The sequence below is a fragment of the Rhinoraja longicauda genome, chromosome 28 (genome assembly GCF_053455715.1).
Source record: "Rhinoraja longicauda isolate Sanriku21f chromosome 28, sRhiLon1.1, whole genome shotgun sequence".
In the NCBI taxonomy this organism is placed as follows: domain Eukaryota; kingdom Metazoa; phylum Chordata; class Chondrichthyes; order Rajiformes; family Arhynchobatidae; genus Rhinoraja; species Rhinoraja longicauda.
In genome coordinates, this window is record NC_135980.1 from 22,254,853 (window position 1) to 22,543,210 (window position 288,358).

General features: G+C 42.9%; 6 protein-coding genes across 23 annotated transcripts; 2 read left to right on the forward strand and 4 right to left on the reverse strand.

Moving 5' to 3' along the window:
- Positions 1-4,543: 4,543 nt before the first annotated feature.
- On the reverse strand, positions 4,544-11,447 carry oaz1a (ornithine decarboxylase antizyme 1a). The gene is given in 6 exon segments (XM_078423545.1): positions 4,544-5,535; positions 7,469-7,554; positions 7,826-7,998; positions 8,945-9,031; positions 9,033-9,090; positions 11,207-11,447. Coding segments are annotated over 6 exon segments (645 nt in total). The 5' UTR covers positions 11,317-11,447; the 3' UTR covers positions 4,544-5,404.
- A 185-nt stretch (positions 11,448-11,632) lies between these two features.
- Positions 11,633-46,244, forward strand: LOC144607103 (uncharacterized). Of its 8 annotated transcripts, none has more exons than XM_078423708.1 (9): positions 11,633-11,708; positions 11,801-12,010; positions 19,891-20,067; positions 35,524-35,621; positions 37,277-37,323; positions 38,040-38,187; positions 41,018-41,158; positions 43,139-43,212; positions 45,218-46,244. In XM_078423708.1, the coding sequence occupies exons 4-9, from the start codon at positions 35,531-35,533 to the stop codon at positions 45,905-45,907; spliced, it is 1,191 nt and encodes a 396-aa protein (XP_078279834.1). In that variant the 5' UTR covers positions 11,633-11,708; positions 11,801-12,010; positions 19,891-20,067; positions 35,524-35,530; the 3' UTR covers positions 45,908-46,244. The 8 variants fall into 8 exon arrangements, with proteins under 8 accessions (XP_078279834.1, XP_078279835.1, XP_078279833.1 ...); XM_078423710.1 differs by lacking the exons at positions 11,633-11,708; positions 11,801-12,010 and adding exons at positions 30,774-30,904; positions 34,936-35,076 and having other exon boundaries at positions 19,682-20,067; XM_078423709.1 differs by lacking the exon at positions 11,801-12,010 and having other exon boundaries at positions 11,652-11,708.
- Positions 46,245-52,443: 6,199 nt separating this feature from the next.
- On the reverse strand, positions 52,444-78,053 carry amh (anti-Mullerian hormone). Its single transcript, XM_078423665.1, has 5 exons — positions 77,444-78,053; positions 69,099-69,280; positions 65,070-65,190; positions 54,656-54,827; positions 52,444-54,064 (listed from the first exon to the last, which is right to left on the reverse strand). The coding sequence occupies exons 1-5, from the start codon at positions 78,051-78,053 to the stop codon at positions 53,107-53,109; spliced, it is 2,043 nt and encodes a 680-aa protein (XP_078279791.1). The 3' UTR covers positions 52,444-53,106.
- A 2,522-nt stretch (positions 78,054-80,575) lies between these two features.
- On the reverse strand, positions 80,576-92,158 carry sf3a2 (splicing factor 3a, subunit 2). Of its 2 annotated transcripts, none has more exons than XM_078423608.1 (9): positions 92,083-92,158; positions 89,269-89,427; positions 89,103-89,174; positions 87,766-87,812; positions 86,146-86,255; positions 85,734-85,783; positions 84,811-84,951; positions 83,973-84,041; positions 80,576-81,361 (listed from the first exon to the last, which is right to left on the reverse strand). In XM_078423608.1, the coding sequence occupies exons 2-9, from the start codon at positions 89,392-89,394 to the stop codon at positions 80,690-80,692; spliced, it is 1,287 nt and encodes a 428-aa protein (XP_078279734.1). In that variant the 5' UTR covers positions 89,395-89,427; positions 92,083-92,158; the 3' UTR covers positions 80,576-80,689. The 2 variants fall into 2 exon arrangements, with proteins under 2 accessions (XP_078279734.1, XP_078279735.1); XM_078423609.1 differs by lacking the exon at positions 92,083-92,158 and adding an exon at positions 91,860-92,014.
- Positions 92,159-92,262: 104 nt separating this feature from the next.
- plekhj1 (pleckstrin homology domain containing, family J member 1) lies at positions 92,263-132,605 on the forward strand. Of its 2 annotated transcripts, none has more exons than XM_078424110.1 (7): positions 92,263-92,621; positions 94,558-94,625; positions 99,913-99,979; positions 108,026-108,116; positions 111,788-111,851; positions 113,882-113,965; positions 131,971-132,605. In XM_078424110.1, exons 1-6 carry the CDS (start codon positions 92,528-92,530, stop codon positions 113,936-113,938), a joined length of 441 nt encoding a protein of 146 aa, XP_078280236.1. In that variant the 5' UTR covers positions 92,263-92,527; the 3' UTR covers positions 113,939-113,965; positions 131,971-132,605. The 2 variants fall into 2 exon arrangements, with proteins under 2 accessions (XP_078280236.1, XP_078280235.1); XM_078424109.1 differs by lacking the exon at positions 131,971-132,605 and adding an exon at positions 114,529-118,430.
- dot1l (DOT1-like histone H3K79 methyltransferase) lies at positions 116,529-188,759 on the reverse strand. Of its 9 annotated transcripts, none has more exons than XM_078424098.1 (29): positions 188,364-188,759; positions 168,061-168,104; positions 167,518-167,592; positions 162,981-163,044; positions 161,060-161,288; positions 160,746-160,840; positions 160,180-160,242; positions 158,425-158,480; positions 156,031-156,110; positions 154,958-155,026; positions 153,806-153,912; positions 153,464-153,505; positions 150,770-150,847; positions 149,600-149,828; positions 148,266-148,379; positions 144,500-144,591; positions 143,282-143,383; positions 141,499-141,636; positions 140,861-140,986; positions 137,837-138,321; positions 136,931-137,069; positions 132,513-132,665; positions 130,232-130,349; positions 129,459-129,571; positions 127,411-127,613; positions 126,690-126,769; positions 125,459-125,638; positions 121,190-121,802; positions 116,529-120,653 (listed from the first exon to the last, which is right to left on the reverse strand). In XM_078424098.1, exons 1-28 carry the CDS (start codon positions 188,442-188,444, stop codon positions 121,219-121,221), a joined length of 3,939 nt encoding a protein of 1,312 aa, XP_078280224.1. In that variant the 5' UTR covers positions 188,445-188,759; the 3' UTR covers positions 116,529-120,653; positions 121,190-121,218. The 9 variants fall into 9 exon arrangements, with proteins under 9 accessions (XP_078280224.1, XP_078280222.1, XP_078280227.1 ...); XM_078424096.1 differs by having other exon boundaries at positions 128,937-129,571; XM_078424101.1 differs by lacking the exon at positions 129,459-129,571 and having other exon boundaries at positions 127,411-127,564.
- Positions 188,760-288,358: the final 99,599 nt, after the last annotated feature.

The window sequence follows — 288,358 nt, forward strand, 5'->3', positions numbered from 1 at the left end:
AATCGAAACTGCCTCTACGTTCGATCGGCCCAGGCATTTCCCGGAAACGTACACGGAGCTCTGCAACTTTGGGCATCACTGCCCCACCGCCGATGGAAGAAACACCAGCCGCTTTTATTCTGCCGTGCTGGTTGTGCCCGCGACCAATAAACATGTTCTGCAGCCCCCTCTTGCCTGGCAGACTGCGAAATAGCGGTCGAGCCGTCGCTCTCCCGGCCGCTCCCCCGACTGCCGCTGGGCCTCGAGACACGATTGACCGAGTCGTCCCGGTTGTGCCGCTCCCTGACGAGCACGTCGGCTTTCTCGGAGAACGTCTCCGGGTCGTCGAACGAGACGTCGGCCAACACCAGCCTGACGTCCTGGGGTAGCTTCTCTCGAAATGCCGCCTCGAACATCATGCACGGCTGATGGTCGCCCACCAAGGTCAGCATTTCCGTCATCAACTCGGACGGCAGCCGCTGCCCCAGCGCTGGTAGATGGAGCAGCCTCAGAGCCCGCTGGTTCTGGCTCCAGCCGAATTTCTTCAGTAGGAGCCTCTTGAGCCCCACGTACTGCTCCGTTTGGGGTGGATTGGTCAGATACTGACTGACCCTCGCCGCCACCGCCGCCTGCAGACAGCTCACGAGGTGGTGGAACTTCTCCAGTTCGCTATCCACCTTTTTAATGTGGAACTGTGATTCCGCCTGTACGAACCACAGGTGCGGCTGATGGGCCCAGAACGGCGGTAGGTGCACCTCGCCCGCGCTCGCTCCCACCTGCGACATGCTGCGTGTTTTCTTCGCGTTCGGGTCACCAATGTAGTGAGTCCACAACGAGCGTCTTTGTTCAAGTCTTTATTCGAAGGTATTTGCAAACAGACTGCAGCTTTTGGCCACACACTACTTAACTAGGTATAATAATCTAATCTCATCTTTCCAGCTGGTCGCCAGACACAACTATATCCCGTGCTCCCGCATCTCGTGCCTCGTTAGCCCAACCGAGGGTTTGAGACCCCCCCGCTAATCCGTATGTCCCTACACTAAAACTAAATCATTTCTGCATCACAGTGGTACAGCTGCTGCCTCACAGCGCCAGAGATCCAGGTTCGATCCTGACCTCAGATGGTCTTGTGTTGAGCTCGTATATTTTCCTCGTAACCATATGGGATTCCACCAGGTGATCTGATTTCCTCCCACATCCCATAGTAGATTAATTAGCCGCTGTAAATTGCCCCATGCATGTTTGGAGTGGATGCAAAAGTGGGTTAACTTTGAACTAGTGTGACAGGTGATTGGTTGTTGGCATGGACCTGGTGTGCCACCAACCAATTTGCATTCTGTCTTTAGACTTCAGACTTTAGAGATACAGCATGAAATCAGGCCCTTCGGCCCACCGAGTCCACACCAACCAGCGATCACCCCTTACACTAGCACGACCCCACACAGTACGGATGATTTACAATTTTACCAACACCAATGAACCTAGGTTCATTGCTGGGTGAACTCAGTCGGTCAGGCAGCAGCTGTGGAAGGAATGGACAGATGACTTTTCAGGTCGAGACCCTTCCTCAGGCTGAAGAAGTGTCCCGACCTGAAAAGTCATCTGTCCCTTGCTGAATTCCTCCAGAACTTCAGATTTTTGCTGAAGATTCCAGCATCTGCAGTTCCTTACGCCTCCATGATGCTGATGAGGTCTGAACAGAAGCTAGAGTGGGCTCGAAAGTTGCCGGAGCCTCCAGCTTCCATTACTCATCTGATCTTGGCCTCAGCTCTACTTAAGGAAGCTTAGAATGGAACAACTTTCTATTAGGGTTGGCTTTCCCGCTGCACTTGTGTGCCAGTAGCATGGCTGTGATGTCACACGTATATCGCATGCAAAGTAACAAATGCTGCATTGTCACAATTCGGGGAAATACACAATTCAAAGCTGTGCTGGCTCAGAAGTGCTAATCACATTTAGTAACGGATTTATCCACCTCAATTCAATCAGTCATAACGAACCATACATTTGCATTTCTGGAGCCTGGTATTTTACTGGCAAATTTCCAGTATGCAACCCAGAAAATAAGGAAAGCTTTTACTTGAAATATTTACATTCCAATTTATACAGGGTTAATCTGGGTAAACCCAGAGTAGGGAGAAACATGTTATTGGCATAAAATCTCAAAACCCTTTTAATAAATCAAGTCTTTACAAAGACTTGGTATGACTTTGCGATTTCCCATCTGTTAAATGTTATTAGTAGGTGGCACCAAACAATGTCTGTCTCGTCTATTTGTCTGTTGTTTTTAGTCTGTTGTTAAATGCGTTTTAGTGTACCTTTAGTTTCGTATTATGTGGGGGATGGGGGAAACTTTTAAAATCTCTTTCCTCGACGGAAATGCGACTTTTGTTCGTATCGTATCTCCGTTCGCACTGCGGCCTAACATCGTGGAGCTGGCGGCCTCTTGCTGGGGCTCAACCTCGGGAGCTCCAACCACGGGAGCCTGCAGACTAACATCATGGAGCTGGCGGTCCCTTTGCCAGGGATCGACCTTGGGCGCCCCAACCGCAGGAGCTTCGATCATCCCGACTGCGGATGGTTCGACTACCCCGACCGCGGGAGGAACGGAGGAAAGATGATGACTTTATTGCCTTCCATCACAGAGGGGAATATGGTGGAGCAGCTGTGGTGGATGTTTATGTTCATTTTTATGTAGTTGTATGTCATGTAGCTTTTTTTGGTATGATTGTATGGCAAAATCAAATTCTTTGTATATTGCAAAACCTATTTGCTAATAAATTAATTACAATTACAATTTCATTGGCACAGTTGCGTAACAAAACAGGATGAGCATCACAGATCGCACAATCACTTGCAAGGTAACGGCTCCATTTTATGAGGTGATTTAATTAAGATCAGCAGAGATTCAGTCAGCAGCAATTTCAATACTTTGGGCAATTGATGTTCTGCTATTTATCTCATGGAGCCACTGAGCTGTACAGCATGGAAAAAAAAGCCATTCAGTCCACTTTTTCAATGCTGACCAAGTTAGCATTCTAAGCTAGACCCATTTGCCTGCATTTGGCCCATTTCCCTCTGAACTCCCCTTTCCGTATATCTGCCCAAAAATCTCATTACAATAAATTTAGAAAGAGCAAATAGAGAAATGCGAGTCGTTGCATTTTGGGAAGTCTAACATGGGCGGGACCTACATAGTGAATGGTAGGACTCAGGGGAGTGCTGTAGAGCAGAGGTATACAAGAGTGCAGGTGGTTCCTTGCAGGTGGTGTCACAGGTAGATAAGGTGGTCAAAAAGCATTGCCCTTCATAGATCTGAGTATTGAGTATAGAAGTTGGGAGGTCAAGTTGCAGTTATATGAGATGTTGGCGAGGCTGCATTTAGAGAATTGTGTTCAGCTCTGGGAACCATATTACAGAAATGATATTGTCAAGCTGGAAAGGGTACAGAGATTTACAAAGATGTTGTCAGGGCTAGAGGGTCAGTGAGCTAAAGGGAGAGGTTGAGTAGACTGGGACTCCATTCCTTGGAGTGCAGGATGACAGATGACCGTATTGAGGTGCATAAAATCATGAGAGGAATAGATCGGGTAGATGCAGAGTCTCTTGCCCAGAGTAGGTGAACCGAGGACCAGAAGACATAAGTTTAAGTTGAAAGGAATGATTTAATAGGAATCTGAGGGGTAACTTTTTCACACAAAAGATGGTGAGTGTATGGAACAATCTGCCAGAGGTAGTTGAGGCAGGTATTATCCCAACATTTAGGAAACAGTTACAGATAGGTACTAGGATAGGACATGTTTAAAGGGATATGGACTTGCAGTGTGGGCAAGTTGAGCCGAAGGGCCAGTTTCTACACTGCATTACTCTAAACCACAAGTCTCTTCCTGGTTTACGACCAACCTGGAATTTTTTTTCTCTTTTTATTGATAATACTAGTCATAGAGTGATAGTGTGGAAACAGGCCCTTCGGCCCAACTTGCCCACATTGGCTAACATGTTCCAGCTACACTAGTCCCACCTGCCTACATTTGGTTCATATCCCTGTACCTGTCTGTTTCTTAAATGTCGGGATAATTTCTGCCTCAACTACTTCCTCTGGCAGATTGTTCCATACGCCCACAACCTTTGTGCGAAAATGTCACCCCTCAGATTCCTATTAAATCTTTTCCCCTGCGTCTTAAACCTATGTCTTCTGGTCCTCGATTCACCCACTCTGGACAGGAGACTGTGCATCTACCGAATCTATTCCTTTCATGATTTTATACACCTCAATATGATCAACTAACTACAAACTGACTGGAATTTGCATCTTTGTGTATGTCTATACGTGTGTCGATGCATTTCACAGACAAGTCCATTTAGGGCAAACAAATTTCAACCCATGTGCACAACAGAAAGCAAGAACCCAAGTAGTGAGTGCAACTTGTCTATATTCCTATTTATTATTCTGTGACAATACCAATGACACTGGCATGTTGATTAAGCACATCAACAGATACAACCCATCTAAAAGTAATTCAGGAACATTTAAGTGATTAGATAGCAAGAGCCACAGACCAAATTGAATTGTAACCAGATACTAAGGATTTATTTTAATTTTAGTTTAAAGATACAGCATGGAAACGGCCCTTTGGCCCACCGAGTCACCCCGACCAACAATCACCTGTACACTAGTTCTATCCTACACACCAAGGGCAATTTACAGAAGCCAACTACCCTACAAACCTGCACATTTTTGGAATATGGGACGAAACCAGAACACCCGGAGAAAACCATGAGGTCACAGGGAGAACATACACACTCTGCACCGACAGCAAGGTCAGGATTGAACCCGGGTCTCTGGTGGTGAAAGGCAGCAACTCTACTGCTCCACCACCATGCTGCCCAGTTATGGAAACCTCTTTACCCCCCCACCCCACCTCTCGATACAGGACAACCCAAAATGTTAAAACATAACAGGGCGGGGTTGCATATTCGAGACTGGCTAAACAAAAAAATTGCAAAACCAGTTAGTGCGATTTAAAAATGCAGACTGCTGAGAAAAATAACCATCTGAAATTGTTTTTAATAATCAAGTGAAATCCCATTAAATGTCAACTAATTTCAACAACGCAAAAACAGGTGAGCAAATTTGCATTCAGTCCAATATAAACAATTCAACAGTAAAATAAATTTTATTATTGCAACATTAGCTTCAAAACTAAAAAAGTATGCAGTTAAATTCATGGCGAGCAATTTATTTGCTATAATCATAACATGCAAATAGAGATACAGTACAAGTGAAATTATCTAACCAACCACTGAACCTTACGATTCTCCAGAGGCTGCGATGCCCAATAAGACAGAATTTCACTAATACACCTTCATGGATGAAACAAAATAAAACCCCAGAACATCAAAGCGCCAAGATAAAAGCACACGTTTATTCTTCATCAGATGAGTCTCTTTCAAATGTATACATCATGAAGAAAGCGTCTGGTCTTTTTGGGACAAGGGGATGCCCAGGTCTCACAATCTCAAAGCCAAGAAAGCTAAATGTGCGAAGTAGTGGAGCTGAAATTTAAATTCAAAACATTAAGTCAACATGAAAAATATGCTTGGTGGACTGCTTAAAATACAATGAATAATTGCACTGCACAATGAATTATAACTAGAAAATTCTTCATTCAACAGCTCGATTGCTAAACGCACAAAATGTGTTTATGTCCATGACAGCAATATATTCCTCAGGTTTACTTATGCAGTCACAGTTGCTCTGTGGTGCCTATTTCCATGAGACTGCCTGGCTAGTGAACTTTCAACACCATTTGAAATATTCACTTCAATGCAAATCAACATATCTGGTTATAGAAGATTAGTTGGGAAACTTGTACAAAGTACATGAAGCAAATGTCATACCATATACAGCTCCAAGCTCCCATAATGTTTCTTTCTTGTAAAACATATCCAAAGCTCAGCTCATTCACCAAGTTAATGGAGGGAAAGTGTTGACCTTCTAAGTCTTAATGATCAATCTTGTAATAATGTTTATTAGTGTGCTGGTCTGATTGAAGATGGCCATAATAGAGGCTGAAAATGCTATAACTACTGAGGTTAGGCAGCATTTGGGGAAGGTTAATATTTCAGGCTGAGGACCCTTTGTTAAATCTGGGTCAAATAAATTACTGACAAAAGGCCTTTGACCAAAAACATTAACTATTGTTTCTATCCACAGATGCTGCTTGATCAGCTGCGTTCACAATACTTTGTTTTTATTGCACATTTCCAGAATTTCCAAGTTGTTTTACTTCCAATAGGTCTGCAAGTTATAGGTCAAACCTGCAGTTTCAACGGATAGATTAACACGATTTCAACACAAATTATTGATTATCTGTTATGTCCAATGTCTGCCTCTTCAGTTAGATATTTTTCTTATACAATTTTAAGAGTCAGAAGAGTAAATGTGGTTCCTCACCAAAGACAGTTTAATTCTCAATGAAATTTGGATTGAAATATACATAACAGAATCAGTAAATTGTTTCAACATTAGAGTAACAGAATGAGGGCCAAAATTACTCCGAGCTCTGTCTTCTAGAAATAATTTTCTTTTTTTTTTTTAAATCTAAAAAACTGCCGTAAACATTCAGGTTAAAGGTAACTGGGTTGGATTATAGAGAAAAATAAAACCACGTCAAATGCTTGGTTTATCACCAAGTTGATAGGTCCAAAGTCTTTCCCCTCAAGATTTTTATTATCATTGCTCAGCTACTGCTAAGACTGGTGCAGACTTTACCCAAACACTCCATATACTTGTATCGAGAGATATGGTAGAATCAAACTTCTGAAATTTAGCAGTTTGATTATACTTTGCCTAGTCCAATATAGCAGATTTGATCATCAGGCAGACTTAATCCTGAATAGTTTGAAACCTCCAATACCTATCAAATCTAGAACAGTCACAGAGACCAAGAGAATGTACTTAACTTCACAGCATGATCAAGTTCAGTTACACAAGAATTTGATTTGTATCCTATTGAACTGTTTGGTAAAGGCAATATTTTGTTCCTAGTAAGGGACAAATAACATTCTCCAATTCCTCGCCTATTCCACTGTAAAAGCAGCAACTAAATTTGCAGGTAATTCACAATTCCTCTCCTGCCCTTGTGAAGATTAACTGCAGCCACACAAGTTGACAGTGGATACTTCAGTGGTCTATGCAGTTCCTCCAAAATAGTTATCTCAGTGGCATAAAAAGATTTTGAAAGTGCAACCCGAAAAGCTAATTGTTACCATTTCCACGACTGAATGCTTCAGCTGAATACGTGCAGCACTATTCTATACAATGACATTCATAAGCTGGGAATTTCAATTTGACTGCGAATCCATGAAAATCTCAAAATCAGATTAACTGACTATTTAAAATGAAAATTAAAGTCATTGCCAAATAGAATAGGTGACATTATAAGTATCCACACTAAACTGAAAACAGAGCAGATTATGACTTTACCTCGATCATCCCTGTTCTTGTTGAAGCAAATGAAGACATGTTCAACGTGAAGATGTTCTTCAGCAAATTCAAGCAGGATGGTAAAGCTGAAAGTAATGGATGAGTTAGGATTTGATACTAGATTGATTGTACAAAATGGCTATTAACAAAAAAGGCATTAATAAGTCTGTTGTTCTTGCAGTGCAAATTGAACGCGTTAACTGATCAATTCAACTAAAGAATGACAACTGCCCTATTACATTGTAGAATTAGTCTCCACGAGTCTCATTGCCTCCCATTGTAGACTGCAAAAAACCCATTCCACATAAGAGGCAGAACTTTGGAACAACGATTTACTAAATTCGCTCCTCAACATACCTTTCTTTGCTTCCTTCAGGCAATGCCCCACCTGGGAGTTCAATATACAGATTGTTGTTGTTCAGTACAGTTCTCCAGTGAACAATTCTTGTATCAGTAAGCTTGGACTGGAAGTGAAGTATTTTAGTCCTGCTGCTTGCACTCAAATCTTCTGTTACACTCAACCGATTATCCTGGAATAACAAAATATTTATGATGCAATTTCCAAGCATACATTTAATTAACTAAACACTCCAAAATGTAGTAAAAACTACATTTAAAATATGTTTTATAAGTAATTAAATTAGCAATTGATTTGTATTTTGCCCAAAATCCATAGCCCATTGACATAGGCAAGTATCATCTTTCAAGAACCTTGATTACCTTTATTTTGTGCACTAAACTGCTTTTGCCAACATTCTGCCCTCTGATGTTTTTTTCTTAACTATACAGTACATTTGTACAACTGAGGGTTATTAGTGAATATGCACCATTAAAAAAATAACAGATTGATTGCAAGACACAGCATGAATACAAGCCCTTTGACCCAGAGTCCACGCTGGCCAACAATTACCTGTTTACACTTGTTCTATGTTATCCCACTTTCTCATCCACTCCCTACATCCTAGGGGCAATTTCCTTTTTTTCCTGCAGGATAATTAACCACATGATTTGGGATAAAGGTGAAACATAAGAACGTGAATCCGAAGGAAACCTACGCAGCTACAGGGAGAACGTTCAAACTCCATGTAGACAACGTCAATGGGCAGCATCAAACCTAGGTGTCTGATGCTGAGAGATAACAGCTCTACTAGCCTGGAGAATATTACATGGATTACTGATGCTTCAGGCTGCAACCCTTCAGCGCTGAAGAGCCCCAACCCAAAACATAACCTACCCATTTTCTCCAGAGATGCGATTTGGCCAGCTGAATTACTCCAGCACTTTGTGTCCTTTTTGTAAGCCAACATCTGCAGTTCCTTATATCCACATCTCTTTAAGGAATATTACATACAATTTTCACCATTTCACAAACAAATTGCTAATTTTATCCTCTGATACAAGCATTTTACTGTTCTGAGGAATTTCTCAGCAAGTTCAGGTTCATATTTTGATTCAACATGGAAGTTTAATACTTACTGAATACAGCACATTAGCTGCAAGATTGTGATCCCTTTGAGCATTCCCTCGCCCACCTGGGATCTTCAAGGGTGGGTGAGGGACATCAGGAACACCACAGAGGCCCCGGACCAGGGTGACGACAGGAAGTGGAGGACATCCTGGAGCTGGAAAGATGGCAAGTTTTAACACCTAGCATTAAATGGCCAGAAATTTGGCCAACTTCAAATCGCCAAAATTAATTGTCAATTAAAATTTAGTTCAAACCAGTGATCACTAGGATTCTGCCATTTCATTATTTGGTTCAAATAACATTAGTATGTAAAGATCAGTAGTTCAGCTAGTCATGGGCTGCAGCTAAGTCAAACATTGCTATCATTTGGCATTGATATAACACCTAGTAAGATGAAGTTATGTCACGGGGGAAGGGGGAAGAAATCAAGCAGGAAGCCAATTGATTATTCACCATTTACAAATTTAAAACAGCCTCTTAAATCACAACTGTGTGGGCATTTTATTTTAAATCCCTTTATTTATCCTTACTCCAAAATTTATTTATCAACACTGTTTGGACATTGTTTACCTTGCACTTCCTTATTATGTTAAACATTTAAATGCTAGTATTTAATCAGCAAAAATAACACGTCAATTGGAAAATTCAGCAGGGCCAGGCCACCGCGTTTCCATCAGCCACTTGTTATTTAATGCTCCAGTTTTTTCAGCGTCTGCAATTTCTCGTATCACCACAATTTTTTTTGCACGTTTGGGGGGGGGGGGTGACCACATGCAGAATGGTTCACGCAGCCTGGATGCAATTTAAAACGGGGGGGGGGGGGAGTAAATGGCAAGAGGAAGTGTAGTACAGGAGGGAGGGAGGGCAGTATTTAAAGAGGGGCAGTAGGAGCAGAGGGGTGCAAGGGAGGGGCAGTAGGAGCAGAGGGGTGCAAGGGAGGGGCAGTAGGAGCAGAGGGGTGCAAGGGAGGGGCAGTAGGAGCAGAGGGGTGCAAGGGAGGGGCAGTAGGAGCAGAGGGGTGCAAGGAAGGGGCAGTGAAGGTGGAGGAAGGGATGGGAGTAGAAAGGGACAAGGGAGAGGCAGTAGAAGAGGGACAGGGAGTGGGGGTGGGAGAACAGTAGAATGGGTAAAGGAATGAAAAGGCCACCTTGCCCCCCCCCCCCCCAGGGCAGACCAACTGGCAACTGTGGACTTCCAACTGGATCCCCAGTCTAACACACCCACACACCACGTCACCTCGGCAGATGCAGCCTGAGGGAATTTTCAAACCATATTTTTTTCCTCTCTGTCCCCATCTGCTCACCACACATTAGCGGGAGGAGGGGAAGCATGTTGTTTTTTTTGTTTGTTTCCTTCCCACCCCAGCAGCCGCCATTTTATGAACTTTTTACGCCCTCCATTACCCGCACAGGTTGCAGCCACAACAGCCAGACCTTTGTTCCTCAATGTTAATTCCACCTTGTCTCTCACTGCAAGTATTTTTTCCCCTCTCTCCCGGGGGACGGGGCAAAGAGAAGGGATTAGATGATTCAACCGCAGGATGATTATATTAACCGGGATGCTGCACGTTTGTGCAAGGAAGCGTGGGGCCTGTAACCGTGGGGAGAGAGCCGAGTGACCACATACAGAATGGTTCACGCAGCCTGGATGCGATTTAAAACAACATGGCATAATTATTAAAGGGCCGGGGTAGGAAGGGCAGCAGTAGAGGGGTAGGGAGGGCAGCAGTAGAGGGGGATGGAGGGCAGAAGAGGGAAAAAGAAGAGGGTGAGGGAAGGCAGAAGAGGGAGAGGGTGAGGGAAGGCAGAAGAGGGGGAGGGAGGGAAAAAGAAGGAGGGTGGGAGGGTAGAAGAGGGGGAGGGAGGGCAAAAGAAGGGGGGAGGGAGGGCAAAAGAAGGGGGAGGGGGGGCAAAAGAAGGGGGGGAGGGAGGGCAAAAGAAGGGGGGAGGGAGGGCAAAAGAAGGGGGGGAGGGAGGGCAAAAGAAGGGGGGGAGGGAGGGCAAAAGAAGGGGGGGAGGGAGGGCAAAAGAAGGGGGGAGGGAGGGCAAAAGAAGAGGATGAGGGAGGGCAGAAGAAGAGGAGTAGGAGAGGAGGGCGGTGGAGGGAGGGCAAAAGAAGAGGATGAGGGAGGGCAGAAGAGGGGGAGGGAGGGCAGAAGAGGGGTAGGAGAGGAGGGGAGGGAGGGCAGAAGAGGGGTAGGAGAGGAGGAGGAGGACAGGAAGGGGGAAAGGAAGGGCATCCAAACCAACCCCGTTTCATTCGATGCCTACCTTTCGATACTAGTATTACTACTAAACGTCATGGAGGGCATTTTGTTTCCTTCTTTTTCTCTAGCAAAACAGTGACTATTCAAAATGCGCTGGAGGGAGATCTTGACCATCCGGCCTTAGGTTGCTCCACGGGACACCAGCTGAAAGGCTGTGTGGTGGCAGCGCGCTGGTGTGAACGGAGGAGGAGAGTATGGGGTTTGTGTAAGAGTCACCGCCTCACACACAGCGCTGGGCCAGCAAGGCTCACTGTGACGCAGTGGCCGCGGGGCGGGGGTATTTATAGCGTGTTGCCGCGCTGCCTCATGGGCAGTGGGGCTCGCAGTGCTTAATGGGAAGTGGGGCACGCGCGTGCGCGGTCTTTATAATATTTTTAAAAATCCGTTTGACCGGCGGTTAACACCGGCGTGATTAAAAAATGTTGGACGTTTTATCTTATTTAAAAGAACAATAATATATATATATTTAAAAACGACAGAGGAAACAAAACAAAAGGCTGGCACAGGTGCTGCTACCGGAATATTTTGTGGGAAGTACCCCGTTACTATGTCTTATCTTCTTAAAAAAATATTGTTCTAAAATTAAACTTTCTTGCAGACTGAACCAGTTACTTCACGGTGTTTGGTAGTGCGAGGCTTTTGTTTGATGTGTATGATGACGCTCAGATCACTGGAAGTGATGATTTTGCGCTTTAAATGCTTCCAGTTGGTGGGCTAGGAGTTGGAGGGAGGGCCGAGCGGCGGCAGCTCCACCCCGGCCACTCGGCCACCCGTGACTTCACACGATACGATGGGATGGGATGGGGAGGTGAGGCTAGCTGGCTGCTGTTACAACACAAATTAAGAAACAAGTTTTGGGTTTAATATTGTTATGTGTACCGAGGTATAATCAAATACTTTGTTTTGCATGCTATCCCAACTCAGATGTGCCATATATAAATGCAATAAAGTTAAATTCAAGTACAATAGGTAGAGTGAAGGGAAAGGTATAGAATATAGTCAACAGCATTGTAGCACAACAGTTCTAGAGACAAAGTCCAATGTCCACATTGAGGTAGGGATGAATCAGACTGTACCATAGTTTACGGAAGGACTGTTCAGAAGCCTGATAACATATGGAAAGAAGCTGTTCCTGAGTGTGGCGTTGTGGTTATTTTATTGGGAACTGGAGAATCGCTTATTTGAACAGGTATGTCGATTGAAAAGGTTTAAAGGAATGCGAGCCAAATGGGGATAGATGAGACCAGCTCAGATGGGGCATCTTGGTGGGCGTGGACAAGTTAGACAGAAAGGCCTGTTGTCATGCTGATGATAACACACAAAATGCCAGAGCGGCACGGTAGCGCAGCGGTAGAGTTGCTGCTTTACAGCGAATGCAGCGCCGGAGACTCAGGTTCGATCCTGACTACGGGTGCTGCACTGTAAGGAGTTTGTACGTTCTCCCCGTGACCTGCGTGGGTTTTCTCCGAGATCTTCGGTTTCCTCCCACACTCCAAAGACGTACAGGTATGTAGGTTAATTGGCTGGGTAAATGTAAAAATTGTCCCTAGTGGGTGTAGGATAGTGTTAATGTACGGGGATCGCTGGGCGGCACGGACTTGGAGGGCCGAAAAGGCCTGTTTCCGGCTGTATATATATGATATGATATGATATGATATGAGTAACTCTGCCGGTCAGAAGGATCCAGACCCAAAATGTCACCTATCCATTTTCTATGTATTTTTCTCAATGATTTTGTTTTAATATAAATTCCCTCTCATTGACTTCTGAAACACTGACATTGGGGTGCTTTAAATTAAAAATCAAAATTTTCCATTGTTGCATTTTCTTAAACATCTGTGTCTAATTTACATGAACAGGGCCTCAAAATTTAATTTTCATGCCTTGAGATAGATTCAGAAAAGAAATTGGCATGTTTTTATGTTTGCCTGTGGCTCTTAATTATTTACACTACTTACTGTTTGTTTCATGCAGTTTAAGTGTGTTAATGGTATATCTTGCCACTGGCAAGATCAGGAGAAATTGTGCAGATCTTGGTGGTTCTAAAGCACTAAACTGTATATTTAGTTCAGACGCGATTGTTCAAGCACGCTCAAAATGGGTTTAAAATTGTATTAATCCAGTGGCCATATACTTTTATTTATTGCCTGAGATCCAGTGAAATGCTTGTTCCTCATGCTCTGCAGTCAAACCATACTATAGTGAGAATAATAGATCCTCTTATGGAACAACAATCAAAGAGTCACCATGTTCTGGCGCCATCTTGCAACTTCCAAGTCTCTAAAAAGTCCAATCTTGGCCCAAGGGAATATGTAATTTCTTATTTTAAAGTCCAGTGTCCTGTTTGCATTGGACCACTGAAGTGGGGATCGGCCTGGCCCAGCTCTATGCCGTTGGCTCCTTCCACCACTGCGCCGTGCAGCTGCCTCATGCAGCGCATGATCCACTCACCCGGCTGCTGTAGGTCTCAGCCACCTCCGCTGACACCACGACCCATGACCGGCGCAAACATCGCATCTGTCATCTCCAGCAGCTGCACTTCTGCTTCCATGTGCCAAGCTTGCCATGTCTCATTTCCAGAGCCAATCACAGAACTTCTGGGCACTCTCTGAGGGCACAGGACACAAGTGTATTACATTTATTGACATTAAATGTGTCTGGTGTAGGAAGAAAACTGTAATACCCAAACTTTTTTAACTTTTAGTTTGTTATGATGAAAATAGTCAAAATAACAGGCCCTGTAGCCTAACTGGTCCATGCCAACCAATTTGTCTAACTGAGTTAGACATAAACTAGAGCTAGATGGCAGTCTGAAGAAAAGTCCTGACCTGAAACGTCGCAGTCTGCAGAATGGTCCAGACCCTAAACGTTACCTATCCTTTTTCTCCAGAGATGCTGCCTAACCCGTTGAGTTACTCCAGCACTTTGTGTCTTTTTTTGTAAACCAGTAACTACAGTTCCTTTTATCCACATTGGAAGGAATATTACATAAAATGTTCACCATTTTACAAACAAATTGGCATAAGCAAGCATCTGCTTGTTTCTTTGTTTCTACTATCTAACTGAAATCGTCCTATTTGCCTATGGCCACATCCCTCTAAACCTTTTCTATCCATGTGCCTGTCCAAATACCTTTGTGAAAACATCTGAGTATGCTGGTATTGAATGTATAGGCACTGAGAATGTATGGAGTTTTTCCAGAGTTTCTATTATTTTATTATGAATAAAGTTTTTTGTTTTGTTTTAATCTTTGAAACATTGTAATTGTACCCAACTTTACAGCTTCCTCTGGCAGCTCATCTCATATAGCCACTACCCTCTTTGTGGGAAAAAGTTGCCCCTAAGGTCCTTTAAAAAAAAAAATCCTTTATCACCTTAAAACTGTCCCCTCTAGTTTATAAATAATTCTAATGGATTCTACCACTCATACAAAACTTTACGTTGAAAAGCAGCATAATACTACTATCTTTACTTCAAATGTCAATTAGCAATGTAAGAAAATGTTCTGCAATTCGAGTCGGGCTTCAGAACCAAAAAGATAAGTGGGTTAGGTTTCTTCAGTCTAAAGAAGGGTCTCAACCCAAAACATCCCCTATTCTTTCTCTGCTGTTTGATCTGCTGAGTTACTCCAGTTTTTTGTGTCTATCTTTGGTTTAAACCAGCATCTGCAGTGGGTTAGGTTACTTGGATATTGATGCCATTACTAGGAACCCAGACCAAAACTGCCCCAGGAGATTCCTGGACTGACTTGTGTTTGGGCCTAGGCGCCAGACAAGCCATATAAACTTTTAAAGGCAATCTAAAAACGTGTAAGGATTTTGTGGCATGATTCTAAAGATAAAGTAATACAGCATGGAAACAGGCCTTGCAGCTCACCAAGTTTACAACGACTATCGAGCATCCAAGTGCATTAATCTTGTGCTGTTTCCATTTCATTTACCATCAATTCTGCCCCAGACTCTACCGTTCACCTGCACAAACGGAGCAATTTACAGTGGCCAATTCACCTGTGAACTTTCATGTCATTGTGATGTGGGAGGACGCAGAAGCAACACTGGAAGTCAGGACTCAACTTCACGCTGCCTCGGCAAGGCCGCCAGCGTAATCAACGACCAGTCTCGCCCCGGTCACTCCCTCTTCTGGCCTCTTCCATCATCCATATTGAAAACACATACCTCCAGATTTCCAGCTGTCATCAGACAACTGAATAGTCCTCTCATCAGCTAGATTGTGGTCCTGACCTCCCATCTATCTCATTGGAGACCTTTGAACTTTCTTTAATCAGACTTCAATGTTATATCTTTGCACTAAATGTTGTGTCCGTTATCTTTGCACTGTGGGTGGCTTGATTGTATTCATGTATAGTCTGTTTCGTAACTGGATAGCAATTTCTTTTACTGTATCTCAGTAGACATGACAATGCTATACTAAACTAGACTGTACCGGAGTCACTGGAGCTGGGAGCCAGCGGCTCCACTAACTGTGCCAAAGTTTTGTCATGTAGTGTCATGTGTTGCTCCATAAGCATTAGTCATTTGTCACTTCTATATGAGCAGTATTAAGTCAGTTTGATGGAATACCCCTGCAGGAACTAACTCTGGACCTTGGTGAGTGTGGAAATTCACTGCAGGAGGGAAAAACCCCCATGATTTTCATACTTTAAAGAAAAAAGGATTAGAGAGAAAGAGGGCGAGAAAGAAAGAAAGAGAAAGAGAGAAAGAACAGAAGTTGACAGAGAGAGGATAAAGAAATAAGACAGAAAACACAAAGAGGTTCAAAAAACATCACAGGAAGTATGGAAACAAAGAACTGCAGATGCTGGTTTACCAAGGAAAGACACAAAATTCTGGAGTAACTCAGCAGGTCAGGCAGCATCCCTGAAGTCTAACGAAGCCTGGCCAGTTTGACGAAGGGTCCCAACCCAAAACGTCATCCATCCATGTTCTCCAATGATGTTGCCTAGCCTGCTGCGTTACTCTGGCATTTTGTCTCTTATCACAGGAAGTGATTGGCTAATTGAGTTTAATATAAGGGGAGGAGCTAGTTAATAAATTGCTAGTGAATGCTTTTTTAAATTTCCATTAATTTCTGCTAAGGACGTTGATCCAATAAATAGTGACATGGCAAGGTGTGTCGGATCTGTGGAATTTGGCAGGGCCGGATATTTCCCATGTCTTAGACGGATACACTTGCCGGAGGTGTTATCAGTTGGAGCAGATGGTACAAATACAATTTAGGAGAGTAAGGTAATGCATAGGAGAGTAAGGTAATGCATTTGGAGAGGTGCAATAAGGCAAGGGAATGCACAATAACTTGAAGGATATTGAGAGCTGAAATGGGAGCATAACAGAGGGAGATTTGCTGGTCTGCACACAACAGTAGTTAGACCACAGCTTGAGCACTACACATAGTTGTGGTCACATTACAGGAAAATACATACATTACAGGAAAGATGTTCTCACCATGTGATCTCTTCTGCAAGATTGTTGACCGCTTTGCAGAATGGCCCCAATCACTTTGCAAGAGTGGCCATGAATTTCCAGTTACCCATCACTTTAAATCTCCTATTTATTCACAAAGTGCTGGAGTAACTCAGCAGGTCAGGCAGCATCTGAGGAGAGAAGGAATGGGTGACGTTTCGGGTCGAGGCCCTTAATCAGACTTATGTCAGGGGGCGGGACAAAGGAAGGATATAGGTGGAGACAGGAAGACAGTGGGAGATAGGGGGAGGGGAAGAGAGGGACGGAGGAACTATCTAATGTTGGAGAAGTCAATGTTCATACCACTGGGCTGCAAGCTGCCCAGGCGAAATATGAAGTGCTGTTCCTCCAATTTCCGGTGGGCCTCACTATGGCACTGGAGGAGGCCCATGACAGAAAGGTCAGACTGGGAATGGAGGGGGAGTTGAAGTGCTCAGCCACCGGGAGATCAAGTTGGTTAAGGCGGACTGAGCGAAGGTATTGGGCGAAGCGATCACCGAGCCTGCGTTTGGTTTCGCCGATGTAAAGAAGTTGACATCTAGAGCAGCGGATGCAATAGGTGAGGTTGGAGGAGGTGCAGGTGAACCTCTGTCTTACCTGGAAAGACTGTTTGGGTCCTTCGATGGAGTTGAGGGGGGGAGGTAAAGGGACAAGTGTTGCATCTCCTGCGGTTGCAGGGGAAAGTGCCCGGGGATGGGGTGGTTTGGGTAGGAAGGGGCGAGTGGTCCAGGGAGTTACGGAGGGAACGGTCTCTGCGGAACACAGAAAGGGGAGGGGATGGGAAGATATGGCCAGTGATGGGGTCCCGTTGTAGGTGACGGAAATGTTGGCGGATGATTTGTTGGATACGCTGGCTGTTGGGGTGGAAGGTGAGAACGAGGGGGATTCTGTCCTTGTTACGAGTGGGGGGAGGGGGAGCAAGAGCGGAGCTGCAGGATGTAGAAGAGACCCTAGGGAGAGCCTCATCTATAATGGAAGAGGGGAAGCCCTGTTTCCTGAAGAATGAGGACATCTCTGATGCCCTAGTGTGAAACACCTCATCCCGGGCGCAGATGCAGCGTAGACGGAGGAATTGGGAGTAGGGGATAGACAGGGTGGGAAGAAATGTAGTCCAGATAGCTGTGCGAGTCAGTGGGTTTATAGTAGATGTCAGTCAATAGTCTGTCTCCTGTGATGGAGATTGTGAGGTCCAGAAACGGGAGGGTGATGTCGGATATAGTCCAGGTATATTTAAGGGCAGGATGGAAATTGGAAGTGGACCAAGGACCATCCAAGCACCCAAACAGTCTTTCCAGGTGAGACAGAGGTTCACCTACACCTCCTCCAAACTCATCTATTGCATCCGCTGCTCTAGATGTCAACTTATTTACATCGGCGAAACCAAAAAGCAGGCTCGATGATCGCTTCGCCCAACACCTTCGCTCAGTCCGCCTTAACCAACTTGATCTCCCGGTGGCTGAGCACTTCAACTCCCCCTCCCATTCCCATCCTGACCTTTCTGTTATGGGCCTCCTCCAGTGCCATAGTGAGGCCCACCGGAAATTGGAGGAACAGCACCTCATATTTCGCCTGGGCAGCTTGCAGCCCAGCAGTATGAACATTGACTTCTCCAGCTTTAGATAGTTCCTCTGTCCCTCTCTTCCCCTCCCCCTTCCCAGATCTCCCACTGTCTTCCTGTCTCCACCTATATCCTTCCTTTGTCCCGCCCCCCTGACATCAGTCTGAAGGGTCTCGACCCGAAACGTCACCCATTCCTTCTCCCCTGAGATGCTGCCTGACCTGCTGAGTTACTCCAGCACTTTGTGAATAAATACCTTCGATTTGTACCAGCATCTGCAGTTATTTTCTTACTTTGTTTTATTCTGTTTTATTCTGTTTTAAAATTGTTCCAAATTTGTTTCATTGGGTTGTTTAAATTAATACTGACTAGCTAATTAATTTATTGCATCGTATGGGAGGCGCATTCCCAATCTCGTTGTACCCCTGTACAATGACAATAAAGATATATTGTCTGGTATTGTATTGTATTTAAATCTCCTTCTCACTCTAACTTTGACCTCTATATTTGACTTCCTACATTGTTCCAATGAAGCACAATGTAAGCTTGGTATTGGTTCATTATTGTCACGTGTAGCACGATACAGTGAAAAACTGTTTTGCATGCTATCCAGGCAGATGAACCGGTTCATCGATGCAATCATACCATACGTGAGAATAGCAGATAATGCAAAAAGAGTAAGGAAACATTCTGTAAATCCAGCCATAATTCCGGTAAACCTCTGCACCCTTTCCATAGCCTCCACACCCTTCCTATAATGGGGCGACCAGACTGCACGCAATGCTCCAAATAACCCAAGATTATTCCAAGTAACCTGGATAGGAGACGGCAGGGGAAGAGAAAAGACATTCTGGCCTTCCATCACAGTGAGGAGGTGACTGGAGGAGACTCACTATGATGGATGTTTCTTTTTGTTTGGTGTTGGTTTATGATTTTGTGTGTTATTGCTTATTTTTATTGCTTATTTTTATTGGTCTTATTGTTGGACTGTGGGTAATCTTTCATTTCACTGCACATTTATGTGTATGTGACAAATAAATTCACTATTGAGTATTCAATGAAATGGCCAATTCCTGCTTTGTTAAGGGGCAAAGTCTCCCATCTTCTTACATTTCAGGGAAAACTCAAGGGAAAACAAAAAGTAATAATTTTATCTAGTTTTCTTTCTTAAAAAATGAAATCAGACGGGTGTTTAGCTTTCAGTGAAAATCTTTAACGTTAAATTGAAAATAATTAGTTCCTTTAGAGACATACCCCAAAGACATGATCCAAAGTTTGCAGCCTGCTTTCCATTTTGGGGGAATCTTAAATGGAAACTTATGATGCAGCCATCTTAAAATACAACCATCTTAAAATACAACCATGCCTTACAATTCCTTCCATATCGTAATATCTGGAATCACTACAGGAGCTGCTGAAATCCCTGAAAGAATTCTATAATAATTTGCTTCGGTCTAGGGATAAATTTATCTCAGTAGAGAGGGGGGAATAATCTGGAACTGAAGTGACTAATATCTATTTATAACAGTCATCGTTATTGTGAACAGTTTCTAGAGAGGATGGAATTGGAGATCTTGCTGCCAATAATACATACTTTAATTCCAGGCCAGTTTGAGTCCCAACGTTCAATCCCAGTGTTGCTTTCATTAGTGACTGTGCTGTCGATCGTTATCACGCATGATTGGTTGATATTTTGACTCTACCGGAGTGGGCACCTGTTGTATCCCATCAATCCCGGACTGAGGCAGAGAAGACGCGAGGGGCAGCCGGAGACCTCAGCACTGCATAAAGTCAGGACTTTCCTATACTGCAGCCTTACTTCAGACAGTAAGTGAGCCTTTTTTGATAATGTATCTGGTTTTAATTTAACAATTTAACTGCTATTGGGCTTATTAGTCATTAATTTTTATTGCCCCTGGAGTCTATTCCTATTTCTGGAAGTGTTACGATGTGAATCTGAAGATCCGTCAAATTATTGCTGACTTAAAACAATTTTAACAAAAGGAACAAAGCAATTGGAGTCAAGTAAATGGCTGATTTATGTTTCGTGTAGGTTTTTCTTCCAATTCATACTGGAGTAACTTTCTGTATGTGAGTTTGTGGAGTGTGTGGGGACTGTAGGTAACTTGCTCTTTGGCAAGAGCTGTATGATTATCTTACTAAATTTAAATTGTGACTGTTTTGGTGTCTCTATAACCCAATGACTTTGGCTGTAAATATTTTTTTCCTGAATACTTGAATGTCATCTCCAACTGTACAATAAACCAGATGGGCAGCCGGTTTTGTGAGCGAGATCAAAATCAGTTAGCTCAAAGTGTCAACTCACTAGAAGGTGCATTAATGAGTTGATCTTAATACAGAGAATGTATACACTACACATATATAGGTCAAAGTTAGCAATGGTCTGCTTTTAGCCAAACTGATCAGGTTACAGCCGTTTTTGTGGAGCCTTAGCCATCTCCTTATTCTCTAAAATAAAATAAAACAGAAAATGATTGGAATATTCAATAGGTCAGGCAGCATCTGTGGATAGAGAAACAGGGTTCATTTCAGGTCAAAGACCTTTCATCAGAACTGTTATTTTTCTCTTTATTTTATGCTTACCTCCAGAATATATCTACCCACATTGTTGTGATGCCAGTGTAACCAAATGTTCCCTGCAATTCCTCACTGATGCAAACGTATTGGCTGCTGACTGGATCTGCCACTAATATTTCTAACTCCCTTTGTCCCCATTTCTTCCCTTCCTAAGGGTTCTGCAATCCCTTGTCCTATCCTTCCAAATACCTGTTCATGTCTGTATTTTCTTAAACACAAATTCACACCTATTCACTATTCCTCAACCTCTCTATTCTGCTGCTGCTTCTGGCTTCACTCACTTCCTTCTGTACCTCACAGAAGGAGGTGAGTGAAGCTATATTTCCCTTCAGAACTCATCAGCGGCTTTGCTTCTGCCAGCTTCCAAACCCACCTTTCTGCTGGGGCTGATTTTGTCAATCTTCATTCATCCCACCTACTACTGACTCTGCATGCAGATGAATCATTGTTCCTTCACATAACCCAAACTAGAATGTGATTACTTTAAACCCATCTTGGTAGCAAGGGTCTGACTGAAGCCTCCTCAGCTGGTCTTCTTTTATCTGCTCACCCTCTCCAACCAACACGGTGATGGTGGCGAAAGTTAATGACTTTTGTTTTAGTTTAGTTTAGAGATACAGTGTGGAAACAGGCCCTTTGGCCCTTCGAGTCCACGTCGACCAGCGATCACCCATACACTACATCTATTCTACACACAAGGAACAATTTTTACAGTAGCTAATTAACCTACAAACCTGTACATCTTTGGGATGTGGGAGGAAACCTGAACACCTGGAGAAAACCCACACGATCACAGGATGAATGTATAAACTCCGTACGGATAGCACCCGTAGTCAGGATCAATCCCAGGTCACTGGAACGGTAAGGCAGCAACTCTACTGCTGCGCCACTGTGCCGCCACTATCCCTCCTTGATTTATTCTTGAAGCAGCTAGCCTTCTTCCATCTCTATTCCAACTCCTTTAAAATATTCATCTCTACCATATCCCATGCTGTTTCTTACTGAATGTCCAAATGTTTCCTTCCTCTGACTTCCTGCCAAGCAACATCTTATTCCTTTTGATTTCATCCTCTGCTGCAAATAACCTTTCCCACTCTTCACCAACTTTCTACTTGTTCTTTCATTATTTTCCCTCTAATATTCATGGCCACCTCTTCACCATCTGTCTAAATCCATTGTCTCAAGCACAGAGAACCAACCCTCTATTATAATTCTATCTCCTTTCCACCACCACTTCCTTCATACTCTGGCCCATGGTAGACCTCTTTCCAAGTTATTTACTGACATTTATGACTTTCTCAACTTTGACATTAGACACAATGCTTTCTTAGACTTTCAGACATATTATAGAGATATGTAAAGTGGACAGTGGAATGGAGTTTCAGCAAAGCATTTAGGGTTCCTTTCTTTATCACTACACAAAAACCTAACAAGACAGAACTAACAGATAAACAATGTATAGATAGTCAAGAATCAAGTATGTGAAGAGTCACAGAGTCACACAGGCCCTTCGACCCAACTCGTCCATGCCAACCAAGATGCCCCATCGAAGCTAGTCCCATTTGCCCGCGATTAGCCCACATCGCTCTAAATGCTTCCTTTCCATGTACCTGTTCAATGTCTTCTAGGTGTTGTCATGCTACCTGCCTCAAGGGTGTTTAATTGTATTATGCACCTAACATGAACCAGAACAATGAAATTCTGCAGCTCTATACAAAATATTAGATACAAGAACAACAATGCGTGTACAAAAGATTATAAGTTATTCTAAATGAACTAGACCATGGCAGTGCAAAAATCAAAGTACGTAGAGCAACTATAGTAGTGCAATGTCTATAGTGATTGAGGTAGGGATGTGGTTAGGGTTGTGCAGGGTGATTCAGCATGATGGGAAGAAGCTGTTCTTTAATCTGGAGGTAACAGTTCTCAGGCTTACTGACAGTGGCAGCAAGATGAACACATGGCCAGAGTGATGTGGGTCTTTGATGATATTAGCAACCTTCATGAGGCAGCGCATCTTGTAGATCCCTTCGATGGTGGAGAGGTCAGAAAGAGGAACATTTAGGCAATAGCAACCATTATATAAAACATTCATTTTAGGATATGAATGGAGAAGAATAGGTATAGTGAAGATCCGGGTATTGAAATAAAGAAAAAAATGATTTTGATATTCTGAGGAATGAGCTTGGGAATAGACAAAGTTTGTGCTGTAAAATTGTAGCCACATCTGACTATAAATGTAAGGCAAACATTGGGGATGAGGTAAGAGGAATTCACTAAACAGAGAGATACACAGTAGGGAAGGATTTGAAATGTGACATAACGAAGAATTAAAAGAAACAAGAAAGTAATGTAATCAAAACCTAAGAAACCCAAGGAAAGATTGTAAAAAATATCCTTACGGCAGACTAAAGGGTGAGTAATTGTTGGAGAGACTACTGTGACATTTGCATGTCCCCTTCTGGAAATCCAAGGCATTTGCCCTCCAATGAACTGCTTTTTAAGTGCTTGGTGTTGTAATGTATTAAAGTGATACTAAAATGGTCACGCCATTAGATAATCATTTTGTTTCGGTTTTTATCATGGAGGCCAATTAGATGGATGTGTCATCAGAAGATTAAATTGCAAATTGTATAATCACATTCAAATGTAAAAGAATAATAAATGTTAAAGATTACATATCTACATTTTAAAAGAAGAGATACTAGAGGCAGTATTAAACATGTACTGTATAATAATTTATTAGCAGGAAGAAGACTGGCAGGCAACTAACATAATAATAATACAAAGGGGAGTTAGAACATTGCAGGGAACTATTGAACTATCAGCTTAATATTAGTAGGAGGTAAACTATTGAATTAATACTCTAGCAAAATGCTTTTCAAAAAACTAGAAATCAAAACTATCATGGATTTCAGTAGGGTAAGTCTTTCTTAACCAATCTCATTGAATTCTTTGTGAAGAGGCAACATAGAGAGTAGACGCAGGTAATGCAGTGGATGTAATATCTAGATTTTTAGACCTTTTCTTTGAGGTATCACATAATAGATTAATAAATTTGATCACTGAATATGGACCCAGTAGAAAAACTAACTGGCTGGTTTCAAGAGAGAAAGCAGGGAGTAGTGGTGAAGAGTTGAAACTTAAGGGTGGCAGAAAGTGGAAAGTGTCTTTCTGCATAGATTGATGATAGAACCAATCGACATAGACTTTGTAATCAAAAGAGTCTGGATTTCACAGATAGAAACAAAGCATAGGGGTGATCACAACTGACCCCACAGAAAGCTACCGACAAATTACAGACATCTTGTTAATGTGGTGTCCCTTTTTTCAACATCATTGGCTGTCAGGCTTATGTTCTGGGACATACAGCACCATTAACATCCATCAATATAATTGAGCAAATGATTACACAGCAGAATTCGCATTGTCAACATACCTGGAAGTAAAGTGCAAGATTATTATTTTAAGCATCTTACGGAGACCAAATTAAAGATTAAAATGTACAAATGTGATCAAGATGGAAGCTATAATTTCAGAAATGTGTATATTTTTCAATGCAGGTTTTACATCCAGTAAAGTTTAGCACGAAAATAGTTAGCACCTGAAGTTTTCATAAATTGATTGATTTCTGAAGCTTGTATTAGAGAGGCTAGGAAACAGTATATGTTGTAATGAAGTGAGAAATGTCAACTACAACATCTAGATCTCCATGTTTCACTAAACATCTGTCCACGATGTTTCTGTGACAATTGCAGCAATTTATGGTGAACTCTGAGACTACTGACTGCCAAATCTGTGCCAATTTCACAAACTGGAATTGGACTTTGGTTTGATGGAACACCGTGTACAATTTTGCCACATTATTGAAAGGACAGTAAAGAGGATAATAGCAGAAACCTTACAACGTGCCAAACAAAAACGTATGAATAGGATAATCTAATAGAGGTGTTTAAAAATGATGAGAGGAGTTGACATAGTAGTCGCATGTATTTTTACACCAGGAAAGAGAAAAATTAAAGGCCATCAAAAGAAGACGGACACCAAGAATTCAAATAAGGAACTGAGCAGAAATGGCTTTATTGAGACATGGTGAGGTGGAACTTTGCGAGCACAGGAAGTGATTCAAATTTAAGTTTAGATAGCTTATTGTTATCTAATCGTACCAATCGTATTGTTATCCATCGTACTGATAGATATAATAATGAATACACTGATGAATACAAAACAGCAGAATAGTACAAGAATGTAGTGCAATCTGAGGTAGAACAAAAAAAAACATAGTCCATAACAGAATAATTGAATGACGTTGAGTTATAAGAGTAAGAGTACATGCAGCACCTCCTGCAAGGGGGTTTGAAAGAGGTGATTGATTCAAGATTCTGGGTAAGAAGCTGTTCTTAAGTCTGGACTCTGGGCTTTCAATCTCCTTTCTCCTTTCAGAGAAGAGAGAAAAGTGATTGTCCAAGGTGTTGGACATCTTAGTGATACTTCCTTGCTGATGCTACACTCCATGAAGATGGGCTGGATGGAAAGAAGTGACCACAGTGACGACAGTGATGATCAGTGCTGTGTTCACCACTCTTTGCAGGTTTAGGCATCAAGAGCCGTGCAGTTGATATATCAGGTTGAGATGCATCCTGTCTATCTATTTATAACATATCTGTAAAAATCCAAGAGCATCCTGGTGGATGTGCTGAATCTTCTCAGACACCTAAGATGTTGATGTTCGGGTGAACAGGGTGGATGTCATTCAGTGGGAGCAAAGCTCATCAAATTATCCCAGGAAAGAAGATAGACACAAAATGCCGGAGTAAGTCAGCGGGTCAGGCAGCATCTCAGGAGAGAAGGAATGGGTGACGTTTCGGGTCGAGACCCTTCTTCAGACTGATACCCGTAACTTGACCCGAGTTTTGGGTTCAGTCTCGACCCGAAACGTCACCCATTCCTTCTCTCCTGAGATGCTGCCTGACCTGCTGAGTTACTCCAGATTTTTGTGTCTACCTTCGATTTGAACCAGCATCTGCAGTTATTTTCCTACACCAGGAAAGAAGATGCTCAAATGGAATATTAACACTGACATGTGTGGGTTGGGAGAAATGGTTTGTACATTCCATATAGTTCTATGTAAAATAATATTTTTTTTATTGCAAAGTTTGTGAAAAGTGTTGCTATGTGCAGATATACAAGCTCTCTGAAGACTGGTATCTGATAAGTTTTGGCACAATGTAAAACAAGGAAGTTTAGATTTGCTGAGAAAGAGCATTAAGATCTTGAGCATTTGAGCATCTTATTAAGCAGATTCTGCTACAAAAAAACCCTTTGTGATCTCAAAAATTCCACAGATAGGTTTACTATGAATTGTAGTTTATTCAGTCAAATGATGGATGAGGATCGAGGATATAGAAAATAGCAGTGGTGGAACTACATGATAATCTTATTTCAAAGTTGTTAGAATTTAAAAGCAACCCCACTTTACTGTAACAAACAATCTGTTGGAGGAAATTGGTGGTCGAGCAGAGAAAAATGGGGAGACGAATGTCCATTTCCCTCCACAGATGCCGCTCAACCTACTGATATTCTACAGCAAATTATTTGTTATTCTAGATCCCAGTATCACTTGACCCTCCAGTTTATTGTATGATGTTGGTTTGAAGATTGTTTGATTTAATAAATGTGCCTCAATATTTAGATACACCAGTGCAACATGCCATACTATAACGGTTATTTGTTGGTCACTGTGGGCCAAAGGCCCTGGTCCTGTACTGTACTGTTTTATGTTCTCAACCCATAGTTTTCAAATATCTCTGCTATGGGGAAAAGTTTCCTTGTATCTACCTTATCTTTGCCCCTCATTCTTTTGTGTAGCTTAAATCCCCCCTCAGCCTTTTGTGCTCCAAGATTGTTGAGCCAACTCTTGCTCAACATCCTGGTGGAGCTACTCTGCATCCTTTCCAGTGTGATCACATCTTTCTTATGGCACAGTGACCAGAACTGCACTTAATACTCCAGCCACCACCTATGCAAAGTTGTACACCATTTTCCTACTCTTATACTCTGACCCAACTAATGAATAGAAAAGATCAAAGAACTCTAATTCTGTATAGCAATGTGATCAGATGTTGGTTTGCTCCAGCAGTCATCCAGAGGATAAGAGAAGGGTCTTGACCCGAAACGTCACCCATTCTTTCTCTCCAGAGATGCTGCCTGTCCCGCTGAGTTACTCCAGCATTTTGTGTCTATCTTCGGATAAAATGAATAAATTGATATAACTGATATGGGAGATGTGAACTGAGCCCAATTGGTTTGATACTGGGAAGTGGAAATTGGGTAAGGGCAAGTCATTCTGAATGCCTTTGAAACAATTGAGGAATGTCAGTAATGAAAGAGAAACAATTTTCCAAAGACTTTCCATCAACTACAATGTAAAGTCAGAAGTGATGTAGTTCTCTTCACTGCCTGGCAGTAGTTTCACCCCATTAGTCGGCTCGATGCTGAACACGCTCAGGATGTAGAAGCCTTCTTGTTTGACAAATCATCCAACACGCAAAATATTTTAAAGCCTGCTAAAAATACAAAGCTCTAACTCCTGAAGCCTTTAAAAGCACTGCCCTTATCCAGAGTCTCGAAGAAGAACGACAAGAACCACCTGCAGATTCCTCTCTGTATCTCTCGCCGTCCTGACCTTGGAATTTCCTTCATCATTAGATCAAAATCTTAAAACTTCTTACCTAGCAGTTCTGTGGGAGTACCTTCATCACAATCTCTACAGCAATTCAAGAAGTTAGCTCACCACTTTCTTCGCAAAAGCAATTAGAGTTTGGCACCGGATGTTGGCCTTTACAATGGGACCAATGCACTCTGCAAATAAATGAATTGGGGGTTGTAAAGGATAACCTAACATTCAGTATCACTGCACCTTGGTTGCAGTTTACATAGCAAGTCTATAGCCTATATACAACAGTATAGCACAGGAACTGGCACTTCAGCCCACAATGTCTATACCAAATATGATGCCAAGTTAAATTAACTTCCTCCAACTCCACGTGATCCATATCCCTCCGTTCCCTGCATATCCTTGTGCCTATTAAATGCTTCTTAAATGCAGCTTTGTATATGCCTTCACTGGTACTCCTGGAAGCGTATTCCAAGCACCCATCACTCTGTGGGGAAAAAAACAAATTGCCCTGCATATCTCCTTTAAATGTTGCCCCTCTCACCTTAAAGTTATGCTCTCTAGTTCTTGACCCGAGGAGACATGTTCTGACTGTCTACCCTATCCATGCCTCTCACAACTTAATGTTTGAATGTTCCCTTTTAAACGCCAGGAACAATTGGCAGCAGTAAAAGAGGGAAAAAAATCCCTAAGTGAGGCACTAACAATGTTGGTAAGTGTTGTGTTTAAAACAGAGAAGGTTATATTTCAAGATTCTCAATTACACCTCTCCAGTATTTGATTGCATAATTTATTGGGGTGATGCAGTATTGTGGACCTGCAGGTTAGTTCTAATTTGAATGAGATGTTAAATCATATCTGTACTACTGTTTAAGTAGATATTAAAATATGACATTTAAAAAAGTGTTATCCATTGCATTTTTAGCTCTTAACTAATTCACAACTAGATTAGCGTGTAATTTATCTCAGTGCTATGTAATTGGGGCTTCTTTGTAAAAAAGGTGATTGTATTTCAGGCAAGTAAGTCATGCTTTGAACTGTTTCCCAGAGATAAGATCAGATGCTACATAAACAAAAGTTATTTTCTTTACAATCTAACCTGACCGGAATGACTGGCAGTTGCTTTCTCTGACTTCAAGCAAGGGAGGAACAATTCCCTGCATTAATGGTGAAAGCCTTTTTATAACACAATCATTGGTGGGAAAATAACGAATTGAGAAACAGGACACGTTCGAGAAAAATAAACAGGATCAAAACCAATGAACAGTTTTGTCAGACACATAAAGCTGGAGTAGTTCAGATGGTTAGACAGAATCTGGAGGAAAGGAATAGGTAACGTTTTGGGTCGAGACCCTTCTTAAGGGTCTGAAGAAGGGTCTCGACCCAAAACGTCACCTATTCCTTTTCTCCTTGGATGTTGTCTGATCTGCTGAGTTACTCCAGCTTTTTGTGTCTATCTTCAGTTTAAACCAGCATCTGCAGTTCCTACACAAACAGTTTTGTCATACTACTTAAAATTCAGATAATTTGTTGAAGTAGGATTTTTGAAGCCCATGGATGCTTGAATAAAATTATGAATTTATAAAAAGCAAAATATTTCATAATATCTAGCATGAGAAAATACCAATCATTATCCACATTATAACACTTCAGTTCCTATCTGCCTTTCGCATTATGTCATTTCTAAGTTTGGAATTGCTTATCTGCCTTTTGTGAATGTTTGCATTCTCAAGGTAATTGAAACCAGAACATAATACTCATAAATTAGGGTTCTTCAGAGGAGATTCCCAACATTCTGTCAAGCCCCACAGATAACCTTCAGAATCCACTTTCAGGTCAGTCAATTTGAGTTGCACCTGCACACTCCTGAGAAGTGCAAGACTAGTGGGATTAAGCCTAGCAAGGATTTGACTGTGCACCTATCGCTGTTAAATGCCTCACAACAAATTCTTGTAAGGCCAAGAAAAGGATGAGCAACTGATTTGATGCAGTGTCGCCATTTTACAACTGCATCGCACAGCCAATGTCGTAAGCATGCTGAATTGAGCACATTGTTTAATTGCATGAAGAGATCCACACCAGTGCTACTTAAAAGAACATTAAGGAATAATTAAAAATGGCCTGTATTTGCTGGAGTTTAGAAGATGTAATTATATTGAGACATTGTAGAATATGAGAGGTATTGACTGGGATGGGGTGGAATTAGAGGGGAGATGTGGATGAGGTCTGGGTGGAATTAGGCAATGTATATAGGCTGTCTTAGAAAAAGGCTGCAAATATGTCTCTTAAACCATCTCTCTATCAAAGGTGGCATCATGTTTGTGAAGATTCTGGTAATTTTCAAAACAATTATCAAGATTTCAGGTGGGGATTGGAGTTTGTAATGGAGACCAAAGATAAATGCTTCTTCTCAGCAGTTAGTTGGAGAACATTTCTGCTGAACTAGTTCTTGGTGTCAGAGAAGATTTCCTTCTGGTCTCTGATTGGACCATTCTCTTTTCCCCATTCACATGTCCATTGAGTGTGAATTCATTTTTATGTTTGCTGATGATATTTTCTTCTGATCTTTCATTGCCTTTCTTGTTTCCTTTTCATCTTCCTTTCTGAAGTTTCTATAACCAACCTAATTTTCATTCTTATTAAGAGCCTGGCAACTGCTCCACTTGCTCTGGCAACTGCTCTTATTCCTCGGTTTGACTCTCTATGGTTTTAGTCACTTGACTTTAATTGCTCTTACCCTTCCTCTTATTAATGTACGTAGACCTCAGTTGAAACATTTCCATCTTAAAGGCTTTCCATTGTTTGATTACAGTTTTACCTACCAGGCTTTGATTCCAATTTTCCCACGCCAAGTCTCTTTTTTCCCCCATTGGAATTAGCCCTTCAAATCTAGAGCACACTAACAGGCCCTTTACCCCATGCTGTCTGTGTCAACCACAATGCCAATCATTGATTCCAATTTACCAAGAGAGATCTGATCTCTTCCTCATATTTCGCTTGGGCAGCTTACAACCCAGTTGTATGAATAATGACTTCTCTAACTTCAAGTAACCCTCACTTTCCCTCTCTCTCCATCCTTCCCCCATCCTAGTTCTCCAACCAGTTTGACTGTCCCCCTGATTAAATGTTATCTTTGTATGCATCTTTGTCATCTTCCGCTAGCTAACAATGATCATCTATTCCACATTTTCCTATTTGTCCTCTTTGATGTCTCGATTTCACACCTTACCCTTCCATATCTTTGTCTCCCTCTCCCCAGACTCTCAGACTGAAGAAGGATCTCGACCCGAAACGTCACCCATTCCTTCTATTCAGAGATGCTGCCTGTGCCACTGAGTTACTCCAGCATTTTGTGTCTGATCTCTTCCCATTGGAATTGGCAATTCTCCAGTGAGTTATTTTCCCCTTGGATTAGTAAACCAATTCATCCTGTCTGAATTCCAGCTAGCATAACTTTTCTGTTTGCTATTTTGACTGAATATGGTGTCAAATTAAGAAAGTATGTAAAGTCCAGGAGGTGTAATTTTTAAATGGGAATAAAAAGAGAATGTCATTGTTCTGTTTCAGGACATATGACAATAAGACATTCTTAACTCTTGAAATTCAGCAGGTCAAGCAGCATCTGTGAAAAGTGAAACAACTGTTTTTGGTGAAAGACATTACACCTCTGAGGAAGCGTCTTCAACCATCTGCAGTTTTTTTATTTTCACTTTAAAATGGTGATTAAATTACAGATAAAATCTAATTATTCCTCATCCACAAACTCTTTCACCTGGAAAACCCCATTGTGTAAATCTGTATTGAATGTGTGCATGGATTGACTGCTGAGCACAATGAAATGTTAGATGCTGTCCAAATATAAAGTTATTCTGATAATGTCACCATATTCATGCTTTCCTGAGAAGGATGACATTTTAATTACTCTTTGCCGCATCACCTATTTGCTAAGAATTCCATCCTAAGCCTCTTGTATCTCATCAGAATGGGTTTCTCTTGTCACCAAAGCAAATACGCAGAATAATTCATGTGTATACACATTTAGAAATAAGCTCCAGGATCGAGTGTCCAAGGCTTGCATGTGCTGTGGAAAACCTTTTAAAGGAAAACGAATGAAAGGTTTACTCTCGATTGAACTTCTTCTGAACAGTCCTTCCATCGACCAGGATACTGTCCTGATTTTCCAACCTACCTCATTGTGGACATTAGACATTTTCTCTGGAATTGTTATGCCGCAATGCTAAGAAACTATATTCTGTACTCTGGTATTTTTCTCTTCGCTCTACCAGTTGTACTTGTGTGCGATCTGATTGTATTCATGTATAATCACCTGATTTGATTGGATAGCACTCAAACATAAGCTTTTCGCTGTATCTTGGTACACATGACAATAATAAACCTAAACTTAAATCTAAGCTACCTGCAAAACAACATTTCAAGCGTAAATGGAAACCAGTCCTTAATTCTTGTAAAACTTCTTTAGATAAGAATAAACTAGTTAACTGGCTGCAACTGCATCAATAGACAATAGACAATAGGTGCAGGAGTAGGCCATTCAGCCCTTCGAGCCAGCACCGCCATTCAATGCGATCATGGCTGATCACTCTCAATCAGTACCCCGTTCCTGCCTTCTCCCCATACCCCCTCACTCCGCTATCCTTAAGAGCTCTATCCAGCTCTCTCTTGAAAGCATCCAACGAACTGGCCTCCACTGCCTTCTGAGGCAGAGAATTCCACACCTTCACCACCCTCTGACTGAAAAAGTTCTTCCTCATCTCCGTTCTAAATGGCCTACCCCTTATTCTTAAACTGTGGCCCCTTGTTCTGGACTCCCCCAACATTGGGAACATGTTATCTGCCTCTAATGTGTCCAATCCCCTAATTATCTTATATGTTTCAATAAGATCCCCCCTCATCCTTCTAAATTCCAGTGTATACAAGCCCAATCGCTCCAGCCTTTCAACATACGACAGTCCCGCCATTCCGGGAATTAACCTAGTGAACCTACGCTGCACGCCCTCCATAGCAAGAATATCCTTCCTCAAATTTGGAGACCAAAACTGCACACAGTACTCCAGGTGCGGTCTCACCAGGGCCCGGTACAACTGTAGAAGGACCTCTTTGCTCCTATACTCAACTCCTCTTGTTACGAAGGCCAACATTCCATTGGCTTTCTTCACTGCCTGCTGTACCTGCATGCTTCCTTTCATTGACTGATGCACTAGGACACCCAGATCTCGTTGAACTCCCCCTCCTCCTAACTTGACACCATTCAGATAATAATCTGACTTTCTATTCTTGCTTCCAAAGTGAATAACCTCACACTTATCTACATTAAACTGCATCTGCCATGTATCCGCCCACTCATACAACCTGTCCAAGTCACCCTGCAGCCTTATTGCATCTTCCTCACAATTCACACTACCCCCCAACTTAGTATCATCTGCAAATTTGCTAATGGTACTTTTAATCCCTTCGTCTAAGTCATTAATGTATATCGTAAATAGCTGGGGTCCCAGCACCGAACCTTGCGGTACCCCACTGGTCACTGCCTGCCATTCCGAAAGGGACCCATTTATCCCCACTCTTTGCTTTCTGTCTGTCAACCAATTTTCTATCCATGTCAGTACCCTACCCCCAATACCATGTGCCCTAATTTTGCCCACTAATCTCCTATGTGGGACCTTGTCGAAGGCTTTCTGAAAGTCGAGGTACACCACATCCACTGACTCTCCCTTGTCAATCATCAGTACAATACTTAGAACTTAGATTAATTTAACAATCATTTAGCTTACTGAGTCACCTTGGCAATTATGATGTAGGCCTCTTCCTTTGTGGTTTTATCCCTGATTCTCTGCAATTCCCATTAAGGAGAACCCATTATTTGAAATTTAGGACACACTTGCTTTGGGATATTGGGAATTAAAGAACTTTCATGTCTACACTCTGTATTAATTGTGTAAAAATATTTGTATTCCATTGTAAAACCTCCTGCTATTAAAAGTATATAAGACCTATCTTTCTCAACCTAAAGTATTTAAGCCACAATATAGTGAATATATTTTCTTGACATAGAGGCATAAGGTGGCACAGTGGCACAGTAGGTAGAGCCAGAGCTCCAGGATCAATCCTGACCTTGTGCCGCCTGTATAGAGTTAACCCTGTGACTTTGTGGGCTTCCTCCTCCATCCCAAAGACATGCGGGTTTGTAGTTTTATTTGCCTATGTCATTGTTTCCTAGTATGTAGGGAGTGGATGCGAAAGTGGAATAACATTGAACTAGTGTGAGTTGGTGATTGATGGTCAGTTTGGACTCGGCGGGCCGAAGAGCCTGTTCCAAGGTTTTCACTCACCTGTCTGCAGATTTTGAACTTCAAAAATTGTCTTAATGTGCTCTAAATTCCCAGAGCAAACAAAGCAAGCTGCTGAGGAAAACAGTGGGTCAGTCAGCATCTGTGGAGGCAAAGGCATAGTCCATGTTTTGGCACCCTGCATTAGGAGGAGTAATAGCCTGCATACTGAGGTGGGGGAGGGGGTGTGAGGCAGGAGCTGGCAAGCGATAGCTGGATCCAGATGAGGATCAGTTGATCGACATGAGCTAGGTGGGGGAGGGAGGATGGGGAGGGCAATGAAGACTGGGAGGTGATAAGTGGAAACCACATAGGGCTGTAGATTGTGGAATCAAATAAGAAGGTGATGGGTGGAACCAGATAAGGGAGGGATATTGGACAGTTATGAACAATTGGGGGTGGGAACAGCAGGGGGTTGGAACAGATGTCTCAATTGCAACTGAGACAGATGTGAATTAACAAGGAGTTATTTTAGTTAATGTTGCTGAAGAAAATACAACCAAAAAGAGCTCACAGGGAGGAAGAGATAAAAATAATTGATAACTAAATTCTCCAGATTGTTAGGGGACCAAGGTGTGTAAAGTTAATTATTTTGTAATGTAAGTGACATTGACCAAGATTTTAGAAATTATAAATATCATGTGGTGTCAATCACACAACTGCAGTACTTAAGGTTGTACGTTTTGATTGATTGAAAGATATGGCATGGAAACAGGTTCTACAGCCCACGCCGAGGATCTAGTTCAGTCTAGTTCTATGTTATTACACTTTTACCTCCAATCCCTCCACACTACTAGCAATTTACAGAGGCCAATTAGCCTACAAATCCACACATCTTTGGGATGGGGGAGGAAACCAGAGCACCAGGAGGAAACCCACGCGGCCACAGGAATAGCATGCAAACTCCACACAGACAGCACCCGAGGTCAGGATCGAACCCGAGACTCCGGCGCTGTGAGGCAGCAGCTCTAGCAGCTGTGCCGCTGTTTTGTTTAATGCCATATAATTTGATAGAATCGCATATACCACTTAATTGCTTCTTTCCTCACTATACTATGTTGTACTACCCAGCAGCCTCCACCAAAACGAAAAATAGAAAAGAGCACAGGAAGAACCAAAAGCATAAGATGAGGGGAGAGAATAAGGAAAAAAAGCAGTATAGTGAGGCAGAACAAGAGGAGAAGCAGCAGAATCAGGAACATAAAGACAGCAAAGGTACGGAAGATAGCAATGTTCAGCTCAATAGAAGATTCAGAAATCTTATATTCATTTTCTTTCAACCAACTTTTTTTCTATGAAAGATAATGCTTTCTTTTTAAGACAGTTTGTTGTTCCTTCAATCTTTTGGTCAGCATATCAATTCATTAGAAAGGCGCTCCAAATTCAAAATTGTACTCCATGGATTCAAGCAGCTAAAGGATGCAGATTTTAAACGTTAAATGAATCGGTTTAAAACAAATTAAATAAAGATTTTATGTTCCTCTGGTGATCATGCTGTTTCTTGATATGTATTTTACCATAAAACTCTAATAAATAATCCTCATCAGTGTGATATGCTCACCATTAAATGTGAAGCCTAATGTGACAAGACTTTGCAGTAAATTTGTTTGAATTCAAGTTAGGAATGGAGCTAAAAAAAAAATTTGCTTTATCTTTTCAAAGACCTGACATGGAACAAGACATCTCTACATCAGTTGAGGAAGACCTTGCCGAGGCAATACAAGAGATAACACCACAAGATGAAACTCTGCTACATTCAGGTGCATTAAAGTCAAAGTGTGTTACATATGGTAGCTACAGCTTACAAGGCTCTCTTCCTCTGGAAGTATTTTAGGAACATTAGACATTTATATTTGTTTGACTGCAACGATGATAGGAAGAGAAAATATTGACTTGGTTTCAGTTGTTTAAGTAATGGTGGTACAATCTCAGAGCACAAACATACATTTGTATTATACTTATACTATAGCCAACATAATCAAAGACTTGTTTCAACCCTGTCATTCCATTTTCTCCCGTCTAGCAGAAGGTACAGAAGCTTGAACACACGCATCATCAAATTCAGGAACGGATAATTCCCCTCTGTTATCAGTCTTCTGAATGGTCCTTCCATAAGCTAGGGTGCTGCCTAATTCACATACTCTATTGTGAACATCGGACTTTGCCTATTAAACTGATGAGCTACAATGCTTGGAACTATATTTTGCACCCTGTAGTTTTGCTTTGCTCTATCTATAATACTTGAGTTTCACTTGATTGTATAGCACATCTGATGTGTTTGGATCACATACAAAACAAAGCTTTTCACTGTACCTCAGTACACATGACAATAATAAACCTAAATCTATTGAAAAGTGTGAAGATTGTGCTACAAGTAATTGGACATGTGCTCTTACATTTATCAGTGCATTAGAAATACTTCACCATTGTTTTTTATCCCTCTTTTCTTTATAGTCTAGCTCAATACAATCTTCCACAACTTTCTTCCAATTTAACTTCTTGTACATTGATCTCGCATTTATCGAATACTAGACCAAGCACAGTCTTTGCACAAAGAGGGTATTGTGGAGCTGGGAACAATCAAATCAAATGCGCACATGTAACACAATAAGATTAATGTTAGAATATTTTAATTTTACATTATTTAATATAACTGCCAAACTAAGACAATTTGTGAGGCTGTTAAATAGATGTATTGAAGTTAAAATGTTCCTCAGCAGCTTAGGTTAGTAAAGGTGTCAATGATGACAGAGAGAACGCAAGAGAATGGGATTGAGGGAAAAATCGATCAGCCGTGATTGAATGGTGGAGTGGACTCGATGGGCCAAATGGCCTAATTCTGCTCCTATGTCTTTTGAACTTATGAAGGTTAAGGAAATTTGAAACCAAGCACTATAGCAGTGACACAAGAGTTTAGTATTTATTGTGATGTAAATTATTATTTACATAGGTGGTTTAAATTATAAGTAGTTGCATAAGAATTTATATTGTGCATTGATGATATAATTTTGATACATTTAAATCTTTTATCTGGTTCCGCCCACGAAATTGCCCAGTCTTTATATATTTTTTCACAATATATCATTTGTGTACCACAAATGTGGACCCACATTTTCTGTACCAAATATGATGTCAATTCAAACTAACCCCATTTTCCTGCATGTGGTTTATATCCCTCCATCTTTCCCGTGCATGTCAAACGCCTCTTAAATTTTGCTATCATATCTGCCATTTAACATTTCATTATATTTTTCTCACATTAGTTTTGTTCCCATTTTTCTCTCCAACACACAGTTGCAGTTTTGTCATTGTACAAATGGACACGGGTAATGATTATAATGAAGGGTAGGTTCACATTGGAACGGTTCAGCACACAGCTTCCTGAATTATTTAACAGCTCACTCTTTCATTGCAGATGTTCCTACTTTGAAGACGAGTAAAAAGATCAGTGAAAAATTAGATGTAAGTGATCGTTCTTTATATTCAAGAATGTAGTTTGGCGCACTAAATTATACCAAAGGGAAAAATGGATGTAGCAATGGGATGATACGTGAAACTGACCTGAAAGATCACTGCAACATATCTGGTTTTCTCCTGATGCCCCTCCATAATCATCCAAAACTTCCACCAATCCCCTATCAGTGACTCTGACAATTTAACCCTGGTCCCTAACACCAATCTCCTTCCAACTCCCCCCAAACCTGTTCCTTCCATCTTCTCTGTCTATTGTCTTCCCACTGTAACCAAAACCTACAATCTACCCAAATGTCCCTCTCAATCTTTCATCTCTCCTCTACTCATCCACTCTTTCTTTTCTATTCCTGTATCACTTTCCCTCTCCTCATCCCCTGTTATATCTACCCTCCAAAAAACTACAAAACCTACTAAGACACAAATTCCAGATGCTGGAATCATGAACAAAACAAAAAGTACCAGTGGAACTCAGCGGGTCCGTCGGTATCTGGGGAGAAAATGGACAGACATCGTTATGGGTCGGGACCCTTCTTCAAACTGACCAAAACTTTGCCTGTTCATTCCCTCCACGGATGCTGCCTGACCAGCTGAGCTCCCCGAGCACTCGGGTGTTTTGCTCAAGATTCCAGCATGTAGTTTCTTGTGTCTACATGTAATAAGAAGTTCTCTTGAGACAGTATGATTCATTTTAGTGCATTGTGCAGGACACAGAGAAGGAGAAAGATGAATTACAAATCGAGGAGATAACGGCAGATACACCTAAAGGCACAAGGGACAAACCAAAGACATGGCAGAAACCAAGTACTGAAGCGCCAAAGGAGAAAACACTCAGCAGCAAGAAGACTGAGGAAGGTAATGTAAAGGAGGATGTTCAAGTAATTGACAGTTAAGAACAGAAGTGTTAAATGGTTGCAAAAAAATTGGTGCAAAGTGCAAGTTGAACAGGTTTGAAAGGACCTGAATTATTCCACTTAATATCAATTTTTAAACCTAATAGGAGGAAAAAGCTCAAGCAAAACTTCTTGTCCTCATTGAGGCAGGATGCTAAACAGAAGGGTGCATACAGACTTTGCGACCTTGCTTGGCCAGAGGGTTTGAGTGAGCGATCTTTATCTATGGAGCTGACGCACCACAATGCCTAGAACTATATTCTGCACTCTGCATCTTGCATTTTGCTCGATCTATTATACTTGAGTTTGATTTGTTTGTATTTATGTATAGTATTATCTGATCCAATTGGATAGCATTACCACATTGGATAGCATGCAAAACAAAGCTTTTCACTGTACCTCGGTACATGCCACAATAATAAACCTAAACCCAAACACCACAATTTATGCCTGAGAACCCTGCCATCACAGAGCCAGTCTCCAGCCAATTCTTTTCACTCCATGTGATGTCAAAAAAAGGCTGTAGTACGGAAGAGTTGTGCTCCGGAATTGGCCATGCCTGGATGTTGTCTAGGACTTGCAGCATGCTGGCAAGGACTGCTTCATTTGATGATGAGTGGTGAATGTCCCATCCACAAACATTCAACTAGTTGCAGTCCAATACATTGACATCCTCCAAGCAATATGGAAGCTTGCCCAGGAATGTCCTGCTCATATAAAACAGGAGAAATAAAAAAGGGTCTCACTCACGTGCAAAGTAATGGAAGGTGTTGTTAACAGTGCCTTCAAGCAGTACTTCCTCACCAACAGCCCGCTCACCAATGTCCAGTTTGGATTTCATCAGAACCACTCAGATCCAGATCTTATCAGAACCATGCCGCTGATTTACAGATGTGCAATGATAGTGACTTCCCTTGACGTCAAGGCAACACTTGATTTAATGTTGGCATCAAGGAAACCTGGGAAAGCTAAATGCAATGATCCTCAGAGGAAGAATATACTCCAGTGGATAGAGTCATGCCATGACTGAGGAAGGTGATTGGAGTGGGTGGATATTAATCACCCCAGCCTCTGAACATCACTTTAGAAGGTCCTCGTGGGGCAAATTCCTGGGCACAACCATCTCGGCTGATTCGTCAATGATTTTTCACCTATCATAAGATCAGAAGTAGGGGTTTGCTGATGATTGCACAATTATCAATTCCACTCAAATCTCATCAGCAAATAAACCATTCCACATATACGTGCAAAAAGACCAGGTCAACATTCAGATATGGTTAATAAGCGCCAAATAAGATTAATGACACAGAAGTACCAGGGTGGTAAAGAAGGTCTATATCCTGGAACTCCCCCGTCACCATCACTGTGGGAACACCATCACCATAGAAGCTGCAGCTCACCATCACCTTCTCAATGGCAGTTATGGTTGGGCAAATAAATACTGGTCTTGCCAGTCACTCCAATATCCCAAATCAAACTCAACTCGGTAGGTTTGGTTCCTCTCTTAAACAAATTATTCTATTATGATCAGGGACAGCGAATCCCGAAGATCTGAAACCTTGATAAAACCTCGATTTTGGCCTTAATGTCCGAGTTGGTATTGGATGTTAATTTACGCATATCGTGTTCAGTTTCATTTCCTGAGTGAAAGGCATTGGAGCCAAGAGACTGAACATGTGGACAAACAAGAAACTGCAGATGCTGGATACTTCAGCAAAACAAAAAGTGCTGGAGGAACTCAGTGGGTCGGCCATCATCCGGGGAGGGAATAGACAGGCTATGTTTCGGGTCGGGACCCTTGTTTGGACTGAACATGTGATTCTGTCATCAATTACTTGAAAACGCACACTCTTCCTGCCCAAGGCATCCATTACATCTGAATAGATAGATGATTGAGTTTGTACCACATGGGAAATTCCATTCTCAACTAAATGTTCAGAAACTAATTTTAACATAATAATTAGCTACAGATTAATGAGTGCTTCCCATGGCAATACAAAACAGCCGGGAAAAACGAATGGGTCACAAAACGAGTGCTTATCAAATGTTACAAATTATACGCCCACATTTCCAACTGGATAATAATTGGATATAACGGAGGGAAGGATTTCATTATTGTAGTGTTAAGAGAGCACTGAACTCTTGTTATAATTTTCAGTTATGTATAAACAATTGAATCTGTGTATTTGAAACAACTATTTAACAGAGGAGTGACTGCAAATGTTACCTCTGTTTATCCTTTCACAGATGCTGCCTGCTCCATTGATGATCTCCAAAGTGTTCCTTATCTCATTTGTTCTATGTGTTGAGAACAGATTAATTTATTTCTCTCATTAAGCTGAGGAAATAATTTTATGTCTGCCAGTACTATCTGACGCATTGGCGCAGCTGGTAGAGTTGCTGCCTCACAGCTCCATCGATCAGAGTTCGATCCTGACCCGCCTGTGTGGAGTTTGCACGTTCTCCCTGTGACCATGTGGGTTTCCTCCAGGTACTCTGTTTTCCTACCCCTCCCAAAGAGGTTGATAGCTTTATTGGCCACTGTAAATTGCCCCTCTGGTGCAGGTGAGTGCTGAAATCTGGGGTCAAGTTGGGATGAATAAAATGGGATTAGTGTAGAGTCATTGCGAACAAGCACTTGACGATTAGCATGGACTCAATGGATTGCAGGGTCTGTTTTTATAGTGTATGACTCTGACTATCCCTATGAAAGATAGTAATAACAAAAATATATTGGTACAATAAGGAAATGAATGGGAGAAATAATGTTTATTTTTCGTTTCCTTTATTAGTGAAATTGCAAAAAGTGCCTGTTGAAAGAATTCAGGCGAAGCACAAGGATGAGGATCCTTGGGTGCACATCACCTTGAATAGGTGCATCATTGCTGCTGCTGTCATAGTGGTTCTCAGCATGGGTGTCCAGCTGATTGTGGGTAAGCACGATCACACTATGAAACTTTTCAGAATTTTGAAGCTCCTTTCCCATTGAACAAATTGTTACATGGAAGTATTAGCAGGAAAAGGACATCATAAATAATGCCTGCAAAATAATTCCCACTGTGCTAGAACGGTGAAGCAAGGAATTACTCTTGTAATCTTGTAAAAGTCATATCTAGATCAGTTGGCACCGTGTCATTGACAATTGGAGTGGATGGATTGGGTTCTCCAGACACAAGATGCGTTGTCTCTGGAAAGAAGGGCATTTGTTGTGTATTTTTCTTTGCCCCATGGCCTACGAATCACCTGCGTTGATGGGTCTGAGATCAAATATAGTCCAGACGGGTAATGATGGGAATTATTACCAAATGGGATTTTGCAACAATCCAATACAGCCAATGTCACTGACATCAAATTTTCAGTCGAGTTTTATGTCACTGAAGTTAAATTCACCGGCTGTTCTGGAAGAAGTTAATTCATTAGACCAGACCAGCAGTTTAATCCCCTTAAATTATTAGCCCAGAAATACCCACTTCAGGGAGGCACAGTGGCGCAGCTGGTACAGCTGTCATCTCACAGAGCCAGAGACCTGGGTTCAATCTTGACCTCGGGCGCTGTCTGTGTGGAGTTTGCACGTTCTCCCTGTGACTAGGTTTCCTCCAGTTGCTCCATTTTCTCCCACATCCCAAGGACGTAGATTCATTGGCCTTTGTAAATTACCCTTAGTGTGTAGGGAGTGGATGTGAAAGTGAGATAACTTTTGAACTAGTGCAAAAGGGTGACCGATGTTCAGTGTAGACTCAGTGGGCCAAACGCCCCGTATACATGCTGCATCTCTGAACTCAAATATTAATAGAAATTTATTATAAGAATCTCGGCCATGAGTTGAGTTGCCATGATAAAATATTTCAGATGCCTCTAAATTGCTGCTAGTGTTTAGGGAATGGATGAGAAAGTGGGATAACATAGAACTGATGTGAACAGGTGATCGATGGCCGGCGTGGGCTCGGTATGCTGAAGGGCCTCTTTCCATGCTGTAAAACTAAACTAAACTAGGTATAGTATCCCCAAAAGAGTTGGTTTAAGCCAGGCTGTTAATGTGATGGACATAGAAATTCTCAAATGGGAGCTAGGTGGATTGATATTAGAACATAAAACACAGAACGGTGCAGGCCTTTGGCCCACATTGGCTGTGCAGAACATGACAAGTTAAAGTAAATCTCCCCTGTCTGCACATAATCCATATCTCTCCATTACCTGCATATCCATGAGCCCATCTAAAAGTCTCCTAAATCTATATACTAAAACTCTCGTTTGTTTGTTCCTGAACTACAGCCAAAACTGTACATGATAGTGCGACAATTTTAGGCCCACCTTACTCACAGTCGTCCCTTTAGTGCTAATGGAAGCTTCATTGAAATCGGTGTTATATTTTTTTATTTATTCACATTTTAAAGTTTAAATCTATCTCCGAGGGAGGGAGGGAGGGGGGGAGGAGGGAGGGGGAGGGAGAATAAGGGGGAGAATGGAAAATAAGGGGGGGTTGAGGGGGATGGAGTGGGAGGGGAAGGGGGGGAGGGGGAGGGCGGGAGGAGAGGGTGCTGCACCAATACAGGAGAGGTTAGGGCCCAACGGGTCCACTTGGTCTCGTACCCTATATTATTTGCCTCCATCACAGTGTGCTCCAAGCATCCACCACATGGTGTAAAAAAAAAACTTGCCCTGCAGATCTACTTTCAACTTTACCCCTGTCACCTTAGAGCTCTACCCTCTCGTCATTTGAATGATCTAATCAACTTTGTCATAAAGTTTCCTGTAACAAAACTTAAATAATAATTTCAAGAGGAGAACTGCTAAAGATCAAATAATAGTGTAAATAACCATTCTGCGGGCTTAATCTTACACAGTTATTACACAGTCACTATTTATACCGTTTGACCCAGAAGTGTTGACTCACACAAATTATATGTTCACAGGTATTTTTGATGTGGATGATTCATCAGTGTTGGCGTATTCTGACATGCTCCTCGATGATGAAGATTTGAAATTGGTAGGAAGACTCCTGCAATATAATGCTGTGGTGTTTTTGGATAATCGTCAAAGATTCTGCAACATTCCACAGTTTTCGTAAATGAATGAAAGCTCATGTCTTGGGTTTTTAAGCATAACAAAATAAACTACTGGAGGAACTCAGTGGGTCAGGCACCATCAGTGGAGGGAAATGGATAGTCCAAGTTTCAGGTCAGGACCCTTCCTCTGGAATGGAAATCTATCTAAAACACTGACTGTTCTTTTCCCTCCGCAGATGCTACCTGACCGACTGACTTCCTCAGGCAGTTTGTGTTTTTGTTCCATATTCCAGCTAACGGTTTTAAACTCATTAACACAAATCAGCCATGAGATGTAAGATTTTAATTGATTGACATATTGGCTGTATTTTTAATAGAAAATCTTCAATGTGAGAAAAAAATATGCTGCTTTTTCAATGAGATTTCTCAATAAATATCTTTGAACTTTGAAATCAAATTGTAACAACCAATAATACTATGCTATTAATTAGAATTAAATTATATTTCAGCACCATCAATAGCTTGAAAAAATAATAATTTTAGCATCTGTTGAACCATCAACACATTAATTAAACAAAAAGAATATTTGCTTATTCAAATTTTTAATTTTTCAGAATTTAGCTATTTAAATTCCATTTTCTTGCTGATTAAGAACAAACAAAATCTTGGTTTGCATCCAGAACAAGTTTTCTCATACATGAGTACATCAGGTAGTACAAAAGGGAAAATGAACAGAGTATAGAATAGTAGTGTTACGGCTACAGAGATAGTGCAAGCAACAAAAAAGTGCACAGGCCACATCGAGGTAGTTTGGAAGATTAAGTATTCATCTTTAGCATATGAGAGGTACATTCAACAGTGGGGATAAATCTGTACCTAATCTGGTGGTATGTGCTTTCAAGCTTTTGTGTTTTCAGCCAGACGGGTGAAGGAAGAAAAGATAATAACTGGGGTATAAGTGGCCTTGATCATGTTGGTTGATTTCCTGAGGTAGCGTGAAGTACAGATGGAGTCGATAGGTTGACAATGATCTTTTGAGTGGTTGGCAAACTATAACATTAAAATGGACAGAGAACAAGGAGAATTGATTTGAGAGAGACCAGTAACCCATGGCAATAAGGCACAGACTGGCCATGGCAAAAGCAGAGATTGTTCGAGCGATAGGAAAGAACATTGGTAAAAACCATATGAAATAAGTTTAAAATGGTGGAGGATCATGTTTGCAGCTGGTCAAGGAGGAAACAGAGTGGTGCTTTGCTCAGTAAAACTGGTGGCTAATAGTTAAGTCAAGTTAAGGTTATTGTCATAAGGACAGGTGCAGTGAAAATCTTGCTTGCAGCAGCATCACGGGCACAGATGCAGAAAAACACAAAACAAATTACATGTAAAATGTCTAAAATGAAGTAGACTGTTAAAAAAGACAAGACATCAGTGCAAAGATTGAGATCACTAACTATGGAAAGGAAAGATTGAACAGATAGAGAAATTAATTTGAAGGGAACAATGAAGGGGGGTAAGATAAGGGTTTCAACCCCATCATGCCTCTGCAGTCAAATAGGAAGAGGCATGATTCCCATCCCTGCTGTCAGAGAAGGGAATCTCTGCTGTCAAATAGGAAGAAAGGAGATAGTGGTGAAGCTTGTTTTGTTTGTTGAACTCTTGCAGAACACAGCAGGATATAACTCCACGAGAAAACTTGCTGCCTTCCTGGCACTAAACGAGCTGCATGTTGTCACAGGTACATGGGGAGGAAAGGTTCAGAGGAATATGGGCCAGATGTGGGCAAATGGGACCCTCTCTACGGCATCTTGGTCGGCATTGATGAGTTGGGGTGAAGGGCCTGTTTCTCTGCTTTTTGACTACATGAAACGTGGCAATCAGCAAGCTTTCACAAACAGCAATAACCTGTTTAAGAGACTTTTAATAATAAATACAAACTCTCCAGATCATGGCATAATAACGTTGGCATATATTTCTTTTCATTAGGCAGAAAGAACAATGGTCGAGAATCGGGATCTGACTTCAGATGCCGAGGAAGCCATCAGTGAACTTGAGAAGTTTGTTATTGGGACTCCTGCCAGGACTGAATTGAAAAAGCCATGTATTGCTCTGAAAGGCAAGACAGGTGGCTGCAAATCTGAGGTGGCCAATAAAAAGCAGATCTCTCCTCACATTAAAGAGATCAAAAGCATTAAAAGTAGCTATAAGCCAAGAGATAAAGACTCAGAACCCAGGTCTGGTAAGGACAGGAAAGATCACAAGATCGAAGTTGAAAAGAAAGATGATAAGCACTTCAAAAAGGAGGATAAACACAGGGGCCACCTTGAGCAGCACTTCAAAGGAGGAGACAGCAAGAAGTTGTCCAAGGGCAAAGAAGAGGGATGCGATAAGGGGAGTAAATTTAATCAGCACCATTTTCCAAGACGACTGGATAAGAATGTTAAACAAGAAACACACAGCAAACACCAAGACCGGTACAAAGACTTTGAAAAGCACAAGTATTACTTCAAGCAAAACGACAACAAAAAACATGATTACAAAGTTCATAAAGAATATTCCAAGCACAGAGTGGGCAAGCATGGTAAACACTATGGAATTGAAAAAATCTTAAAAAAGAGTGGGATGGGAAAACACTTTGGTAAAAATAAATTCAAAGAGAGTCGAAAACACGAATAATTAGGTTCAAGGTCAAATTAAACGCAGTCATTACGACCCACGTATTTCCAGTAAAACTTCTAAGCAGGAATGCTTATCTACATCAGTGAAGTGTAACATTTCTAAATAAAAGTAGTTATCGTGGCACTAAATCAAAATGTCCTTGTAAGAAAAAAATTGATTTGCTGGAATGTGAAGTGAAACTGTTTTTAATAAAATGCTGCCACAAAGGTGTTTTTAAGTCATTTGGAAAATAAGTTATATGGGGATGGAAACCATTACCTAACTTGGGAATCTCTGACGTGGAACAAGGAATGAAGAAAGGTGGCAAGGAAATGATTGAATCCCTGTTTGAATCCATGTGTTTTTGTGTTCTCGTATTTTATTTGGTGGATTAAACAAAGTAAATATTCTGAGTAATGCCCCATTTCTTTTACACTCAGACTGGGTCTCATAGAATAAGTTCACAGGGTGGCATAGTATTTGTAGCATTGCAAAATCAGAATGGGTAGCAATAACTCTGTGCTGTGTGTAGAAACAAGGAAATGCAGATGCTGCTTTATACACAAACAGACACAAAGTGCTGGAGTAACTCAGCAGGTCAGGCAGCTTCTCTGGAGAACATGGATAAGTGATGTTTCGAGTCAGGTGTGAAGAAAGGCCTCGACCCAAAACTTCACCTATCCAAGTTCTCCAAAGAAGCTGCCGGACCTGCTGAGTTACCCCAGCACTTTGTGTCCATCAATGCTGTGTGTCTCTGGCAACTATTTTACACCACGGGGAAGGGTAGGAATAATAAAGATGGGAGTGGTATAGATAGGGTGGACAGTCTGAACCTTTTTCCCCAGGGTGGGAATATCAAAGACTAGAGGCCATAGCTTTAAGTTGAGAGGGAGGGAAGTTTAAAAGAAAAGTACAGGACAAGTTGTTTTACACAGAGGGTGGTGGGTGCCTGGAACGTGCTGCCAGGGGCGACAGTGGAGGCAGATATGGCGGCGTTTAAGAGGCTTTTAGATAGGCATATGGATATGGAGAGATATGGATCACATGTAGGTGGAGGAGATTAGTTTAACTGGACATTGTGGGCCGAAGGGTCCTTCCCTGTGCTGTACCGTTCTACATAAATATTCTGAGTAGGTGAATTGCCTCAAGTGTGTAGGTGAGTGATGAAATCTTGGGGAGGCGATGGGAATACGGGAGCAATAGGGGTTGGGGTAGGAATCAAAGGACCTCTTGCCCAACTGTATCTTCTCTATGACTATGAGATGAGGAGTAATAAAGGCACTTTGGGGTAACTTATGGGACCCCTAACAGAAACCACCACAGAGTTTTAAGAAAGAAATAATGTGATCTTATTAGAAAGGTATTTAATAATCATGAAGATTTTTGGTCTATGGACTAAAAATATCAGAGTTGGAGTCATAGACAAAGAAACCTAGATTAAGAGTCTATTGAGTGTTCCCAGAATAGTTTCTTAGAACAGCTGATCCTGAGACAACCGGTGGGCAGGCTATCTTAGACCTAGTTTTGCACAGAAATAGTGTTTTAATTAATGATCTCAAAATGAAGACACTCTTTCGTGGTAGCAGTATATGATTTGATTTTACATTCAATATAAAGGAGAGAAAGCTATACAAGGACACTTACAAGAGCCTGAAAACAGGTGGCTTAAGTGAACTGGAAAATTGGGTTAAGATCAAGAAAGTCAAGAGTGTTTGCCATGTGTACTGAAAACACAGTCTGTAAACACAGTACTCATAGATAACACCATAGACAAAAGAAAGTTCAATAAATTAACAAAAGCCTTAAGTCATACGTGCAACCAAGACCCCATGCATGGTTTGTAGTTTAGTTGGAGTTTGTAGTCTTCAAGTGCCTGATGGTTGTTGGGAAGAAGCTGATCCTGAACCTGGAGGGTCATGGTTAAGGGAACAGGTGATTGGATGCAGTAGCAGATATTCAGTATAGTCCAGTGAGAAATAACCAACAATCCATAGTTAACTAACAAAGTTATAAAACTTTGGTTCTCACCTGCATCCTCATTCAAAAGATCCTATTCCACAATTTCCGCCATCTTCAAAGAGATTCCATCACCAGATACATCTTCCCCTCTCAGCATTCCCATTCTCTTCACAACTCCACAGCTGTTCCCTCCAACCTCCCCACTTCCCCCCTGCAACTGTTCTTTTTTACCTCTTCTCTTCCCATAATCCAGAATCCCAAGGAGAAGTAATGATTCTTCCAATTACATTTCTTCCAATCTGGTGTCCTTCATCTGGTGTATGCCTACACTGGAGAAACGAAGCCCAGATTGGGTAAACACTTTGTGGATCCGTCCACAGGTGTCCTTTTAATGCCACTTTAATTCTCCATCCCACTCCCACTCTGATCTATCAGTCGGTGACCTTCAGTACTGTTACAATTCAAACTTAAGAAATGTTCTCACCTGCACTCTGAGAACATTGCAGTCTTTCCCAGTCTGAAGATGGGTCGTGACCTGAAACGTCACCTATCCATGTTCTTCAGAGATGGTGCCTGACCTCCTTCAGCACCTTGTGTCCTTTTGAGTATTAACCAGCATCTGTTGTTTCTCCTTGCAGCTTTCTGCACTGGACACTGATTTTCATAACTTTGGAAATAATACAGACCAAGAAACTAATTCACATGAAGTTGCATCATTCAAACTTGAGTCCAGAGGGATGCATTTGGAAGACAATGTTATGTTTTTCAAGCTCGCGTGGGGCATCTGGACTGATTTGTTATTGTCACTCTGGCCCTCCCTAATAAAGATGCCCACTGCTGGACTTTGGGGAGCTGCTTAGAAACAGTCAACATGGATTTGATTAGAAACAGTCAACATGGATTTGTGCCTGGAAGGTCATGTTTGACTAATCTTCTTGAATTTTTTGAAGAGGTTACCAGGGAAATTGATAAGGGCAAGGCTGTGGATGTTGTCTATATGGACTTCAGTAAGGCATTTGACAAGGTTCCACATGGAAGGTTGATTAAGAAGGTTAAATCGTTGGGTATTAATAGTGAGGTTGCAAGATGGATTCAACAATGGCTGAATGGGAGATACCAGAGGGTAACGGTTGACAATTGTATGTCAGGTTGGAGGCCAGTGTCTAGTGGAGTGCCCCAAGGATCTGTGTTGGGTCCACTGTTGTTTGTCATTTGCATTAATGATCTGGATGATGGTGTGGCAAATTGGATTAGTAAATATGCAGATGATAGTGAGGTAGATTTTCAAAGTCTACAGAGAGACTTGGGCCTTTTGGAAGGGTGGGCTGAAAGATGGCAGATGGAGTTTAATGCTGATAAGTGTGAGGTGCTGCATTTTGGTAGGACAAATCAAAATAGGACGTACAGGGTAAATGGTAGGGAATTGAGGAATGCAGTGGAACAGAGGGATCTGGGAATAACTGCATTGTTCCCTGAAGGTGGAATCTCATGTGGATAGGGTGGTGAAGAAGGCGTTTGGTATGCTTGCCTTTATAAATCAGAGCATCGAGTATAGAAGTTGGGATGTAATGTTGAAATTGTACAGGGCATTGGTGAGGCCGAATCTGGAGTATGGTGTGCAGTTCTGGTCGCCAAATTATAGGAAGGATGTCGACAAAATGGAGAGGGTACAGAGGAGATTTACTAGAATGTTGCCTGGGTTTCAGCACTTAGGCTACAGAGAGAGGTTGAACAGGTTGGGTCTTTATTCTTTGGAGCGTAGAAGGTTGAGGGGGGACTTGATAGAGGTTTTTAAAATTTTGAGAGGGACGGACAGAGTTGACGTGGGTAGGCTTTTCCCTTTGAGAGTGGGGAAGATTCCAACAAGGGGACATAGCTTCAGAATTGAGGGACAAAGGTTTAGGGGTAACATGAGGGGGAACTTCTTTACTCAGAGGGTTGTGGCTGTATGGAATGGGCTTCCGGTGGAAGTGGTGGAGGCTGGCTCGATTTTATTATTTAAGAGTAAATTGGATAGGTATATGGATGGGAGGGGATTAGAGGGTTATGGTCTGAGTGCAGGTAGATGAGACTAGGTCAGGGAGAATGGTCGGCGTGGACTGGTAGGGCCGGACAGGCCTGTTTCCATGCTGTAGTTGTTATATGTTATATGCTTCTCTCTCACCCAACAATCACCTGAACCTAATGATCTGAGTGGTAAATTTCTATCCAGATGTCCATTTGTATCAATTCCAAATTGATTCAAAACTAGTCACGACTTCAACTATGAGATCAGTGGGAGAATTGAAAGGGGCCATTTGTCAGTCTTATCATTAGATTTCCTGCCCATGTATTCGGGTTAAATATCCCCCTCTATAAAGATTATTACTACGCATTTTAATGTCAAGGCATCAAAAGCCTTTTTATCATGGCAACCAGACTCATGCGCTAAATTTCCTGTCATAAATTTCTATGAATACTCTAGAAATACAGCATAGAAACAAGCCCTTTGGCGAGTCAACGCTGGGCATCGATCACCCATTCACACTAGTTCTATGTTATCCCACTTTCACATCCACACCCCATACACTAGGGGCAATTTACATAGGCCAATTAACCTACAAACCCACAGTCATTGGGATGTGGGAGATAACCAGAGCACCCGGAGGAAGCCCACATGGTCACAGGGAGAATGTGCAAACTCCAAACAGACAGCACCCGAGGTCAGGATCAAGCACGGGTCTGTAAGGCAGCAGCTCTACCAGCTGCGCCACTGTGCTGTTACTGCAGCGTGTCACTGAGTCACGAGCAATATGCTCTGGTGACCTATGACAAGCGATGTATTAACTAAGGACAACGCTATAAATTTATCTGTTTAAAGGTTTAATGAAAATCAAAATGATGCAAAAGCTGGGAATCTGAAATAAAATCAGATAATGCTGGAAATATTCTGCAGATCCATAAGTGTCTTCAATCTGAAACATAAACACAGTTTCATATTCCACACATGCTGCCTGACCTGCTGAATGTTTCAAGCATTTTCAAATGAAAATCAGAAGAGCAAATAAGGGCGTGTTATTCATAGAATCATAGGTGTTTTCTGTTTTTAGCTTTGCTTACAAGATTAAATATATTATTATGCAACGTTTGTTCATTTTAAATGTTTGCGTGTTAATGACCTATTGCAGTATTCGTGTGACACTTCAAATACTCCAGAAGGCAGTGAGATTTATATAAGTAAAGTTTTATTATTAATTATTATTGGATGATAATGTAAAATACAAGGCAAATATAACAACAGAGAATAAGAGAGCATCTGGTATCATTAGCAGAAGGTCATTCCGTAGAAGGCCTTCCGTAGAATATTTAAGAAACTTTTCCCAGCTTAAACTATTGTTGTCTTCCTTTCTTGAGTAATGTCTATAATTACTCATCCCGAGATGATCACTGGAGAGAGCAAAGAGCAACACTATCTCTCCTGACAGAAGGCACCTCATTAAGTTGCCTTCTCATGAAGGGGCTGACAAGATCACAAACTCGATTTATAGTTTTCCACCTTAATTCTATTTCAAGGATACTATTGAATAGCATATGATAGATCCAAAGGCATTCTCTTAAATAACAGCTTACTGGAAGAGAATACATGGGCTAGTTCAGAAAAGAAAGCTGATTAATAGGAATACTTAATTTAAAATAAATTGTTCCGCAATTTATACGCCAATAAATACGCCATGAAATTGCAGAGCGATTACATGATATACAAGTACATAAAATACATTAGCCCGTAACTGATTGCTAATCTGTATTTTCAGTTAAAGCATCGTCATATGTTCAGATCCTTTGCTTTGAGCTACTTCTTAATGGATTGAATGCAAGGTGACACCAACTGCAATCACCTTTCCACTCAGGTAGTCAGGTTCAATCCAACATTAAGGATATTATTTTAATCAAGCAAAATACTCCTTTGACTTTTGTGGGTTTCAACATACCATTTATGAGAGTATTCAGTTGAACCTTATTGTGTGTGATTTAGACAAACACACTTGCACAAATGCATACACACATGCACACTTAAACACACAAACACACCTCCAGCAAATTTTCTTTGGAATTGAAATGTTCTTGCCTGCAACTAGTAATGCACCATTAAGTAAAACACAAAGTGCTAGAGTAACTCAGCGGGGCAAGCATCAATTCTGGAGGACATGAATACGTGGAGTTTCTGGACGGGACCTTTCTTCAGACTAGTAATGTACTTCACTGTCTTTCAGCAAATGGAAATAAATTGATTGATTCTCATTGGTTTTGAGAATTCTGATCATCATTGTATTAGTTTGATTATGGCTCCAGTAGTAATTTAAAACTTCTCACGGGCATGTTGTATGTAACACATTGTTGCAGCTTACTTTCCAAAGAGAATACATAAGTATTTTGTTTTTAAAAAACTAAACCAAATGAGAGACAGATTCCCTTACTTCAACAATTTTCGTCGAGGATTTATGACATATTTGAATTTTCCATTTCTGGGTCATTTGAAAACAGATGATGTAAATCAAATCGGTTATAGAATATGATCATGCTGACACATGACTTTGCTGCGAAATGCGTAACCACAAATGTTCATGGATTAGAGGGTTTAACTAGAAGGAGAGGTTCGACAAACTGGCCCTCCAGCGCACAATATCCATGCCCAACATGATTGTTTATTCTGGAGTGACGGATGCTGAGGGGAGACCTGATAGAAGCATATAAAATTATGAGGCATAGATAGGGTAGACATTCAGAACCTTTTCCCCCCAGGGTGGAAATATCATGACTAGCATAGCTTTTAGGTGGGAGAGGAAAATTTAAAGGAGACGTGCAGGGCCAAGAATTTTTGCACAGACTGTGGTAGGTGCCTGGAACGTGCTGCCAGGGGTGGTGGTGGAGGCATATACGATTGTGGCGTTTAAGAAACTTTTAGGTAGGCAGAAGGACACAAAGTGCTGGAGTAACTCAGCAGGTCAGGCAGCAAGCATCTCTGGATAACATAGACAGGTGACGTTTTGGGTCGAGACCCTTCGTGACAGTAATGTTTTTAGGTAGGCGCATGGATATGGCAGGCAATGTAAAGAAATGGATCATGTGCAGGCAGAGGAGATTAGTTTAACTTGGCATCTTGTTGGGCATGGATATTGTGCGCTGAAGGACCTATTCCTGCGCTGCACTGTTCTATGTTCTGAGTTATATGTTGGTCCTTTCTGACGAGATTTGACTCCTGAGACGGCAACTTGCCTGGGTCATCTGCACTTACATTCCTCTGCCACCATGTTCTTGTACACAGTGATCATGCTACTTTGATCATTGACCACGGCCAGCAGAAGTTCAGAATACTCCACTGGAACGCAGCATGGTTCCCGTTTTGTCGGAAGCCCTTGTTCCTGCATTTTAATAAGTAAGACAACATGATTAGATACATTCCCTGTTAAGGGAATCCTGCAGGAGCCAACACAATTATGTATATTGTACAACTTCGGGACCAAGATCCAGTCATATGACAAACGCTCAAAGTCAATGCTGAGTTCCTCCAATTTGCAAATGGATCGGTTGGTTGCACTCCGATTTTGCCGAAAAAGTTTCTGCCTCTTTTCCCAAAAGGTCTTCACTGTTTGCAAAGTCTTCAGCAACAAGAAGGTGTAGTAGGTCTTTTGCCTGTGATTCTCCTTCTTTTGGTCATCTCGTGGCGAGATGCTGACTTGGGGGAACTCGGGAAGTGGAAAGGGATAATTGCACGCGTTCAGAAGATGAATCAGCTTTTTCAGGACCTTCTCGTTCTGGAAAATGGGTATTTCCAACACTTTTCTGACGGTATTTTTCAATTTGGTGAGGAAAAGCTGCTGGATCTTTTCCTCGGTTTCCCCGACGTTTCCGTGTTCTATTAACTGCTGGAGAAAGTTCTCCGCATTCTCCGGCAACAGAAATACCAGAGGTTCCTCTGACTGAACCAACAGCTCCAGGACGTAGGCGTTTGAAATATTCAGTGAGTGATGGGGAAGGCTTTCGATGGTTTCTTTGTCGAGGTGAAACACAGATCTGGAATTTTGGTCGGTGGAGTAATCTAATACGACATTCAGAAATCTGTTGAGTTGTTGCAAGAACGCGCGTGGAGACCCATGGCTTGAGGACGTTGAATGAAATGGAATGTCCAATGTTTCCAAATAATCACTCTCCGATCTTTTAACCACCTTGGAGGTTTCACTAAAAGCACAATTGACTGCATTAGGCTTCATATCTTCAAAAAGTATCTCTATATATACCACTTGATATCAATTGCATTGTTCACGAACAAAGTAGACATCACTGCAACTATTTCTGTTTTGTCTCCCTTACTCAAATCTTGACTACCTCAGTCTTTTGTCTCTTATTGTCTGCATGTGAGCCTCAGTCTACAACTCCATGTTATATTTTCCATTCTGTCTCACGCCATGAAAGGTAGTCTGTTTTAACTCATGCCAACAGAGTTTGCAACAACACAATCCATCACACAGCCCAGACTACCCAGCAATGACTCCATCTACACTTCACGCTGCCTCAGAAAAGCAGTCAAATCATCAAAAACATGTCCCACCCCAGTCATTCCTCCTTCTCCCCACACCTGTCGGGCAGCAAAAATAGTAGCTTGAAAACTCAGTGGGTCAGGCAGCATCTGTGGAGAACATGGATAAGTGATATTTCAGGGCGAGACCCTTTTTCAGACTGAAGAAGGTTCCCGACCCGAAATGTCACCTATCCATGTTCTCCAGAGAAGCTGCCTGACCCGCTGAGTTACTCCAGCACTTTGATACTTACTCAGTGATGGCTGGAGGTGACTCTGCTTCCTGGACTGAGGTGCAGCTTGGCTCCATCAGTTTGTTCTTCAACTCTTTGATCAGAAAAAACAAGGCTGGAGTCATCCTTGTAAAACGTTTCTCATCAAAGCCAAACAGCAACGACTGGAGCTCATCTCTCCTCGTTAGAGCACCTGCGTAACTCATTACATGAGAGCAAATTTACTTGATTATCAGCATGAATAATTATATAATAACAAACAATAACACTGAATAAGCACATCTATAAATTTGTGGATCGGGGCCTTGGAGCCTACATCTACAACTGGCTTCTAAACTTCTTGGCTGGCTAGTTTAACTCAGTCTAGTTTAACTTAGTTTAGAGATACAGTGCGGAAACAGGCCCTTCGGCCCACCGAGTCCGCGCTGACCAGCGATCCCCGCACACCAACACTATCCTACACACATTAGGGACAATTTACATTTATACCTAACCAATTAACCTACAAACCTGTAGATCTTTGGAGTGTGGGAGGAAACCGGAAACCCACAGGAACTGATCCTGAGTCTATAGAAGATTGGAAAATGGTCACCAATGCAACCATGATTTCTTGAGCCACCTCTCTGAGTACTCTGGGATGCAGACCATCAGGACCTGGGGATTTATCTGCCTTCAGTCCCAACAGTTTACCCAACACCATTTCCTGACTAATGTGAATTTCCTTCAGTTCCTCCCTCACGCTAGATCCACAGTCCCCTAGTATTTCTGGGAGATTGGTTCTGTCTTCACTAAGGAAGACTCCAAAGACGTACAGGTATATAGGTTAATTGGCTGGGTAAATGTAAAAATTGTCCCTAGTGGGTGTAGGATAATGTTAATGTGCGGGGATCGCTGGGCGGCACGGACTTGGTGGGCCGAAAAGGCCTGTTTCCGGCTGTATATATATGATATGATATGATATGAAGACACAAAGTACTTGTTTAATTGGTCTGCCATTTCCTTGTTTCCCCATTATAAATTCATCTGTTTCTGACTGTAAGGGACCTACATTTGTCTTCACTAATTTCTTTCCTCTTCACATCTAAAGAAGCTTTTAGAGTAAGTTTTTATATTCCCCGCAAGCTTTCTTTCATGCTCCATTTCCCCCTTCTTAATTAACCCCTTTGTCCTCCTCTGTTGAATTCTAAATTTCTCCTGGTCCTCCAGTTTGCTGCTTCCTCTGGCCAATTTATATGCATCCTCCTTGGATTTAGCACTGTCCCTAATTTCCCTCGTTAGCCGCGGTTGAGCTGCCTTCCCCGTTTTATTTTTACGTCAGACATGGATGAACAATGGTTGTAATTCATCCATGCAGTCTTTAAATCGTTGCCATTGCTTATCCACAGTCAACCCTTTAGGTATAATGTGCCCGTATATCCTAGCCAATTCCCATCTCACACCATCAAAGTCATCTTTCTTTAAGTTCAGGCCCCTCGTCTTGATGGGATAGCATGCAAACAAAAGATTTTCACTGCTTCTCGGTCCAAGTGACAATAAAAAACCTAAACCTTAAGTTAAAGGCTGGCTACAACATCTCACATCTTCGCAAAGAACTCAGATCTCCACAAAAGAACATATTCTGCAAGGGTTTCCACTCTGCGGCTGCGTGCATTGGTGAGCAAATCACCTTGATGTGATCTTGCAAAGACTTCTGTTGGAACCGGATAACTGAGATAAACAAGTACGTTTTAAGTTGCAGCTGTGGTGGGGAGGGTTGGATGGGACAAAGGCAATTTTATTTATTCATGTCTTTGAGGTGCGGCCCCATGGTTGCCATGGTAACGGGCCATTGGTGAAGCCATCTGCTTAAAATAGATTAACAAGGGCTGTCTGGGAAAGCAAGAACACACAGACAGAGGAACATGTGGTCGGGGTGGAGATGTAGGAAATGGCCAGCATGTCAGACTGTGCTAAAGGAGAGAGAGAGGTATCGCAGATGGATTAGTTACAGCAGAAATAGCCAGTTCTGAGACAGAGAGAGGAAGCAAGTTGCCTGAACAAAAGTGCTGCAGCAATTCACAGAACTTAGAACAGTACAACACAGGAACTGGTCCCTTGGTCCACAAATGTCTGTGCAGAACCATGGTGTCAAGTTAATGTAAGAAAATAACTGCAGATGCTGGTACTGCAGATGCTGGCATTTATTTATTCACAAAATGCTGGAGTAACTCAGCGGGTCAGGCAGCATCTCAGGAGAGAAGGAATGGGTTTATTCGCAAAATGCTGGAGTAACTCAGCAGGTCAGGCAGCATCTCGGGAGAGAAGGAATGGGTGATGTTTCGGGTCGAGACCCTTCCTCAGACCCTTCAGAGTCAAGTTAAACTCATCTCTCTGCCTGCAAGTGATCCTTATCCCTCCATTCCCTGCATATCCATGTGCCAATCTAAAAAGTCTTAAACGCCACTATTGTATCTGCCTCCACTACCACCCTTGGCACCCACCACACTATGTAGAATTGCATATCTCTTTTAAACTTTCTTCCTCTCACCTTAAACCTATGCACTCTAGTCTTTGACATTCCCACTTTGGGAAAACTCGGCAGAGAAACTTCAATTGCCAACAGTTGTTTGGTTCAGTATTCAGTTCCAATGGCCACAATGTACTCAGAAGACAAGGTTCATAAGTTCAGATGTGATAGGAGCAGAATTAGGCCTTTCGGCCCATCAAGTCGACTGTGCCATTCAATCATGGCTGACCTATCTTTTCCTCTCAACTCCATTCTTCTGCCATCTCCCCATAACCCCTGACACCTGTACTAATCAGGAATCTATCAATCTCTGCCTTTATAATAACCATTGACGGCCTCCACAGCCTCCTGATTCAATGAATTCCACAGATTCACCACCCTCTGACTAAAGAAATTCCTCCTCAACTCCTTTATCCAGGTACGTCCGTTTATTCGCATGCAAAAAAACCTCTGGCTCTTGTGAGCTTGGACGCAGGACCCGAGATTGGAAGAATTGCAGAGGCTTTGGAGAGGGTTCAGAAGAGATTGACCAGAATGCTGCATGGGTTAGAAGGTAATAGCTATGAGGAGAGCTTGGATAAATGTTGTGGAGTGACCCGAGGGGAGAAGTATGTAAAATTATGAGAGGCATAGATAAATTATGAGAGGCATAGATAAACTGGCAGGACTTTCACACCTTTCACACCTTTCCTCTCCTCTCCTTATCTGACACTCTTTTGTCTACTTTCCACTTACTCCGCCCATCTGGCGATCACCACCTCCCCTCACGTCGCCTGTCCATTACCTCCACAGATGCTGCCTGTCCTGCTGAGTTCTTCCAGCACTTTGTGTTTTGCTCATGATTACAACATTTGCAGTTCGTTGCGTCTCCAGATTATAATTCATGCTATTTTCCACTTCTCACATCCTTCCCAACTCATTTTACATTCTTTAGCAAAGGAAGCATTACCCTTGGTGACCTCCCCATAAGCTATTGTAAACAGCTGAGGCCCCAAACACTGATCTTTGCTGCACTCCACTGGTTAGCATCTGCCAATAAAAATGTTTATGGTTACCATAAAAAATAAACGGCAGAAAATATTCAGCAATTTGGGCATCAAATGTGGAGGAGAGGAAAGAGTTGGTGATTTGCTGCTTTAGATTTTTTATTAGATTTAGAGATACAGCACGGAAACAGGGCCTTCGGCCCACCGAGTCCGCGCTGCCAAGCGATCCCCGCACACTAACACTATCCTACACACACTAGGGACAATTTTTACATTTTACCCAGCCAATTAACCTACAAACCTGTTCGCCTTTGGAGTGTGGGAGGAAACCGAAGATGTCGGAGAAAACCCACGCAGGTCACGGGGAGAACGTACAAACTCCGTACAGACGGCGCCCGTAGTCAGGATCGAACCTGAGTCTCAGGCGCTGCATTCGCTGTAAGGCAGCAACTCTACCGCTGTGCCACCGTGCCGCTCTAAAACTTAGCTTTACTTAGCACTAAAAACGTTACTCCCTTATCGTGTATCTACACACTGTAAATTATGGCTCGATTGTAATCACGTGTTGTCTGTCCGCTGACTGGATAGCACGCAACAAAAGCTTTTCACTGTACCTCGGTACACGTGACAATAAACTAAACTGAACTGAACTGAGAAGATGGAGATAAACAGGTTTTGAAATGCAGGGAAAGGTGAGGGGGCGGGGGGGGGGGTGGAAGAGAAGACTGAAGCAAAGTTTCGTGGAAAGGCAGAGGTCAAGGTGGATTGACTGATGAATGAGACAGTGGCCTGTGAGTGCAAGGGAGAACAGGTATAGGGACATTAGATGGGACAGCGGTATAAGTAATTAGGAGGAGTAACTCAGCAGGTCAGGGAGCAACTTAGGAGAGAAGGAATGGACAACGTTTCAGGTCGAGGGGCTCCTAAGATACTGCCTGACCTGCTGAGTTACTCCAGCATTTTGTGAATAAATACCTTCGATTTGTACCAGCATCTGCAGTTATTTTCTTATATTAGGAGGAGTAAAATCATTACGTAGAAGAGTACAGCCCATCAACAGGCCCTTCGGGTAAAATATATTTAATGCTCTCTACAGTTTGATTTATGATTTATGCGTTTTTGAAATAATGCACTTGTTCATTTAATACGAAAGACTTATTTACACGCTCTTATTTTTGAAATAACATGCTCAAATTTACACCTCGCAGCTTAGTCGAGTACATGTTTATAATCCTTGAATAGATCGGGACGTGCCTGTACTTGTTTCACTGTTAATATTACACAGGACATAGACCAGTACAGCACAGGGGCCGATCCTTCGGCCCACAATGTCCGTTAATTCAATCTCCTCTCCTCTGATACATATCACTCCATTCCCAGCAGAATCCACGTGCCCATCTAAAAGCATCTTAAATATCATTATCCATCACCCGTGGCAGCATGTTCCAGGCTCCCTCCACCCTCTGTGTCCAACACTTGCCTTGCACATTACCTTTAAACTTTAGATTTCTTACTTAAAAACATCCCACCTTCAAGCTAAGCCCTCTAGTTTTTGACATTTTCACCCTGGGAAACAAGGCTCTGATTGTCTCTCCTCTCTGAGAGTCTACTAATTGTATATACTTCTCTCAGGTCTCCCCTCAGCCTCCAATGCTCCAGAGAAAGCAATCCAACTTTGTCCAGCCTCTCCTTATAGCTAACAGCCGTAAATCCTGGTAGATCAAAATCAATGTGTCCACAATCTATCCAGGCTACAACATTTATAATGTGTAGGAAAGAACTGCAGATGCTGGTTTAAATCGAAGGTAATGGAATTGTGAAGCTGCTTGAATTCTCTGCCTCAGAAGGCAGTGGAGGCCAATTCTCTGGATGCTTTCAAGAGAGAGGTAGATAGAGCTCTTAATGATAGTGGAGTCAGGGGATACGGGGAGAAGGCACTGATTGTGCATGGTCAGCCATGATCACGGTGAATGGCGGTGCTGGCTCGAAGGGCCGAATGGCCTACTCCTGCACCTATTGTCTATTGTAGACACAAAATGCTGGAGTAACTCAGCAGGACAGGCAGCATCTCTGGAGAGAAAGAATGGGTGATGTTTTGGGTCGAGACCCTTCTTCAGTCTTCGACACCCATTCCTTCTCTCCAGAGATGCTGCCTGTCCCACTGAGTTACTCCAGCATTTTGTGTCTACCAACAATGTTTATAAGCTGTTTGGTAACTAATATATTACTCTCACATCTATCTTTCTCCATTTCCATCCATTTCTTGCAATCCTTTGCTATATTCTAAAATTATTCCAATCTTCAATTCTGACAACGTGTTCTCCAGAGATGCTGCCTGACCTTCTGATTTACTTCAGCTCCTTTTTTTGTAAACCAGCATCTGCAGTTCCTTGTTTCAACATCGCAAGCCTCTGCTTTCACCTGATAATATTCTGAACTTTTCTTCTTAGCCACAGCTTGACCCTTTTTTCTGTGCGAGATGTTAATATCGAGGGAACGAGCATATTTTGTTGCAAACGATAAATTATTAAATTTAATGGTATATCATCATATCGTGTGAATGCACTTCCAGCAAAGCACAAACGATAAGGTTCACTTAAAACAGACGCGTGGTGTTTGTCAGCTGGTGCCTGAGACTGCCACCTAGCGCTATAAATATTTAATATTTCAAGAGGCAACGAAGAATGAGCTCCAAATGGATAAATCCGCCTTCGGTATCCAAGGACTGGGATTATTTTTGGCTTTATTCTCTAATTTGTATAGAACAATTTGAATTGCCTGGGATGGGGTGGGGGGGAGGGACACAGAAAGGAGGGGAGTGTGTGGGGAGGGGAAACAGGGGGGCTGTTACCTAAATTGGAAAATTCATTAATATGGACCATGAGACTGTAGGATGCATCACATCACACCATTTTCTCCATGTCATAACCCATGCAATTTATTACAGGAATCGCTAAAGGTGGAACAACATTGATCGGATGCATTTGCAGATTTGTGCCCAGTCCAGGAAGAGACCTGGACACTTTCCTGCCAGTTTTCGTGACTCCTGTTCAACTCATATGCACAAGTACTGGGAATTTTGGGAAATCAAGAACTAGAGGACATAGGTTTAAAGTGAGGGGGGAATGATTTAAGTGCAAGTGCTCAAATGCAGTGAGGTACAGATAAGATGAAAATATTATTCACAGCAGCATCACAGGCACAGACTCCAGACAGCATACAAAAACATAGAGGCCCAGAGTTATACAGTGTGGAAACAAGCCGTACAGCCCAACTTATTCATGCCATAAGAGTCATTGGGTCATGCAGCGTGAAAAAAGGCCCCACAGCCCAACTTGTTCATGTCTACCAACATGCTTAATCTACACGAGTTCCACCTGCCTGCATTTGGCCTATATCCCTCCAAACCCATCTTATCCATGTACCTGCCTAAATGTTTTTTAAATGTTGCGCTAGTACCAGCCTCAACTACCTCCACCGGCTGCTCGTTCCATACACCCACCACCCTTTGTATAAAAACGTTGCCCCTCAGGTTCCTATTAAATCTCTCCCCTATTAAATCTTTCCCCCCTCACCTTAAACCTATGTCTTCTGGTTCTTGATTCCCCCAAATTATGTATATATTCTGCACACAGTTAAAAGAAATAAAATGTTCAAGGCATGAGTGCAAGACGCAATCAGAAACATCCTTGGTTGTGTAAGTGGTAATATACAATAAACAAAATTGTAATAAAATAATAACCATTAAACTTGTGCAAAAAAAATACCCAGAGTCCTTGGTGCAACCAAAGATAGTCCATGGAAGGTTAAGGTTGAGGTTAGTGTTGTGTAGTGTTCAAGAGCCTGATGGTCGTTGGGAAGAAGGTACCTAAGCCAGGCGACCCTCTGCATGTTAGTCCCAGAAGTGGATCTGCAATCATTCATTACACTCGCTCCTCTTAGACCTCTATTCCCTTTATCCTGTATCTGTACTCTGTGGATGGCTTGATCGTAATCATGTAGAGTCTTTCCGCCGACTGGATAGCACGCAACAAAAAATATTTTCACTGTACCTCGGCACATGTGATAATAAACAAAACTATTGAAGCTATTCTTGAACCTGGTGGTCAGAGTTTTCTGACTCCTGTCCCTTCTTCCCGGTGGTAGGGATGAAATAGGGAGCATAGCCAAGGTGGTCTGGGTCTTTGATGATGCTGGCTGCCTTTTTGAGGCAGCACCTCCTGTAGATCCCTTTGACTTGCAGTCCCATGTCATACATAGCCCTGGCAAACCTCTATAACAGATCTCGCTGCACATCTGTTGTTTTGTCTGGGAAAAGTCATTTCAAAGTATGGTTCATGGGACTTTCACATAACTGAACACAAACAGCGATAAGTGTCACATCATTTTTCAAAGATAACTGTATGCCAAATGGATTGCGTTCAAAATATATCAAAGAACACATTACTTTGGGTTTGTTTTCTATTAATACCCAGAATAAATGGTTCATGCACTCTTCACAGCTGCTGATAACACCAGACATCACTGTGGAATTAAATCTGAAAGGTCTGTAGGCGTTCTGGCCAGAACAAAGCTAGGGATCCCACACATTTGAGAGGGGTATGGTGCAATGGACGTTAACCACAAGACGAGTATTTTAATTAAGTGCAGAGGAGATGAGGAACCATTTTGGTTGAACAGGTAGATGCTAATGGCCGTTAGATTGGGAGTGATACAGTAGTTTAGTTTAGAGTTACCGTGAAAACAGGCCCTTCAGCCAGCCGAGTCTGCATCGATCATGATCACCTATACACTAGTCTATCCTACACACTTAGGGCAATTTACAGAGGGCAATTAACCTACAGATCTGTATGTCTTTGGAAAGTGGGAGGAAACCAGAGCACCGGGAGTGAACCCATGTGGTCATAGGGAGAACGAAATACTCCACAGAGACAGCACCCTTAGTCAGGATCGAACCCGGATATCAGGCGCTGTAAGGCAGCAACTCTACCTCTGCACCACTACTCCACCCTTAGAGGGTATAGACAAGAGATTATTGGATAAAATGGAGGGCAGAGGATGTTGAGGTCAGCTAGAGGGAACTGATGTACCGGTAGTTTATAATTAGATATGATGCGCTCGATGAGTTGGGGAACACTAGTTGCATTACTAATTGGATATAACGTATCTTCAATAGACAATAGGTGCAGGAGTAGGCCATTCGGCCCTTCGAGCCAGCAATCTGAAACTGGAGAACTTTGGAAATTGGCAGGCAGAATAAAAGCTGTCTTAGAAAAAAATGCTTCCATGCTGAATCCCTGCAGTAATCAGTCTCTGAAGAACGCAACTGCTACTTTCACCATGGGTGCCCCTTGAAATTGCTTCTATTGACACTTAATAGAACACAGAACAGTGGAGTGAAGGAACATTTGGCCCACAACATCCATATCAAATGCAATGCCAAGTTGAACTGATTTCCTCAGCCTGCACATAATCCATATCCCTCCATTCTCTGCATATCCATGCACCTATCTAAACCTCTCTTAAATGCCACTATCGTATTTGCCTCCACCACTACCCCTGGCACCCTATTCCAGGCACCCACCACCCTCTGTGCAAAGAACTTGCTTTTCTAAAATGATTTTCTATAACACAAAGTTTCTTCGGAAGTAATTATAACATTATACCAGAACTATCTGAAATTGAATCTGCAGTCAATAAAGAAACCAACGCAGATCTGATCAACATGTAGACAGAGGGTCTTGTAATAGAGTCATAGTCACACACTCAAAAAACAAGTCCTTCAGCCCAACTTGCCCACACCGACCATGATGCCCCATCTACGCTGGTCCCAGCTCGCTGCATTTGGCCCATAACCTTTCCCACCCATGTACCTATCCGAGTGTCCTTTATAGTACCTGCCTCAACTACCTCCTATGGCAGGTAGACACAAAATGCTGGAGTAACTCAGCGGGTCAGGCAGCATCTCTGGAGAGAAGGAATGGGCGAGACCCTTCTTCAGACTGAAGAAGGGTTTCGCCCATTCCTTCTCTCCAGAGATGTTGCCTGGCCCGCTGTGTTACTCCAGCATTTTGTGTCTACCTTCGATTTAAACCAGCATCTGTAGTTTTTTTCCTACCTCCTGTGGCAGTTTGCTCTATATACTCCGGCACCGTCTGAATGAGTTTTTTTATATCCTTTTAATTTTAATTTTTTATTTTATTGCTTTATTTTATTTTGTTTTTATTGCATTATGTCAGACAAGAATTTTTGGGCATTAGTTTTATTAAACTAATGTTAATTTAGTTTATTATCACGTGTACCGAGGTACAGTGAAAAGCTTTTTTGATGCGTGCTATCCAGTGAGCGGAAAGACTATACATCATTACAATCAAGCCATCCACAGATGTACAGATACAGGATAAAGGGAATAACGTTTAGTGCAAGGTAGAGTCCAGCAAAGTCTGATTTCGAAGGTCTCCAGTGAGTTAGCTGGTAGCTCAGGACCGCTATTCAGTTGGTGGGAGGATGGTTACGTTGCCTGAAAACAGCTGTGAAGAAACTTCAAATTAGTGGAGCATCTATATACTAAAACTCTCGTTTGTTTGTTTGTTTGTTTGTTTGTTCCTGAACTGCAGCCAAGGCGGTACACGATCGCGCGACAATTTTAAGCCCACCTTACTCACCGTCGTCCCTTTGGTGCTAATGGAAGAAGTTTCAATGAAATCGGTGTTATATTTTTTAAGTTATTCACATTTTAAAGTTTAAATCTATCTCCTAGGGAGGGAGGGGGGAGGATCAGGGGGTTGAGGGGGATGGAGTGTTAGGGAGGGGAAGGAGGGAGGGGATGGAGAGGGGAGGGGGGAGGAGAGGGTGCTGCACCAATGCAGGAGAGGTTTGGGCCCAATGGGTCCTCTTGGTCTAGTTAAAAATAACAATGGGTTAGCAGCAACAAATAACTCACCATTTGAGTGATGTCGGATGTTGAGGGACACATCAATACACAGCTCCCCTTCTTCACATTTGCCAGCCACTCCTCGAATGCTCAGAATGACGTACTTTGTCTCTTCATTAAAGCAAACAGACTGAACAGGAAAATTCAATGTTATGGCTCAGCTAAAGTACATTCTTCCCAATATTCCCCCCAAATTTCATAACATCAAGTAAGTCTGAAGAAGGGTCTCGACCCGAAACGTCACCCATTCCTTCTCTCCCGAGATGCTGCCTGACCTGCTGAGTTACTCCAGCATTTTGTGAATAAATTGAAGTTGTTCTGTATCGCCATTGTTAATACATAGGCAATATTGCCAGCAAAGAAATGAAATAAAGCAGAGAAAAAAAAATGTCATGAAAATCAGGAGAAAAGAATTAAGAGCGGCACAGTTGTGCAGATGCTGCCTTACAGTGCCAGAAACCCGGGTTCCATCCCGACCTCGGGTGTTGTCTACGTGGAATTTGCATGTTCTCCCTGAGACCGCTTGCGTTTGCTGTTTTCCTCCCACTTCCCAAAGAAGTGCGCGTTTGTAGATGATTTGGCCTCTGTAAAATGACCCGTGTGTAGGGAGTTCCTACAAAAGTGGGATAACACAGAATGGGGGAATCGATGGGCCAAGCATGGACTCAGTGGGCCGAAAGGCCTGCATCTTCACACTAAACTAAAAACTATCTTCAATCTTCATCGCTGCTCTGTAATTGTTCATGTGCTAAGCAAATTATGCCTATTTTGCATTCGGAATAAAGAGATAATTACAGGATTTATTACAGGGTTGTCAGGATTTGAGGGTCTGAGCTACAGGGAGAACTTGGGCAGGGTCAGATTTTATCCCTTGGAGCAGAGGAGGTTGAGGGGTAATCTTATCGAGGTGCATAAAATCATGAGGGGAATAGATAGGGTGAATGCACAGGGTCTTTTCCCCAGAGGACATAGATTCACCAGAGCCCAAGAGGCAATTTTGTTCACACTGGAGGGTGGTGAGTATATGGAACGAGCTGCCAGAGGGGATAGTTGAGGCAGGTACTACAACAGCATTTAAAAGACATTTGGACAAGTACATGGAGAGGAAAAGTTTAGATGGATATGGGCCAAAAGCAGGCAGGTGGGGCTAGCATTGACAAGTCTCTGGGGAGAGGGAGCAACTCTAACACTGCCCAACTGTGCCACCCATTCATGCCTTACATTTCCAGTTAACTGACCTGTGTCCCCTTCCACCTCCATTTTTGGTCACAAGGTCATGTGATAGGAGTAGAATTAGGCCATTCGGCCCATCAAGTCCACTCCGCCATTCAATCATGGTTGATCTATCTCTCCTTCCTAACCCCATCTCCCTCCTCATCCCTCTGGCTTTGCATCTCACACCTCTGCTCTCCTTATCCCTGATACCCTTTTGTCTTCTTTTCATCTCAAGCCTTTGTCACTTACTCCACCAAACTGCCAGTCAAACCCTCCTCACCTGTATCCACCCATCACTCGCCAGGCTCTGACACGCCCCCACCTCTCTTTTCCAGCTCTCTCCCCTCCACCACAGTTGGTGTCCCGACCAGAAACGTTGCCTGTCTATTCCTTCTGCAGATGCTGCCTGAGCTGCCGAATTCCTCCAGGACTTTGTGTTTTACTCAAGTTTCCAGCATCCGTAGTTTCTTGTCTCACCATCTGACTCTAACATTTGTACAGGGGATAAATTATAGTGTGGTCCACAAGGCGTTAATAAGAATAAAGACGCAAGTGAGATGACAGTAATATCAAAATGTGGGACGTTCTCTCCCTGTTGATAACCAAAAGACATTTGAGACGCATGGTTTATTTCTGTTTGAAGTTACAGCTTTGTGGCTTGGTATAACAAACCTGATGGGATTTGTGACCTTATTCCCCCTAGAGTGAAAGGCAATTCAAATCTGGATCAAGTGCAAATGAATTAAATGAGATTTAAAAATAATACCTCGAGCGTGGACCACATTCCTAATGCAGGCTGATAGGAGTTATAAATAAATCCACAGCAGCTGCCTCCTAACGTTGCTACAGCTTGGGAAAAGATACCGGGTGCAATAGATATAAATATCTCAAAAGAAGATTGGGAGCCTGAGAAAATAAAGATTCAAAAAACCACAAAGTGCAGGGGTCACTCATTGGGTCAGGCAGCATTTCTAGAGGACAGCCTATCTCCATTTCTGGAGGCAGTGTTTGGTTCGGGACCCTTTAGTTTTAGTTTAGAGATTGAATTGAATTGAATTGAATTGAATAAATTTTATTAGCCAAGTGAGTATAAATGCAAGGAATTTCCCTTGGTGCTTTGCTCACAAGTAACAACACGACCTACAGTAGACAATTAAAAATAAAACATTATAATTTAAACATGTGTAGAATTAAATAAAATACCAGAGCAAAAGGAGGCGACGGACTTTTGGTTGTTGAGTAGAGCTACTGCTCGTGGGGAAAAAAGCTGTTTTTATGTCTGGCTGTGGCGGCTTTGACAGCCCGGAGTCGCCTTCCAGAGGGAAGTGCTTCAAAGAGTTTGTGGCCAGGGTGAGAGGGGTCAGAGATGATTTTACCCGCTCACTTCCTGGCCCTTGCAGTGTACAGTTTGTCAATGGGGGGAAGGTTGCAGCCAACAACCTTCTCGGCTGGTCGAATGATGCGCTGCAGCCTCCGGATGTCATGTTTTGTGGCTGAGCCAAACCAGACCATGGTGGAGAAGGTGAGGACAGACTCTATGATGGCAGTATAAAACTGGATCATCATTGCCTGTGGCAGATTGCGTGTTGAAATCAGCGGCCGCAGGAAGTACATCCTCTGTTGGGGCTTTTTGACTGTGGAGTCGATGGTCTCCCATTTAAGGTCTCTGGAGATGATGGTTCCAAGGAACTTAAATGACTCCACAGATGTGACTGTGGTGTTGTTGATGGTGAGTGGGGGGGAGGGGAGGGGGAGCATGGGAATGGGCCCTTCAGCCCTCGCTGACCACCCGTTCACACTGGTTCTACGTTATCCTACTTTCACATCAATCCCAGCCCACTTGGGGCAATTTACAGAGGTCAATTAAACCTACAGACCCGCAAATCAGAGCACTTGTTGGAAACCCACACCATCACAGGGAGAACGTGCAAACTCCACGCAGACAGGTGGAGGATCGAACCTGGGTCTTTGGCTCTGTGAGGCAACAGCTCTATCAGCTCTTCCGCCTCTCTACAGGCTACAAAGATGCTGCCTGAACAATTTGTGTTGCACCAGCGATCTATTCTATGCAATATACCAGCATCTTGCGTCTTCAAAATTCAAAGAAGGTCAGTAATAATTTGTTCAAGCCTAACCATTTTTACCTTTATTTAGGGAAGGGGCCCCAGAATAAACTGCGCTAGAAATAATTTTGATGCAAAAACGAACATATTGCAATTCAGAAGCTACACCATGAGAACAATTAGCATCCTGGTTGCCAACCATTTTAACTCCATCTTCTCATTCAAATACCAACTGTGCCTCCTCCATTGTCAGAGTGAAGCAACATGCAAATTGGAGAGATAGCACTTCATATTCCACTTGGGTAGCTCACAACCCAATGGTATGAGCATTGAATTCTCCAATTTAGATAACTAACCAACAATGCTTGGCCCCTCCCCGTCCCCTTCCATCTATATCCTCTCCTCTTACCACACATTTCAAACCGCTTCTCTCCTTATTTCACATCCTTGTATCTTTTCATCTCTGGCCCTTATCCATCCATCTGCCCCCCCCCCCCCCACCTGTACCAACCTGTCACTTGTCAGATTTTGTCTCACCCCGAACATTCCTCCAGCTTTCTACCCCCCCTATACAATCAGTCTGAAGAAGGGTCCCGACCTGAAACGTCGCCTGTCCATGTTCTCCAGAGATGCTGTCTCATTCACTGGGTTACTCCAGTTGAGTTGGGGGGGTTTTTGGCATCATTTTTTTATTGCAAGCTTTTAGTGTTATTTTATGTGTTTTGTATTTTTCTAGGTACAATAATAAAAAGAAAATCACCTGATGTTTCCCCAAATAAACTTCAGTGAATCGGAATACATTTTCATTTTCAAAGATATCCCCTTGGCTTCGTCCAATATAAAACACCAGCAGAGACATCTCTGATTCCTCGATCAGCCGAAGAAGGGTCCTGTCAGATGCCATCTTAAATTGGAGCTGCAGGTTGCATCCTTTCCAGTTTACTGTTTGGAAAAGGAAAGAGGGGTGAAGAGTTTTAGTTTAGCCTAGAGATGCAGCGTGGAAACAGGCCCTTCAGCCCACAAGTTCAGTATTTACCAGAGATCCAGCAATGGTTCATGTTGGCACAGTGGCACAGCTGGTAAAGCTACTGCCCCGCAGCACCAGAGACCTGGGTTTGGTCCTGACCCCGGGTGATGTCTGTTTGCGAGGTTCGCATGTCCTCCCTGTGACCACGTGGGTTTCCTCCAAATGTTTCGTTTTTTTAGGTTAGAGATAGAGCCCGGAAACAGGACCTTTGGCCCACCAAGTCCGCACCAACCAGCGATCCCCGCACATTAACAATACTCTACACGCACTAGGGACAATTTACACATACACCAAGCCAGTTAACCTACATACCTGTACGTCTTTGAAGTGTGGGAGGAAACCGATCTCGCAGAAAACCCACATGGTCACGGGGAGAACGTCCAAACTCCGTACAGACAGCACCCGTAGTCGGGATGGAACCCGGGTCTCTGGCGCTGCAAGCGCTGTAAGGCAGCAACTCTACCGCTGCGCCACCGTGGCCGCCCTAGTGCTCCCTATTCCCCCCACTTCCCGAAGACGTGCAGGTTTAAAGGTTAATTGACCTCTGCAAAATTGACCCTCATGTGCAAGAAAGGTCGACAATATAGAGCTAGTGTGAACATAGAGTTAAAATGATGAGAATTATATTCCGCACTCTGTTTCTTCCCCTTTGCTCTATCCAATTTACTTAAATGTGACTCGGTTATTTCTATGTATAGTATTATCTGATCTGTTGGAAGGCGTGAAAAACGCTAAGTAAACGTGATGGTAATAAACAAAACCTTAACCTAAAATGGTGTTGTTAAGAAAATTAATCACCCTTTGCAACAGAGAACAGTGCAATACAGGAACAGGCCCGTCAACCCACTATGTCTGTGCCAAACATGATGCCAAGATAAACTAGTCTCCTCTGCCTGCACATGATTACCTGCATATTCATGTGCCTACCTAAAAGCCTGTGAAATATATCTATTGCCTCTGCCTCCACCATTAACCTTGGCAGTGCGTTCCAGGCACCCAAGACTCTCTCTATATAATAACTTGTCCCGCACATCTCCTTTAAACTTTGCCCCTCTCACCTTAAAGCTAGTATTCAACATTACACTAGACCTTTCAGTGTACAGCAGGTATATAGCCATGGATTTGGCGCCTTTTTTTGTAGTGTATGTAGCCATACTTTCAACAATTGAGTATACTATGCAATATACCTTTTGATACACAGGGTTATGTACTGTTATGGAATCTTTTCTGCCCTCTCTCTCTCTCTCTCCCTCCCTCTCCCTGCTTTTTATTTGCCTTTGGAAGTCACAGCACTTAATAAGCTTCAGATTCTATATTCTTTAAATGAGAAATTGAATAAATGTCTAACTTTTGGTATAATTAACAACCATTTAGCAACTTGCAAATATGGTTTCATACAAATAATTTCTCAGAATGAGACTTTATAGGTTTTTAAATAAACGAAACAAATAAATTAAATAATAGATAATAAATAAAATAAATAAACAAATAAAATAAACTGTCAACTAAATAATTTCCCATTTCTGGTCTGAGTAAATGCAAAATGTTTGAGCTGTAAATTAAGATGAAGAACATTTAGTTCTCATCCCAAAATATATTTATTTGTCAAAAATATTGCAGCAGAATCTAAGAGAACATTTGTGTGGGCCACAATTACACTTCAAAGACGTCAGGTCAGGTGTGAAATTATTCCTGCACAAGATTGCTCATAAGGTCGGCAGCAATCGCCATTTCCCAACTGCCCTGAAGAGGGCGCTGGTGAGCAGCTTCTTGGAATCACTGCATCCAAGTGATGTGAGAAGGTTCAGGATTACAGCCCAGTGAAGACGAAGGACATATTTCTAAGTGGGTACTTTTGAAAAAGAAAAACCTGGTGATGGGATTTCTATGCACCAGCTATACTTGTCCTTTTTCGAGGTTGATAGCTATGGAGGTGCTGCTTTACATCTTATAGACAGTAGATACTGCCATCACGGTGCTTGGGATAGAGGAGGCGAATGTCTAGGCTGGGTGGATGGAACAGCAGGCTAGCAGATTGCCTTATCCTGGGTTGTTGAGGCTCTTGACCGTTGTCATCCAGGCAGGCAGAGAAGTTCCATCACACCCCTCTGCCTTAGAGTTGGTTGAAGGACTTTGAGCATTCAAGAGGTGATTCACCAATCAATGCATATCCAGCCTTTGATCTGCTCTTGAGGCCACAGTAGCAATAGCGCATGGAAAAGTACAGCACAGGAAAAGGCCCTTCGGCCCACAGTGTGCATGCAGAACATGATGCCAAGTTCCTCTGCCTGGCTTCATATCCATGTGACTATCCAAAAGCCTCTTAAAATGCCACTATTGTATCTACCTTCACCACCACCCCTGGCAGCATGTTCTAGGCATCCATCACTCTATGAAAAACATTTGCCCCGCACATCTCTAAACTTTGCCCCTTCACCTTAAAGCTATGGCCTCTAGTCTTTGACATTTCCACATTCAGAAAAAGATTATGTCTACCCTATCTAAGCCTCTCATAATTTTATATATTTCCATCAGATCTCTCCTCAACCTCCAACGCACCTGAGAAATCAATCCAAATTAGCTTAACCTCTCCTTGTGGCTAATACCCTCTAATCCAGACAGCATTTCTTTTGCATCCTTTCCAAATCATCCACACTTTTCCTGAACTGCACACAATACTCCGAATACAACCTAACCAAAGTCCCTTTAAAGCTGCAACATGACTTCCATACTCTTGTGCTCAGTGCCCCGACCGTTGAAGTCAAGCATTCCATACGCCTTCTTTACCCCTCTATCTACTTGTGCTGCCACTTTCAAAGAGCTATGGATCTGGGCCCCAAGAACCCGCTGTACTACACTGCTGTTAAGTGTCTTGCCCATTAGCTGTGAATGCTTTCCCCTTACATTCAGCTTCCCAAAGTGTAACACCTCGCACTTACTCAGGTTAAACTCCATCTGCAATTTCTCCACCCATATCCGTAGCTGATCTAGATCTCGCTGGACAATTTGACATCCTTGCACATTGTCTGTGACTCCAGCAACCTTGGTGTCATCTGCTAACTTACTAACCAACCCAGGTCACAGTCGCTGGCAATTTGCTGGAACACAACATCGCAAACTGTATCCTTTTAGAGATTCTATTTTTTTTGCACCATAAATTGTGTGAACCCCAAACTGACGATGGTTTGGAGGGTGAAAAAAGGCATCTTTGACCCCTTTGAATCTCTGGGTGCTCCGTGACTCTCCGGGACCGCCAGTGTGTCTCCTAAATCCCTCTGAGTTAAAGATAGATAAATAGACAGTAAAAGAACAGCCGAAGAAGGGTTCCGACCCAAAACGTCACCTATCCTTTTTCTCCAGAGATGCTGCCTGATCCGCTGAGTTACTCCAGCACTTTGTATCTAAACTAATCGAAATCAGGTTCAGGAATGGAATACAGACAAGAAGTGGATTGAGAGAGACAGTAAGAAAAAACAAGGAAAAGAAAGGGAAAACACCAGCAATAAATCGCTACCTTAAAGAATTGGGCTTCACATCTTTAGTTGTCCACTTACTGTGCCGCAGAAATTGATGAACAATTATGGAGATAAAGGGATACTAATGTTATTGGTAATTCAGTGGAGTTATCAACTGGCCTCAATGAGAACTGAGTTACAGCCACTGTCACTGTACTTTAGTATGCAACAACATAAATGCACTAATAAAAGTGTCAGGGGTTATGGGAAGAAGGCAGAAAAATGGGGGTGAGAGGAAAAGATAGATCAGCCATGATTGAATGGCGGCATTGACTTGATGGGCCGAATGGCCTAATTCTGCTCCTAGAACTTATGAACATGAGGTTAGTGAATGAGAAAGCACAGCACGAAGCACAATGCATTATTGCTGGCGAATCATGAAATGAAAACTAGTAGTGGGAAGCAATCTAGCACATTGAATTAAATGGAAGTTAGGGATATTAAACTATTATATCTGCAGCATTACACCACAAAGTCACTTACTTCTATGTTCACCGTTTCCAAAAGCACTCCATGCAGTATGGCAATCCAAATGTGGACGTTTACAGTTGTATTTGAGCATGAGCTATACACTGCGATTTTCAATTGTAGCACAGTAACAGGCCATTGAGTCCAATATGGCTCCTCGTAAACCCTCCCCCCCCCACCTCCTTCATTTAACCCTATCAACAAACCTTTTCATCCCTCTGTCTTGTCTGCTTTGATGATTGAAAATGATTCAAATTAGTCACCTTAACCTTTTTACTTGTTTCTTATTTTTAACCCTGAGCAGGAAATTTAATTCTAATTTTCTATGGTGTTTATTAATTACTAATTTAAGGTTATTGGGCCCCTAGTTCTGCTCTCACTGATGGATGTTATTTTATGGTACAGTTGCAGTGGAATGTTTTGTATATTCCCCACCGCTTCAATGTCATTTTCATAATCTGCCAATTATTACATTTAAATAAGTTACAAACTCAATAGCATTTGCACAAAGTCTTGTGTTACTTTGATTCTGAGTTTGTTAATCAGATGTGTTAAGAAGGGACTGTTCCTTACAGAAGTGTAGGATCTCTATTTCAAGATTGTGACAAGCTTTGGTCACTTACAGTTTGCTTGCCAATAACCAATATGAAAAATGATTCACAATCAAATGAACTTCCATTGTTAAGTGTGGTGTGTACTAGAGTAAGCAGTACACCAACTTGTATTGGTGCAGCTAGTTACTACTCTTGTCGGTGACATTGGCACTAGGTAAACCTGCTGAAGGCAAATAACTAGTCAACAACTGATCAGGTCTACCAGTCTTAGAGCAAAACCTAACGGAGGGGAGGGGAGGAGGAAGGGGGGAGTGGGGAACAAGGGAGAGGGGGGGGGGGGGTTGAGGAGAGAGGGGAGGACAGGGTGCTGCACCAATGCAGGAGAGGTTTGGGCCCAACGGGTCCACTTTGTCTGGTATCCCTCTAAACCTTTCCTATCTGTGCACCTGGCCAAATGTCTTTTAAATGTTGTTATAGTACCTGCCTCAATTGCCTCCTTTGGCAGCTGTTTCGAGATACCAATCACCTTCTGTATGAAAAAGTTGCCCCTCAGGTTCTATAAAATCTTTCCCCTCATGCCTTACGCTTATGTCCTCTGGTTCTTGATTCCCCTAGTCTGGGTAAAAGACTCTGTGCACCTACCCAATGATCTCATACACTTATCACCCCTCATCCTTCTGTGCTCCAAGGATGGTCTAGTCTGCCCATCGTCTCCCTATAGCTCAGGCCCTCAAGTCCTGGCAACATCCTCGTAAATCTTCTCTGCACTCTTTCCAGATTCGTGACATCTTTCTCATAGCAGGGTGACCAAAACTGAACAAAATACTCCCAATGTGGCCTCACCAATGTATTGTACAATGTAACATAACATCCCAACTTCTATACTCAACACCCTGACTGATGAAGGCCAATGTACCAAAAGCCTTCTTGACCACCCTATCTACCTGTGATGACAATTTCAAGGAACCATGTACCTGCACGCCTAGATCCCTCTGCTCTACAACACACCCCAGAGCCCTGCCATTCACTGTGAAGGTCCTGTCCTTGTTCGACTCCCCAAAATGCAACACCTCACACTTATCTGCATTAAACTCCATTAACCATTCCTCAGCTCACTTGCCCAACTGATCAAGATCCTGTTATAATTTTTGATAACTATCTTCGCTCCCTACGATACCACCTACTTTAATGTCACCTGCAAACTTACTAATCAAACTTACACATTCTCATCCAAATCATTGATATAGATGACAAACTGCAATGGGCCCAGCACTGATCCCTGAGGCACACCATTAGTCACAGGCCTCCAGACCGAAAAACAACCTTCCACCCTCACCCTCTGGTTCCTGCCATGAAGCCAATTTTCTACCTAATCGGCCAGCTCTCTCTGAACCCCATGCGATCTAAACTTGCAGAGCAGCCTACCTTGCGGAACCTTATCAAATGCCTTGCTGTCTGTGTGGAATTTGCACGTTCTCCCTGTGACCGTGTGGGTTTCCTCTGGGTACTCTGGTTTCCACCCACATCCCAAAGACACACGGGTTCATCGGTTAAATGGTCTCTATAAATTGCCCCTAGTGTGTAAGGAGTGTATGAGAAAGTGGGATAACATAGAACTAGCGTGAAGGGGTGATTGATGGTCAGCATGGACTCGGTGGGCCGAAGGGCCTATTTTGATGCTGGATCTCCAAACTAAACTAAACATCTCTAAACTAAAATGATATCAATTAGAATCACATCTCTTCCTAAAAACAAGAAAGATTTAGCATTATGTGGATAAACAATAGATATGAAATTCAAAATAAGTGGAGGACAAATATAGTTGTTAGACATGCCTTGAACGTAGTCAATACTACTACTGCTGCACAACCAAAACATCACCTTAAAAAAAAAATCCTCGACAGTCACAAAATGCACGCAAATAATTGGATCTCGTGAATGATTGTCCAGTCTTTAGGCAGAGGAATGGTGACTGGTGGACGGCTAATAGTTCTGTGTATTAATTCGGCTGAAGGTCTGAGAGTGAACCAGAGCTAGCTGCTGGCGTAAGTCTTATTGTTGCTTCATTACTGGATTGCCCTTTCACCTCCTGCCACAACAACTGTCTGCTGAACATGGATGTAAGTTTTATAACTCACTTCAGCCACTGGTTATACTTCTAAATCCACCCTTTGTTCAGATCCGGATGAGTGAAGTATTCACCTCTGAGCTTTACGATGCAATGGAGATGCACCCAACCCCGAAACATCGCCTGTCCATTCCCTCCACTGATGCTGCCTGACCTGCTGAGTTCCACCCGCACTTTGTGCTTTACACAACATTAAATGATTTTTAGTTTGAGTTTAGTTCATTGTCACGAGGTGTAGTGAAAAGCTTTTAGCGACCTTCAGCTAGGGTTTTGAAGTAAATTAGACCTTTCAGCAAAGCTCACATTTTTCAACAAATTAACTGAGATAGGAAAGTATTAAATGAAACTGGATAAAAGTTAAGAGCTTTTGTTCCAATAAATAAAACTCTAAAAGATCTCGTGATTCACCCAGTTTATTTCTATAACCCATTCTCTTCCCATACCATTCACTCATAGTCCTGAGTCCATTCGTGTCATCCTTCAGTTAAAGTAATCAAACTAAAACATGATAGAGCAATACAAATATTCAAGTACTCAAAGATTGCATTTTTTAAATATACAAATCCCAATTCCACTACCCACTGGCCTAGGAAAGATTTAATTTAAACACTGAGTGGCAATCAGATAGGAAGAGGTAAGGCAATAATTAAATCACACTGCATGTGGTAAAATGAGGTGATTTTCTTTTCAAAGGGTCACATCAGTCATAAAGTCATACAACATGGCATTTGGCCCATGAGTCTTCACTGACCATCAAGCACCCATTTACACTAATCCCATATTATTTTTCCCCAGATCCTACCATTCATCTACACACTAGGGACATCTTGCAGTGGCCTGCCAAACTGTACCCCTTTGGGATGTGGGAAGAAACCAGAACATTTTCTCTCACAGGCTCATGAACCCTGATTCTCCTACCAGCGTAATTTACATTAGAGTGTAATTTGCAGAGGCCAGTTAACCTACAAACCAGCATTTCTCCCTGAGAAATCCCACAGAGTTACAGAAAGAATATGCAAACTCCACCCAGGGAATGTCAACGGTCAGGATTGATCCCAAGCTGCTGGAACTGTGAGATGCCACTGTCCCACCTATCGTGAACAACACCTAATATGTGTTCAAACTAAATCTTACAGCACCGTAATACAGATTGAAGGTGCTTCCAGCCACATTTGATCTGGTTCAAATTCAATACAACATAAAACTCATTCTTTTGTTCCCTCCTAATATTATTTTACTTTTTGTGTTAATGAAAAGCATTATTATGACTTTGGTCGATATATCCTAGAGTAAACTCAGAACTCATTGTCCATTTATTAGTGCCATTATTAATTGTGTAAAAAAAAAAACAAGCCCACCAAATATCGGAGGACAATTTTTATTTTCAGTGGAAATAGTTTTTTTTCTTCTTACCTTCAGAAAGATGTAGAACCATCAGCCTCACCATTTCTGCGGCAGATTTTAAATGAAATGCCAAATTTCTCAGGAGCAGTGCACTGTGCCTTTGCTTTGCACCAGAACAGATCCCAAACGTTGCCGCACGGCTGTCATTGTATAGAGCCACATCTTCAATGAAACGGCGTTCATATCCAGTAGTGGCACCGATCACTTCCAGGTAATTCATGCTTTGCCCATCACTTTGCAGCCTGCACACTGGCTCTTTAAAAGCACTCGGACTTCTTGGCTGAGACTTCGTATCCATCTCTTCACGTAGGTTTGCGTTTGCTGGTTCTCCGTCAGAAGAGAGCTTGTTCTGGGTAATTTTACTGTCTTTGCTTGATGGTTGTGACAATCTTGCTCCTGCCCCTGGTGCAAAGAGAGTGTCCGTGTCACACGTTGACATGCTATCAGCAGAGCAGTTTTCTTGTGCTTCAGCCAAACGCAGGTCAGAAAAACCATTTGACTGGCTGGCGGCCGATTCTTCCACATTTTCGTTCACTTTCCTGATGTCCTGCTCCACTGGAAGCGCGCAAATTAACAAAAAGAAAAAAGGAGAGACAACAAAGGTTGAGACAGCTTCCATGATTGATCTGGCTTTGTCGAGGACTGAAGGAATGCAATGCAAGTGTTGGCTTTGTCTTTGCAAAGATAAGCCTTGTTGATTGTGTTACATTAAAGCTGGTGAAGGAGTGTTTCGTAGATATTTATAGAACAAAAGCAGACCTTGTATTTTCTTTCATGGATATCATACAATGGCAAATGTGCCAAAAAGCTCTGGATCAACATTCTTTTTTATGCTACAATTTTAGCTGCACCGAAATCCTGTTACCTTGAAATGGTGGGATGAAGAAGGAAACTGGTGATGAGATTTGTATTTATTTTAATTGTTATCTAAGGAGCAAACCCAAGACTCAATAACTTTATGCCAAGACTTTACTATAAACATCCTAATAAAATATACACATGTATTCTGCAAGTCAAACAAGTTTTTGATTTATTTTTTTCACACATTATGACCAGAACTATGTTATCAGAGTGAGATACAAAAATGCTGCAGTAAATGAGGAGGTCAGGCAGTATCTCTGGGGGACTTGGATAGGCCCCATTTCAGGTTGGGACCCTTATTCAGACTTATCATAATGTTATTTTAATACACACATAGGGGACACTGTGGCAGAATAAATTACAGAACCAGAGAAGAGTCCTTGACTATTGATCTGAGACATGAATATAAATATCACCAATTTATAGTTATATAATTCTATATAATTTATAATTATATAGTTTGTGGTCACTTTCATAATTTCATAAGGCGTAAGACCAGAATTAGGCCATTCGGTCCATCGAGTCTACTCTGCTCTTCAATCATGAAAGCCATTTGTTTTCTCTCAATCCCATTCTCCTGCTTTCTCCCATAACGTTTGATGCCCTTACTAATCAAGAACCTATCAATCTCTGCTTTGAAAATACCAAAATTTACCCAAAAAACACCCTCAACAGCCGTCCGTGTCAATGAATTCCACGGATTCACCACCCACTGGTTAAAGAAATTCCTCATCTCCTTTCCAAAGGTGCATCCTTTTATTCTGTGGCTGTGCCCTCTGGTCCTAGCCTTGTAAAGTCCAGCGAGTACCGGCCCAGAGGTCCAATGCTCCTCATACGTCAACCCAATTATCCCCAGGATCATTCTTGTAAACCTCCTCTGGATCCTCACCAACACCAGCACATCCTTCCTCAGATATGGCGCTCAAAACACTCACAATATTCCAAATGTGACCAGCGCCTTATAGATCCTCAGCTTTACATTCTTGCTTTTATTTTCTAGTCCTCTCAAAATAGAGGTGTATAAAAAAATTAAGGGAATTGATAGGGTGAACGTACAGTCTTTAACCCAGGGTAGGGGGATCAAGAACCAGGATTGCTGGTTTAAGGTGAGAGAGGAAAGATTTAATAGAAGGTAGACACAAAATGCTGGAGTAACTCAGCAGATCAGGCAGCATCTCTGGAGAGAAGGAATGGGTGACGTTTCGGGTCGAGACCCTTCTGCAGTCTGTTGATAAGATATTTGCAATAATTCATCCAAAGTTATTGGACCATTTTCTGCAGAAACTACAGAAGAGAAAATAATCAAATGAGTAACTAGACTAGGTGTTTTACAGTGCCATTAGTGCGATCTAATTGTTAACCAAGTCAAAGCAGAGTCTTTTCTGACATTACGTTACAAGCACCACAGTTTGTTGTGGGAGATTGCTTGAAGCTGCTGTGTCACCTTAGCTTTTGCTTTATCAAAATCCCTGAGCTTAATGGAAAAGTACAGAGCACAATGCTGATGAGAGATTACTTTATCATTTTAGTGTAGTTTAGTTTAGAGATACAGCGCGGAAACAGGCCCTTCGGCCCACCGGGACCGCTCCTACCAGCGATCCCTGCATATTAACACTATCCTGCACACACTAGGGACAATTTTTACATTTACCAAGGCAATTAACCTACAAACCTGTACGTCTTTGGAGTACATGCTTCGACAATTGTTTCTACAAACAATTGTTAAACATCTTAATTAAATTCAAATGTGCATCTTAATATCTGGCAATATGCAATTGGAGTTGCAAACCAGTAATTATTAAATGTTTGAATTTTAAATAGAATTTTTTTAAAACACACCTTTCAACATTCCTACAGAATATAAGCTGTTATGTTGCTTGTTCCTGTACTCTAGTCAATAATTAATAAATACTCCAGTAAACATCTGCAGAGGTTACTTAAACTAAGTTTCCCAGCTCTGCTGTAAATGAAAAGTGAAATATTGTTCTATTAACTGTACATAAAAGTGATATAATCTAATTCAACAGACCTATTTAGATTAATCAGGCTTACGAGCTTCAATAAAAATACCCCGTATAAATCTTACCATGTTCGGCACAGACATTGAGGGCTGAAGGACCTGTTCCTGTGCTGTACTGTTCTATGCTCTAAATCATGAATTACTTTTCAAACCTACTGAGCCAAAAAGATCTGAAATAGTGAATATGTACTAATTGGAATAATTGCATTAGTAAAAAGCTTTGTAAACGAAAAATAAGGCAGGCACTAAAATAGCTGTAAAATTTCTTTAATGGCAGGTGAAGTATCGCAAAGTATTGTACATTTGCAAGAAACATGGATACTACCAAAATAACAATTAAAGACCAATCTACAAAAGTTATATTGATGTAAAGTTCAGTTAGAAGGAGGAGGGGGGATACCAGGGGGTGGGAGAGGTGTAGGTGGTGGAACAATTGGTACAGAATCACTGGGGAGTGGAGGCCTTATCATTGGCGGTATAGGGGCTGGAACAGGACCCGGAGCAGGGATCATAGTGGGAGGTGGTGCAGAGGTCGGAGTGGGCATCGGAGCAGGAGGCAGGCCCTGCGGAGCCGGGGGCGGGCCTTGGGGAGCTGGGGGCATGATCTGAGTAGGGGGCGGGCCTTGTGGGGTCGGGGGCATCCCGAGTGGGATCGGGGGTGGTCCCTGTGGGGTTGGGGGTGGTCCCTGCGGGGTCGGAGGTAGACCTTGCGGGGTCGGGGGTAGACCTTGCGAGTTCGGGGGAAGACCTTGCGGGGTCGGGGGAGGTCCCTGTGGGGTGGGGGGAGGTGGTCCCTGGGGAGTGGGAGGTGGTCCCTGCGGAGCTGGTGGCATTTGTGGTGGCACCGGGCCACCAGGTGGCATTGGCGGCATGGGCATGCCTGCCGGTCGCGGACCTGGCATTGCGTCTGGTGGCATGGGGCCCCTTGGTGGCATGCCATTGATGATCGGTGGGGGCAGTGGTCTGGTCTTCATTCCAGGGGGTCCAATGGGCATGGATTGTGGCTGTAAAGGCTTTTCCATCTTGAAGTGGAACTGAAGGAAAAACTAGGGAGAGAAAAAAAGCAGGTCAAACTGATCCCAGCACAACATTAAATGAATAGAAAAATACTGAAGAGAGTTAGAAAGGGACCAATGTACACAAACTGCTCACATTATCATCATCAGCATGGTCATGCAACATCTCTAAATTTCCATAGTGTAATGATAACGACGTAATGATATAAACTAAACCAGCTTTGTGGGATGAGATATAGAGAATGGGAAGATATTGCATAGTCATCAGTAGAGCTACTGCCTCACAGCACCAGAGACCTGGGTTTGAGCCTGACCTCGGGTGCTGTTTGCGTGGAGTTTGCATGTTCTCCCTATGACTACGTAGATTTCTTCTGCGTGCTCTGCTTTCCTCCCATATTCCACACGTGAGGGTGTGTAGGTTAATTGGCCTCAGTAAATTGCCCCTAGTGTTTAGGAAGTGGGTGAGAAAGTGGAATAACGTAGAACTAATGTGAAAGGGTGATCGATGATCAACATGGTCCTGGTGAGCTGAAGGGCCGGTTTCCATGCTGTGTCTTTTGATCAAGCAGTAAACAACAGAACTGAGCAAATAATAGAGAGAAAGAGGATTCTGAAAAAATGTAAATTTGCAAAGAACAATTCTGAAATGGGCAGTCAAACAATAAAACACACTCTCCCATTAAACATATTCATTCTATATTCAGGCCTGTTATGCTGCAGCAAGTAATGATTTCATTATTCCGTTGTCGATACACATGATAATTACCCATTCTTGACTCTTATCCAGATTCTCAACTTTAATCCTGAACCTATTATATTTAATTTTGTAAACTCTCATGGTGAATTAAAAATAGATGACTTGTAGGTGGGAAACTGTAATCTTTTAAAATATATATTTAATACACAAAAAATACATTTAATACACAAACAATATCTGACAAAGTACATGATCAACACGATAGCAAAATTGATACCCATTGGCAGTGTGGATTAGCTAAAGACGCTGGCAATGTGGCTAGACACAACATGAAGGCACTAATAATTAATGTTTGCTTTTCCAATTTATCGAGGTGGCCTCTGAGGATTTGGAACAAGTATTAAGAGCTGTACCTTAATTGGCACACATTACAATAAAATACCTTTGAACCTTTTGAAGAGCACTGCTGTTATTTTTTACCTATATTTATGATTGTGTCCAAGGAATTATTATGGCAGAAGATTATTTAAAAATGTTTAGATTACACAGAAACAGAACAGCAATTAGTTGGGGAGCAACAAGTTTTAAATGAACAAAGACAAACTGATCGCATGAGCAGGCACATGGTGAATGAAGTTTAATATAGAAGGAAAAAAATGACGCATTTCAGTGGAATAATGAGTAGAGACAACTTAACTAAAGGAGGCTAATTTTAAAGGCAGTTCATTTACAGAAAGACCGGGATGTAAAATTACATATTTTTGAAAATGATTGGGAAATTCAGTTAAGCCATTAAAAGGCATACAAGCCAAAGGCATGAAATTAAACCAAACCTTTAAACAAAAGCAATGGTTCGATTTCAGTTGAAATACTGTTCCTTATTCAGGGTACTACCTTTTTCCAAGAAGGCTACAGCAGAAGTTAACCAAAATTACAGTTGGATCAGTACTGCAGTGTCAATTATTTACATCAATGATTATGATGAACGAATTGAGTGTTTTGCAGCCAAATTTGTTGATGGCACAAACAAAGATAGGAAAGCAATTGAGAGGAGAGAGAGTATGCCAAGAGACATAAGAAAGAGTGAGTTGTGAGTAAATGCAAAATTTCTGCCGCTGATGTTTAATCTGCGGAAGACACAGGAAACATTTTCCTCTATATTAAGTCTCAAGCATGCCAGCTTATGGAGGTAATGGACTCAGAATTAAACGTTAATTCTACCAGATGTTTGCAAGCTAATTTGCAAGTTAATTCTACCAGATGCTAAACGCACAGTCTTTTGCCCAGGGTGGAGCATATTAAGAGAAAAGGTTGGATAGTCTGGCTTCGTATCAATTGGACTTCAGAAAAGTGAAACACATAATACACTGAGGAATTTGGACAAGTTAGATGTGTAAAGGGTCTTTCCTCCTGTGGAAGGATTTATAACAAAGAATCATTATTCAAAAATAAGATGTCAGTTTAAGACAGATGACATGAAATTCTCACTTCAGGAGATTGTGATTCATTGGAACTTTCTTTCGCAAAGGGTGGTGGAGCAAGTCTTTAAATATTTTTAAGGCAGGGGTGGACAGATTCTTGATAAGCAACGGGATAGACAGAGATGCGGAGCTGAGGTTTCACTCAGATCAGCCATGAACGTGTTGGACGTCAGAGCAAGCTCAAGGGGATGTGTGGCCTATTCTTGCTCCTAATTTGTTTGTTTGTTATCTACTACAAATGAACATTCTGCAAGCAAAAGGCTTCCTGATCTTAGCTTTTTCTAGTGCTGTTTAAAAGGTATCCTGTTGTGCTGTTGTGTGACCTTTTGCAGAAATGCTATTATCTGGAGATCTTAACAAAGCTGTGCTGCATGGCTGAAAAGAAGCGAGTCATAATCAAAAAATACCGACAGCTTAAATTATGCAGAAATGATCTGGAATGATAATGTAAACACAAAGATACCTGTTTTGTTTCTCTGTTCCAGTGTGTCCAAAACTTCCCTTCAACTTTATCAATTTCTCTGCTCGGTACCTGAGGGCATTAAAAGATATGTTGAGAAGATTGGTTTGTTAAGTATCATCATCAATGATAAATATTTCAGTGCTATATCTAGTTCTTTCAATAGTCTAAACAAAATGTCTGCGGTCGGTAAGACAGAATTCAAGCTTTACTCTGAAACATAAAAAGGTGATGAAATAAGCAGACATTCCTTAATGCAACATTCACCTAAAGCAATTTTTTATTTGAGCGCAAACTAAAATGGAAAAATATGGTCCAAGCACTTTTCCAAAAGCAGCTCCATTTGTTCAGACTTGTTTATTTGCTGGTTTCACCTTTTTCATCTGTGCTCCATTTTGCAAAAATGATCAACATTTAACAAATCTCCTCTCATCCCCATTTAACAAGTGTAATTTCTGGCCAAGGGATTTTCTCAAATGTTGCCACAATCAATGACTCCCATTGTACAAGTAGTATGTCAGTACTTAAACGTTGTAGAAAATGAATAAGATCTAAAACCCGGTTCCAGAACTTTGTTTCACATGATAAATAGGTTAATAAGACTATAACCTATTCCTCTTAATTTGACCCACAATTCAAATTATTTCAATTCCCTTTGCTCTAAATTCCCACTGATTAAAAAAAAAAGATAAATAAATGATTGGCCAATTCATTTTTTAAAGCTTGGAAAACAAACTAAATATCGGGAATAATGTATAACTCTTGTGCGTGGGAAAGCAATGTTTATTTTGCCTCTTGTAGCATTCCCGAGATCACCCATCAATTTCCCAAAGTAAAATACCTTGAAGGAAATGGTCTCGTACGGCTCAGCTGCAAACAACAAGTATTGCCAGCGTCTGTCCGGTGGTTCAATTCGTTGTTCGTACGCAGACATAAATCGATGGCGTGGCATTACACTTTCTGCAATCTCTGGATAATCAATCTAAATAATAAAATTGAAATGTATTTTAATTAAAGCAGCATTTCCTAGTCTTTGAGCGGCAGCGTCTTCGCCCATCCCAGATCGCGGGGCTTGGGTCAGCCCGCCGCAGACTTTTCACCGTCCGGCGCAGCCTGGAACATGGCAACTACAACAGCCTGACCACGGGAGAAGACTGCAGGGGAAGAGAAAAGACATTCTGGCCTTCCATCACAGTGAGGAGGTGACTGGAGGAGACTCACTGTGATGGATGTTTCTTTTTGTTTGATTGTGTGCGTTATTGCTTATTTTTATTGCTCTTGTTGTTGGACTGTGGTTAATCTTTCATTTCACTGCACATTTATGTGTATGTGACAAATAAACTTGACTTGACATTTCCATCCTTATGAAATAGCTGAACCATTCACCTCCACTTTATAACAGAGGTGTAAAAGGAACAAGTTTATTCAGCCTATGAGTCATACGGACATGGAAAAGTCAGGTTCATCTCACTATGTTAGTTGATATTTGTTGCACAACAAAGTAGTACAATTAAGTTTAGAGCCCTAGGGAGAGGACTCTATGTTTCTATGTACATGTCAGTATCCAACGACCAACATTTGGAATGGATACGATAGCCTGCTCAAACACCGAGCCAATGCATGAGAATTGATCATTTACTCAAGGTAATACTCGTTTCTTAGATACACACTCCACTTCTTTTAGAAATGAACAGAGGATTTACTGAATGTAAGAAGAATGGAATATATCGCAATCAAAGCACACAGAGTACAAAAGGATTTTACCTGAAAAAGGAGACTTTGCTGTCCCACTTCTGCGTCCCTTTGTTTGGTCACTGTAAAACGAAATGTTAAACCTTAATATATCCGATAAATTGGGTAAACCCGTCCACACCAGTTCTATGTTATCCCACTTTCTCATCCACTCCTTACTCACAAAGGGCAATTTACAGAGGCCAATTAACCGAAAAACTTGCACGTCTTTGGGATGTGGGAGAAAACCAGAGCACCGGAGGTAATCCATGCGGTCACAGGAAAAATGCACAGATCCTACACAGACAGCTCCTGAGCTCTGGATTGAAAACAGGCCTCTGGCACTGTGAGGCAGCATCTCTACCAGCTGTGCCACTGAGCTGCTAAAATTGTTGTTATACTTTTTAATCAAAATAGCAATCGATTGCCAAAATGTCACAAATACCTTTGTAGCCTGGCCGACCAATTTTGACAAATTTCTTCACCTCCACTTTAACCTTCTCAGGTGCTGGCTGTGCTGGTGATTCCTTTGCCTCTTTTGCTGCACGTCGTGCCCTGTATTCAAAGCATTGAATCAATCCCTTGGTATGGAACAGCCACACTTGTCAAACAAAATTCTACGTCTATATTAACTGTCAACAATTAGTTCCTGGGACAATACCAATTCATCCAAATGTTGCATGAGCATGCAGTACATTACGTTAAATATCTCATCCCATATCTGCATCGCTTCCATCAACCATTTTAGTGCAGACATTAGAAAGTAAGTGACCATTGGTGCTCCATTTCTAGAAGGAAATACATGCAGTGGCCTAAATCAATTGTTTTCTAAAATAGCCATTTTTCTGTATTCATAAATTATTTAACTCTTAAATCAGTTACGGGTATGGCTAAAGTTACCTTTCCTGCGTTAGTCCATCGAAAAAATTACAGTGTGCACACAATTGGTAGAAATAAACGCTTTCAACAAAGGAAGCTTAAACCCAGGCTAATACATATAAAAGTTGCTGGTTCTAGGTATAACTCAAGAGGACCCAGCAGATATACCATTAAAGTCTCTATTACACCTCAAATGCACAAAGATGTGGTCTTTATACTTTAGAGATACAGCACAGAAACAGGCCCTTCGGCCCACCGTGTCTGCACCGACCAGCAATCACCCCATATTCTAACACTATCCTACTTACTAGGGACCATTTACAATTTTACCAAAGCCAATTAACCAACAAACCTGTACGTCTTTAGAGTAAGGGAGGAAACCGGAGCACCCGGAGAAGATCCATGACCGGTCACAGGGAGAGCGTACAGACAGCCCTAGTCAGTATCAAACCCGGGCCTCTGGCACTGTAAGGCAGCAATGCACGGTGCCACTGCGGTCTTGTATGGTCTCATAAAGCAAAAGGGAGATGTACTGTGACACAGCACCGTGCATTAGGATCCTGGGGTACTGCTTGTGCTCACAATTCCTCGTGTGGAAAACTCTGATGTTAGTCACATTATCACAGTAATTACTTATTTACTGGGGAGGAGATAAAAGAGGATACCATGCAGTGAGCCCATTCCACTGCTGAACTGTGCAGCAACATAGAATGAAAGATGACTGCACTCTCTCAAATGAACATCCGCAAGCCTAAAACTCTAATCTTGCTCCTGTTTTCTCCTTACCACAGTCAGGTACCTTGCCTGAGTACCTTGGTACCTTGCTCAGTATTGATGGCAAGAGCAAGAAAGTGAATGCATTCTCCAAATAAACACCTAACTCTTTCACAGAACTGACAGTGGCATTTTAATATGTTCCATTTCAGACTTAGGATACCTAAATAATTTATTTCCCTCAACAATGTTCTCTGGGGGTAAACGTGTAATTAAATTTGCCTCCCTTTCCTCTCCCTTTGCAAAATTTACATTCAAGATCCTGATTCTCCGTGAAAGCAATATTCAAGTGCAGTCTACAGATCTTAATTACACTTGTAGTTAAATCTCTCAGAAAGAAAAAGCATGCTTCTTTGAAATACGCCAAATGTCTCAAATTATGATTTCACATCCAATATATTTACACACTTACAAATTAGTCTGGTGCTTCTTTCCTTGTGTGTGGGCCAAATAACTCCCCTAGAGAGAAAAATTAAATCAAATTAAAACAGAGGGAATCCATCGCACAAACACATTCATATATCTAACATGGAAAGACATAAAATGCTGGAGTAACTCAACGGGTCAGGCAGCATCCCTGGGGAACATGGAGATGTGACGCTTTGGGTCGGGACCCTTCCGTTACCTACCCATATTCTCTAGGGATGCTGCCTGACCTGCTGAGTTACTCCAGCATTTTGTCTTTTCTTGGTAAACCAGATTCTGCAATTCCTTGTTGCTATACATAACTAACTTGTTTTATTGAGGAGATATTTAATCACATTGCTGACTATACACCATTCTGTGTTTATTTCATTTCCACACTTCCATTCAAACCTCTCCCCCATAACCTCCCAACTCACAGATTAAAGATACGACTCCCCTTCCCTTCACTTTTCAAACTGAAAGTTTTGTACATTAAATTAATCAGCTTCTGTCATTTGTAACATGGTCCATGTGGTATCACCAACATATATGCATCTTCTCCCCTACTGTTCTTTTTAGCTTTTCATTCCACATTCACCTTTACATCTTCAATAACTTCCCATTCCTTTTCCTGTGCCATCTTGGTGTGCAACGGTGAGAAATACAAGACCTTTTACCAACTCCCTCCTCACCATCCTAGGCCTCAAATAATCTTATCAAGCACGAAGCAATAATTTACATGTACTTATATTTGGTATCCTGCATTTGCTGCTCATGATGTGGATTCTTCTACATTAGAAAAAACACACAGGACTTGGGTTCTTCGGAAATGAAGAACAGGAAGAGAAATAATAAAGGATCGTAGGAATTGACTGCATTGATTTTCTTGCTTTTTTTTGGTAAATTCTGTATAGTCAGCAATGAAAAGTAAAGATCAGTAGCTTAGTTTAATTTAGTTTATTCATACATCATGGAAACACACTCTGCAGCCCACTGAGTACACACACCCCACATCAATCACCTTTTTGTACTAGTTCTATGTTATCCCACTTTCTCATCCACTTTCTACACACTAGGAACAATATATAGAGGCCAGTTAACCTATAAACCCGCACGTCTTTGGGATGTGGGAGGAAACCAAAGCACCCAGAGGAAACCCACATGGGAGTCACAGGAAGAACGTGCAAACTCCACACAGAAAGCACCCAAGGTCAGAATCGAACCTGGGTATCCAGTGTTGTGGGGCAGCGGCAGTACTAACTCAAGAACCATCTAGGGGTGAGATGAGATTCCATCCCCCGGCAGTTTCAGCTTAAAACAAAATCAAAGTAACTTTGAACTTACCTCATTATTGTGAAGAGTTAAGCAAAGTTTACATTCGTAAGAACCCAAGTGATTTTTCATAAAATAAGGATCCTATAAAATTAGAAAAAGAACAATAGTTATAATGAGGCGGCATGAAAGAATGCAAGAAACGCAAGTACACAAATCACAGGGACCAAAGTTTGACCTTATTTATGTCAATGGTTTCCAACGCCAACTGTCTCAGCCGCTCTCTTCGATCACGATTGCTTTCGGAAGAGGAAGCAACCCCACCGCTCCCCGTCTTTCCTCCTGGTCGATGTTGAAAATCCATGGTTACTTGATAAACTTTATCTTAATCCAAACTCTGAAAGATTTTAAAAACAAAAGTGCAGACATATTAGCCCGGAATGCATTCCTTCCTGGAAACATTGGACACAAGGAACTGCAGGTGCTGATTTACAACAAAAAAAGAGAAATGCAGCAGGTCAGCCAGCATCTGTGGAGGGAATGGATAGATGACGTTTCCCGATCCAAAACGTCACATATCCATGTTCTCCAGAGATGCTGCCTGACCTGTAAAGAAACATTGTTTACTTCACTAAGAATTTTTTTTTTTGGAAGTGATTTTAGATCACACCATGAATGGCAATTCCTTGACATGGTGATCACAGCGGTAAAAGCATAATCATAGAGGACGTTTAGCAAACCTGACTGGCTGCCACTGATCCCCTACATCTATATCTAACCACGTCACGGTGGCGCAGCGGTAGAGTTGCTGCCTTACAGTGAATGCAGCGCCGGAGACTCAGGTTCGATCCTGACTACGGGTGCCGTCTGTACGGAGTTTGTACGTTCGCCCCGTGACCTGCGTGGGCTTTCTCCGAGATCTTCGGTTTCCTCCCACACACCAAAGACGTACAGGTATGTAGGTTAATTGACTGGGTAAATGTAAAAATTGTCCCTGGTGTGTGTAGGATAGTGTTAATGTGCGGGGATCGCTGGGCGGCGCGGACTCGGTGGGCCGAAGGGCCTGTTTCCGCGTTGTATCTCTAAATCTAAAAAAAAATCTTAAAAATCTATACAGCTGATTCTTGATTTAGGAAATGGGGGTTCCCCTCTTCCATTATAGATGAGGCTCTCACTAGGGTCTCCTCAATATCCCGCAGCTCCGCTCTTGTTCCCCCTCCCGCCATTCGCAACAAGCACCTGTTGTCCTCACCTTCCACCCCATCAATCATCGCATACAGCATATAATCCTCTCACACTTTTGCCACCTCCCACAGGATCCCCCTACTGGCCACATCTTCCCATCTTTACCCCTTTCTGCGTACCACGGAGACCGTTCCGTCCACAACTCCCTGGTCAACTCGTCCCTTCCCACGCAAACCACCCCCTCTCCAGGTACTTTCCCCTACAACCGCAGGAGATGCAACACCTGTCCCTTTACCTCCCCCCCTCGACTCCATCCAAGGACCCCAACAGTCTTTTCAGGTGAGGCAGAAGTTCACTTGCACCTCTTCCAACCTCATCTACAGTATCCGCTGTTCCAGGTGTCAACTTCTGTACATCGACGAGACCAAGCGCAGGCTTGGCGATCGTTTCGCTGAACATCTCCGCTCAGTCCGCCTTAACCTATCTGATCTCCCGGTTAGTCAGCACTTTAACTCCCCCTTCCATTCCCAATCTGACCTTTCTGTCCTGGGCCTCTTCCATTGTCAGAGTGAGGCCCAGCGCAAATTGGAGGATCAGCACCTCATATTTCCCTTGGGTAGCTTATGAACATTGACTTCTCTAACTTCAAATAGCCCTTGCTTTCCCTCTCCATCCCCTCCCCCTTCCCAGTTCTCCCACCAGTCTTACTGTCTCCGACTACATTCTATCTCTGTCCCGCCCCCTCCCCTGACATCAGTCTGAAGGGTCTCGACCCGAAACGTCACCCATTCTTTCTCTCTAGAGTTGCTGCCTGGCCCGCTGAGTTACTCCGGCATTTTGTGTCTAGCTGATTCTTAAATGGTCTTTAAAATAACCCAGCAAGCCATTCAATTGTACTATTACCACTCTGGACAGAGAAAATAATAAAACAGTTGTATCAACTGGTATCAACATTGGCAAATTCGAACATGTCAAAGTCACCTCCAACCCTATCAATCTGACAAAGTGAGTCTTACAGACATCCAAGGACTGGTGTCAGAATTGGAAGAGTTATCCCACAGTCTAATCAAATGGCAGTATGAAATAGTAAAACATGATTCAGTGAAGTGGGCAAAAGGCAAGATTGCACCAATAAAGTCTTGGACATGTCCTGTGAGACACCCATAGGTAACAGCAGTGGTAGTGATAGTGTTTTAGGTTTTTCGTTTTAGAGATACAGCGCGGAAACAAGCCCTTTACTGGGAGGTACTAGGACCAGAGGACACAGCCTCAGAATACAAGGGTGTACCTTAAGAAATGAGATGATGAGGAATTTCTTTACTCGGAGGGTGGTGAATCTGTGGAATTCATTGCCACAGACGGCTGTGGAGGGCAAGTCAATGGGTATTTTTAAGGTGGAGATTGACAGATTCTAGATTGGTACGAGTGTCAGGGATTATGGATTTACTTCGATCATGCATCATGTTGTTGCCCTTGAATTCCACGGCCCGGGCAGGCTACTGCTCGTCACTTCTATGAGACGAGCTACTCTTTATACTCAATGTTATTGCATTGTCTGCCCCTTTTACTGCAAGTTTATAACGGTGCAAAGGTAGAAAAGTTAAAACACGGTTGAAAATCCTCGAAATGTAATGACAATCATACACTCTTTTGACTAGTGAAAGCCAGAGAGGGCAGCAGGCCTCGGACGCCTGGCCCCTAGAGCCGAGAATCGGCTTCATCATCAGCGGAAAGGGAGAGCTCGGTCGTCAGTCCGGAAGCCTCCATCGCTCCATTCCCTTCCCACCCCATCCCGCCTCGCCTGCCTGCCGTTCTCCTCCCCTCTCCGGCGCCGTGAGCTGAGCTGAGCCGGTCCCAGTCACTTTACCTCAAGCGGTTTCCAGACGCCACGACCGGCAACGCAACGCAACCTCGATGAACACACCGGAAGAAGGTCAAAAACCTACCGGAAGAAGGTCAAAAACCTACCGGAAGAAGGTCAAAAACGGATCGAAAGAAAGTCAAACCAACAGGAAGAAGGTCTTTTTTTCAAACAACTTTATTGATACTGTGCGTCGAGCGCGGTCGACGACGGCCATGAGCGGGAGGCAATGCTGCGATTTACTCGCTGCCGGCAGCTTAACTCCCCCACTGTTTTCACTTAAAGCGGCCGTCAGACTCTGTCTACTATGTGCAGCAGTTGTTTAAGGTTTCCCAAACTCAATCACCGCAGGCTGCAGTAGTCGGGGCTCCGGGGGCCGTCCTCCCCTCAGAGGCTCAGTCCGCGGCGGGGAGTGTGAGGAGAGGCAGCGGGCGCCGCCGCCGCCGCCATCATGAGGTACAATGTGAGGGAGCTGCTGTGTCTGTCCAAGCAGCCGGCGGAGAAAGCCGCCGAGCTCACCATGAGGGGGCCGAAGCGCAGCGACGGTGAGGACGAACCTGGGGTCGTGGCGCGGAGACCTGTCGCAATGGGTGGTCCTGGGGGAAGTGGAGAGGCCGCGGGGGGAGAGGAGTGGAGGGGGCCCAGGGAGGGAGGGAGGAGTGGAGGGGCCCCGGGGGGAGAGGAGTGGAGAGGGCCCGGGGAGAGAAGTGGAGGGGGCCCGGGGGGAGAGAAGTGGAGGGGGCCCGGGGGGGGAGGGAGGAGTGGAGGGGGCCCGGGGGGAGAAGTGGAGGGGGCCCGGGGGGAGAGAAGTGGAGGGGGCCCGGGGGGAGAGAAGTGGAGGGGGCCCGGGGGTAGAGGGAGGGAGGAGTGGAGGAGGCCCGGGGGGAGAGGGAGGAGTGGAGGGGCCCCGGGGGGAGAGGGAGGGAGGTGGAAGTTCCCAGGGGCAGAATGGAGCGGTGGAGAGGCCGGGGGGGGGGGGGGGGGGGGGGAATATAGAAACATAGCAAAATAGGCGCAGGAGTAGGCCATTCGGCCTATCAAGCCAGCACCGCCATTCAATATAATCATGGCTGATCATCTAAAATCAGTACCCCGTTCCTGCTTTTTCCCCATATCCCTTGGTTCCTTTTGCCCTAAGGCTAAATGTAACTCTCTCGAAGACACTCAGTGAATTGGCCTCCACTGCCCTCTGTGGCAGAGAATTCCACAGATTCACAACTCTGGCTGAAAACGTTTTTCCTCGTCCCAGTCCTAAATTCCCTACCCCTTATTTTTAAACTGTGACCCCTGGTTCTGGATTCCCCCAACATTGGGAACATTTTTCCTGCTCTCCGCCTGTCCAATCCTTTAAGAATCGTGTATGTTTCTATCAGATCCTCTCTCATCCTTCTAAATTCCAATGAATACAAGGGAAGAGGTCAAGAGCGAAAGACCTGTCACACCAGTGGTTGCTGAGCTCAATGGGCAGTAGGAGGCACAGGGGAGACCTATCACAACAGGGTGGGTGTGGAGAGTAGGGGGCTGGTTAGGCAGAAGGGTAGAGGGCAGGATGGATTTAATGCATAGACATATAAAGCGATGCGCACTAACAGAAAGGAGGAGGGATTAAGTGACACAATTGTGAACGAAATGGAGGGGCAGAAGGGACAAAGTTTGTGCATTAAATCCTTGACTGCAACAGGGTTTGTGGAGAGATTTGTTAACTGATAGAACATGGAGCAGAACAGTACAGCACAAGTACAAGAGATGTAAGGAACTGCAGATGCTGATTTACAAAACAAGACAAAGCGCCAGAGTAACTCAGTGGGTCTGGAGAGGATGCCCAATCAACCGTCTGAAAAATGGTCTTTAACTGAAATGTCGCTCATGATTGTTCTTCAGCGATGCTGCCTGACATGCTGAGTTATTGCAGCACTTTTGTCTTTTTCAGCACAAGTACAGGCCCTTCAGCACCCAATGTTTGTGCCGAACATGTAAAAATAAAATAAACTCATCTACCTGCACATGATTTATGTCCCTCCAATCCCAAAGTTTTGATCAAATCTATTTTAAAGTTGAATTTTGACATGATTGTTTGTTATTTGGGATTTAAATGAACGATTGCTGCATTGTTCCAATAAAATGAATAAAATTCACCTAGATTATTAACCCCTGTCTGTTTCCTTCCAGCAATGATGTATTTATACTTTCAACTGGGGTAGCTTTAGCATGAAATACTAATTACATGAAGCCCTTTTTAATGGTGCAGTGATTTTTGGACTCAACGTTCAGTCACCTATTAAATCTGAAAACTAGAAGTTGACTTCCCTGACTTCTATCTTGCTCAGAAGAGCAGGTACGAAGTTTATCTCCACATACACCCATATGTCTGAGATTCTGCACTATATTCTACATGAAAACATTTAAAATAATGTTTTGCACACATGGTTGTAGAACCATTAACATTTTTTCTGGTAATATGTACATTTTCCTTTTATTCAGCTGCAAAATGTCGGCTCGTGAAACTAGTTGTCAACTTCCTTTTCTACTTCAGAATTGATGAAGAGGAGGTAAGACTGCTTCATAATTTAATTAGAATGCAGAATACATGACACAATTTTATCCATAAATTCATAATCAGTACACCTCCTGTCAAAAGGCCTCCAGTTTGTACCACAAGCACATGATTCTTCAACAGAAATATTTTGCTGCCTCCTGTTTACATTTCCTTGCATCCCTGCCTTGACCAGTTTACTGCATTCCTCAATCTGGATAATGCTGTCTTTAAGGATTTTCATGATTACTCTTCCAACCTACCATAACTTCTCTATAATTTGCTGATTGGCCACGGGTCTAACCCAAAAGTCACCTATCAATGTTCTCCAGAGGTACTGCCAGACCACTGAGTTACTCCAGTCTTTTTTTATTTTTTTTAAATTTTTTATCCCTCTTGTCATGTTTGCATCCCAAGATCCCAAGAATGCTCCATAACCTCACTGCCATCCTTGGTCTGTTACTGTAAATCCTCCATGCTACCACAGGAGCCAACTGCTTCGGTCTACGTGTGCATATCCCCCCCCCCCCCCCCCCTCTCCGACCAGCTTTTCTATGACATGGCATCATTCTTGAGAATACAAGATACAATATCTACTTTTCTTTACGTACATTTAATAATTGATCGGTCAATGTTTTGTGCCCATACAATAGTTTTGAGATATTTGGATAAATAAAAAACAATTATGGCCTGTTTTAGAAACATAGAAAATAGGTGCAGGAGTAGGCCATTCGGCCCTTCGAGCCTGCACCGCCATTCAATATGATCATGGCTGATCATCCAGCTCAGTAGCCTGTACCTGCCTTCTCTCCATACCCCCTGATCCCTTTAGCAAAAAGGGCCACATCTAACTCCCTCTTAAATATAGCCAATGAACTGGCCTCAACTACCTTCTGTGGCAGAGAATTCCACAGACTCACCACTCTGTGTGAAGAAATGTTTTCTCATCTCGGTCCTAAAAGACTTCCCCCTTATCCTTAAGCTGTGACCCCTGGTTCTGGACTCCCCCAACATCGGGAACAATCTTCCCGCATCTAGCCTCTCCAAGCCCTTAAGAATTTTATATGTTTCTATAAGATCCCCCCTCAGTCTTCTAAATTCCAGCGAGTACAAGCCCAGTCTATCCAGTCTTTCCTCATATGAAAGTCCCGCCATCCCAGGGATCAATCTGGTGAACCTTCTCTGTACTCCCTCTAAGGCAAGAGCGTCTTTCCTCAGGTTAGGAAATCAAAACTGCACACAATACTCCAGGTGCGGTCTCACCAAGGCCCTGTACAACTGCAGCAGAACCTCCCTGCTGCTAAACTCAAATCTTCTTGCTATGAATGCCAACATACCATTCGCTTTCTTCACTGCCTGCTGCACCTGCATGCTTGCTTTCAATGACTGGTGCACCATGACACCCAGGTCACGTTGCATCTCCCCTTCTCCCAATCGGTCACCATTCAGGTAATACTCTGCTTTCCCGTTCTTGCCGCCAAAGTGGATAACCTCACATTTATCCACATTATATTGCATCTGCCATGCATTTGCCCACTCGCCTATCTATCCAAGTCACTCTTCAGCCTCCTAGCATCCTCCCCGCAGCTAACAATGCCACCCAGCTTCGTGTCATCCGCAAACTTAGAGATGTTGCATTCAATTCCCTCGTCCAAATCATTAATGTACACTGTAAATAACTGGGGTCCCAGCACTGAGCCTTGCGGTACCCCACTAGTCACTGCCTGCCATTCCGAAAAGGACTCGTTTATTCCTACTCTTTGCTTCCTGTCCGCCAACCAATTTTCTATCCACCTCAACACTGAACCCTCAATACCGTGTGCTTTAAGTTTGTACACCAATCTCCTATGTGGGACCTTGTCGAAGGCCTTCTGAAAGTCCAGATATAACACATCGACTGGTTCTCCCTTATCCACTCTACTAGTTACATCCTCGAAAAATTCTATAAGATTCGTCAGACATGATTTGCCTTTGGTAAATCCATGCTGACTTGGTCCGATGATTTCACCACTTTCCAAATGTGATGCTATCACATCTTTAATAACTGACTAGCATTTTCCCCACTACCGATGTTAGGCTAACTGGTCTATAATTCCCCGTTTTCTCTCTCCCTCCCTTTTTAAAAAGTGGGGTTACATTAGCTACCCTCCAGTCCTCAGGAACTACTCCAGAATCTAAAGAGTTTTGAAAAATTATCACTAATGCATCCACTATTTCTGAGGCTACTTCCTTAAGCACTCTGGGATGCAGCCTATCTGGCCCTGGGGATTTATCTGCCTTTAATCCATTTAATTTACCTAACACCACTTCCCGACTAACCTGGATTTCTTTCAGTTCCTCCATCTCATTAGACCCCCGGTCCCCTGCTATTTCCGGCAGACGGTTTATGTCTTCCTTAGTGAAGACAGAACCAAAGTATTTGTTCAATTGGTCTGCCATCTCCTTGTTCCCTATGATCAATTCACCTGTTTCCGACTGCAAGGGACCTACATTTGTCTTAACTAATCTTTTTCTCTTGACATATCTATAAAAGCTTTTGCAGTCAGTTTTTATGTTCCTTGCCAGTTTTCCCTCATAATCTATTTTCCCTTTCCTAATTAAGCCCTTTGTCCTCCTCTGCTGGACTCTGAATTTCTCCCAGTCCTCTGGTATGCTACTTTTTCTGGCTAATCTGTATGCTTCATCTTTTGTTTTAATACTATCCTTGATTTCCCTTGTTAGCCACAGATACACTACCTTTCCTGGTTTGTTCTTTTGCCAAACTGGGATGAACACTTGTTGTAGTTCATCCATGCAACCTTTAAATGCCTTCCATTGCATGTCCACCGTCAACCCTTTCAGCATCAATCGCCAGTCTATCTTGGACAATTCACGCCTCATACCCTCAAAGTTACCTTTCTTTAAGTTCAGAACACTTGTTTCTGTATTGACTTTGTCACTCTCCATCCTAATGAAGAACTCTACCATATTATGATCACTCTTGCCCAAGGGGCCTCGCACAACAAGACTGCTAACTAACCCCTCCTCATTACTCAATATCCAGTCTAGAATGGCCTGTTCTCTCGTTGGTTCCTCGACATGTTGGTTTAGAAAACCATCTCTCAAACATTCCAAGAAATCCTCTTCCTCAGCACCCCTGCCAGTTTGGTTCACCCAATCTATATGTAGATTGAAGTCACCCATTATAACTGCTGCACCTTTAGTGCACGCATTTCTAATTTCCTGCTTGATGCCATCCCCAACCTCACTACTGCTGTTAGGTGGCCTGTACACAACTACCACTAGCGTTTTCTGCCCCTTAGTGTTTCGTAGCTCTACCCATATCGATTCCACTTCCTCCAAGCTAATGTCCTTCCTTTCCACTGCTTTAATCTCCTCTCTAACCAGTAACACTACCCCACCTCCTTTTCCTTTCTGTCTATCCCGCCTGAATATAGAATATCCCTGGATGTTGAGCTCCCAGCCTTGGTCACCCTGGAGCCATGTCTCCGTAATCCCAACTATACCATAATCATTAATAACTATCTCCACATTTAATTCATCCACCTTATTACGTATACTCCTTGCATTGAGACACAAAGCCTTCAGGCTTGTTTTTACAACTCTCTTACCCCTTATACAATTATGTTGAAAAGTGGCCCTTTTTGATTTTTGCCCTGGATTTGTCTGCCTGCCACTTTTACTTTTCACCTTGCTACCTGTTGCTTCTACCCTCATTTTACACCCCTCTGTCTCTCTGCTCCTGCTCCCATCCCCCTGCCACATTAGTTTAAATCCTCCCCGACAGCACTAGCAAACACTCCCCCTAGGACATTGGTTCCATTCCAGCTCAGGTGCAGATCGTCCTGTTTGTACTGGTCCCACCTCTCCCAGAACTGGTTCCAATGTCCTAAAAATTTGAATCCCTCCCCCTTGCACCATTTTTCAAGCCACGTATTCATCTGAAATATCCTCCTATTCCTACTCTGACTAGCACGTGGCACTGGTAGTAATCCAGAGATTATTACCTTTGAGGTCCTACTTTTAAGTTTATCTCCTAGCTCTCTAAATTCACCTTGTAGGACCTCATCCCGTTTTTTACCTAAATCGTTGGTGCCAATGTGCACCACGACAACTGGCTGCTCACCCTCCCCCTCCAGAATGTCCTGCAGCCGCTCAGAGATATCCCTGACCCTTGCACCAGGGAGGCAACATACCATCCTGGAGTCTCGTTTGCGGCCGCAGAAACGCCTATCTATTCCCCTTACAATTGAATCCCCTATCACTATAGCCCTTCCACTCTTTTTCCTCCCCTCTTTTGCCGCAGAGCCACCCACGGTGCCATGAACTTGGCTGCTGCTGCCTTCCCCTGATGAGCCATCTCCCCCAACAGTATCCAAAATGGCATATCTGTTTAGGAGGGAGATGACCGCAGGGGACTCCTGCACTACCTGCCTACTGCTACGCTGGCTAGTGGCCACCCGTTTCCTTTCTGTCCGCTTATCTTTTACCTGTGGTGTGGCCAACTTAAGTTTTCTCTTAAGTCGGTAACGTACATAAAGGAAAATGTTTAAGAGCTGGCTATTTTCTTGCTCCATCTTGTATAATGCATTTCAGGCCAATCTTTCATAAATATTTAAATTCTTGATACAATAGACAATAGGTGCAGGAGTAGGCCATTCAGCCCTTCGAGCCAGCACCGCCATTCAATGCGATCATGGCTGATCACTATCAATCAGTACCCCGTTCCTGCCTTCTCCCCATACCCCCTCACTCCGCTATCCTTAAGAGCTCTATCCAGCTCTCTCTTGAAAGCATCCAACGAACTGGCCTCCACTGCCTTCTGAGGCAGAGAATTCCACACCTTCACCACCCTCTGACTGAAAAAGTTCTTCCTCATCTCCGTTCTAAATGGCCTACCCCTTATTCTCAAACTGTGGCCCCTTGTTCTGGACTCCCCCAACATTGGGAACATGTTATCTGCCTCTAATGTGTCCAATCCCCTAATTATCTTATATGTTTCAATAAGATCCCCCCTCATCCTTCTAAATTCCAGTGTATACAAGCCCAATCGCTCAGTAGGTTATTCATTGATATATTGGCAGAGGGAATTAGTTTAACTTGGCATTATGTCTGGCACGGACATTGTGGGCTGAAGGACCTGTTTCTGTGCCGTAGTGTTCTATTTTCTATATTTGTTCCGTGTCTGCTGAACTTGCCAGCTGAATGATGGCGGACACGTTGACAATAAGGAAGCAGTAGCAATTTTGACAATTGTTTGTATTGAGAAATATGTTAACACACTGATGCCATCTATTTACCAGCCCGTTGGTGCCTTGTTACTTGAGCAGTGTAAAATCCAAAAGGAAGATGACACTGCCTTCTCATTAGGTAACTTGACTTTTACTTCTATTTCCTGTTAGTAATAATTGGCAGGTGAACATGGATAATTATTAACTTCTCTGATGTAATGTGATGCATATTAACGAGGTTGTTGAATGTAATATACAGCATCAAAATATTATGCTATTGATTAAGAACATCACGGTAATAGTCTGAGATCACATTACTGAGGGATCGTACAGTCGGGCTATGTGGGTGGAGCTCAGAAATAAAAAGGGGATGATCTCTTTGGGAGTGTACTATTTGAATTGAATTTTGAAAAGGGTTATTGGCCAAGTATGTACACGTACAAAGAATTTGCCTTGGTGCTCTGCTCGCAAGTAACAACATGACATACAGTAAACAATTAAGAATAAAACATGAAACATTCAAACATTAAGAATAAAACATTACAGTTTAAACATGTGAATGAAATAAAATTAAGATTAAGAGTTATCACAGTGTAGGATTTTAAATTGCCCAATATGAGACTGAGACTGCCATAGTCCCAGGTCTTAGATGGGGTGGAGTTTGTCAAATGTGTTCAGGCAAAATGTACAGGGCCCGACAAGGGAGAGGGCAAAGCTTGACCTACTTTTAAGGAATTGGGCGAGTGACTGATGTGTTTAAGAGTGAGTACTTTGGAATCAGTGACCACGGTTCTATTAGTTTTAAATAAGGATAGGGCAGGTCCACAAGTTAGTTCCAAAATGGGGCAAGGCCAACTTTGATGATATTAGACAGGAACTTGCAACGGTCGACTGTTGAATAATGAAAAGCCTGCATAGAAAGGATGTGGAGAGGATGTTTCCACTAGCGGGAGAGTGTAGGACCAGAGGGCTCAGCCTCAGAATGAAAGGACGTACCTTGAGCCAGAGGGTGGTGAATCTGTGGAATTTGTGACAGTTTCAGACTTGCAATAACAAAGTTACTTTTCCCACAGGATTTTCAAACACATTCCTTTTTAATAGTCACGTTTATTTTTAAGCTAAAAAATACTAAAGGCTAGACATTACATTGTTTAATAGAGTATAATTTCATACTTCTCAATGGAAGAGATTGCTTGTTAATTTTCACGGCCACCCATGGTGAAGCTAGCAGCTTGAATTCTTGAGAGACAATGGTGTCCAATTACTACGGGCAGGTCATGTGAAATCACCCTGGACTGCTCTCCCCCCCCCTCCCCCCCAACCCCAGATAGCTTTATTCCGCCTGTCAATTTCCAAACTTTGTTCCAAAATAACCCAGTTCATCTCTACCCCATTGCAGATATTGGACTTTGCCTCTGGAACTATTACAGTACAATGCTGAGAACTATCATTTCCTTTACTCTACCTATTGTACTTGCGTTTGGCTTGATGGTATCTGTCTAAAATTATAAGATTAAATTGGATAGCATGCAAAACAAATCTTTTTACTGTACCTCTGTATAACAATAATAGGTTTTGCTTTATTATTGTCACATGTATTGGGGTTTAACATATAACATATAACAACTACAGCATGGAAACAGGCCTGTCCGGCCCTACCAGTCCACGCCGACCATTCTCCCTGACCTAGTCTCATCTACCTGCACTCAGACCATAACCCTCCAATCCCCTCCTATCCATATACCTATCCAATTTACTCTTAAATAATAAAATCGAGCCAGCCTCCACCACTTCCACCGGAAGCCCATTCCATACAGCCACAACCCTCTGAGTAAAGAAGTTCCCCCTCATGTTACCCATAAACCTTTGTCCCTCAATTCTGAAGCTATGTCCCCTTGTTGGAATCTTCCCCACTCTCAAAGGGAAAAGCCTACCCACGTCAACTCTGTCCGTCCCTCTCAAAATTTTAAAAACCTCTATCAAGTCCCCCCTCAACCTTCTACGCTCCAAAGAATAAAGACCCAACCTGTTCAACCTCTCTCTGTAGCCTACGTGCTGAAACCCAGGCAACATTCTAGTAAATCTCCTCTGTACCCTCTCCATTTTGTCGACATCCTTCCTATAATTTGGCGACCAGAACTGCACACCATACTCCAGATTCGGCCTCACCAATGCCCTGTACAATTTCAACATTACATCCCAACTTCTATACTCGATGCTCTGATTTATAAAGGCAAGCATACCAAACGCCTTCTTCACCACCCTATCCACATGAGATTCCACCTTCAGGGAACAATGCACAGTTATTCCCAGATCCCTCTGTTCCACTGCATTCCTCAATTCCCTACCATTTACCCTGTACGTCCTATTTTGATTTGTCCTACCAAAATGCAGCACCTCACACTTATCAGCATTAAACTCCATCTGCCATCTTTCAGCCCACCCTTCCAAAAGGCCCAAGTCTCTCTGTAGACTTTGAAAATCTACCTCACTATCAACTACTCCACCTATCTTAGTATCATCTGCATATTTACTAATCCAATTTGCCACACCATCATCCAGATCATTAATGTAAATGACAAACAACAGTGGACCCAACACAGATCCTTGGGGCACTCCACTAGACACTGGCCTCCAACCTGACATACAATTGTCAACCGTTACCCTCTGGTATCTCCCATTCAGCCATTGTTGAATCCATCTTGCAACCTCACTATTAATACCCAACGATTTAACCTTCTTAATCAACCTTCCATGTGGAACCTTGTCAAATGCCTTACTGAAGTCCATATAGACAACATCCACAGCCTTGCCCTTATCAATTTCCCTGGTAACCTCTTCAAAAAATTCAAGAAGATTAGTCAAACATGACCTTCCAGGCACAAATCCATGTTGACTGTTTCTAATCAGGCCTTGATTATCCAAATAATTATATATATTGTCCCTAAGTATCTTTTCCATTAATTTTCCCACCACAGACGTCAAACTAATAGGTCTATAATTGCTAGGTTTACTTTTAGAACCTTTTTTAAACAAAGGCACAACATGCGCAATGCGCCAATCTTCCGGCACCATCCCTGTTTCTAATGACGTTTGAAATATTTCCGTCATAGCCCCTGCTATTTCTGCACTAACTTCCCTCAATGTCCTAGGGAATATCCTATCAGGACCTGGAGACTTATCCACTTTTATATTCTTCAAAAGTGTCCGTACCTCCTCTTCTTTAATCCTCCTAATTTCCATCACTATTCTACTTGTTTCGCTTACCTCACATAATTCAATATCCTTCTCCTCGGTAAATACCGAAGAAAAGAAATTGTTTAATATCTCCCCCATTTCTTCCGGCTCAGCACATAGCTGTCCACTCTGACTCTCTAATGGACCAATTTTATCCCTCACTATCCTTTTGCTATTGACATATCTGTAGAACCCCTTGGGGTTTACTTTTACATTACTTGCCAAAGCAGCCTCATATCTTTTTTTCGCTTTTCTAATTTCCTTTTTAAGATTCCTTTTACATTCTTTATATTCCTCAAGAACCTCATTTACTCCCTGCCGCTTATATTTATTGTGTATCTCCCTCTTTTTCCGAACCAAGTGTCCAATTTCCCTGGAAAACCACGGCTCCTCAACACATACCTCCGTCACCTGACCCATCTCATTTCCTAACAGGAGGTCCAACACTGCCCCTTCTCTGGTAGGCACCTCTACGTATTGCTGCAAAAAACTATCCTGCACACATTTTACAAACTCCAAACCATCCAGCCCTTTAACAGAATGTGATTCCCAGTCTATATACGGAAAATTGAAATCACCCACAATCACCACTCTGTGCTTACTACTAATATCTGCTATCTCCTTACATATTTGCTCTTCCAATTCTCGTTCCCTATTTGGCGGTCTATAATACACCCCTATAAGTGTTGCTAAACCTTTCTCATTTCTGAGTTCCACCCAAACAGCCTCCTTAATCGAGCCTTCTAGTCTGTCCTGCCAAAGCACTGCTGTGATATCCTCCCTGACAAGCAATGCAACACCCCCACCTCTTGCCCCTCCGATTCTATCACATCTGAAACAATGAAATCCTGGAATATTTAATTGCCAATCGCAACCCTCCTGCAACCATGTTTCACTGATCGCCACAACATCATACTTCCAGATGTCAATCCAGGCTCTAAGCTCATCCACCTTTCTTACAATGCTCCTAGCATTAAAATATACACATTTAAGGGACCCATCATTTCTTATTCTCAGTTTATTTCTTTTCCCTTCTTTCTCTCCTACATATTGGGTCTGAGTGTTTCCCTTTTCTGCCTCCTGCCTCACACACTGCCTATTAGCTATCTGTGTTTGAGTCCCTCCCCCCAACCGTACTAGTTTAAAGTCTCCGCAGTTATTTTAGCAAATCTCCCCGCCAGGATATTGGTTCCCCTCGGGTTCAGATGCAACCCATCCTTTTTGTACAGGTCATACTTCCCCCAGAAGAGGTCCCAATGATCCAGAAACTTGAAACCCTGCTCCCTGCACCAGTTCCTCAGCCACGTATTTATCCTCCACCTCACTCCATTCCTATTCTCACTATCGCGTGGCACAGGCAGTAAGCCTGAGATTATTAATTTGGAAGTCCTTTTTTTTAACTCTCTTCCTAGCCCCCTGAATTCTCCTTTCAGGACCTCTTCCCTTATCCTACCTATATTGTTGGTACCTATATGTACCACGACCTCTGGCTCCTCTCCCTCCCCTTTCAGGATATCCTGGACACGCTCAGACACATCCCGGACACCGGCACCAGGGAGGCAAACCACCATCCGGGTCTCCCGACTGCGTCCACAGAAACGCCTATCTGACCCCCTCACTATAGAGTCCCCTATTACTACTGCTCTCCTCTTCCTTTCCCTACCCTTCTGAGCAACAGGGCCGGACTCCTTGCCAGAGGCCCGGGCACCGTCGTTGCCCCCAGGTAGGCTGTCCCCCCCAACAGTACTTAAACAGGAGTACTTATTTCCAAGGGGTACAGCCACCGGGGTACTCCCTAGTCCCTGCCTCTGTTCCTTGCCCCCCCTAACAGTGACCCACTTGTCTACCTCCCGTGGTCTAGGAGTGACCACCTCCCTGTAACTCCTATCTATAACCTCCTCACTCTCCCTGATCAGACGGAGGTCATCAATCTGCCGCTCCAGGTTCCTAATACGGTCCCTTAGGAGCCCCATCTCGTCACACCTGGCGCAGATGTGGATGTCTGGAAGACTATCAGACTCCCAGATTCCCCACATCTGACACCCAGAACAAAAAACTGCCCTGGCAGTCATACTCTCCAAACAAAGCCCCGCGCTCGGTTACTAAACCTACCGCCCGGCCGCTGCTCCAACCGCCCACCCAAAAGAACTGAGTGATCTCCTGGGAGAGGCGAAAAACCGGATAAAAAACCCAGGCCAATTTGGGAAAAAATCCGGGAAATTCCTCTCCGACCCCAAGCTAGGCGATCGAAACTTGTTTTGCATGCTATCCAAACAGATCAGACAGATTAGACATACCATAAGTAGGTACCATTAGTTCAAACTCGAGTATGATAGAGCAATGGGGAAGATAGTGCCGAATATATTTCTCAGCATAATAAGCCTAAATTTTCTCATTCTATATTGAAATCTGTTTATAAGTTCGGCCCTCATAATACAAATATTTTTTTCCCTATTCATCAGTCATATTACATCCAATTAGTGTTTTGGAAACCCTCGTTAAAGGCAGAACTACCTGCATCAAAATTGGAACTACTTTATGATTATTGTTGCCCATCTGGCAATTTCACCGTACTCGGAATCGGTAGTGAATCCTCCCTTGCTAGGCTTTGCATTAGTTCGATGAAGATTCTATACATGAGGTTGGAACTCCTTACTCTATTCCCTTTTCCCTATTACTTTTCTGATTGGGCGCTGTCTCTATTGCATGTTGCCTTTGGTGCTTCAACCCACAGTTGTACCTCTAGTTCAGAGACTGATGTTGCCTTCCACAATTCAGTGATCATTATTCTTTCTTTATGTTGTTGATTTTTTTAAATAACCATTGTGACTAGATATTGAACACATTTCCGCTTGAGCAATTTGTGGCAGTGCTTGCACCATCGGGCTAAATAAACTGCTTACCTGCTTAGGGAAATTTTCCAAAAATATTGAACTGATCCCAATATCTTTTCCATTTTCTACTGTAGCTGCCTTTTATAGCTTTTGGAGGAGATTGCCTCATTATAGTGGAGAAGATAAACACAAAATGTTGGAGTAACTCAGGCAGCATCTCCGGAGAAAAGGAATAGTTGACGTTTTGCGTCAAGACCCTTCAGACTGAAAGATGGGGGAGGGGTGGAGGTGAGGAAAGGGGTTTGTGCACTAGAGATGTACAATTGAGGTATTAGTCAATACAACTTGGTTTTATACTGCCTTTGCAGTCAACAAAGATTTTTTTTCATCTGGTGTGCTGTGTTTGTAATTGTGTCCCAACAGCATCTTCCTAACAAAAGGCCTTTTTTTTGGCGGCAAAAAAAACAATTTTGTCCAGTTAAGAAAATGTTTTATTTCTCAGGGGGGGATGTGGTATTGGGGGCAGAGACTGCCATAATTCTAAAAATGTTCACTTTCTTTATAGTTGTCCTTGTGTTGATAACTTATCACTTCAACTGCCATCTGCTTTCACAAAATATGATTATGCAGAAAAAGAAAGTACAGAACTTTTGTACAAGTGCTAATGTTCAAGGCTACATTTTTTTGAGCTCGAATCAATGCAACACCACGTTGTGCTGGCATGGTTTCTTGAGACTTCTAAACCTGGGGAATGAGCACCTGTAGTTTGTTAATGATACCATCGAGCTTGTTTGAGGAAAGTCTGCTGCTTTAATGATGTTTCTGACACATTTACAATGTTGCAACTCGAGTTTTTGTAACTCCAAATTTATATTTATTTGTGTCAGATAGTGGAGCGTTTATATTTAGTTGCAAAATACACTTTATAGAGGTAGCATTTTTGTCTCATTTTAATTGTGTTTTTCCACTATGTTCACTATCCCAGATTAATACCGCCAACATTGCAGCTCCATTGACCCAGGTTCAATCCTGATCTCCACTGCTGCATGTTTGGAGCTTGCATGGTCTTCCCTTGACTGTTGGTTCCCTCCAGGTGCTCCTGTTTCCTCTCACATGCTGAAGACTTTCAGGTTATTTGGCCACTGTAAATTGCCCTTAGTATGTAGGTGAGTGGTTGAGGGGAGAATAAAAAGGGATTCGTGTAGATGGGTGTTTGAGATTGACTCGGGTTTGGTGGGTTGCAACAGCAATGAATGCCTGAACTTTGCATGCTTTAAGTAGAACTTCAGGTTTCTGCTTTCTTTTTCTTTAGTTCAATGTTTTTATTGGTTTCTATTTGTATTTTGCAAAATAGTATTTATAGTTATTAAACATTCAGTCTCTTATGATATAAAAACCAGTGCTGGAGGAATTCAGTGGGTCAGACAGCATCTGTCGGGACCCTTCAGTCTTAAGAGGTATTTAAGAGGCTTTTGGATATGCAAGGAATGAAGGGATGTTGATCGCATTCAGATGGAGGAGATTAGTTTAAATTAGCATCATGTATGGCATGATCATTGTGGGCCAAAGGGCCTGTTCCTGTGCTGTACTGTTCCAAGTTCTTCCCTACCACATTGCTGCCTGACTCAGAGTTCCTCCAGCAATTTGTTTTGCTTAGGGTTCCAGCATCTGCAGTTTTTTTGTCTCCCTGCGAAATAATTAATATTGAGATCTACAACTGTAACACATGCATATTCAACACACATTAATTTACTAAGGTTGCCATTGACCTTCACTATCCCACTAATAAATGGGATTTTTTTAGTTATTCAATCTGCATGTTGAAATTTGTGTGTGGCATCCTTGAAGCACAGCAAATAACCAATTTGCACAAAATGCTGATGTGAAATTATATTGACGAAACATGAAACTGCAGATGCTGGATGACAGAAAAAGACACAAAGTGCTGGAGTAACCAGTCACTCAGGCAGCTTCTCAGGAGGACATGAATAAGCGATGTTCTGGTTTGGGACTCTTTTTCAGAGGATTTATAAATGTTGAGTGGTGATGACTACAGCCAAATAAACGGTGTTTTAACAACTCCACTATAATTGATTTTTATTATTTGATTGCAGTATTTGTAGATGAGCCAGAAAGAAAATATTCATTTATGTGTGAAACTAAAGAAGAATGCGAGGAGTGGATTGAAGCTTTGACAAAAGCTAGGTATGTAAGTGAACGGCACTGTTTGCCACCTTTATTCCTGTAGTCTTAGAGCATTTAACCGAGAGACCTTTGTTAAAATAACTTATGGGCTTATTTTATCAAAGCTGCTGAGTGCACAACCTAACATTATAGTAACTAGTTCATTTTAAGTTTGTTTACATTAAACTTGTCAAGCAGCTACCTCTTTCTAATGACTGTAGGGTCATCTAGGGTCCTGAATTTAGTGTCATTTAGATATCTCAAAACTTGCAGTTGAATTTATGGTGGAGACAAAGTTCAGCTTGACTGCTGTGATGAATATTAATATAGGAAAAACCAGTGGAGCATTTGAAGTGGTCGCTAGCTTCCTGAAAAAATATATTTAATGCTTTCCATGTTTTAATTATAATATCATTTAAGTTATTTATTGCACAGAATTTTAATCAGCAATGAATTCCATGTTCCATCAATGAAAGTAAATACCTTGACTTTATAAATATGGTGATATATATATATATTTGAAAAGAAGCAAGTCGAGGACCCCTGATTTGGAATCAAACTCAAATCTTTTAGTTTAGAGATACAGCGCGGAAACAGGCCCTTTGGCCTACCGAGTCCGCACCGACCAGCGATCCCTGCACATTAACACTATACTACACACAATTTACATTTATATCAAGCCAATTAACCTACAGACTTTTACGTCTGGTGGTGGGAAAGATGCTGGGGTCAATTATTAAAGAGGTAATAACGGTGCATTTGGATAGCAGTAAAAGGATAAGTCCAAGTCAGCATGGATTTATGAAAGGGAAATCATGCTTGACTAATCTTCTAGAATTTTTTGAGGATGTGACAAGTAAAATGGATGAAGGGGAGTCAGTGGATGTAGTGTATCTAGACTTACAGAAAGCCTTTGATAAGGTCCCGCAAGGGAGATTGGTGACTAAAATTAGAGCACACGGTATTGGGGGTAGGGTGTTGACATGGTTAGAAAATTGGTTGGCAGACAGGAAGCAAAGGGTAATAGTAAACGGGTCCTTTTCAGAATGGCAGGCAGGGGCGAGTGGAGTGCCGCAAGGCTCGGTGTTGGGGCCGCAACTGTTTACCATATATATTAATGATTTGGAAGAGGGAATTAGAAGCAACACTAGCAAGTTTGCGAATGACACAAAGCTGGGTGGCAGTGTAAACTGTGAAGAGGATGTTAGAAGGTTGCAGGGTGACCTGGACAGGTTGAATGCGTGGCAGATGCAATATAATATAGATAAATGTGAGGTATCCACTTTGGCGGCAAAAACAAGGAGGCAGATTATTTTCTCAATAGTTAGGTTGGGTAAGGGGGAGGTGCAGCGAGACCTGGGTGTCCTTGTACTGAAAGTTGGCGTGCAGGTACAGCAGGCAGTGAAGAAAGCTAATGGAATGTTGGCATTCATAGCAAGAGGATTTGAGTATAGGAGCAGGGAGGTTCTGCTGCAGTTGTACAGGGCCTTGGTGAGACCGCACCTGGAGTATTGTGTACAGTTTTGGTCTCCTAATCTGAGGAAAGACATTCTATCCTTAGAGGGAGTACAGAGAAGGTTCACCAGATTGATCCCTGGAATGGCAGGACTTTCGTATGAAGAAAGACTGGATAGACTAGGCTTAAACTCGCTGGAATTTAGAAGACTGAGGGGGGATCTTATTGAAACATATAAAATTCTTAAGGGGTTGGAGAGACTAGATGAGGGAAGATTGTTCCCGATGTTGGGGAAGTCCAGAACCAGGGGTCACAGCTTAAGGATAAGGGGGAAGTCTTTTAGGACTGAGATGAGAAAACATTTCTTCACACAGAGTGTGGTGAGTCTGTGGAATTCTCTGCCACAGAAGGTAGTTGAGGCCAGTTCATTGGCTATATTTAAGAGGGAGTTAGATGTGGCCCTTGTGGCTAAAGGGATCAGGGGGTATGGAGAGAAGGCAGGTACAGGTTACTGAGCTGGATGATCAGCCATGATCATATTGAATGGCGATGCAGGCTCGAAGGGCCGAATGGCCTACTCCTGCACCTATTTTCTATGTTTCTATGGAATGCTGGCCTTCATAACAAGAGGATTTCAGTATAGGAGTAAAGAGGTTCTTCTACAGTTGTATAGGGCCCTGGTAAGACAACATCTGGAGTATTGTGTACAGTTTTGGTCTCCTAATTTGAGGAAGGACATCCTTGCAATTGAGGCAGTGCAGCGTAGGTTCACGAGATTGATCCCTGGGATGGCAGGACTGTCATATGAGGAAAGATTGAAAAGACTAGGCTTGTATTCACTGGAGTTTAGGATGAGAGGGGATCTTATAGAAACATATAAAATTATAAAAGGATTGGACAAGCTAGATGCAGGAAAAATGTTCCCAATGTTGGGCGAGTCCAGAACCAGGGGACACAGTCTTAGAATAAAGGGGAGGCCATTTAAAACTGTGAGAAAAAACGTTTTCACCCAGCGAGTTGTGAATTTGTGAAATTCTCTGCCACAGAGAAGTGGAAGCCAAATCACTGGATGGATTTAAGAGAGAGTTAGATAGACGTCTACGGGCTACTGGAATCGAGGGATATGGGGAGAAGGCAGGCATGGGTTATTGATTGTGGACGATCAGCCATGATCACAATGAATGGCGGTGCTGACTCGAAGGACCGAACGGCCTCCTGCGCCTATTTTCTGTTTCTATGAGTGTGGGAGGAAACCGAAGATCTCGGAGGAAACCGAAGATCTCTGAGAAAACCCACGTGGTTATGGGGAGAACGTACAAACTCCGTACAGACTGTAGTCGAGGTTGAACCCGGTCTCTGGTTCTGTAAGCGCTCTAAAGCAGCAACTCCACCGCTGCGCCACCGTGCCACCCTTGAATTGCTGATAAAATTTGAATGCTGAATCTGTCGGTTCACTTTGCTGCCAGACTCTGTGTAGAGTCTCGTGGAGCTCCACCTTGCTGAGATACCCGAGCCTTTGCTGTGTGGACTTGTTTACTGGTGCTAGGCACAGCACCAAACCCTAATGATATTAGTAAAGATAGTAGGATGCAGAAAAGAAGGTAGAGGAGAAATGGAGTTCCCTTTTAGTTATAAATTAATTGGATTCTTAGCTAATTCTACTTTTAGCATTTTAAATGACATTTAAAATACGTGAATTATTTCTAACTGTTTGAATGTCTGACACTCAGAAGCAATTAAAGACATTTGAAATATATAAGGGTTTGACAGCCAGGCAATGCTTGAAGCACGACTTTGCCAGCTGTCAGTTTTTGTGGTATAGGACCTAATCGGTGTATCATGGGAAGTCGTACTGCCATTCAGTTTATGTTGATGAACTCTGGATGATTCCCATCTGCACTAGACCCACCTCCCTGGGTTTGGCCCATATCCCTCCATTTCCTGTACCTGTCAATGTCTTAAATGTTGTTATAGTACCTGCCTCTACTATCTATGTTTCTATCTCATCTGGCAGCTCATTCCATAATACCATCACCCTCCATGAAAATTTGCCCCTTGGGTGCCTATTAAATCGTATCCTCTGGTTCTTGATTTCCCTTGGCCTAGATTAAAGATGACGAGCCTATGGAAATAAGATTTGACTTAACGCTTTGGGTGTGAAAATATTACGATTCAAATATGGTATTAACTTTTCAATGTTTTGGTTTTATAGATTTTAATTGGTTTTGTTTTACAGCTATGAATACATGCGGAAAAGTTTAATTTTTTACCGAAATGAAATTAAAGAAATAACTGGAAAAGTGAGTTGTTTTTTATAAGCTTTCAAAATGTGATTCATTACTATTAAAAAATAAATTGAATTCCTTTAACTTCAGACGGTGGGCCGAAGGGCCTGTTTCCATGTTGTATCTCTTTTTTTTTTAAAGTAATATTTTAGTTGAATGACCTCTGAATGGGACAGGAGAGTTGCAAGCTGTAGACCTTCCAGGCGCGACAGAGGTTCACACTCACCTCCAATAACCTCATTCCCGATGTGGCCTCCTTGACATTGGCGAAACCAGGCGTAGACTTGCTGATCATCTTGCCGAACACGTGCTTGGCCCGCCAAGACCTACCGGATGTCCTGGTTTCTAACCATTTTAACTCTTTCTCTCTCTTCCCCCCCTCCCTCCCATTGCCATACTGACCTTTTTAACCTGGGTCGCCTTCATTGCCAGATTGAGAACACACAAACTGGAGGAACAAAACCTCGTATTCCACTGTGGTATGAACATAATAAAATTCTCCTATTTTAGGCAACTAACCAAACCTTTTCCTCCCACTCTACATTCATTGTGCCCCACCTAGACTTGCAATCATTTCTCTGCTCCCCCTCCCCTAGATTCCTTCCTCTGGTTTCACAACTCTGCCCATCAACCCCTCCCCCCCCCTTACCTGTAACCACCTATCCCTTGCCAGGCTTTGTCCTTCCAACTTTCTTCCCCCTCCCACCATCAACCACAATTGGCCGGAAGGGTCCCAACCCGAAACGTCACCTTTCCATGTTCTCCAGAGATGCTGCCTGACCTGCCGTGTTACTCCAGCACTTTGTGTGTTTTGTAAACCAGCATCTGCAGTTCCTTGTTCCAAGTATGGGGAAGTTGTTGATCAAAGCCCACATCCCTTAAAGAGACTGGGTATTTTTAAAATGGAGATTGATAGGTTCTTGATCAGTAAGAGTGTCAAAGATTACAGTGAGAAGACTGAAGAATGGGCTTGAAGAGGAAAATTTGATTAGCCATGATTGAATGGCGGAGCATACTCGATGGGCCAAATTGCCTAATTCTGCTCCTTTGCCTTAACTTATTTATTTCCCTTCTGCTGATGTCAAGCTAACTGGCCTAGTGTTTCCAGCTTTCTCTCCCTCTCTCGGTCTCCTTTTTGAATTAATATTATATGTGCTGCTTTCCAATCTGTGAGAACTCTTCCAAAATCTAGGAATTCTGCACGATGACAACGAAGCATCACCTTATACCATTACCATCAATCCCTAATATGCAAGTCATCCAGTCCTGGGGATTTAACACCCTCCAATCCCATTAATTTCTGAGACACTAGCATTTTATAAGGCTAATTTCCTTGAACTCATTTATTCCAATATTCCAGCAAGTATCCTGTTTCTCCACCATTTCTTTATTCCCCAATGTTAGTTTCTCTGGTCTCAGTCTGTGAAACATCCACATTAACTAAGTTAATCTTTGACCAATATATAAAAACTAGTACAATGGTTTTGTTTCTTGCCAAACTGTTCATATCCTACTTTGAACAATCACCCTACTGTTCAAGCTCATTTGGTTTTGAAACAGTTGAGCCTTTAACTTCAATCTAATACAATCTTTAGTGGGATATAAGTAACTTGTAAACTTTATTTTTAAGTTGCCCATTGCTTGCTTACTATCATAACTCTCAAAGTAGTTTCCCTGGCTCTTAGCCAGTTCATGACTTGCATTTTAATTTAGATTTAAGCCTGAAGTTTCTCATTGAACTAAGCCTCTCCATAGAAAATTCTGTTCATTAAAGGTACCTTAACTATAAGCAGCTCTTAGTTCAGTTTGTGTTAGCTTGTGGGATCGATGATCGGCATGGACCTGAAGGACCTATTTCTATGCTGTACCTGTAAACTTAAATTTGGCGAGGATAAATATACTGCAACTCTGCTGTGCTATCATTTGGAATCTAGAATTTTGTTTGGGGATTTCTATTGTGGGAAGTGAAATAATGCAGTGAAGCCCCGCTGAGTGATCGTTTCTCATTTTTGGAGTAATGCTTGTTCCTACTCTCTTAACTGCAGGATCCACTGGAGCAGTATGGAATTTCAGAAGAAATAAGATTCCAAACCAGATCATAGAGACTGTATTCAATGGGTACTGTGATGGTAATTATGGATTTTTTTATCAGCTTTCCACCTTCAAGATAGTGAAACTCTAATATCACACCTAATCGCCTCTCCACAGCTGGAAGATGTTATGGATAACTGGTACCTATCAAGTTAAAAATTAGTATCAGGTAGACAGGAAATTGCTTTAAAGGCAAAAAGCAGAGTGTGGTGATACTTTTTTCTTACTAAAAGGCAGTAGATGGTAGTTTAGAGATATTATTGAAATAGGCCCTTCGGCCCATGTTATCAAGAACAGAGGGCTTAAACTATGACGGAATAGATTGGCTGTGACTCTTTTCCCTGGAGTGAAGGAGGCTGAGCCCATACACTTAAAATGAGGGGCAAGGTTTGCAACTGAAGCCTGGGTCCATAGTGACCACTTGTACATCCCAAAATTTCACACTCGCATTAAACTCAGTAGGTTCACTGGAAAATACATACTAATGAACAAGATGATTAAAAAATAAGAATCTTGTTCTAAGCATGCTAGATGTTCCAAAAATTAAGGGCTTGACAGATCACAAATTCTAAAAGCCTAAAATTCACTTTTTCTTTTTCAGATTCTTTTGGACCTCTTGCATTTTCTAACCATATTGTTCTTTCAACTTTCCCACACCATGATATTTTTTAGTCAAAGTGAATTTGTGTGCATGTTGTGTAAAGTATGAGGGATTGGGAGGGGGAAAGAATGCAGCAGTGGTGGAGTTGGTGTACAAGTGATTGTAATTTAACATTTATAAATAACGTGAATTGGGTCTATTTATATTACATACTTTTTTTTAAATGTTGATGTTTGCATGAGATGTTTTGGGATTTCCTTAGCAGAGCACCCTGTATCTAATGGACTCTGAACTTTAAACATTTCTGTTGGTTTCATTAATTTGTAGCTGGTTGCACAATTAAAAACAATTATTCTGACTTGATTTATGGCTGTAGATTATATGTACTGAATCTTGGATAGTTACTCCAATTCAATGGGGCTTTCCTTAACCAAATTATATAACTAAACATAATTTGAAATTTGCAGTTGTTAAATCTAATTGTTCATTTCTAATCTGCAGAACCAACTTTCATTGTAGCAAGATAGTCCCTGCTTTAAAATAAAACAAAAGATAGACACAAAAAACTGGAGTAACTCAGCAGGACAGAGAGAAGGAATGGGTGATGTTTTGGGATGAGAAAATAACTGGTTTTCATTCTCTATAAATGTTAAGGAAAATAGGGAATAAAGTGGAATGTAAACACTTCAGAAAAAAGTCATTATTGGTAAATAAACTGAAGGATCGATTAAACTGACAAGTGGCCACACCCATTACTGAAGACATTGGATTGTAAAGGTATTTTTTCCAAACATTTTACACATGCAATATAGGCCAACCAGAATAAGCAGGGATTTTGGATGATCAACAATGATCATATTGAATGGCGGTGCTGGCTCGGAAGGCTGAATGGCCTACTCTTGCACCTATTTTTTATGTTTAATAGGAATCTTTATCTGTGCTATCTCATCTTCCATTGTTTTTGTCTTCTAATTTAATTTACCAAATTCACTGTCCTCAGACTTTCATTAAATTCCATGTACTGGGTAAGTTAAACAAGTGATTTTTCGAACCAGCTGCAGTTAATGATTTCAGATAGCAACTGGGAGGGGCAAACTTAAGTATTTATATTTGTTACTGAAGATGCCAATCTAATGAAATCCCTCACCTGTTTTTTTAGTAAAAGTATCTAATGAGTTGGAGTTGTAACATTACATCAATATATCTTCCCACTTTTTGATGCTGCTTCTGTTACGACCACACTACTGCAGATGCTGGTAAGTGCTGGAGAACATGGATACGTGACGTATCAGGTCCACCTTTCCCTGTTCTTCAGATATGCTGCTGCCCTGCTGAGTTACTCGAGTGCTGTTGTTCTCTGTTCATTTCTTCCCTGCATGGTGTTGGTTGATCTCTTGTATACTGTGACCACAAAGAATGTTTAGGCAGATCTTGGGAGCAGTATCAGACAAAAATTATCACTGTGCAGATGATACAACTAATGTCCAAAAGCTTGATCAAAATGGTATTAAATGAGAAAAGTCAAGATTTTTTTAAACTGAATTCTGGAGCTTAAGGGAGATATGGCTATCAATGATGGAGTTTAGCTATTAGTCCAAGAACTCAAAACGGCCACTAATCAACTGAGATTTATTGCTTGGTGGCTGGATGAACAATCTCCATGCATTTCAAATCAAGTACACAAAGGTGAAATGACCCCTTTCACTACCTGTATATTTTAAATATTTTTGTTTACAATATTTTTTGTTGCAAAAAGTGACTTATTCAGAAACATTTTATAGAATTAACATTACTCCACTTGGCACTATTCCAGGCAATGGAAAAAAATTGAATGCAAGTTGCATTTTAAGCAATAAAACCGAGCACCAGATGGAAATGACTACTTTTCTTGCTTAGCTACATTTGAGTTATATTTTTCCTCCCTACAAGTTTTATAACTACAATAATTTTTTTTGCAATAATTGATACACATTATATATTTAGAAATACACAACTTTATTAAAAGCAAGAAAACAAATGCATTAAATTCTTGGCAAAATTAACACCAGCAACAAAAGATCAGAAATTGGGATAAAAATGTCAAAACGGCCAAGTCAAGGAAATTCCTCAAAAAAAATTAACATTTTAGTAGTTGCAACTTAAATGGATTTACAGTACTTTAACCCCAGAAACACGTGGAATGGCAAAAAAATTAGAAGCACTTTTACTATAACATTACATAAACACTACAAGGTCTTTAGAATGCCTGCCATTTAATCTTCACATGTTTCACAAAATTTAATAAGCAGTAGGCAACTGTAATCACAAAAGCATTCCCTTCCCTACCACACAGTAAATGCACTGTCTATATTGTGAAGAAATTGAAAAGCTAAATAAACTGGCTATTAATGTTAATATTTAGTTACATTTCAAATTCTACAGCAATGCCAAAATAACCACAAGACAATTCCTGAGCGCCATTAGCTTCTCATCTGTACATTCTGGCTGACTTGTGTGTAATCAAGTTTTTAAATGACCACAGATTTTATTTCCTTAACATTGTGTTTATTTAGGATAGCTTCTTTGCCCTTCCACACCAAGCAACATTATACAAGATTAGCTATAGCCACACAAAAAACACTACATTGTACAAGTGCAAAGAACATCTGGTTCATCCTCCACTTGCGTTTTTTAAAGATAACGTCCATCTTACACAGGATATGTAATCTGATCGAAAATGATGCAAATATTGTCGTGTTAAAAGCTAGTATGGGGGAGTTGAATGGCAAAACATTTAAAAGATTCAGATTCTTGCACCTTTTTAAAGGAACTATTAATCCAAACTCCTCTATATGTAAACATTTTGGGGATAATATGTGCCCGAAATAATCAGGAGTTTTAACACAGTATATTGTAATCCCTTTTGTAGTCTGCAATCACAGCAAACTTATATTTATGGCATTTATTGCATTTTGTACTACCTGTGATTAATTTCTAGTAGTTAGAGCACCCATGTGATTTCACCCGAAACAGGATTCTTGATGCACCATTTACAATAAATTGTAATATTTTAAAACATGAAATTAGTTATTTACAAATGCTTTGCTTTAAATGCTCATTCGAATGCAGTGCAAAGAGGATTAAAACATTTTTCCCAACAGAAGCATTTAAAAAAAATGTTAAACTATGTTCAAATACCCTTAAGTGCATGTGGGGAAGTGTAAAATGTAATTAACATTGAAAATCCAGCATATGATGGACATTATCTTTCAGTGCTGAAAAAATGTCATCTGTGCCTTTTGAGGGTTCACAGAAAGACTTGGAACGGGTTAGATTACTTTTTCCAAAATAGAAAATGCACAATTTATTACAAACAGAAGAAAAAAATTCTCCAAAGTATTTAGATATACTAAAGAAAATTATGTAATAGTTTTTAATATATCTCAGGCATTTTGATAATATATATTAAAATAATAGGTATTACTTTATACATTTTTCCTTACAATAAACTGAACTCGATAAATAGTGTACAGATTACAATAGATGCTTTATTCTAAAGGGGCAAGTCTCATACAATTTCTGCATGCTAGAGGCGCCCCTGACGGATTATACAAACTGACTTTGTCTGTAAAAGCAGTTTGTATTATTAGAAACCGGCATAAAATGACGTAAATGCATCTTTTCTCTATTAAGTTATATGGCTCAGTTTTCACAGCATGTAATTACACCTCAATATACCTACAAATTTAAGGCTACTTATGAGAACATCCTGCCATTATTTTGATGTTTACTCATTACTGGCTTTCTACCAAGTACTAGTGTGAATGTTGTCTGTCACTTTGTATAAAAAGACAGATTTACAACGAATTCATAACTTTCCTGTAGATAATTGATGGGCATAATTTATTAAACTGCAGTTAACAGTCAATATCACTGGTTTCTACAAAGTAGGTGCTTTTTTTGATTGAAATTCAACCCAAGAACCTAATCTTGGATAAATCTGATTTTTTTCTTTACTGTTTTAGTGTCTATTTTAATAGAATCGAACTCTGGATTTATTTGACTTATATCTCAACAGGCAAGTTAATAACACATGGTAACTATTGCATCTGTACCAGCAACAGACTTGAAATCTGAATGTGGGCAACTATTTCCTAGCCCAATTGTCCTTTTGATTATTTCAAAAAAGAAGAAAATTAAAGATTACATTCGAGCAATCTCATTCTTCCTGAAAGGTTATGCCTCATTTCATGGGGCCTTGCCCGAAAATGTGCCAGAATAGAGAAAGGGAAATTCTACAGTACTGCATTACGGTATTTTAAACTTGAATAAATATTAACTTCAAGTAAATGTCAAGGTATTAATTATGATTACGCACCCAAGCTGATAACCAGTGGAAGGTGTCCAGTGTTTGCACTGGAACACTTATTACATTGTGCATAATGTAGCACTAAGCATGTACCTGCAAGACATGTCACTATTTTAGTGCGCATCATGCAGAAAAGGTGCATGCACATTGATGTCAATTTATCTTAGCAGAACCACAAATCCCCATAACGTAATAAGCCAACATTTCTGCTTTTACAAGCTTTCATTTTATTACAATTACTCAGTCACAAACTCAAATTCCCACATAACCACCACTATAACTACTTTCTAGACATTCCAAAGCAAAAACAGTTAATTCCCTCAGGTAAAATATGTTTTTAAACTGCAATGTGGTTTCAAAACAGTCAGCAGGACTCGAGGACCAGTCCCTCCCCGACCCAACTCCCCTGATAGCTTTTAATATTTACTTAATATGTTGGATAAAGATTTTTTTTCATTCATGGGCGCCTATGTGCTGTAATGCAATAAATACGAAGCTTCGCAGAGGAAGCACAGCTCTTTGCTGGCCTACAAAACCTTTTAAGTCACTCTGCTACAGATTCCAATCACATTATTATAATTTAAAAAAATGCTTGGCATTGGTCTTAACTGCAGCTTGGTTAGTGAATACAATTACATAAAAAATCACTGCAATTTCTTTGTTTCAGACCTCTATAAAAAAAGTATTTAAAATTATTTGATAAAAGAAAAAAATAGCTTCAAGCAGAATCCAATGTTGAATTCCTAAACCAGAAAGTTAAACTTTTGTAAGGATATTAAAAAAACTTGAGGTACTTAAAAAACTGCATTAGTAAAGATGTCCCACTATTAATGTACAAAACTGTGAAAAAGAAATGTTTAAAATACATTTTTAAAATGACAAAGTTTATGAAATCCCACTGCATTTTAAGTTAAATTTCAGTCTATTCATATTTTGCTTTCATGGGTTGTTTGTACATAATACATTTTTCAAACAAAATGCGTAGAAAATGGTAACATTTACACTTCATTATATACTAAGCTCACCAGAAAACCAATGTGCTATTGTTTACAATTAAAATTATACACAGCAATAATTAAAATGTATAATAAATTTATCTAATGGTATTAGATTACATCGTTTGAACTGCAATTTACAATGCTAAAAAACACCGTTAAATTAACAAGAGAATGACAGTGAGGACAGTATTTTTCCGTGTTTTAATAACCTATCACTTAACATACAAAAGACCAGAGGCAGAGGAAGAAAGGAGCACGATCATAGTTGTATAAAATAAATTCATGGTTCAGCAATATTTGCATCGTACCAAGCTTAAAGTGATGCAAGATATTACAAGGACATTATCTGCTGCTGAGAAATTCTCGGCAAACAATTCAGCAATCAACCTTTCAGAATAATAAGCACCAGGGATCAGAACCCACAGAGGCAGTTTGTGATGATTAAAATAGCACCAACAGCAGGTTAACAAATGAATGCTGGAGTGTGCAGCACTCCACACCTCAAAGCCTCTATAGGCTTGCTGGAACAACAACTAGCCCCAATCAGTTGGTAAGAAGATAAATAGTTTTTGTTTTAAATGCTGTACAACAGGAGCCTTTTTTTGCAGCAACACAAACCAATTCACAGTAGAATATATTTTATTTTATTTTCCAGTAGTAAAGAAGCAAAACAATGTTTGCGGGCTACTCAAGCACCTTTAGTTTGATGGAAGTGGATGAACTTGGTCCACATTGTCCTTGCATAGGTCACATTGTTTTGAGGTAGAATTCCTAATTACCTAAAGATAGAAGGGGAAATGTACATTATCTACCTTCCACAATTAACTTGGTTTTTCAGATACAAAGACAAATAATGAAGTTAAATAGAGGGGGAAATCTTCCCATTCGCTCAGTTGAAAAATTGGATACATCTTTAAATTTGGACATTTAACACACACCAGATTCAATTTAATAACAAATGAAATATTAATGATTTTATTTTTACTGAGCAAACCTCACTAGTCAATATGATAATTTTGGTCTTCAATCCATCATAATGTAGTGATTTTTACAGATGGCTAGTACCAAATTGAAAACAAGATAAAACCAGCCAATTTTTGTCGCAATTTTTTTTTTAAATCGATGGTGATATCTATCTTCAGTTCAGGTCTCAAGCACGCGCACCTGGTACCCCAAGAAAAACAGAACTTTTCTAAAATGATCTTTATTTTCCAAAATTTTCAAAACACTGCTTAGTTTGCATTTCATCAAGGTATTACTAACACAGCTGCACACATTGATATAGTTATAACCTTGCACATTTTTCTAACCTTACCTTATAAGACTGATAAAGTACGCAAGTTCTTATCGAGGCTTAACCCCAGAGAAATGTGTAGCATAAGGAGGCTGCATGCCAAGTGTGACCCACATTGCAGATGTATTTGTACCAGACTGAGGGATTAGAGGTGCTGCCTGTGCAAGAGCTGAATGTGGCAGAGGTGGGTGATGCACCGTGAAGGAAGGGTGAGATGCTTTGGGCTGCAAAGACGCAAGCTTCAAGGCTAATGCGGTGTGAGCAGATTGAAGTGAAGTAGTAGAAGAGCAAGAGATGGATGGAGGCAAGTATCCATCGCTAACAGAAGACATAGTCCGGAAGAGCGAGGGGTCAGAACTAGTTGAATTTAACAATGGAGGGAGCGGAGGCAAGGCAATATTAGGGGAAGGTATGTTAAGCATGGACTGTGGAGGTGCTTGGGAAAGGTAAGGGCTAACTCTACTATCGGTGGAAGATAATGTACTGGAAGAGACGGAAAGAAATGACTGGGAGGTTGCAGGAACAGACGGTAGTGGGTTAAAGCTTAATATTGTGCTACTAGACACTGGAACATTGCTGAAATTGGCTCCAAATTGATGAGAAGAGACTGAAGGCACCACATGGTTAAAAATACCTAAAACAGAAGAGAAAAAACAGCTCAAAGATTTTGGTCTAGCAGAAAGCAAAGCATCATTACAGCAGCTAAGGGCTCTTTTTTTTGCCAGCAAGCACAGTTAAAGCAAAAGAAAATAGATTTAAAAAACAGCAAAACAATTCAGGCTACCCAAAGCAAAGCAACTCTCCTTTTTCATCAAAACCTACCATTTACAACGGAAATGTGTTTGTAACCCACTAAACTTAAAAACAGACTTATTTTAAACTTGGATATTATTTGGATTAACCACACACTAAGTATCTTTATTCACCATGCTTTTCTCCTTCCTGTCTCCACCCTTGGAATACTTCCTCATAATGTTGTGTGCATTTAGGTTATACCAAAAGTGCATGGAATTCAGTTTAATTTTATAACAGCAAATAAAGCTGGCTACGTCATTTAAAATCATTTTATGCATCATCAGAAATGTTTTTTGGTCAAGATACCCAAGTGTAATTTTTTTAAAAACATAACTGAACTCATTGGAGTTCACAATACATTGGGAAACAAATCAGGGTTGAAGTATAATGAGATAGAGTTTGAAAAACAAAAAGAAAAACACCACAAAAAACATCGTGGTGCCTCACTCCACGATGAGGCAAACGCTCTGGGTGCTGACACCAATATAATGACATTTGTGCAGAAAGAGTTGTTTCAGTTCTTCAACCTGAATTTTTTTCCCGTTTCCCCTTCCACAGATGCAGCATGACCTGAATGTTTCCAGCAGAGGTGAAATTTTTCACATCTTGTTTCAATGGCCTCTGGCTGGTTTAATGAGCAGAGAATACTTGAAACTGCTTTGAACAAGTTCAATTCATTTTCTCAGGTGCACACACGAGGAACTGCAGGTACTGGAATCTTGAGCAAAACAGTGTTGTAGTAACTCAGCAGGTCAGGCAGCATCTCTGAAGGGAAAGGACAGACAATGTTTTGGATCAGCATCCTTTTTCAGAGGAATCACGAACCAAAATGTTGTCAATCCATTCCCTCCACAGATGCAGCCTGACCCAGAGTTAATCCGTCACTTTGTTCCAGCAGCACTTGTGAAAATTCAAAATACAAAGCCTGAGAATCTGAAAGTGCAATGATGTGAGATACATTTTTGAGATCACACTGTACAAGTGAAGTACCTTGTTGCTTTAAAAACAAGCCCTTCAGCCCACTGAGTCTGTGCTGACCAGCGATTCCCACACATTAACACTATCCTACACAGACTAGGGACAATTTTACATTTACACCAAACCAATTAACCAACAAACCTGTACGTCTATTGACTGGGAGGAAACCAAAGATCTTGGAGAAAACCCACGCAGGGAGAACGTACAAACTCCGCACGGACAGCACCCGTAGTCGGGATCGAACCCGGGTCTCTGGCGCCGTAAGGCAGCAAGGCGCGGTAAGGATGACTGATGTATCTTGAAAAGGCCAGAAGCGTTGGAATAAAGTGGCATGAAAACAGCTCTTACCAGGGCAGAAGCTAAAGGTGTTCATATGGAATTTCTTACGATTAATCATTAATTCTATTTTTCTCCACAGATGCTTCCTCACCTCCCTTGGATATTTGTATCCATGAGTTAAGTCTAACTAAATAAAAGTCTTTAAGAACTTACATTAAGTCTAAATGGAACATAATAGCAGATCAACAAGCAAATTGGACAAGCCAAAGTGAATAGTGCAACGTTTCAAGCAACAAAAATGCACAAAAAATTTAAATGACTGACTCATACATAAAAGAAATTGGCTTCAGCCTGAAATGGACCCGTTTTTCCCACATGTGACAATGAGTACAGCAAAGTAACAATCATCAAGAACATAAAATGCTGCAGTTTTGCAGGTCAAGCAACATCGTCCCCAACATGCAGACCATTCCTGTCTTGCATCCATTCCCTCCAGAGATGTTGCCTGACCCACCGAGTTACTCCAGCACTGCGTTTTGCTCAAGATTCCTACATCTGCAGTTTTTTGTGTCTCAACTCTTTCTCCCACCACCAATTTTATTTTGGGATTTCCAATATCTGCAATGGTTTGGTTTTTGACTACAAAACTGCCTCCAGTGGCACTTTAGTTAAAAGCAAGCAAACTAATTGGGGGAAAGAGTCTCAATGGTTTTACATTTGCCTCACAGATTACTAGGACAATAGATGGTGTACTTTTGAGAATGGCGTTGTGGCCGATCAAGTGAAGAGAATGTTAATGGAGTCAGGGAATAAAGTTTTTTGAACAGACAATACCGTTCTTTAAATTCAAATACGCCTATATTTAAATGGACTCATTTATTTTAAAAATATTTGATAAATTTACGAGTTTCTACTTCAAAATCTACAAATCATAAAAATGAAAAGCCCACTATATTTTCTAACTGTTAGTCTAATCATATTAATTACATTCTTATGTACAGAACTCATCCACCCCACAACTAGAGGCAAAACCAACTATTAGTCAAAAAACATTGTGCTGGAGTAACTCAGCAGGTCAGACAGTATCTCGGGAGAATATGGATAGGTGCTCTTTTGGGTAGGGACCCTTCTTCAGACCGATTGTGTGGGGGGAAGAGGGGGAGGGAAAGAAAGCTGGAAGAGAGGAGGGATAGGACAAAGGCTGGCAAGTGAGAGGTGTATACAGATGAGGGGGGTTTTGATAGGCAGATAGTTGGACAGGCCAGAGATGAAAAGACCGAAGGTGTGAGACAGAAAGGATTGAAGAGTTGCGAATTGCAAAGCTAGAGGAAGGAATGTAGGTGGAAAGAGCAGGGAAGGGGCGAAATAGGTGCGAGTCCAGGTGGGGGAAGAAATTAGTCAATTCAGCTCTAGCAGTTATAACAAGGATCACATGCAATAACTGGCATTGATCCAAGGAAAGTGTTGAACTGTTGGCTCCATCATGGAACTCAAGCAGTACTTCACAAAATGGATACCACAGAGTGCTATGATCGCTGTAAGCTGGCCAAAAATAGAACTGGCAGAGTTTGCAAATGTAACTGAGCACTGCACGAATTGCTGTGGTCTCTGCTGCATGAAACAGCAGCTGGCAAACTTTTGCCAATTAATACTCTTCTTGATGGAGGAGAAATCATTGGAAAGAGATATGAACTACTTTTCAGCACAGTGCATGGATATCCATGGAGTGGTTGATGTATAAACAGTAGTTGGTACATTTTACCACTAGATTTTTCTTCTGTTTGGACACAGAGAAGGAATTTTGCCTGCTTTTATTTCCCATCATATGATTTGTTCATATTTATATTATGAAGCAATGTACTCTTCTCCAAATGGCCTCCCAAAGATATATTCCCATAAATTTTCTTTACATTTGGCCCCTTGTTTGCTCAACTCATCTCCCCTTGCTCCAGCCAACATATTTGGCATCTTGTTTGAGGACCGATTCGAGTCATTTTTACAGTCCGTTTTGTTTCTAGACAGTCGGTACAACACCTTAAAACTTAGACCCTTCTCTGGAACCTTATGGGCAAATTAAGTCCACAGATTATTCCTCCGTAAATTGAAGTGCAGATCATCCAGAATTATAATTAAAAGTGGCAGACGAGTGCATGACGGCCATTTTTCTCCAGTGAGATTGAGTTTCGATATGCACCCCCTCAAGAGAAACCATTTTAAAATTACTAATGGAAAGGTCACCTGTAATAGGCCTGGTGCCAAAAGGAGAGGCTTGGCATAAAGCAGATGCTGTCTGTGATCCATTGTCAGAGCTCTTGGTCAAATTGGTATCAGATATTGGAGAAAAAGTGGATTTCCATTTACTGTTGTTGTCTGTACTACTGCAACTGAGTCCTTGCTTTCGTATTGTTAAACTTCCAACTAAAAAGAAATTTTAAACCAAAAACATGATCAGTTCAATAAACTGGATGTGAAAGAAACAATTGACAGTTACATTTTTAAGGTAAGAATTAGTTATTTATTTGTAGATTTCTAAAGATGATTTGCAGTGCTTTGATACACCAGGATAATTGAACCATTTCACAATTCGAATCACAGGTCACACTTGTAACATTAAACATCTGAAGCCTGCAAAAAAAAGTTCAATACTCAGAAAACAACAGGATTGAAAACAAAAATTGTGGCTCACAAGATGAATATTGCTTCAGTCAGCTATTCAAGAAAAAACAAAGCATGGACATTCACATCTCTCACCTTCCCTAATCAGTCTTGTATTCCCTCTTCTCCCCTCTCCCATCTGGCAAGAGGTAAGGAAGTTTGAAAATTCATAACTCCAGATTCAGGGAGTTTCTTCCCAGCTGTTATCAGGCAACTGAATAGTACTCTCACCAGCAAGAGTGTGGTCCTGACCTCCCATCTATTCATTGGAAACCTTTGAACTATCTTTAATCAGACTTTATCTTGCACTAAATGTTGTACCCCTTATTCTTTATCTGTACATTGTGGATGGCTTTATTATAATGTATACAGATGCTCCCCGGCTTACGATGCTTCGACTTGCGATATTTTGACTTTGCGATGGTGCAAACGGCAGCTTGCCGCAGCTCGCGTCCGGCCACGTGATCGCGTGTATTAAATGCTTTTCGACTTACGATATTTTCGGTTTCCGATGGGTTCTCGGAACAGAACCCCATCGTAAGCTGAGGAGCACCTGTAGTCTTTTCTTTGACTGGATAGCATGTAACAAAAAGCATTTCACTGTACCTCAGTACACATCATGATGATAAAGTAAACTAAAAGGCAAGCATGGGAAGTGTAAAAGGTTCATCAGTAATTCAAAAATAATGTGTTTCACAATATATGTTATCTATGTTGACTATGGAATTTGGGAAATATGTGACACAGAGAGATAATTTATAAAACTTTCAGCTAAAAAGGGTCTTTTTAGTATGATTTCACAAACTCCATTTACCTGAGTCGCCTTCTCCAGAAACAGATGTAATTTCTTTACTCTCGATCGACACAGTGCATTGAGTTATTTTTCTTTCAATCCTTGAAAACAAGACAAAATGTATCTTTACAAAGTGTGTTGATGATTACCTTCGTGACTATGCAGATACTGATCCATCTGATAATCAAGACATTTTTAAAAATTCACAATAGATTAAACATTAAAATAAAGTTAAACGCAATGAAAAATGAAATACGTAATTAAACACTTACCTGCTCTTCCGTGATGCCAGAAGTTAAGCATACATAGATGTTAATGGACTAGAATTTTAAGAGGTAGCTGATTTTAAAGGTTATACACGGTCCAATATGCAACACCATTTTCTTATTCATTGCAAACCAACCTATTGTAATTATTGCAAATTTGTCCCATTATATTAAAATTCAAACCATCCCTCTTTATCACTTATAACTAATTTTTAAAATAGATCAGTGGATGGAGGATCAGAAGACCAGTGACCACAACTGATAAATTCAGATGTCACCATTTCCTTTAGTTTCTCAGCTCCATTCTTTTGCAACAAATTTCATTGTAATTCTTTTGACTCAAAACCACAGAGGTGATTATATAATTGTTATTGCATTGCACTTCAGGGCAATTAATCAACTTCAGTTGTATGGATGACCCTAGGTGGATTATTTGAAAGTTATGAATGCATGAAACCTGGAAGAAACAGCCCCACCTTCCATTAATTTGTTGATTTTCCTCCTCTTGTTCTTCATCAGAAGTAAGTGGTGAATAATGAACACCATTAGATGCAAACATTTTCTTCTTTTTCAAGTTTGGAGGTCCTTCATTATCCTGATGTGGAACTGGAGAGCTTTTCACTGACGTTTCTGGTGATGAAATTGCTGTTATTTCCAGAGGTTGATTGATATTATTGACCTAAATTGCAAAGAAAAATTAATTCCATTTTGTAACGTTGGTTGCTTCCTGCCTTTGCGAGTAGATTACTTCTGGGTGTGTAATTAATTATTAAAGTGGTCAACTCAGAGAACTATCATGAAAAAATATCAAAACATTCCCGAAGGCTGCTAAAAAACAAATTCTGCTGTTGTCAGGCAGTTTTACATCCATTCTATGTACAAGTCTGTTAATAATCTTTTATACTTTGGAACAATAAACAAAATGGTCTTAATTAGGTATATTTACTAGATTTAGCTACAACACTTCTATGACCTCTTGATCTGTATGCTGGCATACATTTAGGGGGTCTTATTAGTGATTTTTGCCATCCACACATGGAGAGACAGGGGATATAAGCTGGTCTCTATGTCATAAACCACAACTATCAGGTAACTAGACCCAGAACTAGTATTTCTACTTGATCAATGAGAATAATGATATCAGGCTAGCCCCAGAACAAAGGCAGCAACAGAAACTTTATTGCAAGAACATTGCCATTAAAGGTCCTCTACAAAGATCACTCTTCTCAGTCATGGAATTAGAATGCTGGGAATTCCAACTGGCTGGGACTTTGCCAGTGAATTTCATTTGATGTCCAGCAGTGGATTGATAACTGCATTAGGTCTTGAACTTTTACAAAGCGACCCTACGGGCAAGTTCCAGCTTTATTGAAGTTTAGAAGGTGGAATGCCTGCTATTCAAATTGGAGTTGCTAACTCCAGCTAACAAGATTTGCCCCAATGGACATTCAAATAATTCTTTAAAAGACAATATTTCAATTACCATCTTTTCCAAACTTTAGTCTATGATTCATAGACCATTCAAAGTCACGTCAACATCTGTGTCTGCATTCATAGATGGCCATCTGTTAAGAAGTTACTGATTGATTGTAATAAGCTCTTCGGCTCACCGATCCATGCCGACCATCAATCACCCGTTCACAGTTGTTCTAAGTTATCCTACCTTTGCATCCACTCCCTACACACAAGGGGCAATTTACAGAGACCAATGAATCTACAAATCCACACGTCTTTGGGATGTGGGAGGAAACCGAAGCACCTGGAGGAAAGCCACGCGATCGCAAGGAGAACATACAAACTCTACACAGACAGCACCCAAGATCAGGATAGAACACAGGTTTCTGGCGCCATGAAGCAGCAGCTCTGCCAGTTGTGCCACTGTGCCGCCTTCAGGATTTTTTCTTACTTTGTGGCAATATCTATGTTCATTCAAAATAGGTTTGGATGTCAACAGTCCTCTTCCAAATTTATCAGTAGAACACAAGTAAATCAAACCACCTACCATTGAATTTATATTCAAAGGAGATCCTGAAGATAGACCTAGAGAAGCAAGCAGGGATTTCCGTTTAGGAGAACTGCCTGCATTCAAATTGGAAGTCATGGAAGAACGTTTTCTTCTGCCCTTCTTTTTGCCTTCTTGAGACATTGGCTGTCCAGTTTCCAACTTGATGGCTAATGGAATTGAAGCCTGTTTATTTAAAACAGGCTGTTTTATATTTCCACCATTTGCAGTGGAAAATATTATTCTTCGTTTAGATTCGTTCTCTTGATCAGAGGCACCTTGGTCCGATGGTAAATCTTTATTCATTACCTCCGAGAAGGCCTTTTGTGTGTCTGCATACTGTAAAACCCCACCAATATTCGGTGAACTGGCTGGTGGGTTTTGACAGCTGGGGAGCCTAGGGCTGGCTGAATGCTGCGAAGCTGGACAGTTGTGTTCAGAGCTCCGAGGCTGCATCAGCTGCATTGTTGGATGCGGCAAGTTTGTACTCTGCAAGGCAGAACTGTTGGCAAGGATACCTACGCTGGTGGAATCAGATTCTTCCAATGTCTTGTTGTGACTATTCGGTGTTGACTGGATGGAAGAACCAGAATGGAGTCCATTGACTGTCACAGAACCAGCTGAGTAACAAAAACCTACCAAACGAAAAACAATCCCAGTTTTGAGAATAATACCTTGTGCTACTTGGTACATAAGCACTCAAGAAAATTTAAAGTAAAAAAGCTTCACAAAATCTCAGCAGCATTTTTCATTCAAAATTAAAGTAATGCAATTTTTACATTCATTCAGTGAACTGGAAGTGCTTGAAATTTTACGGAATATAGAACAGGATAGCACAGGAACAGGCCCTTAGGCCCACAATGCTGTGCTGAACATGATGCAAAGATTAATTAATCTCACCTGCCTGTACATGTTCCATATCCATCATTACTAGCATATTTGTATTAAATATTAAACACATTAGATAACTATCATTAATTTGATTTTGATAAGTGTAATCTTTAATATCCTTCTGCCCAGCATCAAACTAAAAAATTGTGGAACATTTACATTATTATAGAGACAAATTAAGATTTTAAGATCTGACCAAAGTATTCATCGAAGTCTGAAGGTTCCCAACCCGAAAGGTCACCTATCCATGTTCTCCAGAGATGCTGCCTGACCAGCTGAGATACACCAGCACTTTGTCTCTTTCTTTGTAAACCAATATTTACAGTTCCTTGCATCTCCTGTTAATTGTATCAATTGCATTATCATACAGGATAATTAGATAACAAATGGAAAAGAAACACTACCTGAGGTAGCCAAAGACTGTGGTTTGTTTGCAGCTGCATTTCCATAATTAGCACCATATTGTTTGTCAAGTATCGAAAAGTCACGATTTGAAACATGAATAGGACTAGGTGTGTTTCTCTATAAAAGAAAGCATGCCAATTTAATTAGCTCAAAGCAGTAAAACCATAGTTTTGATATTATTTCTTGCTCGGTATTTAAAACAACATACATGAGACGATCAAACGTACAAAAACTATTACATAGTGCTTCACACAAATTTTGACTCTGAAAAAATGAATTAAGTATTAACAGCAGCCTGGAAAAACAACTCCCTTGTTGTTCAATAGACTGGTAGAGTCCGATATATTTGCATCAGTTTTGCATAGTATATTTCAACAGTGGTTTACAATTTTTGTCACTAAGGCCTGTTACGAGGATTAATTTTCTGGACTCCTTCTTGCAGCTTTATTAATATAGATATAATTGCCAAGCCATAGCAATGCAGCTTTAATTCTACTCCTATTATACTGAGGAAGGATGCGCTGGCTCTGGAGAGGGTCCAGAGGAGGTTTACAAGAATGATCCCAGGAATGAATGGGTTAACATATGATGAGTGTTTGTCAGCACTGGGCCTGTACTCGCTGGAGTTTAGAAGAATGAGGGGGGACCCCCATTGTACCGTACCAGATAGTGAAACGTTTGGAGAGAGAGTGGATGTGGAGAGTATCATATCTCCTTTAAAAGCTGTGTCCCCCTCACCCTCAAAGCTGTGTCCTCCTCACCCTCAAACTATACCCTCTAGCCCATGATATTTACATCCTGAGAAAATGGTTCTGACTGTCTACACTCTATATGCTTCTCATAATTTTATATACATCCATCAGGTACCCCATACATTGTCAAGTACATATACATTTTTACTACATTAAATAATACTCTATTGCAATGCACATATGCTCATTAGGGAATCTCATGACAGTGCAAACAACATAATGGAAGGAAAACGGGCAGGTTTTCTCATTTGAGGTCAGGAATGCAATCCAGGAGGAGGACGAAGCACAGGTCTGCAGATGGAACTATGGCTGGAATGGTGATCAAGCCGTTTGTGAATTAAATTATCATACCGTTTAATGAATTAAAGGTTCACTAGGTTAATTCCCGGAATGGCGGGACTGTCGTATGTTGAAAGGCTGGAGCAATTAGGCTTGTATACACTGGAATATAGAAGGATGAGGGGGGATCTTATTGAAACATACAAGATAATTAGGGGATTGGACACATTGGAGGCAGGAAACATGTTCCCAATGTTGGGGGAGTCCAGAACAAGGGGCCACAGTTTAAGAATAAGGGGTAGGCCATTTAGAACGGAGATGAGGAAGAACTTTTTCAGTCAGAGAGTGGTGAAGGTGTGGAATTCTCTGCCTCAGAAGGCAGTGGGGGCCAGTTCGTTGGATGCTTTCAAGAGAGAGCTGGATAGAGCTCTTAAGGATAGCGGAGTGAGGGGGTATGGGGAGAAGGCAGGAACGGGGTACTGATTGAGAGTGATCAGCCATGATCGCATTGAATGGCGGTGCTGGCTCGAAGGGCTGAATGGCCTACTCCTGCACCTATTGTCTATTGTCTATTGAATTGATAAATTGCCAAAGATTTGAAGGAAATGTGCAAATGAGAAAATACATGGAGAAGATGCTGGTCATTACTGGGTTAAAATCGCATGTTCTTTGAAGTAGCTGTCATTGTTTTTTTTGTGACACTGCAGGTACAGAAAATTGTGATCCAAACAGTGGGCCAGAATGCTGGCGGTAACACTGCAATCGACACCAGGTTATTGAGTTATCAGAACAAATCAAATCAACAGGCTCATAAGCGGCATCATCAAAAAGAAAACACAAGTGAGATAAGGGCAGAGGTGGAAGGGCTAAAGCGAGAATGTGGAAGGGCTAATGAAAGCAGCGGCATGGGCAACTTCAAACCAGCAAAGCAAACCACGACAGCACATCAGAATGACCAAGTCAAAACAGAGGGCAGTCGTTCGCGGGAGTTCAGGTTTGTATGCGATGTTTCCGTGGAAGTTTAACTGGGCATTTAGTAATGTAAAATGAAAAGGATGGATGAGATTCATGGAGAGACATGATTAAATAGGAGAGTGGTATTACGGCTACTGATTCATGATCTCTCCAAACTTAAGCAGGGCACCAAACTGGTAAGATTAGCAAAGACATGGGAATATTATTATCCAAAAAGTGCTAAACAAATTTAAATTTCTTATGAAATGTAGCGTTTTGATAAAATGTTACTCACCGCTTTCTCAGCACGAACTGGTAGAACTACACTGGCCAAAGGAATGCTAACAGGCAATTTGTTTGGTTGAACAGTGCTCAATGGAATACTGATTGGTAGGCTGGTTATGGTTTCTGAATTATTAACTGGACTTTTGTTAAACTCTTTCGAAAGCTGTGGGGAAATAAAAAAAATAAACATGTTATAATACAGTACAACGCGTTAGAAAGTAAAATTAATGCAACCTTGTAGAAATTGAGATTAGGTTGATGGCACTGAATTGTGTCAGCGTCATTTGAAGTAACACTCATTGATAATAGTCAAGTCAAGTCAAGTCAAGTCAATTTTATTTGTATAGCACATTTAAAAACAACCCACGTTGACCAAAGTGCTGTACATCTGATTAGGTTCCAATGGGAAAAAAAATGAAACATACAGTAGCACGTAAACAGTTCACAGCGCCTCCTCAATGAGCCTCAAACGCTAGGGAGTAGAAATAGGTTTTGAGCCTGGACTTAAAGGAGTCGAAGGAGGGGGCTGTTCTGATGGGGAGAGGGATGCTGTTCCACAGTCTAGGAGCTGCAACCGCAAAAGCGCGGTCACCCCTGAGCTTAAGCCTAGACCGCGGGATAGTGAGTAGCCCCAAGTCGGCCGACCTGAGGGACCTGGAGTTAGAGAGGGGGGTTAGAAGATTTTTGATGTAGGGGGGGGAGTGTCCATTTAGGGCTTTATACGTGAATAGGAGGAGCTTGAAATTGATTCTGTACCGTACAGGGAGCCAGTGGAGAGAGGCCAGAATCGGGGTGATGTGGTCCCTTTTACGGGTACCCGTCAGGAGTCTCGCTGCGGCGTTTTGGACCAGTTGCAGGCGGGACAGGGAAGATTGGCTGATCCCAGTGTATAGGGAGTTGCAGTAGTCTAGGCGGGAGGAAATGAAAGCGTGAATAATTTTTTCTGTGTCGTCGAATTGGAGGAAAGGTTTGATTTTAGCTATGGTTCGAAGTTGGAAGAAGCTGGCTTTTACCACAGTGTTGACTTGCTTATCAAATTTTAATGCAGAGTCAAATATCATGCCGAGGTTTTTGACATGCGGTTTGACTAGGCAGGATACACTTCCAAGACTGCCTGTTATCAATTTGATGGAGTCGGGGGGGGGGGCGAATAGGATGATCTCAGACTTGCTCTCATTTAATTGGAGGAAGTTCTGTGCCATCCAACATTTTATGTCCTCAAGGCAGTGTAAGAGGCTGTTTAAATTTGACTGGTTGTTGGGTTTCAGGGGGAGGTAAAGCTGAGTGTCATCGGCATAGCAGTGGAAAGAAATGCCGTGCCTTTGAATGATTTGGCCAAGGGGGAGCATGTATAGAGAGAAGAGAATGGGGCCTAGGATGGAGCCTTGTGGAACTCCGCAGGAGAGGCTAGCTGGAGCAGAGGAATAACTGCCTATGTTGATGGCGAAACTCCTATCTTTGAGGTACAAAGCGAACCAGCTCAGGGCAGTGACATCAATGCCAACCGCGTACCGGAGACGGTCAATAAGGATGGTGTGGTCCACTGTATCGAACGCTGCGCTGAGGTCGAGAAGGAGCAGGATTGCACAGTCGCCGGTGTCGATGGCGAGAATCAGGTCGTTGTGTACCTTCAACAAGGCAGACTCTGTGCTGTGGTGGGCTCTGAAACCTGACTGGAAACTTTCCAGGATGGTGTTTTGGTGCAGGTAGGGCACTAATTGGTTTAGGATTGCCTTTTCAAGGACTTTTGACAGGAATGGCAGTTTGGAAATGGGTCTGTAGTTGCTAGGCAAGGTGGGGTCTAGGTTAGGTTTTTTCAGTGCAAATCTTCCAAGATTCACATAGCTCAGCTAGGAGATAAGGCCATACCTATAGACTCTTCCTGAACAGATGTTGACGCACCATTCAACTCCACTGGACACATCACCGGGACACCTTCATTGTGCCAATAAATTTCTCAAGCCAAAATGAGACAATGCTAACCCTGACAGGATTTCCTGTTCTCAGGTAACTTACTATGCAATAGAAAAGTTACAAAAGCCATTGAAAAGGTATTTCAATACACTAAAAATGACAGGCTGGATCAGCAGTTCACTTTCAACTGTTGACATTGAAGTCCTTGGCATCCACTGCCACTTGTTGACAGATTTGTAAAGACATACGAATCTAGCAGGACCTACCTACTCTTGAGACTTCTGACAGCATTATGCCGAGAAAGAAAATAAATAAGTAAACAGGATCGCTCAATTTCAATAGAGATGGCAGGGCAAGGGTTTAGGAGGGAAAAGGGAGCATGTTCCTTTATTTAATCATTGCACCTTCATGCTTTTAATTATTGGCAAATGTTTTAGTCATGTATTTTACTTTAATATTTTATTTAGATCAATTTTAAAAGCTTTTAAATTTCTGACTGAACTTTAACAGCTGCCAAAACCCAGCCCTAGCTATTCAGCTGTCAGAGTGCGTCAGGGGCATTTCGAGGGTGTGTTTATTTACTGCAGTGTTCAGAGCAAGCACAATATAGGTCAGCAAAAAGCTGTCAGATTTGTCACGGTTTGTGGATTCCCCACTGCCCATAGCAGTTTATTAAAGAGACAGTGGTTCTGGATTCCTAGTAATCCATTTAAAAAAACAATGCAAACTTATACAAAGCATACAGTTGCTTTCGCGACAAGAGGAAGTTTCTTGATTTATCATGAACCGACAGGAATTTTACTCCGCTATTTCAAAGTGAATAAAAGAACTGGAGATTGAGGCCAGATCAAAAAGTAATAACGTGCATCCTTAAAAGATTCATGGCGTTGGTATCACCTACACTTGTTATATCTGGACTTTCAGAAGGCCTTCGACAAGGTCCCACATAGGAGATTGGGGTACAAACTTAAAGCACACGGTATTGGGGGTTCAGTGTTGAGGTGGATAGAGAATTGGTTGGCGGACAGGAAGCAAAGAGTAGGAATAAACGAGTCCTTTTCGGAATGACAGGCAGTGACTAGTGGGGTACCGCAAGGCTCAGTGCTGGGACCCCAATTATTTCCAATATATATTAATGATTTGGACGAGGGAATTGAATGCAATATCTCTAAGTTTGCGGATGACACGAAGCTGGGTGGCAGTGTTAGCTGCGAGGATTCTAGGAGGCTGCAGAGTGACTTGGATACATTAGGAGAGTGGGCAAATGCATGGCAGATGCAATATAATGTGGATAAATGTGAGGTTATCCACTTTGGCGGCAAGAACAGGAAAGCAGAGTATTACCTGAATGGTGCCAATTAGGAAAAGGGGAGATGCAACGTGACCTGGGTGTCATAGTGCACCAGTCATTGAAAGCAAGCGTGCAGGTGCAGCAGGCAGTGAAGAAAGCGAATGGTATGTTGGCATTCATAGCAAGAGGATTTGAGTATAGGAGCAGGGAGGTTCTGCTGCAGTTGTACAGGGCCTTGGTGAGACCGCACCTGGAGTATTGTGTACAGTTTTGGTCTCCTAATCTGAGGAAAGACATTCTAGCCTTAGAGGGAGTACAGAGAAGGTTTACCAGATTGATCCCTGGAATGGCAGGACTTTCATATGAAGAAAGACTGGATAGACTAGGCTTATACTCGCTGGAATTTAGAAGACTGAGGGGGGGATCTTATTGAAACATATAAAATTCTTAAGGGGTTGGAGAGGCTAGATGCGGGAAGATTGTTCCCGATGTTGGGGAAGTCCAGAACCAGGGGTCACAGCTTAAGGATAAGGGGGAAGTCTTTTAGGACTGAGATGAGAAAACATTTCTTCACACAGAGAGTGGTGAGTCTGTGGAATTCTCTGCCACAGAAGGTAGTTGAGGCCAGTTCATTGGCTATATTTAAGAGGGAGTTAGATGTGGCCCTTGTGGCTAAAGGGATCAGGGGGTATGGAGAGAAGGCAGGTACAGGTTACTGAGCTGGATGATCAGCCATGATCATATTGAATGGCGGTGCAGGCTCGAAGGGCCGAATGGCCTACTCCTGCACCTATTTTCTATGTTTCTACACGGTCCTTATATCACGCAACCAAAAAAGCTTTTCACTGTTCTGTTGTACATGGGACAATAATAGACTAGACTAAATACAAAACTAAACCTAACACATGCTTGTGTTAGAGATAATGACGACATTGGCTATTCACAAAGCAATGGCTGAGTATTTACTTTTTTTTAAAGAAAAATCTTAAGTATCATGGTTTTGCATGCAGTGACACATTGTATAATTGAAGTCAAGCCGGGTCTTCCCTCCTTACATTTTGAACGGATTTTTCGTGTGTTGTGAACTATAAAATACGCCACTCTGCCGAGGCAGACAAGTGAATGAATGCAAATGAAGAGTGGGTGACATGATTGGGAATCATTCAGCTATTGTGAATAATGCCACGTTGTGTTTATCTCGTAAATCTCCAACATAATAATACCTTCTCGATGCTTTTCTCACATGCCATCTGCTGGATTGTTGGTGACGATGGTTGTAGCTGCTCACTGGATCCATGCTGAACACCATTAGGAAGTCCTGTGTTCGGATGAGGAAGGCCAGTTTCTCTCAGGTTTTCAAACCTGCAATGCACGAGGTTGTTGCACTTCAATATAACAATGAAACTGACTGCACAACTATGCACTTAAAAAGTAACAAATTGTTCTATTTGGCACCCTTAATCCGCAAAAGTAAGGTTAAGAATGTATTGTAAATTTCCTACGATTAAAAGCTTTCTGAATCGCAAGCATTCCAAACTACGATCTTGCCATACAGTTGCTTGGAGATTTACCAGTAGTTTCTTGGCATTTCTCCTCCATTGATCAAGTTTAGTATCTTTCTGTTGCAGAATTGTGTATCACAGAAATGTTTGAGAGATTCTGTGAATTAAATTCTTTGAAAATACCCGATACAACGTGATAGGGTTGTCATGCACTCAGGCACATTAAAATGCCATTTATCTTCTAAAATTCAAGCGTTTTGGATACAGTCATGACTAAAACAAATTTAGTTTATTTTAAGAGTTTAGTCATCACATTTTTTTATTTTCGATAAATTTATACACTTTTGCACATTCATCCTGTCAAAATCGTGTAGAAGTCCAATTTTTAAAAATCTCAATGATCTTAGATTTGGTTAAATCATTAAAAGTGCAGATGGAAGATGGATTACAACATTAAGCACTGTTCTAATTGTAGACTGATTTTAATAAATGCAAGAGTGAAGATTTATTTAATAAACAGCTAAGCAATACTTAAATCCACAAGGGGGCAGAATTTTCCTCTTGCATTTTGGGTAGTGCTAACAAACCACCACTGCAGATCTGATTCACTCTTCACTTGTCACTAACCTCTGGGCACAGGTCAGCTGTGCTTCATGTGCAAGCTTTCCCCCTCCTGTGTGATCCTGATTCAGATGTCGGCGAAGTGCTATTTTGGCTGGCGAGAATCTGGTATAGTCAGGAAGAGAATGACTCAACGATCGGTCCAATTTGTGTTTGCTCATAAGATTTGGCATGCACAGTCCATTTTCCTGGTCTGGAAACACAGTGTTGTATACATTCTGTGATTTGGAAGAAGGTCGGCTTAAAGAACTGTGAATTTCAAAAGGAGTTGCACTTCCATTAATAGAGAGTTCGGGGCTCAAACCATTCATACTTCCCATTGGAATTTTAGGACATTCAACTTCAAGTTGAAATCTGTTTCTTTCGGCATCCATTTCATAATTCTTGTTTTTGTGACGTAACTGAAGGGATACATCATCTGATGGCATGTAAGATTTAAGCTGTATTAATTCTTGCTGTCGTTGACACTTCTCCAATTCCACAATGCTTATCTAATGGTGTCAGAGGGAAGAGAACAATAGAAAGGGGGGGGGGGGGGGAAAGAAAGCTATAATCCATTATTGTGTTTCTCTGAATTTAACTGTAAACATAATTTTAAGTTTAAAATCTAAATAAGTGGATGCAAAGTTTCCGCTAAAAAAAAATTAAATGACAATGGAAATTACATGAGCATCAATGGGAATTTGGGAACTATTATCTTCCCCATAGCCTTACTTAAATTTCATTTTCAGATTGTCAATTTTTAAATATTTCACGTTACTTAATCAAAACTCAATTATTCACACAATTATCTTTTTAACCTAAAATATGGGTTTAAATCCAATCCACACCCATGGAATCAAAACCTGTTATATCAGTAGAATGTGTGTCACAGATGACAAAAGTAACAAATTTAATATTAACAGGTTTGATAGCCATATTAAAATGAGCACATTCTAATATGGTTATAAGCTTAGAGTTTATTTTTTAAATCTGTGAGAGTAAGCAATTTTTAACTATGCTTAAATGGAATTTCATTTATTTCTCATTGTACTCCGTAACCCACAAAAAAAAATCTGTTTCTCCCGAGGCCTATGCCTCAAACAAGCAAGTCCCCCATCCATCCTTTGAAACTCCCTCTCCAATTCCAGCTCTTGACTGCGCTTCCATTAATAACTCCTAGAACATCTTCAAACAGGATTTTTAACATCTGCTCCAGCTTTCATTGTACGGCTTGCCATTAGATTTTGGATGACAACACTCCAGTAAAGTGCCTTTGTACATTTTTGCCAACAACTGTACAGTTGCTGTTCTCTGTTTAAACATCAGTTCCAAATGTAATATTAGGGAGAGATGAAATTAAATTTCATATTCTACCCTGAATATTCAAGTAGCATTAAACGATTCACGATTTTAGTTACAAGTCCTCCCGTCAACATTAAAATTTAAATAATTGCTCCCCAAGGCCATACTACAGGAACACAAAACATTAGTACAAATAGCTCATTTTCAAAAATTATTTAAAAGAGGAAAAAACTGTGCGCTCGGTACCTTCAAACCAACGTCTGAGAAGCACTAACTATTAGGAAAATAACTGCAGATGCTGGTACAAATCAAAGGTATCACAAAATGCGGGAGTAACTCAGCGGGTCAGGCAGCAAGGGATGCAACACCTGTCCCTTTACCTCCCCCCTCGATTCCATCCAAGGACCCAAACAGTCTTTCCAGGTGAGGCAGAGGTTCACCTGCACCTCCTCCAACTTCGTCTATTGTATCCGCTGTTTCAGATGTCAACTTCTCTACATCAGCGAGACCAAACGCAGGCTCGGCGATCGTTTCGCTCAACACCTTCGCTCAGTCCGCCTTAACCAACCTGATCTCCCAGTGGCTGAGCACTTCAATTCCCCCTCCCACTCCCAGTCTGACCTTTGTCATGGGCCTCCTCCAGTGTTATAGTGAGGCCCACCGCAAATTGGAGGATCAGCACCTCATATTTTGCTTGGGCAGCTTACAGCCCAGCGGTATGAACATTGACTTCTCTAACTTTAGATAGCTCCTCTGTCACTCTTTCCCTCCCCCTTCCCAGTTCTCCCACCGTCTTCCTGTCTCCATCTATATCCTTTCTTTGTCCCGCCCCCCCTGACATCAGTCTGAAGAAGGGTCTCGACCCGAAACGTCACCCATTCCTTCCCTCCAGAGTTGCTGCCTCACCCGCTGAGTTACTCCAGCATTTTGTGATAACTTCGAGCACTAACTGTTATGTGATTAAGTATGTATGTTCTTCGCCTTAAAGGAACCACAGTTGCGCAAGTGTGTAGAGTTGCTGCCTCATGGCTCCAGTGACCTGGGCTCACCCCCGAACTTCAATGCTCTTTGTTTGCTCTCCCTGTGGGGGTCTCCCCGAGAAGAGAGTGGAGGTGGAGGTGAGTGGCAGGTGTTGGAGGAGTTCATAAATTGATAAGAATTCACAGACTCCGGGTCTGTACTGTGACCATAACAAAAGCTCATTAACTCAGTCGAGTTAGGAACAGACTCAGAAACATGGCTTGTGGGACCATTGACGTGGACAGGAGAACCCATTGGATTTAACCAGTTTGTAGAAATAAAGATGTTCACCAACCAATATCATCCTAGTTAGACATGATACAAAGTCAAGTTGAAGTATAGGAATGGCTATCACAGCTCCTAGTTATCAATGCCCGTCTACTACCAAACCATTAATGAACTATTCTGGAAGATGCATCAAAACTGAAATTTGAGAACACTGTAAACATCCTTCTTACATGCCTGATAACGTCTCACATGCCGGATGCATCTTTCATTGTATTCCCCGCAACACCATTTTCTTAAAACCATAAACCTGAGGCAAGATTATTTTGTTTTAAAAATATTAATTCATATTTTTTAAATAAAAATTATTGCCATATGGTGTCTCCATTTTCCATCAGGCGATTCAGTTTGGATTCATCCCCGCAAAAACTGCTTGATTTCCCCCCCCCCCCCCGCCGCAAAAAAAATATATATAAACAGAACAGCTTGAGGCTATCCTACCTGAAGCTCCAAACAGTGCCTCTGTTTTTCTGAGATCTGGCTCTTCAAGGTTTGTTTCTCCTTCAGCATGTTGTCCAAAGACAGTGAAGACCAATCCAAATTCAGCTCTTCACATCGTGCTTTCAGCTGGAGAATATGAACCACATGAAACGCTCATCAACTGCCCCACACCCACATAGTACATTCATTTGTTTGAAAAACTACATTATCTCTTAAATATATAAGTCCATTGCCCTGCTGTATTACTTTCCCCTTAAAATTGTTGCCCACTTAAAGCAAATTTTTATATCTGTTAAATCATTAACTTGCTTTACCATACAAGATAATAGACCAATGTTTTATTTTCTTCCTCAACCCTTACTCTGCACCACGATTAACCAAATTAGAGTATAAATACTCCATTGACAATCAGAACAGAAAATGCATCTTTCATTGCATTCCCTATAACACTATTTTCTTAAAACCATTAATTTATTTATTTTATGTACGATTAATTTATTTTTGATAAAAACTGATATGACAACACCTGCTTTCCAATTACAATTCAACAGATCAAGCCACTCAACCTGCCATTGAATTTTGAAAAAGGCCATGTTTATTTTTAATTACATCCCACTCCAAACCCATTAAATAATTACCAGTTGCAGACTTTGTTTCCTGAGGTCACCATTGTCCTTTTCCAGCTGCTTTGTCTGTTCTTTTAGCTGCCTGTTGTGCGCAATAATCTCTTTCTGTGCTTGGAGTAGATCATTGAACGTCATGGCCTTTATACCCAACTGGAAGAAAAACGCAAGGTGTTAAGTGTCCAGTTAAAATGCTGTTGAGCAGAGCCAGCTCTATCTCAATTCATTACTGCTCATACACAAGCACATTGTAGCCGTATTCAATTATTTACCAAAAACCTCAAATTATTTAAAAACCCGAGAAAAATTAGAAGACTAACCAAACCCAAATACAATTTAGTGAATGGATTTAAAACAATATAGTGAAGATTTACAATAGTGTATTTGTTCAACCTACCTTAAAATTATTTAAAATCTAATTTTCATAAGTTATAGGAGCATTTGGCACATCAAGTCTACTTCACCATTCAATCATTGCTGATCTATTTTTATCTCTCAACCCCATTCTCTTGCCTTCTCCCCATAAGCCCCGATACCCTTACAAATCAGGAAAATGTTAAAATCGTAGCAATTAAGGCAATAATTAGCAGTTTCATTTAGTGAAAGCAGCTAAGACCAAAGAGGCTTGGCAAAAAAAAAACCTTAGAAATATTTATAAAGTTAGTAGTCTTGAAACACGTCATGGTAATTAAATATTTAGAAAATCAAACAGCTAGTGTCAAGGGATGGATTTGAGGAGAGAAGATCTATTTACTCAGTAAATCTAGGTAAATTTCTATAGCTCCACTGAAATAAAACCTGAGAACATTGTGCCCACTGGCTTCCTTTTAATTATTCTATGCAAACACCTTAAGGTATAGCCTTAAAGGAACCTAACGTTAATTAAACTTGTAAATGGGTTCAGTGGAATAAAACAGAAAGAGAATGAGAAAATAATTTCAGTCTCGACTAGGTTTATATACTACTAATACAGGTGTTTCTCAATTTGAACTAAAGCCTGTTGTAATTCTAAAGTCGGTACATTAGGGATTGTGATCCTTAAAATAGCATGGTCATTTGTTTTCACCTAATCACTCTCATACTTCATTTTAACTTTACAATTGTCATATCTGCAAATGAAAATCGGAATTAGAGATCTAAATATAATTTTTTTAAAGCATCTCCTTTCCCCTGCCTGCTCTCCAATCTTTGTTTTGCTTTTTGCACATCGTTTATACCTCCTGGTTAAGGCTCTGCACATCTCAGTGAAGATTCCTCAAAACGTTTGGTTGAAGTGCCTCACAGTTTCTTGTCCTGTTCAGAGCCTCCACAGAGAGCGCCGCACTGAAACAGATGCCAGTTAGAAAATGTCTCCTCAATCCGTGGCAATTGCCAGTGAGGTAACAAGGCAAGCGAGTGCCTTTCCTGCTAACTGCTGTCTGCAATGAATTTCTGAGCAATGTTTTCACATAATGTGCCCTACATTATGAGAAGCTCGACAGGATCTCTTCCCCTATCCTACCTTGTCAATTAGGTCATTTTACATATTAAGTGCATACTAAGGATTCAGAATGAAAGCTTTATACAGGGGATAAGACTCATAACCACCTTTTAACGTTATGTGACAGCAAGATTGTGTATACAAAACAAACACAGCAACTAAAGTTCAGTGCAAGTGATACAGGCTAATGAGTTTTACAAAGGTTTCCACTTGAAATGTTAACATATTTGTATAATTCAGTAATAAAAAGAAACCTCAAGGTAATGCAAGGTTTAGCAAGTATTTTACAATCTATAGATGAAGCCACATAATTTGTACCTCTTCAAGTTTCTGCTGAAAAAGATGGCGGACCTCTTCCTTTTGCGTCTGACAATGTCTAAACAGCTGCTGCGCTGTTCCTGTTAACTGCATGTTCTTTAACTGCAAACCAAACAAGATTATTACCTTTTGTTTACAGCTACCTACGTGGATAGTATGTTCTGAAATTTGTCAAACAATAGGGATTGCATCAATCTTTGATCTAATTGGATCACATTCAAAGCTCAGCGGCGATTCTAATTTCCTTTAAGGTGAAAGATTATTATACCAAAATACTTCTAGTGATTTTAGTTAGAAAAATTCAACTACTACTAGTATTGCAAATATAAAGTCTGTCACTTCAGAAGCCAACTGGACAAACCCAAAACTATTTATTCTCCTGCCCCTGATGTGTCTTTGTATTCTTCTACATCAACAGAAACTCCAATATATACACTGATAACTGCATTAAAGATTGGGACATGCATGCCTTGTAGGAATTTTGTTTGGTGCAGCCCATCACATTTTGTGAATGTTATTCCCAAAACAAGTTAAGAAAAAAAATCAAAATATCATAGTACAAAAATTGGAAAAACAGTAAATGGAATGAATCGGGTACAGAGGGAGATAACAACTAATTTCTAAACAGAGAGCTGGGGGAAGTGTGGGTGTGGAAGCAGAGAAAGGGTAAATAATATGCAGACATGTGAGAATGAGAGATAAATTAGATGAGCAGTGGAGGTGCTTGCATTGGGCCAATATTTGGGAGTTTTTTTAAATGTGCAATAATGTACGATAATTTACAATTCATTCATTGCCTTTTAGCAGCCCGTTTGAAAATCAGCAATGCTCAAGAAACAATGTCAGACAGGTTTCACAGCAGCATCAGCCTGCAGCTGGCTCACTGGACATCTGTCAAGGTATTTTGTTGCTGCTTCAAGCCAGAGGCTTTGGCTGTTTCAAGCCAAAGGCTCGCGCATCGGAGAATATTGCGTCATGAATGGGTAGGTTGTCTTTGGTATTTAGTCCCAGTCCTACAGCTGCAAGGGAAACGGGACTACACTTTACGTCAAAGCTCACTTTTGCCAAGATGTTGAAATAATGCTAACCTTGGTGCCTGTACATCTAAATCATTACTCCCAAGTTAAGCCTGCACAATCTTTAGTCCATTACATCTTCCATATCTTTTTGAAACATTAAAGATTTACTGTTATTTTACAATTGAATGAAAATATATACCTTTTCCTGGTCCAGCAACTGCTGCAAATTTGTCTTATACTGAGGTGTCTTCATATATGCCATGAACTGCAGATACTGCAACCTGAAAGACTCTAGATTTGACCAATACTAGTTATTATATCAATATATAATTCATTTAAATGATCACATTCCTTCAATCAAGCAGGGAAATGAATAAAACTTATTAAAGAGACATTTTCAAAACTTTAAACAGCCTTTTGAACTTAAATCCAAGTGGGCATTTTGGTGAAACATTTCCTGTTGCTGTACGAAGTAGTTTTTAAAAAAATACTTAAATACAAGCTTAAAATTAAGAAATGTTGCTAAGTAAATATCTGGCACTAGAGGATCAACAAAACCAATTTGTGCTGAAAATATTTAACTTCCAGTCACATTTCACAGGACTGCACAAGAAATACTCAACTTTGAAGTTATTGAAAAGCACACAAAAAATGCAGTCGTTATAATTTTAAATTCTTAGAAAAATGCCGAAAACATTCAGCAGGTAGTATTGAGCTGCTGAGTCCTTTCAGCATTTTCTATTTCAAAATTTAAAAGCATACTTTGAACATAAAATATGGTAGCATTCATGAATACACTATCAACCTACCTACCCCAGTGTGCGTGCACCATACTGCTGAAAAACCAACCTGTCAGTTTGCCTATGAAGAAGGTTCGAAGCAGGACAACAAATAAAAGCAAAAGTATTACAGGGTTAATTACTTTGGGCATTTTCCCTCTGATCAAAGTGGCTGTCGTAAAAATTAAGAGGATCTTGAAACCTAACTTTTAACAAAGAACAGATTTAAGGAATCTCCTCAGTGTTAGCAAATTTTCACTATAATAATTCTCCCTCTGAACATCATCCACCTCCTCTATAGCACAACAGTAATCAAAACCACAAACACCATGCTGTAGAAGTGCAATATAATTCCATATTTCTCTCCGAATCCTCTCTTTACATTCAATGCAGGATCTCTCCGGCACAATTCAGCTGGGACACAGTGTGCCGATGTAAAATCAGAACGTTGCATGAATGAAAGGAGGAGAGCTCTGGCTGCAATCTCCACAGTGTAATGGCAGTTTCTTTTCAGTCACTTACTTTCAATGGCATAAAATTACACTTTTACATGCATAGACATTCTCCTCCTGTACTTCAAGGTTGTGCTGCAATACTTCAAGTATCTTTTTAATCATCAAGATACGAATTAAAATTCTTTCCCTTTGAAGGACAAAATTGAAGCCTTTTGACATCCCATCAACCCTTCCTACTTCTAGTCCATCAATTGGCTCAGCTGTTATCTCCAGCTGCAACCTTCAACATTCAACTCAGTCACCTTTCAGTGCTGAAACGATATCCTGTCTTGCTCCTTCAATATCAAATCTACAGATTGTGCTTCATTAGCTCAAAGTTGAATATCTCCTTCCGTCTGCTTCCCCTTCTGCATCAGTACGAACACATGCCAACAACTGGATTTATATCGATCCACTTTATGTTCAGAATTCACAATGCTTGCTGAATACTACAGGCAGTGTTGCACCCATTTCAACGTTTTATTTCTGCTTCTCTAACCTTGCTTAGTGTCAAACTCTTCCTCTGGCTGCATAACACATGTTGGTTCCAAAACTGCACTGTGTATTTTGACTTGCACCATCGTGGTCTGCTTTAGCCAGGATAACTGATAACATATTGTATATTTGTTTGCTGTGTTGTGTTGAATGTTCCTGCAAGGTGCATCAAGATAGAATGTAATTGCTTCAGTCCAGGAGCACGTGATAATTAAACACTCTTGAAACTGGTCATTGCTTTCTTCTGAGGAGTTCTATCATACAGACATTTTGCTCCAGGTCTTGTGTTAGTTCCTAGTTCCCTATTCTTTGCTGTCTTTCAACACAAGCCTGAAAAACTTACTTGACGTTATCCCAAAGTTACTGCAATTAGTTGAAAACTCCATTCCTTATTCACCAACACTACATCCCTGGCAATTGCCAATGAACTAGAACCTCTGGACACATAGCCACACACCACCATCTTGCAGCTCTGTAGCATTCCACCGCAATACTCCAACTAAGTTGTAATGTTGCTGAAGACCTCAACTAACTGTTTGTTGCTTCTCGACTGACAATGCAGACTTAACCAAACTCCCTCAGTCAACTCTCCATTAACTTGATGTCACACTCTGCGCATGCTGGAAGCACCAAGTCACATTCACCCATTAGCCCAATACTCAGACCAATACTGGCTCCAGGTTGAACCATGGTTAACTCTGAACATTCTCATCCTCATTTTCTAGTCCCTCCAAGACTTTGCTCCTTACTGTCTATGCAACTTCATCCAACTCTATAACTGACCAACAGCATTCCACCAGTACCAGATTATCATTCCAAAATTGCAAAGCTCCATCTTGACTGTTTGTGTCTTAGCTGTAAAGTGCTGTGGAATTTACTCCTTAAACCTGTCTGCAGCTCTTCATTTTTTAGCTTTGAGATACACCTTAAACTTCTTTTGACTTTTTTCATTATCTTTTTCTATGAGCAGGTTTTGACTGGTAACAATCATTAAGCACCCTGGGATGGTTTGTAACATTAAAAGAGCTATGACAAATACAAACGGTAGTAATTATTGTGCCTTTAGTCTCCCAATCTAAATTCTATTTTGTACTTTTAGACCGAAGTTTAAGGTGAAACAAGACCAGTATAAAAGTGTTTAATCCTTGCTTGATTTAATTGGATATAACGGAGTCAAAAATAAAATCAGTTTTACCAGCAGCATCCCATGTGGTTGGCCTTAACCAGAAGGGGAAATACTTTTGCCTTGTAGACTGCAATCTTCAGCCAAGATCAGATGAGGGTTGCCCAGCTTCAAGGATCTATCCGCAGATTTTGCCATAACAAAGACCTGTCACATCATACCAGTTTCTGGTTAATAATGTGTAAGGAATCTGATGGATTTTACATCTGCCAGTTATTTCAAACTAACTTAAAAGTACACTACAAGTAAAGGCCTAAATGGATTCACCCAGGTCGATGGTTCCACTTGTCGTGGAATCACTGCAAATGACATCAGCTGAGCTGTGCCAAGATACATATAGCATGTTCCCAGCCCACAGCTTAAAGAAACAAAGGTTTGGGCAGAAATAGTAACAGCCCCAGGTCTGCTTGCACAATTTTCAGTCCATTATTATCACCCAAGTTTCATACCTGACTGCTGGATGACATCAATTAGAATTTTTAAGTTACTTGGTTCCCCACAATTAGCTGCCAAAAGACTCTGCATCTATCTGTTCCCCTCATGATCTTGTACACCTGGATAAGATCACCCCTCATCCTTCTGCAAAGCAAGGAATAAAGTTCTAACCCACCCAACATCTCTATAGCTAAGGGCCTCAAGTCCTGGCAACATCTTTGTAAATTTTCTCTGCACCCTTTACGTTTAACAACATATTTCCTTTAGCAGGGTACCCAAAACTGAACACAATACTCCAAATGTGACCTCACCAACGTCTTGTAGAACTGTAACATAACATTCCAATATCTACCTGTGATGGCATTTTAGGAATTATGTACCTGCCCTCTAACACTCCCTAGAACCCTGCCATTCAGCAGCAAACATTTGAGATAGAACAGTGTTGGAGGTATGACAGCTTTGTGAAGACGAGAGCGGAAAGAACCAAATTACATTTGCAAAGTCTAGTGGAGCCATGAAATTCTATGCAAACAGATAAAATTATATCCAAGTTCACTCAGTAAATGCTGTATTACTCACCTAGCAGCTTCTGTAGTGCAGGTGGTGTAGGACCCAGTAAAAACTGATTGGGTGAATAGCGTTGCACTTTGGGAGGTAGTTGGTAAAATGGACTATGAGGTGATTTGTATGCATCTGAAAAACAAAAGCAATTTAGTAAAGGTTTTCCCGTGCTACAATTTTATAATTATCAGTTGTAATGAACCAAGTGATTTAGCTAAATGGCACCCAAGATAAGTACAAATGGCTCTCAACTACATTATCAAAGATTGCCAAAAATGTTTACAAAGCTGAAACAGCATATTGACACAATGCATGTGGGCGAAGCCAAAATTGGTATTGAACTCCATCTGTTGTAATTAAAGAATCAAATATGTATACAAGAAACAAGGCCAACATAACATCTTTAAAAGTGCAAATGAATTTTAATAGCAAGTTATTGTGCCAAAGTACAATGAAAACGAGACATTCAGCCACATTTAACATCATTGCCTAATCAATATTTTCATTATTTCTTGTCAATTACCAAAGTCTATTTCTGCCTTATTCTATGCAGGTTTAGATATTATATTTTCACAAATAATCTGATTATTTCAATCCCAATAGAGTCCACATTTGTAGATACTGAATCCTCGTAGATAAAACGGTTATTTTGAAAACACTCAGAAACATGCAAAATAAAATCAATTGACAGATTAAATTTAGCACCATGTTTTTGTTAACTAATTTTAATTATCAGCTAACCCTTATTCAATATTCACCAGATTCTTCTCTGAAAACTTGTAGACCAGTTACACAATAATCAATAAACCACTGATCTTACAGTACAGAGATCTGTACACTGTTGGAAACTGAGGAACTGGCAAATTCTCCTCAGATTAAGTGACAAAAGCTCAAAATAATTAAATGCAACTTATCAACAGTGTATTTAGAAATGAAAATATTGAATGCATTTGGTTTAAAAGATCATGCTTTTCACAATATTGTAATCTAATCACATGTGCAGATTTTTCTTGGTGCATTTAAGTTAGTGAACACAAGTAAAAATGAACAAAAAGGACAACAGGGCTTATTATGTAAAGAGAACAATTTTCACATTCCTCTTCAGATCCATAAATCCTATTAGAAAATTTCAACTGTATATCAGTCGAGGCCAAGATTGTTTGCTTGGTCTACTGGTACTGAACAATCTGTCATTTATTAATCTGTCGCAGAGGCGCACAAAATTTGGACTCAGAATTTTCACTCGCATGGTCTATTGGTACCGAATAATCTGACATTGTTAGGCACAAAATCAGGACTCACCAGATAACTCAGTCGAGACAAAACAAAGTCAAGCTGACTGCTGAACTTACCCTGAGGCGAGGATGCTGAGAGAGTCTGAGCATGTAAAAGATCCAGTGCAGATTGGCTTTTCTTTGTATTTCTTTTTGAAATTGCAGTGCTCATTTTCTTGGGGCGGCCTCTTTTTCTAACTGCAATTCTCTTGCCTTTATTAATTATTTTGTTTTTACGTGGTTTAGCAGGTGAAGATGATTTCTTCATTCCGGTTACCCCAATTTTCTCCTCTTCAGGACCAGAATCCTATCAATGATAGCATTAGAATTACTATGGAATACAAATAATATGGAGTCTCCTTTATTGATCATTGAAAATTAAAGCCAAGTTTCTGGCAATAAAATTAGTATTGCTCTTAATACAGACTTGCCTTCCAAGTCAGCTGGTTAAAAGGATTTTCAGGAAAAGCTTAAAAATTTGTATTTCATTTAGTATTTTATCCACAAATTCTAAAATATCTAGGCTGTGTCTGCAAGTTGCAGAGGTGAGCAAACAAATGTCAAGGAGACAGAAAGCATACCAAAGCGTCTTGATAGAAAAATTGATTGAAAGATACAGCGTGGAAACAGGCCCTTCAGCCCACTGAGTCTACTCTGACCATCAATCAGTCGTTCACACAAGTTCTATATCATCCCATTTTCTCATCCACTCCCTAGACACTAGGGCAATTTACGGAGGCCAATTAACCTACAAATCAGCACATGTTGGAGGAAACCGGAGCATCCGCAGCAAACCCACGCAATCATGGGGAGAAAGCGCAAAGTCCACACAATCAGCAGCCAAGGTAGGAACGATTGTGGGTCTCTGGCAACGTGAAGCAGAAGCTCCACACTTGCGCCAATGTGCTACTAAAAAGAGAAATCTAGGCAACTCTTTGGAATCAAGTGTTCAGTCAGGCATGAACGCCCTCAGCGGAGGAAATCTGCCAACCTTAATGGTTTGCAACTCCCCAAGTAGTAAATGATGGCATTTCCAATGATGCTTAGATCCCAGTGTCCTCTATCCAAGATGAAGATAAAAGATGCTTAGATAATTCAATAGGAATTGTGGAATGTGGAAAGGGATTACAAAGAGACGAGTGTGGTTGATGAACCACAAGAGTTATTCAAACAGTATATACTGCAATTACACTTTCATAATGAGATGGTCTATAAAACAGATTTCATGCAAATTAAACATCACCTCACCTTGGTTGGAGTTGTTGTACTACTCTTGTTTTCTTTGTTTTCCTTTTGTTGTCTACGTCTAGCTGCCTCTTGTTCCTCCTGAAACCAAATATCAAAATTTCATCCATATTGTGTGGTGTACAAGATTCATGCATTTTCATCACTTCCGATTTCTCAAAAATGTGGGATGACATTTTTCAAATGGACATAGTTTTATAAATCAGAAAACAAACATCATTTAAACCTGCAGTAGATTCAAGTGCAGAACAACCTCCATAAAGAGGCAAAAAAATAAACTTATTTCACCCTTGCTCTGTACAAAATATTTGGTTAGTAAACAAAAGATAGACACAAAATGCTCAAGTAACTCAGCAGGACACGAATCATCTCTGGAGAGAAGGAATGGGCGATGTTTCTGGTCGGGACCCTTCTTCAGACTGAGAGTCAGGGAAGGGGAGGGGGAGATACAGAGGTAAGTGTTGTGTATTCATGCCAATACACAAGAGTTGCAACTCATAGTTTATTTGTACTCAAGCGGAGGTAACAATACATGCTATCGTCTTCAGTCTGGTCTCGGTCTGCCTGGAAGGCAGCGACCGGCAGCGTATATAGTCAAGGAGGGAGTGAAGATCCGGACTGGATCGTGTGTGGAATGTGCAGCATGCATAGTGAATGTGACGCGATATATATATATATAGTGAAGGTGAACTGGCATGCACAATCTACAGTAAGCAAGTGTCAAGGCAACAAAGGGGGTGGAGATCAAGAAAGGTGTAGAATAGATCTATTCTCCTAGTTAGCTAGAAGGAAACAACAAAGCAATCAGAGATAAAATGTGATAAGAGAGAGACAGACAGACAGACAGACAGACAGACAGACAGACAGACAGACAGACAGACAGAGAGAGAGAGAGAGAGAGAGAGAGAGAGAGAGAGAGAGAGAGAGAGAGAGAGAGAGAGAGAGAGTGTGTGTTACTTGAAGTTAGAGAAGTCAATATTTGTACTGTTGGGGTGTAAGCAAGATGGTTGAATGAAAATGGATCTATCAATGCACAGGACTGAAGTTCAGAAAGATAAAGCAGAAAACAAATGGTGCCCTTCTTTCTATAATAAAGAAATTGCCATGCAGTATGATGGGAAGGGAGGGGAGGGGTGGTGGGGAGAACAGATTAAATCGTAGGACAATATTTTACTTTATATGTAGTTGGAGTGACAGTGTGCAAAGGATAGTGTTACTGCCTCACAGCTCAGCAACCCAGGTTTGATCCTGACCTCCAGTGTTGGGGGGAGGGTGCACCTTCTCTGTGTCTATGGTTTCCTCCCAGATCCCAAAGATACGTTGTATGATCAGTTAAATAGCTACTGAAATCAACCACGACTATAATGGGTGCTAGAATTAGTGGGTGTTAAAAGGGCATGAGAAGGGGAATTGGGTTCAGGGAAATGAATGAATGAATGAATAAGTTTATTGGCCAAGTATGCATATACAAGGAATGTGCCTTGGTGCTCCTCTCACAAATGACAACACAAACATACAGTTAACAATCAAGAATAAAGCATAAACACATCAAAATAATAAGGATACAACATTACGGTCTAAACATGTGGGCGACAATAAACCAGAGCAAAAAAGAGACTACAGACTTTGGTTATTGAGTAAAACTATCACTCGTGGAAAAAAGCTGTTTTTATGTCTGGCTGTGGCTGTTTTGACAGTCCGGAGTCGCCTTCCAGAGGGAAGTGCTTCGAAGAGTTTGTGGCCAGGGTGAGAGGGGTCAGAGATGATCTTGCCCGCTCGCTTCCTGGCCCTTGCCGTGTAGTTCGTCAATGGGGGGAAGGTTACAGCCAACAACCTTCTCAGCTGTGCGAACGATCCGTCGCAGCCTCCGGATGTCGTGCTTGGTGGCTGAGCCAAACAAGACCATGATGGAGAAGGTGAGGACGGACTCAATGATAGCAGTATAGAATTGGACCATCATTGTCTGTGGCAGATTGTGTTTCTTCAGTTGCCGCAGGAAGTACATCCTCGGTTGGACCTTTTTGACTGTGGAGTCGAAGATGGCCCCCCATTTAAGGTCCCTGGAGATGATGGTTCCAAGGAACTTAAATGACTCCACAGATGTGACTATGGTGTCGTTGATCTTGAGTGGGGAGAGGGGAGTGGGATCTCTTCGAATGTCTACAATTAGTTTCACTGTCTTGAGAGCATTGAGCTCCAGGTTGTTGCGATGGCACCAGGACGCCAGCTGTGTCACTTCCTGTCGGTATAAATAAGTGGGAAGTGGGTGACATGGGGTGTGCACCAAGAGCCAAACTAGACTCGATGGGCAAATGGCCTCCTCAAATATCATAAAATAGAATAAATAGGAATTATCTAAAGACATTTGAACATGGGAATCAGCAGTTATTCGCTACAATTCACACAGGTTCTCGTTATTGGAAGTGTTTATGAAATAATAGATTAATAGATGCTTAGCATTATATGTATGCTCAGTTTTCCTCAAAGATCTTTCCACATATTTCTTTTAAATGGAAGAAAGATAACTACACTCCGATAAGTGTAGAGGTAAACATATGTAGAACATATGTAGAACACCAAATACAAAAAACACATGTAATAAACATTAAAGTTCAAGAGTAATATTTTTATTTACTTCATATTCACGAATTTGCTATGTTGACAGCAATAATTATAAACAGCTCAAAAATAACTTACCCTGAGTTTTGGATTTTTGAGACTAGAAAAGTAGTTTTCAAGCTGAAATAAAAACAAAAATGATCATTTGTTATCATCTAGCTGGGACTCAAAAGGCAATACACAATTTGACTACCAATTTGCCTTCCTATGAAACTTTGTACTAAAAATTATTGTCGTATAAGAAAAAAGTTAAGGACATCTTTAAAATCAATAATATTACTCCTGCAGTCATCTAGAAACCTAAAATACTCCAAGCACTACACAGAACCATTAAGACAAACATGAAAAGAACAGTGTTCTCCGTAGGACAAGCAAGGAAATTTCCCAGCAACTGAATAGAAAACCTGTTTTGTTACTTACTATGGTCCGGTCAATTGTATGCAGGTAGTAGGAGACTGGTTTTCCAGTCCATGAAACTGAGCCTCGCAGTGGTGATAACTCCACGACCTTCATGATAGTGCCAATATCTTTGAAGAGTCACATTAAAAACAAATATTTTTTGTTGAATTCAAGTTTAAATATTGTAGAAATATTTTCTTGTGTTTTTATAATCAAATTTCAAGTATAGTAATTCAATAGCAATGAGTGGCCTTTCCATAGATTACTGAGTGTAATTGTGTACCTATTGCAATAAATTTCAACTGCACTGGATTTATCTCCAAGATTTCCCCAATAAGAAAATATGAAAACTAACATGATCCAAAATTGTCACCTCCAGCAATTAAAACAACCAGACTCCAGAACATGCCCAAAAAGCATCTTTGTTTCAAAACATGAATTTTTGATTTCACCAAAACACATTGACTATTTTTAGGGCAACTTTCAAAAAACCTTAAATTCCCATCTATCGTTCAGCTTCATAAGTCTCTTTCTGACCCACTGTTTCTCCGAAAATAATTATTGCTTTACATCTGTGCTTTCTGAAGCACTATGGGATGTTCCCTCCATAAAGGTCATATGATATTGCATGTTGCCAGTTACTTAAAATACTATAAAGTACTAGTTAAATATTTGAGAAGCTTGCTTCCCAAATTATTCTATTTACTACAGCAATGTTCATGCAAGATAAGCAACGTCCACTCAGTAATGAAAGTAAATAGTAAAGAATTGCTGCTCCCTCCTGGGCAAAAATGTTGAGCCACACACAGGCAGACAGCACAGCAGTAAGATAACAAAATTAAGAAACTACTTAACTTAGCTTCTATTAAACAGAAATTTCACTTTGCTTAAGTATAAAATGATACTCTTGTCATAAGCAGAGACAAAACTAATTGATTATCGTAGACCAGCAAAGGACTTTGAAAGAGAGACATGAATATTGACATTCCTAATGCATTTCATCCAATTCAATTTTTTTTTTTTAATTGAGAACGAAGTTTAAGAAATTAGTCATAAAAATGCAATTTAATTTTTTATCAATGTATAATTTTGACAAAATAGATTGACGGATATGGTTGGAACCATATTATTTTTGAGATTTCCAAAGATATTTAACACCAAGTGAAAACTTACCACTCAAATTCCTGCTGTTTATTCTGAAATTCAATGGTGCAAAGGGCTTGGAAGAAACAATTTTGCCACCTGTGAAAATGACAACAAACACCATTTGTGTTCTTCAAAATTAATTGTTTGCCATTTCAAATTAATACAATGAATAGTGATCTCAATTTAAATACAAATATATGCATAGGTTAGTCAATTAAAAAGTTACAAAACTAGAATACAGTCTTGTTTGACTGGTTTACAAGTTCTAACTACTAGCCTACACCCAAAACACCCATGACCTTAAACAACCATCAAATAGGGTTGTATCCCCTGACACAAAGATAGGTTATAAACCATTGCTATTCAATTTGATTTGTTTCTAATGAAAATGGGAATAATTGGAGATGACCAGACCAAGTAGATCTAGTAGGGGATGGGGAGATGTGCATAGACCAAAGTCAAATACAAAATGAATTGAAAGAGAAATTTACCATGGACCGTATAACATACCCAACCAAGTGCCCATATTCACAGAAAACTGTTGAACAAGTTAGGGGAAGTATGTGAACATAAATTTACAGAAAAATGATTTTAAAAGGTTTTAGTTGATTACCCTGTTTGCAATCTTCGTTCACTCTTGACAACCTAACAGTTAACCTTCACTTAATGCACATCTAATACTAATTTAAGAAACCCAAGTCACATTTTACCTATAAAATAGAAGGGAGTACAATGTACACTCCTGTTGAAGAATTTCACTGAATCAAAACAGCACAGAATACATCCAGGCACTTTCAGTTTCAACAATCTGGTGCTACCCTACCCAGACCTACCCTACCCTAACCATTTGCTACAAGAAAGAGGTTTAGCTATTTTCAGATCATCACTTTGAAATTGAAAACTCCATGTCCACTTAAAGTATTATCAGGATTGCAAAAATATGAATCAAGAACAATTAGGTTCTAAATTCAGATTAAAACGTGACCTAGATTTACAATCTAATATTACTATTGCAATTTTGGAAAAAAAGTTGATTTTGAGCAACCGAGCAAAATTCGACACTAACAAAAGTTTAGAGGAAGGCCAACGGGTTTTCTTACCTTCCTTCATATTTGCAAATCGCTCCTTCAGCTGGTGATCCACCTCGGGACCAAAGGCAAAATTATTCACAAACACAACACTGTAAAGAAATACTGAAAATATAATCTTTCAACCATTCACAATTGTAACCTAAAGCAATGCACATATAATTACATTAATTCATTGTGTTAAATGTTACATTGTGCCAAAGCATACAAGAACTCAAAATACTAACAATTGAAAACATTTGCATTATTTAACATGGTGCCAAGGATCAGTTGACAACTGTAGATGTGAAAATGTCAATGAATTAAGAGAACATTTCAAACAGTTATTACCAAAGTATAAACTAATGAAATAACAATACAATAATAGACAATACAAAGAATTTGAAACACTCAAGCAGCTGGAGTCATATGGCATGGAAACAATCCCTTTAGCTCAACTTGTCCATGCTGACCAGGTTTTATAACTGGGCTAGTCCCATTTGTCTATGTTGGCCCAGATACTTCTAAACCTTTCCTATCCACGTACATGTCTAAACGTCTTTTATGCACTGCTACTGTTCCCACCTATGCATCTTCCTCTGGCAGCTTGTTCCATATACCCACCACCCTCTGAGTATAGAAATTGCCCCTCAGTTCTCTTAAATCTTTCTCAAGCTTTGAAATATTAAGTCCTCTACTCTTTTCATAGCAATTGCCAAATAGCAGAGTCGCTCAGAATTTTCTAAATTATTTCATAACATGTACTACAATTTTTTCAGCAGTGACTTTATGAAAGTTAATTTTCTTTTAAGCCCTAAAAAGACTTGATTCAAAACTAAAAATGAAATATATATTTTTTTAAACCTTGCAGCTACTACAGAGCAAAACCCTCAATTCCGATGGGAAAGCAGATTTGAAGATAGCAAATTTTAATCCAAATAAACTGCGACCATTTTAGGAGGAAACTGAGAGGGGTCCAAGAACAACTCACCAAAAAGTCAAATCTGTCTAAAAAATTTGGGACTAAATACAATCCTAATGCCAATTTTCAAATACCGAACAAATTACTTGAAGGTAAAAATGAAGCATTTGTTAGATATAAAATCACGATTAGTACCTGGGGATGTTTTACTAGAGTGAAGGAAAGGGGGTTCAAAGAGAAAAAGAACCTACAAGCCTACAAGTCTGGGCAAGCTGCCCAGCGTGAGAAGTCTATTTTAAATGAAGAACATACATAATGCTGCAACTATGCAATCCAATTAGCAGTCTCTTAACTTACTTCTCAGCAACCTTGGCATTCAAATTAATAGTTCCTTTGCCATCTTGTAAACATTGTCAAATACATTTGTGCATGTGTTCATTAAAAACATAAGATAATATAGTTGCCATGATTAAATGCCACTTAAAATGAGAACTGGTTGCAAGGCATTTTTTTAAACACATGAAAGACAATACATTGATTTTTATACAAAAGACTACTAATGCATAGCTGAGAAGACTATCACAAAGCATAATAGCACATCTGACATGAATCAGGAACATGTTTAAGTCTTGTTATTAACAAACGGAAGGATAGTTCATACCAGATTATAGAAACAATGAGATCATACTAATAACTGTGCTTGTGAGGACAACCAAGACCTTAGCATAACCAGCCAGAAAAGATGCAGTATTAGTCTTGGTTCAAGGATTAATCAAAGAAAAGACCCAAATGCGAATAAGGAAATATTCAATAAGGAAATACTGAAAAACAAGTTTCAATTAACAGACTCCTCGTGATCTTGCAGACAGACCATATTCGTGTTCACTCTCAAATGAAGGAAGCCATTAATTGTTCATCCACACATGCGCTGCATGCACAGTGGAAGGTCTCCTTGAATCACTGTAAACATTTACGTGCAACCATGTGTACTGCTATAGTGCTTCGATGGGCTGTCAACCACACTGATGTCTAACAGGCGTCATCCGTCAGTGAGAATGGTTAACGATGGCCAAATTCCTATTCTAAAATACATCAGTGAACCAACGGCAATGATCTGAAAGGTTCAAGGTAGTTTTCAATTATGGAGGCTTTTTACTTCTAGATTTTTAATAAAAGCACTACTTCAAATTCTCAGGTGGTTACAGATTTGAAATCAATTTCTCTTAGAATGCTTCAGTTTCTGGATTATCATTACAATGACTATTATTCATTTTCTAGCACTTTTTTTGTGGTCTTTTTGAAAGAAGTGTTGCCCATGATTTGTGGAGATTGTGTAGAACTTATTTGAATGCAAGTCAGCAACTTGGGTGTAAAGTCCGTTTGAAATTGTACTACTTTTCTTCAAAGTTATGGCTCCTGTTTACAAAGATAAATGCACAAACCTCAACAGCAACAATAAATCTTAAATTGCAAACTGAAATATATTTTGCTGTTGGACTGGTCACCTTGTACTTGCAATTTTTTCTTTCCATTCTTCAGAAAGGAAATCACCTCTTTCCAGCTGAAAGAAACAAGAGATAGCTCAAGTAGCAAAACAGAATTTTCCTGTACATTGGAGAAAAATACATGCTTGCACTTTTAAAAAAATCTTCAGCGATTACCGATTCAGAACTTATTGTTCACTGTCCAGGCTTTTCAGTAACATCGCTATTTTTTCCTCCAAATATTTCAACCTTGGAATTCATAGCATTACCGGACAATTACTAAGATCTTTTATAGAGTTTTGTACAGATGCTCTTTTCACAATATGTCTGAGCCCAATTGAACAACCGTGGGAGGCAAGTTTAAAGTTCCCACATTCTATAATTATAATATAACAATTATACTCACATGTGAGTATATAATTATACTCACATATAACAATGATCACAATAAGTTGATGAGTCACGAATAGTCTTGGTCTATTATAATCCGCCTTTCAAGTGAAAAAAGGATTGTGGATCTATATTTAGATAGACTTGCGAGTAAAATTATATTCAGCAAAATAAGAATATTCATGTGCAATGCCAGAGAATGCATACAGACTGTTAACCTAGGGTGGACAGACTGAAATTTAACAAGCAAATTAAAAAACAAAGAGCTAACTCAACTGAAACAACTCTAAGATTACACAAACTCAAAACTTAGTTAGCAAGTCAAAGGGGTCTGGAACTAAAACTGCAGCGCAAGCTACATTAGACATACTGGTGGTTTCAGTACAGCATTAAAGAGGGTGTGGTAATGCAGGCAAATTACATCTTCTAGGATTCATTGCACGATGCCCCCTTGTATTCATTTAGATGGATGTAAACTGAAGAGTTATGCTGCTCTCTCAATAACTTTCCAGCATTCTGGTTTCAACAGATTCCATGAAAATAATCCATGCTTTCATTAGTTTCTTATTGCACACAATTGTCTGCTTTTGCATACATAATTGCACCTCAAAACAAACTAGTTAAAAACCCAGTAATATCCTTGTGCGTTTTCCTTTAAAATGTAACCGAAAGGCATCGTAGCACGATATAGAGGTAAACCAGGCTTAGCTAAAAACCATAAGACGTTAAGAAATAGGAGCAGAATTAGGCCATAGAGCCCATCGAGAATGCTCAGTTATTCGATCATGGCTGATCTATTTTTCCCTCTCAACCTCATTCTCCTGCCTTCTTCGCATAACATTTGGCACCCTTACTAATAAAGGCCTCCACAGCCAACGATGGCAATGAATTACACAAATTCATCACCTTCTGGCTAAAGAAATTCCTCCTCATCTCTATTCCAAAGATGCATCCTTCCATTCTGAGTGTGCCCTTTCCAACTACTGGAAACATCCTCTCCACATCCACTCTATCGAGGTCTTTCAAAACAATCCTAATTAAGCAGGAAAGGCGTTGGATTTGAAAATTTTGGAAACATTTGGAGCAAGTTTAAATGTTCACCATCATTCCCTTGTTTCACAGCTGTGCCAGTGAAGCGATGGGACACGTGTAGGCAGAACATGTTGGAAGATGGATTCAAATGGTGATTTCATTTAAGATGGGGCAGGAAGAATCTTGCAGATGAAGAGATTTAAAATGTAACCTATGCAACACTAGCAATGTTGGTTAGCAAGTGCCTTTAATGCATGGAGGTAAAAAACTTTAACTGCAAGAAAACGCTCATCACTTAAATTAAAGTAATATTTTTGTAGCTTGGGACTGAAGCTTAGCATAAAACACACTTACAGTGTACTCCCCATATTTCTTCCCATACCATCGCATCCATTTCCTGAACTCTGTATCCATTGCCTTTGTAAGAATGAGAAACAATAATACCATGAATATTTGGATTATACACACAGTGGTTGATCAATTCACTCAAGCCTGCTTCAAAGATATCATGCCAGATCAGAGACATTTTTATTATTATTCATCCAAGGGATGTGGACTTTGCAGGCTGAGCAAGAAATTTAATTGCCATGTTAATTGCCCTTGAAAAGGTGATGAGCTGTCTTAAACTGTTGCGGTCCTTGAGGCATGGGTAGACAGACAATGCTGTTACGGAGGGATTTTAACTCGGCGACTGTGAAGGACCCATGTATACACACCAACCTTCTCCCCCAAATACCACAAAATCTTTAGTCAACAAAAATTTCACCACTCTCAGATTTAAAACTAACAAGCGACCCAACTTTAATGCATTTAATTGCATTAAATGCAATTTTGTAAGAGTTCCAAATGTTTAACATTCTTTTCATGTCAAAGTGCTTTCAAACTTCATTCCTGAAAGAATTAGCCCAATTTTGCACTACCTCAGCATATTTTGCAGGTATCTCTGCCTTTTCAACACCATAGTAATGCTTGCACTGTGTAGCTGCAGCAACTTGCAACACAACTTGACCCACTCCTTGAAGGGAAAAGGGAAAACAAAAATCAGTCCGCATTCCATAAAAATGTACACACAAATCCAATGTGAAGCAATCAGTAAATAAGCCAGAATTATTAATTTCCCCCCCCACTATAAATTACTCTTGTTAACTTGGGTAAATGATACATTAGATGAACACAAGACAGATTCTTCAGCCTTTCCCCATAATTATCTTGATAAAATAATAAAACTTCTTACCACTTCCCAAATCAACAAATGTATCATCTTCAGTCATCTTGATCTCATTAATCATTTGTGCGACTAAATCAAACGACGTTTCTCCATAAACTTCTGGAGAAAAGGGTTCATAATTGTTCAGTTTCTCTGGATCAGTCACTGAGTGGTTGTAGACCTGTTGCAGAATATGTCGTAGCAGGCCATTGCAAGGGCGAGTATTCAGTTTCATAGGCAGTGCTGTCCCTTTCCACTGTATTAGATGGAAGATGTACTTGGTTAGAAGCACGACTCTGTGCTAGTCTAAGCTTAGAGCAAGGTTGTACAATAATGCATTAAGTTGGAGCTTCAATTAAACTTTTGCTCACCACAAAATAGCATTTAAAAGGAAAACAGAAAACCAAATATGATCCACTCAAATTATATCCTAAACTGACAATTCTATTCCCCAAGTTACCCCTCCGAACTACAACTACTGTATTTACAAGGTGGTGTGACAACAGTACAATTACTTCCCAGGATTACTATTGGATAAAGTTATGATATAAAGCTACATTTAAGGCATATAATTAAACCATGGGCAAAATGTTTTGAGGAGCATGTTAAGGTGGAAAAATGCAGAGGTACCTCAAAACCTGAAGAGAATTCTAGAACTTGAAGATATTCTTAGAGAAAGATATGGTTGCCAATGGCAGGTTGTGTTAACTTTACAAATGGGTGCAAGCATTTCTCATGGAGTTATAGGATTGGAGGAAGTCACTGAAAAAAGGCAAGCTCGCAGATGAATTATTATGGACACATTAATGGTGTGACAATAAAAAATGCAAAGAAGCATGAGAATTTTAAACAGAGGTACTAAAATGGGAGCCAAAGTATATGACTGAGCGCAGGGATAAGAAGTGAACGGGATAGGGCAAGTTAGAACAAAAGCGTGCTTTGAATGGAGCAGAGTTTATTTCTAAAAGAAACTAAATGCAACCAAAAACTTTCAACGGGTTTCAGTCACAGATGCAGAGCAATCTCACTCCTTCCAATAAATTCCAAATTCGAAAATAGCAAGACAGCGCTTCTTTAAAGAAGATGTCAAAGTACAAAATAGACTACAAGAAACCATTGTGCTACTGCCGAGTCCAGGGAAAGAATGAATCATGTATCTCTTCAGTTCCTCCATTTGATAACACACCAAAGAGGAGATCCTTACTAAATGTACCCATTTAGGAGCAGATGGCAGCTTAAGACAGTCAAAAATGTTCCCTTCCTAACTCTTGCATTTCAGTACTTGTCAATGGTTTCCTTCAACACCTAATGTCAACTTTCCTTCTCGCCACTTTTCCAAATTAAACTACAATTATAGGAAGGGGATGTGTGACCATGCCTCCAAATATAATCAGAACCAACTCTGAACCCCAATTCGGCCCATGATACAGTGGATCTCGGACACAATGTTTCTCAGACGAGTTTGTGTACTCATCTGGAACCTGGATTTCGCTAAAGTTGAGATACAAGGTATCACAAAATGCTAGAGTATATATATGATATGATATGATATGAACTCAGCAGGTCAGGCAGCATCTAGGAGAGAAGGAATGGGTGACGTTTCGGGTCGAGACCCTTCTTCTGAAGTCTGAAGAAGGGTCTCGACCCGAAACGTCACCCATTCCTTCACTCCTAGATGCTACCTGACCTGCTGAGTTACTCCAGCATTTTGTGATACCTTCGATTTGTACCAGCATCTGCAGTTATTTTCTTTCACAAAGTTGAGATACATGCACATTGTAAGAATGGAAAATAATCTTTTAAAAAAACCCCGAGGAAACAAAAAATTTGACAAGGCAATGAAACCAATAAAACCAAAGATGGGTTTTGGGCTGAATGTTGGACAACTTAAAATTTAAAATAAATGGTAACTTTTGTTTAAATACTATAAATAATCAAAATTACTCACCAACTGCTGAATGCTATCCATGGCCCGGTTGTACTTCTCACATAGCTTTTGCATACTCTCAAAACTAGAAGAGTAATAGTGTAAATATTTGAAGAACCAAAGTGAACATTGAGTAATTGAACATTGAGATCTTCGGTTTCCTCCCACACTCCACAGACGTACAGGTATGTAGGTTAATTGGCTGGGTAAATGTAAAAAATTGTCCCTAGTGGGTGTAGGATAGTGTTAATGTGCGGGGATCACTGGGCGACGTGGACTTGGTGGGCCGAAAAGGCCTGTTTCCGCGCTGTATATATATGATATGATATGATATGATAAATATAAGTAAAATGATTAATCATCTTGGTTATATGAGGGAGTATTTACAAATGACTAAACTTTGACATGCAATCTTCGACCTTCAGTCTCACTGTGCATAAAAACATGTAGCTTAAATACTCTGAATAAGGATCTTTAAGAGTCAACATAATACAGTCAAAAAACAAACTTATGGTGAAAAAAAGTATCTTGGTCAGATCCCAGTCATTTTCAGATATTTTTAAAGGCTCCAGTTAGTGAAATTTATTTATCAAAGCCTGTAAGTAAAATATTTATGCGCTTCTTTAGAAATGGATTCTGTGGCTTTCTTAGTTTTATAGATACAGCTATGGAAACAGGCCCTTCGGCCTCTTGATCACTGATCACTCTTACACAAGTTTTATTTAATACACTCGGGACAAATTACAAAAGGCAATTAACTGACAAACGGGCTCTTCTATGGAATGAGGGAGGAGACCAGAGCAGCAGGTCAATAGACAATAGACAATAGGAGCAGGAGTAGGCCATTTGGCCCTTCGAGTCAGCACCGCCATTCAATGTGATCATGGCTGATCATTCTCAATCAGTACCCCGTTCCTGCCTTCTCCCCATACCCCGACTCCGCTATCCTTAAGAGCTCTATCTAGCTCTCTCATGAATGCATTCAGAGAATTGGCCTCCACTGCCTTCTGAGGCAGAGAATTCCACAGATCCACAACTCTGACTGAAAAAGTTTTTCCTCATCTCCATTCTAAATGGCCTACCCCTTATTCTTAAACTGTGGCCCCTGGTTCTGGACTCCCCCAACATTGGGAACATGTTTCCTGCCTCTAACGTGTCCAGCCCCTTAATAATCTTATACGTTTCGATAAGATCTCCTCTCATCCTTCTAAATTCCAGTGTATACAAGCCTAGTCGCTCCAGTCTTTCAACATATGACAGTCCCGCCATTCTGGGAATTAACCTAGTAAACCTACGCTGCACGCCCTCAATAGCAAGAATATCCTTCCTCAAATTTGGAGACGAAAACTGCACACAGTACTCCAGGTGTGGTCTCACTAGGGCCCTGTACTAGGTCGCAGAGGTGCAGCAGCCACACCAGCGTGTGAGTGGATTGGCTGAAGGATAGCTTTCTCCTAGGTGAGTAAAGTTCGAGAGGTTTAAAAAGAGCATCAAGAGTCAGCTCGGGGCAATTACCTTGAAGGTCGCAGAGGAGCAGCAGTCAGACCAGCGAGTGAGTGGATTGGCTGAGACATCCTAATTAGTTGTGTGGATAGTGACTTGATTAGATAAATTAAGTTCAGGTCTCGGGGAGCGGCCTTCGTGAGGGGAAGTGCCTTGGTGAGGTAAAGTGCGAGTCTTTGGCTCAAGTGCCTTGGTGAGGTAAAGTACGAGTCTTTGGCTCAAGAGTCTTTGGCGAGTAGGCTGCGGCAAGGAGGCTGCGGCAAGGAGGCTGCACTTGAATCAGTTGTGTGTTTAATTTAATTTAAATATTTAAACTGGTGATGGCAGGAATGTTATTGCAGTGCATTAGCTGCAGGATGTGGGATGTCAGGGGCACTGCTGGGCACCCATGAAGCTCACCCATGAAGCTCACCCACAACCATTGGGTCTCTTAATGGTGTGTCCACATGAAGAATAGTGGATAATCATATGCTTCTTTTACATGACCAGCAAAGGACATAACTTTGTTTTTCATGCACCTTATAAAAAAATCATGGATTTTTTTTTTTTAATCCTGGTTCTAAATTAACATAATTTAGACTAATTTTGCCAGAAATCAGAAGCCAACAGAGTAGGAAATTAGTTGCAAATCACAGGGCAGGCGGAAGATGAAATGAAACATACTTAGGATTGAAGCCTTCAAATGTTTTGACAACTGCATTCAACATCAAACTAATTTAGTTTAATCTTGTGGACAACGAGATATTTTTTTAATTCAATTTACATCCACAAAGGATTTGAGAATTTGTAAAACTACAAGTCAGCTGAAGAAACAAAATCCACCACAATTGCCCAGTCTTCAGCCTAATTTACACAGCCAAATAAAGGTCACATAAGCAATCTCAAGCCGGAAAATTGAGACCAAGCATTGAAAATGAGAGAGAAACATAAATGTGCAGATTATACAATGGACTGAACATACAATACAGTAACAGAGTACTGTGTTCCTGGACTAAATTTTCAGAGAATGAGAATTCCAATACCACAATTTGGATGCAGTGTTAAACAATTAGAACATGTGACTAAGAATGTGTCGGAGGGGTCAAAAAACCAATTAGTTCAATGAATTGCAATAACACACCACCTAACTTAGCAGTCAGGATTCTGGATCGTTAATTGCAAGACAAGTTTGGATACCTCAATGACACCTGTAGAATTTCAATTTAAGTAATTAAATTAAATTGGAAGGTAAACACAAAATGCTGGAGTAACTCAGCGGGTCAGGCAGCATCTCGGGAGAGAAGGAATAGGTGAAGGGTCTCGACCCAAAACGTCACCCATTCCTTCTCTCCCAAGATGCTACCTGACCCGCTGAGTGACTCCAGCATTTTGTGTTTACCTTCGATTTAAACCAGCATCTGCAGTTTTCTTTCCTACACAAATTAAATTGGAATGTAGTGTCAACAACTGTATTCCTGAAACTTCAGTAGACCATTGCAAAAGCCTACTTGGTTCACTAATAACCTTTGGACAAAGAAATCGGACATGTCTCCTCACCTCAACGCCAATGAGGCATGGACAATAAATGCCAGCATTTCCAGTAACACCTATGTTCCCTGAATAAATATCTTTTTTTTTCAAATGCATAGATGTCCTTGCATAAAGAACAGCCAATTTCAGTATAGTCAGACCAAAAAAAAACCCGATTCAGGTGTACTCATCTACATAGAAAATCTCTTAGTTCAATCAAATCTCTCTGCGGTTCAGGTAAACAGCCCATAATCCTCTGTCTCATATGCCACCCCTATCCCAAAAATAAAATGCAAGATCCGAACAATAATAAATTCATTTAAAATTTGGTCATGTTGATTAAACAATGAAACCTAATTTACATTACCATCATCCTTATTGTTTAAGACTGAATAGTAATTTTCATACTGCGAGCTTTCAAGTACATTTCATATTAAAGAACCCTCACACAAACTTTACCAATCACAACACAAAGAGTATTTAAGAATGCATTATTTTTAGAATCCAAGGTCTGCCTATTCCAATAAGTGGCTCGCAGTTTTGATCCCTTAGAATGAACAATGCAGTTTTGAGAAAATCCAAGAAAAAATTTGCTGGAAATATTGAGGTCAGACTACATCTGTGCAAAGGGAAATAGAGTCAATGTTTCAGTTTGGAGGTTTTAAAAAAATATATTCTCAGATGAATATATGGAATTTGTTCAACTGTCTTAATTTCCACAAAAGGTAGGTCTGCTACAACACGATCGTTGTGTTGTAAGAAATCCCACATGAAAGAAAATTCCTTTAGAAAACAGTTGTGTCAAATAAGGAAGTGGTGGTTTGGGACTAGAGAGTACTTGACATTTTTTTCTGCAGAATTTTCAGAAAGTTTTTTTATAGTGGAAGTTAATTTGGGTTACTGCAAGCTAAAATTAATGAAAGTTACATTGTTTAATATAGTATAATTGCACCAGTATCAATCGAAGTAATTGCTTGTTAATTTCACTGCCCATACAGTGAAACCAGCTGAGAGCCTCTATGGAAACAGTTCTTCTTCACCGTGACAGGTTTTTTAAAAACCAGACAGTGTTTTTCTGCTCATCAATTTCCAAAGTAACTTAGACATTAAGAACCACAGATGCTGGTTTACAAAATAAGACAGTGCTGGAATAACTCAGCCAGTCAGGCAGCATCTGTGGAGAAAGTGAATAGGCGATCTTTCAGGTCGGGACCCTGCTTCAGACTGCAGAATTGTCCCGATCCAAAACACCACCTATGCATTTTCTCCAACACTTTCTATCCTCCAAAGTAACACGTGGTTTTCTAGTTACCGTTTGAAATCATTTCATAAACGGCCAGCATATACAAATAGTGTTCCCCAATTCATCAGTCGCATTATATCCCGTTAACATTATGGAAACACACAATATAGCAGAACTACCAGTACTCATAAACTAGATATAATATTTCAAAATAACATGCGTCTCTTCAGCATCAGCACGACTCACAATCAAATGTTAATTTTATTGTTAATTAAATTCAAAATTATCAGAAGACATCCTTACCATTTGGTGTCATAGTCCACTAGCACGTAGTTTTCCATAGCAAGCTTAAGGTCAGGGACTTCTTCACAAACCCATCTGAAACAAAATATACGAGATATGTTCAGCTTATAACTCGGCGTTTAAGTGGGCGTCAGAATGGCACAGCTGCTACCTCACAGCGTCAGAGGCCTGGGTTCAATTCTGATGGGTGTTGTCTGTGTGGAGTTTGCATGTTCTTCCTATGTATCCCCCGCGTGCTCTGGTTACCCCCCACGCATCGTACGATCATGCAGGTTTTTCCCCCACATTAAATCCCAATCATTAATTAATTAATTCCATCAACCAGGATATTGAACAAAGATATGCATCATGCGGTCTATGCCTGGGGTGGCTGAGAGTATTATTTTAAATGCGTTTGCACCATTTATCGTATTTAACCTGATTCTTTCAGCTTTATTAGATTTTAGAACAAATCCTAATTAACATATATACAACATCTAAATTACAAGAGATAACCAGAAAAGAGAATACAAAAAAATTTGATAAGACCACTTCCATTCTTACCGGATGGTTTCGATAATTTCATGAGCAGCATCATGATGTTTGTCCTACAGAGACAAAAATACAACAATATGAAAAATGCAAGATCATTAAGGAGTGAAACAACTTGCTGCACAAGTAATTAAATGCAAATACTCCTTTGACAAATAAGGTATAGACTTAAAATATGGATGTGCAGAAGTCCCTTAACAATGTTTTAAATCTTAACTGGGTGCAGCTCAAAAATACAGGAGTGCCTTAAATATGCACAATCTGAATACAAACGCTAAACTGAAATACATGAACAGTAGGTTAGTTAGCGGCAAGCATACGCCATCCAGTTAGATCACACTGATTTGCACCTACTGCACTCCATATCGATAGATCTGCCAAATACAATATGTTAATCTCAATCCTTGAAAATTTCATTTCACATTGTTTACTGAGGGTGGTGGTTGTGAGTGAATAGATTGGGGTGGGGAGAAGCACAGGACAGGAGCCTTTTTTGAGGAGTTGCATTATAAAAGAAAGGAGCTTCCTGGTTTTAATTCTTGAATGGTCCAGCCCTAGTTGCAATTATACTCTATTAATCAGAAGTCATCCATAGAACAGATTTTGCACAGCCACTCTACTAAATATTTAAGTCAGTACAAATACATTGGTTAAATCACCTTCAACAATTTAAGCTAAAAGGAAATGCAACTCAAATGTCTGCCACATTTCAATAGATTTTTTCCATCATGTCCGAAAACCTTTGAACCATGGCGCCATTCTGGAGATTGCTATCTTTGTCTCCAAGTCTCAAATGTCCTCCAATATGCACTATGCTAAACAAAATACAAAATCCAATAGTCAATCTGTTAGAGATGAAGATCAGTTTGCCAATAGCTTAAGTATAAATCTTAGGTCCAAAGTGGATGACCTCACATTTTACAGTGGTCCAAAACTTGCTGATAAATACCATAGTTCTACTTGAAAATGCCATAGTTCTACTTGAAAGTTCTACTAAACTCTACTAAGTTCAGGATTTCAGCTTAAACATATCAAAAGACAAATATACCAGAGGAATCTGTTGTAAAACTATCCCACTGATTTATCCACGTAGTCAGCAAAGCACAACGTGCATAGGATCTCCAAGCCTACTCATCTGAACAGAGATTTTAGGGCTCCAAGGATGAACAGTAAGAATAAGGCATCTGACAAAGATTTCCTCAGCCATTATGTGGATCAGGCTTGCACAGATTCTCAAGGTCCCATCCTTTAGGAGCCAAACTTGAATTCAAACTTAAGTTCAACCGTTTGAAAATGAATTCAGTGAGTAAGACTAAAACTAGTCTTCGGCAGCAAGTGACAAATTTATACACAGCAAAATCTGGACCCTTAATTCCATCTGCCACTGTATCTGTCATCTCTCATTCAGTTTTACATTCCCTTTGATGTAATTTGGATCTATTATAATTTCATCACCAGTTCCTATTGAATTAATCTAAGATTCCTCAAACCACAGGTTCTTAACTTTCTCTGCAGAAAGAACAAAGTTTGGATAAAAAGGAAATGTTGGATATACGTAAAAGGCAATAGATCCAATAAAACAAATTTATGAATAATTAACATGTGGTTCAATCAATAAAAGAAACAGTTAACATTGCCTGACCTTGTTAACATTGGTCAACAAATGGTGAATGTTGTTTTATGATCTTTCATCAAGCTTCGCAGAGTTCTTCACTCATAGGCTGGTGTGCAAGGCCCCATCGGACACCAAACATCCTTTGCACCACCTCGCCCAGGATTCACAGCAACTGGGACCTCAACGCCTGTCGTCTCGTTACCCTTTCTCCCGTCATGCAGCGACCCTCTGTGGCTCCGGTTTCAACATACTAGGAGCATGGAGAACCAGCTGGGAACAGACATTGCGACCTCAATTCACTGTCGCACCGATCACCACAGCCCCACCCCGCTCGGACATGGCCCGCAAAGAGTGGGTCGCCCTGAACCGGCTCCGCACAGGCGTCGGCTGGTTCAACGCCAACATGCATTGTTGGGGGTTGCGTCCATCAGCAGCCTGCGTGTGGAGCAGACCAGCAAACAGCGCAGCACGTCATTTTCGACTACACTGTCCTCCGTCCCCCTGGTGGAGGGGTAGACCTCACGGCCCTTGACAACAGCACATTGCACTGGCTACAGCGCCTGGAGGGTGTTACATAATTTCTGCTGCCTCAAATGCAAGAAGAAGGAGCTCAAAAGAAAAGGTGAGAAAACAGGCATGTTTTAAGTTGTAAAGCAGGGAGAGGGTTGGAGAGAACAAAGGAAATGTCAATAGAGTGAACACCAAGGCAATCCAGATGATATTGATTAGGATGGCTTGTCTGACAGAGGGCAGCGAAGGCTTGTTAACACTAACTGATTTGTCCAATGAGATGCAGAGAAACAGAGCAAAGCAAAATACTGTAACTGAGTGTTAATTGGAAATACTAAATAGAAGAATATTCAGGAAGTCAGATGGCATTTCTGAAGGAAGTAAGCAAAATGAATCAATATTACAGGTCAAAGACCTGGCGGCAGAACTGGTCGCTTCTGACACACACTGGAAAGGCTGGTTATCCGATTGCTGAATTTATTGTCGAGTCCTACCCGATAGCTGCAAATGGCCTTCTCGGAGGATGATGCGTGCTTATGCTTGTGTTATGCTTCATTGGAGCAGTGCGAGTTTAAGAAAGAGATCAGAGGATGAATGGCATAGAGAATTAAAGTGACAAGCCACAGAAGCTTAAGGTTGTCCCTGTGAACTGAAGAGTTCTAAACTGCATCTGATTTTTCCAATATAAATACGACCTCAAAGTGAGCACTGAATGTTGCACATGAAATTGATATACAAGTGAATCACAGCTGGTTTCCCTGAAATGATGGGCAGAAAAGAGTTAGAAAGGAGATGTAACACTTGTTCAGGGCATGGAAGACTAAAACAGAGAGTTGAGGAGGGGATGATCTTAAACTTTAACTACTGCCTTCTCTCTACACAATTGTTGAGCATTTTCAGCATTTGATTGTAGATTTCCAACATCTGCAGTTATTTGCTTTTCAATCAGCAAAGTTTTAATTTAATAAAGTACCTACTGGCTTAACAAGATTGCCTACTTGGCTTTAATAACCTGCGTTGTCTATTTAGGGAGAAAAACCTTGTACGGTTTTAACCTTTGCACATTTTAATAACAGCATTTTGTACCTCACTGCACTCTCTGCACCTGTTGTTTCTCCAATTCATTTTACTTTGACATGCCTCAGTCTCCCCTTAGATCCTTAAGTGGGCAAATGGAGCCTTTGCACTTTTGTGGCTAAATTCTGGATTTGTATAGTGTTTCATCATGTATCCTTTGATCTTCACCGATATCCCCAATAGTGTTCATATGTTTACCATTAATTGATCCACCTGGTTTAAGGTCTATTTCTCATCGCGAAAAAAGGCTCTTGGCCCACTTCCTACAAATACTAAATTAACTTCAAATCAAATTCTGATCACGTTATTACTTACATACGGTCAATCAACACAGGTTCATCAATCGTGAAACGCAAAATGCCCCCGTTCAATCTCTTCATAGATCACACCCCAACAGCAGGGTCGGCTGCCAGTGTGACAGTACCATGATGTACACACACGAGGGAAAAGACTTAAAATTCCTTAGCATCAAATGGTGAGGCAGCAAGTCGCCTAGCTGTATCAGAGTGTAGCCTTAACATCCCGGCATGACAACTCTAGCATCTGGTTGTGCTCAAAATATACAACAGTTCAAAAGTGACTCCATGAGTCACTCAGCATGGACCATTAACAACAGAAATGTACTCCACCATTAATGTAATAAGAAACCAGCCTATTCCTCGCGTTAACATTACAATCTAGCCAAGGGATCAATCCTACAAGACTACAGAAGAGATCAGCACCATAAATGGATTAAAAAATGGAGTGCCAACCTGGTGAAGCCACTACATAAGAGCAAAAAGCCCTGCAAATACCCAGGACTAACCAATCCCAAAAATAATGCATCAGATGAACGCATTGTAGCTCAGTTTCATTCGGGAGGTGAAACATGAAATTGTTAATACAAGGAAACACCAAGAACATCCCTGTACTCCACCATGGAACAATCCAGCATGAGTGCTGAACACAAGGGTAAAGAATTTACAAACATGTTCAGCCAGAAGTCCCAAGTGGATGATCCATCAAACGCCTCCCGAGATCACCACCATTATAGAAGTCAGTCTTCTGCAGTATAATTCAGTCCGTGCGATATAAAGAAACAGCTGAGAGCCCAGGAGACTGTAAAAACCCTGGGATTAGACATGGTGATTACAGCAGTGAAGATTTGTGTTCCAGAACGAGCTGTCTCAATACACTGGCAATGCTGATCAACACGAGCAATGCTGATCAACACGAGCAATGTGAAAAATTGCCTACATTATGTCCTGACCACAAAACACAAGAGACATCCAATTGGGTGATTATCACTAGGTCTACTATCAATCATCGTTTTAATGAAAGATTTCATCAGCAATACAATGAAGTTGATCAAGCGAGCTTGACAATTTCTGTATGTTCATATATTTTGTAGCTCCAGAGAATGGAAAAAGTCATAAGTGCCACAATCCAATTTCCCATAATTAACAGATCTCAACATCATTTTAAGTATATGCAATATTTAGTATGTGCAACTTATTTAATTCTGCTGAGAAATATATTCCTCAAATTTTATATTCTAGGTCATGGAAAATAAGATGCAATCTACACGTGTGGGCATTTGATGGATCAAAGATAACCAAAGTAGAATAAGCAAGAAAAGTTCTGTCTCCATTCTGAAGTCACATCCAATACTTTGGAAAAAACTAAATTCCACATCTAAAAAATTACAGGCTACATGCACTTCGCCAAACCATTTCCCATTGGGAAAGAGATATTTTTATTTCAACTTTAACATGGATATAAGGAATTTGGCAGAAAAGATGCAAGATTCTTTTCATTGGTGAAAATTTCAAGTTCATGGAGTTCACAGCAAAGCTGTGGAGGACCAAATTGCTGGATATTCATATATCTGGCAGCTCTTAAGAATCAGTAATGTCACAAACCCCATAACTAACAGAGACCTCAAAAACATTAAGAATATGCATATGCAATATAATTCAACTCATTTCAGACCTTAGAAATATATCCCTCCAATTTTAAGGAAAAAACAGACGGGTGTCAAAAGGACAGGACAAACTTACACTACAACAATTTAGTTTGGGGGACAGCAGTAAATATATATTAGCAATAAAAATTGAATATAATTTTTCTAAAAAGAATATTACTTAAAACATAGCTCGTACAGGACTTGCAACTGGCATGGTATAACAACTTCCGAAATATCCATCAAATACCACAATACCACAAAGCAGAGAGTATCAGTGGTCTGGAAGCCAAAGGCGATGGGAATGGGAGAATGAATAAATCAATAAACAATGTACTTACATACCAGACTGCAGAGTCAACATGCAATTTATTGGAGCTTTGGCTATTTCAGATATGGCATTGATCACATTTTTCTCCTCATCCAAGCTTTTATTACTACTCTCCAAAAGAAGTGTCCTATCAATAATCCTTAAAATGCTTCATTTCTGAAAAGTAAAATTTAGCAGCTGATGTAGCATATTATAGTTGGTACCTGATTATGCATTCTAAAGCCACTCGAGGCTAACAGCCCTCGTACATTTATAAATTTTACCTGGTGAATAAATTTCTTTGAGAATACTGCACAAAGGGCACTTAAACAAAAAAATTCAAAGTACTTGATGGATTACCCTATGAAATACCATTGGTAGATTGTAGCCCAGATTAATGGTCAAAATGGCCCAAGTAAAAAGTTAAAATTTCTCAGGGATTATTTTGGATTTTGACTCGCCACCAATTCTGTAATCCTTACAATTCTGCGTGTAATTAAAATGTCAAATATTTCCGGCAACAATACTTCTGCAAACTGAGTGCTCAGGAGTAATAATGGACCATGTTCAGATTAATAAAAATGGAAAGATTATCAAGGACAAGGCAGCAGTAGAGTACAAATTCAATGGTGCCTGAGGATTAAGGATGACTTGCACTTGCTACTCGTTGCAATGTGGGAACCACAAACCATTCCACAAACGGGGAAAGCAGATATGATGGAAGAGATGCTGTTATCCTGTATGTAGGTTAATTGGCTGGGTAAATGTAAAAAGTGTCCCTAGTGGGTGTAGGATAGTGTTAATGTACGGGGATCGCTGGGCGGCACGGACTTGGTGGGCCAAAAAGGCCTGTTTCCAGCTGTATATATATGATATGATGATATGATTTGCTCTTCTGTGTGCTCCCAACCGATGGACTCCCAAGATCTGAACAGCATGCCAAATGCAACCTCTCTACTTTGCGTAGTCTTGGGTCAGGGAATCCTAGGAGTCCGTGGAGGTGTCTCATTTTCCCCAGGTTTTGAGAGCATCCTTGTCAGAGGAAGCTCAGTCCACTTGATAATCTCGTTCAATAGTAAAGTTTGGAATAAAGTGCGGATTGAGCACTTAAAAGTTGTAACCTGGCCAACAGAGCCAAATAAGTGTAATTAAATACTCAGTGGTGGGAATGTCGACCCAATATTGATTTACTTATCTTTTCTATGGAGTAAAAGGATTTTGTAGATACCTCGCAATCAGCAGTTTTTCCACTGAAGTCTGGTGTAGGTAGTCCATGTCTCAGAAACCCATGCAAAAGGTTCATTGCTTTAGTGGTATTGATCAGGAAGGACACAAGAACCAGTTCCCAGAGTTTGTTGATGTGTTTGGAAAGGATGATAGGTGTTGAACACAGTGCTGTAGTCAAAGAACAGCACTCCAACGTACATATTCCTGTTGTCCAAGTGATCCAGCACAGAATAGAGAGCAACATCACATCCACTATCAATCTGTTGTGTCCGTAGGCAAATTGAAAAGTGGGTCCAGGTCATCGGTGAAGAGAGAGTTGACTTGCAACATAATCAACCTTGAAGCACTTCTTCACATGGAAGCGAGTGCCACTGGCCTGTAATCATTGAGGTAAATCTACTTGCTCTTCTTGGGCTCCAGAATCACAGAAGTCCCATTAAAGTAAGTGGGAAGTAAGTACCTCGTACTGTAGTAGTGAGAGGTTGAAGATGTCCACATAACTTCATCCATCTTGGTCCGTACAGCTTTTGAGAACGTGGCCAGGTACACCATCAACTCAATTTACAAATCATAATTAATAATCATTATCATGCTTTATTAGCCAAGTATGTTTTGCAACATACGAGGAATTTGATTTGCCAATAAAAAGCAACAAGACACACAGAATACATTTTAACATAAACATCCACCACAATGACTCCTCCACATTCCTCACTGTGATGGAAGGCAAAAAAAAGTTCAATCTCTTCCCTTCTTTGTTCTCCCGCGTTCAGGGGCCTCGAGCCTTCCGTTGACGGGACGATCTTGGCTCCCGTAGCTGGCAGTCGGGCCCTCCACGTCAGGGTGCTCAAGCTCCCGCATCGGGGGCATCTCAGCTCCCCCGCGCCAGGCGATCGGACCCCCGGTCAGGGCTAGTCGAACCTCTTGCGACTTTGGAGCTTCCCGACATCAGTCTCTGCCCAAGACTGCGAGCTCCTCGATGGTGAAATCCGCAGCGTCGATCCCAGGCAAGGGATCACAGGCTCTGATGGCAAGTCCACGGCCCACAGTAGGGCTCAAAGTCAGTCTCGAGCAAGGCCGCCAGCTCCATGATGTTAGGCCGCAGAGCGACCGGAGATACGATCCGGAAAACAATCGCATCTCCGGCAAGGTAAGAGATTGGAAAAAAGTTTCCCCCGACCCCCTCCCCCATCCAAAATTCACAGGCAACACCACCGTAGTGGGTCAGAGATCAAATAATGATGAGATGGAATACAGGAATCAGACTGTGAACCTTTTAAGCTGATGTCAAGACAACAACTTTTATCCCAATGTCAGCAAGACAAGGACGTAGTTATCGACTTCAGGAAGCGAAGTGGTGCACACTGGTGGTGCTGAAATAGAGATGGTTGAAAGTTTCAGGTTCCTACGGGGGAAATATCACCAGCAACTTATTCTGGGCGAGCAACATCGAAGCAATGGCAGAAGAAAGCAAATAAATGCCTCTACTTCCTTAAAAGGCTTAGGAAGTTCGACATGTTCACAACATCTCTCACCAACTTCTACAGATACACCGTAGAAAGCACTTTATTGGGATGCATCGCAGGACCACAAGAAATCGCAGAGAATTGTGGACGTGACCTACACCATCACACAAACCCAGCTCCCTTCCATTGAATCCATCTACATTTCATCCTGCCTCGGCATAGCCATCAGCATAATCAAGAATGAGTCTCACACTTCCACTTCTCCCCTCTCCCATCAGACAAGAGGTACAGAAGTGTGAAAACACTTACCTCCAGAATCAGGGACAGTTTCGTCCCAGCTGTTACCAGACAACTGAACCATAGAATCACTAACTAGAGAGCAGTCCCAAGCTACCATCTCCCTCGTTGGAGACCCTCTGACTATCTTTAATTGGACTTTACCTTGCACTAAACATTATTCTCTTTATCCTGTTTCTGTGCATTGTAGACGGCTCGATTGTAATTATGTATAGTCTTTTCACTGACTGGATAGCATGCAACAAAAAGCCTTTCACTGTACCTCGGCACACATGACAATAAATTAAACTAAGACCAGACGCTTTCTGAAGGTTCACTGTTGGTAGTCTCAGAGATTGGAGGCCATGGGAGGGGCCATGAAAATATATCATTTTTCTCTCTTTTGAAGCAAGATTCCAAAATCGAGAATACCCACGTAACAGTCTTATTATTTAATAAAAGTACTATTAAATTAGATGAATATATTGCTTTCAGGACTTTAAATAAACAGAGCAGCTGGGCCAGATGCTCCCCACCCGGGTCCTCAGGCAATGTGTTTTGCAAGCACTGCAAACATATTTTCCAAAAGCTCACTGCACCGTGGGATGGTCCTCACAGAATCTGGAGAGACACGAATCATATGGAAAACACATGAACACTGGTATCCCATGGGGACCTATGTCAGGTGCGTGGATCTTCATACATAAGCTGGATAGGGTGGGGGATAAAGCCCTCAGCAAGATTTGAGTGTGTCAGGGCAAAGGGGAAATGCATGTTGCTAGAACAATGAACTCATGTTTGACTTAGACAAAACCCGAAGTAAAGGGGGTGGGTGAATACACAAACAACCCTCAATAAATAAGCACGAAAAAGCAGAGATCTAAAACATTGTAGTACAAATATCTCTGAACATACACAAGCAATAACAAAAATAGATAGAGCTGGCCGAGGTATAGCATACAATTTCTTAACGTATATCTGGAATTTGTTCAATACCTGAGCTCTATACCTTGTTGCAGCATTACAGTATTAGTTTAGAGATACAACATGTAAACAGGGCCTTCAGCCCATATGCCGACCATCGATCATCCGTTCACACTAGTCTATGTTATCCCACTTTCTCATCTAATCTCTACAGTCACGTGGCGGCGCCTAACGGCAGCGGCTGACTAGCAGTCTGTCCGTCTTTTTTTTCCCCCTTTTTTTGTTGTGTGTCGGTGTTGGGATGGTTTTTATATTTTTTTTTTGGTTGTGTATGTGTGGGAGGGGGTGGGGGTGGGTGGGTGTGGGGAGGGGGGGGGGAAACTTTTCTCTTCCTCACGGCGCGGGGTGCGGCTCGGCTGCGGGGCCTAACATCGCCCGCTGCGTCTCGGCCGCTGGACTTTACATCACCCGCTGCGGCTTGGCCGCTGGACTTTACATCCCGGTGCGGCTTGGCCGCTGGACTTTACATCCCGATGCGGCTTGGCCGCTGGACTTTACATCCCGGTGCGGCTTGGCCGCTGGACTTTACATCCCCGGTGCGGCTTGGCCGCTGGACTTTACATCCCGGTGCGGCTTGGCCGCTGGACTTAACAGTGCCCGGTGCAGCTCGGCCGCGGGGCTTTTCATCGCCCGGTGCAGCTCGGCTGCGGGGCTTTTCATCGCTGGTGCGGCTCGACTGCGGACTTGACATCACCCGGTGCGGCTCGACCACGGGACTTAGCTGCGCAAGGCTTGGTCGCGGGCCTTTCATCGCCCGGTTCGGCCGCGAGACGTTTCAGCGCCCGGTGCGGGGACTGTGCGGGTCGGTCGGGGACGAGCTGTCTGTCCGTGGGCGTGGGGAAGAGAGTGGAAGTTTTGTTGCCTCCATCACAGTGAGGGGGTGTTTGGAGTCACTGTGGTGGACGTTTGTGTTGGGGTTATGTGTCTTGTGTTCTTTGTTTTTTTCTATGACTGCTATGTAGTTTCGTTCGGTACTTCGGTACCGAACGACAAATAAAGCTCTGTTATACTGTTATACTGTTATACTGTTATACTGTTATACACACTAGGAACAATTTACAGAGGCCAATTAACCTACAAACCTGCACGTCTTTGGGATGTGGGTGGAAATTGGACGACCCAGAGGAAATCCATGCAGTCATGGGGAGAATGTGTAAACTACACAGACACCACCTGAGATCAGGATCAAACCCGGTTCTCTGGCACTGGAGGCAGCAGCTCAACCAACTGCACAACTGTACGTTCATATTACTTATGTAAGTTTAGAGATGTTTGTACTGTGATGTTTAGATCTTTTTCCCCACCTTTTAATACCTCAAAATACTGTTTTCATTTTGCAATAGACATCAAAAAAAGAGCAGAAGAGGGCAATAAACCAATTCCTAGTAAAAGCACCTCAGCAATAAAATATAGATGACCAAGTTGGATCCTACACTTTAGACAAGCATGGACTTTGGCCTGATCAAAACTGTTTCAAGATTAACTGTGCTTCAGTTTACAGTCTGTTCCAATTATATAAGTTAATCAAGGACAAGGCTCTACTTTAAATTATGCAATTCAGAATTAGGTTAGAAGTCAGGAGTTTCTTCCAACTGCCCCCGGAGAATAATGGACTTCAGACTTCTTGAAGACTGTTGACTTGTGCCGTGAAAGCCAACTTACTGAATCACATCAGTTTGAGTTGAAGATCCTTCTGATCGTCTCAAAACAACTCTTGAAACACTTATGCATGCATCTCAGGAAATTCAAAGGCAGACCAAGACACTAGATGAGCTCTAATCATCTTTATAGGTTGGAAAGTGATTTTCCACATTTCCAGTGCTCAAATTTGTCATGTCTTTTGTTTCCTTTCCCAGAACAAAATATGGCATACGGGAGAATGGGCAGATTTATTTTGTAACACACAATTTATCAGGCTATGGGAGACAAGTTGGCAGAACTAGGGAGACTTCAATAGACAATAGACAATAGACAATAGGTGCAGGAGTAGGCCATTCAGCCCTTCAAGACTTCACTTGTCCATTATTGAATTTAGAGTCTTGTTTCCATCCTTGCATTTTGTTTTTAACAGTGGTCTACCTATTCTTCATTCACTTTCTCACTATCAGCCACTCTTCATGTTCTGGGAGTCTTTCCATAGAATACTTTTACATGTTCTCTCATTAACCTTCAGAAGCCTTTGAATGATGTCATTTCTATCCTTTTCGGCTCCACCCCTTAAACCTATTTTATCTAATCTTCTTCACATGTTAACATTCATTAACCTCAGGTATAAGGTACTCCAGCACATCCTGCTTGTTCTATGAATGCAGCTCAGTCTAATAATGACATTTGGGTAACAGACAACTCCTCCTTACACTGAGTGTACAAATCTATAATTCTCTGCTACATCAATGACAGTAATAGTTAGCAACTACACCATTTCTCCAGAAGTTCTAAAACTCAAAAAGATGTGGATTGTTTAAATTAAGAAAAGTATTGTTAATTTCCAACAATTTATAAAAGCATTTCTGCATTCCCATCTAATAATATGACTGTGTAGAAAGGAACTGTAGATGCTAGTACAGACCAAAGACAGACACAAAGTGCTGGCGTAACTCAGCGGGTCAGGCAGCATCTGGAGAAAAAGGATAGGTGACATTTCAGATTGGGACCATTCTTCAGATAGTCCTGACCCAAATCATCACCCATCCTTTTGCTCCAGGGATGCTGCCTGGTCCACTGAGTTACACCGGCACTGGGTGTCTATCTTTAATAACATGACAGTACAAGGTTTACTCAACACAATACAGATTTTTGCCAAAAATTGAGGAATCTATAGTATTTATGGCAACAAAAAAGTTTAAACTACGGCAGCTTCATGATTAAATACTACAAGACCAGATTATTAAGCCTCTGGAGAATTCTTGTAAAAAATTTAAGCAGTCCCATAGCAATGGAAATCTCACAAAATGTAGAGAAAACTTTGTTTTACTGCATAAATGCGGCATAATTTCCACATTCTTGAATAAGTAGAATACGTATATTATTATATTTGACATTCTGTGAGCATACAAAGTTAAAATTCTCATTTTACACATCTCCTAAACTGATCATAATGAGAGGGAAAGAGAAGAAATGTGCAATGAGCCATATCAGTAATCAAGAGGTGATGAACAACGAAGTACACATAAGTACAGGTTATCAACGACGAAGTACACATAACTACAGGTTATCAATGACGAAGTACACATAACCTAGTTGAAGTGCAACATTCAGTTGATATTTTTTTCGTTTAGAGATACAGCATGCAAACATGCTGTATCTGCCCACCAAGTCTACACAACCAGAGTGTTGTGAATCTGTGGAATTCTCTGTCACAGAAGGCAGTGGAGGCCAAATCACTGGATGTTTTCAAGAGAACATTTAGCTCTTAGGGCTAAGGGAATCAAGGGATATGGGGAAAAAGCCAGATGAACAGGGTTCTGATACTGGATGATCAGCCATGATCATATTTAATGGCGGTGCTGGCTCGAAGGGCTGGATGGCCTACTCCTGCACCTATTTTCCATGTTTCTATGTTTCAACAACAATCACCCATTCACAATTGTTCTAGGTTATCCAACTTCCATATTCACTCACTCAGGACAATTCACAGTGGCCAATTAACCTACAGACCCACATTTCTGTGGGATTTGGGAGTAAACTGGAGAAAGTCCAAGCGGCTACATGGAGAAAGTGAAAACCCACACAGACAATACCAGAGGTCAGGATCGAAACCGGGTCTTGCACTGAGAGGCAGCAGCTCTACTAATGGTGCCACTATGCTTCCCCTTTAAGCGTAAATTAAAATGCTAAGGAAAGCAATGCAAGTCAACAGTTAAAACAATGTGCAAAGGAAATCATTTATTACATATCTTAACGACGAAGAATGGAGTGCACATTATGACCAATTGCGATTACAAAAGGGATAATCAAAATAAACCATTATAAATAAAATCTAATTAAAAATAAGCAGTACAATATGAATTAAACTGAAGACAAGAAAATGCACGTACTGGAATAAGAGGAAAAACTATGTGCTAAAGGAACTCCGCATGCCACACATCTGTCAAAGGGAATGATCAGGCGATGTTTCAGGTTAGAATCCTTCAGAACGAAGAAGGGTCCAATCTCGTAACATAGATTGTCCATTCCCCTTCACAGATGCCGTCCTGCCTGCTGATTAACTTATATGTTTGCAGACAGTGAGGCAACATCCAAACCACTTTGCATAATTTAACTGATAATTTAATTGATTATAAAGTGGGGATCACATGCTTTCAAGGACTGCAATGCCTTATGATCAACTGAGTAAAAGTACGAGTTTATATGCCCCAAAGGCAAACCAACTGTACATGGATGGCCATCAGCTCCAGACTTAAATGAATGATAAGGAATTAATAAGTGTTTCACTGCTGCCTAATTGTACTCTGGAAACTACACAAATTACAGATGTATGTCAGTCCACATGTTTCAACTAAAGAGGATGTGTCTATCAAAATTTACTACTTTTAGTTTAGTTTAGTCCTAGCAGCTGCGGCTCACATGCAGTCTGTCTGTCTTTGTGTTTTATGTTGTTTTTTGTCTTAATTGTAGTGTTTAGATGTGATGTAGTTTTTTTGTGGTTGTGTACTATGTGTGCAGGGGGGGGGGACTGTAAAATTGTCTCTTCCGAATGGAGACGTGACCTTTTTTCTGGGTCGTGTCTCCGTTCCCGCTGCGGCCTACCATCGGCCTCCACCTGGAGCTGGCGGCCTCCACCTGGGACCACCTGGGCTCTGGTTCGCAGAGTCCGCGGACCGGGCTTACCATCTGCGGAGCTGGCTACCTTCGGAGGCTGTGGAGGCGCTGCGGGAGCGGCTGCGACTCGCCTTCGGAGGCTCCGGCGCAGGCCGCATGGACGTCAGAAGCTCGCAGGCCCCTGGGTGGGGGCCGACATCGGGAGCTTGGGTCGACCCGCTGCGGACCTTTCACCGTCCGGCGCTGCCTGAAATAGGCCGTGGGATTTTTCTCCGCCCGGCGGGGGCTTCAATGTCGGGAGCCACGCCCGCCCCGACGTGCAGCGGCAGCGGCAGCATCTTCGCCCGCCCCGGATCGCGGGGCTGGGTCAGTCCGCTACAGACCTTTCACCATCCGGCACAGCCTGGAACGTGGCAACTTCAACAGCCTGACCGCGGGAGAAGAAGGCAGGGGAAGAGAAAAGACATTCTGGCCTTCCATCAAAGTGAGGAGGTGACTGGAGGAGACTCACTGTGATGGATGTTTCTTTTTTTTTTTTTGTGTTGGTTGTGATTGTGTGTTATTGCTTATTTTTATTCCTCTATTGCTGGACTGTGGGTGACCTTTCATTTCACTGCACATCTTATGTATGTGTATGTGACAAATAAACTTGACTTGAGATACAGCACGGAAACAGGTTCTTCGGCCTACGCCGATCACCATACACTAGCACTATCCTACACACTAGGGACAATTTACAATTACCAAAGCCAAATTAACCTACAAACCTGTATGTCTTGAGTGTAGGAAAAAACCCAGAGCGCCCAGGGAAAACCTACGAGGTCATGGGGAGAACGTACAAACAGCACCGCTAGTCACGATCGAACTCGGGTCTCTGGTGCTGTAAGGCAGCAACTCTACTACTGCGCCGACCTTGAGGTCATACATTGAGGTAGCCTCCTTGTGGAAATACCTCACTCCCAAAAATCAACACTCAATGTCTTCAGGAGAAAAATAAACATGCACAGAGGCCTGTCAAGCATATCCAGCACTGAGCTCTACAATTCCAACTATACATCTCACTCCCACTCAGCAACCCTGCTCAGTCAACCAATTTCATAAAACCTGTATTGTATTTTTAAACAAAACCTTCTATCACATGCACTCAATTCTCTTCATGATCATACTAGCAGTTTGGGAAGTTAGATAGACAACATATAGTTTACATAGACAGCAGATACTGCAATATTGAGCAAAGAAAAGGTGCTGACAAACTCCACGGGTCAGGCAGCATCTGTGAAGGGAAGTGGACAGATGATGTCTTAGGTTGGGAACCTTGGGACTGATTTCCTTCCACAGATGCTGCTTGACCCCCCCCCCCCAAGCACTGTTTTTTGCACTATAAACACATTACTTTTATGTTGAGGCAATAGTTTATTTTTGTTCATTTATATAAATGCAAGTTGCTATAGATAATTCTTTATAATGTATTGAGAATTGTTTAAAGTTTTTCCAAATGGAGAGAGCTCTAGGTAGAAATTATTACCATCGCTTAGCAATATAACCTCCAAACAAAGTTAAATTTCACTGGTATCATCATAGGTCACATTTTCTATCTGGTGTGTGCTGGTAGCTATATTTATCATAAAACATCACTCTATCCCACAAGAGAAGCTTCAAGGACTTGTAAGTGGGATGCACATATTGGATACATATTAGAATATTCCAAGAAATTGAACACAATATTAACTTAGCCCATTACTCTAATACAAGACTGCCTTGAAGCTTTAGCTCAAAACTTTGTGGGAGGCAAGAACCAAAACATGAAAGGTACATTTTGTTTTTGTGTAACATCACAGTTCTAATTTTAACTACTTGGATCCTCAAAATAAGCTTCACAAGGGAATCATTTTAAGTTTACAAAGTTCAATAAGTATTACTTGAACCATAAGCCACAATAAGTTTAATTAACTCCTGCTGAAACTTGCCAAATGTTTATCTCCCTTTCACATTTTTCAAAAAAACAAAATGAATACTGGAATGTAACACCTTGTAGTTTGTAGTTAAGTGCTTTCTACACAATAAAGTAAATTGTGTAAATAACTGCAAACGTGACATGAAGAAAAATAAATGCAGGGTAGACCAATAAGCCCCTCACATACATTGCATCTTTCAATTAGGTCATGGCTGATCTTTTATTGGTGCTGGTTTATTATTGTCACATGTACCAAGATACAGTGAAAAGCTTTGTTTGGATGCTATCCAGTCAAACCATATTATACACGAGTACAATCAAGCCATTCACAAGTACAACAGGTAGTGCAAAAAGGGAAAAAATATCAGAGTACAGAATATAGTGTACAGTGTTATAACATTGCACTTAGAGAAATTGCAGATTAAAACAGAGTGCAAGGCCACAATGAAATTGGTTGGGAAATCGGAACTACACCCTTACTCAATGAAAGGACTGTTGCATAGACTGATAACAACAGTAAAAAAAGCTGTTCCTTAATCTGGTGGTACTTGCTTTCATATTTTCTGCCCAATGAAAGAGAGAAGAGGGAATAACCAGGATGTGAATGGCCTGTGATTATGTTAGCTGCTTTTCAGAGGCAACACAATGTATATGAAATGTGGACAGGAGGTGGCAGTGAGTGGGTGGTGGTGGAAGTTGATCCGTGTGATAGTTATGCCACTTCTACAATTCTTGTAGACTTGGCAGTCTTGGGGAGAACTGTTACAAAACCGATATGTACTACATCCTGTTAGGATGCTTTCTATGGTACATCTGTAAAGGTTGTTGGTAAGAGTCGTTCAAGACATTCTGAACTTCCTGAATCTTCTGAAGAAGTAGAAGTATCAGTATACTTTCTTAGCCTTAGTTTCAATATGGTTAGTCCATGATATTTACACCTTAAATGTTAGGGAATTTCAAAGCTCTCGAGTTTTGTCAATAATTAGCTCCTTCATCTTGCTGAGACTTGGTTGTAGGTGTTGTCTTGACACCATATTACTAAGCTCTCTACCTCCTTCCTGTACTCCGTCTTGTTGAGTTCTGACCCACTACGATGGTTGAATTGGCAAACATAGAAATGGAGTTAAGCAGAATTTGGCTGCACAGTCGTGAGTGTACAGTAAGGGGTTGAGAATCTATTCTTGTAGGACACTGGGGTGAAAATTATCATCCGAGGATGTTTTGTCACCTATCCTCACTGATTGTGGTCAATGGGACAGGAAGCTGACGATCCAGTGGCTGACTCCTGGGTCCCAGATTTTGGTGATGTTTTTGGATAGGATTATGGTGTTGAAGGCAGACCTAGAGTTAATAAATAGGAGTCGTAAGAAGTTCTCCTTGTTATCCAAATGTTCCATTGAAAAATCTATCTCTGCGTGAATCTATTTGGAAACTAAGCCTCAACAGTTCGAGTGGAAAATTCCAGTTTTGCTATCCTCTCAATGAAGAAACGTCTCATAACTATGTCCTGAATTGCCAACTCCTCATCTTGACGCTGGGATCTTGCAGATCCAGAAAGTTCAACTGGGGAAATATTATCCCTGCGTCAATCCTATTAAAAAGTCAATGGATCAGTGAGGTAATATCTCAAATTCTACATAGGTTTTTCCAATCGTTCTTATGACACGAGACTAAATCTATGACAGCTCACAGAATAATACCCCCACATTCCCATCAATTGCCCCCCCCCCCCAAAAAAATTCTACCACTCTCTGACAGGCAATTTACAACAGCCAATTAACCTGCCAACTCGCATCTTTGGGATGTGGAAGGAAGTAAGAGTATGGGTGGGGGTGTATATCCATGGTCACAAAGAGAACAGGGAAACTCCACACAGACAGTACTGGAACTATGACTCAGAGTAGATCTACCAGCTATGCCACCACGTGGAAAGACTGCTTAATCTTCCCCATGCAGCAACCTGCCCCCATTAACAATGAATCTTGTGAACCTTTCTTACACTCCATCTATTGCAAGTATATCCTTCTGGTTGAGACTAAATATGCACACGTTACTACAGATGCAGTCTCAGTCTCGCCAAAGCCCTATTTGCTCCAAACCCATTAAACATAAGTCAGATGACCTCAATTCATTCCAATATCCTGTAATAACTTACTGTATGACTCCATTGTTCACAAAGGTTGTGTTACTCTTACAATGGCAACGGCGTTACACAGGCACATACATTTAGTAAATTGTGGGGGAAAAACGAAAATACAAACAGTTGTCTCAACATAATAACGAAAGTGATTCATAACTGAATCAGTTCGTAAGAGCACTACATTTCTAAAAAAATATGACGGTGTGATTACGTTCTAACATTATGTGGCTTTATTGGCAATAAGACATTAACGCAAGACAATATTCAATCTAGGCAGGGAAAACCCCTCGACTTTTCCCTTAACCTGACGAACATGGAAAGGTTTTGAGCCAACAGCTGTGTAATGCCGATCAGCGAATCTCCCCTCCCACCACTGCCTGCAGGAACGTCAGCAGAGCAGTGTACGATCAAACCATAACAACGCCTGGTCATCAAACCATTGGCGCAAGCAACATCGACACCCAGGCTGGTATCGTTTGATTGCCGTGCAGAAAAAAACATGGCAACTTTAACACAAGAGTTGTTTTTTTTAAAGATAAGAATGTGGTCGCTCTATCTAAACTTCACTGGGAGTAGACACACGCCCGAAAAAAAACAATCGCTCATGAATTCCAGTCATTCCGAAGTCAAAACAGACAGCAAACAGAGACAGTTTCCATACTAGCATGGAATCGTGATCAGAGTTTAACACAAAACCGTGCAGAATAGTCAAAGCTGCCGACAGGGGAGAAAAAAAAGCACGTGGTAAACTGTTATAAACTGAAAGTAGAGATTACACTTCCATAAACGGCTCACTGAGAACCCAACCGTGTTAATATGTTGAGCCGGGCCTGCCGCTCTGAAACAGGTCAGCACAAAATAAGTCAGCATGGGGTCACATTTATCTTAGGCTGTCAACAAATGCCTGTGACTAAAGCCATTCGCTACTCAATAAGCAAAACACAAATTGTTGGAGTAACTCCGCGGGTCAGGCAGCATCTGTGGAGGGAATGGACAGGCAACGTGTGCTCGGGTCGGGACCCTTCATACTGATGGAGTAGACCCCCCCCCCCCCTACTCCACCAATCATAAGTATAATATATAGAGTTGGGAGTCCGATCTAAAACAGGTCAGCACAAAACAAAACGTCAGCTCAGGATCACATTTACCTTTAAGATTGTAATAAATGTCAGTGACTGAAGCTATTCGCAAATCAATGGGGGGGGGGGGGACATTAAAAGGTGGAGGAACTCAGCGGGTTAGGCAGCATCTGTGGCGAGAAATGCTACCCATTCAGCCGGTCGAGCAACTTCTATGGAGGGAAATCCTGCCCATTCAGAGGGTTAGGCAGCATCTGTGGAGAGAAATGCTACCCATTCAGCCGGTCGGGCAGCTTCTATGGGGGGGGGGGAAATACCGCTCGTTCAGCCGACCAGGCAGCTTTTGGAAAGGGAATGGAAAGTTTTTCCCTCCCTGGACACACTGCCCGAGCCCCTCCAACAACACTCTCTGTACACCGACAAAACTGCAGCCTGCCCTGCCTCCCTCTCTCTCCAACACAAAAGGGACTGTCCGCCCTGTTTAGCAATAACCTCAGCAAAACAATCCGGCAAAACCACCGTGAACATTTAATTTAAGAATCATTTAAAAATAAACCACCGCTTAAAACCTTAAGCATGGCCGCTCCAGCTCGAATTAACTGAGCCGAAAAAGAGAGAGGGGAGGGGGGGGGGGGGTGAAGGAGAGAGGAAAGGCTCTGACTGAGACAAAGAGAGAGCCGGGGGACACCGGCTCCTCAGGACATTCCCTCCTCAAACACACACGCAACTTGCCCGCATATATTTACAGTCAGAAACGCCGCCTGTCTTGGGGGGGGGGGGGGGGAGATAATTTCGAGGAGATAGGGGGATCGGTTGTGAGGGGGAAGGGGAAGAGAGGGGTGATATGGGCTGCCGTCCTTCCACATCTTTTCGGCTCAATTAAATTCGTGCTGGGCCCGAGCCCGGGCCCGAACCCGCGCCACCCCGTCCCCTCCCCGCCGCCCCAAGCAAAGGCAAAGCCCGCGAACACTTACATAGACCGGCAAGGGCCAAGGATACACAGCAGCTTCCACACCCACTGGGCTTTTAATACGCAGTTCGTGCTTCTCACCCATTTTCTTCCTAGCACTATCATGCTACGTCTTGAAAAAGGTTTCGGTGGGGACAAATTTTAAAAAAAACCCACACACACATATAAATACGAGGGTGGAAAACAGAGACACGAAATGGAAGAGCTGAGGGGAGGAAGAGGCGGGGGGAAAAAGAGAGAGAGGGAGGGAGGGAGGGAAGATGAGAGGGGGGGCGTTGATTTCTTTTAATATATGAGTGAGTCAAAAAAAAAAAAGTTCAAGCGTAATTTGTCATCATATTCCTTTGGTGAGTCGCTGCTGCCGCCGCCACAACCCGATCCGATCCTCGGCCATCTTGGGCCGGCATGAACTGAGCGTCGGCCAGTGCTCTGCCGCGGGCAGCACCAACTCCCGGGCCCGGGGGGAGACCATCTCTTTACGTCGCCTCAATCGTCAATTATACTGCTTTCCCCGGCCTTACTCGACAAGATTAAAATCAACGCGCGCTTATAAAATCTCCACGCTTCGATTCAATGCCCGAAAATGTTTTGTTTGTTCTGGCAAACATGGATTTGGCTTCAATACGCGAGTGCATTGGAGATTGTACCAAAACAGAGTTGTGGGGGAGCCAACCCAAGAGATTATTTAGCTCGGGCACGTGATGCGGATAGACCAGACCAGGGGAGGGCTGAAGGTCGCTTTTGGACGTAGAGTGTGCACAGGTTAAATTACGTGAAATCATTGAAATTTGCACTGTCTTAAATTTACATATAAACCATGCATATGATTGCAAAGGAGGGTTCAGCCACTGCGGCAGAGAAACTGATTGAACCAGTATAGAGATAATTGGGCAAAACACAAAAGTGCTGAAAGAACTCAGTGGGCCAGGCAACATCAGTGGAGGCAATGGCCATACCATGTTTCGGGTTGAGAACCTTCTTCAGACCCATTGACACAATTGTCTTTGTAAAGCAATTTTAGAATTTGGGGTGGGGGGGAGGGGGAGAGAAAGCTGGAAGAGAGAGGTGGGAGCTGGACAAAACCTGAATGGTGAAGGGGGAGTGATTGGTAGATGGGCGGAGTGGGTGACAAGGGCTAGAGGTGAAAAGGAGACAAAAGGGTTAGGGAAAGGAGGGAATAAAAGGTGAAATGGGGGGCTCGATGTTGGAACTGAGAACACGACCTTGAGAAACAGGAACATTGAAGCTCAGGATGGAGAGATTGCTATGACCAATTCTATTTGATGGCGATTTGCTAGTCAGGAAGACCAGATGCCAGTTGCAGATGAAGGGCCCAAAAAGTCCAGAAATTTAGGTATGAGTTTATTTGGAATTATGGTGTTGAAGGCTGAGCTGTAGTCAATGACTAGCGTCCAGACGTAGGTGTTCTATTGCCAAGGAGATCCAGAGCTGTATGTAGTGCAAGAATGGTGGCATCCTGCAAAGACTCATGTTTCATGGACACAAATTGCAAGGGGTCTAGATTATCTGAAAGATGGGCACAGATGTGTGCCATTACCATTTTTGCAAAGTGCTTCATTTTGTTTGTTATTGGAGCCACTATGTGGTAGTCATAGAGAACAGGTCACTATTTTGCTTGGGGACTGAAATTTTGGAGATTTTCTTGAAGCTTACAAAATACACTTGATTCAGAATGTCTTTACAACCCTAACAAACACTACCAATATTTATATAGCATATTTAGATGTAGAAAAAAATTGCAAGCATGAATTCAAACGAAAATGAAGATGAACAAAAAGTGATATAAGTTCAGGTGCCTGAGAATCGGTCAGCAGTGTATTTTAAGCAGGATTTTAAAGAAGTAGAGAGAGGTGACGAATAGGGAAGTGATGGAAGGAGGTTTCTGATCTCAGCTGAAAGTGTTGCTAGGAGTTGCGGAATGATGGGAATGGGGAATGCCTAGGAGACTAGAGATGCCTTCAAAACCATAATCCCAACAAAACACACCTGCAAACTCCAGGTCCAAGGTATCAGTACTTACAATGAGTATTACTTCTGTTAAAATAAGTTTAATTTAAGGAAAGGAGTGTTGTATATTGATTTGTGCAATTTGTTATTCTTACCTGTCTGTGGTGTGCCATACTATTAGTTTACCAGCAGGGAGAGTCTGGAGGAGAAAAGTTAAAGGCAACATCCAGTTGAGTCCTGCACATGGCTCAGTGTCGTTCTGGATTATTATAATTAGACAAGATTCTGTAGGTTATAGAATGGAGTGGGGGTGAGGTGTAGGGGGTGCAGGTGAAATATATCATTAACAATAAACAAATTACATTATGATTTATAAGAAGATAACTGCAGATGCTGGTACAAATCGAAGGTATTTATTCACAAAATACTGGAGTAACTCAGCAGGTCAGGCAGCATCTCGGGAGATGCTGCCTGACCTGCTGAGTTACTCCAGCATTTTGTGAATAAATACATTATGATTTAAGCAGCTTTGGTGAAAATTTGCTGGTATTCCATACACATCTCCTTAGCAACTTCAATAGCATATATTAAATCCCAAGGCGGCACAGTGGCAAAGCTGGTAGAGTTGTTGCCACACAGCGTCTGAGACCCAAGCTCAATCTTGGTCTGGGGTACTGTCTATATGGAGTTTGCATGTTCTCCCTATGGGGAGAACCACATAGGTTTCCCCCCAGTTCCCTCCCACATCCTAATGACGTGCAGGTTTGTAGGTTAATTGGCCTCTGTAAATTGCCCCTTTGTGTGTCGGGAGTGGATGAGAAAGTGGGATAACAGAACTAGTGTGAACAGATGACCAATGGTCAGAGTGCTCAGCGGGCTGAAGGGGCTTTATCCACGCTGTATAGCTAAACTAAACGCGCGTTACTATTGACAGATGTGTAGTAATGAAAACGGGGACGTTTTCACGCCTACTTTTGCACAGCAAGAGACAAGCTGAACAATATGACTGAGTAAACCGTTCAATCAAAGTTTATTACCCAGAAAATGAAATTATAGTGTTAGTTTCCAAAGTGCACAGAAAATATGCTATCTTCAAGAGCGATCTGAAAATGGCAATTTCACTCAGTTTATCCCGAGGTGAAAGATAAATTGTTCCAGACAATAGCAGTAATGACAAAAGCAGGAAATGACATGCACAGCAGATTTCTTTGAACAGTCCCACATCACACATACTGTACATACTGAAACCAAGTTCTTACTCAGAACAATGCGGCAAGGAAGGAACTAATTTCAGCATTCTCAGTTTGCGTACATTTCCTGATAGGAAATGTTCAATTAAAATAAAGAACAACATGGGTATAGATTCTTGATTAGTATTGGTATCTTGTGCCATTGTGTGCCTGCATTATAGCACTGATCACAGGCAGTTGAAGACAAGATTCAACAATTTAACCTTGCCTAGACAGAAATGAATGAGATATGGTTTTGCTCTGATGATAGATACATAGGCACAAATTAACTACATGCACTCTACTAAACTGTAATTTCCCATTTTAATTACGTAAACTGCTTCAGCTTTGAAAGGAAATGCACCAAAGGTATAAAAGATGTCCTATCATGTTTAGTCAATATTAACGATCATTCTAGTCACCATTCACGATCACTCCATAACCCACATTGTATTAATATACTACCTTTCACAACTACAGCTGTTTTACAACCAATTATGTAATTTTGAAGTGTAGCTGCTTTACAATGTAGGAAACACAGCCAAGTTTCACAGTCATAGAATTGTACAGCATTGAAACAAACCCCTCAGCCCATCACATGGCGACCATTGCCCATCTATGCTGATCCCATTTGCCCGCATTTTGTCTGTATCCCCCCCAGGCCTTGCCTGTTTAAATGGTTTTAACTTTCCCTGCAAATCATTTTTAAAATTCCTATCTCTTACCTAAAACATATGCATTCTTGTTTCTGTTACTCCTACCTTGGGAAAAAGTTCTTGACCATCTCCCCTATCAATGCCTCTTATAATCTTAAGTATTTCTACCAGGTGACATCTCAGCCTCCTTCACTCCAAGAAAAACAAGCCAAGCCTATCCAATCTCTCCCACAACCAAAGTCTTCCAATCCAGGTAATATTCTGGTGAATCTCTGCAATGCACCCACATCCGTCCTTTAGTGTTGCACATAATACTCCAGGTGTGACTTAACCAGTGTTTTGTCAAGTTGCAACATTGTCTCGCAACTTTTATGTTGTGTGCCTAAACCATATTATAAACTTTCCTCACCATCATGGCCTCCCGTATTGCCACTTTGGATAAGAAAATAATGGATTTGAATGCAGAGATCTCTCTGCTCATTAGCATTCCTCAGTACTCAACCATTTACTGTATAAGTCCTACACCTATTTTATTTCCCAACTGCATTACCTGGCACTTGTCAGGATTAAATTCCATCTGTCAATGCCCTGCCCAACTTTAGGTCCACCATGACCTGCTGCAGCCTTAACCAGCCTTTGGAAAGTAGAACATAGAACTGTGCAGCAGAATGAACAGGCCCTTTAGTTTGGTTTAGTTTAGTTAAGTTTAGTTTAGTTTAGTTTATTGTCATGTGTACCGAGGTACAGTGAAAAGCTTTAGCGTACAATGTGGTGAACATGATGCTCAGTTAAGCCAATCTCCACTGCCTGCACATGATCTACATTGCTCCATTTCCTGCATATCCATTGCCTGATAGGTAATATCATCTAATCCAGGCAGCACACTGAAGAAGGGTCTCGACCCGAAGCATCACCCATTCCTTCTTTCCAGAGATGCTGCCTGTACCGCTGTTACTCCAGCATTTTGTGTCTATCTTCGGTTTAAACCAGCATCTGCAGTTCCTTCCTACACAAACCTCTTCTGCATCCTCTCCAAAGCTTCGACTTTCTTCCTGCAATAGGTCCACCAGAACTGCATGCGACCAAACTGACTTTTGTGTCACCTGCAGACTTGCTAATCATTCCTCCTACATTGACATCCAAGTCATTAATATGTTACAAACAAGAATGGGTCCCGACACCGATCCCTGTTGTACATCAATATTCACAGACTTCCAATCAAAAATAGCATCCTTCCACCACTACCACCAAACCAATTTTGGATCTAATTAGTCAGCTCACCTTGGATCCCGTGTACCTTAACTTTCTGGATCAGCCCACCATGTGAGACCTTGTTAACTGCCTTTTGAAACTCCACGTAGACAATGCTTACCATCCTGCCTTTACCAATCTTTTGAGTTACCTTCTCAAAAAGGCGAATCAAACTAGTGAGACAGGATACCCCCTGCACCGAACAACACAGACTATCCCTGATCAATCCCTGCATTTCCAAATGTACATAAATCCTCTCCCTTGGATTTCTTCTTGTTTTCAAATTGATCGAGAAAGAAAGCATTTTTCCTGACCTCATCCTAGCCATGCCCTGACTAATGAAGAATTTTTATCACTGTTGTAATATAGACTGCAGATTCATACACTGTTTTAAATTACCAATTGATCTGTTGAAGTTATGTTGGTCAGGACACCAAGAAAATGCATTACTTATCCATAAATATTGTTGTGTATATTCTTTACTTACCTCAAATGTGAGATTGGCCACTTAAGGATAATGTCCTACCTGAAAGAGTCTCCTGATCCCATTTATCTCCAACAATGTAGTGGTATTCCCTCAATAGTACACAAAGTTCTAGCATCGGGAATGAGGCTTGAATTTATGGCCTTCTGCCTCAGAACTTAGCTTCCCAGTTGTGACTGCCAATTAAAGCCACGATGGATACAAGAAACATAGAACAAACAGAACAGCACAGAAACAGGCCCTTTGGCCCACAATGTCCGTTTTGAACGCGATGATGAGATAAATGAATCTCATCTGCCTGCATGTGATCCATATCCCTCCATTCCCTCTATCCATGTGCCTATCTAAAAGCCTCTTAAATGCCAGAATAGAAAAGAGTTCTTCCTCTGAGCCAGCCTGGGATCACAAATACTGCAGAAGAACTCAGAGAGAAAGAAATGTACAGATTTTGAGTTAAAGCTTGTTCTTTCCTCTGGGCTTTCCTCAAGGCTCCCAGTTCACAAACTAACTGCAACCAATGTGAATAGTGAATGACTTGTTTGAAGACTGCTTCCAATATTGTACTAGCTGCTTAAATGGAACCGGAGTTAAGTGGTCCGATGATGTTGAGTGGGAAAATACCCATAACTTGCTCGGCACAGTCTTTCGATAAAACACTGAAGACCTCAAGTGCAAATTGTGGAAGATTGAGGATGAAATAATGCTCTGGTACACCAGGTCATTCAAGCGGATGCACTAATGGATATATTAAATAATTTATAAGCTATTTTTATGCACACAATAAAAACCGCAGTAAAATATTCAAAACCGTGAAGTCAAAGAGATGCTGTTTATCAGATCTAATGATCCCTTCCAGTTCTTATTGTAATACTCAAAGGCTGAAGCAAATGACATCATGACTAAAATTACCTTGGTAGTTGATGACCACACTTAAGAAGTTCTTCATTAAGAGTTATAAGTCACTATACGACATCCTGGATTCACTAAAGGCTCAATTTAAGTGGTAGTCCTTCATTCTTGTTCCATACATTGATGTGCAATGTCAAGACTTTAGTTCTCCACCACCTGCAATAGGGTGACAAGTGGCATAGCGAGTAAACTGCTGTCTTACAGCTTGAAAGACCCAGGTTTGATCCTGACTTCTGGTGCTGCTTGTGTGGAGTTTGCATGTTCTCCCTGTGACTTTGTGAGTTCTTTGTGGTTGCCCCGGTTTCCTCATACACGCAAAGATGTGCGGGTTGGTAGGCTCATTGGCCATTGTAAATGGCCCTTGGTATATAAATAAACAGTAGAAACTGGGAGATATTGTTAGGAATGCAGGCCATCAGGACTGTTAACTCTCATATCACCAGGGACTAATTTAATTTACTGTATTAATTTATTTTTTGTGTTAAAAAAAATAATATTCTATTCTGTTTTGTAGTTTAGCACAATCCGCAGGCGTTGCCACTTTCATTTCACTGCACATCTTGTATATATGTATGTGACAAATAAACTTGACTTGACTTGAAATAAAATAAAATTGGATAAATACTTGAATAGTCAGCATAACCTGTTATTGTTCTTTATGACTCTCTCTCTGATTTTTCATCAGGCCAATCCGCTTTTGGCTGCTGCTCAAAGTAAATAGAAAAAATTAGTTAACACAGTGACACAGCTGGTAAAGCTGCTGCCCCACAGCACCAGAGATCTAAGTTCGATCCTGACCTACGATGCTGTGTGGAGTTTGCATGTTCTCCCTGTGACCGTGTGAGCTTCCTCTGGGTGCTCTGGTGGAAGATGCATAGCACAAGTTTTATGACTTCATGTTTAGTTTAGTTTAGTTTAGTTCAGAGAGATACAGCATGAAAACAGGCCCTTCCGCCCACCGATTCCAAACTCCAAAGATGTACAGGCTTGTAGGTTAATTGGCTTTGGTAAAATTGCAACTTGCCCCTAGTGTGCGGGATAGTATTAATGTACAGGATGATCGTACAGGGTGATCGTTGGTGGGCGTGGACTCGGTGGACTGAAGGGCCTGGTTCCACACTGTATCTCTAAAGTCTAACATCTAATACTCTACCAGCTGTGCCACTGTATTAACTGTTGTTTTTAAAAAGAACAGAAATTTCCATTTGTAGTGCATATTTTACATGGGGTCAAACTTACTAGCGTCATGCGACAAAAACCGCATCTTTACACAGAAACATGTATCTTCCTGATAAGGTACATGCTGTTTTCTATCTAGAGATAAAAAGTTATTTCAAAATCAGACTGAATATTTAATTTGTTGTATTTGAAAGTGAAAATGAATGCGGGTTATTTAAGCTCACCAGCGAGCAGTAAGCAGAGTTTACACTGGATTTCCTGAAGAGGTTTATATCAAGAGAAAAGTTCTCAACTGAACAATAATATCTAAATTGATCCATTTCTCCCTCCATCTCCCATCCACCCCCCAGTCATCCTGCTCCTTTCCCCTCCCTCATGCATCTCCTATTCCTGAGTGTTGACACAAAATGCTGGAGTAACTCAGCAGGACAGGTAGCATCTCTGGAGAGAAGGAATGGGTGATTCTTCAGACCTGATTTGAAGAAGGGTCTTGACACGAAACATCACCCATTCCTTCTCTCCAGAGATGCTGCCTGTCCCGCTGAGTTACTCCAGCATTTTGTGTCTATCTTCGGTGCAAACCAGCATCTGTAGTTCCTTCCTATACATCCTATCGCTGAGTCCCTAATTTTCCTTTTATCGCCTTTCATTCCTCTACCCCCTGTCCTTCCACCTCTATCCCTCTCTCTGGCTTTATATTTCACTCCTCTTTGCTCCTTGTCTGACACCCTTGTGCCTCTATTTCATCTCTAGACTTTGTCACTTACTCCACCCATCAACCACCCCCTCCACCCCTGTATCCACCTATCATTTGCCAGGCATTGTCTAGGTCACCACCTCTCTTTTCCAGCTTGCTTTCTCCTCCCGCTTCAGTTGATCTAAAGAAAGCTCGCCACCCGAAAAGTAATCAGTCTATTCCCTCCACAGATGCTGCCTGACCCGCTGAGTTTCGCCAGCACTTTGTGGTTTGTCCTAAATCCATTAAGTTAGTCTTGGCATTCCATCATTTCGCAGCCTGAAGATGACATGACTTTAGTACTGCTGCTGAACAAGAACAATCAGCAGTTTATGACTACAAAATATCCCTCAAATAGTTCAGCTATTTATAACATTCACGATTATCGTACAATAATTTCAAACTAATCTTGGGTTAGTAACAGCTTGGTGTAAAAGCCTTTTGAATTAAATGTAGCAAAGAGGCTTAACTTTGATTTTTACAGCATGGTTCTTTTCAGGTGTGACTCAAAAGTGTTCTTTATCAATGAGTCATTTGTCTTTCACATGTTATGTTAGACGGCAATTACTATGAGTCAAAGATGTGGGAGTTTTGGTCTTAACGTTAATGTGACAAAGTGTTTTTTTAAGCTGAATCATACTTTCGCGATCTTCCCACACAGAAGGCGTGGCAGAAACATCATCATTATAACTGCTCAAATAGTTCCTCCATTCAACCTGCAAGTAGTTTCCACAAGCATGTCGTCGTTGTTTCAGGTTACACAATAGTACAAGTTCATGCAACAAACTGGCAAAACACGATTTACAAAATCGCTCTTACTTCCGTGCACTGTATATGAACTTAGGTAAACCTACAGAAGCAATATTTGTGAAAACAAAAGGATTGTTGACAGAGTGAAGCAGTTGGCAGAGCTGCTGCCTCACGGCGTCAGAGATCCAGGTTCAATCCTGACCTCAGGTGCAGTCTGTGTGGAGTTTGCACGTTCTCCCTGCATCGCACGGGCTTCCTCCGGGTACTCCGGCTTCCTCCCACATCCCAAAGAGGTGTGCGTTTGTACGATAACTGGCCTCTGCAAAATCACCCCCAGTGTGTAGGGGATGGGATGCGAAAGTGGGGTAACATTGACCATGTGAATGGGTGGTCGAAGGTTGGCGTGGACTTGGTGGGGTGAAGGGCCTGTTTCCATTCTGCATCTTTCAATCAGCCAATTCAATCAAATTCAATGTGAAATATAACATGCAGCACTACGGTCACTGTACGGTGAGAGGGCAAAGTTCAAAGGAGATATGTGGAGTGAGTTTCTTGATGCAGGGGCGAGTGAGGTGCCTGCAACACACGGCCAGTGCTGGTGGTGGAGGCAGACACAATAGTGGCATTTAGGAGGATTCAGATAGGCATAAATGTACAGAAAAAGGAGAGATATTATTTAGTTTGTTTTTGTTTATTATCACTTGCACCAAAGTACAGCAAAAAGCTTTTTCAATATGGATCACCTGCAGGCAGATAAGAGTAGGTATTGCCATCAGTGTAAGAAAATAACTGTAGATGCTGGTACAAATCGAAGGTATTTATTCACAAAATGCTGGAGTAACTCAGCAGGTCAGGCAGCATCTCAGGAGAGAAGGAATGGGTGACGTTTCGGGTCGAGACCCTTCTTCAGACCATCATTGCCATCATGTTCAGCACATGCGTTGTAGGCCAAAGGGCCTGTTCCTGTGCTGTACTCTTCTACGTTTTATGTTCTATGTTTATGAAGAGTGAAGGATGTCTATGGAAATGTTAGGCAGCAAGAGAACACCACAGCATTTCATAGAATGGATAGAAAGGGTTTTAAAACCAACAGTGAGATTTAACGGATACGTTTAGCCAGTCAAAGTCCACCTGTGGCAAAGCCAGAGGTCAAAGATCGGTGGACTATGGACGATATGCAGATAAACACGTGATAAGAACTCCCCCCAAAAAAATCAATCACTGCACAGATAAATAGTAGGTTAGAGTGACATGAAACAACTCTACTAATCATGTTTAGGGATGTGAAATTCTGTATGCACACCGCTGTTCTTGCCTTCTGCTGACCCAAATACTTGAGTATTATGGCAAGACGGAAAATATGCTTCTTGTGATGTCTTCTGTGAGGCCGATCTGAATCGCCATTAATGGTGTTGTCCCACACTGAAAATATATTGAAGGCTCAAACTGGGCGTTATTGAAAGGGTCAGGCAGATCTGCAGGCACAGGAAGAGTGCTGTTTATCTCTCCACCAAACAAACAACCTTTTTGAGGAAGGACGTCCTTACTATTGAGGGAGTACAGCTTAGGTTCACAGGGTTAATCCCCGGGATGGCAGGACTGTCATATGAGGAAAGATTGGAAAGACTGGGCTTGTATTCACTGGAATTTAGAAGGATGAGAGGGGATCTTAGAAACATATAAAATTATAAAAGGACTGGACAAGCTAGATGCAGGAAAAAATGTTGGGGGAGTCTAAAACCAGGGATCACAGTCTAAGAATAAAGGGGAGGCCATTTAAAACTGAGATGAGAAAAAAACATTTTCACCCAGAGAGTTGTGAATTTGTGGAATTCTCTGCCACAGAAGGCAATGGAGGCCAATTCACTGGATGAATTTTAAAAAGAGTTAGATAGAGCATCAGGGGCTAGCGGAATCAAGGGGTATGGGGAGAAGGCAGGCATGGGTTACTGGTTTTGGATGATCAGCCATGATCACAATGAGTGGCGGTGCTGGCTAGAAAGGCCGAATGGCCTCCTCCTGTACCTATTTTCTATATTTCTATATCCTTGATGTAGACTAACTCAGTCTGGGATCACCCATTAACAAGTGCTTTAATCAGTTTGCCAAGCAAATTTAAATGGCCTGAAGAAATGTTCCACGTATGTTGAGTGTGGCACAGTGGCGCAGCGGTAGAGTTGCTGCCTCACAGCGACAGAGAGCCGGGTTCAATCCCATCTCTCGGTGCTGTCTGTGCGGAGTTTATACCTTCTCCCTGTGACCATGTGGGTTTTCTCTGGGTTCTCTGGTATCCTCCCACATCCCAAAGATGTGCAGGTTTGTAGGTTAATTGGCTTCTGTAAATTGCCCCTGGGTGTGTAAGATAAAGAGGGAACTAGTGTGCAGGTGATCAATGGTCAGCGTATACTCGGTGACCCGAGGGCTTATTTCAACTCAACTCAACTCAACTCAACTAAACTAAGCCGAACTAAACTAAACCAAACCAAACTAAACTGTGTCATGTCAGAGATAACCATAAAACAAGCAGAATGCTTCTTGCACTAGTATGTGACCTATGGATGAAAGCCAAGAGCTGCAAAATGCCCCTTCCAGCTGTTGGCATAGATGTTGGTGTTTTCATGACATCCGCAAGATGAATAGCAAGGTGTCATATACGGTATATCTCAGCAGAGACAGCTTGCAAGAATCCTGTGGCAACAATTCTGGGAAGGTTGACCTGGCCTTTGATTTTGAAAGCAAAGCAGTCCATCCGCGTTTGTTTGTCGGACATACCTCATGCCTTTGAAGAAAGATCGCTCGTTGCATCGTGGTGTGATCCTTTCAGGACCAGTTTCTGAAGTCAGGGTCGTGTGGCAAGGTGCACCTAATTGCACTCTTCCTTAGTTTACTTTAGTTTTAGTGATACAGCATGGAAAACAGGCTCTTCGGCCCACCGATTACAGGCCAACCGGCGATCACCCGTTCAGACTTGTTCGTTGTTATCCCACTTTCAAATCCACTCCCTACACACGAGGGGCAATCTACGGAGGTCAATTAATCTGCAAGCTTGAACATCTTTGAGATGTGTCAGAAAATCGGAAAACCTGGATGAATCCCATGCAGTTACAGGGAGAATATGTAAACTCCACACAGGCAGTACAGTACCTAAGGTCAGGATCAAACCCGGGTTTCTGGCACTGTGAGGCAGCAGCACTACCAGCTGAAAGATTTAGTTTTAGAGAAACAGCGTGGAAACAGGCCCTTCAGCCCAACAAGTCCACGTTGACCAGTGATCACCTGTACGCTAGTTCTAACGTACACATTAGGGACAATTTACAGAAGCCAAAAACCAACAAACTTGAACATCTTTGGAATGTGGGAGGAAACCGGAGTATCCGAAGAAAACCCACGCGGTCACAGGGATTACGCACAAACTCCGCAAAGACAGCACCCGATGTCAGGATCGAACCTGGGTCCCTGGAGCTGCAAGCCAGCAACTCTACCGCCGCGCCACTGTGCTGCCCTGAAAGTAAATAAATGGGTGACATAAAATGGACAAATAAATGGAGAAACTAAAAAAAAGATAAATAAAAAGTTGAAAAGTACATCTATCAACTAGATATGCTGGGGCCGCCGAGAATGAAGGGGGTCCTGGTGAGGAGCCACCGAGATTGAAGGGGGTCCTGGCGAGGGGCCGCCAAGATCAAAGGGGGGTTCGGCCTGGTTCACCACCGCGAGAAGAAGATAAGTCTGTTTGATGAACTTTTTGTAACTTTGTCGGCGCCATTAACCTGGCATCGTTGTGTACTGCCCAGGTGAGGTGTACTGCCCAGGTGAGGTGTACTGCCCAGGTGAGGTCTGCTGTATGATTTTACCGGATTGTATGCAAAACAAAGAATTTTGCTGCACCTAGGTAAGGTGACAATAAAGTATCATTGAATCATCATTACATCATTGAGTCATTGAAAATAGTGCATAAATGACCCCGTCTCATTAGGCCATTTTGTGGAAGGTACTGTCATAGCACCCCCTTGCTCCTGGAGAACCGAAACTTAAGTATGACAGTAAACGTAGAGAGTAGTATCAATTACCAATGGAATGCAATTTCAGTCTATTTCAGAAAGGCAGATCTGGCACACATGATGAACTCATGAGATTGGAAGGAAGTGTGCCAAACTGGAAATGCTGCTCGATGCAAAATATCCGATAATGTAATAGTAGCAGATATTATATTCATATCAATATTCATTTTGTTTTCCAAGTAGGTCCTTGTTTTAAAGCAGAATGGAAAAGAATGCAGGTTATTTGAAACTCTGAGGAAATTCCCATTTCTCCAGGCTTCCGCTTCCCAAGTTTCAGATATTTCATTCTTCTGAAGTATCTAATTCCATGGTAGAGAACTACAATTGTTATCTTTAGAATAAAATACAAGAAAGCTAATATAGATTCATATTCATTGTTATTCCCGTGCATATCTTGGTGGAGGTGTAGCCAAGAGATAATGCAGCATTCATGGGGAAAGACCTTTATTGTTCAGATTCAACCCAAATGTCAAAGACTAGAGGGCACAGCTTTAAGGTGAGAGAGGCAAAGTTTAAAGGAGATGTGCGGGGGCAAGTTTTTTTATTCAGAGAGCAGTGGGTGCTTGGAACGCGCTGCCAGGGGCGGTGGTGAGAGACAGATACAATAGTAGCATTTAAGAGGCTTTTGGATAGGCATGGAATGGAGGGATTTGTATCTTGTACAGGCAGAGGAGGTTAGTTCAACATGGTATCAAGTTTGGCATGAACATTGTCTGTTCCTGTACTGTAGTGTTCTATGTTCTATGTCCTAACAATCGTTTTCTCTTCCAGAGTTACTGTAGGATTCCAAGCAGTATTGGAAATCTTGAATTTATCTATTGGCTCTCCTGTACAATTTCCATCTTTTAGAACTGGGTTGCTTCACAAACCATGAATGTTAATGTAAGTACACCCTAAAACCACCAAGCTGCGGGAAAAAAAGCAAAGCCACAATTCGGCAACTAAGTACTGTATTCTTGAGCACGACACAAGCATGATTTATTTCTTGGCCAAACAGGATAGTGATTACAGTGTTTCCATACATACTTTAGGCTATATTTAACTTTTCAGAGTATGCAGGATAAAGAGGCTCTAGCAGTCAGCAGCTGACAGACCTGTTACGTGGAGCTGATGGCTGGAGTTGTATTAAAATGCATGGGCATGAGATGACACCGTTAGTTTAGTTTAGATTAGAGATACAGCGCAGAAACAGGCCCTTCGACCCACCGAGTCCGCGCCGACCAGTGATCCCTACATATTAACACTATCCTACACGCACTAGGGACAATTTATAATTATACCAAGCCAATTAACCTACAAACCTGTGCATTTTTGGAGTGTGGGTGGAAACCGGAGATCTCGGAGAAAACCCACGCAGGTCACAGGGAGAACGTACAAACTCCATGCAGACAAACACCCATCGTCAGGATCGAACCTGGGTCTCTGGTGCTGTAAGGCAGCAACTCTACCAATGCGCCACTGTGCCCAAGGCACCTCCCCAGGCAATCATAACTAAGCATTCACGGTGCAGTGCATACTGTGTTGTTGGGGATATTGTCATTTGCTTTTTCAGGGCAGTGATTTTTAAAACACTAAAAACATTTTTAAGATGCATCAATTATGGTGGTCGGCACAATGGTGCAACGATAGAGTTGTTGCCTTACACCGCCAGAGATCCAGATTCAATCCTGACTATGGGTGTTGGCTGTACAGAATTTGTACGTTCTCCCTGTGATCGCGTGGGTTTTCTTCGGCTACTCCGGTTTCCTCCTGCGTCCCAAAGATGTGAAGGGTTGTTGGTTAATTGGCTTCTGTAAAATTGTGCCCTGTGGTTAGGATAGAAGAAGGGTCATGACCCGAAATGTCACCGATTCCTTCTCTCCAGAGACAGGGCCTGTCCTGCTGAGTTACTCCAGCATTTTGTATCTACCTTTGGTTCGGATAGAACTAGTGTATGGGCGATCGTTGGTCAGCACGGACTCGGTGGACCATCTGGCTTGCTTCCACGAGTATCTCCATATAATTAAAACAATTTATTGAATAATAGAACTTGTGTTCCAACATTATTGACATGATTAGGATGAATAATATTTATGTAATTGTGCATATTCACCGTTCAGTTCAGTTTAAGTCATTGTCACGTGGACCAAGGTACAGTGAAAAGTTGTATGACCTTAAAATAGATGTCTGGATGGAAGAGAGTATCTTGTAGAGTCATAGGCATACAGCACAGAAACAAACCCTTTAGTCTAACTCATCCATGTCGACCATCCATGCTAGTTCCCACCTGCCCGCGTTTGGCCCATATCCCTCTAAGCCTTTCCTGACCATGTGTCCAAATGTCTTTTAAATATTGTTATTGTCAACTACCTCCTCTGGCAGCTCATTCCATATACCCACCACCCACTGAGTGAAAAAGTTGCCCCTAGGATTTCTATTAAATTTTTCCCCTCTCACCAAAAACCTATGTACTCTGATTCTTGATTCCCCGACTCTGGGTAAAAGACAAATGAACTTGCTTTCGAAGAGTAAATAGATTGAATTAAGTCACATGGAAAAAAAGATTTGGTGCAAAATATCGTTAATCTAGTGACATGATGCCTTCACTAATTTCGCATCATTTTTTAAATAGAAGATTTCTGTAGTGTGGCAACCTTATTTTGTTTCCATCAGCAACTCTCAATTAGCAAGCGATGCTATTTCACTGAGCCCTGAGTTATTTCAGTACTGTGGTGCCTGATGATATTTCTTGGGCTACTGAGTTGGTCACTAAAGCATTACAGAGATGGCATAAAAACTCTGATACACAGTTTAAAGCCATAACATTCTCTTTAGATATTGTGAGGTATTTTTAGGCACTGTAAGTCTGTGGTTCCTTTCTTAATATAACCAGTGCAGACTCATTCAACCTAATTCTTCCGACTGCATTGAACAACCTTCTCGCCTCAGTAACAATCTGTAGGAAGGAACTGCAGATGCTGGTTTAAACCGAAGATAGACACACAAAGCTGGAGTAACTCAGCGAGTCAGACAGCATCTCTGGTGAAAAGGAATGGATGACCTTGCATTCGAAAGGACTTTGTGTCTTTCCTTGACAAGAAAGGTCACCTATCCCTTTTCTCCAGAGATGCTGCCTGTCCCGCTGAGTTACTCCACCATTTTGTGTCTATCATCGGATGAAGGGTTTGGTTGGTTCAGTTACCAAGGAAAATTACCTCACTTTTGCTCCAATTTTCCAAATGCCTGCTGAGACCAATGGGAAAAGTTTACAGATGTTCGGTAACCCCTGGGATTTTGCAGGATTCGCAGATGCTCCGTAACCCATGGGATTTTGCAGGATTACTAAGCATGCACTCACTATTTCCATGACACCTTCCTTTGGGATGCAGACCATCAGATCCTGGGGATTTATCAATCTTTCAGTTCCACGTATTTCTTGGGGGCTCTTCCTCAGCTGTAGGGGCTGAGAACAGGGACCTCCTTTAGAGAGACATGGGCCAGTCGCAGGCAGGTGGGACGAGTGTTGGTGGGGCATCTTGGTCGGCATGGGCAAGATGGGCCGAAGGGCCTGTTTCCATGTTGTATGACAACATGGCTCCATGACTGTACGACTTGTAAACTTGCTGTTATCTGATTTTCCTTCCTTTCCCTCAACATGTTCTCAACTAATGGTCTGGAAGGAGGTGGGTCGTTGACCCCAGCACCCACTATCCCCTTATCCCACCCCCCCTTTTCCCACCCCCTCCATCCACCCCCTTTACATTTCACCTATTCTTCCCTCATCAGCACCCTCTTGTTTGCTTGACTCCTTTTTCGTCTTCTTTAATCCCCTTTTACCTCCTTTTCATCTCCAGCCTTCCTCCATCCATCTGCCAAACACACCTCCCCCTCACCTGTATCCACTGATCCTTCATCAATCTGAAGAAGTGTCCCAACCTGAAACATCACCTATTCATGTTCTCCAGAGATGCTTCATGACCTGATGAATTACTCCAGCACTTTGTGTCTTTCTTTGTAAATCAGCATCTGCAGTTCCTTGTGTCTCCACCAGGCATTGTCCCGCCCCTCCACCTCTCTTTTCCAGCTTGCCAGGCATTGTCCCGCCCCTCCACCTCTCTTTTCCAGCTTTCCTTCTCTACTCCAATTAGTCTGAAGAAGGCTCTCGACCGAAAACGTCATCTATCCATGTCCTACAGAGATGCTGCCTGACTCGCTGAGCTACTCCAGCACTTTGTGTTCATATGTTCTTAAGTCATAAGTTCATAAGTCATAGGAGCAGAAGCAGACCATTTGGCCCATCGAGCCTATTCCACCAATCAATCATGGCTGATCTTTCTTTCCCTCTCAACCCCATTCTCCTGCCTTCTCCCTGTGACCTTTGACGCCCTTACTAATCAAGTACCTGTCAATCTCTGCTTTAAAAATACCCAATGACTTGATCTCCGCAGCTATCTTTGGCAATGAAATCCACAGATTCACCACCCTCTGGCTAAAGAAATTCCTCATCTCCTTCTAAAGGCGTCCTTTTATTCTGACGCTGTGCTCTTTGGTCCTAGAGGAAACATCCTCTCCACGTCAACTCTATCCAGACCTTTCATTAAACGATGTTTTAATGAGATCTCGATGAAATCGCCCCTTATTCTTACAAACTCCTATAAGGAAAGGCCCAGAACTTGTGTTCCATACAGCATTCCAGCATCAGCAGTTCCTTGTGTTGACATTGTCTTTTGTGTCAGTTCCCTCTCTTATTTCCTGTGTGCAACTGAAGGAGCATTGAAGACAGACTATGTGGAGGTGGCCTGCCTCACCACATTGTTTGCACACCATTTCCCCTTTGCTGTCTCTGGTCTGGTGGGTTTCCTGTTTGCAATCTCTTCTGAAGATAACAGTGCGGGTGGGCGCTACATGTCCAGGCCTAACGTACGTCCAAAGGTCATGTTATAACTCTATTTTTACTGCAAGGCAGTACAGCTATTAGTCCTTATCCAATGCTGAGCAGTGTGTAAACCAACATTAACCTGCTCACCACATCTCACTGTTGGACAAAAGTCAGTAACAAAGGATCACCTTTATTTCTTTACTTTAGACTTTAGAGATACAGCGCGGTAATAGGCCCTCAGACCACTGAAGCACTATCCTACACATTAGGGTCAATTTACAATTTTACCTACTAACCTGTACGTCTTTGGAGTGTGGCATTCAAGAGAGAGCTAGACAGAGCTCTTAAAGATAGCGGAGTCAGGGCTTATGGGGAGAAGGCAAGAACGGGGTACTGATTGAGAATGATCAGCCATGATCACATTGAATGGTGGTGCTGGCTCAAATGGCCTACTCCTGCACCTATTGTCTATTGTCTATAAACCGGAGCACCCAGAAAAAACTCACGTGGTCACAGCAAGAACGTACAAACTCCGCACAGGCAGCACCCGTAGTCAGGATTGAACTCAGCTCTCTGGTGCTGGAGGGCAGCACTGCGCCAGTAGGTCGCCCCTCAATGATTTCCTTCATTCTTTTTAAGAGAACTGGTTCATGAATGACGAGTCTTCATCACCATTAAGTATCTTGAAGAGCAAGTTTATACAATTCCAAGAAGATTCATTGATCCACCTGGGTAACTTCCAAAGGATATTGTCCAGCAGCATGAGATTACATTGCATCCAGTTACTGTGAAGCCATTGGAAATAGCTCTTTCGCAGATCCCACATGGACTGGCTGCGTTCCAGACAGGGTTCAGCCCAGCTCACTGGCCTTGCTACTTTCATTCATTTGTTGGCTAGGCCAGTATTTTATTGCCCATCCCTAATTGTTCCTCGAGAAGGCCGTGTCGACCAACTGGCTTGCTAGGCAAATTCAAAGGCATTCCAGGAGTCAACCACTTGGGATGGGGCTGGAGTCACAGGCTGGAGACCAGACCAGGTAAGAAGTGGATATTTCGCCTGGGTAGCTTGCAGCCCAGTGGTATGAACATTGACTTCTCCAACTTTAGATAGTTCCTCTGTCCCTCTCTTCCCCTCCCCCTTATCATATCATATCATATATATACAGCCGGAAACAGGCCTTTTCGGCCCACCAAGTCCGTGCCGCCCAGCGATCCCCGTACATTAACACTATCCTACACCCACTAGGGACAATATTTACATTTACCCAGCCAATTAACCTACATACCTGTACGTCTTTGGAGCCCAGATCTCCCACTGTCTTCCTGTCTCCACCTATATCCTTCCTTTATCCTACACATTAAAGACAATTTTACAATTTTACCGAGGCCAATTCACCTACAAATTTGTACGTCTTTGGAGTGTGGGAAGAAACCGGAGCACCTGGAAGAAACCCAAATGGTCACAAGGAAAATCAGGATCGTACCCTCTGGTGCTGAGAGGCAACAACTGTACAGCTGCACCATGGTGCAGACTCGGAGGCAGCATCTCTGGAGAACTTGGATAGGTGATCTTTCAGGTTAGGACCCTTGAGGAAGGGATGAATCCCGACTCAAAATATCACTTATCCACATTCTCCAGAGATGCTGCCTGACCTGCTGAGTTTTTCCAGAATTTTGTATCTTTCTTTGGTTAACCAGCATCAGCAGTTCCTTGTTATTAGATAATTACCTGAGATTAAATCCCATAGTTGTCATGTCTTAGATACCTCAGATTGTTGGACCAATTCCCTGGATAGAATGGAATACTTCACTTTACTATCACATGTGACAAGGCACGGTGAAAATTCTTTGCTTGGATACCCAAGGTTTGCAAATAGTCGCCATATATGGTGCTGACAAAGTTACAAAGTACCCCCCGCCGGCTCCTCCTTTGGTCTTCCCCCTGCCTCCCTCACGGTGGTTCCCCCGTCCCCTCATCGACTGCGGGTCGACCCGCGAGGCTTCACAGCCATCACTGTCATCACCGCGAGGCTCTGTCGGACTCCGAGGCTCCACCACCACTGCCAAGGCTCACCTTACTGGTTGGGTAATTTAACTGCTGTGCTTCCACTGTAGCCTGACAGAAGAAGAAGTGCATACTGTTCAGGTTTTGTAGGAAAAAAGATCACCAACATGCATAATTACTTTAACAAGGCTTCAAAGCCTAAACTCTGCCTGTAAAGCAGCAGCAAGTAAGAATTTTACTGTTGCATTATATATACCCCAGTGCATACAACAATTAAAACATTTGATACTTGACTCTTGAAGAGAGATGAATGGTAAAACAAGGCCCTCCGCCCTCGATGCACAGATGCAGGGTCCTGATGTAGAGGGGTGAATGGAGTGAATTGAACACAAATGAATCATTTTACTTTTAGTTTAGAGAAACAGCATAGAAACAGGCCCTTTGTGTCCACGCCGATCACCAATCACAGTTCTCTGGCACTGTGCATCAGCAGCTCTACCTGCTGCGCCACTGTGTTCTGCGTTTTATTGGAGCAAACAAAATGGAAAATCGTGGTTCAACAGCCGCAGTAAATGTGTCCTGAAGTATTGTCATTGCAGCAGTGAATTGGTGTCAATAGATGAACTTCCAGGCCTCGCAAACCAAACAGAACTGGCATCCGGTCAAATGAAATTTTGTTTTTAGTTTCAGATATACGGTATGAAATCGATCCATTTACAGTATACAGATAAATGATAAATGATACAGATAAGGGAATTACGGTTAGTGCAAGGTAAAGCCAGCAAAGTCCGATCAAGGGTAGTCCGATGGTCATCAAAGAGGTAGACAATAGTGCAGAACTGGTCTCAATAGGATAATTCAGTTGCCTGATAACAACTGGGGAGAAACTGTCCCTGAATCGAGCGGTGTGCGTGTTCACACTTCTGCACCTTTTGCCTGATGGGAGAGGGGAGAGGAGGGAGTGGCCAGGGTGCGACTTGTCCTTGATTTTGCTGCTGTCCTTGTACAGATAGGTGTCCATTGTCAGGTAACCCATCTTTGAACCTCTTATTCTTCATAGCCTTGTAAAACTAAAATGATTATTGAACCATCCTGGCATTTAGCTCAGGAAGATAGAGCCATGAACTATTTCAACTTAGATGAAGATAGCTTACCCCATCATGCCCCACCACCTCCTTGAAAAAGTTGTCAATTAGTCCCAATCATCTATTACACTCCCATTGTCCAACAAATTGCCTTTTAATAATATACTAGACCAAGTGGACCCGTTGGGCCCAAGCCTCTCCTGCATTGGTGCAGCATCCACTCCTCCACTCCTCTCTTCCCCCCTCCCCCTTCCCTTCCTCCCCCTCTCCCCTCCCCCTCCCCCTTCCCCCTCCCCCTCCCCTGCCCCTCCCCCCCTTCCGCTCCCCTTCCCCTCCCCCCACTCCATCCCCCTCAACCTCTCTTATTCTCCCCCCTCCCTCTATAGGAGATAGATTTAAACTTAAAATTATTAATAACTTTTAAAATATAACACCAATTTCAATGAAACTTCTCCCATTAGCACCAAAAGGATGACGGTGAGTAAGGTGGGCCTAAAATTGTCGCGCTATCGTGTACTGTTTTGGCTGTAGTTCACGAACAAACAAACAAACAAATGAGAGTTTTAGATATCGATTATCGGTGCTTTTGTGCATGCAAAATGGACAGTTCGTGGTTCTATGTTTATTTGGTGTTTGTAGTGTTAAATAGCATGATGGTTGTTGGGAAGAAGCCGTTCCTGAACCTGAAGGTCATCGTTTTCAGAATCCCACACCTTCTTCTCGATGGCAGGAGTGAAATGAGAGCATGGGCAGGATGGTGTGGGTCCTCGATGATGCTGGCTGTCCTTTTAAGGAAGCACCCCCTTCGATGGTGGGGAGGTCAGTACCTGTGATGGACCACTTTTTGAAATCTCCTTCGTTCCTGGGCATGCGAGTTGCCGAACCAGGCCTGGAATATTAACAGTTATCGTGTGGATGTGGAGAGGATGTTTCCACTAGTGGGAGTCGAGGACCAGTCCATAGCCTCAGAAGAAAAGGATGTACCTTTAGAAAGGAGATGAGAAGGAATTTCTTAGTCAGAGGGTAGTGAACCTGTAGAATTCATTGCCACAGAAGGCAGCACGCCCAAGTCGATGGATATTTTTACGATGGAGATTGACAGATTCTTGACTAGCATGGGCGTCAGGGGTTATGCGGATAAGGCAGGAGAATGGGGTTGAGCAATCAGCGATGAGGGAATGGCGGAGTAGACCTGATGGGCTGAATGGCCTAATTCTGCTCCTACAGCTTATGAATTTATGGACTAGGAATGTTTTTTTCTGAGCGAGGATGCTGCCTGAACTTTTGAGTGTTTCCAGAAATTTCTGTTTATTTAAGATTCCCAGCACCTGTAATTAGGAACGCAATTGGCAATTTAGCTCTTGTTGCAAGATGATTTGAGAACAAGAGTAGAGACATTGAATATAAACACAAAAAGCTGGAGTAACTCAGCGGGTCAGACAGCATCTCAAGAGAAAAGTAAAGTCTCAGTCTGAAGAAGAGTCTCGACCTGAAACATCACCGATTCCTTTTCTCCAGAGATACTGTCTGACCCGCTGAGTTACTCCAGCTTTTTGTGTCTATCTCTGGTTTAAACCAGCATCTGCAGTTCCTTCCTACACGTAGAGACAGATTGGTTCAATTATATGGGCAGCTGGAATGGGCTTGTCTCTGCGCTATATGTCTGTGCTGTACGTTTTCAAGAGAGAGTTAGATCTAGCTCTTGAGGCTAAAGGAATCAAGGGATATGGGGAGAAAGCAGGAATGGGGGTACTGATTTTAGATGATCAGCCATGATCATATTGAATGGCGGTGCTGGCTCGATGGGCCGAAAGTCCTACACCTGCACCTATTTTTCTTTGTTTCTATGTTTCTATGTCTCCATGACTTCACAACCAGCGAAACTGAGGATGTAGCTTACTTGACCAGCGGAGTCTGTTCTGCAGCTGTGTTATCATTGTTGCTGCCACATAGATCCCACCACTGAGGGTCAGGGCAGCTGTGGAGTGCAAGCTGACAGTGACTGATGCAAAAAAAATCAAGTCAGCCATGGTTGTGGGCCCACCAGGGCTGCAAGTTCCTGCCTGTTATCAAGTTACCAAACAATATAGATCAACAATTACTTTAGACTTTAGACATACAGTGCAGAAACAGGCCCTTCGGCCCATCGAGTCCATGTTGACCAGTGACCACCCCGTACACGAGCACTATCCTCCTACACACTAGGGACAGTTTTTGTTTACAATTTTACCGAAGCCAATTGACCTACAAACCTGTATGTCTTTTGAGAGTGGGAGGAAACCGGAACGCCTGGAGAAAATTCATGCAGTCACAGGGAGAAGGTCCAAATTCCACACAGGCAGCTCCCGTGGTCAGGATCGAACCCGGGTCTCTGGCGATGTGAGGCAGCAACTCTACCGCTGCGCCACTGTGCCACCGATTCATGTTTATAATGTTGGACTGAGAGGGAATAAAGTTCACGGCCTGCATAAATTTATAGCTCATGACCAATTTTTGAATAACTATTTTGTCAATAACTTGACTAAATTTATAACAACTGTGCTCATTAAACTTATTATTTTTCATAAACATAATAAGTCTTCAATTTGCTTGGACCTTTTAATGTAATGTTTTGTTTACTTGGGAGAATGGCAGAAGCCCATATTTTTCCGGGAGAATCATCTGCACTCAACCTTCATCTGCCACAACCCTACCATTACATCTCCAGTCCCCAGAAAGTCACAGTTTGTCCCAAAGGGGAGACTTCTCTATGAAATTGATTGATTTGATTGAAAAATACAGTATGGATACAGGCCCTTCGGCCTACCATTCATAAGATCATATGTGATAGGAGCAGAATTCGGCCATTCGGCCCATCAAGCCTACTCCGCCATTCAATCATGGTTGATCTATTTCTCCCTCCAAACCCCTAACTCCTAGCATAGTTCTACGTCATCCTACTTTCTCATCCACTCCCTACACATTCAGGGCAATTTACAGGATCCAATTAATTTACAAACCCGCATGTCTTTGGGATGTGAGAGGAAACCGGTGCATCCAGAGGAAACCCACACGGTCATAAGGAAAACGTGCAAACTCCACAAAGATGTCAGGGTCAAACCCATGTCTTTGGCGCTGTGAAGCAGCGGCTCTACCAGCTGAGACTCTGAGAATAGGACAGTTTCTTCCCAGCTGTTATCAGGCAACTGAATCACCCCACCTACAACTAGAGAGCAGTCCTGAGCTACTATCTACCTCATTGGAGACCATTGGACTATCTTTAATTGGGCTTTACTGCACTAAACATCATTCCTTTTATCATGTATCTGTACACAGTGGACAGCTCGATTGTAATCATGTATTGTCTTTCAACGGACTAGTTAGCATGCAACAAAAGCTTTTCACTGTACCTCGGTACACGTGACAATAAACTATAGTAAACTAAATTTCAGCACCAGTCTGAATGCCCCTTTAACTATTCTTCCCATCCAAGCCCCACACCATCTAGACTTGGAAATATATGACCTTTCTTTTGTGCCAGCTAAGTCCAATTACTGGAACCCATGGTACCCAACCACATGGAGAGGACACTTTAACCAGAAGAACTACAAGGGTTCACGATGCAGTATAAGAAAATAACTGCAGATGCTGGTACAAATCGAAGGTATTTATTTCACAAAATGCTGGAATAACTCAGCAGGTCAGGCAGCATCTCAGGAGAGAAGGAATGGGTGACGTTTCGGATCGAGAATCCTTCAGATTGATGTCAGGTGGGCGGGACAAAGGAAGGATATAGGTGGAGACAGGAAGATAGAGGGAGAACTGGGAAGGGGGAGGGGGGGGGGAAGAGAGGGACAGAGGAACTATCTAAAGTTGGAGAAGTCAATGTTCATACCGCTGGGCTGCAATCTGCCCAAGCGAAATATGAGGTTCACGATGGTGGCTCATCATTACTTTCTCAAGGGCACGTGAGGATGGACAATAAATGGTGCCTTGTTGGCAGCGCTGACAACCCAAGTAAGCAGCTCACACCCAGCACTGTTAGCAATGCAAATTCAAAGATTCTGGCCCTTATCAGAGAATAAGCAAACAAACTGCAAACGCAGCTCCAGCATAGAACTAATTAATGTTTAACAAGGCGACAAAGCCAAATATGTTTGATTATAATGTGGAAGCAAGGAACTGTATACAAAAACATCTTGGGAGTGTTGTACTTCGTGGTCCGGTACCTGTTGTACCTTTAGTGACTCTGGAAGGACCACAAGTACACTTGTGTGAAAAGGTTACATTGCTGGAGCTCAACTCCAGGCTGTTTATTCCGTGGCCACCTGCATCCAGAGTGACCGCCTAATCACACCCATCACTTATATACACAGCCATACAAAGTAGTTCTTGGATACACAAAGTAGTCCCAGCAATATCACAACATCCCCCTTGTCTTATATATTACAACATCCCCCTTGTCTTATATAAAATTGTTTTCTTTACCATTCGAGGGCTAAAATATATTTAACAAACAAAACCAAAACACCATTGCTATTTGCAAACAAAACCAATAGCACAACTAAACACAATTGCTTTTTTCGCCATCATGGTGGTCACTCCTCTGCGGAATTTCACTCATCTCCGGGTGGTCACTCACTCCGTGTGGTCACTCCACAGATATATACATTTACACAAAAGCATCAAATATAATACATTAAGCTTTCACTACACATATCACTACACAGGTCATTAAACACAAAATATTCATTTTGTTCCACATCTTCCCCTCAAGAAGACGTGCTGTGTAGATCAAACGTAGTGTAGGCTCTAGATGCTCCACCACCATGATTTGCCTGCCACCGCTGGCCTCCCACTGCTGGGCTGGCACTGCTGGGCTCCCACTGCTGGGCTGGCACAGCTGGGCTCCCACTGCTGGGTTGGCACAGCTGGGCTCCCACTGCTGGGTTGGCGCTGCTGGGCTCCCACTGCTGGGTTGGCACAGCTGGGCTCCCACTGCTGGGTTGGCACAGCTGGGCTCCCACTGCTGGGTTGGCACTGCTGGGCTCCCACTGCTGGGCTCCCACTGCTGGGTTGGCACTGCTGGGCTCCCACTGCTGGGCTAGCACTGCTGGACTCCCACTGCTGGGCTGGCACTGCTGGGCTCCCACTGCTGGGTTGGCACTGCTGGGCTCCCACTGCTGGGCTAGCACTGCTGGACTCCCACTGCTGGGCTGGCACTGCTGTAATCGCGGTGCGCTCTGGCCCCGCCCACAGGTGCTCCCCGGCAGCTGTCGCTCAACTTTTCGAACGCGCTGCCGCTGGCCCCGCCCACAGGTGCTCCCGGCAGCTGCCGCTCAAATTCGAACGCGCTGTCGCTGCCTCGGGCCCAGGGCCGTCCCGACTCTACGGTCGACGCGCCTGGGTGAGTATTTAGTGCCTCGGCCTTACTGGCCGCTGCACCTCTGCGGGTGGTCGGTCCCTCCGGTCGCCGACCCCCTCCGGTCACCGCACACCTCCGTGGGTGTCGGGTTTTTTTTTTTTTTGGTTTTTTAAAAAAAAAAAAAATTTTAAATAATGTTTTTATTAAAGGTAGCTTAAAAGTTATAACACAGCAGCTAAACGTATCAACAAGCAAAACAATTTACAACTTTTTTTGTGGAACTCCACTTATTATAAAACAGGTCAATAGCTCCATTTGAACAGATCTCTACAGGCACAAAGTTATCTATCAAAGAAGTTGGAACCCTTCTGCTCTTTCTCACGCTTATTTCTCCTTCTCCAACATAAGAATGGTAGGCACAACACTGTTCTTGTCTCTATGTTAGTACTGTCATCATCATCATCATTGATTTCATCAAACAGCTCCTCAGAATATTTAATGCCCTCATCCAATCCCTGATAGTGCTCTAGAGAAAATTTAGTTTGTTGGTTCTTGCAATCGATCTCAGCCTTATCCTTCACAAATTTCATTTCCTCCTCTGCACAATACGACTTTCTTTTAGATTTAGTGAAAGAATATTCAAATGTCTCCATACTTCCAATCTGTGCAAGATGTTCAGGTTCTGCAGCTAGTTCCATCTGTTGGAACGCTTGATCCATCTCAGCGATATCACATGTTGTATTAACTCCTGGCACCATCTCTTTATATTCAGGCTCCTTCATCGTGGCAAAATATTCTGAATGGAAGTCATTAATTCCTGTTGGAGTCTCCTCCATGACTGCGGGCCCAGCATTTGTTCTTTGCACCGCACACCTCCGTGTGTGTCGGGTCTCCCGGTCTTCCCCTGTTGCCGCACACCTCCACGGGTGTCGGTCTTCCCCGGTCACCGCACATCTCCGTGTGTGTCGGGTCTCCCGGTCTTCCCCGGTCACCGCACATCTCCGTGTGTGGATACACAAAGTAGTCCCAGCAATATCACAACAGGGAGCAGATGCGGCAGAGACAGAGGAATTGAGAGTAGAGTCCAGTGTCTTTGCAAGAGGCAGGATATGAGGATGTGTAGTCAAGATAACTGTAGGAGTCAGTATATAAACAAAACATCTTAGTCTTAAGAAGGGTCTTCCGACCTAACCATGTTCTCTATCAATGCTGCCTGACTCGCTGAGTTACTCCAGCCCTTTGTGTCTAATGTTTGATTGTAAAATTGATCTTAGTCATGGAACATTACAGCACGAAAATAGGCTCTTTGGCCCAAGTTGTCCATGCTGATCAAGATGCCCCAGCTAAGCTCGTTCCATTTGCCTGCGTTTGGCCCAGATCCATCTAAACCTCTCCTAACCAGGTACCTGTCCAAGCGTCTTTTAAATGCTGTTATAGTACCTGCCTCAATTACCTCCTATAGCAACTTGTTTTTTGATGAAAAAGTTTGCAACATTTGCCGATGTATGCTAAGGTTATGACTAAGGCTCTAAAAAGATCAGTTAACATTTAACATCCACGTAATCTGAGGCATGCTGTTTCACTCACAAAGACAGCAAAGTTAATTTTAACATTTACCATCATCACAAACTGATAATATGTTTTAGTGACTCTTTCCTTCTGTTGTATTTTTGGGCGTGTTTGGCCTTTTCTAATGTGGGGATAAAAATATAATGGTGATTGATTTCTTTTGTTGGCTGTGATTTCTCTTTACCCTCCGCACCAGAAATGAATGTGCATGCGAGAGATTAAATTAGAAAATTTGATCTCCTGCCTCGAAATTGGCTGCGTGCTCAGTTACATTTGTTTCTATGCAGGAGAATGAGGCAAAGACTCCCACTAGGCAGATGAGGGCTACTTACTGTGTGGCCTGATGATATAATTATTGATCTGATGTAATGTTAGTTTTAGTCATCAGAGAGTTCTGCATTGTCTACAGTCTAACAACAGAAGCACAATGAGAAGAACTAACATGAACAGTTTTCCTCACATCCTTGCATACGTTGGAGACGGAAGGAACTGCAGATGATGGAATCTTAAGTAAAGCACAAAGTGCTGGAGTAACTCGACGGGTCAGGCAGCATCTCTGGAGAACATGGATAGGCAGCGTTTCAGGTCAGGACCCTTCTTAGCACTTAGTATGGCTGTATGGTAACTCAAATTTCACTGTACCTTAACTGGTACATGTGACCATAAACTGACCTTGAAACCTTAATGCTGTTTGTGATTGAGGGGAGAAAGCTGCAAAAGAGAGGTGAGGGTGAGCTGAGGCCTGGCAGGTGATGGGTGGATACAGGTGAGGGGGGTGTGAATGGCAAATGGGTGGAGTAAGTGACAAAGGCTAGAGGTGAAAGGGAGACAAAAGGGTGTCAGATACGGAGAGAAGGGGAGCGAAATGAATAGCAAGAGGGAGGCATATAGTTGGAAGGGGACAGGGAGAAGGGAAAGAGGGGGGATAAGAGGGAAATTAGGGGCTCAGGGATGGGAGATGAGTGTAGGAAGCAGGAGAAAGCGACAGGGAGGGTGGGAGATGGTGGGAACATTGAGATGGGAAGAGGGGAGGCACATCATACCATGACTGGCTGGAACTGCTACTTGCAACTCCTCAATGGGAACAATGAGATAAAATGGTGCTACAAAATTAGGCAGAGATATCAGTGAGAAAAGTCATGAAATGATTCACACTATTCAATGTAGCAGTACATCATTGAACGTGTGTGTAGAAGGATTGGGTGGCACACTGGTGCAGCAGTAGACTTGCTGCCTTACAGCGCCAGTGGCCTGGGTTCAATCCTGATTTGGGGTTCTGTCTAACTGGAGATTGTACATTCTCTCTGTGAAACAGATCATTAAGCCCACCAAGTCCGCGCCGAACAAAAGATTACCCGTATACTAAATCTATCCTACACACCGGGGCAATTAACCTACAAACCCGCACATCTTTGGGGTGTGGAAGGAAGCCGAACCTCCCGGAGAAAACCCACGCGGTCATGGGGAGAATGTACAAAAGTACAGACAGCACCCGTAGTCAGGATTGAACCCAGGTCTCTAACGCTGAAAGGCAGCAACTCTACCACAGTGCCACTGTGCCACCTCTAGCTCTTCGGACTGTTGCACTGAGGGAGCATCTTCCCCAGACCACCTGTCGCTTGGTGACTCACCATCATATTCTCAAGGGGAGCAAGGAATAAACAGTATAGGCTGGTATCAACCATGACATGTGCAAGAATGTTTAAAACGTCATCCTGATGTCTCTAGCTATGAACCCACCACTGAGTTTAGTTCAGTTCAGTTCAGTTCAGTTTAGTTTAGTTTAGTTTAGTTTCATTTTGTTTTGTTTTGTTTTGTTTCGTTTCGTTTGGAGATACAGCGTGGAAACAGGCCCTTCGGCTCATCAAGTACAGGCTGACAATCAATTGCCCATTGACACCAGTTCTACGTTATCCCACTTTCTCATCCATTCCCTATCCACGAGGGGCAATTTACAGTGGCCAATTAACCAACAAACCCACACATCTTTGGGATGTGGGAGGAAACAGGAGCACCCGGAGGAAACCCATGCAGTCAAAGGGAGAAGGTGCAAACTCCACACAGACAGCACCCAAAGTCAGCATCGAATCCTGGTCCCTGGCACTGTGAGGCAGCAGCTCCACCGGCTTTGTGTTTGATTTTGTGTCCACTGTTCCCACATACCAGCAATAGATGGAATAAGAGGGCAGGAGGGCAGATAGAATAAGAGGGCAACTTTAGATAGTTCCTCTGTCCCTCTCTTCCCCTCCCCTTCCCAGTTCTCCCACTGTCTTCCTGTCTCCACCTATATCCTTCCTTTGTCCAGCCCCCTGACATCAGTCTGAAGAAGGGTCTCGACCCGAAACGTCACCCATTCCTTCTCTCCTGAGATGCTGCCTAACCGGCTGAGTTACTCCAGCATTTTGAGAAACAATAGATAGAATGTATGTGCGATGCCATTTACCCAGAGAAGGTGAATCGATGACCACAGGACATAGATTTAAAGTGACAGGAGAAAGAATTAATAGGAATCTGAGGGGCATCTACTTCACTTAGAGGGTGGTGGGTATATGGAACGAACTGCCAGAAGAGGTAGTTGATGCACGTGCCGTAGTACCTTAAAATAGACTTGAACAGGTATATGGATAGGAAAGCTTTAGAGATATGGAAACATAGAAACATAGAAAATAGGTGCAAGAGTAGGTCATTCGGCCCTTCGAGCCAGCACCGCCATTCAATGTGATCATGTCTGATCATCCAGAATCAGTACCCCGTTCCTGCTTTCTCCCCATAACCCTTTATTCCATTAGCCCTAAGAGCTATAATCCTCTTGAATATATCCAGTGAATTGACCTCCACTGCCTTCTGTGGAAGAGAATTCCACAGATTCACAACTCTGACTGAAAAGGTTTTTCCTCATCTCAGTCCTAAATGGCCTACCCCTTATTCTTAAACTGTGAGCCCCTAGTTCTGGACTCTCCAACATCGGGAACATTTTTCCTGCAGCTAGCCTGTCCAATCCCTTAGTAATTTTATATGTTTCTATAAGATCCCCTCTCATCTTAGATTCCAGTGAATATAAGCCCCAAACACAGGCAAATGGGTCTTGCTACCGGCGTGGTCGAGTTGGGCCGAAGTGCCTGTTTCCTTGCTGTATGACTCTGAGACCTGCATAAATCAAGGCTTTCATGTCTGTACATCTATGTCGAGTGGAGAGAAAGAAGAAGCACAATAAACACTTGGGCAGAACATAAAATTGAAAGTGCTTTCCAAATTGTGAATAATAGTTCAGTGTTCTCTACAATGGCACCACTTTGTTGTTCAGTAGCGTCATGAAGCTAGTGCTGACTGATAAAGAAGAACATTTAGAAAATACACTCTCCCATTCCTATTTGTGTATTATAACCATAGGACATAAAAAAAGTACTGCACACTAACAGGCCCTTTGGCCCACAATGTCTTTTTCAGTGAGAGAGTTGTAAATCTGTGGAATTCACTGCCTCGGAAGGCAGTGGAGGCCAAGTCTCTGAATGCATTCAAGAGAGAACTAGATAGAACTCTTAAGGATAGCAGAGTCAGGGGGTATGGGGAGAAGGCAGGAACGGGGTACTGATTGAGAATGATCAGCTATGATCACATTGAATGGTGGTGCTGGCTCGAAGGGCCGAATGGCCTACTCCTGCACCTATTGTCTATTGTCTATTGTTTATTGTCTGTGCCGAGCATAATGACAAGATCAACTAATCTTATCTGTATGCACATGATTTATTCCATTCTATTCCCTGCATATCGATGTGGCAATCTAAATTTAAACACCACTATCGTATCTGCCTCCTCCACCACACCTGGCAGCGCGTCCCAGGTACCCACTATTCAATTCACTGTACACTATTGTATTCAAGAGAGAGTTGGATATAGCTCTTAGGTCTAACGGGATCAAGGGATATGGGAGAAAGCAGGAACGGGGTACTGATTCTGGATGATCAGCCATGATCATATTGAATGACGGTGCTGGCTCGAAGGGCCGAATGGCTACTCCTGCACCTATTTTCTATGTTTCTATGTTTCTGTGCGTAAAAGACATGCTCTGCACATCTCATTTCAACTTATCCCCTTTCACCTGAAAGCTAAGCCCTCTATTCTTGGACATTCCCACCTTCAGTAAAAGGTTTTACCCTATCTATGCCTCACGTAGTTTTATATACTTCTATCAGGTATTCCCTCCAATGCTCCAAAGAAAAACAATCCAAGTTTGTCCAGTCTCTCCTCATAGCTAATACCCTCTAGTCCGGGCATCATTCTGGTATACCCTTCTGCGTCCTCTCCAAAGCCTCTACATCATAAGGTCATAAGATCATAAGTGATAGGAGCAGAATTAGGCCATTCGGCCCTCCAAGTCTACTCCTCCATTCAATCATGGCTGATCTATCTCTCCCTCCTAACCCCATTCTCCTGCCTTCTCCCCATAACCCCCGGCACCTGTACTAATCAAGAATCTATCTATCTCTGCCTTAAAAATATCCATTGTTTTGGCCTCCACAGCCTTCTGTGGCAAAGAATTCCACAGATTCACCACCCTTTGACTAAACATATTCCTCCTCATCTCCTTCCTAAAGGAACGTCCTTTAATTCTGAGGCTATGACCTCTCCTAGAGTCCTTGACTCTCCCACTAGTGGAAACATCCTCTCCACATCCGCTCTATCCAAGCCTTTCACTTCCTCTAATGGGGTGACCAGTACTGCATGCTATACTCCAAATGCAGCCAAACCAAAGTCCTACAAGGCTGCACCATGACATCCTGACTCATATAGTCAATGCTCTGACCGATGAAAGCAAGCATATCTTATGCCTAGTTTGTGATCCCTGTGCGTACAGAAACCAGCAGAGATAATGTGGCAGCAACATATCGTCACACACATGTCCGAGGGTGGTGTCGGGATGTCTGCGATATTTAAAGGCACACGTCATATGTAGAACGTGGTGACGTGAGTCACAACAGCTGCTAACCACTCTGTTTCTTATTCTGTCTTTGAAAGTTCACAGAGATCTCACCAATTAAAGAGCACATTTATTAAGCCCCCTCGGATATATTTATGGCTTACTGTTTCGTGACGAGTCCTGGTGAGATTCTCACGAGCAAATTAATGTTCGAGTCATAGAGTCGTACGGCACAGAAACAGGCCCTTCGGCCCAACTCGGCCATGCCGACCGACCAAGATGTTTCATTGAAGACAGTCCCATTTGCTGGTGGTGGATGAGGCAGATACGATAGTGGCGCCTAGGAGACATATGGATTGGCACATGGATATGGATATGTTGGGATTTGAGGGATGGTCTTGGTATCAAAACGTTGTGGGCCAAAGGGCCTGCTCTTGTGCTGGGCAGTTCTGCGTTCTAAGCCTCTATGTGCCACTTTTAACATGTAGGCTGCCCAGCATCTCATGGCCAGGTACTGTGAATTGTAAATTATTGGAAACCGTGGAAATTGAGTTCTGCCGATCCACCATTCCCTTCACAAAAAACGTATCTCACCTATAACCTTTCTGCCCCTGTTATCGCCTCTCAACATTTACACAGTAATTGCTCACTTGCCGCACAACAGTAGAGGGCATTGGCTTAGATCGTAAGATCATATGTCACAGGAGTAGAATTAGGCCATTCGGCCCATCAATTCTTCTCCGCCATTCAATCATGGCTGATCTATCTCTCCCTCCTGACCCCATTCCCCTGCCTTCTCCCCATAACCTCTGACACTCTGGCTTAAAGTGAGAGAACAGACTTGAGAGAGACCTCAAAGGCAACATTTTCTCCCCACAGGTGATGTTCGTATCTGGAACGAACTGCCAGAGGAAGCTAGAGAAGCGGATACAATTACGATTTTTAAAAGACATTTGGACACATTTGGACCCGGAAGGGTTTGGAGTACTCTGGGCCAAATGCGGGCAAATGGGACCAACCCAGTATGACAATTTGGTCGGCATGGACAAGATGGACCGAAGGGCCTGCATTCGTGTTGTATAGCTCTATGACTCAAAAGTAAGTAAAAATTTCACTTCCTGACTGCATACAAGGAAGTATTACCACATACGCTTTAGAAATCTTTCCATTTTGAAGTCCTACTACTATGTCTACTATTCCCCTCCCTCCCCCTCCCCCCTCCTCCCTCCCCCTTCTGGCCTCACCATTCCTCCCCTTCCTTACCCTCAGGGGAGAGGTTGAGGGAAACAGCCTTTGGATGTTCTCCAATAACAACTCAGCCGGGATAATTTTACATGCATTTTGAGTGCTCCCCTTGAAATGGTAGCGTCCCATTTTTACATTAGCTTTCGTTTTAATTTCCCATATCGTGTTACCAAACTTCCTCTCCAGAATCACGATGGATGAGAAAAGACATATTCAGTCCCAAATCTTTGTTACTCAATGTAATGTACAGATAGCTTTTTGACAGCACAAAGATCTGTTGTAGCACTGATGTAAATGCACCATTTTCCACTGAGACAGCAAGAATTCCCCAAATTAATCACGCCCTATCTCCAGTAGGTAAAGTGATCACTCAGCGTATTCTCAAGGGGATGATATTTAAGTGCTCTTCGTAAAACGCCAGCAACCAACACTTACATCTGTTATGGCCCTGACAATATTAATATTATAGATCATGTGCAGGTAGATTAGCTCATCTTGCCATCATGTTTGGCACAGACATTGTGGACTGAGGGGCCTTTTCCTGTGCTGTCCTGTTTCGTGTTCTATGTTCCATCTACTCCGAAAGATGTACATGTCAATCGAATATATCGAATATAACTTTATTTGTCATTCAGAACTATACACCAGACGAGTGCATATTTGAACAAAATTCCATTGCATCTGCCTCACAGCGTAACATCAAATAATAAAAAATGATATAAATAAATAAATAAATCAATCAATAAATAAATAAGTAATAAGTGACAGAAAGAGACCTGAAATACTTCCTTTTTTAATCAACTGTGGACCCTTATTTGACTACTACACTTCAAACTTCGTTCAGCAGAGAGCTCAAAAATAAAGTGATATAGATTTTGTTCAGTTTACTTAAGTATAGCTAAGTTTAGTTTACTTTAGTTCAGAAATACAGAGTAGAAATAGGCCCTTTGGCCCACCGAGTCCATGGTAGCCATCGACCACCTGTACACTAGCTTATGCCCGACACACTAGGACGGACGCCAATAAACCCACCAACTTGCATGTCTTTGGAATGTTGGAGGAAACGGGAGCACTTGGAGAAAACCCACGTGGTCACAGGGAGAACATGCAAACTCCACACAGGCAGCATATGTAGTCAGGACCAAACTCAGGTCTCTGGTGCTGGGAGGCAGCAGCTCTACCAGTGCTCCACTGTGCCGCCCTGATTTATATCTGGAACAAGGAACTGCAGTTTCTGGTTTATTTTTTAAAAAGCATAGGAGTAACTCAGGCAGCATCTCTGGAGAACATGGATAGGTGACCTTTTCTGATCGGGATCCCTTTCCGGACTGTTATATTTAATTATACCTAATTACACAATTATATCTAATTGTGGAAAGACCAAAATAAACCCTGGGCTTAATTTTGGTTTCTTGACTTCAAAGTCCTCACCAAACGACTGAATTTCCGAGCCTAATTTTAAACAACATGGTTGTTGAATAGTGGATCAATTTTCCATTCGTACACTTTTCCTCCTGTAATTTTGGTGGAAGTCTGTGGAATATAAAGCAGGTTTGTCAAGATGAAGGGCTGGAACTGGAACAGGGAACATTTTCCCATTTCAAGCACCCTGTTCAACATCACAAATTCTCGGATGAGACGTAGCTCAGCTCCCCGGAACAATCAGGTTCAGAAGAAAACAGCTCACGTGGCCAATACGACACTCCCACATCAAGGTTATATTCACACCTTGAAATGTGTGAAGAAAGTTATGAGTTATGAAAGTTTCATGAAATCTGTTCACTGCCATGCATCAATGTCAACTCTCCTTCCAGTCCAGACTGTTATTGCTAATGTTATACCTCTGAGCTCTGAATCATTGTGGCAGCCTTTCTTTTAGTTTAAATACGTACGATGTGCGTTTGATGGCACTGGGCCTGTACTCGCTGGAGTTTAGAAGGATGAGGGGGGACACACATGGCAGTGGAGGCAAAGTTATTGGGTGCTTTTAAAGCAGGGATTGATAGGCTCTTATAAGGTCATAAGTGATAGGAGTAGAATTAGGCCATTCGGCCCATCAAGTCGACCTCGCCATTCAATCTTGGTTGATCTATCTCTCCCTCCTAACCCCATTCTCCTGCCTTCTCCCCATATCTTCTGACACCTGTACTAATCAAAAATCTATCATCTCCTTCCTAAAAGAATGTCCTTTAATTCTGAGGCTATGACCTCGAGTCCTAGACTCCCCCACCAGTGGAACCATGCTCTCCACATCCACTCCATCCAAGCCTTTCACTATTCTGCATGTTTCAATGAGGTCCCCCCTCATTCTTCTAAACTCCAGCGAGTACAGGTCCAGTGCCGACCATAGGTTAACCTACTCATTCCTGGGATCATTCTTGCAAAAGTATTTGATTGGTAAGGGTGTTAACATTTATGGGGAAAAGTTAGGAGAATGGGGTTGAGAGGAAAAAATAGATCAGCCATGATCGAATGGCTCAAAGGGCCGAATGGCCTAATTCTGCTCCTATGTCATCTGGGCTTATGAATGTGAGGTGAGTGCAATCACTTCATAACGTGCACTTCAGCAACCTCTCTCTGAATGATTTATGTCGAACAAATGGGCAAACGGGTCCAATTTCACATCACACGTGCCTATTTGCACAGCATTCACAATTAATATTGGTGTTGTGTGAAGTGAATCGAGGCTCACAAACACGGGCTCTGTGCTGAAACAGAGGAAATATTCATAACCTGGGCTGGACTGAAACGCCGGTTCCGAGCTTGAACAAGAAAGGTGCACCATTCTCTGCAACGCCCAGACCACTCCTTTGAACTGGGAACAAGGAGGTTCATAACACAATTCACGTTCATTGGGTCAGGGTGATCTGAAACAAATATTGTACTCTCGGGATTACTATGTGCTGATCTTGTATTTCACCAGATGTCACTGGGTTACCTGTCTGACAAGTATATGGTTTCCTGAGGAACTCAGCATTGCCATATTATGTAGAATGATTTACATCCTTGACCCGAGCCAACTGTGATTTAAAGCATTGAAATTGGCTTATCAGTTGGGTTAATGATATAGCTTGATGTCTGAATAGGAGGATAATAGCTTGAGATTTAGATTGTTTTCTCTGGAACACCAGATGTTGAGGGGAGACCTGATAGTAAAGTAGATAAAATTATGAAATGGATAATATTGTACTAAAGAGCATGCCTATTAAAAAGAAAGACTTTATAGCATGGAAGTTGATAACATTAGAATTATGAGAGGCTTAGATATGGTAGTCAGTCAGAACCTTTTTCCCAGGGTGGAACTGTCAGGGATTAGAGGGCGTAGCTTTAAGGTGAGAGGAGCAAAAGTTAAAGGAGATGTGCAGGGCATGTTTTTTACACAGATGGTGGTAGGTGCTTGGAGCGTGCTGCCAGCTGTGCCACTGTGCCACCTTTGTTTCTCTCTTTCCCAGATGTATTAACTCTGTTTCACTTTCCACAGATGCTGCCTGACCTGCTGAGCCTTTCCTGACCCAAACATTGCACTCATCGCCCAAAGCTGGTACTGAGTATTGATGTCTCTACTGACGGGGCCACAGAAGATTCTGCTACCCACTTCCAACTAACATTACCGATTTTTAACTCAATATGCTACCCGTTTTTTAACTCAATCTGTTACCCTTCTAATTATGTACTTAATCATCTCTGACAGTCTTGTGTGGTATTTTGTCCAAGATGTCTAAATCCGAGTACATTACATCCACATTTCTGTCATCTTCTCAAATAAACTATATTTTCTCCACGATGTGGCTTTTGCAGGCTAGTTATCTTTAATTGTCCCTAATTTTATCGCGTGCCACCATTTTTAGACTATGTGCTTTACTGGTAGTGAGCGGACTGCTGTACAATTTACACATTTTATTCCTTCTTGAGCAGAAGTTTCTTCACTGATAATCTTCCAATCTGCAGACACAGAGCTTTTACATTTCAGGATGTTTCAAAAACTGTGGTTTGAGAGCTTTGTTATTTTTACAGAAGTTGCATTTATCTAAAAAGCGTGTTGCCATTGAAACTAGACCCATGCAAATTTAGGTTCATTTTCAGGGTGGCACTAACTTACTCTGACTTTATTTTAGCTCATCAACCAATATTGAATCACCTTTTCCTTTTCTCCGGAGATGCTACCTGACCCGCTGAGTTACTCCAGCTTTTTGTGCCTGTCTTCGGTTTAAACCAGCATCTGCAGTTCTTTCTCACAAAATATTGAGTCCACATGCTTACAGAGAGAATATGCAAACTTCACACCGACAGCACTGGCAATCAGGACTGAACCCAGGTCACTGATACCATCTACAAGTCGTAAATTAAATATAAAATAAAAACGCAAAAATAACCAAGTTCACAACAGGACAGACAGAAAAAGACACAAAGTGCTGGAGTAACTCAAGTAACTGGAGTAAGGCAGTATCTCTGGAGAACCTGGATAGGTGACGCTTCGGGTCGGGAACCTTCTTCAGACTGATTGTGATGGGGGATGGAGAGGAAAGCTGGAAGAGAGGACGGGCAGGACAAAGCCAGGATAGGTGGATGCAGGCAAGGAGGGTTTTTGATAGGCAGATAATAGTACAAAAGGCCGGAGGGAAATAAAAATGAGAGAACCTGAAATCTTGGTTGTCCCCACACTGGGAGTCCCAGAAACGCACTGTGTCTTTTTTTTACAAATCAGCATCAGCAGCTCCTTTTTTCTTCTTCTTCACAATAGGTACTATAACAGCATTAAAAATTTGATAAGTTCATAAGTTATAGTAGTACAATTAGGCCAGACGGCCCATCATTTCTACTCTGCCATTCTAACATGGCTGATCTATCATGCCAAAGAGGCACTGGACAGGTACATGAACAGGAAAGGTTTACAGGGTTACGGTCCAAATGCGGCCAGGTGGGACCAGTGTAGTTTGGGCATCTTGATCGGCATCGGCAAGTTGGGCCGAAGGGCCTGTTTTTGTGCTGAACGACTCTAAGAATGTATGCTTCATTGGAATACAAACAGTAAAGGTTACTCCCTTATCATGTATCTATACACTGTAAATGGATTGATTGTAATCACGTATTGTCTTTCTGCTGACTGGTTAGCTCGCAACAAAAAGCTTTTCACTGTACACGTGACAATAAACTAAACTGAACTAAACAGGAAAAAAAAAGAGATTTACACCAAAAAGCATATTGCTGGTATTATCTAAACCCAATATAAATTGATTACAGCGAAATGTATCTGCTGCTGCCTGGCAAAACATGATTTTGCAAATCAGTTCCATGTCATTATTTATTTCAACTTGTGTCACCAACGTGAAGCTGTTTCTCTGTTGGGGATAGAAAGTGATACTGCTTTGTGGTGTTGCCCTGCAGATCTGCACTGAATACCAAGTCAAAGCTCAGCTGACATCGGTCCATCGCCCCTCCCCACCTCCTCACCTCCCCACCTCCCCACCTCCCCGCCCGGTGGTTCACAGTGGGTGTAACAGCTGGCCGCCCTCTCCTTCCCCAATCATTCCTCTTTGTGCTTTTAATTGCAACTCCTGCCCACGGCGCCGCAAAGTAAATGGAAAGGTCACCATTGGTTTCAGGATGACAAATCCAAGAATAAGAACCCTGATGATGTTAGTTAATCATCTGATTTCCAAGAAAATACTGCTTGTGACAAAGTGACTTAATAGTCTCTAAAAAGTAATCATGGCAGTGATCACCGTCAGAGTCAGATCAGCCAGACCATTGCTCAGAAGACTGTTTGAAACACTTCTCTTTTAAGTTATTCATTCAATATTACGACTGATTTGTATGTTCATTCGAGCCACAACCCCAATTCCACTTTATCCTCCATCTTAAAGCCACTTGAATAGCTATCTATCTATCTAAGATAGACACAAAAAGCTGGAGTAACTCAGAGGGTCAGACAGCATCTTTGGAGTAAAGGAATAGGTAATGTTTTGGGTCGAGACCTTTCTTCAGCATTTACAGTTCTTTCCTTATCTATCTGTCTGTCTGTCTGTCTGTCTGTCTGTCTGTCTGTCTGTCTGTCTGTCTGTCTGTCTGTCTGTCTGTCTGTCTGTCTGTCTGTCTGTCTCTGTCTGTCTCTGTCTGTCTGTCTCTCTATCTATCTATCCATCTATCCACCCACCCACCCACCTACCTACCCTCCTACCCACCTACCTACCTACCTACCTACCTACCTACCTACCTACCTACCTACCTACCTACTTACCTATCTACCTACCAACTTACCTACCTACTTACCTACCTACCTACCTACCCTGCCTAGCTACCAAAGATGCTCTATTATCTTTGCTACCTACCTACCTCACAACCAACTTTCATTACAGAGTCAAACAACAAGTGTGAATCCCTCAGGCTCTACACTTTCATCTCAATGAGAAACATTTTAGCTTCACTAAATATTCAGTCCATGACTTTTCATTGAACAGAACTGTAAACTCTATCATAATTACAAAATGTTTTTAATTCCCATTGCGTGGCATTACTAGCTGTCTTGCCAGTGGCTATGCTCATTAGAAATAATAAATGAAAATTCACGGACAGTTTATCTGCAATTTTCTAGTTTGCACAGTTGGTGAGGAAACCTCTGTGTTAATCATTGCACCATTTGCATGTCCTGCCTCTAAGCGATGAGTAATTATAAAAGGAACCGTGAAGTAAAATGTTGATATTAAAGCAGTTCCCTAAAATGACCCACACCCTCTCTCAGCCCTGAACCCAGTGAACTAGAGATCTCATCCTTGCCATGGTTTTGCTCAGCCTCTGCCGCCAGTCACCCATCGAGGGCTGAGAAACCTCAGGTGAGCCTGAGTTGCGGCCAGCAGAGTTCACCTACTCGTGCATCGGCCCGGAGATCCCTCGCTCCCAGCTGTGTGGTGAGGGACAAGTCTCACAAACAAGCGAGCAGAAGATTGCTGCTTAACGATCAGTCAGCGACCCTGCCAGCCACTCTGGGCAGCAAGTCCAACGTTCCCGCCCGCCCCAGATTCCATCATCGGCCAAGGCTGTTGTATGTTGGCTGGTGGATCAAGTCAAGCGGCATGGTGGCTCAACGGTAAGGACCCAGGTTTGATCCTGACTACGGGTGCTGTCTGTGCGGAGTTGTACATACTCCCCGTGACCGCGTGGGTTTTCCCTGGGTCTCCAAAGACGTACAGATTTATAGGTTAATTTGGCTTTGGTAATAATTGTAAATTGTCCTCAGTGTGTAGGATAGTGGTAGCGCACGGGGAATTGCTGGTTGGCTCGGTCTCGGTGGGCCGAAGGGCCTGTTTCCACGCTGTATCTCTAAACTAAACTTAACTAAAATGTCTTAGGATCTGAGTGGCCATGACTAAGACTGGATGTGGTGGCCATTATAAGGACACTTCTAATGACGCAGGTTCTGTGAAGACGTGGAGGCCTAGCAACAGTATTGCAAACCATTGATCGGGAGAAGCTGTTGATCACCTTCTGGGAAAGACAATAGACAATAGACAATAGGTGCAGGAGTAGGCCATTCGGCCCTTCGAGCCAGCACCACCATTCAATGTGATCATGGCTGATCATTCTCAATCAGTACCCCGTTCCTGCCTTCTCCCCATACCCCCTGACTCCACTATCCTTAAGGGCTCTATCTAGCTCTCTCTTGAATGCATTCAGAGAATTGGCCTCCACTGCCTTCTGAGGCAGAGAATTCCACAGATTTACAACTCTGACTGAAAAGATTTTTCCTCATCTCCGTTCTAAATGGCCTACCCCTTATTCTTAAACTGTGGCCCCTGGTTCTGGACTCCAGTATGTATCAATGAAGGCACAGAATCCCATGTTTTGTTTAGTTTAGAGAAACAGCATGTAAACAGGCCCTTCGGCCCTCTATGTCCATGCTGACTAACAATCTCTCGTTCATACAGTGTGTTATGTTCTATAGTATCCCACTTGTGCATCCACTCCCTACACATGAAGGGTAATTTTACAGAGGCCAATTGACTTACAATACAATACGAATATATCTTTATTGTCATTGTACAGGGGTACAACGAGATTGGGAATGCACCTCCCATACGATGCAATAAATTAATTAGCTAGTCAGTATTAATTTAAACAACCCAATGAAACAAATTGGAACAGTTTTAAAACAGAATAAAGTGCAAGTAGATCTGTGCCGGTTCACTGTGCGATGTGACCATCCGGCTCAGCAGGACCGGTTCATAGCAGCTATGGCCCTGGGGATGAAGCTGTTCCTGAGTCTGGAGGTGCGGGCATAGAAGGCCTTGTATCGTCTGCCCGATGGTCGAAGTTCGAACAGACTGTTGCAGGGGTGTGAAGAGTCTTTGTGGATGCTTGTGGCTTTTCTGAGGCATCGTGTGTTGTAGATGCCCTCCAAGGCTGGTAGCTGTGTTCCGATGGTCCTCTGAGCTCTATGGACTACCCGCTGAAGAGCTTTCCTCTCTGCCTCCGTGCAGCTGAGGTACCACACAGGGATGCCATGTGTTAGGATGCTGCAAGTCTTTGGGATGTGTGTGGGAGGAAACCAGGGCAACTGGAGAAATCTTATGCGGTCACAGGGAGAATGTGCAAACTCCACACAGACAGCACCCGGGGTCGGGATCGAACCCAGGGCTCTGGAACTGTGAGGCCGCAACTCTCCCAGCTGCACCACCTTGCCGCCCACAAGGGGTATGTAAGGGACTATTGTACAGGTTCAGTATAGCCACCTTGTCTGCTGTAAAGTACGAGGGTACTGAAGCAGAAACAACCTTAAATTATCACAATAACTATTAGAAAGGGAAAAATTGGTTCTAGCTTGAGAAATACTGGCAGAGGTGCCAGTAATTGGCAGTGGATTTTAAAACATCTTGCACCACACCCACCTAGAGTACTGTGCACTGTTCTGTGTGATGTGACAACGGTGAAATTCTGGAGCAGTAGGAGGAACTAAATCAAAGTTGCCGAATATAAGTTAGCATCCAAGCGATGAGGAGCTCTTGAGTGTCTCATGTGTTATGGTAACACTGCAAGGTAAGGTGTTATGGAGGAAATCTTGCAATATCCCAAGCTAAGTCCATGCCAATAAAAGGTCTCTTGTGACTGCAAAGTCTATGGGGTCACAGCACACGGATGTGTCAATATTTCAACATGATGCACAATTTGACTCATAGCTATCTGACATGAATCATAAATAAAGTGACTATTTTTGAGTTGTCAGCGGATTGTAGCACTCAGACTCCTGAAATAGATCCGTGAATTTATTGGACAGTAAATCCCGCCCATGCAAGCAAACTTCAAAGCGGAAATATCGAAGATTAGAGGGCATAGCTTGAAGGTAAGAGGAGTAAAGTTTAAACAGAAACATAGAAAATAGGTGCAGGAGGAGGCTATTCGGCCCTTCGAGCCAGCACCGCCATTCATTGTGACCATGGCTGATCATCCACAATCAGTAACCCGTGCCTGCCTTCTCCCCATATCCCTTGATTCCTCTAGCCCCTAGAGCTCTAGTCAATAGTCAATAGTCAATAGTCGTTTATTTGTCACATACACATAAATGTGTAGTGAAATGAAACATTACCCGCAGTTGAACAATAAGACCAATAAGAATAATCAATAAAAATGCAATAACACATATAATCACAAACTAACACCAAACAAAAAGAAACATCCATCACAGTGAGTCTTCTCCAGTCCTCTCCTCACTGTGATGGAAGGCCACAATGTCTTCTCTCTTCCCCTGCCGTCTTCTCCCGCGGTCAGGCTGTTGGAGTTGCCACGTCGGGGCAGTCGGGGCTCCCGGACTCTCTCTCAAATCCATCCAGTGATTTGGCCTCCACTGCCCTCCGTGGCAGAGAATTCCCAAATTCACAACTCTCTGGGTGAAAAAGTTCCTTCTCACCTCAGTTTTAAATGGCCTCCCCTTTATTCTAAGACTGTGGCCCCTGGCTCTGGACTCCCCCAACATTGGGAACATTTTTAAAGGGGATGCGTGGGACAGGTTTCTTACCCAGAGGGTGCTGGGTGCCTGGAAAGCACTGCCAGGGGTGGTGGTGCAGGCAGATACGATGGTGGCATTTAAGAGGCTTTTAGATAGGTGCACAGATATGCGGGGAATGGAGGGATATGGATCATGTGCAGAAAGATGTGATTAATTTATCTTTGCATCATGTTCGGCATGGACATTGTGGGCTGAAGGGCCTGTTCCTGTGCTGTATTCTTTTATGTTCTATGTTAAAAATTTCAAATTATATCACCTGCTGGTATCAAACTAATTTTCTAATGGGAGAAAATAATTACACAAAGAGTGGTAAGTGTATGGATCGTACGGCTGGAGGAGGTAGTTGACGTAGGGACTATCGCAACGTTTAAGAAACATTTAGACAGGTGCACGGATAGGATGGGTTTAGAGGGATATGGGCCAAATGCAGATATGTGGGACTAGTGTAGATTGGGGCATGTTGGTCGGCACGGGCAAGTTGTGCCGAAGGGCCTGTTTCCACGCTGTATAACTCTATGACTATGGGAGTTTGGACTCCTATGATTTTAAGCTGCACACTCTATTTAAGCTCAAAGGATTTGCCCATGTTGTTCACAACCCGAGAAGTTCATCATGGAAAATAACTTAGCTAATCAGTCTCATAGTTCAAGTGTGTGAGATGTATGGGTGTAAAGTGGGAATGTCACTACGCAGACAGCTTTCATGTGGTTTAATAATCTTTCTGTTGAAATCAGTGACCAAGAAAAACAGATGATTCCGATGTAACCATTCTTTAATAGTTGGAAAGACCTTAAATCTTGGTTTTGTTGCATTTTGCCTTGCTTTATTCTATATTTGCATTAAAGCCAAGAGATTGACTTTATGCAAATATAGAATGATGCAAGGCAAAATGCAACAAAACCAAGATTTAAGGTCTAAGAGATTACCAAGTTGTTTTTAGGTAGGTTTTCGCATGGCACCAGCCAGTCTCAGTAGGTCGCAGTCCTGATGGTCAGAGGTTGAGAGAACTGAGCACAATATTTAGGTGTGGTCAATGCTGTGCTAGGTTCCGTGCAACCACCGAAACCAATCACACCAATGACATGTAGCTGCGTGCAGTAGTGCCTTTGCGATCTAGTGCTTAAATGGGCAAGTAAAATGCCCAAGTAGTTTAATTTCGTTTATTGTCACGTGTACCGAGGTACAATGAAAAGATTTTTTGTTGCGATTTGTCCAGTTAGTGGAAAGACTATACATTCGGCATTCCTTCTTTTCATATATAAATCTATCTACTGAACAAAATGAAAGTGAAACAAAACAGAAACAGGTCATCCATGCTGACCAAGATGGCCCATTTCCCTGTTTGATCCATATCCCTCTAAACCTCACTGATCCACGTATTTGTCCAAATATCTTTTAAATATTGCCTCAAATACCATCTCTGGCACCTCGTTCCATTTAACCCCCCACCTTCTGTGTGAAATAATTGCCCCTTGGGTTGCTATTAAATCTTTCCGTGTTCACCTTAAACCTATGCCCTCTAGTTCTTGATTTCCCTCTCATGGGAAAAAGACTTTGAGCATTCACCTTATCTATTCCTCTTATAATTTTATACACCTCTGTAAGATCACCCCTCCACCTCCTGCGCTCCAAGGAATAAAGTCCTAGCCTGCCCAACCACTCCCTGTAGCTCAGGTCTTCAGGTCCTGACAACATCCTCGTGAATTTTCTCTGCACTCTTGCCAGCTTAACGACATACTTCCGAAGGCAGGGTGACCAAAACTGAACACTATCAGTCTGAAGAAGGGCCCTGATCGAAAACGTTACCAATCCATGTTCTCCAGAGATGCTGCCTGACCCGCTGAGTTACTCCAGCACTTTGTAGGGTTTTTTTGTAAACCAGCACTTGCAGTACCTTGTATCCTCAAAGTCAACAGCCTGGATTGATCTGTAGTGCTGGCACTGAAACCTAGTTTCAGGGACAACTTCTCTTTATTTGATTGGAATATTTCACCGTGATTTAAAATACAGAGGGCTGACTGAGTATTGAATTACCAGAAAAAAACCTGTGCTATGCCCCAATGATTCCACTCGCAATATGCAAAAGAAAACAGTATGAATAATGAATTCATATCCACATTTTATAGCTGAAGGATAAAATGATGCAGTACACACCTCACTCATATCCAGCTATGATGTGCTCGTTGTTCTGATTAACCATTGAATAGTTCAGAGATTCTGCATGGAAACAGGCCCTTCAGCCCGCCGAGTCCACACTGGCCATCCATCACCTGTTCACGCTAGTTCTAAGGTGATCCCACTTTCTCATCGACCCTTTTGCACATTAGAGGCAATTTACAGACCATCTACACACCTTCACCTTCTGTACGTCAGCGGGTTTCAGGAAGCTTGCTTGAACCTTTGAAGCGCAAGAAGGACGAAACAATTATTCAGCGGTACAGAATGAACTGGGAACTCCACGGATGCATGGTTTCCTGCTGCTTAAGGAGGAATGCTTTTGGCTCGTGGCCTTGCACTCAAAGAGAACAAAGGTATTTGTGAAATTTTAGACCTTAGACTTTGGAGATACAGCGCAGAAACGCTCCTGCTGACCAGTGATCACCCCATACATTAGCACCATTCTGCACACTGAGGACAATTTGCAATATTTTACCGGAGCCAATTAATAGACAATAGACAATAGACAATAGGTGCAGGAGGAGGCCATTCGGCCCTTCGAGCCAGCACCGCCATTCAATGTGATCATGGCTGATCATTCTCAATCAGTACCCCGTTCCTGCCTTCTCCCCATACCCCCTGACTCCGCTATCCTTAAGAGCTCTATTTAGCTCTCTCTTGAATGCATTCAGAGAATTAGGGCGGCACGGTGGCGCAGCAGTAGAGTTGCTGCCTTACAGCGAATGCAGCGCCGGAGACTCAGGTTTGATCCTGACTACGGGTGCTGTACTGTAAGGAGTTTGTACGTTCTCCCCGGGACCTGCGTGGGTTTTCTCCGAGATTTTCGGTTTCCTCCCACACTCCCAAGACGTACAGGTATGTAGGTTAATTGACTGGGTAAATGTAAAAAATTGTCCCTAGTGTGTGTAGGATAGTGTTAATGTGCGGGGATCGCTGGGCGGTGCGGACTTGGTGGGCCGAAAAGGCCTGTTTCCGTGCTGTATCTGAAATATGAAAATATGAAAAAAAATTGGCCTCCAATGCCTTCTGAGGCAGAGAATTCCACAGATTCACAACTCTCTGACTGAAAACGTTTTTCCTCATCTCAATTCTAAATGGCCTACCCCTTATTCTTAAACCTGGACTCCCCCAACATTGGGAACATGTTTCCTGATTCTAACATGTCCAACCCCTTAATAATCTTATACGTTTCGATAAGATCCCCTAAATTGAACCTAAAAAACCTCTACGTCTTTGGAGTGTGGGAGGAAATGAGAGCATCCGGAGAAAACCCACACAGTCACAGTGAGAACATACAAACTCCACACAGACAGAGCTTGTAGTCAGGATCGAGCCCGGATGTCTGGCGCTGTAAGGCAGTAATTCTATCGCTGCGCCGCTGTGCCGCCTCAAATGACAGTGACTATCACGGCGGTTTTCCTGGGTGTTTACCCAGGCACAGATCATGAACAAGGTGCAGCCAAAGCTCCTCTGCAACTCGCACCAAGTCCCGAACATAGACTATAAAACAGTACAGCCCAAGACCAGGCCACTTGGCCCACAATCATTGTGCCAAACATGATGCCAAGACCGACTTCTATCTACCTTCACATATGCATATCCCTCCATTCCCTGCATATTGTCTATTATCTATTGTCTATTGTCTATATCCATATGCGTATCTCTCAAAAACCACTATCGTATTTTCCTCCACCACCGCCCCCAGCAGTACGTTCCAGGTATCTACCACCCTCCGATGTCAATAAATTGCCCCACACATCTCCTTTAAACATTGCTCCTCTCACCTTAAAGCTATGCCCTCTAGTATTTGATTTTTCCATCCTGGGATAAATGGTTCTGACTGTCTACGCTATCTACGACTCTCATCATTTAATATATACTTCCTCTCCAAACTGTAGACAAGTTTTAAAGTTTGCTGTATGGATGACTCATGGATGTGAAGCAGCATGCTCCAGAGTTTGGCACAATGTGCTGCCAAGGCAATCAGGTGAACTGCCCACAGTATTCCTTTCTGAGGTCTTCTTTGCACTTCCCCTGTTCACGGTGGTTCACACTGACGGAGCATCGTGATGTGGGATGATCGCTGACTGTGATATATGCCAGTTGACACATAGCAGACAACATTGAAGACTTTCCCAGCAGATGGACTGTTGAGAACACATCATCGTGACAATGTTAACCTTTCGCACACACTGCAAGAATAATTCTGCAAATACAACAGAGAAGCAATCAGAAGCATGCCTTGTGAAAATCGTTTCTGTGAATTAGTCACTTTAATGCTAGCTTCACTGGATGTTTTCAAGAGAGTGTTTGATACAGCTCTTAGGGCTAATGGAATCAAGGGATATGGGGAGAAAGCAGGGACGGGGTACTGATTTTGGATGATCAGCCATGATCATATTGAATGGCGATGTTGGCTCGAAGGGCCAAATGGCCTACTCCTACACCTATTTTCTATGTTTCTATGTAACTTCACTTTGAGTAAAACAATGAAATTGGAATTGGACCCAGAATGAACAGAGAACAGTGTCTCTAATTAAATTTCGTTTTCCCAATGATACAGTGTTGCCCAGAAAGATTTGTTAGCATGAAAATTTAATATAATCTTAATTATTTTGTGGATTTTGTAAGTAAAATCAATTTACTTTGGATATCAATGCTTAAATCTGGACAGTGTTCATAAGTTCATGAGTGATAGGAGCAGAGTTAGGCCATTCAGCCCATCGCGTCTACGCCATTCAATCATGGCTGATCTATCTCTCCCTCCTAACCTCATTCTCCTGCCTTCTCCCCATAACCCCCTGACACCCGCACTAATCAAGAATCTTTCTCTCTCTGCCGTAAACATATCCATTGATTTGGCCTCCACATATCCATTGATTTGGCCGTGAGCGTCCTCCTCTTGAGTTGAATCTCAGTCGATTCAGAACAATGAGCCGGTCTGGTTAAATATAATAGAACATTAATATGTTTGTTTTGCTCCAAAATGCTTGAATAAAAACAATAACATAGAACATTAAATGCATACAATGGGATCACCGATTTATCCAATTTGCTTGATGCAGTACATCAGGATATGAAGAGGTGATCACCGAACCAAGAACCATACTGGTGCCTGATTAATTTGTGGAACTGACACAGGGGCAAGCAAGAAAATAGCAACATTCACTCCTTCGAGGCTTGTGAGACATTGCTGAAATTTTACGGCCCTCCTCAGTTTCCATGAGAAGAAAAGAATAGGAATTTCTTGCAGTTTTCTGCCGACGAGTGATTTTTGTGCCCTTGGGCATTCAGGCAAGCTGAGCTTGTTACATTACATGGGAGACCAGTGGATTCATCCTGGGAAGGGGGAATGAAGGAGATGACCTTTTCGGAGTAAGACAGCTGAGACCATGTGAGGATTGTTCAGATATCCAGCTGCATGTGACCAGCTGAGTTTGGAATTGCGTGTATGTTGTACGCTATCTTCTACTGGGTATAGTCTTAAAAATCGCATAGAGACATACAACACAGATACAAGCCCTTCGACCCAACTTGTCCATGCATACCAAAATGGCTCATCTAAGTTTAGTTACATTTAGTTTCGAGATACAGCGCGGAAAAAGGCCATTCGGCCCACCGAGTCCGCACTGATCAGCCATTGCCACATATTAACACTGTACCACACACACACACTTGGGACAATTTACATTTATACAAAGTCAATTAACCTACAAATCTGGACATCTTTGGAGTGTGGGAGGAAACCGAAGATCTCGGAGAAAACCCATGCAGTCACGGGGAGAGCGCATAAACTCCGTACAGACAGCACCCATAGTCGGGATCGAACCCGGGTCTCTGGCGCTGAAAGTGCTTTAAGGCAGCAACTCTACCGCTGCGCCACCGTAGCGCCCATAAACAAGTCCCATTTGCTCGCATTTGGCCCGTATCCCTCTAAACCATTCCTGTCCATGTACTTGTTCAAGTTAAATGTTGTTAAATGTTGTTAAATGTTGCTATTGCACTTGCCTCAACTAATTCCACTGGCAGCTCGTTCCATACACCCACCACACTCTGATTGAAAAAGTTGCCCCTCAGGTTCTAATTAAATTTTTCCCCCCCTCACCTTAAACTAAGGGGCGGGACAGTGGCATAGCGGTAGAGCTGCTGCCTCACAGTGCCCGAGACCCTGGTTCGATCCTGACTCCTGGCACTGTCTGCATGAGTTTGTACGTTCTCCCTGTGACTGTGTGGATTTTCTCGGGGATCTCCGGTTTCCTTCCACTCTCTAAAGATGTACAGGTTTGTAGGTTAATTGGCTTCGGTAAAAATTGTAAATTGTCCATGGTGTGTAGGATAGTGCTAGTGTATGGCATGATCACTGGTCGGCACAGGCTCGGTGGGCTGAAGGGCCTGTTTCCACGCTGTATCTCTAACGTCTAATGTCCACTAGTTCTTGATTCCCCCACTCTGAGTAAAAGACTTTGTGCATCCACTCTATCTACTCCGAAAAGACTATGCGCATCTACCCTAGCTATTCCACCAAGCTATCTACCCTATCTATGCCAGGCAGCATCTGTGGAGAATATGGATAGATTACTCCTTGTGGAGAATCTAACAACATTATAAAGCAATAAATTAGTTTAAAAGTATCAATACCAAAACCTGAAAACGATTACTAGATAACTATTTTCAGCATAAATCTGTTAAAGTTTGAAGTTAAATAAAAATAACAAATATTAAAAGCTGAATGTAAATATCCATTAATTCATTAGCTTCATGACAAATTCTTCATCTGGTGCCTATCTCTGTCAGAACAAAGTCTGGGAGCTTCATAAGAATTGTGACAATTCTAATTCTTCTTCTGGCCTTGGTGAGATCCCAGGTGCTTCTCCACAGGCAGAGCAAGGTAATAGAAGGACTACTTCTGGGGCCTGTCGACCTCCTGCGCAGAGCAACGTAGGGTTTGCCTGAGAAGCAGATGGCACTGAGCACACATTTAGTGAGGAGGTGGAAATAATGAACCAAACACTGTTCACCGCAGCTCCAGATGGATAATCCAACTGTTTCCCACTTCTGCCTCACCTGAATGCACAAAGTGAAGTAAAATCTTAATGGACGTTTTGTGATCTGATGCGTTTCTTGACTTGTTTTTTTTTTTGGCCTCGTGAGAAATTTGTAGTGGGTTCTCCACCTGGGACTGAGCTGCAATGTCATCGGACCCTGATCACCGCATTTTGGCTCAGAGGGCAGATTCAAATCAGACTTGGCAGGACTCAGGCAATGTTCCTGCAGGAAGTAGTAAGAGACAGATTGACTGGGCGGGTACTGTAAAGTTTCCAGTCAGCGACAAAAACTTTAGTTTCATTTAAGTTAGTTTATTATTGTCATTTGTACTGGGTTACAGTGAAAAATGTTTTTTTTACGTGTTATCCAGTCAAAGAAAAGACTATACATGGTTACAAATCAAGCCGTCAATGTACAGATACAAGGTGTAACATTTAGTGCAAGATAAAGTCCGATTAAAGATAGATGAGGTAGATGGGAGGTTAGGACTGAACTCTAGCTGGTGAGAGGATGGTTCAGTTGCCTGATAACAGTTGGGAAGAAACAGTCCCTCAATCTGGAGGTGTGCGTTTTCACGCAACTGTACTTCTTTCCTAATGGGAGAGGGGAGCAGAGGGAGTGGCCGGGGTGAGACTGGTCCTTGATTATGCTGTTGGCCGTGCCGAATAGCGTGAAGTGTAAATGGAGTTAATGGCAGGGAGGTTGGTTTGCGTGATGGTCTGGGCTATGTCCACAACTCTGCAATTTCTTGTGATCTTGGATGGAGTTGTTTTCAAACCATGCTATGATGCATCCCAATACATGCTTTCTATGGCGCATCTGTAGAAGTTGGTGAAGGTTGTTGAGGATGTGCCAGGCTTCCTCAGCCTTCTAAAGAAGTAGAGGCATTGGTGTGCTTTCTTGACCATTGCTTTGATCTGGCTGATCCAGAACAGGTTGCTGGTGATATTTACTCCTTGGAACTTGAAGCTTTCACCATCTCTGCTTCGGCACCATCAATGTATACCAGGGTGTTTGTACTGCTTCACTTCCTGAAGTTTCAGTACACTGTCGGGGTTTGATTCAGGATTCAGGATTCAGGATTCAGGATTCAGGATATCTTTATTTGTCATCCAAAAAACAAGTTTTTTGGACGAGATTTCGTCACCCACAGTCCAACAATAAGAGCAATAAAATAAGCAAATTACACAACCCCAACCAACACAAAACACACAAAAAAGAAACATCCATCACAGTGAGTCTCCTCCAGTCCCCTCCTCACTGTGATGGAAGGCCAGAATGTCTTTTCTCTTCCCCTTGTCGTCTTCTCCCGCGGTCAGGCTGTTGTACTTGCCACGTTCCAGGCCGCGCCGGACGGTGAAAGTTCCGCAGCGGGCCGACCCAAGCCCCGCGATCCGGGGCGGGCGAACACGCTGCCGCTGCCGCTGCCGGAGCTCCCGATGTCGGCATCCACGCGGCCCGAGCCCAAGGCGAGTCGCAGCCGTTCCTGCAGCCTCCGAAGACGGCCGGCTCTGCTGATGGTGAGTCCGGTCCGCGGGCTCTGCAAACCAGAACCCTGGAGGCCGCCAGCTCCAGGAGTTTGGCCGATGGTAGGCCGCAGCAGGAACGGAGACCCGACCCAGAAAACAAAGGTCGGGTCTCCATTCGGAAGGGACAAATTTACAATTTTACAATTTTACAGCCCCCCCCCCCCACACACACATAGTACACAACCACAAAAAAAACACGACAATCACATCTACAATTAAGACAAAAAAAACAACAAAAACACAAAGACAAACGGACCGCAGGTAAGCCGCAGCTGCTAGGGCAGCGCCGCCATTTTGTAATCATGTATAGTCTTTCCGCTGACTGGATAGCACGCAACAAAAAAGCTTTTCGCTATACTTCGGTACACATGACAATAGAGTCATAGAGTCATAGAGTGATGCAGTGTGGAAACGGGTCCTTCGGCCCAACTCACCCACACCAGCCAACAATGTTCCAGCAACACTAGTCCCACATGCCTGCGCTTGGTCCATATCCCTCCAAACCTGTCCTGTCCGTGTACCTGTCTAACTGTTTCTTAAACGTTGGGATAGTCCCAGCCTCAACTACCTCATCTGGCAGCTTGTTCCATACACCCACCACCCTTTGTGTGAAAAAGTTACCCCTCGGATTCCTATTAGATCTTTTCCCCTTCACCTTGAACCTATGTCCTCTGGTCCACAATTCCCTTACTCTGGGTAAACGACTTTGTGCATCTACCCGATCTATTCCTCTCATGATTTTGAACACCTCTATAAGATCTCCCCTCCTCCTCCTGCGCTCCATGGAATAGAGACCCAGCCTACTCAATCTCTCCCTATAACTCACACCCTCTAGTCCTGGCAACATCCTCGTAAACCTCGTAAATAAACTAAACTAAATTAAAATTAAACTAGATGGATACAGATGAGAGGAGGCTTTGCATGGCAGGTGGGTGGACAAAGGGAAGAGATGGCAAGGAGACAAAAGGCTGTGAGATAAGGAGAGAAGGAGAGATGTGCAAAATGTGAAGCCAGAGGAAAGGATATAGGTGGAAGGGGAGTGGAAGGGAAAAGGAGGGGGCTGGATAGTGGGAGAAATGGGTGCACATCAAGATGGGGCACAGAGGAGGAAAAAGGGGCGTCATTGTTGTTCTTATTTAGTTACCTAAGATTGTAGGATTCTCTTTCCTTAGCCTAGCAAATACAGGACCATTCACAGATGGACGAAGAGGCACAGTCTGTTCTCTGGCTTGGCTTCAAAGAACACTGTCAAGGTTCTCTGTTATTGCTCAGGAATGCCAGAACCAGCTACAATTCTGTGTCGGAAGGAACTGCAGATGCTGGTTTAAATCGAAGATAGACACAAAATAGCTGGAGTCACTCAGTGGGCGGGACAGGCAGCATCACTGGAGAGTAGGAATGGATGGGTGACATTTCGGGGCGAGACCCTTCTTCAGACTGAAGAAGCTCCAACCGTGGGTGCTAGTGGACTTAACATCATGGAGCTCGCGCTCTCTGGTCAGAGACCGACTTTGGCAACTCCAAGCCACAGGCGCTACGACCGCCCCGACGTGGGAGCTTCGATCGCCCTGACATGGTAGCTTCGACCACCGGCTTCGGGAGCTTCGATCGCCCCAGTGCATGGTTCGACTGTCCCGACCGCGGGAGAATAAAGAGGAAGAAGCTTGGACTTTTTTGCCTTCCATCGCAGTGAGGAACGTGGGGAATCCGCTGTGGTGGATGTTTATGTTAAATTTTATGTAGTTGTGTGTCTTGTTGCTTTTTTTCCAGTATGGCTGTATGGTAATTCACATATCACTGTACCTTAATTGGTACATGTGACAATAAAAGACCTTCGAACCTTTCAACCTTTGAAGTCATCGGAGATTTTTAAAGTGGAGATTAATAGGTTCTTCATTAATAAGGACATCAAAGGTGACAGGGAGAAGGCAGGAGAATGGGGATGAGCGGGAAAAATAGATCAACCATAATCGAATGGTGGAGCACATGTGTTGGCCCAAATGGCCTGATTCCGCTCCTATGTCTTATGGTCTTATGGAGATTTTAGGTTTAGGTTTAGGTTTAAGTTTAGGTTTATTATTATCACGTATACCAAGCTACAGTGAAAAGCTATCCAAACAGTATAGCGTGTTAGATCGTTAAAACCTTTTTCCCAGAATCGAAATATCAAAGACTAAGGGGCATCGTTTTAAGGTGAGGAGTAAAGTTTAAAGGAGATGTACGGGACAAGACATTCGCACAGGTACGTCAGGGGGTATGGGGAGAGCGGAGTCAGGGGGTATGAGGAGAAGGCAGGAACGGGGTACTGATTGTGAATGATCAGCCATAATCATATTGAATGGCGGTGCTGGCTCGAAGGGCCGAATGGCCTACACCTGCACCTATTGTCTATTGTCTATTGTCTATGCGGATAGGATAGGTTTTGATGGTTATGGGACAAGCATGGGCAAGTGGGACTAGTGTAGATGGAACATCTTGGTCAGCATGGGCAAGTTGGGCCAAGGGGCCTATTTTCATGCTGTATGACTGTATGGCCTGGCACTGTGACACAGCGGTAGAATTGCAAGCTTACAGCGCCAGAAACCCAGGTTCGATCCTGACTATGGGTGCTATAAGAAAATAACTGCAGATGCTGGTACAAATCAAAGGTATTTATTCACAAAATGCTGGAGTAATTCAGCAGGTCAGGCAGCATCTCAGGTGCTGTCTGCATGGAGTTTGTACGTTCTCCCTGTGACTTCGTGGGTTTTCTCTGGGTGCTCTGGTTTCCTCCCACATTCCAAAGACGTGCAGGTTTGTAGGTTAATTGCCCTCTGCAAATTGTCCGTAATGTGTAGGATATGGGGGGAGGGGGCAAGGCCCTGATTCCATGCTGTATCTCTAAACTAAACTAAGCTAACCTAAACGACTCTATGTTTCTCAGATTCAGTGGTGGAGCAGACTCGATGGGCCGAATAGCCTAATTCTGCTCCTATGTCTTATGATCGAATGAGACATTGCATAGAGCAGTTAATTTGCTCAGCTGAAACTTTATCCATCGCACTCTCAGACGCAGCATGTATCATTTACAGCCTGCACATTGGCAACTTTCCAAGCTTAATTCAACAGCATCTCTCTCTCAGCCTGAGCCCTAACAGTATACCTCAACTCACTTAAGCCTGCACTGAGTACAGTACTGAGCCTCATGTAATTTTGCCATCCTGCCTCATACCTTCTCCATGCCCGACCATGTTTATTTACACACGAGTGAAACTGAGAAATAAAAGATAGCGAGAATCAATGTTTCCTGATAATTTTCCAAAATTCATAGATTAAACAATTAAGCGGATTTCTGTTGCGTTTGATGACTGGATGAGAGGGACTAGAATTACATTGTGCTGTGACATTAATCAAAACCAGAAGGATGATAACTGAACACAGCATTCAATGTGAATGCAGGCATCGGTATCCCTTTAAGAAGCTTATAAATGATTATTTTTAGAATGAAAAACATGGTGCCAGCTGCAGAAGAGAGATATCGACCACTGTAATTATGCTTATGCTCACTGGACAGTGGGAACTGCAGATGTGCATCTACAAAACAAAAAGACACAAAGTGCTGGAGGAACTCAGCGGGTCAGGCAGCTCTCTAGAGAACATGGATAGGTGATGTATCGGGTCGCGACTCCTCTTCAGACTGATTGATAAAACATTGGGTAGGCCACAACTTCGGGGTATTGTGTACAATTCTGGTCTCCGCACTGTGGAAAGAACCTGGAGATGGTGCAGAAGAGATTCATCAGGAGATTGCCTGGAATGGTGACTCAACTGGTCAGGCAGTATCTGTGGAAGGAATGGAGAGGTGTCCTTTCAGGTCGAGTCCATTTTCAGTCAGAGAGTGGTGAAGGTGTGGAATTCTCTGCCTCAGAAGGCAGTGGAGGCCAGTTCGTTGGATGCTTTCAAGAGAGAGCTGGATAGAGCTCTTAAAGATAGCGGAGTGAGGGGGTATGGGGAGAAGGCAGGAACGGGGTACTGATTGAGAGTGATCAGCCATGATCGCATTGAATGGCTCGAAGGGCTGAATGGCCTACTCCTGCACCTATTGTCTATTGTCTATATTGTCTATTGCTTCCATAGATGCTGCCTGACACATTGAGTTACTCCAAAGCATTGTATTGTACTTTGTATGCCAAACTAAACTTTGATTTAGACACAATCTGAAGAAGGGTCTTGACCCGAAACGTCATCCATTCCTTCTCTCCTGAGACGCTGCCTGACCCGCTGAGTTACTCCAGCATTTTGTGTCAACCTTCGATTTGAACCAGCATCTGCAGATATTTTCCTATCCAAAATGCTGGAGTAACTCAACGGGTCAGGCAGCATATCAGGAGAGAATTAGAATAGGTGATGTTTCGGGTCGAGACACTTCTTCAGACTGAAGAAGGGTCTCAACCCAAAACGTCACCTATTCCTTTTCTCCAGAGATGCTGCCTGACACGCTGAGTTACTCCAGCATTTTCAGTCTACCTTTGATGTAAACCAGCATCTGCAGTTCCTTCCTACACATTTAATCTGGGATTTGCTCTGGGAAACTCCCTTTACATTGTGTTCCCGGAGACCAAGACCATGCTATTAAAACCTTGCTGGACATTGAACATGCAGCACAGGAACAAGCCCTTCAACTGATAATGTCCGCCAAACATCATGCCAAGTTAAACGAATTTCCTCTGCCTGCAGGTGATCCATATCCCTCCATTCTCTGCATATCCATGTGCCTATCCAAAAGCCTCTTCAACATCGCTATCATATCTGCTTCCGCCATCAAATCTGACAGCACATCCAGGCATCCACCACTCTCTGTATAAAATAACTTTCTTCATCCACCCACCCCCCCCCCCCCCCTTCACCCCCAACGTATTAAATAAAATGACCTTAAACCTATGCCCTCTTTGTCATTTCCATGCTGGGAAAAAGGTTCTGGCTGTCTATTCTATCGATGCCTCTCTGAATTTTAAATACTTCTATTAGGCCTCCGCTCAGCCTCCAACACTCCAGAAAAACACAATCTAAGTTTGACCAACCTCTCCTTATAGCTGAGTCTGAAGAAGGGTCTCGACCCGAAACGTCACCCATTCCTTCTCTCCAGAGATGCTGCCCGACCTGCTGAGTTACTCCAGCATTTTGTGAATAAATCGATTTGTACCAGCATCTGCAGTTATTTTCTTATAGCATTCTAGTAAATCTTTTGCACTCTTTTCCAAAACCTCCACATCCTTCCTGTAATGTGGTGACCAGGACTGCCCACAAATGGGTTCATCTTCTTGAGTGACAGTGTCTACTGTCATTGCATGGGAATGGCACCTGTGCAAGTGTGAGTGGACACACCACCAGTGCAAGTGTGAGTGGACACACCACCAGTGCAAGTGTGAGTGGACACACCACCAGTGCAAGTGTGAGTGGACACACCACCAGTGCAAGTGTGAGTGGACACACCACCAGTGCAAGTGTGAGTGGACACACCACCAGTGCAAGTGTGAGTGGACACACCACCAGTGCAAGTGTGAGTGGACACACCACCAGTGCAAGTGTGAGTGGACACACCACCTGTGCAAGTGTCATTCACAAAACAGAAGTGACTGCTTGAATCAGTGGAGTGTTGAGATTTGACTCAGAAATGATTTATTTTCTTATATAAGTCGTGTCAAAAAAGAGAGTATCTTGCAATTAAATTTGAAAACAAATTTGCACTGGTTGCACTGGGGTTCAGGGAGGTACTGGGAAATTAGGAATAGTTATAATGGTGCAGGAACAAAACCCAAAAAGACACAGTCTGAGGCAGGTCCCTCCCCAAAATGTCACCTATCCATGTTCTCCAGAGATGTTGCCTGTCCGGCTGAGTTATTCCAGCAGATTGTGCAATTATTTTGTAAACCAGCATCTGCAGTTCCTTTTGCCAACATCACTGTTGACCATGCTGGGTGGCACAGCAGTGGAGTCGCTGCTTTACAGTGCCAGAGACCCGGGTTCGATCCTGACTACAGGTGCTGTCTGAATGGAGTTTGTACGTTCTTCCCTGGACCTGCGTGGGTTTGGTCCGGGTGCTCCGGATTCCACCCACAATCCAAAGATGTACGGGTTTGTAGGCTAATTGTCTTGGTAAAATTGTAAATTATCCCTAGTGTGTGTAGGATAATGTTAGCGTGCAAGGTGATCGCCGGACAGTGCGGACTCGGTGGGCCGAAGGCCCTGTTTCCACCCTGTATCTCTAAACTAAATAAACTAAAAATCACCTTGAGTACATACATTTGTCTCACGGGTGACCTGTGTGCCTTGGTTCCATTTATTATCTACTGCATTTTCAGACCCTATCATATCCGTGAAAAATTATGGCCAGGATGGAGAGATTGGAAAGGAAGTTCCCAAATTCTCCATCGGGACAGCAAAGTGGCACAGCTGGCACTGTGCCACCTCGCAGCGCCAGAGACCCGGGTATGATCCTGACCTCGGGTGCTGTCTGTGGGAAGTTTGCACGTTCTCCACGTAATTGCGTAGATTTCCTCCAGATCACATAGAACAAGTGCAAACAGGTGATCGATGGTAAGCGTGGAATCCTCAGGGCCAAAAGGAGTCTTTCCATGCTGTGTCCTTGAACTAAGCTAAAAGAATGGTCCTGAACCGAAACGTCACCTGTCCCTGTTCTCCAGAGATGCTGCCTGACCTGTTGAGTTCCTTAGCAGTTTGTGTCATTTTTCGTACACCAACATCTGCAGTTCCTTATGTCTTTTAAACAATTTCAATTAATTGTGAATTGTAGATGTAGAAATGGTTTAAAAATAGTGCAGATAAAATCCAAAAGTTTTTGTGTCATTGTAAGATTTCACATTAACTCCATTGATATCAAGTTAAGTCAAGTTAATTTTATTTGCATAGCACATTTAAAAACAACCCACGTTGACCAAAGTGCCGTACATCAGCTCAGTTACTAAGAAACGAACATACAATGGCACACAAACATAACAGCACATACATAAACCGTTCACAGCGTCCCCTCAGAGGGCCTCAAACGCTAGGGAGTAGAAATAGGTTTTGAGCCTGGACTTAAAGGAGTCGATGGAGGGGGCAGTTCTGATGGGGAGAGGGATGCTGTTCCACAAAAGCGCGGTCACCCCTGAGCTTAAGCCTAGACCGCGGGATAGTGAGTAACCCCAAATCGGCCGACCTGAGGGACCTGGAGATAGAGTGGTGGGATAGAAGATTTTTGATGGGGGGGGGGGGGGGGGGGCAAGCCCATTTAGGGCTTTTAATTATCATTTATTATCCAATTGCTATTTTGGCATTTAGACGTTATTGTGCTGGTCAAAACAATTACAAAATAACATCACATGTGTCAGTTTTATTGTGCCGAATAAATCATTCAAATCTATTGAGGTAATCTCATCAATTGGTTTCGCTGGAATCTAAAATAGGATTTAATATGGAGCAAAAGAGTAGATAATTGTACAATATGGCTGACACTGTTTTGAAATCGCATTATGTTGCAGGGTTACTGGGTTCAGAAGCTAGCGTATTCCCAGAGTTTTGAGAATTCCTATGAACATTTTACCCCAGTGATGAAGAACAGCCTGAATATTTGCTTTGGCAAAGATGTCCACTTGATTTAGCACTAGTCACAGCCACAGGAATGTTTATAGTGGCAACTCCCTTCGCAGCACTGGAATGCTGACTGCAGTAAAAATAATCTTTCAGACTTGTACGGCATACTAACCAAATTAAGAAAGAAAATATAGCTTGCATCTGTCTGGTGCCCTGACTGACCTCTGGATGTCTTGCAATGTTTTACGGCCAGTGGATTAGTCACAGTTGTATTGCAAACCAGAAACTGTGAGGAGGAATCCTCTCTTGTGTCACCACTGCAACAATAGACAATAGACAATAAACAATAGGTGCAGGAGGAGGCCATTCGGCCCTTCGAGCCAGCACCGCCATTCAATGTGATCATGGCTGATCATTCTCAATCAGTACCCCGTTCCTGCCTTCTCCCCATACCCCCTGACTCCGCTATCCTTAAGAGCTCTATCTAGCGCTCTCTTGAATGCATTCCGAGAATTGGCCTCCACTGCCTTCTGAGGCAGAGAATTCCACAGATTCACAACTCTCTGACTGAAAAAGGTTTTCCTCATCTCAGTTCTAAATGACCTACCCCTTATTCTTAAACTGTGGCCCCTTGTTCTGGACTCCCCCAACATTGGGAACATGTTTCCTGCCTCTAACGTGTCCAACCCTTTAATAATCTTATACGTTTCGATAAGATCTCCTCTCATCCTTCTAAATTCCAGTGTATACAATCCCTTGCCTAAGAAGGGAGTGCAGAAAATCAGAACGGAGGTGGAAATGTGACAAGCTTCAAATTTCCATCGAAATTCTGAGAAACAATCTTCTCAAATACCAGGAAGCAGTAAAGTCTGCTAGAGCACAATACTTCTCCGACCTCATCTTCAAAAACTCTCATAACTCCAAGGTCCTATTTAGCACTATTACCTCTGTCATATGTCCCGCCCCCAGTACCAGCTTAGTTGGGTCCCCTGCTAAGTGTGAAGAATTCGCTAAATTTTTCACCAGCAAAGTTGAGAACATTAGAATGAACATTTCCCCTCTCACCCGTGACCTAGCTGTCTCACTAGTCTGTTCATCTAAATTGGACTGTTTCCAACCCGTCACTCTATCCTCGCTTGCAAAGCTTGTCTCCGCTATGAATCCTGCAACCTGCCCCTTGATCCTGCCCCCACTGCCCTTCTGAAGGATGTCATTGCAATAGCCGGTCCCAGCATCCTCTCTATTATCAACAGTTCTCTGGCCACTGGCACTGTTCCAACCTGTTTCAAGCACGCGGTGGTCCAGCCCCTACTGAAAAAACCTAACCTAGACCCCACCCTGCCTAGCAACTACAGACCCATTTCCAAACTGCCATTCCTGTCAAAAGTCCTTGAAAAGTCAATTTTAAACCAATTAGTGCCCTACCTACACCAAAACACCATCCTGGAAAGTTTCCAGTCAGGTTTCAGAGCCCACCACAGCACAGAGTCTGCCTTGTTGAAGGTACACAACGACCTGCTTCTCGCCATCGACACCGGCGACTGTGCAATCCTGCTCCTTCTCGACCTCAGCGCAGCGTTCGATACAGTGGACCACACCATCCTTATTGACCGTCTCCGGTACGCGGTTGGCATTGATGGCACTGCCCTGAGCTGGTTCGTTTCCTACCTCAAAGATAGGAGTTTCACCATCAACATAGGCAGTTATTCCTCTTCTCCAGCTAGCCTCTCCTGCGGAGTTCCACAAGGCTCCATCCTAGGCCCCATTCTCTTCTCTCTATACATGCTCCCCCTTGGCCAAATCATTCAAAGGCACGGCATTTCTTTCCACTGCTATGCCGATGACACACAGCTTTACCTCCCCCTGAAACCCAACAACTGGTCAAATTTAAACAGCCTCTTACACTGCCTTGAGGACATAAAATGTTGGATGGCACAGAACTTCCTCCAATTAAACGAGAGCAAATCTGAGGTCATCCTATTCAGCCCCCCCCCCCCCCCCCCCCCCGACTCCATCAAATCGATAACAGGCAGTCTTGGAAGCCTATCTTGCCTAGTCAAACCACATGTCAAAAACCTCAGCGTGATATTTGACTCTGCATTAAAGTTTGACAAGCAAATCAACGCAGTGGTAAAAGCCAGCTTCTTCCAACTTTGTACCATAGCTAAAATCAAACCTTTCCTCCAATTCGACGACACTGAAAAAATCATTCACGCTTTCATTTCCTCCCGCCTAGACTACTGCAACTCCCTATACACTGGGATCAGCCAATCATCCCTGTCCCGCCTGCAACTGGTCCAAAACGCCGCAGCGAGACTCCTGACGGGTACCCGTAAAAGGGACCACATCACGCCGATTCTGGCCTCTCTCCACTAGCCCCCTGTACAGTACAGAATCAACTTCAAGCTCCTCCTATTCACATATAAAGCCCTAAATGGACATTCCCCCCCCTACATCAAAAATCTTCTAACCCACCTCTCTAACTCCAGGTCCCTCAGGTCGGCTGACTTGGGGCTACTCACTATCCCGTGGTCTAGGCTTAAGCTCAGGGGTGACCGCGCTTTTGCGGTTGCAGCTCCTAGACTGTGGAACAGCATCCCTCTCCCCATCAGAACTGCCCCCTCCATCGACTCCTTTAAGTCCAGGCTCAAAACCTATTTCTACTCCCTAGCGTTTGAGGCCCATTGAGGAGGCGCTGTGAACTGTTTTGTATGTGCTGTTATGTTTGTGTGCTACTGTATGTTTCATTTTTTCCTTAGTACCTAAACAGATGTACAGCACTTTGGTCAATGTGGGTTGTTTTTAAATGTGCTTTACAAATAAAATTGGCTTGACTTGACTTGACTTGCCGACAAGAGTCAAGAGCGTTTTATCGTCATATGCCCCAGACAGAACAATAAAATTCATACTTGTAACAGCCCAACAGAATATGTGAGCACATGACTCTGTAAACAATATAATAAATGGACAAAAAGTTCAGTATATGTATAAGATACAATAAGACACAAAAAGCTGGAGTAACTCAGCGGGACAGGCATCATCTCTGGAGAGAAGGAATTGGTGACATTTCGTGCCGAGACCCGTCTTCAGACTCGTTAAGGAAAAGGGAAATGAGAGAAAAAGACGATGATGTAGAGAGATAAATAACATTGAATGAAAGATATGCAATAAAGTAACGATGATATAGGAAATAGGCCATTGTTAGCTGTTTGTTGGGTCAAAATGGGAAGCTGGTGCGACTTGGGTGGGGGAGGGATAGAGAGAGAGAGAGGGGATGCAGGGGCTACTTGAAGTTAGAGAAATCAATATTCATACCACTGGGCTGTAAGCTCATATGTAATATATATATATGTGTGTGTGTGTGTGCGTGTGTGCGTGCGTGTGTGCGTGTGTGTGTGTGTGTGTGTGTGTGCGTGTGTGTGCGTGTGTGTGCGTGTGTGTGCGTGTGTGTAAATAAAGAATATACATATAAATATCAAAGCAAATACCTCTCATCTATGAAGCACTTAAGAGATACCTGCAGTGCCCAGCAGTCCCAGAGAGTGGCCAAGATGCCCGTGGACACTGTGTGTTCCCTCTCCAGGGACATCCGGGCATAGACATAAGCCAGAAAGAAGCGGTAGGCAATAGGCCCTCGGCTGCCCGCTGCCATGACCCATGAACTGCCAGCTTGGCTGAGCCCAGCAGCAAACCGACCATGACCTGCCCATTAGCCTTTGTCATTTAATCCACCCATCAGCCAAACAAAACACCCTTACCTGTACCGGACATGATGTATAGGAAGGAACTGCAGATGCAGGCTTAAACCAAAGATCGACAAAAGAAACTGGAGTAACTCAATGGGTCAGACAGCTTCCCTGGAGAAAAGGAATAGGTGACATATTGGGTCGAGACTGTTCTTCAGACTGAGAGCCACCTATCATGCCAGGCTTTGTCTCATTTTCCAGCTTTCTCGCCCCTACTCCGGCACACTGAAGAGGCATCCTGAACTGAAACGTTGTCTACCTTTTCCCTCCATAGATGCTGCCTGACCCGGTGAGTTACTCCAGCGCTTTGTCTTTTACGCAAGATTCTAGCGGCTGCAGTTCCTTGTGTCTCAGTTTTAGGCTGCCATTTCCACGTTTATATAATAATAATAATAATAATGCATTTTATTTATATAGCGCTTTTCATATACTCAAAGACGCTTTACAGAGATTTAGAGAACATAGGGAAATGAATAAATAGATAAATAAGTAAATAAGTAAACGAACAGAGAAAGGAGACAGAAGGTGAGGTGACCTTCAGTGGTTGAAGGCAGTACTGAACAGGTGGGACTTCAGCGATGTTTTGAATGTGGTGAGTGTGGAGGAGTCTCTAACGGTTTGGGGTAGTGAGTTCCATAGGGTGGGAGCAGCGATGGAGAAAGCCCTGTCCCCCCAGGATCTGAGTTTGGTCCGGATGTGGGGGGATAGGAGATTGGCAGCAGCAGAGCGGAGGGTGCAGGTGGGAGTGTGCCTGTGGAGGAGGTCGGTCAGGTAGGATGGGGCCAGGTTATGGAGGGCTTTGTAGGTTATGAGGAGGATTTTGTACTGGATTCTCTGGGGGATGGGGAGCCAGTGGAGTTTGTAAAGGACGGGGGTGATATGGTCACGGATCGGGGTGTGGGTGAGTAGATGGGCAGCGGAGTTTTGAATGTATTGAAGTTTACTGATGATTTTTGAGGGTGCGCCATAGAGGAGGCTGTTGCAATAGTCCAGACGGGAGGTGATGAAGGCGTGGATGAGGGTTTCTGCAGCTGTGGAGGAGAGGGATGGACGGAGACGGGCAATGTTTTTGAGGTGGAAGAAGACTGTCTTTGTGATATGTTTGATGTGTTTGTCGAAGGAGAGGGTTTGATCAAAGATGATTCCAAGATTCCGGATATGTGCTTTTCTTTCAGGGCCGCCTTCAGGTCAAAGGCCCTTGATCAGAACTTGGAGGTGGAACGAAGCATTAACTCAGTTTATCTTTCCTCAGATGCTGCCAGACCTGCTGAATGCTTCCGGCATTTTGCATTTTATTTCAGATTTACGGCAGCTGCAGGATTTGTTTTTCATTTTCACTACTTAGTTAAAGCCCAGCCGCCTTTTATGTCAATTGAAGCCCTGACTGAAAATAGGCATGGACATTAAGGATGTATGCAAACACATGAATTAGGAGCAAGAGTAAGCCAATCAATCCCTCATTGTGCATTGCCATTTGACCAGATCATTGCTGTTCTGATCATAACCTCAACTTTCCATTGTTGTCTAAGTTGGCAACTCTGCATTGTTGTCTAAGTAAGAATGTTGCATTGTTGTCTAAGTGAGAATTTCATTGTACTGTTTCTGATCCTACTGTATGACTTCGTTGTCACCTTCCCCTAACAATGATCTATTCTACATTTTCCTTGCACTTCGTCCCCTTTGATCTCTCAGATTCACACCCTACCCTTCCGTATCTCTATGTCTCCCTCTCCCCAGACTCTCAGACTGAAGAAGGGTCTCGACCCGAAACGTTGCCAATTCCTTCTATCCAGAGATGCTGTCTGCCCCGCTGAGTTACTCCAGCATTTTGTGTCCATCTTTGACAATAAAACACTCTTGACTCTTGACCGCCTTACTTGTATCTACCTCTGCTTTGAATATATTCAGACTCTGCTTCTGCCATCCTCTTTAAGAAGAGAGTTGCAAAGGATCATAATTGTCAGAAATAAAATCGCCTTCTCTCCATCTTAAGTAGGCAACTGCATATTTTTATGCAGTGATCATAATCGTCAGAAATAAAATTGCCTCGTCTCCATCTTAAGTAGGCAACTGCTTATTTTTATGCAGTAAAATGGGCGGCACAGTGGCGCAGTTGGTGGAGCTGCTGCCTCACAGCACCAAAGACCCAGGTTCAATCCTAACCTCAAGTACTATCTGTATGGAGTTTGCACCTTCTCCCCGGGAGCCCCGACCGCCCCGATGTGCAGCGGCAGCGTCTTCGCCCGCCACGGATCGCAGGGCTTGGGTCGGCCCGCCGCGGACCTTCCACCATCCGGTGCGGCCTGGAACATGGCAACTTCAACAGCCTGACCGCGGGAGAAGACGGCAGGGGAAGAGAAAAGACATTCTGGCCTTCCATCACAGTGAGGAGGTGACTGGAGGAGACTCACTGTGATGGATGTTTCTTTTTGTTTGATTGTGTGTGTTATTGCTTATTTTTATTGCTCTTATTGTTGGACTGTGGGTAATCTTTCATTTCACTGCACATTTATGTGTATGTGACAAACAAACTTGACTTGACTTGATCACATAGGTCTCCTCTGGGTGATCCGGTTTCCTCCCACATCCCAAAGAAGTGTGGGTTTGTAGGTCAATGGCCTCCATAAATTCCCCCTATTGTAGCAGGAGTAGATGAGAAAGTGGGAATAACATCGAACTCGTGTGAATGGGTGTTTGATGGTTGGCATGGACTTGGTGGGCCGAAAGACCTGTTTCCATGCTGTATCTCTAATTTGCCCAGTCCCAGTCTAAATCTCGAAATCCCCAGTTCACAAGAGGAAACATGCCTTCCATACCCACCCTTTCAAGATCTGTCACCATCTTAACATCATGGGGCTATAGATAGAAGAGTAAGGAATTCTCATGAAACGGGGTCAACATTATTTCCTCAACTAACAGATCAATGCGCGAACTGTTCAAAGCTGCTATTGTTGTTCCTTGGATTTAGTTGTGCGCCAAATTACTTTTGATGTTTCACTACAACAATCACTTCAAAGCAACTCATTGTGTACTATTTCAATAGTGTGGCAGTGTTTCATAATTAGTTTTATTTTAAGAGACATCACAAAGGAATGAACAAATATTAACCTAGGGTAACTATGCAATAATTTAGAAATAGTGCTCAAAACTGCTAGTCTGTAAAAAATCAGTGTCAATCTGAACAAAGATATCACAGTTAGACTATATAGGTCGGTGGCCATCAGGTGCTACATGGCTGGGTTTAAACTAGTGTAGGAAGGGACTGCAGATGCTGGTTTAAACCGAAGACAGACACAAAAAGCTGGAGTAACTCAGCGGGTCAGGCAGCATCTCAGATTGAAGAAGGGTCTTAACCCGAAATGTCACTTATTCCTTTTCTCCAGAGATGCTGCCTGACCTGCTGAGTTACTCCAGCTTTTTGTGTCTATCTTCGGTTTAATCTGAATCGGTTTAATCTTCAATCCGAAGAAGGGTCTCAACCCGAAATGTCACCTATTCCTTTTCTCCAGAGATGCTGCCTGACCCGTTGAGTTACTCCAGCTTTTTGTGTCTCTCTTCAGTTTAAACTAGATTGGCAGGGGGGGCAGGATCCAATGAGGCAGGTGAGAAAGCAGGAAGTCGGTATGGAAGGTGATGAAAGAAAGTTCAGTGGCAGAATAGGCCGGAGCATGGCAGTGAGGAAGACAAGACTGTTGGATTGAATTGCATTGATTTTAATGCACGAGGCTCCAGAGGTAAAGCGGATGAACTCAGGGTGTGGATAGGTACATGCGACTGGGATGTTGTAGTCGTTATGGAACCCTGGCTAAGAGAAGGACGGGACTGGCAGCTTCATGTTCCAGAGTCTACAAGCCTGGCTCACACCTTCCTTTCTTATCTCTGGCCAACCATCTGTGTATCAAAATCTACCCCACATAAGTTGATCTGTTATCTGCCATGCTTTGTCCTGGCTTTCTTCTTTTCTAGCTTTCTTCTCCCCCCCCCCTACAATTAATCTGATGAAGGGTCTCGGCCCAAATCGTCACCTATCCATGTTCTCCAGCGATGCTGAGTTACTCCAGCACTTTGTGTCCTTTTGCATATTAACCAGCATCTGCAGTTCTTTGTTTCTGCATTATTTTGTCGATTTAATCGTGTTATTGGCAAGTAAATGCTGAGCTGGTTTAATGAAAAAATAGTCCATGAACATTTACATTTGTACAACACACTAATTTAGGGAGGCAACTTGCAAATAAACTATAACCTTTATTCAAACTGCATTCACTATGCTACGCTCTGTGGATCTAACTGCATTCTTTGGAAAACTGTTATCCAATTGTGATGCTATCATGTTCTGCTGCCCTGGCATAATTTAATCCTTGTTCTTTTGTCGTCGTGTGTTTATGCTGTTGCGAGAGCGTGTGTCGCTATAATTAGATAACAAATGACCTCAACGCAAAGAACCAAGAGCTGAAGTCCCAGTTTCAGAGAAACATTGGCCTTTACTGAATAGCATCTGCCAACTCCTATTGAGCTTTGCGGCAGCAGAATAGTTTACCCGTGTTGCCTGAGAGAGAGGAAGAACTGTCACGCTCTGCTGTAAAAAGGAAAGTATCAATAGAGTCAATAGACAATAGGTGCAGGAGGAGGCCATTCGGCCCTTCGAGCCAGCATTCAATGTGATCATGGCTGATCATTCTCAATCAGTACCCCATTCCTGCCTTCTCCCCATACCCCCTGACTCTGCTATCCTTAAGAGCTCTAACTAGCTCTCTCTTGAATGCATTCAGAGAATTGGCCTCCACTGCCTTCTGAGGCAGAGAATTTCACAGATTTACAACTCTCTGACTGAAAATGTTTTTCCTCATCTCAGTTCTAAATGGCCTACCCCTTATTCTTAAACTCTAGCCCCTTGTTCTGGACTCCCCCAACATTGGGAACATGTTTCCTCTAACGTGCCCAACCCCTTAATAATCTTATACATTTCGATAAGATCTCCTCTCATCCTTCTAAATTCCAGTGTATACAAGCCTAGTCGCTCCAGTCTTTCAACATACGACAGTCCCGCCATTCCGGGAATTAACCTAGTAAATCTAAGCTGCACGCCCTCAATAGCAAGAATATCCTTCCTCAATTTTGGAGACCAAAACTGCACACAGTGCTCCAGGTGCGGGACAAAGTTGCTCCGACACTTTGTAATCCTTTTGTGTAGACTAGCTTCTGCAGTTCCTTGTTTCTATCAACTGAGTGCCGATGGAAAAGACAGCACAATAAGGGAGGCAGCAGTGGGAACACGCTCAATGCTGTCAGCGTCCCTTTGTTTTCTCATGCTATTGATCTTTTCATCCCCATAAAGGTTTGGGTCCTTCTGACTCCAATGTCCTCACCTTTACCCAGGTCTGAGTGCAGCCAACATCCCAAAACTCTATCAAATACCCCCAGCAATCCATCAACCACACCTAACACTCCATTAACCACCCCTAACACTCCATCAAACACCCCTAACACTCCATCAAACACCCCATATACTCCAGCAATCCATCGAACACCCGCAACTATCCATCAAAACCCCTCTACACGGGCCCACACGTGCAATGATACCACTCCCTGAGATCACTGATACCATTGACCAGCCCTTTGTTCCCTAAGCCTCAACCACAACCACCCTTTTTCCATCTATCACTTGTCAAACTTTGTCCTGCCCCCACCTCTCTTTCAGATTTCTCCCCCCGATACCAGAATCAGTCTGAAGAAGGGTCCTGACCAAAATCGCTACCTTTCATAGTCTTACAGCACAGAAACAGGCCCTTGGACCCAACTTGCCCATGCCAACCAAGCCACCCTATCTACATTAGGCCCATCTGCCTGCATTTGGCCCATATCCTTCTAAACCTTTCCTATCCGTGTACCTGAGCAAATGTCTTTTCAATGTTGTTTATAGAACCTGCCTTCTTAACTACCTCCTCTGCCATCAAGGTTCCATATACCCACCACCCTCTGTGTGAAAAGTTGCCCCTTTAATCTTTCCTCTCTCACATTAATGCATGCCTGCTGGTTCTTATCTCTTACTCTGGGTAAAAGACTCTGGAATCCTTGTGTCTGTTTTTTTCTGCATGCTTTAGAATGGCCTTCAGACTTTTGCATGACAGAATTCTGCTGTTGAGAGATCTTGCACAAAATCGGTGACTTCCCACCCACCCCCACAACCCCAGGCAATGCCACTTGAACGCTGTGGAATATTCGATCTGGTATCTGTGCAGTTTTGCAAGTGAGAAGCATTGTCTGCTGCCCCCTAGTGACCTCAACAACTGCAGATCCTCGCTGTACAATATTCCTGCCAACCATGAGTCAGGGAAACTCCACCCGCGGCATCACGATTGCCAATGAATCATCTATTTGAGGTCAGCTTCCAACTCGTGGTGACATTTTGTGAGTTCACAAGTCCATAAATTCATAAGTGATAGGAGCAGAATTAGGACAGTCGGCCCATCAAGCCAACTCCACCATTCAAACACGGCTGAACCTACCTCCTCCACTCAACCCCATTCTCCTGCCTTCTCCCCATAACCCCTGACACCCGTATTAATCAATGGGAATCTAGTGACGGAGGGAGGCATCACGGATAATGAAGGCATTGAAACCCTTTCAGTAATGTTCAATGGTTCATTATTATCACATGTACCAAGGAACAGTACCACACAGATCAGTAAGATTAATGCCGTACACAAGTATGGTGTCGGCAGAAGCTTCCTACTGGCCGACAGTATTGGCAATGTCTATCAGTAGTAAGAATCGATGGGACAATTGGTGGAGGAGAATCAGACAATACTCCAGCTTATGGAAGGACCGTTCAGACGCCTCACATCAGAGGTGAAGAAGCTGTTGCTGAGTCTGTGGTGCTCCAGGGGGATAGTATGTCTCCAGATCATCAGTTCAGACTTTTCAGTGCAGATTTTTAATCGAGTAATTTACTCACTAAGGTACATTACACCAAAAAATGAAATAAAGACTGTTTTCTCTCGAATGCCACTGGTTGAAGGGAGACCCAAGAGGAGGCTACAAAATTATGAGAGGCACAAATCGGATAGAAAGTTAGAACCTTTTTCTCAGGGTGAAAATGTCAAGCACTGGAGGACATAGATTTAAGGTGAGAGGAGCAAAATTTAATGGAGGTGTGTGGGGCGATTTTTTTTAACTCAGTGGGTGGTGGGTGCCTGGAATGTGCTGCCAGGGGTGGCGGTGGAGGCAGATATTGGCTTTTAAGCGGACCTTAGTAAGGCACGGAGATATGCAGGGATGTGGATCACGTGCAGGCAGAGGAGATTTGATGAACTTGGCATCATGTTCGGCACCAAGGGGTCTGTCTGTTCCTCCGCTGTACTGTTCTATGTTCAATGTTCCATGAAATGTGAATAACAATTGAAAGGCAAATACCACTTCCAATTGCGAGCACCCTGCTCAGGATTTTATGCTGGAAATATCTTGCCGAATAAGCCTCTTAAATTTTGAAGATGTCAGCACGGCTTTATGTTAACACCACCATAAGAGGGCAGTCTATGCAATATATGATTCAGAATGCCTGGATGGTAGCATTGTGTTTAAGGTACTGGGACTGGCTTCTAAAAATCTGCACCATTTACACTGAAATAAGAGTCCAAGTCCCACCTCAGTAGGTGGGGAATTTATACTGAAATCATTATATAAACTTCAGTGACGCTAATGAATGATTGCACAATATAAATTTGTTGTTAAAACGGGTGTGGTCCATTGACGCCTTAAAGAGAAGAAAATCACCCATCCCTGGCCTGGCCTGGCCTACACATAACTTCAGCCCTACCACTGATTCTTAATTGCCTACAAGCTTCAGAGGCTATTAGGACCACAAAAAAAAACTGTTGAAGGAACTCAGCAGATCAGACAGATTCTACAGGGGCAGAGGGATGGTTTAGATTTAGGTTTAGGTTTATTATTATCATGTGCACCAAGGTACAGTGATAAACTTTGTTTTGCATTCTATCCAATCAGATGAACAGTACCACACAGATCAGTAAGATTAATGCCGTACACAAGTATGGTGTCGGCAGAAGCTTCAATAGACAATAGGTGCAGGAGTAGGCCATTCAGCCCTTCGAGCCAGCACCGCCATTCAATGCGATCATGGCTGATCACTCTCAATCAGTACCCCGTTCCTGTCTTCTCCCCATACCCCCTCACTCCGCTATCCTTAAGAGCTCTATCCAGCTCTCTCTTGAAAGCATCCAACGAACTGGCCTCCACTGCCTTCTGAGGCAGAGAATTCCACACCTTCACCACTCTCTGACTGAAAAAGTTCTTCCTCATCTCCGTTCTAAATGGCCTACCCCTTATTCTTAAACTGTGGCCCCTTGTTCTGGCTTCCTACTGGCCGACAGTATTGGCAATGTCTATCAGTAGTAAGAATCGATGGGACAATTGGTGGAGGAGAATCAGACAATACTCCAGCTTATGGAAGGACCGTTCAGACGCCTCACATCAGAGGTGAAGAAGCTGATGCTGAGTCTGTGGTGCTCCAGGGGGATAGTATGTCTCCAGGTCATCAGTTCAGACTTTTCAGTGCAGATTTTTAATCGAGTAATTTACTCACTAAGGTACATTACACCAAAAAATGAAATAAAGACCGTTTTCTCTAGAATGCCACTGGTTGAAGGGAGACCCAAGAGGAGGATACAAAATTATGAGTCACAAATCGGATAGAAAGTTAGAACCTTTTTCTCAGTGTGAGATGTAACTCGGTGCTCACAATCACGATGCCAGAGACAAAGTCGTGGAAACAAGAAAACTTTATTCACGAGTCTGCAGAGCCGGGTGCCTCTCCAAATCGAGACACACCGAGACAAAGACAGTGCCTTCTCTTTATACAATACAACTTCTTTGAATCTCCCTCCCCTTCGTTGGATCCCCCTCCCCTTCGGGCTCCTTCCAATCAGAGCGCTGAGGTGCACAATCTTCTGTACCGCCCAGGGTAACTCCCAGATCATACATTGCAGGTAAATGGTAATTAGCAGTTTCAGGATCAGGGGCGTATTTGCAATGTTCATTTACCTCATTAAGCAAGCGCAGTAGCTATCTACATGACTCATTTTAACCCTTTCCTGCCTCGTTGACACCTTCTTAAGATTGTGGCTGGTTGTGTAGCTTATCTCTGTCCACAATCATTCTCTCAGTGTCTCAACAAAGGCAGTGTTAAACTTTTATCATCCTGTCTCCGGGTTTAATCGTCCTGTCTCTCACAAACCCTCAGTTCCCCCCCCCTTCATTCCTTCAGGTATTAATCATCCTGTCTCTGGTGGTTTAATCATTCTGTTTCTCACAAACCATCCTTTTTCTTTTGCTACGCTTCCTTAATTAAACCCCATTTTCGAACCCCTTTCTCTCCAACTGATGTAGCATTCTCCTAATTTCCTTTCTCTGTGAATCCAGAACCTCCCCTGGTTGCATTATCATAATTTTCTGCACCTCCCCTCTTGCCCCCATTGGTATCGCTGCAGCCTGCATCTGGCTTATGCTCCTGGTTATAAGCTCTCTAAGACAAGGTATACAACAGGGGATAAAGATCAGCCCAGCCAGTGCACATAAGATCACCAGTGCCACCGTTTTCCACCAGGATCCTCACAGAAGGGAATTCCACCATCCAACGCCCATAAATGAGTTCCACCTTTGTACTGGAACATGTGCCAATTTCCAGATTCCTTCAGATATGTCCATTACTGCCTGTCCATTATCGTCAATATTCAGGCAACAATTAGAGAGGCTGAATTTCCCACATACCCCTCCTTCTTCAGCTAGGATGTAGTCCAGGGTCAATCGATTTTGGTATATTGCTGTTCTCATCTGCGTTTGCTGCTTTGCCAACATCTCTAGTGCGGCAGCCGTCCGATTAGTGATCACCTCCAATACCGCCTGGAAGCGTATTAACCGGTTTAACATGTACACTGGGGTACGATATCCCCAGGAACCATCCTGAGCCCAGGTGGCTGGCCCATAATATGAAATGATTCGGGCCGGAGGCCACTCATAATCCTCCCAGGTTCCTATCTCTAACTCCCTTTTCTTTCTTTGTAGGTGTAGGTCATCAAACACTGGGGTGCCCAGCATTCGTCCTCCTTCAGCTGGCAATAAAAAGAATCCTGGCTGCACTAACCCAATAAAACACGCTCCACTCCACCTCCCCGGGAGTACTGAGTAGGCCTTATGTCCACAGATCCAGAGTAATCCCTCTGGAGCAGGTCCACTAACCGTGTCACTTTCCCAAAGGTCCCGTAAGATTGGTAACCCCTGATATGGGTTGTTCCCTGTGCAGTTCCAGATTCGACTTTCATTGTCTGTTTTGTTTCTTACTGGGGTGATGTTTATACAGTTCCTCCAGTCTTCTTTGGCCAGATACCATTTAGGTTCCTCAGGCCACCAGGTCCGTGTCTGGTTCTCCCACAAGGTTAAGATGCGTTGACAAGGACTGATGCCGACTTCTTCTTTCCCCGGAGTCCTTGGTCGAGCTATACATTCCGTCCCTATTGGAGTGTCAGTCAAAAGCCATTCCTGGGGGCCTCGATCTCTCCCTTTCGTGATGTTCCACTCAAACAGGTCCCACAGTTCGACAGTTGATCCCCTCCAAGGCCATTGAGAACTCATAAGAGGTCCTCCACAAACCCAGCAGTCCTTGACACCCAGAGTCTGAGCAATCCTGGTAGCCAGGTCCACAAAGAGATTCCCTCCGAATTCAGGAATTTCTATCTGCTTCTGTATCTCTTCGTACAAGGATACAGATACTGGAGGTCTCTTAGCTGGGGCTGGTGGGGCTGGTTGGGTTATCCCTTTTCCTTTTAGCCTGTTTATTAGGATTTCCTTTTCCCTGTCTGAATATTCCTTCCCCAATTGGGACCCCATCCCCCATTGCCCGGCTTTCCATAAGCAAAGCCATCTCTGTCCTTTAGGGCAGGTCCTATACATCCTCATTCCTGTGTATCCCAAATTCTGCGCTAAGTAGTATTCTACTCCCCCCTCCTTACAGCTGGTTCTGGTCCTATGGGTATAACATGAGTCATGCACATGGGAATGATGGGTAAAAGACCTTCTGGTTTGTCCGCCATACCTGATGGGGTGGTAACATTTATCACAGCTGTCCATACATTTACTTACAGTGACGACCATCATGAGCACCAGTGCCACGCACTGCATTGTAATCTTTTAGTTCAATTGTTCTTTCTCAAAGATCAGAGTCAGTGGTTTACTTCCTTGCCTTACTGTCCAGTCCTCCTCAGCTGGAGGTTCCACTGGTCCCTTTATTCGCGCTGCGTGTGTCCACCCTATTTCTTTCGTCCGCACACTGCAGTCTCCGTTTTCAACAGTACCAAATACGGACCAGTCCAACGGGGTTGCAATTTTTCTTCCTTCCACGATTTCACAAGAACCCACTCTCCCGCCTTCACGGAATGGATTGGAAAGTCGAGCGGGGGACTCTGTGCCAGCAGCCCCTTGGTTTTTAATTATGTAATAGAACGAGAGACTGCCAGTAGATAGTTCCTTAAGAAAACATCACCACCCTCTAGGGTGGGTATTCCTTCTATCTTTCCCAAATAAGGTAACCCAAACAACATTTCGTAGGGGGATACTGCTATATCTTTTCGTGGGGCAGTTCGAATTCCAACAAGGCTATCGGCAAGCACTTAGTCCAAGGTAGTCTAGTCTCCTCCATTAGTTTGGTAATTTGTGTCTTTAGGGTGCCATTCATCCTCTCCACCATTCCCGAACTTTAACCCCAAGGAGGGGAACCCTTGACCCCACTGTTCCTCTTCCATCAGGGTATACGACTGAAGTGGCGGCGCCTAACGGCTGCGGCTCGCTAGCAGTCTGTTCGTCTTTTTTCCTTTTTTTGTTGTTGTGTTGGGATGGTTTTTTGTTTTTTTTGGTTGTGTATGTGTGGGGGGTGATGGTGTGGGTGTGGGTGGGGTGGTGGTGTGGGTGGGGGGGGTGGGGGGGGTGGGGGAAACCTTTCTCTTTTAGGTCTCTTCCTCACGGCGCGGGGTGCGGCTCGGCTGCGGGGCCTTCCATCGCCCGGTGCGCTCGGCCGCTGGACTTAACATCGCCCGGTGCGGCTCGGCCGCTGGACTTAACAGTGCCCGGTGCGGCTTGGCCGCGGGGCTTTCCATCGCCCGGTGCGGCTCGGCCGCGGGGCCATCCATCGCTGGTGTGGCTCGGCCGCTGGACTTAACAGTGCCCGGTGCGGCTCGGCAGCGGGGCACAACATCGCCCGGTGCGGCTCGGCCGCGGGGCCTAACATCGCCCGGTGCGGCTCGGCCGCGGGACTTTACATCGTCCGGCACGGCTCGGCCGCGGGACTTTTCATCGATGGTGCGGCTCGGCCGCTGGCTTAACATCGCCCGGTGCGGCTTGACCACGGGGCCTTCCATCGCCCGGTGCGGCTCGGCTGCGGGGCCTAACATCGCCCGGTGCGGCTCAGCCGCGGGACTTAGCTGCGCAAGGCTCGGTCGCGGGGCCTTCCATCGCCCGGTTCGGCCGCGAGACGTTTCAGCGCCCGGTGCGACTCGGCCGCGGGGACTTCCATCCCCTTGCGGGGACTGTGCGGGTCGGTTGGGAATGAGCTGTCTGTCCGTGGGCGTGGGGAAGAGAGTGGAAGTTTTGTTGCCTCCATCACAGTGAGGGGGTGTTTGGAGTCACTGTGATGGACGTTTGTGTTGGGGTTATGTGTCTTGTGTTCTTTTTTGTGTGTGACTGCTATGTAGTTTCGTTCGGTACCTTGGTACCGAATGACAAATAAAGCTCTGTTGAACTGTTGAACTGTTGAACTTCTCTCCTTAGTTTTTGGCACTCCCTTCTTCATTACAGTGATAACACCTGGAAGGTCCTGTTCTCCATGCCCCATCGCGTCCTATGTCTCTCCTCTCGCTTCCCATTCTCCCCCTCATTCCTCTTCCTCTTCCTCGTCCCCTATAGGTCTCCTTCCGTCTATCCCCTTCTCGGTCTTGCTCAACCACTTGCTTTACCGTCTGCATCATCATTTTGGCTTTTCCCTTTGTAAGATTTGAGAAGTTTTCCCTCATTTGGAAAGCAACACCAAACCAAAGAGCTGCAGTTTGGACATTTTAAACAAGAGACTGGGGCTGATAGCGGAGAAAGGCTGCAGTCAGTTTACCAAAGGATGTCACAATCTGTGGGTCCTAAAATGGCTGCAGGACCTCGTGACCAGCCACAAAAGGTAAAAAACCTTACAACCCAGTCTCTAGGTTTCTGCAAAGCCACGGCCAGAACAAAGGATGGGTATTGGCCATGCAGAAACCTACGAAACCAGGTCGGAGTCCAGACACTGGGGCGCTGACATCAGCATACTCACAATGCCCCAAGCCGACCTAAACAGTTCATCTCAGTGAGGGGGCACAATAGCCCATAGAAAACTACCTGGTAGGTGATGGGAAACCAGTTAACACCCATCACCTCACAATGAAATCCCAATTTACACCGTCTGGCCATCCCCGGTATCCCCGAACATAAGCACAGATCAGAAGAAAAACCTCATACATATCTTTTTGAACAAAGAGATTCCAAGATCTGGCGGGAGATAGGACGGGTCAGAAACAGTATAACTGGCCACTACTTTTGGGTGAAAGAGTTAAGTCAACTCGAGAAGAAAACCTGCAGGGAACGCAAGCAGGCAAGTCAGAAGGAAGTCAAACGAATGCAGGAGGAAGAAACGACAGGCAAGGAGAACGGATGCAAGAGAGAGGAACAGGCACGCAACTCGAGAAGAAATACTGCAAAACGAACAGCCAGTAACCCCAGTAATAGCCCCATGGTGAGCATGTACTCCAAATCCTACATATCCTGGACATAGTTTAGTGTAGAGGGGAGGGTGGTTGTGAATAAACGTTGGGTGTGTATTAAAATATGTGTTGGTCAAGGTTGCGATGCGTCGTACGTTCCCCATCTTACAGTCGTGTATGTGTCTTGTAGAACTGTGTGTTTTAAGAATTCATAAGTAAAAGGTATTCGTGTATATGTCTTATAGAACTGTGTGTGTTTTATGATTCATAGTTATAAGTATTCGTGTGATTCGGTATGTGTTTCATAGACATGTATTATAGAACTGTATATATTCATGGACAATAGTCCCAAGTGCTGAATAAAAGCCTTTTCATTTAAACCCTGGTTTTGAAATCTGGTCTGGTTGAATTTTTCTGCACTATAAGAGCTCCTGCATCTAAGCCCAGTGTCTAGAACCGTAAGGGGTGAGTGGGTCGAACCACTCACGGGGAACCAGTGTGCACGGCCTGGTCAAGGAATCAGAGCAAGGCACGGGGACCTTAGGTCGGGCGAAAGCTCGGCGCAGAAACCCCTTACAGATAATGGCGACCACGAAGGGACACTGGCAGCAGGATGATAGTGTACCAGAAAAGGATTTTAAAACTAGGGACATAATGGACGAGCGCATTGCGGATTATGTGTTTAGTAAGGTGAATATCACCAAACAATGGATGTGTGCGTTACTAGATGACAAGCGCCCACTGGATGCAGCAATCCGGTGGACGGCCAGTACAGCCCATAAGAAATCGGTAGAGAAGGCGGTCTGGCTGACCTGCTATAAAAAGCAGGTCCAGCTTTTGGACCGTGTGGTTGTGGCACAGGCAGCCCAGATCAGGGACCTTCAGGAGGAGGTAGAGGAGAAGGCTGCGGGTGGGAACCAGTTGATTGAGGCTCTGGACTCTTTAAACAAGGAGCGCCGGGTCGTAACCAACCGCCACGAAGCCAGGGTAGAGCTGATGGAGTGTCAGATCACTGAGGCTATGCGCAGTAAGGGCAAGCTCAGGGAGCAGTGCGCTTCCCTGAGCCACCAGCTGGAGACCCAGGAAGAGAAACTTAAGGGAGTTAGGGCAGCCTATAAAATGGTTTTGGAGGACAGGTCGGAAGGGGCCGACCACGGGGCCTGCCTGCAGGAGATAGAGGGTCTGCGGGGTGCTTTAAATAAAGCAAGCGGGCTGGTCTGTTTGATGAACCCCCCCGCGGGCCAGTCACTAGCGGGTGCGAAGGTCCCGGTTCCGATCCCTAGAAAGACCATGGTGGCTTCAGCCCCCAGACTCCACAATTCCCCTAGCTACGAGGCATCCTGGAAAAGGGGTAGTGTAGGGGAAAGAGAGAGAGAGGAGCTCCCGGTAGAATACTCGGCACCGGCACCCATGTGCCCGGTCCTGGAAACCAGACGGGGACCCCCCACGGAGAATGGGGACACAGGACCCATTCAGAGCGAGATCGTGGTGCCCCACAACTCCCAGCATTTAAGAGCTATGATTGGGCATGTAACAAAATTGTCCGGATCAGGGGACCCCTCACTACATTTCAGGGAGATCGAGCAAACCGCTGCAATCAACGGTTGCGACGAGGGAGAACGGGCAAAATTGTTGCTGTTCTCCCTGGACAGCTCGATCCTCCAATGCCTCTCAGATGAGAGTAAAAGAGGGACCAGGACCTACGATCTCCTGCGGGACGAGGTCCTGGAAGTCTTGGGGGTGGGCGATGAGGGTCCATTTGCCCGATTAGAGAGGACCCTCCAGATGGAGGGAGAACCCCCAAGAGTTTTTACGGCGCGACTGTGGACAGTATATCAGAGCAGTTGCCCGCACGTCTCCGCGCGGGATGGCCTGGCCGGGAATGGGAGAGCCCAGTGGCTCCGATGCTTGGTGTCAAACAGCCTGGCAGCCGTCAGGGAACAGGCGAAAGCCTGGTTTGATCCCACAAATAGCACGGAGGAGGCGGTTTTAGACCATCTCACGGTAGGGTATAGAAACACCCGGAGTACGTCTACCCGACTCGAAAAAGGGAAGGTGTACGTAGCGGAGGCTACTGCACTGGCCCAAAAGGAGTGGCGACAGGAGGGTAACCCTACCGCACAGTCCAAGTGTTTCAGGTGCGGTAAGGTGGGACACTGGCAGAAGGATTGCAGGGCCCACACCAAGGAAGATAGGGTTGGCACCACCCAGCGCACCGAGGTCCCAGTTAAGCCCGAGATCATCGAAACGATGATCGAGGTGATGCAGTCCCTCATGGCCGCCCAGGGGAAGGTGGCAGTCGCTACCGGCTCCCCGGGTGCGAAGGGGGCACTGGACATTCCCCAATGACATCAGCCCACGCAGCCTGCCTATCTGTGTCCTCTCCGCTACGATGCGTGGAAGAGGCCGCTTGTGGAGATGGTAGTGGAGAGGCAAAGGGGCAGTTATCTGTTGGACACGGGGGCTTCATGCACCGTGGTCCACACAGAGGAACCCTTTGACTCTCCCCTGTCCACGGGGGTCCCTTTCGCACTGGCGGGGTTCACAGGGAAGGAACAGGCTGGCGCACGTTCACAGCCAAGGATGAGGCAGGTCACGCAGACAGGCAAGGTTGCTTGCGTGAGGGGGGAGGACATTCTCCAGGAATGGAGGGTCTCCCGTTTTGGGTGGGATTCAGATGAGGAAGAGCCTGATCAGCCCGACCAGGGGCTGGATCCCATTACGGAGGAAGAGGAGTCGGAGGGGGACGACAGTAACGTCCCCGACTCAAGCACCAGGAAGGCGGGGGTAGCGGGAGAAGGCTCACCACCTGTAGGTACAGGCAGGGTGAGGCCGGATGCCGCGGGTATACCCAGCACTAAGGGGGCAGAGCTGGATGAGGCGGGGCCAGGGTCGGCAGCTGCGGGGGGTACCCGAGCTGCGGCACGGCAGGAACCGGTCCTCAGCCAGGCTGTCCAGGGGGCAGTGTCTAAGGTGATCCTCCGTAGGTCCAGCAGGAAACCCCAACTTAGAAAGTTTTGGCCAGGGAGGAGTTTTGGCCAAGTAGGGAGGAGGGAGCTTACGTCTCGGAGGGGACCTAGCCCCCGCCAGGCAGCGACAGGCTGCGGAGCATCAAAGGTGGGAGACAGCGTGGTGCAGCCGCAGGAGAAGAACCGCTGCAGCCCTGACAGGGATTAGCGGAGCCGCCCGGGGAAGGCGGCACTGTATTATATTTTAGATAATATAAATAAGGATAGGTATTTTAGATAAGGATAAGCTATTTAAGATATTTTAGGTAATATAGATAAGGATAGGTATTTTAGATAAGGATAAGCTATTTTAGATAAGTTTTGTGGAGATAGTTAGCGTTTAAATAAAGTTGATGCGTCCAGGATGTGTGGGTGTGGGGTGCAGGCTGGGGGTCAAGAGACCCGCCCGCAGAGGCGTTCAACAAAGCCAAGCGCTCCCCAAGAGGCTGGCTATACCATTCTTCTTTATCTGTTTTCTGGAGTGGAAGGAGGCACTCGTATGGTGGATCTTTGCCACGGCGATCGGATGTGGGTGGACCTATCGGGGCCACACCAAGGACATCATCGTCTACGGCTGCTCCGGGGACACGGCTCCCATCACGACCGATGGGACTGGAAGGAGAGAAGCGGAGGAGACCGCAGTTTACTTCCATGAAGGCCGGTGGCCGGGGTGGCTGGGATCGAACTCTTCAGAGTATTCCAGCGCCCCAGGTTTTGCTTATCGGGACGCTTCATTATTGTGCCCGAGAATCAAGATCATCGCCCAAAAGATCAGCGCCACCGTTGGCAAAAGGATCTGCCTGGTATGCACGGGGAAGGTCCCCGCGAGCAGGCGGTGGTGGCTGAGGAAAACGAGCAGGACAATGGCCAACTCCACTGTTGAGTGGGAGAGACTTAACAACAACACTCACAGGACTATTTCTGGGACTAAAGAACAGTTGAGTGTGTGTTGGGACAAATGGTGGGAACCGGATGAGGGGATTTATATGTGTATGTGGGGTTCGAGGTATCGTTGCCCCACGGGCAACAGCATATTTTTCCAGAGACAGTGGCAGGATGATGGTAAGGGGATGAGGTGGGATGTTAGCTCGCGGGCTTGTGGGGTCCCGCTTTCCCCGATCCCGGTAAACGCCACTGAACTCATCACACGACCACGCATGACACCTCCCACAGTTCCACTGGCAGTAGCACAGGAGGGTGAGTGCCCAAAAACCACTAAGGGGAAAATGTAAAAGAGGGCAGCACCTCAATAACCGAGTACATCAAGGGGAATGGAGAGACCGTTACGTGCGGGTGGGCGAGCAGGACCCAGCCGCAAGCTGCTAGGAGGACGTGCCCCCCCCCCCTCCACACCGAGTAGACTGTGTTTTATATTGTCCCCTTTAAAATTTGTATAAACTATGTTTTTGTATTCGAATTTGTATCAAGAGTGATTGTGAAGGAATGTAAAAAAATGTATCGTTTTACTGTTGTGTTGTTTTCATGTCCTACATTACAGCTGACACCAGTAGGAGGATGGCGGAGGCATCGGCCTGGGACAAGGTGTAGGTGTATATGTCTGACATGAAAATGTACATACTTGTAATATAGTTTTGCCCGGGACACGGACAGTAAAGGTCAGCCTAAGATGGGGACTGTACGTTCGCAATGAAACACTAGTTTAGTTAAAACCTCAGGGGTCTGGATATGGAGAAGGCACGGGGACCTTAGGTCGGGCGAAAGCTCGGCGCAGAAACCCCTTACACTTCTGCCTTTCCTCATCCCGTCGCACATATACTCTCTGTGCCTCTGTTAATAATTGGTTTAATGGTTTCTCATTCCAATCCTCTACTTTTTCTAATTTCTTCCGGACATCAGGCCAGGATTTGGTTACAAAATTCGCCCTCAAGAGTTGTTGCCCGGCGTCAGACTCCGGGTCAATCCCTGAATATTGCTGCATGTTCTTTCTTAACCTTCCTAGGAAGGTAGTGGGGGCCTCGTCCTTTGCCTGCTGGTTCTCAAATGCTCGCTCAAAATTTTGTCCCTTAGGCACGGCCTCCCTTATTCCTTTTATTATTATTTCCCGGAGTTCTCTCATATTTTTCTGACCCTCTTCGGACTGTTGAAGGAACTCAGCAGATCAGACAGATTCTACAGGGGCAGAGGGATGGTTTAGATTTAGGTTTAGGTTTATTATTATCATGTGCACCAAGGTACAGTGATAAACTTTGTTTTGCATTCTATCCAATCAGATGAACAGTACCACACAGATCAGTAAGATTAATGCCGTACACAAGTATGGTGTCGGCAGAAGCTTCCTACTGGCCGACAGTATTGGCAATGTTTCTCACATCAGGGTGAAAATGTCAAGCACTGGAGGACATAGATTTAAGGTGAGAGGAGCAAAATTTAATGGAGGTGTGTGGGGCGATTTTTTTAAAACTCAGTGGGTGGTGGGTGCCTGGAATGTGCTGCCAGGGGTGGCGGTGGAGGCAGATATTGGCTTTTAAGCGGACCTTAGTAATGCACGGAGATATGCAGGAATGTGGATCACGTGCAGGCAGAGGAGATTTGATGAACCTGGCATCATGTTCGGCACCAAGGGGTCTGTCTGTTCCTCCGCTGTACTGTTCTATGTTCAATGTTCCATGAAATGTGAATAACAATTGAAAGGCAAATACCACTTCCAATTGCGAGCACCCAGCTCAGGATTTTATGCTGGAAATATCTTGCCGAATAAGCCTCGTAAATTTTGAAGATGTCAGCATGGCTTTATGTTAACACTGTAGCGACCATAGAGAATGGTCCAGGTCGTCGAACCCTCGGATTGGCCAGCGAGGTCACGTGGGAGCGCGACCGTGGGGATTGGTCCAGGGAACGACATCGCTGATTGGCCAGCGATGTCAGGTGCGCGTTTGGCGCCCGTTTTAGCCAGTTCGGCGAAGTCTTCAAGGAAGACAGTAAGTTTATATTGGTTGTCCTGTAACTTGTTGTTTTGGCTTTGTATTCGTGTATTGCGGCTGCAATAAACTTCGTCTACAACTTACAAGTTTCGGACTCGCCATATTGGTGACCCCGAACGTGATCTGGACGATCACCGACTGAGAGGAACCCGACGCCTCGTTGACGATGACCGAGCAGGGCACACCGGAGTCAAGCGCGGCAGGTGTTCATCTTCCGTTATTTTGGACGTACGCACCGCAAGCTTGGTTTATCCACGCCGAGGCCCAATTCCATATAAAGAAGGTGTCGGACGATTCCACGAAGTACTTCTACCTCGTCAGCGCTCTATCGCCGGACACAACCAAGCGCGTGATGCGGTTCATCGTAAATTCACCTGCGGAAGACAAGTATGAAACCATGAAGAAGGTATTACTGCGAACCTTTGGGTTAAATAAGCATGGTGGTGCGGCAAAACTTCTGCACCTACCGGAGCTTGGAGACAAACTGCCTTCCGTCCTCATGGCCGAAATGATGGTGCTAGCCGGTGAGCATACGGATTGCCCGATGTTTGAACAGGCATTCCGCGAGAAACTTCCCGAGGATGTCCGACTGCTGCTTACGGATTGTTCTTTTAAGGACCCCGAAGCATATGCAGCGAAAGCGGACGCGCTCATGGCGGCAAAAAACAAGGCAAGTGGTTCGATCAACAAAGTCTCGACATCGGTGACCACGCCACAGCGACAGCAAGATGGCGCCACGTCTCCCGCCAATTCTCCGAAAGCCCGCCAAAAAGATCCGCACAAGCGCGGCTGGTGCTATTATCACCTACGATGGGGTAACGAATCCCGCAACTGTCGTTTGCCTTGTACCTTCGCGGGAAATGCCTCGGCCGATCGTACATAGGGGCAGTTACGATTGGCCAGAACCGGCGCCTCTATGTCCATGATCGATTCACGGACACAGAATTTTTGGTCGACACGGGAGCCATCGTCAGCATAGTGCCGCCGACCGACCTCGAAACCAGATCGGGTAAGACAGGTCCCACCCTCATCGCGGTTAATGGCAGCCCAATTCGCACTTTCGGTACACGGAAGATGTCCCTTGTGTTAGGCCTCCGCACGTACGAATGGCCATTCATCATAGCCGACGTCAAACAAGCGATCCTGGGCGCAGATTTTCTCTGGGCTTTTTCACTGGTTCCTGATGTCCGCGGTAACGACCTCCGACCCTCTGCCGAAGATGAGCACGTCGCTCCGACAATCGCCTCCTCGCCCAGCCCTACTGTCCAGGCCGTCGTCGCGGCCCCCGACTCGTATGCTGCGATTCTGGCAGAGTTCCCAGAGCTGCTCGTCCAACGTTTCGACGCACCTTCGGCTAAGCACGGTGTGGTCCATCACATCCGCACCGAAGGCCCTCCCGTTTTCGCTCGGGCCAGGAGACTACCGCCAGACAAACTGGTGGTGGCAAGGGCGGAGTTCCGGAAGATGGAGGAAATGGGAATTGTCCGTCAGTCTGACAGCCCGTGGGCCTCGCCGTTACACATGGTCTCCAAGGCATCTGGGGGGTGGAGGCCATGTGGCGATTATCGGCATCTCAATGCTATCACCACGGCTGATCGCTACCCCATACCGCACCTACAGGACTTTTCATCTGGCCTGGAAGGAGCGGTGGTGTTTTCCAAAATCGATTTGGTGCGAGGATACCATCAGATTCCGGTGCGACCGGAGGACATACAAAAAACTGCAACTATTACTCCGTTCGGGTTGTTTGAATGGTTGCGTATGCCTTTCGGTTTAAAGAACGCGGCACAGGCTTTCCAGCGACTGATGGACCGCATGGGCCGGGGTTTACCCTTTTTGTTTATTTATTTGGACGACATCCTGGTAGCCAGCCCCTCAGTGCAGGAACACCAGGCCCATTTGCGGACCGTGTTCCAGCGGCTCCAAGACCACGGGCTCATTATCCAACCCTCCAAATGTCAATTCGGCCTGCCCGCTCTCGATTTTCTAGGGCACAGAATTACTCCTGCCGGCGCCGTCCCTTTACCCGAGAAGGTGGAGGCTATCCGGGCTTTTCCCAGGCCCACCACAGTTAAAGGTCTGCAGGAGTTCGTAGGCATGGTTAATTTCTACCATAGATTCGTTCCGGCAGCGGCGCGAGTTCTGCGCCCGCTTTTCCAATGCCTTGCAGGGAATCCGGTAGAGTTGTTGTGGTCCCCGGCCGCAGAGTCGGCTTTTACGGCAGCTAAGGCAGCCTTGGCAGACGCCACCATGTTGGTCCATCCGAGCCCCTCCGCCCCCACGGCCCTGACGGTTGACGCCTCTGACGTGGCGGTGGGTGGGGTTCTGGAGCAGCAGGTTGGTGGCCGTTGGCAGCCTTTAGCGTTTTTCAGCCGGCAACTAAATTCGGCCGAGCTGAAATATAGCGCATTTGACCGGGAGCTTCTAGCTCTCTATTTAGCTGTCCGTCATTTCAGGTATTTCCTCGAGGGCCGCCCATTTGTGGCCTTTACGGACCACAAGCCATTAACATTTGCTTTTTTGAAATTGTCTGACCCATGGTCGGCCCGCCAGCAGCGGCACCTGACTGCTATCTCCGAATTTACCACAGATGTCCGTCATATCGCAGGTAGGCTTAATGCCGTCGCTGACGCCCTGTCTAGACCTGCTTTTCCCCCTATTTCGGCGGTGGACTGCGAAGTGGATCCCCAGGAGCTCGCGGAGGCACAGCTCCTGGCGGATACCGTTTCGACGTACCAGTCCACCACTTCGGGATTGAAGTTGGCCCAGGTAGCTTGTGGGTCGGAGGGCACGAAAGTCTGGTGCGATGTTTCTCTTCCTCGTCCCAGGCCGGTAGTACCGCCCTCCCTTCAGCGCCGGGTTTTCGATGCCATTCATGGGCTGGCGCACCCGTCCATCCGCTCCACCTCTGCCTTGGTGGCAGCGAGGTTTGTCTGGCATGGCCTGCGGAAACAGGTAGCGGGGTGGGCACGTTCCTGCATGCCCTGTCAGACCGCTAAAGTCCAGCGCCACGTCCAGCCCCCCGTACAGGATTTCGAAGTCCCGGCTTTTCGTTTTTTCCACATCCACGTGGATTTGGTCGGGCCTTTGCCTTCCTCCCGGGGCTACACCCACCTCCTCACGGTGGTGGATCGGTTCACCCGGTGGCCAGAGGCTTTCCCATTGTTTGATATTTCGTCCGCGTCTTGTGCTAGGGCTTTGGCCCTTCATTGGGTAGCTCGTTTCGGGGTCCCGGCAGATATTACAACTGACAGAGGGCCACAGTTCACTTCGTCCCTCTGGGCCGCGCTGGCGGAACTGTACGGGTCCAAATTACAACCCACAACTGCATATCACCCCCAGGCAAATGGACTCGTAGAAAGGTTCCACCGCCAACTTAAGGCGTCCCTCAGTGCAAGGCTTGAAGGCCCGGACTGGGTAGACCAACTCCCTTGGGTTCTTTTGGGCATCCGGACTGCTCCTAAGCCAGATCTCGGTGCGTCGTCCGCAGAGCTGGTATATGGCTCGACCCTTCGAGTACCCGGAGATCTGTTTCCGGACCCTTCAGCCCTGCTCCCTACAGTCCCAGCAGCGTTAGCATCTCTCCGGGAACGGGTGGGCTCCCTGGCTCCAGTACCAACTTCACGTCATGGGTGTCCTATGGTACATGAACCGTCTTCCCTGAAGGACTGTGAGTTTGTTTTTTTGCGTAAAGATGCCCATCGCGCCCCGTTGCAGAGGGTCTATCAAGGGCCGTTCCGGGTTTTATGTAAGGGAACGGCTACTTTCACCTTAGACATGGGCGGCAAGAGTGAACTCGTCTCGGTGTCCCGGCTCAAACCTGCCCATTTGGACCCGGATCAACCAGTCCTGGTCGGTCAAACCCCTAGAAGAGGCCGACCTCCGTTAGTTCCGCCCAGTCCACAAACCCCCGTTCCGACAGTTCCTCCAGGACCCCCCGTTTCGGCAGTTCCCCTAGGACCCCCCGTTTCGGCAGTTCCTCTAGGACCCCCCGTGCCGGTAGTTCCTCCAGAACCTCCCGTGCCGGCTGTTCCACCAAGTCCGGAACCTCCGGCTCCTGTGGTTCAGGCTGTCCCTCTCCGTACTCGTTATGGTCGCGAAATCCGGCTCCCTGCTAGGTTCCGCACCTCGGGTTCTGGGGGGGGTCATGTAGCGACCATAGAGAATGGTCCAGGTCGTCGAACCCTCGGATTGGCCAGCGAGGTCACGTGGGAGCGCGACCGTGGGGATTGGTCCAGGGAACGACATCGCTGATTGGCCAGCGATGTCAGGTGCGCGTTTGGCGCCCGTTTTAGCCAGTTCGGCGAAGTCTTCAAGGAAGACAGTAAGTTTATATTGGTTGTCCTGTAACTTGTTGTTTTGGCTTTGTATTCGTGTATTGCGGCTGCAATAAACTTCGTCTACAACTTACAAGTTTCGGACTCGCCATAACACCACCATAAGAGGGCAGTCTATGCAATATATGATTCAGAATGCCTGGATGGTAGCATTGTGTTTAAGGTACTGGGACTGGCTTCTAAAAATCTGCACCATTTACACTGAAATAAGAGTCCAAGTCCCACCTCAGTAGGTGGGGAATTTATACTGAAATCATTATATAAACTTCAGTGACGCTAATGAATGATTGCACAATATAAATTTGTTGTTAAAACGGGTGTGGTCCATTGACGCCTTAAAGAAAAGAAAATCACCCATCCCTGGCCTACACATAACTTCAGCCCTACACCACTGATTCTTAATTGCCTACAAGCTTCAGAGGCTATTAGGACCAACAACAAAAAAACTGTTGAAGGAACTCAGCAGATCAGACAGATTCTACAGGGGCAGACGGATGGTTTAGATTTAGGTTTAGGTTTATTATTATCATGTGCACCAAGGTAAAGTGATAAACTTTGTTTTGCATTCTATCCAATCAGATGAGATAATACTATACACATATACAATGAAAGTCAAACTCAAAAACAATGGGTAGAGCAAAGAGGAATATACAGAGTGCAGAATATAGTTCTCAGCGTGGTAGCGCATCAGTTCCATAGACAAACTCCAATTTTCGCAATGGGGTAGAGGTAAATCGTAGCAGTACCCTAAGCTCATGGAAGGACCCGATAAAAGAGGGGAAGAAGCTGTTCCTGAGTCTGATAGTGCAGACTTTCAAGCATCTGATCGACATTTTAGATCTGAAATGTCACACAAATGCCAGTTTATCTTTCTTCTTAAGTTCCAATATAAGCTACAAGTATTTGCAAACCTTCCATATACAGATATGATCAGGCATCCTTTTAGAAAATGGAGACACAAGGAACTGGAGATGTTGGACTCATGAGCAGAATACAAAGTGCTGGAGGAACTCAGCAGGTTGGGCAGCATCTGTGGAGGGAATAAACAGGTGATGTTTCAGATGGGGACACTTCCATGACACTTCCTGATTCAAAACATCGTCTGCCCATTTCCATCAAAGATAGAACATCGAAGAGTACAGCACAAGAACAGGCCCTTCAGCCCACAACGTCCGTGCTGAACAATGCCAAGACCAACTGTTATCTGCCTGCTCATAATCATTATCTGCACTCCCTGCATATTTATATGCCTATCCAAAAGTCTCTTAAATACTACTATTGTATCTACCGCGACCACCACCTTGCAAAATACTACTTGACCCACTGAGATCCTCCAGTGCTTTGTGTTTTGCTTTAGGAAAATAATTTGTCTTTAAAAATATTCCTATATATAAATATATATATATCAGGGCCGTTGACTGCAACCTCGTTCTGGCAGCTCCTGCGACGGCGCTGGTGCCAAACTATAACGGCTCTGCTGTTCCTTTGGATCGATCAGCAACGTGGAGAGGGGGGACGTGCTGCATGGACAACAGCCTGTCCTTCATATGACATCGCCCAGGCTTGCATCCAACCACACATCCACGCTGCTCTAGCCGAGGTTTGGAGCAAGCAGCCAACAACCAGGATGCATCACCCATGGTCGGCCATGACCGAAGGGGGCCTTAGACCTTTTATCCAGGGTGGTAACTTGATGGAATTTAGATAATGCAGGAAAGACCGTCAAAAGTGAATATACGTTTGCAATGGTAGAAATAGGCAGATGTATGTGAAAATCTAGCTCTTGTTGCAGTTGGAGCACAAATCATCCTCAAGAGCCAAGGCAGTGTCATTAATCACGGAAACAAAAGAGTCTCAAAATAAATCTCGTGCTTAGGTTAAAAATCAGATCGGGGTGCACCTGACCAATGCTGAACACAGTACCGACTGTGCTGTTAAATGGGTGAGTTTTGCTGCAGTTGCAGCTTTTGGAGAATGACTGAAGAGCTTTGAATCAGATCCATTGACTGCAGCAGAGAAGTATTCCTGTGAATGTCACCAGTAGCAGAAGCATTCAGGTCAGGAAACTGTGGAAGGAGCAAGAGAGGTGGGGCGGCACAGTGGCGCAGCGGTAGAGTTGCTGCCTTACAGCGCCAGAGACCCGGGCTCCATCCTGACCATGGGTGCTGTCTGTACGGAGTTTCTACGCTCTCCCTGTGTCCGCGTGGGTTTTCACCGAGCACTCCTTTTTTCTCCCAGATTGCAAAGACGTTCAGGTTTGTAGGTTAATTGGCTTTGGTAAAAATCGTAAATTGTCCCGAGTGTGTACAATAGAAGTAGTATATGGATCACGGCTGGTTGCTGAGCCAAAGGGCCTACTTTTGCATGGTATCTCTAAAGTCAAAAGGTGGAGATAATTATAAACAGTTGGTGGAAATGAAGTGAATAACTAAGTTTTGGTTTATGTTTTCGATGCAATTTTAGGTTTATTATTATTATTGTCATGTGTGTAAGGTCGTCCCATGTGACTGCACTTGGCCCACATCCCCTTAAACCTTTTCGATTCAAGTCCCTGTCCAAAAGTCTTTTAAATGTTGGAATCAGTTTAGTTTAGGTTAGTTTATTGTCACGTGTACCGAAGTACAGGGAAAGGCTTTTATGTTACGTGCTATCCAGTCAGCGGAACAACTCTGCATGCTTTCAATCAAGACATCCACAGGATAAAGGGAATAACGTTTAGTGCACGATAAAGTCCAGTAAAATCCAATTAAAGATTGTCCGAGGGTCTCCAATGAGGTAGATGGTAGGTCGGGATGCTCTCTAGTTGATCATACGAGCCTCTATCACTTTATTTAATTAAGTTTAGTGTAGTTTATAGATACAGCATGGAAATAGGCATTTGGCCCACCAAGTCCACGCCGACTATCGATCACCCATTCACAATAGTTCTGTGTTATCCCACTTTATCATTAACTCCCTGCACATCAAGGACAATTTTACAGTGGCCAATTATCCTACAGATCTGCACCTCTTTGGAATATGGAAGGAAACCAGAGAACCCAGAGGAAATCAGAGGACCGATGCAGTCACAGGGAGAACATGCAAACTCCACACAGACAGCTCCTGAGGTCAGGATCGAACCCGGGTCTCTGGCGCTGCCAGTCAGCGGCTCTATCAACTATGCCACTGTGCCATAGAAACATAGAAAATAGGTGCAGGAGTAGGCCATTCGGCCCTTCGAGCCTGCACCGCCATTCAATATGATCATGGCTGATCATCCAACTCAGTATCCTGTACCTGCCTTCTCTCCATACCCCCTGATCCCTTTAGCCACAAGGGCCACATCTAACTCCCTCTTAAATATAGCCAATGAACTGGCCTCAACTACCTTCTGTGGCAGAGAATTCCACAGATTCACCACTCTCTGTGTGAAACGAATACCGCCCCATTTGTATGGCGGTTCATTCCATATATCCACCACTCTCTGTGTGAAAAATATGGCACACAGATCAAAACCTGTCAATTCGGGTCCCTAAAAAAAAAATTCTCATTTCAAATTGTTCACCGATTCAAACTGTTCAGCTCTGAAAAAAGATCTTTATTGTCTCCAATTCTTCATTGTAATTTTCCACCCAGTTTCTGAATTCCACCCTTTTACAGCTAAATTTGAAAAATGTAATCAAACATTCCCCTAATTTAAGGCATAAGTTAACACACAATGGATCAGAACATACAGAGTTAATTACTTTCCTTTAATTATATATGATTATAAGTGGAAGTCTGTCCAAAGTGCTTTTATCTTCAAAAAGGATTTCTTTAAACTCTGCTCTACAAAGCTAATCTGTTCATTTTCAAGACGGTTCCAGGTAGCCTGAGTGAAGTGCAGCAGCTGCGATATATTTTTAGCTTGAACCATCACTTCTGTAAACTGTTGTTCCCAGGACGTATAATGTTTCAATCTGTGACATTTTCAAATGGATTCAAGCTGTGCAAATATTTTCACTGGGATTACAGAAAACATTAAAGGAGAAATAATTATAACCAAGAGCTGTACACTGTAGGGGGTTTAAACGTTAACTTGTCACCAGCACATTTATGGGTGCCACAGTGGCAAAGCTAGTAGAATCGGGTTAATTTCGGGTGCTCACTGTGTGGAGTCTGGACGTTCTCCCTGTGACTGCGTGGTTTTCTCCTGGTTTCCGGTGGCTGGTTTCGTACTATATTCCAATGACATGTGGGTTGGTAGATTAATTGGCTGCTATAATTTGTTCTTACTGCGAGAGTCAGGGAAATAGGTTTCACTTAAGTAACAATTTTGTCTACTTGGACACATTCAACAACAGAGCTTTATTTGTCATTCGGTACCAAGGTACCGAACGAAATTACATAGCAGTCATACACAAAAAAGAACACAAGACACATGACCCCAACACAAACGTCCATCACAGTGACTCCAAACACCCCCTCACTGTGATGGAGGCAACAAAACTTCCACTCTCTTCCCCACGCCCACGGACAGACAGCTTGTCCCCGATCGACCCGCACAGTCCCCGCAAGGGGATGGAAGTCCCCGCGGCCGAGCCACACCGGGCGCTGAAACATCCCGCGGCCGAGCCGGGCGACGGAAGGCCCCGCGGCCGAGCCGTGCGCAGCTAAGTCCCGCGGCCGAGCCGCGCCGTGCGATGCTAGGCCCCGCGGCCGAGCCGCACCGGGCACCGCTAAGTCCAGCGGCCGAGCCGCACCAGCGATGTTAGGCCCCGCGGCCAAGCCGCGCCGTGCGATGTTAGGCCCCGCGGCCGAGCCGCACCGGGCACTGTTAAGTCCAGCGGCCGAGCCGCACCAGCGATGTTAGGCCCCGCGGCCAAGCCGCACCAGGCGATGTTAAGTCCAGCGGCCGAGCCGCACCGGGCGATGGAAGGCCCCGCGGCCAAGCCGCACCGGGCGATGTTAAGTCCAGCGGCCGAGCCGCGCCAGCGATGAAAAGTCCCGCGCCGGGCGATGTAAAGTCCCGCGGCCGAGCCGCGCCGGGCGATGTAAAGTCCCGCGGCCGAGCCGCACCGGGCGATGTTAGGCCCCGCGGCCGAGCTGCGCCGTGCGATGTTAGGCCCCGCGGCCAAGCCGCACCGGGCACTGTTAAGTCCAGCGGCCGAGCCGCACCGGACGATGTTAAGTCCAGCGGCCGAGCCGCACCGGGCGATGGAAGGCCCCGCGGCCGAGCCGCACCCCGCGCCGTGAGGAAGAGACCTAAAAGAGAAAGGTTTCCCCCACCCCACCCCCCCCACCCACACCCACACCACCACCCCCCACACATACACAACCAAAAAAAAACAACAACAAAAAAAACATCCCAACACCGACACACAACAAAAAAAAAAGGAAAAAAGACGAACAGACTGCTAGCGAGCCGCAGCCGTTAGGCGCCGCCACTTCCGCCAATGGCTGTATAACTCTAATCAGGGGCCACATAATGAGAATACAGGAACATAAAAAATGGGATTACGGTAATATTAGCGTAAAGGGGTCACAGAATGCTGACATAGCTCAGTGGGTCAGGCAGCATCTCTGGAGAACATGGATAGACAATGTTTTAGGTCGGGACCCTTCTTCAGGCTGAGAGCTATCCTGAAAACATCGCCTAGCCATGTTCTCCCAAGATGCTTTCGGACCCACTAAACTTCTCCAGCACTCTGTGTCTTCTTTTGCAAACCAGCATCTGCAGGTCCTCATTTCTACCTTCGTAGAAAGGGGTGGTTGATGGTCAGTGTGAACTCGATGGGCCAAAGGGCCTGTATCTGTGCTATATCACTCTAAAACTCCATGACATCCTTCCTTCCCTGATCATTTCAGCTCACACACTTAATTATTCTGCTCCTCTGTATTTCAAACATTTCTTACACCTCTTCTCCTATCTCTGGACCACCACACTAACTGTTCACCTTTCAGGCCTCTTCTGAAGAGTTTTCCATTCTGTCACCAGGGTCCATCTGTCGGGTATCATCTTGTGATACCTCCCCTAACTCTCAGCCGCCTCAGCACACCACAATAGAAATATATAAACGTAAACCAGACTACTTGCCTGGAGACATACTACACTGCAAATGCTGGAACCTGCGTATTGGATGGCACAGCCCATTCCCAGAGGTGATGCCATGTACACTTGCTCTTAACTTTACCTCATTCACGTATTCTATTATTATACTTTATATTATACTAAGGGAGTAGAATTCATATTATTCTTCTCTCACAGGGAACAGCGGAGAGCAAGGGGACATCAATACTGAAAGAAAATGAGTTTCCCAATGGTGACAGTGATGGCTTCATCATAACAGCAACACGCTTGAAGCCTTAAATAATTCACAGCAGCAAGGTATTTAATTCACTGGATGCGCAGTTTGTCTGTGACCACACCCAGAAGATCATAAAAATTAGATTAGATTAGTTTATTGTCGCATATACCAGAGTGCAATGAAATTCCTTGTTCACATTGAGTGAAGAGTATACTGTACATACAGTAATGGAAAAATACAAGGATGAAGCAAAACAACAGATAGATTGTAGTGCAGATTCTGACCAGTCCAACAGGCAACTGAACCACCCTACCGTAACCAGAGAGCAGCCCTGAACTACTATCTACCTCATCGGGGACCCTCGGACTATCTTCGATCGGACTTTACTGGTTTTACCTTGTACTAAACTTTATTCCCTTATCATGCATCTGTACACTGCGAATGGCTCGATTGTAATCACATATTGTCTTTCGGCTGGATGGTTAGCACGCAACAAAAGCTTTTCACTCTACCTCAGTACACGTGACAATAAACTGAGCTAAGCTAGTGCAAAGGAATATTAAAGTATAATAATAGAATAAGTGAATGAGGTAAAGTTAAGAGCAAGTGTACATGGCATCACCTCTGGGAATGGGGTGTGAAAGAGGTGATTGACTCAGGAGTCAGGTCAGAGGAGGGAAGAAGCTGTTCTCAAGTCTCATGTCTGAGCTTTTGAGCTCCTCTATTTCCTATGGAACCAATTTTTAAATATATACCAGTACTACATGTCACACCACAGAGCTGTAATCTAAATTAGCCTGCCATTTTTTAGACACGATACCATCTTTAAATTCTGCTTTCAACCTTCCTCGCTTTAAATTAGAATGTTTCATTCTTAATTGTTTACTGTATATTGTGTTGTTACTTGCGAGCAAAGCACCAATGCAAATTCCTTGTATGTATACATACTTGGCTAATAAAATGTATTCAATTCAATTCAATGCAGAGACTGGTGTCACAACACTCATCGCTGGCAGCAGAGATTACTTTGATCTTCCTCAGGCTTACTACAGAGTATTAAACAAACATCATGAACAAGATTTGGAGTTTTATCTGTCCATGCGCAGACAGTACAATCTTGCAATAATGGACCTCTATCTAGCGGATTTCGGTTACAGCAGACCTAGGCTCCCGTTGCACCCCCACTTCCACTAGTTACCCAACGAGCTGGCGCCACGTGGTGTGCTTACGTAGTGTCCCGGGAGCAGAGACAGCGAGCAGCAGTTCTCCTTAACTCCCAATTCCCAGGTCTTTCAAAGATTTATTAATTTCCTCTTTAAAGCGACATAACTCGTTGAGCCTTTGCCTCACGGCGCCAGAGAACCGGGTTCGATCCTGACCTTAGGTACTGTCTGTGTGGAGGTTTATTCCAGGTGCAACGGTCTCCTCCCACATCCCAAATCCATGTGGATTTGTAGTTTAATTTTAGCTTAGAGATACAGTGCAGAAACAGACCCTACCGAGTTCGCGCTGACCAGCGACTCCAACAAACTAACACTGTCCTACAGACTAGGGACAATTTACAATTTTACCAAGCCAATTAACCGACAAACCTGTATGTCTTTGGAGTGTGGGAGAAAACTGGGGCACCTGGAGAAAACGCACATGGTCACAGGGAGAATGTACAAACTCCATATTGACAGCACCCATGGTCAGAATGGAACCATGGTGCTGTAGGGCAGTAACTCTACCGCTGTGCTGCCCCAATTTGGGCATTTATAAATTGCCCCTAATGTGTAGGGAATGGATGAGAACACCTGTGTGTAGGGAGTGAATGGGAACATAAGATAACATAGAACTAAGGCCAATGGTTTATTTACAGATGTGTTGTAACTGTCTTGTGCTGATATGGGAAAGGGAGCTAGTTTTTGTACAGGATTCAAATGTCACTATGAATCCAACAACTTGATTTCCAATCCTCCACCTTCCTTTCATGTGTAAGTATGTAATTTTGTCTGAAACAACAAGAGATCCTGGCACTTTGCTTTTCATTCTACATTTTACAGCTATGATAATTGGCACTTTCCTTTTCAGAAAATTGCCCTTCTGAACAGAGAATAATGACAGGGTTTAAATAATGTTTGCGATCTATCCGTTTTCCTGCAGAGCAACTTACAATATTTTTAATATCAGTATAATCTTTAATATCCGTCAGAGACAACAGGTGCCTTGTTTAAATAATTCTTCCCCAAAGCATAATTCAGATGTTGATTATTAATAACTCTTCTTTATGTTCACAAAGCTCCATCGACAAGAGATTAAATACTTTCTTGAAGTTAAAAACTTCAAATAACCTATAGTGCATAAATCTAAGATAGACACAAAAAGCTGGAGTAACTCAGCGGGACAGACAACATCTATGGAGAAAAGGAATGGGTGGCGTTTCAGGTCAAGACAGTTCTCCAGAGATGTTGCCTGTCCCGCTGAGTTACTCCAGCTTTTTGTGTCTATCTTTGGTTTAAACCAGCATCTGCAATTCCTTCCTACACAGTGCATAAATCCTTTTTATTTAAAGATGGAAATAAATAATTACTCATTTGAATGCATTTTGATTGAGCTTGTGTTACATTATTGAAGAAATATCTGAAATACTGGTTGTTTACACTGGATAAAAACAGCAATGTGTAAAATCTATCACCAATAGGTGAGGCAATGCAGGAGCTAAGATGAGATCTATTTCATCAGCAACATATTTATAGATGTACCCGACCTAAAAACAAATGGTCTTCTCACAGTGAGTTCACATCCTTAGTCTGAGTATTTAATTAATTAAAGTGCCTAGATTCCACCTTTAAATAATTGAGCAACATTGCTTTGGCTAATGAGGAAAATAATTTCACTCTATATAATGAATGATTTGAATTGGAGTGGTGGCAAATCTTTACAGAGCAGCAAATTGCTGCTGGTTTTTCAGACCAAAAGTTCAGTGTATGTTTTCAGCCATGTAAAAGAAATTGAGCCTTGTTTTAACCTAATCTGGCATGTTTGGGAGATTGGGTTACATAGCATTAAAAATTAATGAACTTAATTTGAAGAAGAATAATATGTTGGTCAGTATATTCTTATATTTTGCTTTGGCTTCAGAATTTATTTGTGACTAATTGTACTCGATGAAAATGACAAATATTTACTGAAAGGCACCTCATGCTCTTTACTTGTGCACTTTCCTGAAATAGGTTTACCGTGCATCATAAAAAGAATTTGCTCGCTTTGTACCTGAGGGAAAATTCCCTAATTATTTCCGTCCTATTCTTGACAACATTTATAAGATATTTGGATGGGTACATGGATAGGAAAGCTTCAGAGGGATAGAGGCCAAATGAGGGCAGGTGGGACTGGTGTAAATGGGATATCTTGGTCAACATGGCCAAGTTGGGCCGAAGGTCCTGTTTCCGTGCTGTATGACTCTATGATCTCCCATCAACCATTTATGCCTTTACAAAATTCACCAATGAGCTTCATCGAGTCATACATCAGGGAAATGGGCCATTCGGCCCAACATATCCACACTGACCAATGTGCACAGATACGCATACAGTAAATCCCATCTTCCAGTGTTTGGCTCTGAGCCTTCTATGCCCAGCCACTTCACATGTTTATCGAGACATTTCATAAATGCTATCAGCGACTCTCTTCCGCAACTCTCTCATGCAATGCCTTCCAGTTAGTCACCATTTTCTGGATGAAAAACATCCACTCAGATCCATTCTAAATCGCTTACTCCTTACCCTAAATAGAACATAGCACAGCACAGGAACAGTCCTTCGGCCCACAATGTCCGTGCCAAACATGATGTCAGGTTCCCTCTCCACAGATGGACAAGGATTTCCCCTGATCCTTACCTTTCATCCCACCAGCCTCTGCATCCAACACATCATTCTCCAACATTTTCGCCATCTTCAATATGATCCCACCATCAGGCACAACTTCCCATCCCCACCCCTTACTATAGAGACCAGTCCCTCCACAACTCCTTGGCTCACTCATCTCTTCCCACCCAAATCACCCCCTCCCCAGGTACTTCGGCTGCAATCGCAGGAGATGTAACATCTCTCCCTGTACCTCATCCCTCACATTTATGCAAGGACACCAGCAGTCCTTCCAGGAGAGGTGGAGGTGCACGTGCACCTGTTCTAACCTCATCTACTGCATTCAGTTCTCCCGATGTGGTCTTCTTTACATTGGAAAGACCAAGCTTAGACTAGGCAACCAATTTGTCAGAGTTGCTAAATCTATGTCCTCTAGTTTTATCTTTCTCTGTTAAGGAAAATGGTTTACTGTAGTCAATGCTATCGCTTCTGTTCCAAACTCCTACTAGTATGTGCGAATACTGATACAAACATGTTGAAGCAGCAAATGCCAAAGCTGTGTGAAGGCCAATCCATAACCATTTAGAACTCAATTATACCAGACAAATGGTGTCCAATATGTTCATCAAATACAGACGAGCATTGTTGGCTTTCATTTACTGAGAACCATGATAGCTTTGTTTTGGAGCATGATTTTTAATTTAAAGTGAAATGTTATTATCTATGGAATTCTGGTATGTTTCCTGTTTCTTCTGTTGCATTAGAAGCCTCAAGTGGGAACTAATGTTAATCTGCATTATAATGCGTCCAAAGACATAAAATCTGAACATTTCTGAGACAGGTGAATGGTTTGTCAAAACAAAATTATGTTATAACCTAAAGCAAGTAGAATATTGTAAAATCCCACACTATCTTAAGATTCATTGTGAAGCTTAGGTTTATTATTGTCACCTGTACAGTGGTAAGCTTTGTTTTGCATGCTATCCCATTAGATCAGGTAATTCTTTACGTAAATCAAGTTAAACTCAAGTACAAAGGTGGCGCAAAGGGGAAGATACAGCTTGCAGAATATAGTTCTCAGTAATACATCAGTTCCATAGACAAAGTACAATGTCTGCATTAAGGTAGAGGTGAATCGGACATTATCCTAGCTTATGGAAAGATCATTCAGAAGCCTGATAATAGAAGGAAATAAACTCTTCCTGAGTTTGGTGGTATTTTTAAGCTTCTGTATCTTCTACTGGATGGGAGCAGGGAGAAGGAGTAATGATAGGTTTGGGATAAGTCTTTGAATAATGTTGGCTGTTTTTCCATGCTAGCGTGAAGTGTTGATGGAGTCAATGGTGGGGTCTGTGTGATTGACTGCGCTACATCTACAACTCTCTGCAATATTTGCTATCTTGGACAGAACTGTTCCCAAAGTTGTGATGCGACCCAATTTTGCTTCCTATGGCGCATCTGCAGAAGTTTGGAAGAGTCAGTTGAGGCAT

What these genes read in the sequence shown, in the direction of transcription:
- plekhj1 (XM_078424110.1), top strand. Translation starts at nt 92,528, where the DNA reads ATGAGGTACAATGTGAGGGAGCTGCTGTGTCTGTCCAAGCAGCCGGCG. An exon ending in TCAGAATTGATGAAGAGGAG is followed by an intron (nt 94,626 to 99,912) that starts GTAAGACTGCTT and finishes TCTATTTACCAG; the next exon opens with CCCGTTGGTGCCTTGTTACT. An exon ending in TGACACTGCCTTCTCATTAG is followed by an intron (nt 99,980 to 108,025) that starts GTAACTTGACTT and finishes ATTTGATTGCAG; the next exon opens with TATTTGTAGATGAGCCAGAA.
- amh (XM_078423665.1), bottom strand. Translation starts at nt 78,053, where the DNA reads ATGGAAGCTGTCTCAACCTTTGTTGTCTCTCCTTTTTTCTTTTTGTTA. An exon ending in CATCCGACATCACTCAAATG is followed by an intron (nt 54,828 to 65,069) that starts GTGAGTTATTTG and finishes TGAGTTACGCAG; the next exon opens with GTGCTCTAACGAGGAGAGAT. An exon ending in TCACCTCCAGCCATCACTGA is followed by an intron (nt 54,065 to 54,655) that starts GTAAGTATCAAA and finishes TTGTGCTTTTAG; the next exon opens with TGAAACCTCCAAGGTGGTTA.
- dot1l (XM_078424096.1), bottom strand. Translation starts at nt 188,444, where the DNA reads ATGGGTGAGAAGCACGAACTGCGTATTAAAAGCCCAGTGGGTGTGGAA. An exon ending in AAACAGCAGGAATTTGAGTG is followed by an intron (nt 153,913 to 154,957) that starts GTAAGTTTTCAC and finishes GACTCTTCAAAG; the next exon opens with ATATTGGCACTATCATGAAG. An exon ending in GGAAACAAAGTCTGCAACTG is followed by an intron (nt 140,987 to 141,498) that starts GTAATTATTTAA and finishes CATATTCTCCAG; the next exon opens with CTGAAAGCACGATGTGAAGA.
- sf3a2 (XM_078423608.1), bottom strand. Translation starts at nt 89,394, where the DNA reads ATGGATTTTCAACATCGACCAGGAGGAAAGACGGGGAGCGGTGGGGTT. An exon ending in TGGTCGGCCAGGCTACAAAG is followed by an intron (nt 85,784 to 86,145) that starts GTATTTGTGACA and finishes TTCGTTTTACAG; the next exon opens with TGACCAAACAAAGGGACGCA. An exon ending in AGCAAAGTCTCCTTTTTCAG is followed by an intron (nt 84,952 to 85,733) that starts GTAAAATCCTTT and finishes TTTATTATTTAG; the next exon opens with ATTGATTATCCAGAGATTGC.
- LOC144607103 (XM_078423708.1), top strand. Translation starts at nt 35,531, where the DNA reads ATGGAACAAGACATCTCTACATCAGTTGAGGAAGACCTTGCCGAGGCA. An exon ending in GGGTGTCCAGCTGATTGTGG is followed by an intron (nt 41,159 to 43,138) that starts GTAAGCACGATC and finishes ATATGTTCACAG; the next exon opens with GTATTTTTGATGTGGATGAT. An exon ending in ATGATGAAGATTTGAAATTG is followed by an intron (nt 43,213 to 45,217) that starts GTAGGAAGACTC and finishes TCTTTTCATTAG; the next exon opens with GCAGAAAGAACAATGGTCGA.